Source organism: Tursiops truncatus, chromosome 1 (assembly GCF_011762595.2).
Source record: "Tursiops truncatus isolate mTurTru1 chromosome 1, mTurTru1.mat.Y, whole genome shotgun sequence".
NCBI lineage: Eukaryota > Metazoa > Chordata > Mammalia > Artiodactyla > Delphinidae > Tursiops > Tursiops truncatus.
Genome location: NC_047034.1, coordinates 70,087,178 through 70,336,477, shown reverse-complemented (window position 1 = coordinate 70,336,477; position 249,300 = coordinate 70,087,178). Strand labels below are relative to the sequence as shown.

At 41.0% G+C, this 249,300-nt stretch overlaps 5 protein-coding genes across 8 annotated transcripts; 1 reads left to right on the top strand and 4 right to left on the bottom strand.

Annotated features, from left to right (window-relative positions):
* Positions 1 to 27,479: 27,479 nt before the first annotated feature.
* LOC101317270 (Fc receptor-like protein 3) lies at positions 27,480 to 68,714 on the bottom strand. 4 transcript variants are annotated; one of them, XM_033856852.2, is made up of 15 exons: positions 68,476 to 68,714; positions 49,968 to 50,134; positions 48,802 to 49,044; positions 48,030 to 48,281; positions 47,509 to 47,793; positions 46,197 to 46,484; positions 45,613 to 45,888; positions 39,548 to 39,826; positions 39,061 to 39,180; positions 33,649 to 33,676; positions 32,660 to 32,772; positions 32,378 to 32,446; positions 30,811 to 30,842; positions 30,599 to 30,716; positions 27,480 to 29,778 (listed from the first exon to the last, which is right to left on the bottom strand). In XM_033856852.2, the coding sequence occupies exons 2-15, from the start codon at positions 50,035 to 50,037 to the stop codon at positions 29,657 to 29,659; spliced, it is 2,295 nt and encodes a 764-aa protein (XP_033712743.1). In that variant the 5' UTR covers positions 50,038 to 50,134; positions 68,476 to 68,714; the 3' UTR covers positions 27,480 to 29,656. The 4 variants fall into 4 exon arrangements, with proteins under 4 accessions (XP_033712743.1, XP_033712747.1, XP_019788507.1 ...); XM_033856856.2 differs by having other exon boundaries at positions 50,114 to 50,134; XM_019932948.3 differs by lacking the exon at positions 49,968 to 50,134 and having other exon boundaries at positions 68,476 to 68,713.
* A 3,287-nt stretch (positions 68,715 to 72,001) lies between these two features.
* Positions 72,002 to 87,165, bottom strand: FCRL2 (Fc receptor like 2). The gene is given in 13 exon segments (XM_033861300.1): positions 72,002 to 72,015; positions 73,883 to 74,087; positions 74,089 to 74,171; positions 74,613 to 74,741; positions 74,744 to 74,899; positions 75,729 to 75,896; positions 75,899 to 75,950; positions 75,953 to 76,017; positions 76,276 to 76,375; positions 76,377 to 76,534; positions 85,354 to 85,374; positions 86,398 to 86,433; positions 87,084 to 87,165. Coding segments are annotated over 13 exon segments (1,269 nt in total).
* Positions 87,166 to 98,063: 10,898 nt separating this feature from the next.
* LOC101339330 (Fc receptor-like protein 1) lies at positions 98,064 to 118,243 on the bottom strand. Its single transcript, XM_073809463.1, is given in 15 exon segments — positions 98,064 to 99,055; positions 100,211 to 100,242; positions 100,807 to 100,878; positions 101,105 to 101,187; positions 102,389 to 102,416; positions 103,487 to 103,603; positions 103,950 to 104,114; positions 104,117 to 104,227; positions 104,371 to 104,483; positions 104,485 to 104,647; positions 111,383 to 111,523; positions 111,526 to 111,576; positions 111,579 to 111,650; positions 113,921 to 113,941; positions 118,213 to 118,243. Coding segments are annotated over 15 exon segments (1,272 nt in total). The 3' UTR covers positions 98,064 to 98,983.
* An 11,660-nt stretch (positions 118,244 to 129,903) lies between these two features.
* Positions 129,904 to 181,919, bottom strand: CD5L (CD5 molecule like). Its single transcript, XM_033861075.2, has 7 exons — positions 181,813 to 181,919; positions 181,315 to 181,426; positions 180,953 to 181,199; positions 133,230 to 133,553; positions 132,121 to 132,438; positions 131,246 to 131,566; positions 129,904 to 130,028 (listed from the first exon to the last, which is right to left on the bottom strand). The coding sequence occupies exons 1-7, from the start codon at positions 181,917 to 181,919 to the stop codon at positions 130,021 to 130,023; spliced, it is 1,437 nt and encodes a 478-aa protein (XP_033716966.1). The 3' UTR covers positions 129,904 to 130,020.
* Positions 181,920 to 191,002: 9,083 nt separating this feature from the next.
* Positions 191,003 to 195,740, top strand: LOC109549806 (Fc receptor-like protein 2). Its single transcript, XM_033860961.1, has 3 exons — positions 191,003 to 191,282; positions 191,716 to 192,006; positions 195,412 to 195,740. The coding sequence occupies exons 1-3, from the start codon at positions 191,003 to 191,005 to the stop codon at positions 195,738 to 195,740; spliced, it is 900 nt and encodes a 299-aa protein (XP_033716852.1).
* Positions 195,741 to 249,300: the final 53,560 nt, after the last annotated feature.

The window sequence follows — 249,300 nt, the reverse complement described above, 5'->3', positions numbered from 1 at the left end:
GGCATTCTGAAGGAGACTTGATTTCAAGAAAGAAGAAAAATATCTCCCTCTCCCATAGCTTACTCATGCTCTGCATGATGAAACACTGTACCTCTTTGACAGAGATGCTTTTCTTTAATGGGATCTAAAATCTGAACTCCTTTTGAAGCAAGACCCCTTGCATCCTCTCCAGATTGTGGAAAGGGTTATGGTTGGAAAAAAAAAAAGGTGGGATACCCAAAGAGATGAAGAACACTGAACCATCAATTTTCCAAGAAAGGGTTCTGCTTGGGGGAGTAGGACAGGATCCAAGGACCCTTTCTTCTCTCCCTTCCCCATTCATCCAGTTACTTCTGAATATAATGGTCTCTCAAGCCCAAGAAGACATTTCTTAGGTTCAGATAGTTGGAGGATTTCCTAAGCTTATCTCCCGGTCCAGTTCTTGGCAACTGGGTGGAGTTCCTACCTTGAAGAACTCCAGAATTAAAAAAAAAAAAATCTCAGCATATGTGTGGTTGCCAGAGCTGGACTGAGGTTATTGTTGGTTTGTGGGAGTTAATGGTGGTATAAATTGAGAGCAAAGCAAGAAGAAATTGATCCTTCTGTATCAGGGTAAGTCACACCAGCAACGTATTTTTATAAGGATCACAAAGCACCTCTAATCATAAATCTTCCATTTCAAAGTAGAAAGTAGAGTCAAGAAAACACTCTGATTAATCAAATAAATCTGTGATTGGAACATACAGAATCCAGAACTTCTGAGATGCAAGTTCTTTTAATGTCCTAGTTTTCCAGTGAGGAATGGAACTTGGTGAGTGTGGATATGCGTGGTTGTAAGGGGTGAGGTGTGGGGCGCTAAAGCAGGCCATACACAACTAATTTTAGTTATCTGTGGAGCCAGGACCAGCAGAACTTGGCACTCTCATGAAAATGTCCAGGGGTAAATACTGGAATATAACTAGTACCACTGACTTGCAAACTCTCGATGCCCCAGAGCTGCTATGAGAGTTGTAGTTATTGAGGTTCTCATGAAGTTAGGATGAAAAACTTATAAGAAGTGGCTGTTCAAATAATCATATCCCCATGGATATTCTCTGCAATTTAAGGAGAAAAATAAGGGTATAGACCCAATTAGTCATATTCTAAGATGCCCAAGTTACTATCTTTAGTAGACTCTTGTTATTTACTTATTTATTTGATCTCTTGAGTACAACACATCCTTCTTACTATCATTTTGATTTCCTTTTAGGTGGACTAACCCAATGTATGGTCTTGGTGGGAAATAGGGCAGCCTCTCCTTTTAAAAGCCCAGTGAACAAGATTATTCCACCCCCTATTCCTGGGTTGTCAAGAGATGGATGTGTGACCTAGGCTCGGTCAGTCAGTCCTCTGGCCCGGGACTTTGCAGCTTGAGCTGGTGGCGTTGGGGTGCGGGGTTGCTGCGGTGGACAGGTCCATGTGTGGATCACAACATTTCTGTAGCATGACATTTGCTGTGGTCCCTACTGCTTGGGCTTCCCACTCTCTCTTGTTCCTATTCATTTCCTAAGCCCAGTCCTCCCGTTTTCTGAGTCTCTGATATACTTTCAGTAAAGTATCCCCTTTTTGAAAAGAGAACCGGAATTGATTTCTGTTGCTAGAACCAAGAACCCTGATTAAAATATTACCTGAAGACTGGAGAAGAGACATGAGCTTTCTGCAAAGTCTACTCCATTGATTAGAATACATAGGGGTATGTAGAATGCATGTAGGGTTCTAGGTATGTGCCTATGTTTGAAAAAAGGGGGTAGCAGCAACATGGGTAAAATTCACTAGAAACCTCTTGATAAATTGTTTTTGGAATGTCTGTAAGAGACAATGTTTCCCATAATAATGATTATAACAATAATTCAAACATTAAAATTACCATTTATTACATGTCTTCTTTACAAAAGACATTTATTTCTTAGAAGGTCTCAATCTTTTAATAGCCCTATGAGATAAGAGCATTTACTCCCATTTTATAGGTAAGATAACTGAGGTTCAGAGAGGATAATAATTTCCCAAGGTCAGACAACTGGTAAAAAATCAGTCAACATTCCCCTCTAGACCAAATCTTGTTCTCTTTTTGTTCTACAAGGTCATCTCTCTTCCAAAAACAGAGGGCAGGGGGGGCTTCCCTGGTGGCGCAGTGGTTGAGAGTCCGCCTGCCGATGAAGGGTACACAGGTTCGTGCCCCAGTCCGGGAAGATCCCACATGCCGCGGAGTGGCTGCGCCCGTGAGCCATGGCTGCTGAGCCTGCGCGTCCGGAGCCTGTGCTCTGCAACGGGAGAGGCCACAGCAGTGAGAGGCCCGCGTACCGCAAACAAACAAACAAACAAAAACCAGAGGGGGGGAAGATTCTAGCCCAAAATATACCTTGTGAACCTCATATTGCTAAGTCTCTGCAGTTATCTTTTTTAACCACTGTGTCAACCAGACATTCTCAGACCCTCATTTTATTTTTAGACCTCACTGATTTGTAACTTACTGACAGGTGCATGTCAGGATTGCTAGCTCCGGAGCGCAGAGGCAAATGCTGCTAGGTGGAGTACGGATGCTCTTATTCCAAACACACCATCCTCTTTTTTGTTGACCTAGATAGTCCTTTGTGCTTTGTATTTTTGTTAGGGTTCTCCAGAGGAACAGAACCAGTAGAACATATGTAGGTATATCAAAAGACATTTATTATGAGGGATGGACTCACATGATTAAGAAGTCTCATGATCTACTGTCTGCAAGCTGGAGGCCCAGGAAAGCCAGTGGTGTAGTTCCAGTCCAAACCTGAAGCCCTGAGAGCCAGTGGAGCCAGTGGTGTAACCAGTCTGAGTCTGAAGGCCCACGAACCATGGGTGCTGATGTCGGAAGGCAGGAGCAGATCAATGTCCCAACTCAAGCCCTTTCTCCACCTTCTTGTTCTAATCTGGCAGTCAACAGATTGGATGAAGCTCACCTGCATTGATGAGGCTGGGTCTTTTATACTCAGTCTACTGATTCAAATGCTAACCTCTTCCAGAAACGCCTTCACAGATACATCCATAATTAATACTCTACCAGTGATCTGGGCAACCCTGAGCCCAGTCCTGCTGACAAATAAAATTAACCATCGCTTATCTCAACTTTACCGGAGGTAGTTGTCAGGTTTTCCTTTCTTCTTTTTTTTTTTTTCTCCTTCCTTTTGTCTATGACCTTTTTATTATTTCTGCAGTGACCAGGGGCTGTTTGACTCATCATTTGTCCTTTTTAGAATTTATTTTCCTCCCTTTTGTTTCAGAAATATGTGTCTTGTCTAATTTGCCTAAAGTTTCTGGAAACATCTCAAAGATTTAAATTTTTCATGCAATCCAGAGCAAAGAGGCTGAAGGTAGTGTATGGTAGGAAGTAAAGGTGGGGATAAGGAAGATAGGAGAGACAGTCTGTGGTATTTGGGGGACCATGGACTTTGAAAATTTTGGAATAAAAGGGACAGGTCTCTGCTTTCAGGGACAGTGCAATAAACTTTCTGTAAAGGCAGGTTTATATTGGTCTCAATTATTTTGTATTTCTTGGTATGAAAGCCTCATTTCATAACTATTTGAAATCTCTAGGACTAGGGATTAAATGGATATAAAATTAAGGCTGATAGTATATAAAAAACAATTCTAGAAAGAATATTTATGCTCAAATTGCCTAAGAAAGTCATTTCTTTTTCTTTTAAATTTATGAGAAGTTGAAAGTTAATCTAGAAGCAGTATTAAGAATTAATTTGGGTTTTGGTGGGGGAGAATGGGAAGTAGAAGATGCAGATGAGGAGAGAAACCCTTTAACTAGGAACTTAATGGTTTTGAGGTAGTTTTTCATATAATTAAGCTACATTAATGTAATATAATGTAGTCTGACTACATTACTGTAGTAGAAGCAGATGAATATAAAAATACATTACCATTGATACAGGAAGTCATTGCAAGAGTTTGTTTTTCACAGCTAGTTATTTTATTCCAATTAGAATTACTTTGCTACATTACTATGTTTAATTTATTGATTTATTCTAGTCTCATGAAGCTAGAATATATATGACGATCAAGACTTAAATGTATGTCGAAAGATGAAAGCTGAAGAAATGGGGTAAACTAGTAAAACAAAGTCAGGAGTGGAATTAGAACATGACACGCATACCACAAGGTCTTGCCTGATGGTAAAAGTGCTTGAAAGTTCATGTCTTGGTTTCTCGTGACCAAAGCAAAGAGGGCAAGATCATGAGTTGACGCTGTTCAGGAATGCTGTTAAGAGAAATCAAATCTTGCTCTGGCACGAGGATTCACTGGACAGCAGAATCACAGTTTCTGACAGGGACACCAGTTTTGCGGTGTGAGTGGCTGAGTCTACATCTCCTCCACTGCTTGCCTAGTTGAGAGCCCTCTCTCACAATTAAACTTAGGGATTCTCTCTTAGGGCCCTGCGACTTGCTAACACAGGCCCAAGTCTTCTGCTCACTGTGTGCAGGTGCTGACTGCAAAGCTGGCCCTCGGGGGATTTGTGGGCAGCTCCTACTCACAAGGGTCCCCTTGCCTTTGTGTCCTGTCTGTGACCTGGGTCTCTGGGCTGAGGGCCCCTGGGCTGCTCTGGCTCTACCTCAGGGTGGTATAGAGATAGTCCGGGTGAGGGCATGAAGAAAACTGGAAAGATGGCTCCAACAGCAACGCCTGGTCCCTGAAGGAAACGCAGGGTCTGGGTCACAAGCAGGTCATGGGGACTGGATGTTCTCATAACCTTCTCTAGCAACCTCATGGAGTACTTCCTAGCCCTGAGTTTCCCTGCTCAGTCCCTGGCAAATAATTCTTTTCCTTCCTGGGAGAGAAGTACACGGTTATCCTGGTGGGCACCTGAAGACCCCCAGTGATCTGAGTCAAGGTCAAGACATGCCTGCAGGACCTGTTCTGACTCACTGCAGGTGCCTTTAGGCTCCTTTCATGCTGAGTTGAGGCTTCTGGAGGCTGCCCTTTCCCCACCTTAGGACAGACAACAGAGGAATACTGAGGGGAACAAGCTCATGAGAGAAAGGAAGTTACTGTTTTTGTTGAGGGCCCACTGTGCCTAATGCATTGAACTACGTGCTTCGTTGAGGGGGAATAAGTCCTGGGAAGAGACAAGCCAGGAACGTGGACCCACTTGCCTTCCAGACATGTTCCTAGGTGCTCTGCTGGGGAGGAAATTAGAAAATCATGAGCAGTGAAAAACAGCAAGCCTCTTACAGCCCAGTCCTTAAACCATCCCCCAGCGTTTCAGCCTCTCTCCCAAGACAGGAAAGAGACACAATAGCAGCAGGCTCTGGAAGATTCAGCCATCAGGAGAGACCCACATTGTCTTCTCATGTTCAGGGCAATGACTGCTATCAGTGCCAAGGGACAGACATTGCTGCTCTGGAAAGCTCTGCTGTGCCTAGCAGCCCACTTACCCCCTCAGCTCCAATGAAGACAAAAGCATTGCCCCCAAAGCTCACCTGCACCCTCCTGTCCCTGCTGGGTGCTCCAGACCTGGGAATAAACCATGCACGGACACACTGGATTCGCTGAAAGAGGGGACAAGATTAGCCAGGTGGTGGTGGTCAAGGACTCACACAGGCGCTTTTCCTGACCACATGCTTCATACTTACCTTGACAACCCCAAATGAGTCTCAGCAGGACCTGGGATGTCAAGGACATCCCTACAAGCCTCACCTCATTGGTCCTTTCCCTACACCTTTCCTCACCTGGAGCCCTGACCTAACAGCAGTATTCACCATTGCTATACACGGGCTCCTGGTCTCTGGCTGGGGCAGGTGAGCTAGAGTAGAGGCATCCTGGGAGACCTGGGCTGAAAGTTTCTGAAAGCAAAGAAAAATGTGTTGGTCCTTGGGACAGTGAATTAGGAGGAGAAGAAAGGCTGGCCAGGGGGCTAAAGTGTAGACAGAGTTTCAGAGGATTTAGTACCCAGAAAGGCATGGAGTGTTGCAAGGTAGGGCTAGAAGCGGGGAGGGGTGCAGAATATGGCATGTTCAAATTTCTATTTTTGAGCCATTTTCCAAGTTCTCCATTTTGAGTATTAAATAAGTTAGAAGGAGAGTTCCAGCATCCTTTGCACACAGTACATGCACACCTAGATGTGGAATAAATGAACCAACACATAAATGTGGACTAGACACAAAGGCCTCACCTGTGGGGGTCGGCACCAGAGCCTGCTCCTGTGAGGCAGAGAAGAACTAGTGTTTGCCAAGGGGAAGCTCTCTCCAGGATGGATTTGGCATAAAAGGAGTCCACTCATTTCACATATCAGTAGATGATGGTCTGGAAGGCCCCTTGCTGGGAAGTTTACAGTCAGAATAAGCATCCCACCTTCTATGTGACCCCCTGCTCCTGGCATTGAATTAGTGCTTAATATATGTTAGTGGAATGAATGAAAAATGTGAAATGCCTGTCTTCCCAGGGGCAGACAGCAGGTGCTTTACACCTGGAAAATTTAGAGATTTGGCTACTGGCTGTGTAACCTAAGCGAATCACTTAGCTTCTGGAGACCTTGGTGTGCTCTTTATGAGTATAGTGTAGTGCGTTAAACATGAGCTCTGGGGCCGCACTTCTTCAGCCAGCCTGTAGTTGGGTCACTTTAGGGTTACTCATCATTCCTGTACCTCTTGTTTCCATATTTGTGAAATGGGGAAAACAGTAATAATAATAATACCTCTCAAATGAAGATTAAATTAGTCAATGCATGCTAAAGTGATGGTAACAGCATTTGACACACGGTGAAGATATTTGCTGCTATTATTTTTATTAATATTATTTTGTTAGTTTTACGAATTAGCCTAAACCTGACTGTGCTTTCGAGTTACTCAGGGAATTAAATAAATACCATTTCTTTTTTTCTTTTTTTGCGGCACACGGGCCTCTCACTGTTGTGGCCTCTCCCGTTGCGAAGCACAGGCTCCGGACGCGCAGGCTCAGCGGCCATGGCTCACGGCCGCAGCCGCTCCGCGGCATGTGGGATCTTCCCGGACCGGGGCACGAACCTGTGTCCCCTGCATTGGCAGGCGGACTCTCAACCACTGTGCCACCAGGGAAACCCTAAATACCATTTCTTTATCCTCATTTCCAAATTCAGATTCAGTAAGTCTGGGCTGGGATCAGATATTTGTTTATTCTATGACTGATTCTGTTGTGCAGCCAGATTTATTGACTCCAGGCCTATGCTGCTTAACCCTATGGGATGCTGTCTCTGTAGACTACAATGTGAATGGCGTCCCCTGGAGTTGTACTGCGTGGTGACTCTGACCTGGTTTCTTCCAGTCTTAAGAGGCTGTGATGCTGTTCTGTGTCCCACATAGGCACAGTTCAGGGTAATCCTATAGCATATATTCAGGACATACTTGATTTTGAAATTAAAGGACCCACAATTTTGAATTCTTGAGGATTTTAATTATTTGGCCATCGCTGATTCGCTTTGCACAAGTAATATACAGTCTTGCCTGGAAGGTTTAAAAAGTGAATATTTAAATGAAATAAACATGAACTTTAACAGGTACCCTTAGCAGGCAGGGTAGTCTTCATCCTGCTGGAGTCTATATTCTTCCTTCCTCTGTCCTGAAAATAAGGCACTTTAAAACACTCTAAATACCCTCCAAGGCCATGGAGATCTGCAACCACTTGTTTGGTGTGTGCCAGGCTCCCTTCTGTCCCTCTGGTTAGTATCTTCATGGGGACATTTCGCTCTGAAGGTCTTCTGCAGTCTCTTGGCACAGGGCATTTTAATAGGCTCCTTTTGTGACTGGAGATATTAAGTGAGTGCCGGGGTCCTTTTCCTTCCCTGTGTTAGTTAGGATTTTCTCTACTTTTGACATTGTCTTTATGTGAGCTTGCTGGATATCTGGAGGGCTTCTAAGGATGGAAGTGCTGTCCTTGGCACCAATATGCTGGGCGTCCCTAATCCATCTAGTAAGTGCATTATGGCATAATATTACAAGAGCCTTTTTTAAAAAAGGTAAAAGTAGTGGAAAGACTCTCCAGAGAAAAACATCAAAAGTCTCTCCTGGGGGCTTCCCTGGTGGCGCAGTGGTTGAGGGTCCGCCTGCTGATGCAGGGGACACGGGTTCGTGCCCCGGTCCGGGAAGATTCCACATGCCACGGAGTGGCTGGGCCCATGAGCCATGGCCGCTGAGCCTGTGCGTCCGGAGCCTGTGCTCCGCAACGGGAGAGGCCACAACAGTGAGAGGCCCGTGTATCGCAAAAAAAAAAAAAAAAAAAAAAGCCTCTCTTGGGATTAACAGCTCTTCTTTGGGCATAAGAATTGAAAAAGGTGATGGAAGGGGGCTGAATTGGAAGAGGAAATGTGATTATTCTATTGTGGGTAAAGGACCTAGCCTATATTAATTTTGGAACAAGTGACTTCTTGGAGTCAAGGTAGTGATATCTGATTGTCTATTGTCAAGATTTTAGCTGGCTTTGTGTATCCAATAAAGTCTTCTTCGGGGGGGGGCACCCCTCACCTATTAGATGACAATTGTGCTTGGTTCATGAGATTTGGGTGAGGTTGCCTCCTCCTTCCTTATTCCTGTGAAGGGTGGGACGTGTGCCATTCATGCTCCAGGCTGGCTCGTCCCAAGTTCTCCTTGAGACTTCTGCAGGAGCCATCTGGATCCTGAGCATTAAACAAGAGGCAGGCTTGGAGCAGCCAGCACCCTCCTGCTACCAAGAGGGCAGCCTAGGACCTGTATCTGTGTGAGTACAAGCTGAGGTAAGCAAGCTGTGGCTGACTTCCACCTCTTTATGTTTTCCACGGGCTTGATTCTCTCTTTGACATTCTTCTCTAATTGTCAATGTTTTTGTCACAAGCTTTCTCAAGTCCTTCATGGAATGAATTAGAGGTATAACTAAATGAGTAAATGAAGTAAGACATTTTATGTAAAATGATTCTGTACTTCATGTTATCCTCAGAATGCCTCTATGAGGGCAAGGAGAGGATGCATTAATATCCCCATTTTCAGAGAAAGAAAATGGTCAGAGAGATAAAACCATTGTCTTGGTAGGTTTTTAATATATCCTGCCCAGCAAGTGGCAGAATTGTGGCTACAACTCATCTCTTTACTTCCAATCCAAGGCTCTTTCTATTATATTATACATTATCATATATGAGTATGCATAATATAGTATATTATAATATATTATAATTAATATGCCAGTTATACTGTACTTAATGTACCCATTGCATTATATTCTATAGTACTTAGAATACTCAGATTATTTCTTTTCAAATCTAGTTCCCTGTTGTATTTCTCTTGTCTATGCATCTTCATGGAGATTGTTTCTAACCCATAGCTATTTTGTCAGAGTTCTATTGAATAAACAAATGTAAATGGGCAATCAGTCTCACTTGAACTCACATATGTAAAGCACTTTCTTGGAGGGTTGAATTACTTTAACTGACAGCCTCACCCACTGGGTGGTAGCTTCCAGACTATGTGGATGCCACCTGCTGCACCCAGGCAGTATTTTTGGTGATAATCAGCGATAGAGCAACAAAGAGTAAAAGCAGAAGTTACAAACCTGACTTCCTCTGGACCTTAGGTGAAAAACAGAGCAGCAGTTGTCAGGAAACCAAGCAGTGACTCCCCCCACCTCCCCGCCATCACTGCAGCCGGAAGGTGGCTCTTGTCCTCTGCAGGTTCTGAGGAGAGAGGCCTGGGACTCAAGCTGGACATCTGTGGATACTGCGGGGGAGGGGGTGTGAGGTCAGGGATGGGGCAGGGGTCCCAGTGAGTTTTGCCTTAGTTTGAAACGGATAAGTGGATGTTCAGTTATTTGTCCAATGACCTGGAGTGTAATCCACTCCTCTCAGGCTAGTGTGAGGCTGGCTGCTAACTTTCACAATTTCTAGTAGTCTCTATTTCCAGTATGAGTCACTGAGGAACCCCAATTTTTTTTCTTTTGGCTGTGGCACATGGCTTGTGGGATCTCAGTTGCCTGACCGGGGACTGAACCTGGGCCATGGCAGTGAAAGTGTGGAGGCCTAACCACTGGACCACCAGGGAATTCCCGAGGAGCCCCAATCTTAACCAAATGCCCTTTCTCATCGACCGGCATGCTTAGAGTCTTTCCTCTGGAAGGGAAGCGTGTAACCCAAGCTCAAGCAACACACAAATGACATTGAATAGTAGTGCCTCACTGCGCTGGGCCCCCAGGCCACTGACAGCTTCACATAGTAGTTTCCAGCATGTTCTGTGGTCAGAGAGAGAATGAAGGATGCTCCTCCTCCAAATGGGGCCGAGCTGGTCCCCAGGCTGACATCCTCATGATAAAACCAGTACAGGATCGGGGAGAGCCTTTCTGGGCCTCACAGAGAAGCTCCATCACGTTCCCCACCACAGCCTGGGCTCCGGGATCCCTGAGAGTGAGGACAGGGCAACACACAGGACCTGAGGGGGACCGTGGGCTGTCAGAGAGGGTCTCTTCCTCTTGACAGTTCACCATCTACCCCTGCCTCTGTTCCCACATTCCAGAGTTAATCCTTAGATCAGGGCTGTCCAACAGAACGTCCTGCAATGGTGGAGATGCTCTATAGCCCTGCTGCTCAGTATGACAGCCACTACACGCATCTGGCTGTTGTGCACTTGAAATGTGACTAGTGTGAATAAAAGAGAAAATTTTTTATTTTAATTAATTTAAATGTGAACAGCCAAATGTGACGAGCGGCCACTGTATTGAACAGCACAGCTGCAGAGGCATTTACCCCAGAACTGTGAGGATGAATTCCAGGAAGCCTTTCTCCGGCTGGCTGACAGCAGCAGTGTTCTTTCATCTCTTTCGTCTTACTATCTTATTTTTTCTACCGAATTTGTAGTTCCCCTAAAGCAGCTATTTATTTTGGAAGGTCTGCCTCTGTCAGAAAAGAATTAGCTCTTCATAGCTCTCATCCCTATGATTACCTTAAAATGTTCTCATGACCCAAAGGTTCCCTGAGCCCACTTTGAGTACCTCTGACTGAACTGTGGGTGGGTGGAACTCACTTCTCACAGTGATATTTATTGCCTCACTCTGGATGAAGCCATAGCTGTTGTCAGCTGTAGAGTAGTATCCCCCAGCCTGGCCCTCCGTGATAACAAGGATTTCCAGCTCTGCTCCCTGGAAATGCCAAGTTTTGGTCCCCAGACTCTCCTTCACGTCCCCTCTGTGTCAGGAAAAGGTGATGTCCCCTGCGCCTTCAGACACAGAGCAGACAAGGACCAGTGTCTTCCTTTCAATCACCTGCCCTCTGGGGGCAGAGTTTCCACGGAGACACAAGACACAGGGCTCCCTGTGTGAACAGGAGACAGCAGGTGAGGCTTGACTCTTGGGAACATCAGGGCTGAAGTGGTTGGTATCACCCTAAAAGTGACAGCAGATGGACTTGGAAATTTTGAGTAAGATCAGAAAACAGCGATCTTTGTAGAGTACGAATTGGGGATGCTGGGTGTCAATCCTGAGTATATTTCTGTGGGAGGCAAGATTCTCACTTCTCAGCCTTCGGTCACATGAGGTTCCTCATCTTATAATGTACTCACTTCAGGAGCTTATTTCCCCTAGGGGGCCAGGATGGGCAACGCCAGGGGAAAATCTTTGGGCTTGTGCTTGGTGACAATAGGCAGAAGTCTTGTGTTGAGAGCTAGGAAGAATAATGGAAAATATTAGCCCTCCTTTAAAGGGACATCATGCAAGATGATAAACTGCTTCTCTCCCTTCTTTTCAGACCTACCTCAAGACCCTCTGCTTCAATACTATCTTCTCTAATTGCTCTGATATAAAATGGGTCTCTCTGTTCTCTCAAATCCTACTGTGTTGGATTTGCTACTAGGCTACTCTCTAGATGACTGTCAGCTCCCTGCAAAGCCTCTATAGCATAATAATAGGCACCCAGTATATATCTGATTATATTACAATAAGAAAGGTAAAGTTAAGAGGACTGTGGTGGACATTCTGAAGTTTTATGATTTTTTTTTTTTTTTTTTTTTTTTTTTTAGTCGTACGCGGGCCTCTCACAGTCGTGGCCTCTCCCATTGCAGAGCACAGGCTCCGGATGCGCAGGCTCAGCGGCCATGGCTCACGGGCCCAGCCGCTCCGCGACATGTGGGATCTTCCCGGACTGGGACACAAACCCGTGTCCCCTGCATCGGCAGGCGGACTCTCAACCACTGCACCACCAGGGAAGCCCATGAAGTTTTATGATTCTTGAAGCCTCTCGGTAACCATTCCAGTCCTAAAGCACTATTAGAAATGAGAGGAGTTTAGGATAGCCTCAGGATCTCTCTGGAACAGACCCCCATCCCCATCTTATGGGAAAAGAAGGAACTAAGGTCTGAATAACACCCTGCCCTACCTCCCTTTTTCCAGCCCCAGTAACCCTTTTCACCAAAACTCACTCTGCACATAAATTTGGAATCTCTGGCTCAGTTTCCAGACACAGGAAGTCACTTCTGTACCTTGTACCAGGAAGACCCTGAGTCTTCTTTCCACCTGGCAGCTATCTGGAGCTTTGGGGAGCTGCCCCAGCATGACCCCAGGTCCTAGACATCTCTGAAGAGGTGAAATTGAAGTTGGGCATCTGACTCTGTGGAGAGAGCGGAGTCTTACAGGTTAGGGTTACTAGACTCTCCTTGGTGGGCCAGACGGTGTTAGCTGTCAGCACAGGAGGTGGAAACAGCTCTAAAGAGAACAAACATAATCCCAGGGCAGCGAGGCTCAGAGCACCTGGAGAGACTCATCTATGTTCTCAGCACTATCAAATAGGTCTTACAAAACCAAGTCAATAGAATCACCACCCAACTCCCTGGCACAACTGAAGTATCATAATTTCTACCCATGGCTTTCTAGGGAAGCTTGATGAGCACACCCTCCGCCTCCCTGCTCCTTGACGAGACTTGTTTGCACCCAACCCTGCTATACCTGGAGTGTAGTCATTACCTTGAATTTTGACCCTTACACGGTTTGAAGTTCTTTGCCACAGAGATACATAACCTTCCTCAGAAAGCAGCGCAATTATATGAGCCATCGTATCTGGAGACCGCTTTTGGTATGCTGAAGCTTGAGTTCCTTGTAAAAGCAGCAAGTTTTTTTCTTTTAACATCTTTATTGGAGTATAATTGCTTTACAATGGTGTGTTAGTTTCTGCTTTATAACAAACTGAATCAGCTATACATATACGTATACCCCCATATCTCCTCCCTCTTGAGCCTCCCTCCCACCCTTCCTATCCCGCCCCTCTAGGTGGTCACAAAGCACTGAGCTGATCTCCCTGTGCTATGTGGCTGCTTCCCACTAGCTATCTATTTTACGTTTGGTAGTGTATATATGTCCATGCCACTCTCTCACTTCGTCCCAGCTTACCCTTCCTCCTCCCCATGTCCTCAAGTCCATTCTCTACATCAAGCAGCAAGTTTTTTCCCATCCTTGTAGTAAATAATTTCATTCAATTCCCCTCCCTCCCTTCTCCAGCAGCTCAGAATCACTCTATCTCCTTCAAAGATAGAGTGTGGGATCTGGAGAATCAGCCAGTCTGCAATAGACAGTAGACACTCAATTCACTCCTTGATTTTCCATCCTCTGGGTGCCTGTTGATATCTTGCACTCACTTTCCCCACAAAACCTATCCATTCATAGTTTCTTCAATGACAGTTTTGCTTTTTCCTCATGAATTTTACCCTTCATTCAGGAGCAGATGATTTCTGAAGCCTGACCCTCCTCTCCCTCACCTGAAGAGACTACCAGGTACACAGGGTCACTGGGACTCAAGTTCAGGGTACAGCACTGGTGCTTTCCAGGATGTGTCTCTTAAATAGCATTTGAAATGAAATTTTTAGTCCATATGCTTTCATAGGCTCATCATGCTCTCTCTGTTCCTGGGTAGAGGGATGCTTTGCATGTCATTGTTACCACTGTGCCTTGGAAGATGGTGGTCCTTGGAGGATGGAAGAGAGCACAGCTTTTGGTTGGGCAGCAGATGGAACGAGCCTGTCATGAATCAAGTTTCCACTGGGCGCGAGGCACCTAGTTATACTCGTTACATGAGGTCACTGAATCCTCACGAATACCCATGGGGTCATTATCATCATGTCTAATTTGTAAACATGTAAGTCAGTGGGGGATCAGGCCATTTTGCTCATGGTCACAGAGCTAGAGTGTAGCAAAGATAGGATTTGAACCTCATTCGCTGAATTTTAAGGCCATAGTCTTTCTACTAAACCATGCTCTCTGCTTGAGAAAGAAAGAGAAAGAGGAAGAGACCCTAAGTTTGGATTGGCTGCCAAAACCCTCATCCCTTGCTTGGCTGGTGCCAGGGAAGTGAGGAGTCCACATTGCTCTGGGGTAGTTATGGCCCTTCCTCGTATGATTCTTTATGAGTATCAGGGCCTGAAATGAATCAGACAAATGAGTAAACAGTTCCTCCTCCCACACCCCAAAACAGCACTGACTCTTGCTCAGACCAGGAAATAACAAGTTGAAACAGGGTCAATATGAAATATTGAGTTTGTAGGTGAAAAGGATGGAAATGACAGGAATTTGTTCTGAGCCTGGATCAAGGATTTGGGTGAGACAGTTCCTGTGAATATTTCTGGCAGAGCTGCCTCCCTGTTCCTAAAATGGATTTCCAGCTGGGGTGCTCCTAGGAGACTTCGTGCACCTGCAACCAGGTGAAGACACTGTCTCCTTACCTGTCTTTCCTTTGTCAGGTGCATCCTCCTCCTTTTGCAGAAGAGGTCAGAAAGTAAACTCTTGAGCAGAGCAGAGCAGGAAGGTGCCAGGAACAGAGAGGTAGATAGGACTAGAACGACTGGGCCTAGGGGAAAGGGGGACACTTCCCTGCAGCTGTGGGGAGAAGGATTGGTACAAGCTTCCCCAGGTTCCTGTGGCGGGCACTGTAACTCCAAGGCGATGAAAAAGAAACAAAGAGGAGCTTACAGGGCTCTCCTCAGCCAGGAACTGCAAGAGAGAGAGACATGAGAAATTAGCACAGTACAGGGATCCCGTCCTCAGCTGCACACTCACACTTTATCTGCCTTTCTTTGCCTTCTCTGTGTTGCCCTGTCCCTACCCAAACAGCTGATGGACACTTCTCCAGTTCATCATCAGGGCCTATTGACTACTCAGCAGTTCTCTTTTTTGGTCCCAGACGCTAGTGTGGAATAGCCCAGAGGCAAGAAGAACAGTGGAGAAAGACATCTAGCCCTTCCATTTCCTCTGCACTGGTCTCCCTTACCTGCTCTCTGTTTTGACTTTGGTGTCCAGAGAAGGGTTTAGCAGAAGTCTGATCTCACCAAGTTCTCATCTGGGGGATTGTCCCTTTACAAGGGCACTCAGTGGAAGCAACTTCCTTGTTCACGCACTCACTTGTTCAACAAGCGTTTGGTAAATACTGTGCCAGGAGTGGGTCTAAATATTAGAGTTACCAAGAATAAGACACTGCCCCTACCCTCAAGAAAATTACAGTCTAATGGAAGAGATGCTAAGTTGATAAGAAATTACAATACAGTGTAATAGGGCTATGACAGTGGGAAGAGAGAATTGTTAAGAACACAGAAGTGGGTATCAAACGTCTCCTTTTTACTGAATAAAAAAAGACCATTTATGTAGTTTTGCAATGTAACAGGGATACATCAAAGTAAAACTGCTAAGCCTACTGTCAGAATTGAAGTTTGAAACTCTTATTTTTCAAATATTTTAAATATTATTTATATTAAAAAAATATAACTGCTCATGTATATTTTCAATTCCACAGCTCATCAGATTTCACTATTTCCTTCCATTTTTCTTGTATGTGTATTATCTTAACCTAATTTTAGTGCTTGTTAAGATACAGTTTAGAATTCTGCTTTCATTTCTTTGATATTATCATATTATAATAAATACAGTGAACATCATGGTGCATATTCTCTTCTCCATGCTCACCCCTTTATTTTAGATTCCCAGAACTGGGATTCCTAGGTCAACATACATGCCATTTTTTAACTGGCTTTCCAGATATGCTTTACCACTTCCGCTGCCAGGAGCAATGTGACTGCATCTGCTTCACTCAATCTTCCCGCACTGGGAAACTAGCATGTGGCCTTCTGGGATTATTGTTGCTATTGCAAATTTATTGACTGTAAACTGTACCGCCATGTTTTAATCTGTGTTTCTTGAATGGATTTACTCATTCATGCAAGAAATATTAACTGAGTGCAGCTACGTGCCAGGCACTCTGCTAGGTTTTAGGGATAAACAGTGGTTTTTGTGAAGCGAGTGGTCCAGTAAGCAGCTGCTGCAGGAAGTGTCTTTTAGTAGATCATCATGATCTTTATCCATTTACCCGGAGCATTTTCAAGTTTTTTTGCCAATTTATATGAATTCTTTGCATCATATCTCAGCTCTTTGCCTTATTAGCTGTAAATATTTTCCAAAGATAATACTCATTTTTATTATAGTTGTATTATTATCATATTACAGACATATCAAATGTTTATTTTAGAAAATCCTCTCTGAATTTTCTACTACTTCAATATTTAGGAAGACATAATCTGTATAAAAATCCAATACAGTCTTAATGCATTTTCCATGTTTTTGAGAATTAAAAAAATACACTTATTTCTTAATTATCTGGTTTATTTTAAAATTTACAGTGGAATCTGTAAATATCTATTGTGTGATGATGTCTATTTACCATAAATTAAGCTAATATGTAATTGAACGTATTTCTAGATTTCTATTATTTTCCACTGATCTATACTTATATCTTGTACCCATAATATCATCTTTTTATATTGTTCTAGAATCTATTTTTAAAATATATGAATTAGATTTCCAATGTTACTCTTTAAAAAAAAAATCTATTCTTTGATACTCTCACCAATAGATTTTTCCAGATAAGTTTTTGAACATTTTATTGAGTTCCAAGGAAAATTCTGCAGGTAGTTTGATTGAAATAATATAGAATCTATAAATCAACTTGGGGAGAACTGACATCTTTATAACACTTCTACTTTAGTGCTCCTATCCAGACTAATGACATGTCTTCATTCATTGAAGTTTTCTTTGTACAGTTTTATAGATTTCCTTTTATAAGTCCAAAAACATTTTTATCACTCTTATTTTTTCACTTTTATGGCTATTGTAGATGGAATTTCTTCGCTATAATCTCAAACTAATATTTGATAATATTCAAGGAGGTCACTGTTTTGGTTGTTTATCTTGAATCTTCCTAATTAATTCATATTCATGTACTTCAAACTATACCACATAGATGATATAATCAAGAATAGAGGTTGCATAGTTCATAACACAATAGCAAACAAGCAAATGCCAAATAAGTGTGGTGGGAATGAATAAAGAATGAATAATATATTTTAAATCTTGCCTTCCAATGTGTATGCCTCTTACTTTTGCTACTAATGTTAGCGTACTGGCAAAATTTAAAAACTATGACAAATGATAATGATAGCAAGCCTCTGGGTTCTAGCTCCAATTTGAATGGCAATTTTAGTCTTGTTCTGTTATGTATAATATTGGCTGTCAATCTAGAACAGGTATTCTTTGTTATGTTAGGTAGGTAGTCTTCTGTTCTGTGATACTTATTTTAGGAGTAGATACTGATTTTTTTATACCTCTTCTAATACCTTTGGCACCTGTTGTCACCATAATTTTTCTCCTATTTAGCATTTTGATGTGGTTAATTATATAATAACCGTCGATGCATCTATTCTTCAATTCTGACACAAATTCTACTTGGTAGTAGTTAGTGTAAGATGAAAATACTTAACACAAGCAAATTGCTAGAGAGCACTCAAAAGATATTAACATTTCTATTGTCATCATTTTTATTTTGACACACTGCTAAATTCTTATTTAAGATGATAGGGGCCCACATTCCAAGGAAAGCTTTCCCAGTCCATTTTACCCCTAGAGAATGCCTGAGGGCAGAGCCCAAGGGAATTTTTATGGGCATCTGAGACTAGTGCTCTGGGGAGGCTGAAAAATCCATCCCATCCAGGTCCTGCTCTGTGGTGCCCACTCACCTAGAACCAGCAGCAAATCCACAGCAGCATGGAGTCTTGTTCCAGGAGACTCAGAAGCAGTTCCTCTTGGAAATTGACGGTTGCACTTGGATCTGAGGACAGAGGCTGTCCACAGTGGCACCAATAAGCGTGGCCCAGAGATTTTGAAAAGGGGAAGCCGAGGACACTGCTATTTGCTAATTGCCATTTCCTCTGTTGGGGGTCCTAAGGAAGTGAAATTGTTCTCTTGTTTATATATCTGCTTAAATATAGGTCAACAACGTAGCTAAAATAGTCAAGGAGTCATTCAGGAACTGTAAGACTTGCTATCCCATTATAACAGTTCAAGTCTCCCTAGTTTCTGTGTCTGGGGGATTTCATTCATTCCTTTAACAATTATCTATTGTTTATTTACTGTGTCTTATGGGCTGAGTTATATAGGTGACCTATATCTCCCTGGCCATGTTGTGTTGAACGAAGCTAATGATCCCTGCCCTCATGTAGTTTCTAGTCTAATGAGGGGAGAAAGCCTTGATAGAGAATGACATATCATCTATTTCCCTGTTAGGATCAAAAAACTTACTTGATGTCTTTCAAAAGAATGCTTCTCATCTATCACTTGTTTATACTTCATGTGGTTCCTTATACGTAGTTTCTACTCTGCTCACACCCTGCAAACACACTCATGTGCTCTAGGGCCGATTGGCTCTCAACTTGAGCAGAAATCTCAACTTCTCCATTAAATGTTACTATGTGAAAACACTTAAACTAGCACCTGACACATACAAGAAATAAATGAATGAAAGGGGAATATCTGTCTGTCCCATACTCGTCGTGCACCAAATTGTTTCAGTTCACCTCCAGAGTATATGTGTTACCGAATTAGGTCTGGCGGCTCTCCACTCAAAACTCAAACTCAAGAAAGACAAATGTTGGTAAAAAAGAAAGTTGCTTTTAATCAGAATGCCGGCAATCTGGGGAGATGGTAGAATCAGTTTCCCCAAAAAATTACCTCCGGAGACTCTGCTAGACCATGAACATTTTAAAGGAAAAAAAGGAAATAATCTCAGTTAATCTTTGAGATAGGGGGTCAGGGTCATGGCTATCCCCCATGGCATGCAGGCCCATTTACTTCTTGTGATCTTCCTCTAGATGTTATCTTGTTTACACAGTTTGGTCATAAAGTTTGTTCATGATATTACTGAAGACAAAGCTAAGGAAGAGATATGGTCATCTGTTAATTACTTATTCTTTGTTTCTACTTCTTCGATCTGGGAAAGAACCAAAGAAGTATTGTGTGATCAAAAGATTTGAAAGGTCTGCTAGAGCCAGAGATGAGTAGAGCAAGGGGGTGCTTGTTAAAAGTTAGTAACAGGGCTTCCTTGGTGGTGCAGTGGTTGAGAGTCTGCCTGCCGATGCAGGGGACACTGGTTCGTGCCCCAGTCCGGGAAGATCCCACATGCCGCGGAGTGGCTGGGCCCGTGAGCCATGGCTGCTGAGCCTGCGCGTCCAGAGCCTGTGCTCCACAACGGGAGAGGCCACAACAGTGAGAGGCCCGTGTACCGCAAAAAAAAAAAAAAAAAATGTTAGTAACAATATAGCTTTGCTAAAGTGACAAGAAAAGGGGTTTCCTGCTGAGGGCAGTTTACTGCAAAGAACTGCTTACATATGCACTCCAACTCTTCCACCCAGTGAGTCTTAGTGATCACATAGATCTTACAAGTCCTGGGATGTGTCCTATTGCAGTTCCACAGTAAGTGGTGCTCAGTACACTGAAGCCCGTGAGTGACAATGTTATCACTCATGTGGCAGGAGGGCTTCCTTGGAAAGAGTACCTCTGGGATGGGTCCTCTGTTTTAGCCACCACTGCTGGACACTTTCAAGGTGTCCCTCCCAGTAGTAGAGCCTATAGTTGATTGACCCTGGGACTTCCTGGGACACAGACAGATCCTGAAAACAGTGTGAGGGGTGCCACTCAGGAGCTCCATCTGTTCAGGAGCAGATGATTACTTCTTTCCTGGACCCAAAGCCTCTGTTTCTTTTCCTTCCCCTTATTCTCATACCAGGTCTACAACTGCCTTTGCCTTTTGAACTCAAAGTATCCATTTCCTTCTTGAAAGTAAAAATTGAATTGTCTGTTAGGAAGGTCTTAGCCCACACAAACCCAGGAAGACCTGTTTATTCTTTCTGGGATTATGGAGGGTTTGGTACTTAGGAACCCAAAGGCCTGTTATCCTCCTGGGGGTGGAGGTCACTGTACCCGCCCCCTGTCCTTCCCCACACCCCTGCCCTGACGCACATTCACACAAACATACACAGCAAGTATGGACCAAGGATACTTCTTGTCACTTTCTTGCTAAAAACTGTAAAAAAAAAATTGTCTATGACTTCACTGGAATATAACTACATATAAAATGACTTAGACACACAACAGCTGTTTGTACTGTTGACCTGAAACAAATAGACCGCCAGGTATTTCTCCAGCAAAGGTGGGATTATTTGGGATCAGCAGAGAATTACAATTCAGGATCTGCAACCACGGTTAGCCATATGCAAGTCCCCACACAGAGAGGGAAGGAGAATGCTTTTCTAGAGGGAAAAGGAAGCTGAGAGGGCTGCAGTAAAAAGAGTCCATGACTTCATTAACTGCTGAGTCCTTGCTAAAAGAGGTCTTTCTTCTTCCTGGTCGGCTCTGCTGCCATCACAGGGTGTGAGAGCTCTCCCTGCTGGTCTTCTGACTCTATTTAATGGCAGTTCCTGTTCATTAACTTTTTACAGTAGAGATCTAAGCTGGCTTCTTGAATTTGATAGCTGCTTTTTATAATAGACAGGAATACAGTTATGACTACCTCAAATGTCATCTCTATCCTTTTCTGACTCTGCTGATTGCGGTGTGCAGTGGTGAGGATGGGAAGAAGGAAAAAGGTTTTAAAAGTCTGAAAAGGCACTCTCTATGCAGTCTTGCTGAGATAATAAACAGAATAATCATCACCCCCATCATGCTCTGAGCTAATACTTAATAAGGACTTACTAAATGCCATACGTTGTGCCAGGTATCTCATGTTCTCCTCCCGAAACCTCTGTAAGTTAGATGATATTATTACCCCCATTTCAGGACATCGCCAAAGCCAATTATTGCACCTAACACCCCCTTATCACTAAAGAAGAGGCAAAATCCTTGGTAGATTTTCTTTTTTATTTTGGAGGCAACGTATTCCTCATTTAAGTGTACTGCTGTGACCCAGTCACTGAGGACACCAGACGACTGTCAGTTTTGAGTGAGGTCCAGGGCAAAAGACGAGTCTGCAACAAGTCCACGTTGCCATGGAAGCTGCTCAACCATGGGAGGGGTACAGTCCTGAAAATCTGATGCTGCCTGAGATGACTGTGGCAAGTATGGATGTTGCATGGGGCACCTGAGGAGCCAGGAGAGGAGAATTACAGCCTAGCGTCCTAAGATTTTAGACAAAAACTATGCACTCTCTTCTAGAGATAACTCCTGAGATAACTCTTCTTCTTTTGAGAAGTAGCATTCTAGATTTCTTACTGGGTCTTACTGGAAGTTGAATGCTTAACCGTGGGACATCAAGTGACCACAAAATCATGAGATAGATTTTAGATAATCATATTGTATATGCACAGCAGCAATCCATCCTCAAGAGTAAAAACAAACGAAAAACACACACACACACAAAACAAAACCAAACTAGGCTCAGACAGGCATAAGTAAGTTGTGTGATGTGTGAGCAGGTAGCTCAGGCTGCCATGGTACCAACTTTTGCCTCATTTTCTCCTCTCTCTCAGCCCACATGTAGAGTTCCTTATAACCGGTTAACTAAAGAAGAAAAACTAGGGCTTGTTTCATGACGATTTTGCAAAAAATACTGAAATTAATTGGAAGTGAACTGCTACAGCATTACCACTCCAACTAGGATTGTTCCTGAAAAAAAGTGATGAAGGGAATCCTTACAAGGGACAGAACTTCAAGCATTATAAATGGTCGTCTTCTCAGTCTGACTTGAAATCAAATGAATTCTGATTAATTCACCTTTAGAGTTGAGGTTCAAGGAGCTCCCCTCCTTGGGGTAGGAAGTCCAGCATTTAGCTAGGGAGATAGAACCAGCCCTGGGGATGAGACACTGTTACAGTTTCCAGAGTACAAGTCTGGGTAAGAAACAAGCTGAGAGTTCTCAGCACCAGCAAACAGGGCACACAGCAGGACACCCACTGTCCTTGAGGTTGTGAAGAAACTTACATACTAGCGGAGAAGGCAAATATACCAATAAACGATTATGTAAACGAGATAGTTTCAGATAGTGGGGCTTTCTATGAAAGAAACAAAATAGAAATCAAAATATGTGGTTAGATAAAATGAAGCAAGCAACAACAATAGTAACAGCAACAACAGCTACTATTTGAGTGTTTAGTAAATTTCAGACATAGCTCTAAGCCCTTGGCACAAGTTAACTCATTTCATCCTCACAAAATATTGTTATTCTCATTTTAATATGAGGAAACTGAGGCATAAGGAAGTTGAGTATTTGTCCAAGGACACATGGGGGCTGGTGGACGAGTCTGCCTGGTTTCAGGGGCAGGTTAGTGCTGAGGTTCCCATAGCATCCCACTTTCTGATTCCAATTTGTTTCTGACCTTTCTGATCAGTATTCTAAAAGCAATTGTTTTTTAATAATAATTTCCCACTTCTATTTAAGGTCACATAAGTTGGATCACATTCCCTGATATCAGAAGAGTCCTATCAATATTTTACGAGTAAAGAGCAATTTCCACTTTCAGTAGATTGAAACCTGTGTGGAGAGCAAGGTTCTCTTCTTTACCATATTAGTATTAGGGGCCTTTCTTTCCATTAGGTACTGAGGGACCAAAAAAAAAAAAGTTTGTATGAAGAACTAGTTGAGGCACCTGGTTAATGGGAAGCTAAAGCTAAATGGCTGGGTTGACTATTGAAAGCAGATGATAATCACAAGGATACTACTTTATTCTGGACATGGATCATGGATTTTTCTACAAGATTCCCTTTGTTTTCAGGATCCATCTCACCGAAGTCTGTCATTTGCCAAATCTCAAGGAGATTGATGGCACAGACATTGTTCCATCAATAGCCACTTGTAAAACCTGCCCTTCTGTTTGAAGAGGTCTTATCCCTCCCTCATTAGCATTCCTCAGCAGATAGGGTCACACAGAATGACAGGCAGGAGACTGGGGTGCAGATGGGTGTAACCACAGAAGTCTCTTGGCTTCAAGTGACGGGAGCCTCACTCTTGTAGCTGTTAGATAGAAGGGGCTTAGATAGATATATATGAGTCTTCTGGGTGCTGATAAAGGGAGTGGACCTTGCCTGGAGACCATAAAGCAGGAACGGAAGTCACAGATTTTTTTTTTCCTTCTGCCTGGAACTGCCAAAGAAAAGAAACCAGACACTTGCACAGAATTGCTCATTTTCCAATCTTTTCAATCTGCAAATTTCTGAGAACTTTCTCAGCAACCTACTAACCACTACTTCTTCCTTTTGTGCTTACTTCCCTCTATTCCTTTTTTACCCCTCACACCATATGTAAAGCAGCCCAGTCCTAGCTGAAAGGCTGAAGAAATTAGCAGTTGTTGAAGCAGAATCACATTAATTATCCATCGATAGAGAAGAGGGGAGAGATTTATTTTAAGAGTGGCTTGTGTAGATAGATCCATTCAACTTCCTTCAAACCAAGGAAGGGAGAGAGAAGAATTTACAGTTGTCAGAGAGAGTAATGTGTAAATATGATTTCATCTACTAGAAGGACAGTACTGGGAGGAAACTGAAATGTCAAAGGGAACTGTGAGAGGCTATTTCATTGTAAGTTATAATCCTTGATATAAATGTCTCTTTATTCACCAACAAGGCACTGTTTTTGGCTTGCATCTTAAGAGTATGTCCCCTGTAAGTGCGTAGCACAGACAAAAGTGGATGCTCCAATATATATTACACCGTACTTGCTTTTGGAACAATGAAGCTGTTCTCTAGACTGAATGACCCAAGGATTATGGTTCTTTTAAGCAGTAACCCTAGTCCATGATTCTGAAATCATCCTTTGCTGTCAGGTTGTTTGCAGTTAGGGGGCCCTATCCTTAATTCTTTCTGTCTGACACCTAATTTTCAGAGATTTTTGAGCATCAAGACACCCTGCTTTGGAGAATACAATTCAAGAAGTGGCATGTCTTCCACATTACACATGGGTATTTCCTCTCTTCAGACCAAGTTTTGGTTTCATGTTTCGAGAAATTTAGAGAAGTGTCAGCAGATGTCCTGTCTCTTCACCCATGGCTGGAAGAGGGCATTTTCATAAATGAATATATCTTTATATTCTATTAGATAACTTTGGCATATTAAAATACCATGAACAAAAGTATAAGGCAAAGGACACACCATGAATATCTACATCCCACATAATAAGTAAAGGATTAGTATCATTAGTTCATAAAGTAATCACACAGTTCACTAGGAAAAGACGGTTCCAACTGCTAAAAAAAAATATAAAAATATTATCACAAACTGACTATTGGTTTAAAAAAAAGAACACTACCCCACACACATAAAGTGATATTCAACTTCGCTAATAACCAAATAAAATGTAAACCATCAGATATAGCTTCTGTTATCATATTTGTAAAAAAAAAAAAAATACACCACCCAGTGTTGGAGCACATACACGTTTCTGGAACAATAAAATATAAAGTTGTACTGAATTAAGAGCTTTAACATTCTTTATACTCCATTTCCCAATAAGAATTTATTGTGAGAAAATAATCAGAGATACAGAAAAAAGTTACACCTCAAAGTTTTTACAAAAGTAGAAAAAAAAATGAAATATCCTAAAATGGGAGAATCTATATCATACAATACTATATAGCTATTAAATTCATGTTTTAGAAGAATACTTAACAGCATGAAAAATGTCCAAATATATTGAGTACTGAAGGAAAATCATATCAGAGGGAAAATTGGATCTTCAGGAAAAGTTAAGAACATTGAAATATCTGGAGAAAAATAAAAGATTACAATTTTCTACTTAAGTTATTTAAAATATGTGTGACTACTTAAAACATAAATTACAGCAATGACTTATGTGTTTTTTTACATGTATGTAAATGTAGTACCTATGACAAATATCACATAAAGAATTCAAGGAGCAGGGATATAAAGATACCTATATGGTTTCATTTCTCCATTTTCTATGGAGAAGTAGAATACTAATTTCAAGCAGATCAGGAAAGATTAAGAATGTATATTGTAATCTCTAGATCAGCCTTTAAAAATAATATAAAGACATATAGCTAAAAAGATAATAAAATTGCCATATTAACACACTAAAGTAGGATACTAAAAATATTCAAATAATTCGAAAGAGGGAAAGGGAAAAACAAAGGAACAGAAAAACAGTGGAGAAAAATAGGAAGCAAAAACTAAAGTTAATAAGTCCAACCATATCAATAATTATCTGAAATGTTATTGGTCTAAACACTAATGAAATGAAAGAAATTATCTGAATACTTAAAAAAGTGAAACCCAACTATACACTGCTTACAAGAAACACACTTGGAATATAAAGACACTGATTGAAAGTAAATGGATAGACACATATACATTATTCAAACAATAGCATAAGAGAACTGGAGTAGTTACACTAATATTGGATAAAATAGATTTCAAGACAGATTATTATTAGAGATAAAATGGAATTTCATGATGAAAGAGACAACTTCAGGAATCCATAATTATTAATGTGTATACATCTAGTACCAGAGCCTCAAATACATGACACAAAAATTGATGGTAAAAAGGGAAAAATACATAATTCCACAATTGTAGTAGGAAATTTTTAGCATTCTTCTCTCAGCTCTTGAAAGAACGTTAGACAAAAACTCAATAAAGACACAGAAAATTTGAACAACACTCTCAACTTCCTCGACTTAATTGATATTTATAGAATAGGACACTCCAAAAATTGCAGAATATATATTATTTTCAAGTGCACATGGTATATTCATCAAGACAGATTATATACTGGGTCATAAAACTAGTCCCAATAGGTCTGAAATGACTGAAATAATAGAATGTTCTCCAATAACAATGTAATTAAATTAGAAATCAGTATTGAAATCATGTACATACCCCTGTGACCTTGTCTTTTGAAGTAAGAGGCTGACTCAAGAGTTAATGATTGGGAAATGTGAATATGTAGAAACAAGGAATAGCTGTTGGGCTGGGGAACTGGTAACGATTTAGACTATAAATCCACCACATCAAATTAAAAATGTTTGCTTTTGAAAGGTACAGTTAAGAAAATGTAAAGGCAAGTCATGTATTAGGAGAAAATATTTGCTAAGCATTTCTGACAAAGATATACATATCCCAAATACATAAAGAACTCCAGTAACTCAGTAATAAGAAGACAAAGAACTCAAATTATAAAGAGGCAAAAGAAAGTTTACTCAGCAAATAGTGCTGGAACAACTGGATATTCACAAGAAAAAAATGAACATTTTTCCTCACACAATACACACACAAAAATTTTCACTCTAAATGGCTCTTAGGTTTATATGTAAGAGTTAAACTATAAAATTTCTAGAAAACGAAATAGGAAAGAATCTTTTGACTTTGGGGTATACTTTCTTATATAAAAAACACAAAGCTTACCCATAAAATGAAAAAGTAGATAAATTGGATTTTATCAAAAATAAAAGAATATTTTCTCTTCAAAAGACACCATTAAGAAAATGAAGGGCAAGTTACAGACATGGAGAAAACATTTGCAACACATAAATCAGACCAGGATATATAAACAAACAAACAAAAAAACCTCTTGCAACTCAATCATAAAAAAGACTAACCAGTAGGGCTTCCCTGGTGGCGCAGTTGTTGAGAGTCTGCCTGCCGATGCAGGGGACGTGGGTTTGTGCCCCGGTCCAGGAAGATCCCACATGCCGTGGAGCAGCTGGGCCCGTGAGCCATGGCCACTGAGCCTGTGCATCCGGAGCCTGTGCTCCGCAATGGGAGAGGCCACAACAGTGAGAGGCCCGCATACCGCAAAAAAAAAAAAAAAAGACTATCCAATAAAGAAGAGGTAAAATGTGTGAATAGACACTTCACAAAAGAAGACCTACAAAGTGCTAATAGGGAATTGAGAAGATAATCAACATCATTGATTATCAGTGAAATCAAAACCACAATGAGATGACACTATACCACACTACAAACTCTTTAGAGTGACCAAAATTAAAAACTGAAAATGCCAAGTGTTGGCAAGGATGTGGAGCAACTGTAACTATCAAACACTGTTTATGGGAATGTAAAATGGTACAGCCATTTTGGAAAAGAGTATTGCAGCCTCTTAAAATGTGAAGCATCAATCTACTATGTGACCCAGCAATTATACTCCAGAGTGTTTACAAGGGAGCGATGGAAACATATGTCCACACAAAGAATTGTACATGAATTTTCATAGCAGCTTTATTTTTAATAATGACAAATGAAACAATCCAAATGTCCATTAACAGGTAAATGGATAACAAAAGTGGTATATACATATAATGGAATATTTACTCAGCAATAAAAAATATATATATACTATGGATTCATGAAGCAATGTGAATGAATCTCAAAATCTTTCTGTTTGGTGAAAGAAACCAGGCACAAAAGAGTATATACTCTATGGTTCTATTTATATAAAATCTTACAGCATACACTGTAATCTACAGTGACAGAAAGCATATCAATGACTGCATAAGATAAAGGTGGAGGGAAAGAAGTATTACGTACAGGATAAGGAAACTTTGGGGGGTGATGGAGATATTTGGGATCTTGATTGTGGTAGTGTCTTCATGGATGCATATATTTGTCAAAATTCATCAAATTGTATACTTTAAATCCATGCAGTTTACTCTGCATAAATTATTCAATTATTTGTAAAAAAATTAAAATAAATATAAAGAAAGAAATTATAGTAATGTCTTGAATCTTAATGCCTCAACTGTTACCTTCCTGACTAGTTGGGAAAATAATTGCCTCATGAATCTTCTCTCAAATATTCCTTCAACTCTCCCTGACTGCTTACAGGTACTACTATTTGCCCTTAGTTTGAAGATCTGCATAAGGGGTTCTGGGAGGGAGGTCCTCCATACACTCGGAACTATTCTGTAGGCTGTACAGCCCCTCTGGTGTCCCCATTTCTTGCTGGCTTTTCCTGATTCTGTCCATCTTATAGGTTGCTGTCCTTGGTGCTGCTTGCACCTCTTGCATGCACTCCTGGAGAGTGGCTCTCACTGTCCATGGGAAGCTACCTCAATCCTGTCTTTCTCCCTTAAGGATTTTTTTCTCTCTTAAGTCAAGAGAGAGAGAAAACCTGCCTTTTGTCACAACTCTTTTAGATGGGTTTCCCACAGCTGGATCTAGTGTCATGTTCCCCTTTTCCTGTATACCTTATTCGTTCTGGAGCTCAAGGTGGGGAGGCATTTGGAGCAAAATTTAAGGACAGACACAGACTACACCTGGATTCCTTTCTCCCTCTAAAGGCCAGGCATACATTATGGATTGCATATTGTACCTACTAATATGGAAACTAGAATGGTAAGTCCCTCTTTCATAATAAAAATATGTATTTCCTCTTTAAGAAGGCAATCATTTTTTCCCTTGGCAAATGATCTTGTTAGTTGAATTCATTAGTCAAGGCTAAAAGCCTCAAATCAGATTGCATTTTGATATATGTTATACTTCCTGATATCTAAGCTTCTGACACCCAAGGGGAAAAACATAAAATTTGAAATACACAATACTTTTATGCTTGAGGTGTTTTCAAGGTTTGCAAAGCATCATTTCATTATTTACTTAATGTTATCAACAATGGCTGGTGTAAAATCAATGATGTCCATAAATTGTATCAGTTGAGGTGCATCAGTCCTCAGTGAACTTCTAGCTTCCTTCCTTAAGGTCTATTGTTTTCAAAGCTAAAAAAGGTCAGTGTAACACTAGGTGATAGAGGCTAACAATTTCAATTATTCCTTTTCTGCCTCAGCAGAACTTATGAATAAAACTGCTTCTGACATTTTTGCTGGCATACTTAAAAAAATGTTTTTTCTTCATTGGTAGACACCCAATATCTGTCAGTCAATTGAGGAATTGATTAGGAGTCACTGGGCAATGGAAGGGGATGTCTTCCTTTGAGCCTACTAACTGCCTTGCATCTCTACACCCACTGCCAGCTCAGGTCATGAGGGCTCCTGAGTGACACTAAGCTTTACCATCTGAGTCATGTAAATCATTGGCTCTACTGACATTCCAAGATTGATGTTGATGCTTCTGTAGCCATCAAATAGTGGATGTTGAATAATTAAACAGTAAAACTGAGCTGCAACTTGTAGGAGGAATGTTTGATCTTCTGAGAGATGAAGTATCTTGAAGACTACAAATTCTGTGTGGGCTGGGGTGTGTATGTGTGTGTGTGGCATATACCTGCATCTATCTTTATCTATCTATCTATCATCATCATCATCGTCATCAATCATTTGTCATCTATGTATCTATGTATAAATTTGTGTTAGTCTGCTCTGGCTGCCATAACAAAATACCACAGACTAGGTGGCTAAAACATCAGATATCTATTTTCTCACAGTTCTAGAAGTCCAAGATCAAGGTGCTGGCAGAGTTGGTTTCTGGCGAGACCTCTCTTCCTGCCACCTTCAGGCTTCGCAGATATCTGTCTTGCTGTGTCTTCACATAGCCTTTCCTCTGTGTGCATGAAGAAAGATAGAGAGGGCTCTGGTGTCTCCTCTTCTTCTTAGAAAGACACCAGTCCAATTCAATTAGGGGCCACCCTTATGACCTCATTTCACCATAATTATCTCCTTAAAGGTCCTATCTCCAAGTATAGTCACGTTGAATTTTGAGGGAATACAATTCAGTCCATTATACTATCTAATCAGACAATTTGGAAACTCTCTCCCATTAAATAGAATGTGTTATTTAAAAAAATCTTAATACTGATGTATAGTTCATGAAGAAATAGTATATACGTGGATAGAACAAAGCTTTTTGGTTGTTTCCAATTTGGTAGCTGGAACAAAGCATGTACGACAGAACATCAGCCATGCCACTATCAACCCCACAAAAATGGAAACAAGATGTTTAGAACAAACTGTTTATGTAGAGATAGTACATTAAAAGATTTTGATCCCACTTAGATCAACCGGTCACGATTGCATCCTCATGATCCTGGCTAGACCATTTCTCCTTTCTCATCAACAGGCCCGGGAGCTGAAGGCCCAACTGCCCTGCCTTCACATGTGTCTTTACTGTGAAAGGAATGCAGAATTTACTCAAATGCTGATCACTATGTTCCTAGATAATACACAGACTCAGGCACAGAGGAAGTTGGCAGAGCTTTCACCCAGCCTGATGTCCCCTATAGCCCAGCCTCTTGGGATGCTGAGCCCTGGAGGGAAAGAGGTAGCATGGCTGGAGATAACAGAGATAATGACACAGGCTGCTTCTCAGGGTCTCTGTGAGCCACTATGGGTACAGAGCTAGTGGTCTATGGCTGACAGTGCACCTGGGACATTCTCATAGTTTTCTGCAGCATCTTCAAGGTCCCTGTCTTGATTGATGACCAGCCCTGCAGAATCATCTAGATGTGCCTTCTTCAACTCTGAATAGATGACTACAGGCTCCTAGTGGAAAAAAAAAAACAAAACACAGAGAGTAAGTACCTAAATGTAGGTGAGGAAGAGCAGAGGGGAAAGCAAGCCAGGAAATATGACCCACCTTATCCTCCCAGTGTTTCTTTGGTGAATTTGCTGTTGAATGGGAAGAGGAAAGAAAAGTATTAAACTGTGGGTAATACATTGTAACTTACAACCTACTCACAGTGCATTCCAAGCCAATCTTTCCTCTGCTGACTCATTTCCTGTCTCCTCTGCTGAATTCTTCCAAAGCCCTCACAGAGCAAGAATCTCATCCTCACACAAACAATAAAGCCTTTCCTCTGCCCATAAAATGCCCAGAATGACTTTCTTGAAAATATCTTCCTTTTTCCACAGCTCATCACAACCCCAGCAGAGCAACTCTGTTATTTCCACCTCCCTACTACTATTTAGGGCCTCTATGGCTACATTGATCATCTGGGAGAAGGAAGTAAATATGATTCACTTCACTTTGCACAGAGAAATTGGAGGAGGCAGCTCCAATAGGGACTTGGCATTCTAAGGCCAAACAGAAAATGCCCAGTAAGCCAAAGATACGCAGTGCTAACACTGAGAAAATTCAGTGTGTGTATTTCTCCTAACCTTCCAAGGGATTCTTTGGATCTCTTTCATTTAGTTATTCAGCCAATAAGCATTCAGTGAACAATGACCTTCTATTAAGCATTGGTAAGCCATAAAGTGGCAAAAATGACATAAACTCAGTCCATACAATTAAGAATCTTATCATTTTTAAGGAGAGAAATAGAGAAACAGACATGGAAACAAATGCAAGAAGTATTATGAGCACCAAGATAAAAATACATATTAAACTATGCTGTTGCCACAAAGGGTAATCAGTTCCTCTCAGGTTAGGAGATAGGGAGGGCTGGTGGGAATTACTGAGTTTCACGATGATAACTGAATTATTTCTTGAAATGTGAGCAAGGGTCACAGACAAACTAGAGGCAAGAACATTACAAGACAAATAAGAAGCACGAGCACCAAAGCACAAAACCACCCAGTTTGATCAAAGAAATGTTAAGAGTTCAATATGGCTAAAGTAAGGACATAAGGCAGAGCTTAGAGGAGGGACAAAATCACAGGGGAAGGCAAGGGTCATGCTTTAAAATGGAGAATCACTGAGTGCAGTTAACCTAGACAATGATGTGATCAATTGTGCATCTCAGAGGGATCACACTGGAAACAGGTCGTTACAAGGTTGGAAGGAGAATGAGATTAGAAATAAAGAGACCAGTTAAGAGAATTACAATTGTCTACACATTAGATAATTAAAGACTTAATTTATTATGCCTTTGTTCATTTATTATGTTCATTTATTGTTCATTTATTATGCCTATGTTCATTCATTCATTAAAGAAAAATTTGAGGGGGCCTATCATTTTCTAAGCATAACACTATATGCTACTGATATATTAGCAAAGAAATAAGGTGTCTGTCCTTAAAGAGTTTATGGGGTAATTGTGGCAGTGTAGACAGGTAAGAGGGAATGGATATGATTATAGGATTGGTAATATAAGAGGAGCAGTTAATGCCTCTCATGTTGGATTCATATTGAGATGACTCTTTGATCAAAAACCCCTTGCTGGATTTGATAAAACACTGCCACCTTACCTCTACTTGTGTCTCACCTGAATTTTCTTTTGTATCTTGGATGCTGCAGATCTGGGAATAAACCAGGTTGCTCTCACCAAGATCCACTGCAAAACAATAGATCACAGTTGGCTGCAGTCAAGAGCTCACACTATAAACTCTTCTTCCCAGTCACCAAGTTTATAACCACCTTCTAACCTTGACATAGTGACAGAAATGACATTTTTATATTGAATATGACTGAACCATGGACTGTTGCTCAATCTCTCTTCCCTCCCTGGTTCCTCCCTGGAGCCCTCTGTTCCTTAGGAAGTTCTCACCATTGCTGTACACTGGCTGCTGTTCCATTGGGTCTGGTGGTTCAGAGTAAGTGGGTTCTTGGGGGTCTGTGTGGGAGGTTCTAGAAGGTTCCTTAAACTCCTTGGGACTGTAACTGTGACAGAAGGGGAGAGAGACAAAAAGGAGAAAAGTATTTGTGGATTACACAGAATCTCAGGAAAATCAATATCCAGGAAGAGCTCAGCATGGTTCATGTGAAAATATCATGGCTGCTACTCTGAGTCTTCATGCTTCTTTTGAGAAAACGTCAGAAGTATGGCACAAGACAGAGCCAGGGCAGCATCACAGAGAAGGCCAGCTGAGGCAAGGTCAGAGGACAAAGGCTACATAGTTCAAGGTCCCTTTGACAGAGTAAACACTTGTGTTTGCCTATTTTTTATTACTTTCAAAAGTTTAAATGTTTCAACATTGGTACACAAAGGCTTCTGCATTCCACAGAAGTTGACCTTTGTCCTTTTTTAGGTTCCTTTCAGTTTTCTACCTCATATTACAATGATCTACCTTTCCTGTAAAATATTATGAAGGCTTTTCAGGAAAAGTATTTTTTTCCAATTTCATTTCCTTCTGCAGTTAATATTGTGAGTTGAACATTGCCAGCATTCAATAATTGTTTCCTGAATGAGTGTATGAGTGGGCAAATGAGTGATAAGGGAGTGAATAAATGTAGCCTTATGAAAGATGATATCATTAAGACATCAGTGATCAATTCTCTACTGGCGCACACTTAAGGAAGGAGATAAATTAACCATGGATAGTAAATAACATTATTTCTGTGTATAAGTAGGTATAAGTGAGTATTATTCACAACTATGATCAAAAGTGGCTTTCTTAATCACATTTTTTATTTCATAAGAATTTGAAATTTTAATAGGAAATGAGTAAAATATTTTTAATGTACATAATTCCATGTTCTATCTTGTGAGCATAAATAAAATGAAAATGCTGACAGCACAAGAAGCAGAGACCTCACCTAGGTGTTCCAGTGGTGGAAAGTCCTCCTGAAAAACAAAAAAAGGAACATTGATGATAAGTGATCTCTGTGGACAATGTGCTCTATGTTAGAATATCCTTTCCCAGAAATCAAATTCAGTCTAGATTTCAGCTATGGCAAACCTTTGAGAACATCCGGCTCCACCCCTTATGTCATGTTATAGATAAAGAAGGTGGGGTCTGGAGAGACATTTGCACAGAATCACACTTATTCTCAATCATTCAATCAGTAATAGCAGCATGAACTCTAAGTAGTTGTGACGAAGTAGCAGAAGAGAGACAACTTAATATTTAACTCTAGATCAAGTGCTTCCCATACTCCCACTTCTCTATTCTCACTGCAGCCCTATGAGGTAGAGACAAGGAGACTGAGGCCTAGAGGGGGGTTAAAATTAATACTTGTTACACAAGTATGACTCAATAGGACTACCAGAATAAGCCCAGACCTTTCTTTATCTCTGACCTTGCAAATCCATTTCAACAACATTGGGTGCATATTGTTTTCTCCATACCCCTTCTTTCCTTCGCTTTCACCTGGCTAATACCAATTTATCTTTCCTCCTCCAGAGCTTTCCCTGATGCCAACAGGCTGGATTAAGTGACCTATATCCATGCACATAGAACCCTGCAATATTAAAATTACTATATTGTATTTTAATTATCTATTTCTGTGTTTGCCTCTAACTCTCTCCTTCGTGAAAAGGTGTGTTACTTGAAGGCGCAAAACTTGTCTTAATTATTTTTCTATTTCCAGTGCCTAGAAGTTTGAAAATATTTAATAAAGATTTGTTAAACGACTGAACAAATTAAACTATGTACTATGAGGACTAAAAGAAAAACAAGTTGACAATTTTTTAATAGGTGACTACATGTAAACCTAATTTGGAAGCCTACTCCATCAGCCTTGAAAATATGTCAGCTTTCCATCAACACAAAAATATTGAAATCTTTCTGGCCTGCCCAGTACAGCCTCCTCCCAGTTTCCCATCTCTGCCCTTTGCCTACTTATCTGTGGCTCTATATCTGTCTCACTGGTCTTAGAGGACACAAGTTATTTCCCAAAGTAAACATATTCAGCCTTACCTCTCATGGAAAATGACTGATTAATGCCTACAAACCCCATCTTTGGGAACCAGGTGTCCTGAGTTAAACTAGAGGTGTGTAAGTGTGATCCTGGCCTGTATCTCTCTCCTCAGGGCCATTGTAACCATATCAATCAACAACTAATACCCTTACTTGTAAGCAGGTTAACTAAGTCCCAGGATGCATCTAAGAGTCAGATTATCTCTTCATCTGCATAAAGGAAAACAGACCCAGAAGGTGGCTATTTATAATATAAGCTAGTATTCACTAAAGATATATGGGCCAGGCACTGTGCTAAGCAGTTTACATAGATTGTCTCATAGCACCTAAAAGGTATATACTATTATTATGACCATTATACAGCTAAGGAGACTGGAGTTTGGAGAGTTACATTACTGGAATTTAATTCCAAGCAGTTATAGAGTCAATAAATATATCACTCCCTTAGGTAACTTGGAGGAAACACTCAGGCTTAAGGAGCAGAGTCCTTCACTTTTAGATGAATTTGAAAGGCCTGAGCTTTTCCCTGAGAAGACTGGTCAATAATGAGAAGGAAGACTTTGCTATGAGGGAAGTACAGTAGACAAGATTTTGAGATGTGAAAGGCAGAGATCCTCTGATTGACACTGTCAGAATTCCTTAGTTGAGTTTGCTATTTAAAAAAACATTTCCCTTAGATGTAGAGGACAGAATCTCCTGGGTTTCTACCCTCATGGATCACATTAAATAATGATTGGTAATCTTTCCTTCTCTTGTGTTATTTGGTGTTGTACTGACTGAGCAACCTGTTTTTTTAATATTATCAACTGCAATACTGAGGTTCTAATGTCTGCACTTCTAGTATGTTACTGATTAATAAATGACATCCAGATAGGTAATGAGATAGAAAAGTAATTTTTAAAGTAGGAGGTACAACCAGCCTTTTACAAGTCACCAAGATGTAATGGAGAGTATATGGACTCAAGGGCTAGGGAGACCCCAGTTAAGACCTAACTCTGACTCTTAGTAGATACACATGAATTTGGAAAGGTGTCTAACTTCTCCAAATCTTCATTTCTTCATCTTTAATATGGTTATAATGATATTGGTTTAATTGAAGTGAAATGTACATACTGAAAAACTGAGAGAATTAGACACTATAAAATTGCATATAATAGACTCTACATGAATGACAGATTTTATGATGAATACTATCAGGGTTAGTGCTACACACATAATTGTATATGTAATATTATTTAAGAAACTATTAAGTAGCTTTAAATATCAGTCATAAAATGATGATGCCATTTTTTATACAAAGAAGAGGAAGGATGGATGCTCATTGATTGACCTGAAAGTGGAAGTCAGAAGACAATGCTTAACCACTATCATTAAGGAAAGTATGTAAAGCTTTCATTAAATTGAGACCCAATTATTTGTTTATTTGCTTGATTTTCAATATGAGCCCTGAAAAAGGAAAACAGAACCATTTGTTCTGACAGAAAAAGAGAGTTCATGTTACACCACAGAGAAAGACAGAAAGTAAAGGATTAGTAATTCCAGATATAAAGTCTTGAAACCTTATAAGCACCCAAAGCACTGAATAAAACAGTCTATGCACTCAAAGATTTCTGATCCATGAAAAAACATTCAGAGAGAAAAATAAAAGCAATCACATAAGAAAAAGGCAAGGATTATGACAGATTTCTTGTTAGAAACCATGCACACAGGAAGACAGTACAGCATCTTTAAAATATTGAAAGAAAACAAAATTTTCAACCCAGAATTCTATGCCAGTAAAAATATATTTCACAAATGAATGCAAAACAGAGACTTTTACAGACATACAGAAGCTGAAATAATTCACCACCAGCAGACCCATACTACAAGAAATGTTAAAAGAAATCTTTTAGGTGGAAAGAAAATGATACCAGATGAACATATGGATATACAAAAAGGAATGAAGAACATTGGAAGTGGTAACTTTATAAGTAAATGTATAATATTTTAAAATTATATGTAAACTTCTTTAAAAGATAGTTGTTTACAAAATACAAATAGCAATGTAACAGGCAGGGGAGAAATGGAGTACACAATGGTAAGATTCTTATGCTATACATGAAGTGATAAAATGTCACTTGAAAGTAGACTGTGATAAGTTAGATATGTATACCATACACTCTAAAACAACCACTAAAATAACAAAGCAATGAGTTATATAGATAATAAGCCAAAAAAGGAAATAAAATGGAATCATAAAAAATACTCAAGTGGTCCAAAAGAGGGTAGAAAATAAAAGGAAACGGAAAACAAAGAACAGATGAGACAAATAGAAAACAAATAGCAAAATAATAGATTTAGGGACCTAACCCTATCAATAATCACATTAATCTAAATGGTCTAAATTTTTAAAATTAAAGGGTAGAGACTGCCATATTAGATTAAAAAAATCCAAGTTAACTATATGCTATCTATAAAAATACACTTTAAATATAGAGGCACAGGGCTTCCCTGGTGGCGCAGTGGTTGAGAGTCCGCCTGCCAATGCAGGAGACACGGGTTCGTGCTCTGGTCTGGGAAGATCCCACATGCTGCGGAATGGCTGGGCCCATGAGCCATGGCCACTGAGCCTGCGCATCTGGAGCCTGTGCTCCACAACGGGAGAGGCCACAACAGTGAGAGGCCTGCGTACCACAAAAATAAAAAAAATAAAAAAAATAGAGGCACAAATAAGTTAAAAGGGTAGAAAAAAGAAATATCATGCTAACATTATTTATATTAATATATTAATGTCAAAGAATATTTCAGAGTAAATGATGCTACAGGAATAAAAAGGTCATAAGGATAATGTGGTCATTTCATCAAAAACACATAACAATGATAAATATTTGTGCACCTAATAATAAAGTTTCAAAATACATGAAGAACATGTGATAGAATTGCAAGAAGAAATGGAAACATTTACAAATATTGTTGAAGATTTCAATACCCTTCTCTCAATAACTGATAGATCAAGTAAAAAGAAAATCAGAAAGGATATAGAAGACTTCAGCAACACTGTCAATCAAGTTCACAAACAAACCCATAGTACAAGAAATGTTAAAAAGAAGTCCTTCAAACTGAGAGAGAATGATACCATATGGATGTATGTATATACAAAAAGGAATGAAGAATTCTGGAAGTGATAACTAAGTGGGTATTACCTAGACATCAAGCCAGAAAAAGAAATGACAAGAAAATAAAACTACCAAATCAATATCCCTTATGAACATAGGTGCAAACGTTCTTAAAGATTTTAGCAAATCAAATTCAAAAATTATAAGCAAGTGAGGTTGACCCCAGAAATGCAAAGCCAGTTCAACATTCAAAATCCAAAACCTGTATCACTAGACTAGAAAATAAAATCATATGATCATCTCAATCAATGTAGAAAAAACATTTGTCATTTCTTCTGTAAAAACTGTCAGCAAATTACAATTAGTAGAGAGTTCTTCAGCCTAATAAACAGCAGCTACAAGAAATCCACAGCTAATATTATCATATGCAGTGGTGAAAGTCCAAACACTTTCCCCCCTTTAAGTTCAAGAACAAGACAAGTAGGTCTATTCTCAACACTTCTATTCAACATTGTACAGGAGGTTCTAGCCAGTCCATTAAGGCAAGAAAAAGAAATAAAAGGAATCCAGATTGGAAAGTAAGGAGTAAAATTATCTTTATTCCCAGATGACTTGATCATCTATGCAGAAAAATCTGATGGAACCTACAAAACTAATACTAGAATTAATAAGTGTGTTTAGCAAGGTTGCAGGATATGAGATCAATGTACAAAAATCAACTGAATTTCTATATACTAGCAACAATCAGAAATTAAAATTTTAATTTCATTCTCATAATATCTATTAATTTTATCTACTAACAAATATCACTGTCTTTATATGCTTTTCAAATATATCTCAGAGTTTATGGTTTGTACTTATGGCTATTGTCTATTTTTGTTGTTGTGACAAGTGGAGGACTTTGTTTTTCCTTCTTTTTGTTTTCAGTAAGCTTTGGACTGGGGTTGGAACAGTAAATACTTAACTTTCTAATTTTTAAATGGAAGCTAAACTCTGTTCTCTGATTTAAATCTCAAATTAAATACATGGAGTAGTAACTTCATTAAGAAATTTGTTGTACCTTTTTGTCACTGCCACAGAGTGGCAGTGATTAGAACTGAGGGCTTAGTACTTGGAAAGGGATAATTGACCTTTATAGGATGTACTACACAAGTCCAAGTTATTACAGCAATGGCAAAAGTCACAACATCAAAGAGTAAGATATAGTCACTCACCTGAATTCCTTTGGGTCCTGAAGTAACACACCAGAGCAGCAGTAGCAGCAAGGCCAAGGATACTTAGCAGTCCTGCAGTGACCCCCTTGGTGATAAGCGTTATTTTGTTACTGGAAGGCCCTAAGTAAAGAGACCTATACTTGAGTTCAGGGCCAAATATTTTTTATCTAGACAAAAAACATGTATGTGGGGGCTAGCTATATATTAGGACAGGTTTTGCCAGGTTCTGATTTCTCAATTTGAATCATTTACAGTATAATTCGTAATTTTCAAAATAATAGCACATGAGAGTGATTGCCAGAATCTAACATTAAAATGTATTCCTTTTCCCTCCCTCACCCCCATGAAATCAGTACCAGTCTCCAGAAACTTCAAGCCTTGTTTTCATGTTAATAACTCTTTGACACTGGGAGAATTTCTACAGTCTATTGGAGAAATATTTTATTGCTTATAAATGTAACCTATAGCCCAGGTACCACCAACCCACCTGTGACGCTGAGTGTCACCATCTCACTGCGCTGGACCCCCAGGCCATTGTCAGCCCCACAAGAGAAGTTCCCAGAATGCTCTGCCATCAGAGTGAGGTTGAAGGATGCTCCTCCTCCAAAGGGGTCCGAGATGCTCCCCAGGGTGACATTCTTGTGATAAAACGAGTACAGGATCGGGGGAGAGCCTCTTTGGGCCTCACAGCGAAGCTCTAACACATCTCCCACCATAGCCTGGGCCCCAGCAGGGTGGAAGGTGAAGACAGGATGAGACACTGGAACTGAGGGAAGCAACATAGTTCATGAGCAGCTTTAATTAAGTATGTGTACAAGATAAGTTAATAAAGGAAATATTTAGTTTAGTTTAGTAGTAGGAACATAGACCTGGGATTCAGGAAAACCTGAGTTTAAATCCCATCTCTGCTCTTTATTAGCCCTGTGATCTTGATGTTTTAAAAACTTTTTACTAGCTCCAAGTCTCAGTTTATTCCTTCATAAAATGGAGCTAATAATAATTATATCACAAGCTATGGTAATAAGAATCATGTATGTAAAATGCTCGATAAATGTTAGCTACTATTACTGATAGAAATAATAACTAAAAGCAAGGTTTGTTTCTCCATATCATTGATTGACTCCTGAGACTTAGCTTTAAACCTAGACTTCCACACTTATCTGAAGTAAGACCTCATTACCTTTTACCCAGTTACCTTGCTTTATTTTTCTGCATAGCATTAACACTAACATCTATCAATCTATGTATCTATGTATCTCTCTCTTATTTATCTATCTATCATCTATCATTGTTGTATATCTGATTCCTCTAATAGAATGTACGTTTCATAAGGATGAGGACATATCTGTTTGTTCATTTTTGTATTTCCGGCTGCTGGAACTTTGTCTTGGCATGTAATAGTTCATCAACAATTCGTGAATGAGTGGATGACAAAATTGATCCAGATTGGCCCCAAAATATCCAGACACAGCAATAACAATATGATTTCCATTTTACTTTGTGATTATAGAAATAGGACAGCCAGGAAAAACAGAAAATCACTATGTTTTTAATTAATATATGGAATTATTAATCAATAATTAATTAATATGAACTGTGAGATTGCTGATTCTGCTAAGTTGTGAGGGAACCTGGATGAGCCAATCTGTGTGCAGTGCTTTAGATATAAGCTGTGTGCTTCATTGGCAAGAGAAGTTTGGTAAGGATCTTAAGCTTTGCTTTGCATCTGAGATTGGCTAAAGGGGAGGGAACATGGAGACAATCCATTGAATGGGAATAATTCACCCTTCTGTACATCCTTTACAATATATAGTGACCTGGGCCAAATGCGAAGAGTCTCAGGGGTAAGGCTTTATACATTCTTTGCACATCTCAGTGTGCCTTTCCACCCATGTCACCACCTCATATATTTTTATCCAATTTTTATTGCCGTAAAATGCTCATAACTTAACATTTTCCATCATAAACTTTTTAAGTGTACAGTTAAGTGGTATTAAATAATTTCATGACATTGTGAAACCAATACCACCATCCATCTCCATAACTTTTTACCTTGTAAAAGTGAAATTCTATACCCGTTAAACAATAACTCCCTATACTCCATTTCCCCACCCCGTGACAAGCACCAGGCTGCTTTCTGTTTCTATGATTTTGACTAACCTAAACATCTTATATAAGTGGGATCATACAGTATTTGTCTTTTATTGACTGGTTTGTTTCACTTAGCATAATGACCTCAAGATTCATCCAGGTTGTAGCATAATTTTCTTTCTTTTTAAGTCTGAGTAATATTTCATATTATGTGCATACCACACTTTGCTTATCCATTTATCTATTGATAATGGATATTGGGTTATCAACAGATAAACGGACTGGGTTGTTTCCATGTTTTAACTATTATGAGTAATGTTGCTCTGTACACGCGTGTACAAATATCTTTTTGAGAATATATTTTCAGCGTTGGGGGATGTATACCTAGAAGTGGAATTTCTGTATCATATGGTAGCTCTATTTTTAATTTTCCGAGGAACCTCCATAGTGTTCTCAATAATGATTTCATCATTTTACATTCCTACCAACATTACACAAGGATTCCAATTTCTCCACATCCTAGCCAACACTTGTTATTTTCTATTATTTTTATAGTACCCATCCTAATGAGTATGAGGTGGTATTTCATTGTAGTTTTGGTTTGCATTTCCCTAATAATGAGTGATGTTGAGCATTTTTTTCATGTATCTAATAGCCATTTATATGTCTTCTTTGGAGAAATGTCTATTCAAGTCCTTTACTCATTTTTTTAATGAGTGCCCCATGACGCCAGCCCCTGCCCCTCAACCCACAACGGCAGAGTCCACAAACCTTATGACATCAGAAAGGGTATAGGTGCCAGCCTGACCCTAGCTCCCACCCTACCCCCTTGCTTTGCCTGCATTGGTGGAGCCTATGACTCAAGGGATCTCAGACACGAGAGAACAGCCCACAATCCTGGGGCACCAGGTGATGATAACAGCAACACTTCAGGAGCAAAGCAGCAGTAACTCCGGAGGCACAGGAAGTGATAATAGAGCCACACTTCTTATAGAGAGAGGGGAGGATGGAAAGTGACTACTCTCAAACATAGCCAGAGGCAGCTTAGGTAAGAGAAACCAAAAACTTATGCCATACCACCACCTACTGGAAAACAAAAGAAAGGCCTCTGATATCTAACTGTCACCACATCAAGTGCACCAGCAGAGAAACTACCCATCAAGTACCATGAAGAATCACAGTAACACTGTACCACAAAAAGAAACTGGCAATTCTCCAGAAACCAAACTTACAGTCATGAAATATTGTGATCTAACTGAGAAAGAATTCAAAGAAAGTCAAAATAGTCGTCATTCAGAAACTCAACAAGCTACAAGAACACTCAGAAAGCCAGATTAATGAGCTCAGAAATAAAATTAATGAACAAAAGAAATACTTTACCAGAGATATTAAAACTCTAAAAAAGAGCCAAACAGGAATTCTGGAATTGAAGAACTGAATAAATGTTGAGAAGAATGCCTTGGAAAGCACTAGAAATAGATCAGACTATATGAAAGAGAGAATTAGCGATCTCAAGATAGAAATCTAGACATGATACAAGTATAAGAGGAGAGATAAATAAGATAATTTTAAAATGAGGGAATTCTCCAAGACCTATCTGACTCTTTTAGGAAAGGCAACATTAGTATAAGGGGTGTCCCAGGAGAAAACAGGGAGAGGCGAACAGAGAGTATATTTAAATAAATAATAGCTGAGAACTTCCCAAACCTAGGAAAGAAACTGGATATACAAATCCATGAAGCTAAGAGAACACTTAATTACTTCAAAGCAAAAATACCTTTTACAAGACATGTTATATTAAAATTGTCAAAAGTCAATCACAAAGAAATAATTTTAAGGCAGCCTGGGGGAAAAAAGGATGGTAACCTACAAAAGAATCTCCATGAGCCTAACATCAGGTTTCTCAACAGAAATTCTACAGGACAAGAGGGTATGGAATGACATTCTCAAAATACTGAGAGATAAAAAGTGTCACCCAAGAATATTTTTTCCAGCAAAGTTATTATTCAGATATGAAGGAGAAACAAAGACTTTCTCATATGAATGAAAGTTGAGGGAATACATCAACACTGGTTCTGCTTACAAGAATTGTTGAAAGAAGCTCTTCTACAAAAAACAAAAAGGCAAAAGTATACAAAACTTTGAGGAAACTGAAATAGACAGAATCAGAAAATTGCAGCTCTTTATCAGAATAGGTTTTAAACACTTTATTATAGCATAAAGGTAAAAGGGGGGAAGCCAGAAAAATAACTATAGCTACTTCAATTTGGTATAAAACTCACAATACAAAAAGAGATAATTTGAGACAATAAAAACATAAAAGGGGAAGAGGAAAAGGATGGAACCCATATAGGTAAATGAAGATAAGATTCTATCAGCAGAAAACAGACTATTTTATCTAGGAGAGGTCTTATGCAAACCTCAGTGTAACCACAAAATATAAGTCTAGAACAGAGATACAAAACATGAAAAAAGGGAAACTGAGAAAAATATCATAAAAAACCACAAAACCAAAATGGCAGGCAGAAACTTAAGGGGAAGAAAAAAATGGAGATATAGAGCAACCTGAAAATGAAAGGTAAAATGGCAATACTAAATTCTCCTTTATCAATAATAACCTTAAATGTAAATGGGTTGAATTCACCAATCAAAAGACATAGAGTGGCTATATGGAGTAAAAAATAAGACCCAATTCTATGCTGTCTCCAAGAAACTCACATTACCTTTAAAGACAAACATAGGCTCATAGTGAAAGGATGGAAGATGATACTCCATGCATATGGCAGCCATAAAAAAAAAAAGTGGGTATAGCCATGCTCATATCAGAAGAAATAGACCTCAAGCCAAAAAAGATAACAAAGGACAAAAATGGACATTAATTGTGATAAAGGGGACAATTCATCAAGAAGACATAATAGTGATAAATATATATGCACGTAACATAGGAGCACCAAAATATACAAAGCAATTATTAACAGACCTAAAGGGAGAAATTGACAGCAACACAATAATAGTAGGGAACTGTAACACCCCACTATTAATGGATAGATCATACAGAAAGAAAGTCAACAAGGAAATAGCAGCCTTAAAAGATACATTAGACCAGATGGACTTGATAAATTTATACAGAACATTCCATCCAAATGCAGTAAAATACACATACTTCTTAAGTGCTCATGAAACTTTCTCAAGAATAGACCATATGTTGGAATACAAAACAAGTCTCAATGAATTTAAGAAGATTGAAATCATATCAACCATCTTGCCTGTTCACAATGGTATGAAACTAGAGATCAACCACAAGAAGAAAGCTGGAAAATCACAAATATGTGGAGACTAAACAACAAGCTGCTAAACAACTATTGGGTCAAACAAGAAATCAAAGGTGAATTGAAAAAATACCTGAAGACAAATGAAAATGAAAATATGACATACCAAAATTTAACTTTGCACATAAAGGAACTAGAAAAAGAAGAACAAATGAAGCCAAAAGTCAGTAGGAGGAAGGAAATGATAAAGATTCAAAGAGAAATGAAATATACACTAAAAAGAAAATAGAAAATATTGATAAAAACTAAGACCTGATTCTTTTAAAAGATGGACAAAATTGCCAAACCTTTAGCTAGACTCACTAAGAAAAATGAGAGAAGGCTCTGATAAATAAAATCAGAAATGAAAGAGGAGCTATAACAATGAATGCCCAGAAATACAAAGGATTATACAAGAATATTGTGGACAGTTATATGCCAACAAATTGAGCAACCTAGAATAAATGGGCAAATTCTTAGAATCACACAACCTTCTGAGACTGAATCATAAAAAAATAAAATCTGAATGACCAATCACTAGGAAAGAGACTGAAATAGAAATCAAAAACCTCCCAAGAATAAAAGTACAGGACCAGATAACTTCACAGGTGAATTCTACCAAACATTCAAAGGTGCTGTAAATCCTATCTTTCTCAAAATATTCAAAAAACCTGAAGAGAAGGGAATACTTCCTAACTTATTTTACAAGGCTAACATCACCCTGACACCAAAACCAAAGACAACACACAAAAAAGAAAATTACAGGCCAATATATCAGGTAACATAGATGCAAAAATCCTCAACAGAATATTAACAAACCGAATACAACAGTACTTTAAAAGGATCATACACCATGATCACGTGGGATTTACTCCATGTATGCAAGAGTAGTTCAACATTTGCAAATCAATCAACATGGTACATCACATCAATAAAATAAAAAATAAAAATCATATGACCATCTTGATAAATGCAGAAAAACCATTAGGAATGGCCTAAGTTCCTGAATGTAGAGTCAGAAGAAAGAATCCCAGGACTCTCAGGTAGAGGAAGAAAAAGTGGGGAGTCTGCTGGAATGTCACACCAGCAAGTAGCCCAAAAGAGAAGACACAGTCTATTCTGGGCTGTAATTGCTGCAGGCACCCCTACTAACCTGTGACACTGAGAGTCACTCTGTCACTGATCTGGACCCCCAGGCCATTGTCAGCCTCACAGGAGTAGTTTCCAGAATGTTCTGCAGTCAGAGAGAATTTGAAGAATGCTCTTCCAGAGGGAACTGAGCTGCTCCCCAGGCTGACACCATCATGATAAAATTGGTACAGGATCAGGGGAGAGCCTCTCCAGGCCTCACAGTGAAGCTCCATCACGTCCCCCACCACAATCTGGGCCCCAGGAGCCCTGAGAGTGAGGACAGGGCGAGACACTGGAACTGAGAGAGATAGTAGACTGTCAGAGGACTCTGATGCTGTGACAGACTCATAACCCCACTCAAGAAACTTAAATATAGATATATCTCTTGAACCATGAAAAGTAATCCTAAATAATTTTGTTTTCATCACTACGGTCCTCTCCACAAGTAAAATATCTTCAACTTTTGTCATCTTTGCCATTCCTTGGTTAGCTTCTAAATCTTCACAACTCTGTTCCTTTGCCTTCTTCCAAAGAGCCTCATGGCTGATAGAACGCCTAAACCCTGGCTTGTGAACCGAGGCTGAATAGAAGGAATCGGGAACTTACTTCTCAGTGTGACTTTAATCAGTTTACTGAGGATGGGACCGTGAATGTTGTCAGCTGCACAGTAGTATCTCCCAGCATCATGCTCCTTCACAGTGAGTATCTGCAGCTCTGCCGACAAGGAACGCTGGGTCTTTGTTCCCAAACTTCTCACTGTGCCCTCTCTGTGCCAGGAGAATGTGACAGTCCCTGTACCCTTGGCTACTGAGCAGATGAGGAGCAGATTTTCTCCTTCAATCAGCTGCCCCTCGGGGGGCCGGATCTCTAGATTTACATCAGACACAGGGACTCCTGGGAGGACACAAGATGACACATGAGGGTTCTCATGGCAGAAACTTCAGGGTCAAGGAGAAGGCTGGTTCTGTCACGAACAAGCCCATAGCAGCAGGTACAATAAGCAGGGGTCCAAAGTGGGCAATAAGGAATTAATTGTGCATGTTATTATAAAGGCAGAAACACCCCTCCCACCACATACAACAGTTCCCATTCTTGGGGAATGTGGGGACTAGGCTCCTGATCTTCTTAAACCTAATGCTGACCGCAGTCACATTTTATTTACATTTATATCTAAGGAATCTTTGGTGAGCTGATGGATCACAAAATAAGAGTGAACCCTGAGAATATTACTTCTATCCTGAAATTCAAACCCCTTTCCTATCCTTCAAGACTCTTCTCCAGTCTCACCTCCATCTTCCCACATTCTTTTCTGATTATTCCAGTTCATGTTTGTCTTCCACTTTTATTTTGGAATATGTTTAGGTCAACAAACGGAAGCAGCATAGGGACCTCTAAAGACTGCATGTGGTCATCTGTGTCTGTTGACTTTTTTTTTTTTTTGCACTACGCGGGCCTCTCACTGTTATGGCCTCTCCTGTCGTGGAGCACAGGCTCCGGATGCGCAGGCTCAGCGGCCATGGCTCACGGGCCCAGCCGCTCCACGGCATGTGGGATCTTCCTGGACCGGGGCACGAACCCGTGTCCCCTGCATCGGCAGGCGGACTCTCAACCACTGTGCCACCAGGGAAGCCCTATCTGTTGACTCTTGAGAGGACATATCCTGTAAGTCTCTGTAACCACCCCCCCCCCACAGGGTTGGGGACCCAGTAACTGATCAATAACTGTTATTAACTGAGTTAGATGGAAGAGAATGTTCTAGGGACATTAGGCCAGTGTTGAACCTGAAGAGAGAAGGATACCAGGACAGCTGAAATTCTCCTCTCTGTTATGTTCAGTGTCCTAGGGAGCAGGAAATGTCATTGCTCTCCTCTCCTCTCCCCAGCTCTGACTCTGGAAGTGCAGCCCCACAGACACTCACTCTGCACATGTATCTGGGATCTCAAGCTTCTTTTCCTGACATGGTGAGTCACTGTCTCTGCCTGGCACCAGTAAGACCCTGAGTCTTCACTCCACATGGTAGGTAAATTGAGCTCTGGGGAGCTGCTCCAGCCTGATCCCAAGGCCTGCTCTTCTCTGAAGAAGCAGAATTGAAGCTGAATGTATGACCGCTGTGGAGGGAGCCAAGTCTCACATTTCAGAGTCACCGGTCTCCCCTCTATGGGCTGGGAGGGTCTGGCTGTCAGCACAGGAGGGGGAAACAGCTCTAGAGAGAAGAACAAACACAGTTCCCAAGGTAGTGAGGCTCAGGGCTCCTGGAAAGATGCACGTGTGCTTTCAGCACCAGCTATCAGAACACAGAGACCCAAGTAGGTGGAACCACTTCCCATCTCCCTCCCATGACTGGAGGATTTTCATGAAATCCCCACTGATGAGCCCCTCCCTAAATCCTCACACAGTTTCCCTGCCAAGTCCTATTACGCACAGGAGGGCATCCATTACCTTGAACTTGAATTGTTAGAGGTTTTGAAATGTCTCTCTTTATTCCCCAAAGGTTTTTCCTAGAAGCAGTACAATGATATTTGCCATTGTCCCTGGAGACTGAATTTAGTGTGAAGTTTGATATATAACTCTTCCTAATTTCTTTTTTATTTTTGTATAAAACTGTTTCAATTGTTGCTTCTTTCCCCTGGCATCTCAGAACAACATCATCTCCTTCAAAGACAGGGTGTGGAGCCTGGATGATCAGTCTGTCTGCAAAGAGTGGAGGAATGCAATCAATTTATTTCCTGAAGCTTGTTTCTTCAAACTCTCATTTCTGCCCATGAAGAAAGAGCTGCAGTCCTATACATACCTGCAACTGTCCTCCATCAACATTTCCACATGATCCCAAAACCCAGTTCTCCCTTGTCCTAGGATAATGAACTAATTTCCAGAAAATATCCTTAAGAAATCCTCATACATATTGTTAAAAGAGAAGTTTTATACCATACATTTCTTCAGACCCAAGTCCCTTTTTCCTGGTGACTTCCCCCATACTTACCAATACTTACCAATACTTCTTACCAATACTTACCAATACTTCTCTGGATGGAGAGGATGGACAAGGCAGCATTCTGTTGCTGTCCTATCTCCTTATTTTCCCCACTGGGGTCAATACATCAAATATCCTCATGCCTGTTTACAGCCCTGCCTAGGCTCCCTGCATTAGCGTAGCCCTTAGACATGCTGCCCAGTGGTTTAATTTCAGAGACTCTCTCCTTTCTTTCCTCACCAGATAAAAAATCCATATGTACGGGGTCACTGGGAGAGGATCTTCGAGTCTTGCATTTGTAATATCCAGTCTTGTGTATTTGGATCTCTTCAGATTTATTATCCAACAAATGATCATCATGATACCAAGATATGTCTCCTTGGGCTGGAGAAAGGGAATCTCTGCATGTGAGAGTCACTCTGTCATTTTTGAAGTTTGTAGACCATGGAGGATTGAGGAGAAGAAAAGCTTTTGGAGTTACTCCTGAATAGGAAATGGAAAGACGAAGGCAGGTAAAGGTGAATGAGAGGTGGGTGGGGCGTAAGGAAAGGCCCAGCTGCAACTAGGAGTTTTTCTGGGCTAATTCCTATTAGGACTAGGGCTGGAAATGGAGCAGACACAACTTGGGGAACTGCCTGGGACAGAATCTGTTCTTTGTCATTTTTTGCCTAGTAGCAGTGGGTGGGTAGGTGTCATGCGGGATAGGTCTCAGGTTCCTGGTATGGGCTCAGAAAAGTTCAGGAGACATGATTTGTAGTTAGGCAAACACTGTGAGGGCCTCTGAAGGTGGGCTGATTCTGAAGTGCTCTTGTCCTATACCTTCCTGTCAAGGTAAAAGTCAGCCTGGGTTGTATATACCTCAGAAGCAGTTTCTAGACTCTGAAAAACCAGTACCTACTTGGTTATTAATATCTAATGAACAAGATTTGTTTCACTTACAATTCTTTTAAACTTTGCTTAATTTGAGAGTCTATGGGGAAGGCAACATTTTTCTACTCTCCGCCTAAGGTGAGTATAATCAGTAATTGATACAGGATATAAAAAATTTGAACAAAGGGGCATGGACTGCTTGCATAATCATATTTGTATATGTAATTGCAACTAACCAATGGGACCAGAAATTGAAACAGTGTAGTGACATGAGCTTCTTTTGGAGATGTATAAAGATTTGGCTCTAGCATTTTCCACTGTGAATAGGAGATATTTCTATGTTCTTTGATAGTGGCACCAGCTTGGACATACAGAGGGGTCTTAGGGAATAGAGGAGATCAGATTTGAGTTTCTCTCAATATCAGCCTCCTGCCTCTGCCTTTCCTCCTGCAAATATTTCCTTCCCCTCCGCACTGTGGCATTCAGTAATAGGGAAAGAACTGAAGACTGGAGAAGTCAGAGGAGAGCCTGCTCACCCACTAATGCAACAGGTGTGACCTCGGAGTAGCAATACCACTGATGTTGGCACATCACCACAGGCCTCATTTATGGGTACAGGCAGTGCTGGCTGGGAGGACCAATGCCCGGAGACCAGGAGGAACAGAGAAAAGGGAAAACTGACCTGATTGATCTCTTCCAGGAGCTGTGAGGGAGCCAAGATTTAAAGGTTAGCACAGAGTAAAGTTTTTCAAACCTTTTCACTTATGCAATTTGAGAAGTGTTCCAACAACCCAGCCACAACCACTTCTTCGGTTTTTCCTTCCCATTTCTTTGCCCCCATTCTATGATACCCATAGTCCCCAAACAAAGAAACAAAAAAGAATAGCCTATAATTTATTGTATAAATATGAATGACTTGTACCCACAATCCTGACTTTTCTCTTTGCTATTTAATACATAGCAGCTTCATAGTTCATTCCCCCCTGTCTTCCCTAGGCTGAACTCAGCCATGTAGAGACAGAAAAGGCCTTGGAGAAATGGTTTCTCCTCCCCTCATTACTTGGGTACTGTTCCTCCTACTTTTTCAATCTCTGGCTAAATACTGGCTTAAAGTCTCAGGCAGCGGGGTCATATTTCTCAGTAGATCTTCCCTTACTCAACTGAATTTTGAAAAATATTGTTTATGTGAGGGATTTAGAAGGGGTTTGGTGGAAAGAAACATCCAAGCTTCCTATGAGATGAAAAAGAAATGGTTGAAGAATCAAGGGTAATATACTTGGTTTGCTCTGTTGGCTTTGGTTTTCCTGGGACCCAGCTCTGCTCATTCTTCATCTCTTGTGTAAAGAAAAAAGTGTTGCCTGCCATTCCAGTTCTACAATGATCAAGCTATTAGCCATTGTAGTTGCCCACAGACAGTGTACTCTGAGGAATTCAGGATGAAGAAAGACAGGAAACATTCTGGGCTTTGGATATATTGGCCCTTAGACAGTTAAGATGCATATCTAAGGGAAAGTTTCAAATGACCCCAGATTGTGGCATCTTCCCATACAGAGAAAAGCACTAAAATCGGTGAGATTTCTCTTCTTTGTGATTAGCAGTAATCTTTTGATGCTTGACTACATGTTTTACCAGCAAAAAGTTTATATATATCCTGGCTCCTCCCTTACCTCTTCAGAGCAGTTCCTCAGAGCTATCTGAGAGGTTGTCTTCTGGGCTATAGTCTTCAATAATTTCCCCAAATAAAACTTAACTCAGATTTCACATTGTGCAGTTTTCTTTCAGTCAATAGTTTCGGTGACCACAAAGGGACCCAGAGCAGACTTCACTCCTTTGCCTGAGGATCAGGAGCCTTGGTACCAGCAAGAGCCTCTTGTGCCCATTTGCCTCTTCCATGAGTTTAGACAAATTTGGGTGAGTCTCTCCTGGTTCTCGGATCTCACAATTATTATTATTTTGGTTTAAGGCCCATGTTCATCATGTCCTTTATTATATCATCCATGCATATTAAGACTACAAATGACTTTCAGCTACTTAAACATATAATCATGATATAATGTCCATGGCTTTATAGAGTCCCAGCATAATGTTTCATATATTCTTTTTTTTAACATCTTTATTAGAGTATAATTGCTTTACAGTGGTGTGTTAGTTTCTGCTTTATAACAAAGTGAATCAGTTATACATATCCATATGTCCCCATATCTCTTCCCTCTTGTATCTCCCTCCCACCCTCCTTATCCCACCCCTCTAGGTGGTCACAAAGCACTGAGCTGATCTCCCTGTGCTATGCGGCTGCTTCCCACTAGCTATCTATTTTACGTTTGCTAGTGTATATATGTGCATGCCACTCTCTCACTTTGTCCCAGCTTACCCTTGCCCCTCCCCGTATCCTCAAGTCCATTCTCTAGTAGGTCTGCATCTTTATTCCCATCTTGCCCCTAAGTTCTTCTGACTATTTTTTTCTTTTTTTTTTAGATTCCATATATATGTGTTAGCATATGGTATTTGTTTTTCTCTTTCTGACTTACTTCACTCTGTATGACAGTCTCTAGGTCCATCCACCTCACTACAAATAACTCAGTTTTGTTCCTTTTTATGGCTGAGTAATATTCCATTGTATATATGTGCCACATCTTCTTTATCCATTCATCTGTTGATGGGCACTTAGGTTGCTTCCATGCCCTGGCTATTGTAAATAGAGCTGCAATGAACATTTTTGGTACATGACTCTTTTTGAATTATGGTTTTCTCAGGGTATATGCCCAGTAGTGGGATTGCTGGGTCATATGGTAGTTCTATTTGTAGTTTTTTAAGGAACCTCCATACTGTTCTCCATAGTGGCTGTATCAATTTACATTCCCACCAACAGTGCAAGAGGTTCCCTTTTCTCCACACCCTCTCCAGCATTTATTGTTTGTAGGATCTCCCAATTATTGGTTGATGATCCTGAGTTAGTTCTATTTTGTGGTGTATAATGGGATTTGTCTCCCCTCCCCCTGAGCCAGGAGATAGATGGGCCGCATGTTAAACATTTACAACTGGCCTCTTTACATTTCATGAGGGAGGAAAACATGGGCTTCGGGCTGGACACTTACAGCTAGACTCCCGTTTGCATTTCCTGGGACAGGAGATAGATGGCCTCCAGGTTAGACATTGAAAATCAGTCTCCTGTTTGCTCTCCGAAATGGAAGCAATGACAGAGACAGTGTAAATAGCCAGGCTTCATCTCCTGTGGATACCTTCAAAAGCTGAGGGGTGATCTGACAAGCCCAACCACACGCCGCCCGGGCTGGGAGTCTTCACTCTGTGTTCAGTTCTGTTCATGTGTACATGCGTGCAAGTGTGTTTGTGTGTGCACGTGTACGCATGCAGGGTGTGTACAGCTGAATAACAGGAGAGGATCTGCTGGGTTCCAGCATCCTGTGTTCCCCTCCCTGGCTGCCCTTGCTCAGGGCCACCTTAAGATAACAGTCATGGCTGGAACAGAGAGGGGCTAAACCTTGTTTGAGTAAAGGGTCAAGAGGTCACATATTTCCCCTTCTTGGGGCAAGGGACACATTGCACATGGGCAGAAAGTCTCCTTGAGGGTCAAAAAGGAGGGCTCACCACCCCATAATATGTGATGCTAAGGCCACCCCATAGGCCTTTGGGCTGAAATCCAACTTGGAAAAATGTTGCACACACATGTTGGGGAGGGTCCTAGGGCAGGTCAGGTGTGGAAAAAGAAGCCAGATAATTGGCCAAAGGTAAACAAAGACCCGGAAGAACTGCCCTATATAAACGACTTAACTGCCTCTTTATCACTCTTCTTCTCCTTAGGGAGGATGCCCACACTCTTTCTCTCGGGGCGTGCATCTCTGCCTTGCTAAACAAACTGTTTCTCTGTATTGTCTCCCACTTGTGCTATGTCTCTAATAATAAACTTTGTACCTGTTTTTACAGTTTTTACCTCCATGAGAAATGCATTTTTCACTGGGGGCAAGAGCCATGGGGTGTGGTGGCTATGATTCCTGGTTTTCATCCAGGCTACCCGGGTTCAATTCCTGGGCAGGGAATTAAGATCTTGCTTCATGCCACCACTCACTTCTGCCTCTCCAAAATCACCTCCACCCCAGTTTAAAGATACTGGAGGAGCCTGGTTAAAAGATACAAGGATTTATTCAGTTGAAAGACACTGAGCCTCTGGGCTGGGTAAAATGAAGGGCATCAGAAAGCCAGCCTCCAACTAACACTCCAGCCATGTTTATGTACATATGGAATTTATACTTACAAATATTGAATACTTGTTTAATTGGGAATTAAAGGAAATCTTGCCCTAAAATGGCCAAGATAGGGTTCTTTTGACATTCTAAAAATGATTAGAAGAAAGCCAGCTTGATAAAACATCTTTTCAAAATTTTGACCTTAAAGGAACAAAAGCCCTTCTAGGAGGAACTTGCATTTCGCTCCCTGTGCTTTTGAGATGTAAATGTTATATCTGATCTTCTTAGGCATTTTCTTCCGTGTTTCGAGAGCTTGGTCTTTGCCATCCAGAAGGTACACATATGGTGTACATTTGGCAGCCAGCTGAATAGATTGGGATTCCAAGCAGTCATCTCGTCTGGCTATGCCAGCTCTCAGGAAAATTTGTTATAAGGAGTCCCAGCCCATAAGGGGCCTTGTCATCTCAACCTTTGTTGTGTCTACCTGCACAAAAAAGACCTTTAGTTTCTTAGACTATTATGGGGAGTAAACTTTCTGTATTTTAAGAAGGCTGCATTCTTTGCGCTCTCTTGTGGGGTTGCCTCTTGCGTCTTATTGGTTTGAGTTGCTATTAAGATACTATTCATCAATGGCCAGACATTGGATTCTTTAAATTGGAGAAACTTCTAAATTGCTAAATTTTTAGAGAGCTCTCATTTTAAACAGCTGTTTTATTGGTGCCTATGAAAATACCAAATTAAAAGGTAGATGCAAAATATATATATACATACATAAGTAAAACAGGTAACCTTAAAAACTCCCTTAGTTTAAGGGCTTCCCTGGTGGCGCAGTGGTTGAGAGTCCACCTGCCGATGCAGGGGACAGGGGTTCGTGCCCCGGTCCGGGAAGATCCCACATGCTGCGGAGTGGCTGGGCCCGTGAGCCATGGCCGCTGAGCCTGTGTGCCCAGAGCCTGTGCTCCGCAACGGGAGAGGCCACAACAGTGAGAGGCCCGCGTACTGCAAAAAAAAAAAAAACAAAAACAAAAATACAAAACAAAAAAAAACCTCCCTTAGTTTAAAACTAACAAATAAAAACTGTTTTAGGAAGCCTTATTTGTGGTCTCAGCTTCCCTTCAATGGTTCTTGCAGATGCTAATAAAAACATTAGCTTAATTAATGTTAATTAGGTTGATTAACAGGAGAATAAGAAGAAACTGAGGGGAAAGTCAAGAGACTTCTTCCCAACGAAGTGAAAAATTTAAAGGGACTTATCCCAACAGAATGGAAATCTTTAGATGATTATTAGGAAATGGGATAAATAAAATGGATTTTGATAGGATTAAAACAAAAGTTTTGACTACCTGGGGTTGGATAGACCAAAGGGACCCCCCAATTAGTCCCCCCAACATTAAAGTGCACTCTATTAACCCCTATTTTGAAACAAAATTTAAAGGCTGGAAGAAAATTACACTGAGATACCTGACTAGCATTTGCTTGGGACAACAGTGAGATCAATTAATGAAGTTAAGATTGACAAAAGGGCCTGTGTCCCTTGGCTTGACCCCTCACTGGGGACCCCAAAGCTTTATATACAAAAATGGATAAAATGGCCAGGGGATAAAAAGGAAAGTTTCTGGACTCCTTGTAAGACCAAGACTTGTTGATGGGGTCCTAATGGAGGCTTAAGTTAAAGGTACAAGAGTTATAAATTTGAAATAAAATCTTATAAAAACTGGTGTATTTGAATGGGATTTATATAAGATGGTTACATCTCTTTTGTCTAATTGTACTGTGGGATAGACATTACATCTCTATGAGGAATGCTTCCCCTGACTGGTATTATAAGACAGGGCATATAAATCTGCCCCTTAGGCAGTATTAATTAAACATACTAAAAGAAACCAATAGGGACTTCCCAGGTGGCACAGTGGTTAAGAATCCACTTTCCAATGCAGGGGAAATGGGTTCGATCCCTGGTCAGGGAACTAGAGCCCACATGCATGCTGCAACTAAGAGTTTGCATGCCACAACTAAGGAGCTGGAGAGCTGCAACTAAGACTCGGTGCAACCAAAATAAATAATTAATTTAATTAAAAGTTGATTTTTTAAAAAAAGAAAGAAACCAATATAGTTACCTGCGCCCACACAGTATAAAGTAAAAACTGGGCCCCAAAATTCAGGGAGTAATAAAAGCAATAATAAATATTTTTTGCCTCTAGGGTAAATTGCTCTGTTTAATTTGTGCATGCACAAAGAGGGTCTTTGTAGAATACCTTGTGCATAAATTTTTGAAGGTATGATAAATTGAATCCCAAAGTTCTAGAACATAGAACTCTTGATTTCCAGTTTAGTGGAAAATCTTCTTGCTGATATTAAAAAAACAAATGAAAGAAAATGTAATTGGGCAAATCAATCTTTTAATATCATTTAGGCAGCAGACCAGTTCTTTGGGGAATTAAAAGCAACTGTCTTTGTCTTGCCAATCTACAAATCAGAAATGTAAATACAGCCCACAGTGACCTGAGACTGAGCCTAATTAGCTCAATCAGATTGAACCTGAAGCTGAAGAGGGAAAAAAGGAAAAAAGAGGCCTTTTATCAATAAAACTCAAACTGTTGGTGCTCTTGCCTTCTGAGATGGCCCACATTCTGTCTGTGGTGTGTGTTTCTCCCAGGGCCGTCTTGCCTTTTGAGACGCGAATAGCATTCTGCCTATGGAAAGTGTATCTCTCTAAATAAACTCAGCCATAAAAAGGAATGAAACTGGGTCATTTGTAGACACGTGGATGGACCTAGAGAGTGTCATACACAGTGAAGTAAATGAAAAAGAGAAAAACAAATACCGTATATTAATGCATATATGTGGGATCTAGAAAAATTGTATAGATTATCTTATTTGCAAAGAAGAGAGACGTAGAGAACAAATGTATGGATACCAAGGGGGAAAGGGGTGGGGGTGGGAGGAATTGGGAGATTGGGATTGACACATATACACTACTGACGCTATGTATAAAATAGACAACTAATGAGAACATACTGTATAGCACAGGGACTCTACTTAATGCACTGTGGTGATCTAAATGGGAAGGAAATCCAAAAAAGAGGGGATATATGTATGTGTATAGCTGATTCACTTTGCTGTACAATAGAAACTAACACAACATTGTAAATCAACTATACTCCAATAAAAATTAATCAAAAAATTAAAAGTAAATAAATAAATCCACTTCTTACCTATCTAAAAAATAAATAAATAAATAAAAACTAAACAAGGAACGAGGGGAAGATGGCGGAAGAGTAAGACGCGGAGATCACCTTCCTCCCCACAGATACACCAGAAATACATCTACATGTGGAACAACTCCTACAGAACACCTACTGAATGCTGGCAGAAGACCTCAGACCTCCCAAAAGGCAAGAAAGTCCCCACGTACCTGGGTAGGGCAAAAGAAAAAAGAATAAACAGAGACAAAAGGATAGGGACGGGACCTGCGCCAGTGGGAGGGAGCTGTGAGGGAGGAAAGGTTTCCACACACTAGGAAGCCCCTTCGCGGACGGAGACTGCGGGTGACGGAGGGGGAAAGCTTCGGGGCCGCGGAGGAGAGTGCAGCAACAGGGGTGCGAAGGGCAAAGCGGAGATTCCCACACAGAGGATCGGTGCCGACCAGCATTCATCAGCCCGAGAGGCTTGTCTGCTCACCCGCCGGGGCGGGCGGGGCTGCGAGCTGAGGCTCGGGCTTTGGTCGAAGCGCAGGGAGAGGACTGGGGTTGGCGGCGTGAACACAGCCTGCAGGGGGTTAGTGCACCACGGCTAGCCGGGAGGGAGTCTGGGGAAAAGTCTGGACCTGCCGAAGAGGCAAGAAACGTTTCCTTCCCTCTTTGTTTCATGGTGCGTGAGGAGAGGGGATTAAGAATGCTGCTTAAAGGAGCTCCAGAGACGGGAGCGAGCCACGGCTAAAAGTGCGGACCCCAGAGACAGACATAATTCGCTAAGGCCGCTGCTGCCGCCACCAAGAAGACTGTGTGCGAACACAGGTCACTATCCACACACCCCTACTGGGGAGTCTGTGCAGCCCGCCACTGCCAGGGTCCCGGGATCCAGGGACAACTCTCCCGGGAGAACGCACGGCGCGCCTCAGGCTGGTGCAACGTCATGCCGGCCTCTGACGCCGCAGGCTCGCCCCGCACTCCGTGCCCCTCCCTTCCCCCGGCCTGAGTGAGCCAGAGCCCCCCAATCAGTGGCTCCTTTAACCCCGTCCTGTCTGAGCGGAAAAACAGACGCCCTCCAGCGACCTACACACAGAGGCGGGGCCCAATCCAAAGCTGAACCCCTGGGAGCTGTGAGAACAAAGAAGAGAAAGGGAAATCTCTCCCAGCAGCCTCAGAAGCAGCGGATTAAAGCTCCACAATCAACTTGATGTACCCTGCATCTGTGGAATACATGAATAGACAACAAATCATCTCAAATTGAGGAGGTGGACTTTGAGAGCAAAATTTATTATTTTTTCCCCTTTTCCTCTTTTTGTGAGTGTGTATGTGTATGCTTCTGTGTGAGATTTTCTCTGTATAGCTTTGCTTCCACCATTTGTCCTAAGGTTCTATCCGTCCGTTTTTTTTTTTTTTCTTCTTGTTTTTAAAAAAGAAAAAATTTTTTCTTAATAATTATTTTTTATTTTAATAACTTTATTTTATCTTACTTTATTTTATTTTATCTTCTTTCTTTCCTTCATTCCCTCCTTCCCTCCTTCCTTCTTTCCTCCTTCCCTCCCTTCCTCCTTTCTTTCTTTTTTCTTTCTCTCTTCCTTCCTTCCTTCCTTCCTTCCTTTCTTTCCTTCTTTCTTTTCTTTCTTCTTTTCTTTCTACTTTTTCTCCTTTTTATTCTGAGCTGTGTAGATGAAAGGCTCTTGGTGCTCCAGCCAGGAGTCAGTGCTGTGCCTCAGAGGTGGGAGAGCCAACTTCAGGACACTAGTCCACAAGAGACCTCCAAGCTCCACAAAATATCAAACAGCAAAAATCTCCCAGAGATCTCCATCTCAACACCAGCACCCAGCTTCACTCAACAACCAGCAAGCTACAATGCTGGACACCCTATGCCAAACAACTAACAAAACACGAACACAACCTCACCCATTAGCAGAGAGACTGCCTAAAATCATAATAAGGCCACAGACACCCCAAAACACACCACCAGACGTGGACCTGCCCACCAGAAAGACAAGATCCAACCTCATCCACCAGAACACAGGCACTAGTCCCCTCCACGAGGAAGCTTACACAACCCACTGAAGCAACCTTAGCCACTGGGGACAGACACCAAAAAAAATGGGAACTACGAACCTGTGGTCTACAAAAAGGAGACCCCAAACACAGTAAGATAAGCAAAATGAGAAGACAGAAAAACACACAGCAGATGAAGGAGCAAGATAAAAACCCACCAGACCTAACAAATGAAGAGGAAATAGGCAGTCTACCTGAAAAAGAATTCAGAATAATGTTAGTAAAGATGATCCAAAATCTTGGAACTAGAATGGACAAAATGCAAGAAACATTTAACAAGGACCTAGAAGAACTAAAGATGAAACAAACAATGATGAACAACACAATAAATGAAATGAAAAAATACTCTAGATGGGATCAATAGCAGAATAACTGAGGCAGAAGAATGGATAAGTGATCTGGAAGATAAAATAGTGGGAATAACTACTGCAGAGCAGAATAAAGAAAAAAGAATGAAAAGAACTGAGGAAAGTCTCAGAGACCTCTGGGACAACATTAAACACACCAACATTCGAATTATAGGGGTTCCAGAAGAAGAAGAGAAAAAGAAAGGGACTGAGAAAATATTTGAAGAGATTATAGTTGAAAATTCCCTAATATGGAAAAGGAAATAGTTAACCAAATCCAGGAAGCACAGAGAGTCCCATACAGGATAAATCCAAGGAGAAATACGCCAAGACACATATTAATCAAACTGTCAAAAATTAAATACAAAGAAAACATATTAAAAGTAGCAAGGGAAAAGCAACAAATAACACACAAGGGAATCCCCATAAGGTTAACAGCTGATCTTTCAGCAGAAACTCTGCAAGTCAGAAGGGACTGGCAGGACATATTTAAAGTGATGAAGGAGAAAAACCTGCAACCAAGATTACTCTACCAAGCAAAGATCTCATTCAGATTTGATGGAGAAATAAAAACCTTTACAGACAAGCAAAAGCTGAGAGAGTTCAGCACCACCAAACCAGCTTTGCAACAAATAAGAAAGGAACTTTTCTAGGCAAGAAACACAAGAGAAGGAAAGAACTACAATAACAAACCCAAAACGATTAAGAAAATGGGAATAGGGACATACATATTGATAATTACCTTAAATGTAAATGGACTAAATGCTCCCACTAAAAGACACAGATTGGCTGAATGGATACAAAAACAAGACCCATATATATGCTGTCTACAAGAGACCCACTTCAGACCTAGAGACACATACAGACTGAAAGTAAGGGGATGGAAAAATATATTTCATACAAATGGAAACCAAAAGAAAGCTGGAGTAGCAATTCTCATATCAGACAAAATAGACTTTAAAATAAAGACTATTAGAAGAGACAAAGAAGGACACTACATAATGATCAAGGGATCAATCCAAGAAGAAGATATAACAATTGTAAATATTTATGCACCCAACATAGGAGCACCTCAATACATAAGGCAAATACTAACAGCCATAAAAGGGGAAATCAACAGTAACACATTCATAGTAGGGAACTTTAACACCCCACTTTCACCAATGAACAGATCATCCAAAATGAAAATAAATAAGGAAACACAAGCTTTAAATTATACATTATCCAAGATGGACTTAACTGATATTTATAGGACATTCCATCCAAAAACAACAGAATACACATTTTTCTCAAGTGCTCATGGAGCATTCTCCAGGACTCATATCTTGGGTCACAAATCAAGCCTTGGTAAATTTAAGAAAATTGAAATTGTATCAAGTGTCTTTTCCGACCACAACACTATGAGACTAGATATCAATTACAGGAAAAGATCTGTAAAAAATACAAACACATGGAGGCTAAACAATACACTACTTAATAACGAAGTGATCACTGAAGAAATCAAAGAGGAAATAAAAAACTACCTAGAAACAAATGACAATGGAGACACGACAACCAAAAACCTATGAGATGCAGCAAAAGCAGTTCTAAGAGGGAATTTTATAGCAATACAATCCTACCTTAAGAAACAGGAAACATCTAGAATAAACAACCTAACCTTGCACCTAAAGCAATTAGAGAAAGAAGGACCAAAAAACCCCAAAGTTAGCAGAAGGAAAGAAATCATAAAAATCAGATCAGAAATAAATGAAAAAGAAATGAAGGAAATGATAACAAAGAACAATAAAACTAAAAGCTGGTTCTTTGAGAAGATAAACAAAATTGATAAACCATTAGCCAGACTCATCAAGAAAAAAAGGAAGAAGACTCAAATCAATAGAATTAGAAATGAAAAAGGAGAAGTAACAACTGACACTGCAGAAATACAAAAGATCATGAGAGATTACTACAAGCAACTCTATGCCAATAAAATGGACAACCTGATAGAAATGGACAAATTCTTAGAAATGCACAACCTGCCAAGACTGAATCAGGAGGAAATAGAAAATATGAACAAACCAATCACAAGCACTGAAATTGAAAGTGTGATTAAAAATCTTCCAACAGGGTTTCCCTGGTGACACAGTGGTTGGGAGTCCGCCTGCTGATGCAGGGGATGGGGTTCGTGCCCCAGTCCGGGAGGATCCCACATGCCGTGGAGCAGCTGGGCCTATGAGCCATGGCCACTGAGCCTGTGCATCCGGAGCCTGTGCTCCACAGTGGGAGAGGCCACAACAGTGAGGCCCACATACCGAAAAAAAAAAAAAAAAACTTCCAACAAACAAAAGCCCAGGACCAGATGGCTTCACAGGCGAATTCTATCAAAAATTTAGAGAAGAGCTAACACCTATCCTTCTCAAACTCCTACAAAAAATAGCAGGGGGAGGAACACTCCCAAACTCATTCTACGAGACCACCATCACCCTGATACCAAAACCAGACAAGGATGTCACAAAGAAAGGAAACTACAGGCCAATAGCACTGATAAACATAGATGCAAAAATCCTCAACAAAATACTAGCAAACAGAATCCAACAGCACATTAAAAGGATCATACACCATGATCAAGTGGGTTTTATTCCAGGAATGCAAGGATTCTTCAATATATGCAAATCAATCAACGTGATACACCATATTAGCTAATTGAAGGAGAAAAACCATATGATAATTTCAATAGATGCTAGAAAGCTTTTGACAAAATTCAACACCCATTTATGATAAAAACCCTGCAGAAAGTAGGCATAGAGAGAACTTTCCTCAACATAAAAAAGGCCATATATGACATACACACAGCCAACATCATCCTCAATGGTGAAAAACTGAAAGCATTTCCACTAATATCAGGAACAAGACAAGGTTGCCCACTCTCACCACTCTTATTCAACATAGTTTTGGAAGTTTTAGCCACAGCAATCAGAGAAGAAAACGAAATAAAAGGAATCCAAATCGGAAAAGAAGTAAAACTGTCACTGTTTGCAGATGACATGATACTATACATAGAGAAGCCTAAGGATTCTACCAGAAAACTGCTACAGCTAATCAATGAATTTGGTAAAGTAGCAGGATACAAAATTAATGCACAGAAATATCTTGCATTCCTATACACTAATGATGAAAAATCTGAAAGTGAATTCAAGAAAACACTCCCATTTACCATTGCAACAAAAAGAATAAAATATCTAGGAATAAACCTACTTAAGGAGACAAAAGACCTGTATGCAGAAAATTATAAGACACTGATGAAAGAAATTAAAGATGATACAAAGAGATGGAGAGATGTACCATGTTCTTGGATTGGAAAAATCAACATTGTGAAAATGACTCTACTACCCAAAGCAATCTACAGATTCAATGCAATACCTATCAAACTACCACTGGCATTTTTCACAGAACTAGAACAAAAAATGTCACAATTTGTATGGAAACACAAAAGACCCTGAATAGCCAAAGCAATCTTGAGAACGAAAAACGGAGCTGGAGGAATCAGGCTTCCTAACTTCAGACTATACTACAAAGCCACAGTAATCAAGACAGTATGGTACTGGCAAAAAACCAGAAAGATAGATCAATGGAACAGGATAGAAAGCTCAGAGATAAACCCATGCACATATGGTCACTTTATCTTTGATAAAGGTGGCAGGAATGTACAGTGGAGAAAGGACAGCCTCTTCAATAAGTGGTGCTGGGAAAACTGGACAGGTACATGTAAAAATATGAGATTAGATCACTCCCTAACACCATACACAAAAATAAGCTCAAAATGGATTAAAGACCTAAATGTAAAGCCAGAAACTATCAAACTCTTAGAGGAAAACATAGGCAGAACACTCTATGACATAAATCACAGCAAGATGCTTTTTGACCCACCTCCTAAAGAAATGGAAATAAAAACAAAAATCAACAAATGGGACCTAATGAAACTTCAAAGCTTTTGCACAGCAAAGGAAACCACAAACAAGACCAAAAGACACCCCTCAGAATGGGATAAAATATTTGCAAATGAAGCAACTGACAATGGATTAATCTCCAAAATTTATAAGCAGGTCATGTAGCTCAATAACAAAGAAACAAACAACCCAATCCAAAAATGGGCAGAAGACCTAAATAGACATTTCTCCAAAAAAGATATACAGATTGCCAACAAACACATGAAAGAATGCTCAACATCATTAATCATTAGAGAAATGCAAATCAAAACTGCAATGAGATATCATCTCACACCAGTCAGAATGGCCATCATCAAAAAATCTAGAAACAGGACTTCCCTGGTGGCGCAGTGGTTGAGGGTCCGCCTGCCGATGCAGGGGACATGGGTTTGTGCCCCGGTCCGGGAAGATCCCACATGCCGCGGAGCGGCTGGGCCCGTGGGCCATGGCCGCTGAGCCTGCGCGTCTCCGCAGCGGGAGAGGCCACAACGGTGAGAGGCCCGCGTACAGCAAAAAAAAAAAAAAAAAAATCTAGAAACAATAAATGCTGGAGAGGGTGTGGGGAAAAGGGAACACTCTTGCACTGCTGGTGGGAATATGAATTGGTACAGCCACTATGGAGTACAGTAGGGAGGTTCCTTAAAAAAATACAAATAGAACTACCATATGACCCAGCAATCCCACTACTGGGCATATACCCTGAGAAAACCATAATTCAGAAAGAGTCATGTACCAAAATGTTCATTGCAGCTCTATTTTCAATAGCCTGGAGATGGAAACAACCTAAATGTCCATCATCGGATGAATGGATAAAGAAGACGTGGCACATATATACAATGGAATATTACTCAGCCATAAAAAGAAACGAAATTGAGCTATTTGTAATGAGGTGGATGGACCTAGAGTCTGTCATACAGAGTGAAGTAAGTCAGAGAGAGAAAGACAATACCGTATGCTAACACATATATATGGAATTTGAGGGAAAAAATGTCATGAAGAACCTAGGAGTAAGACAGGAATAAAGACACAGACCTACTAGAGATTGGACTTGAGTATATGGGGAGGGGGAAGGGTAAGCTGTGACAAAGTGAGAGAGTGGCATGGACATATATACACTAGCAAACGTAAAATAGATAGCTAGTGGGAAGCAGCCGCATAGCAGAGGGAGATCAGCTTGGTGCTTTGTGACCACCTAGAGGGGTGGGATAGGGAGGGTGGGAGGGAGGTAGACGCAAGAGGGAAGAGATATGGGAACATATGTATATGTATAACTGATTCACTTTGTTATAAAGCAGAAACTAACACACCATTGTAAAGCAATTATACTCCAATAAAGATGTAAAAAAAAAAAAAAAAAACTAAACAAAACAAAAGCAAACAAATTCAAACTGCTTGAAAGGCTCCCTCACCCAAAATTGAATTAACGGCCTCCTTAAGGATTTATCAAGGACAGACACAAATCTCAAAGTCTTTTCTGCAAATAGTAATAAGCCTTAATTATCTGAGCAAATAAATTTAACTTACACCAACTGTCATTTATAAATTAGTAAGTTTATATTGTAATACCTGATTCATGACTCAGATTTAAAATGAAGTTATCAGATCTCTAGTTATGTCTGTTTATACATCTGTGTGTACATTATACATATGATACATCTTTACCTTCAGATAGTATTATCAAAATTAAATTTATAGAAGAGCTGTATCTAATTGACTTAAAAGTAGCATTTACAAATTAAATATTTTTCAATGTAGCAGAAACTAACCCAAATGAATTTCAAGTTCACATGATCTGGGAAATATTCAATATTAAATTAATATTCAGTATTAAAGTTCAAGTTTGTTGGTTTAATTAATACAGATATGTCTTTTTATTACACTTAGCTTTACTAAAAGTCAAATAAGGTCATATTATCTCTATTATAAAATTTATCAGTGAGAAAAATAGCTTGGGATGGTGGCTGACTTGGTGTCATGTCTCAAAGTTTTCATGGATAATCTAAACATAATTGTTGAGAACAAATGAATTAAATAGATATAAATGGGGTAAGAGCTTTTAGGCGAACCCTTGAAGAATAATTATGTTTTATGGTATATCTACTTAAAAATAGTTTCTCTAGATTTTTGGTAACTTGAAACTTTAGAATTTTGGTAAGTGAATTTAAATGATGGAAATTTATTAAATACCTAGACCATTTCCAAATAAAATAAGATACTGAAATATTAATTACTGAATATATGCTTCATTTTGCAGAGAAACTAAAGATATTTCGGACTATTAATGAAAATGTTTGGTGCCACACTAAAAAATAGTCTATAAAAAAGCACATATTTTTAGAAATCATAAATAATATTTGTAAGTTTGCCAGTCTACAGAATGCTAATGTGAAAGACAGTGCATCGTTGCTTACTTCTTAGCTTTTACTAGAAATTACAGTACTTAAACATTAAGAATTCTAATTAATATACATAATTAAAACTACTAAAACTAATAAGGGTAACAACTTTGCATGAAAGGAAAAGGACATAAAGAATGAACATTTTGTTATGGGAAAAGAGAGTCATTTTGTTCCGGAGAGAAAAAAAGGAAGAAAAAGCACTGGACTAAATCTGAAAGTAAAAAAGACAGTTATAGAAAGTTTGTGGGAAGGGAACCCTGAGAAAAGAGTTTTGTGCATGGTCAGGACTGGCTAGAATTAAAATAAAATTTAATTGAGTAAATAAGTTTAAATATTAAAAGTAAGCTGGTACAAAACTAGAATTTGGTTTTCTCTCCAAGTTTAGAGAACAAAGTTTTCTTGGAATATTGATCTGCTTTTGATAACAGATTGTAACGTTTCTTTACCTTTTAAATAATTTGTTGTAGCTTTCTGTATTTGCCTTTAAAATCTTTAATGTCACGTTGGTTGAGTGAATAAGTATTGTTTCACACTGACCTATGATCCTATTTGACCAAGTGTTTTAAAAACCTTTTGAGGGCTTCCCTTCCCTGGTGGCGCAGTGGTTGAGAGTCCGTCTGCCAATGCAGGGGACACGGGTTCGTGCCCCGGTCCGGGAGGATCCCACATGACGCGGAGCGGCTGGGCCCGTGAGCCATGGCCGCTGGGCCTGTGCGTCTGGAGCCTGTGCTCCGCAATGGGAGAGACCACAGCAGTGAGAGGCCCGCATACCGCAAAAAAAAAAAAAAACCTTTTGATATCTTTGACAAACTTCCCAAGTCAAATTCCAAATGAATTCTCTTGACTTCTAGCTAACTTTGTGATGCTTCAAAGGGCCACTGAAACATCCCAAAGAGAGATATTAAACTGATTAGGCTTGTTGAGTATGTTAAATTACATGGGAAATATTGTCAAATAAGTTGTGATAAACTTTCTTAGGCTATATTATATGGGTATATGTCATTAATATAGAGCTTCTAAAAATTATATGAAATTCCTAAAAATCCGATATGTTCTGGTATAGTGTTATTAGTCATAATTCTAATTATTATCTTAAAATGTTGTATGTCACAGAATGTTGTATATTCTTTGTCAGTTATGTTGTAATCAGATATTTAACCATGCCATTTAAAATCTTTTGTCTTTTATATACAGTCATTGTTTTATGCTTTTACAAAATCAAGATCTTCAAGATTCACAGAAAGGACTTTTTGACAAATAAGGTTTCTGATGACTTGTAGATCATACCACTGAACTGGGTAAGAAATTACAAAACTCTAATGGAAAACCTGATGACTTCATCCAGATCAGCAGGAATCAATTACATGGGACTGAATGAACTAATAAACACAATTTGTATTTTATAACTTTTTTCTGAAATATTACTGACTTTTAATATTTATTTTCCAGAAAACCTTTCCTCTTACACTATGACCTACAAAAAAGTGATAAAGTATACTTTTGTAAACAAAGATGAAATATTTAGCTTTTTCTGTCTACCTGATCCCTCCGGAATCTGGCTTTTCCAGCTGGCTCCCCTCTGGACTTTATAACTTATTGCAATCCAGATTACAACTAGTTATACTCATCATTATTTTAATCTGTTCTCTCTTTGTTGTTTTCAAACTATGCTTTTTGTCTCTCTCTGCTCCACTCTGAGCTATATTACTTATATTCTGTCTATTTTGTAATATTGTTGTTTCTTAAATTACCTGATGTGTAACCAGGCCTCCAACAAAATTAATGATGGCTAAAAGTCTTGAGGCAATGATCACATATATAACTCTATACAGAATAATTGTAATAGTGCAACTCTAGATATGGGAAGAAGTAACAAGGGAAAAACATTTCCTGGATCATAATAGACTAGTAAGACAGATGATCCAGAGAATTTTTGGTTATTAACAGGACCTAATCCAGATATAGCACATGAATGGCCTATCACTGAGATCTTCGCCTTACTTAGGAATAAGTGTTCTTAGCGCCACGGGACAAATAGGTCATGAAATGCCTCCCAAACCTTGGCCGAATTTATGACCAACAAAGGGCACTGTAAAGAAAAAAATGTTGCCTGCCATTCCAGTTCTATAAGGATCAAGCCATTAGCCACTGCAGTTGCCCACAAACAGTGAGCTCCAAGGGGAATTCAGGATAGAGAAAAACAAGAAACATTCTGTGTTTTGGATATACTGGTCCTTAAATAGTTAAGATGTATATCTAAGGGAAATTTTTATTTTTTGTGGTATGCAGGCCTCTCACTGTTGTGGCCTCTCCCGTTGCGGAGCACAGGCTCCAGACGCGCAGGCTCAGCGGCCATGGCTCACGGGCCCAGCCGCTCCACGGCATGTGGGATCTTCCTGGACCGGGGCACGAACCCGTGTCCCCTGCATCGGCAGGCAGACTCTCAACCACCGCGCCACCAGGGAAGCCCCTAAGGGAAATTTTTAAATGACCCCAGATTCTTACGTCTTCCCATACAGAGAAAAGCACTAAAATCATTAAGTTGAGATTTCTCTTCTTTGTGATCAGCACTAATCTTTTGATGCTTGACTACATGTTTTTCCAGCAAAAAGTTTGTATATATCCTGGCTCCTCCCTTACCTCTTCAGAGCAGTTCCTCAGAGCTATCTGAGAGGCTGTCTTCTGGGCGATAATCCTCAGTAAGTTTCTTAATAAAACTTAATTCTCAGCTTTTATGTTGTGCATTTTTCTTTCATTTGACACTTGCTATCTGTCTCTGAACCCCAAGTGGAAGCAGAGACAGAAGCTCCTTGGTCTTCCCTGGATGACATTAGGAGCTGAGGCCCCTGTCCCAGTCCAACCCATCTACTCACCCAGGATCAGCAGTAGCAGCCACAGAAACATGGGGATGTGACCTGGTTGAGGGCAGGGAAAGTCTGTCTCACCATAAGCCAGGCTTCTTTCTCATCCACGAAAGAGGACAGAAGGGAGGTACTCAGATGAGATCTGCAAGAGTTAGAAAAGGGGAAGTAAAAGAATTATATCTTGCTTTGGGTTCTGAAAAATTAACACAACTACCCTCCTAAATGTTGTTTGTATTTCAACCCTGGCAGTTGTGCAGTTTTAGACGTTGACAGTTATCTTTTAGCAGCTCAATTCTCTCTGGAGAAATGTCTCCAAGGCTGTGCTGGGTTCTCTGAAATGCCACACTATAGATTTGCTAGTATTCAAATAACTTTTTTTCATTTTTCAAATGGAAAAACCCTTCCATTACCTTGAATTCATACAACATCTGGTTCTGCATAAGGCTCCTAATATAGACATACCTGGTGACTGTGGTGTCCTGCTATGTTTTATGATGTAAGTCACAAAAAGTCAAAGGGTCAAAGCAGACACGAAAGCCTTTTGACTTTACATAAACTGGCACAAAGTTGTTGAGGAGGAAAAATTTTTTAAAACTCACCAACTACAAAAGGAGCTGCCCCTAAATTCCTCCCAGATCTGTGCAAATTAGGAGATAAAAGAACAAGCATTAGGTAGGAAACTGTTTTGTGCCCCATCTCAGCCTATAACCAGTGCTGTGCCTGGACAGGCCCTTGTGATTCTTATTATGATTGCAAGACACCCTCAGCAATAACCACGAAGAAACTTTGGGAAAAAAAAGTTTATTACTCATCGGTCCTGGAAAGCTTTTATTGGGGTGGAGGGTGGGGCTTAGTGTTTTGAGGGCTCACTCTTTATTGGAGAATTTAAAATATAAAAGCCAGAAGTTAAAGCACAGGAAGAGAAAAAAACAAGAGGCCCAAATGGTCAGTTATCAAAATCAACCAATATCTCTAAAACAAAGGAGCCTGGGGGGCAAAGGAGGGCGGTGGGGTGGGCTTTGGTGCTGCCTTTTATCTAGTGGCTAGCAATGTGTTTATTCAAAGTAGCTCTTTGAAGTGGATGGATGCCTCAGCAATCAAAGTTTAAGTCGGGCACTTGCATTATGATAGAAAGAACAACTGTTAGGGCCCATACTACAGAACCTCTGTTTTTAAAGCCAGAGCCTTTATCAGAGAGGCCTTCCCTGGCCTTGCAATCAAAGAGGTCTCACCTGATTATTTTCTGTTTCAAGCCCCTGTATGCTTGTTTTTCATAGCATTTTATCATTATTTGTAATTATTTCCTCTATTTTCTTGTTTGTTTTTAGGTCTTCTCCTCAGCTATCATTCAAGGGCCCATGTTTAGCTTACCCATTGTTGTATCCCTTGTACCTCTACCAATTTTCTCTTGCAGGGAGGCATTAAATAAGTATTTTTTGAGAAACTGAGAAACTCTGGACCAGGGTTTCTTGACATTTATTTCATTAGCACTTCCCTAAGGGGCCTTTTCAGATTTTTTTTTTTCTATCCATCCCCCTCCTCTATGAAACATTAATAGCACAGATATGCTGTATGTATATATATACATAAAAAGTAAGATTTTTTTTTCACCTCCACAAGGATCAATTTTTGCTCCTTTGAGGGTGATATCACCTCTGTTGGGAATGCATGCTCGAGACGTAGAGACAGACCATTCTCAGCAATCGAACTACCAGGATAGAAAGTTATGACCATTCAAAGACATCTTTGTATTAGAAACAGAAACCTCTGATCAAGTTTCCCTTCTTTGTGGAGGCTATCCTGAGGCTATAATGGAAAGAAGTCCTCTCCTTTAACCAGATGGCATTCTTTTGTTCCCCCCCATGACAGTTACCAAATTTTGTTTTTCTGTATGCATTTACGTGGTTATGATGTTCCTTTCTCTCCTTAGACTGTAGTATCACAGGGCTGAAAAGAGTCTGGTGTGTTCTCCATCACGTTTTCTTTCTTTTCTTCCTTCCTCCCCTCCCTTATTTCCTCCTACACTCCTTCCTCCCTTCCTCTCTTTTTTTGTTGTAGAAAGAACAGTTAACATGATATCTATCTTCTTAGCAAATTTTTCATTATACAATACATTATCCTTGATTATAGATACAATGTTGTACAGCAGCACTCTAAAGCTTAACTTAATCTTGTGTAACTGAAACTTCATGCCAGTTGACTAGTAACCCCTCAGTTCCTCCTCCTGGCAACCACAGTTCCACTCTGATACTATGAATTTGATTATTTTAGATAGCTCATGTAAGTGGAATAATGCAATGTTTGTTTTTCTGTGACTGGCCTATGTCACAACATAATTGTCCTCATGTTTCACCCATGCTGTCACAAGTTGAAGAATTTCCTTCCTTTTTTAAGGCTGAGTAGTTTTTCATTGTATGTACATATAACAGGGAAGAGCCAATCCTGTCTCCATGTTGGATCTGTTTCTTTACTTTAACCTTTGCTTCCTGTTGCTTTTGTTCATTAAAAGGACACTGTGTATACATAATGGCCTGCCTTTGGGAACCCTGCCCCTCTGCCTGAATGTTAAACCAAAGTGCCTTTGTTTAGGGAAGGAACCTGACCCTGTCCACCTGGGAACAGCTGCAAGAAAGAAGAAATTAGCATGTCCCCTCTCCGAGGCTGGCCATTCCAGGAGATATTTGCAAGACTTATGGCCTTTTTATTTTACTTCCTCACCTCCTCCCACCCTCTGTTCTATAAAAGAAACTGACATCCAGATCCCGATAAGATGTTTTTTTTTTAGACACTAGTCTGCCATTTTCTCTGTCTGCCAGGTTTCCAAATAAAGTCATTATTCTTTGCCTCAACACCTTGTCTCCTGATTTATTGGCCTGTCATGCAGCGAGCAGAGGGAACTTGGACTCAGTAACATATATACCATGTTTTCTTTATCCATATATCTATTGATGGACAGTGAGATTTCTTCCACATCATGGTTATTGCGCATAGTGCTTTAATGAACATAGCAGTGCTAATATCTCTTCAAGATCCTGATTTCAATTATTTTGGATGAATACACAGAACTGGGATTGGTGGATCATACAATAGTTCTATCTTTAATTTTTGTTAGAAACTTTATACTGTTTAATATAGATGCTGTAACTTACAGATTAATAAATGATGCCTTACTAAAATTGGTGAAACTTATAAGAGGAAAATAAAGTGAGGAGGTGCAACAAAGTCAGGTTTAAGCCTCTGCAGTCAGGGAAATATGGATTCTGGTCTTAGCTCTACCCTCTACTGACTGTATGAACATGGCAAACTACTTCCCCAAGATTGTTAACCATGGACAATATCACACACTTAAAACATACTTTTTTTTTAATAATTCCAGATAATATGTGTAAGTTTTCCATACATAATAGACCCAATAATTAGTCATTGGTAACATTTTTTGGCTAGTAGAATATTAGTAGGGATCAGTATGATACATCATTTGGAGGTATTCTGTAAGTTTGGGGTCTTAAAAATTGTATATTACAAAGAGATAAAGTTATGCTGAAAAGGCTAAAAACATAACACCTTTATGAAAGCGTTGGTTATAAAAGGTGGATGCATTTACACTTCCAGTAATGATAGAAGAAGAAACTGAACTAACCTTTCTTTTGAGGATCACTAGAAATGCTGGGCGAAATTCTTTTAAAAGTCTCTTTCAAGGTACTGAAGAGATAATAAGACAGCGAAGAATCCTGAGACACGATTAGAGAAGAAAGGAGCCCAGGGAGAAAAACCTGGCTTCTGAAACCACTTGTTTAAAAGGGCACTTGCCAAGTCCAGAAAGGGCAGCAGGGAGGCTTGTGCTTTAGCACAATCCTGTGGGGTTGGGAGACATGGACTGGTATTCATGCTGGTGTGTGTGGAAGTGTTTAAAATATGATTGTAAAATTAAAAAGAATAAAATACTGCCATTTGCAGCAACACGAATGGATCTAGAGAATACTTAGTGAAACAAGTCAGGCAGAGAAAGACAAATACTATATGATATCAGTTACATGTAAGTAATCTAAAAAATAATACAAATGAATACATATACAAAACAGAAACAGACTCACAGACATAGAAATCAAACTTATGGTTACCAAAGAGGATACAGAGAGAGGTAGGGAGGGATAAATTAGAAGTATGGGATTAACATATACAACCTATGATACATAAAATAGATAAGCAACAAGAGTTTACTGTATAGCACAGGGAATTATATTCAATATCTTGTAATAACTTATAATGGAATATGATCTGCAAAAAAAAAAAAAAACCAGAAGCAGAACCAAATCACTGTACTGTATACCTGAAACTAATGCAATATCATAAATCAGCTATACTTCAATAAAAAATATATATATGGCTGTAAAATTTTTGACAGTTCCTCAATTTAGAGGTGGAGTCTATACTCCCTCCCCTTGTATCTGGACAAGTTTGTTAGGTGCTAAGACCCAATAAAACTGTGGTGGAAGTGATACTGTAATTTTTGAATTAGTTGATGAGATGTTATAGATTTACTATCACATTTTTTTTTGAAGCTTAAGCCAACATATAAAAAGTCTGACTACCCTAAGGCCACCATGTTATGAGGAAGTCCAGACCACATTGAAGGGTCACACATACACACTCTAATTGACTGTCCAGGTTGAGGTCCCAACCTATAGCCAGCATCAACCACCAGACATGCAGGTGATGATGGCCCCTTATGATCCATATAATAGATCCAAGAATTCAAAAAGGAGTCACTGTTCTTGTCATGAGTTGGGTAACTGAGAAGAAATGGATAAATAAAAGATAAAATATTATACTAAGTTGTTTTCATTTATTTAAATAAAACTCTTAATTATATTTTACTTCATTGCATATAAACTAATTTTGTCTATTGAAAATTATTAAATTACATTTAATAATTGGACTTTTTATTTAAAAGTCAAGCATGGAGGAATGTGCTAATGGTTTTAGTCTCAAGTGACTACACACAGGGAAAAATGACAAATTGTAAAATTAGTAATATGGCAACGTTGCCCACTACATGGAGCCTTAGAAAATTGTGAAGCATGAAAATAAATGATCAGATTTTTGAAGGTTTTCATTTTTCTCTCTTTTTTTTTTTCAAATCCAATCTATAGCAGTAATGGGTCCTGGAATCCTTGCCAATACTATGCAGAAACAGTAAATATAAATTCATGTAAATTTAAGCATAGTGTGTACTTTTCAGGTTAGTGTGGAGAGAAGAAAAGCAGTCAGGCATTGAGGGAGCTCACCTTCTCCAACTCCCCCCATAGAGCAGACATCACCTAGACCTCCACCTATTTTCTGAAACCCAAGTATGGTACCAATAAAAAGCCATTGACTATAATACTACTCCTGTATCCAGGGACCATCAACCCACCTGAGATGGAGAGTGGCACCAGTTCACAGAACTGGGCCCCCAGGCCATTGTCAGCCTCACAGGAGTAGCTTCCAGAATGCCCTGCAGTTAGAGAGAGGTTGAAGGATGCTCCTTCTCCAGAGGGCACTGAGCTGCTACCCAGGTTGATGTCCTCATGATAAAACCGGTACAGGATTGGGGTGGGGGATGTAGGGGCAGCTCCAAGCCTCACAGCAAAGCTCTACCATATCCACCATGACAGCCTGGGTCCTGGGACCCCTGAGGGTGAGGACAGGACCAGATGTTGGAACTAACAGACCCAAAGGGGGCTATCAGAGAGGATTTGTGATGCTGCATTAGACTCATGAATTCCCATACCAGGATCTCAGCATCGGGCCTGGCTCTTGGTCATTGTGTATTCCTTCCATTCCTGTATCCCCATTAGAGCAATCAGAGGTTGTTTTTTCAAAGTGTCTTTAGAAATTTGGGGAAATATCAATTCTGGGTAATTGTCTAGAGACATGATCGTTTGTCGTTCTTATCTTATTTACTTCTAATGCCAACCCAACCACCTTTGTGTTTTCTGCTAGAAAAAAAAAGATGTCAGCAGTTTAACTTGTGAAGGTAACCCATCCTCAAGTTGTTGGTGGTTCTCCACAACACTGATCACTGGGATCTCCTGGAATTTCCTCATGACTCCTGGCTCTTGGTTTGGGGATTTCTGTCTGAGATGAATGGGAGTGAAATTTACTTCTCACAGAAATATTCACCACCTTGTTCTGGATGCGACTGTGGCCATTGTCAGCTCTATAGTAATATTGGCCAGCATTGTACTCCTTCACAGCTGGGATCTCCAGGTCTGCTGACAGGAAATGCTGGGCTTCTGTCCCAGACTGGTTCCTGTGGCCTCTCTGTGCTAGGAAAATGTGATGTCTCCTGTGCCCTCAGCCACTGAGCAGAGTAGGGTGAGATCCCCTCCTTCAGTCTCTTGTCCCCCAGGGATCTGGGTATCTAAGCTTACATTAGAGCCCAGGACTTCTAGCTGAATAGAAGATGACATATGAGAACCCTGACTATGAAAGACTCTGGGAACAGAAGGTAGACTTATTTCAGCCTCTAATACAAGGAGTGGGAATATGGGTATTTCTTATGTAACATATTACAAGTATACAATGGTAAGGAATCCATGGTAATTATCCTTGAAGAATGTGGATACAGATACTTTCAGGTCCTAACCCAGATCTGGGCTAATTTCATGGGTAGCAATCATTAAACAATCATGATGAATCATCCACTACATGAGAGAAGAAACATTTTTTTTTGGATGAGTCACTGTGCAGACACATACCTTTTGCATAGAATTAAGAAGTTCACTGGTAGCATCAATCTACCTTGAAAAAGGCACTGTTCCTAATAATGTCAATAAAAATTCCTCCATTATTCCCAATTTCAAGGATCAACACAAATTGTCACCCTCTCCTCTGACCACTCCAGTTCACTTTGATTTCTGCTCTTCTGACTCTTCATTTTAGCCCCATATGTGTTGCAATCCAGGATGTGGAGACATTTGGAGAGCAGGAGCCTTGTCTTTTAAAGTTCCCAACCCTCTACTAAATGCCAATGCACACACTTGGTGATCAATGAAGATTTGATTGATGATATTACTTTAATAAGAAGAGAAAGATTATAAGGAGCTTAGTCCATTTGTTATTCTTATGAAATGCCAAGAGCAATTTGGAGAGTTTCTCTAGTCCAGCTCCTACTTTCCACAAGGACAGAAGTTGAACAAAGAAACAAAAGACTAGCCATCCATGCTGAAGCTACAGTGTTCATGTTTTTCCCCATGCTCAGCCCCACTGATACTTATTCTGCCCGTGAATTTAAGATTGGAGGCTCCAGTTTCTGACACTGTGAGTCACTGTCTCTGCATGGCACCAGTAAGACCCTGAGTCTTCACTCCACATGGTGGGGAACTAGAGCTCTGGGGAGCTGCTCTAGCCTAACCCCAGGATCCTGCTATCTCTGAAGAAGCAAACTGGAGCTGGGCATCTGAGCTCTGTGGAGAGGGATGGGTCTTTCAAGAGAGATCAAGGTCACTGGGCCCTCCTCAATGGGCCCAGAAGAGCTGACTGTCAGCCCAGGACATGGAAACAGCTCTGGAGAGAAGGATCACAACAGTTTTCAGAGCAGTAAGATTTACAGTTCCTGCTGAAAAGTACCTGGTGAGAAACAACCCCAGCAAACAGGACATTCAGAACCAGACATGCCACGTACAATGTCTCCCTTACATGGTCAAACCACAAGCACTCCAGTTCATGTTTGGTGTATGGGTAGCTTTCCCCTATGAAGTACCCACCTGCTCTGCTACCACTGTCTCCTATCCACCCCAGCTCCCACAGGAGTGACAGTTTTACTTAAGACTTCAATCCTTACTACTCTTTACTATTTCTGTTTTTAGAGTTTTCTTCCAGTAACAGTACAGTAATATTTGCCACTGTCACTCAAAATGCATTTTGGATAGGAAAGCTTGAGACTTCATCTGTAAAAGCAATAATGCTTTTCTATCTTTGTAATAAGTCACTGTCTTTATTTTCCAAGCCTTTTCTCTCTGGCATATCAGAACTACACTGTTTCATTCAAAAACAGAAGAGGGAGCCAGGACAGTGAACCAGTCTGAAAGAGAGGGGAGGGGGGAACTGGATTTTTCATTTCTGCAGAGAATCCAATGTCTGACCATCTCCCTTATTCTTAGGCAATGAGATGTGTCAGGTGTAACCTCTTCATCTTTAGACAAGATAGAAGTTTCAACCCATTCCTTAGTCACTCAGAGATGCATCTTATTTTTCCTGAGGAGATATCTTATTCAACTTGGGCTGCTCTGACAAAATGCCATAAACTAGGGGGCTTACCAACAGCACAAATTTATTTCTCACAGTTCTGGAGGCTGAAAGTCCAAGATCAAGGTGCCAGCATTGTCCAGTTCTGGTGAGGACCCCTTTCCAGGTTGCAGACTGCTGACTTGTATTCTCATACAGCAGGAAGAGACCCAACTAGTTCTCCAGCCTCTTCTTATAAGGGCACTAATCTCATTCATGAAGAGCCCACCCTCATGATCTAATTACCTCACAAAGCTTCCACCTCCAAATACTATCACATCGAGAATATGGTTTTAACATATGAATGGGTAACAGGCTAAAACATTCAGTCCATTACAGGGAATGTCAAGGTAAACATAACTTTTTACATGGATACAGGGTGTTCTGCTAAAGCTCCTACTCCTTAGCTCACTCCATTGGTGACTTCACATAGGGGACCCTTGTCCTCGGTGGACATTTTGCTTTCCCACCCCTTATGCTTTCATCCAGTCTTTAACGGCACCACATTGTATTGTAAAATCATGTTCTGTTCCTTCTTCTGAGCTTGCTAGATGAAACAACCAAGTGGCCTGGATAAGGGGAATAAGCTGGTTACTGGAATAAGATCTAGTATCTTTGTTTTTTATCTTCTTTTAACATCTTTATTGGAGTATAATTGCTTTACAATGGTGTGTTATTTTCTGCTGTATAACAAAGTGAATCAGCTATACATATGCATATATCCCCATATCTCTCCCCTCTTGCATCTTCCTCCCACCCTCACTATTCCACACCTCTAAGTGGACTCAAAGCACTGAGCTAATCTCCCTGTGCTATGAACTGCTTCCCACTAGCTATCTATTTTGCACTTGGTAGTATATATATGTCCATGCCACTCTCTCACTTCCTCCCAGCTTATCCTTCCCCCTCCCTGTGCCCTCAAGTCCATTCTCTACATCTGCATCTTTATTCCTGTCCTGCCCCTAGGCTCTTCAGAACTTGTTTTTTTGTTGTTGTTTTTTTGTTGTTGTTTTTAGATTCCATACATATGTGTTAGCATACGATATTTGTTTTTCTCTTTCTGACTTACTTCACTCTGTATGACACTCTCTAGGCCCATCCACCTCACTGCAGATAACTCAATCTCATTTCCTTTTTTGGTTAAGTAATATTCCATTGTATATATGTGCCACATCTTCTTTATCTATTCATCTGTCGATGGACACTTAGGTTGCTTCCATCTCCTGGCTATTGTAAATAGAGCTGCAATGAACATTGTGGTACATTACTCTATTTGAATGATGGTTTGATCAGGGTATATGCCCAGTAGTGGGTTTCCTGGGTTATATGGTAGTTCTATTTGTAGTTTTTTAAGGAAACTCCATACTGTTCTTCATAGTGGCTGTATCCATTTACATTCCCACCAACGGGGAAGAGGGTTCCCTTTTCCCCACACCCTCTCCAGTATTCATGGTTTGTAGATTTTTTGATGATGGCCATTCTGAGGTAATACTTCATTGTGGTTTTCATTTGCATTTCTCTAATGATTAGTGATGATGAGCATACTTTCATTTGTTTGATGGCAATCTGTATATCTTCTTTGGAGAAATGTCTATTTATGTCTTCTGCCCATGTTTGGATTGGGTTGTTTGTTTTTTTGATATTGAGCAGCATGAGCTGCTTGTATATTTTGGAGATTAATCCTTTATCAGTTGCTTCATTTGCAAATATTTTCTCCCATAGTGAGGGTTGTCTTTTCATCTTATTTACGGTTTGATTTGCTGTGCAAATCTTGTAAGTTTCATTAGATCCCATTTGTTTATTTTTGTTTTTATTTCCATTTCTCTAGGAGGTGGGTCAAAAAAGATCTTGCTGTGATTTATGTTGAAGAGTGTTCTTCCTATGTTTTCCTCTAAGAGTTTTACAGTGTCTGGACTTATATTTAGGTCTTTAATCCATTTTGAGTTTATTTTTATGTAGGGTATTGGGAAGTGTTCTAATTTCATTCTTTTACATGTAGCTGTCCAGTTTTCCCAGCACCACTTATTGAAGAGGCTGTCTTTTCTCCATTGTATATTCTTGCCTCCTTTATCAAAGATAAGGTGACCGTATGTGTGTGGGCTTATCTCTGGGCTTTCTATCCTGTTCCATTGATCTATATTTCTGTTTAAATGCCAGTACCAAACTGTCTTCATTACTGTAGATTTATAGTATTATCTGAAGTCCAGGAGCCTGATTCCTACAGCTCTGTTTTCCTTTCTCAAGATCGCTTTGGCTATTCGGGGTCTTCTGTGTTTCCATACAAATTGTGAAATTTTTTGTTCTAGTTCTGTGAAAAATGCCATCGGTAGTTTGACAGAGATTGCACTGAATCTGTACATTGCCTTAGGTAGTATAGTCATTTTCACAATGTTAGTTCCTCCAATCCAAGTACGTGGTATATCTCTCCATCTATTTGTATCATCTTTAGTTTCTTTCATCAGTGTCTTACAGTTTTCTTCATACAAGTCTTTTGTCTCCTTAGGTAGTTTTATTCCCAGATATTTATTCTTTTTGTTGCAATGGTAAATAGGAGTGTTTCCTTAATTTCACTTTCAGATTTTTCATCATTATTGTATAGGAATGCAAGAGATTTCTGTTCATTAATTTTGTATCCTGCTACTTTACCAAATTCATTGATTAGCTCTAGTAGTTTTCTGGTAGCATCTTTAGGATTCTTTATGTATAGTATCATGTCATCTGCAAAGAGAGACAGTTTTACTTCTTTTCTGATTTGGATTCCTTTTATTTCTTTTTTTTCTCTGATTGCTGTGGCTAAAACTTCCAAAATTATGCTGAGTAATAGTGGTGAGCATGGGCAGCCTTGTCTTTTTCCTGATCTTAGTGGAAATGGTTTCAGTTTTTCACCACTGAGAATGATGTTGGCTGTGGGTTTGTCATATATGGCCTTTATTATGTTGAAGTAAGTTCCCTCTATGCCTACTTTCTGGAGGGTTTTTATCATAAATGGGTGTTGAAAGCTTTTTCTCCATCTATTGAGATGATAATATGGTTTTTCTCCTTCAATTAGTTAATATGGTGTATCACATTGATTGATTTGCATATATTGAAGAATCCTTGCATTCCTGGAATAAACCCCACTTGATCATGGTGTATGATCTTTTAATGTGTTGTTGGATTTTGTTTGCTTGTATTTTGTTGAACACTTTTGTTCATCAGTGATATTGGCCTGTAGTTTTCCTTTTTTGTGACATCTTTGTCTGGTTTTGGTATCAGAGTGATGGTGTCCTCCTCCCTCTGCTATATTTTGGAAGTGTTTGAGAAGGATAGGTGTTAGCTCTTTTCTAAATGTTTGGTAGAATTCGCCTGTGAAGCCATCTGGTCCTCAGCTGTTGTTTGTTGGAAGATTTTTCAACACAGTTTCAATTTCCGTGCTTGTCATTCGTCTATTTATATTTTCTATTTCTTCCTGGTTCAGTCTTAGAAGGTTGTGCTTTTCTAAGAATTTGTCCATTTCTTCCAGGTTGTCCATTTTATTGGCGTATAGTTGCTTGTAGTAATCTCTTATGATCCTTTGAATTTCTGCAGTGTCAGTTACTTCTCCTTTTTCATTTCTCATTTTATTGATTTGAGTCTTCCTTTTTTTCTTGATGAGTCTGGCTAATGCTTTATCAATTATGTTTATCTTCTCAAAGAAGCAGCTTTTAGTTTTATTGATCTTTGCTACTATTTTTTCCTTCATTTATTTTTGATCTGATCTTTATGATTTTTTTCCTTCTGCTAACTTTTGGGTATTTTTGTTCTTCTTTCTCTAATTGCTTTAGGTGTAAGGTTAGGTTGTTTTTTTGAGATGTTTCTTGTTTCTTAAGGTAGGATTGTATTGCTATAAAGTTCCTGTTTAGGACTGCTTTTGCTGCATCCTATAGGTTTTGGGTCACTGTGTTTTCATTGTCATTTGTTTCTAGATATTTTTTTATTTTCTCTTTGATTTCTTCAGTGATCTCTTGGTTATTAAGTAGTGTATTGTTTAGCCTCCATGTGTTTGTATTTTTACAGATTTTTTTTCCTGTAATTTATATCTAGTCTCATAGCGTTGTTGTCAGAAAAGGTACTTGATATGATTTCAATTTTCTTAAATTTACCAAGGCTTGATTTTGACCCAAGATATGATCTATCCTGGAGAGTCTTCCATGAGCACTTGAGAAGAAAGTGTATTCTGTTGTTTTTGGATGGAATGTCCTATAAATATCAATTAAGTCCATCTTGTTTAATGTATCATTTAGAGCTTGTGTTTCCTTATTTATTTTCATTTTGGATGATCTCTCCATTGGTGAAAGTGGGGTGTTAAAGTACCCTACTATGAATGTGTTACTGTCAATTTCCCCTTTTATGGCTGTTAGTATTTGCCTTGTGTACTGAGGTGCTCTTATGTTGGGTGCATAAATATTTACAATCATTATATATTCTTATTGGATTGATGCTTTGATCATTATGTAGTGCCCTTCTTTGTTCTTGTAATAGTCTTTATTTTAAAGTCTCTTTTGTCTGATATGAGAATTGCTACTTCAGCTTTCTTTTGGTTTCCATTTGCATGGAATTTCTTTTTCCATCCCCTCACTTTCAGTCTGTATGTATCCCTAGGTCTGAAGTCGATCTCTTGTAGGCAGTATATATATGGGTCTTGTTTTTTTATCCATTCAGCCAGTCTGTGTCTTTTGTTGGGAGCATTTAATCCATTTACATATAAGGTAATTATTGATATGTATGTTCTTATTACCATATTCTTAATTGTTTTCAGTTTGTTACTGTATGTCTTTTCCTTCTCTTGTGTTTCTTGTCTAGAGAAGCTCCTTTAGCATTTGTTGTAAAGCTGGTTTTGTGTTGCTGAATTCTCTTAGCTTTTGCTTGTCGGTAAAGGTTTTAATTTCTCCATCGAATCTGAATGAGATCTTTGCTGGGTAGAGTAATCTTGGTTGCAGGTTTTTCTCCTTCATCACTTTAAATATGTCCTGCTAGTCCCTTCTAGCTTGCAGTTTCTGCTGAAAGATCAGCTGTTAACCCTATGGGGGTTCCCTTGTATGTTATTTGTTGTTTTTCCCTTGTTGCATTTAATATTTTTTCATTGTATTTAATTTTTGATAGCTTGATTAATATGTGTCTTGTTTCTCCTTGGATTTATCCTGTATGGATTTATCCTGTGCTTCCTGGACTTGATTAACTATTTCCTTTCCCATATTAGGGAAGTTTTTAACTATAATCTCTTCAAATATTTTCTCAGTTCCTTTCTTTCTCTCTTCTTCTTCTGAGATCCCTATAATTTAAATGTTGGTGTGTTTAATGTTGTCCCAGAAGTCTCTGAGACTGTCTTCAATTCTCTTCATTCTTTTTTTTTATTCTGTTCTGCAGTAGTTATTTCCACTATTTTATCTTCCAGGTCATTTATCTGTTCTTCTGCCTCAGTTATTTTGTTATTGATTCCTTCTAGAGAATTTTTAATTTCATTTTTTGTGGTTTCATCATAGTTTGTTTGCTCTTTAGTTCTTCTAGGTCCTTGTTAAACATTTCTTGTATTTTCTCCATTCTATTTCCAAGATTTTGGATCATCTTTACTACCATTGATCTGAATTCTTTTTTAGGTAGATTACCTATTTCTTCTTCATTTGTTCTGGTGGGCTTTTACCTTGCTCCTTCGTCTGTTGTGTGTTTCTCTGTCTTCTCATTTTGCTTAACTTACTGTGTTTGGGGTCTCCTTTTTGTAGGCTGCAGGATCATAGTTCCCATTATTTTTGGTGTCTGCCCCCAGTGGGTAAGGTTGGTTCAGTGGGTTGTGCAGGTTTCCTGGTGGAGGAGAGTAGTGCCTGTGTTTTGGTGGATTAGGCTGGATATTGCCTTTCTGTTGAGCAGGACCTCATCTGGTGGTGTGGTTTGGGGTGTCTGTGAACTTATTATGATTTTATGTAGCCTCTCTGCTAATGGGTGGAGTTTTGTTCCTGTCTTGCTAGTTGTTTGGCATAGGGTGTCCAGCACTGTAGTTTGCTGGTCATTGAGTGGAGCTGGGTCTTTATATTGAGATGGAGATCTCTGGGAAACTTTCACCATTTGATACTATGTGTGACTGGGAGGGCCCTGGTGGACCAGTGTCCTGAACTTGGCTCTCCCACTCAGATGTTCAGGACTGACACCCGGCTGGAGCACCAAGACCCTGTCAGCCACATGGCTAAGAAGAAAAGGGAGAAGAAAATAAATAAATAAATAAAGTAAAATAAAATAAAAAGTTATTAAAATAAAAAATAATATTAAAAATAAAACAGTAATTAAAAAAAGGAAAGAAGAGAGCACCGAAACCAGAAAACAAATCCACCAATGATAACATGCACTAAAAACTATACTAAAAATAAAAAACAATTAAAAAACAGTCACACAGAATCCTAGGACAAATGGCAAAAGCAAAGCTATACAGACAAAATCACACAAAGAAGCATACACACACACTCAGAAAAAGAGAAAAAGGAAAAAATATATATGTATAAAAAGAAAGGAAGAGAGCAGCGAAATTAATAAACAAATCTACCAATGATAATAAGCTCTAAATACTAAACCAAGATAAACATAAAACCAGAAACAAATTAGAGGCAGAAAGCAAACCCTAAGTCTACTGTTGCTCCCAATGTCCACTGCCTCAATTTTGGGTTGATTTGTTGTTTATTAACGTATTCCAGAGATGCAGAGTGCATCAAGTTGATTGTGGAGATTTAAGCTGCAGCTCCTGAGACTGCTGGGAGAAATTTCCCTTTCTCTTCTTTGTTTGCACAGCTCCTGGGGTTCAGCTTTGGATCTGGCCCCTCCTCTGCATGTAGGTCACCCTCTGGCATCAGTTCCCTGCCCAGACAGGACAGGGTTAAAGTAGCAGCTGATGAGGGGGTTCTGGCTCTCTCAGGCTGGGGGGAGAGGGGTACAGAATGCTGGGCGAGCCTGTGATAACAGAGGTTGGTGTGACATTGCAACAGCCTGAGGCACGCCATGTGTTCTCCCCGGGGAAGTGTCCCTGGATCACGGGACCCTGGCAGTGGGAGTGTGCACAGGCTCCTGGGAGGGGAGGTGTGGATAACGACCTGTGCTTGCACACAGGCTTGTTGGTGGCTGCAGCAGCAGCCTTAGCATTTCATGGCCATCTCTGGTGTCCACGCTGTTAGCCGCAGCTCACGCCCATCTCTGGAGCTCGTTTAGGCGGTGCTCTGAATCCCCTCTCCTCACGCACCCTGAAATAATGGTCTCTTGCCTCTTAGGCAGCTCCAGACTTTTTCCTGGACTCCCTTCCGGCTAGCTGTGGTGCACTAGCCCCCTTCAGGCTGTGTTCATGCAGCCAACCCCAGTCCTCTCCCTGGGATCTGACCTCTGAAGCCTGAGCCTCAGTTTGCAGTGCCAACCCACCCCAGCAAGTGAGCAGAGAAGCCTCTCAGGCTGGTGAGTGCTAGTCGGCACCGATCCTCTGTGTGGGAATCTCTCTGCTTTGCCCTCTGCACCCCTGTTGCTGCACTCTCCTCCTTGGCTCTGAAGCTTCCCACCCACCCACCCCCTGTCTCCACCAGTGAAGGGGGTTCCTAGTATGTGGAAACTTTTCCTCCTTCACAGCTCCCTCCCAGAGGTGCAGGTCCAATCCCTATTCTTTTGTCTCTGTTTTTCCTTTTTTCTTTTGCCCTACCCAGATAGTTGGAGAGTTTCTGGCCTTTTGGAAAGTCTGAGATCTTCTGCCAGCATTCAGTAGGTGTTCTGTAGGAGTTGTTCCACATGTAGCTGTATTTCTGATGTATCTGTGGGGAGGAAGGTGATCTCCATGTCACACTCCTCCACCATCTTGATGGTCCCCCCAAGATCCAGTGTCTTTAATTTTCAGAACTTTCTAGTTGTTCCACATGTAGCTGTATTTCTGATGTATCTGTGGGGAGGAAGGTGATCTCCATGTCACACTCCTCCACCATCTTGAAGGTCCCCCCAAGATCCAGTGTCTTTAATTTTCAGAACTTTCTACTGAAATGTTTCAAAATTTTTTGTCCATTTATTCAACATACAATTAGGTGGAAATGAGTTTAAATCCAGGGTTCAGTTCTTAGGTGACTGATTATAGTGGAAAAAAAAATCATTGCCAAGGACAAATATCCTCCCCTGGGGCTGCTCTTCTTAGATTGGTCACAGATTCTCTAGTTTCTACCTTGTCTCTTCACTTATTTATGGTACCAGACTATGTTCTATCTGTGACATCTGCATTATATTTTAGGATTATAGTTGAGGGTTTTGACCTCAAGGTAAGGAACTAAGTTATATCTCAGATGCAAATATTCTTTCTATCACTGTTCAATTATACCATGATTACCAGAATTTGGATATGTAGTATCAGGAAGCAGAGGTCAGTCATATAAGAGAAGCAGTAACTCCAAAAATATCACTGCAAAGCCAGAGCCAAATGCCACAGGAAGTGTCGGGAGCAGAAACTGTGTGATGCTGGAGCAGGTTGGCCCGGGGAGCAGTAACATGTAGACATCTCTCCAGTCTTTCTACATCCATCTCTACAGGACCTTGTGGTAGCTGGGTGGCTGATATACCACAGATCAAAATCAACAAACACAAAGTGTGACTCACCTGCCTGTTCACTGAGCAGAGCTGTGAGGGGATCAAAAATCCAAGGTTAACACGGAGCGTTTGCATCACAATTTAGAAATTTATATTACTCTGCTAAATTGCTCAAAACATTCCATCTTTCCCTCCTTTTCTATTCCCCTACTCCATTATCACCAACAATTCAATCTCCCTCAAACATACAACCAATCCGCATTCGTTTTATTTGTTTTTAATTAATTTTTGTTGGAGCATAGTTGCTTTAACCCTCATTAATTTTACAATCATGAGGCAAATTGCAAACCTTCTCTTCCCCAAAGGGATTGCCAGAAGCAAGTCCCGTGGATGTTGGATGTTTAGTGATTCTCTCCATTTCATTTTGCTTCCCCTCTTCCCCACCAACTGCCTTCTCACCCATGCTTTTCAAGGGGTAGACACACTGCTACATGATAACATGGTCTCAAGTCACAAAGAGTTCATCAGGAAACATACCCAGTGAGAGTTTATGAGAGTTGAACCCACCCTGAACTGATGTTTTCTCTAGTCATATTTTATGTGAGAGTCCTTTTACTCAATTAACAAATATTTATTTAGTGCCTACTGTATGTAGCGAAAGGAATCTTGTTTCTCAGCAGCAGACTTCCTCTCCCTCATAGCCCATGATTAAGCAAAAGGACATTAGCAAAGGGTCTCAATTTATCTTTTAAGCCAAAATCTTGTAGATAACTATCTAAATACTTTTCATGGAGGACTATTAAGCATTGAAATTATGAAAATTTTATTTATGAGAACGTATTACTCTCTGAGATCTAAGAGAATCAGATTCATTCATTCATTCAATTCATGATCAACAAATGGTAAAGTAGCCTGCCTTAAACATTAAGAATTAGGATGTATGGCAATATGATTTTCCTGGGGCAACTGTTTTGTATTTGACTATGAAATCTAAGCAGGAAGCAGAGAACTGAGCATTTCTACTGGTCCCTGGGCTCTGATAAATCCTTAGACCTTTCAAGAGTTGGAGATCTCATCTTGCTTCCACCTCAGTTCTAACTCATATTAACTCACTGAAGATGATTAGTAATGACCACAAGAGCGTGAAGGCTTAGTTTAGCTATTTGAGAAGATGTTCCCTCAGCCACCTGTTGAGTCCCATGTTCAGGAAATGAAAACTACTTTTTAAAGTAAGTCTTGCACAATTAGCAAGAAAAGGAAGTAGAAGAGCTCTTCAATGTCTCACCACTATCTTCTTTTCCATAGGTGCTAGAGAGTTAAAGACGATCCTCTCAATGCCAGAGAAATTCCACATCTTGACACTGGTGATAGCTAACACTTATATATGGCTGTTAATAAGTTGAATAAGTTCAAAGTGCTTTATGCCCACAAAGTCATTAATAACCCTCAGTAAGCTTGTGAAGTCAGCACTATCCCCTTTACGCAATTGAGGAAACAGGCACCAGAAAAGGGAAGTAAGTTGATCAAGATCAATATGGTCAATTTCTAGTAGTAACAACTGGGCAAACCTAGGCAGTCCAGTTCCATAGTCTGACTCTTAAACCCTTTGATGTCTTGCTATGATATAGCATCTCTCAATGTTTCTTAAGATAACAGGGCCGTTGTTGCAATGGCTCAGGTTTCTTAGGTGAAATTTTTCCTTAGTCAATTTTTAACTTCGTAGAATGGGATTTTTACTAAGATTCAAAGCACTTGCTCTATATCATTGCATTATCCCCTTCCCTATTTCTAATCCATACTGCTTTTTATATCATGAGCTGGTCTTAATACGGTTACACCCTGCAAAGCATGCATCATGTCAAAGCCTATTGTCACTCTCATTCTGATAGTATGTAGTCCTCAGAAATGTTATACAGAACAATCTGCTCAGATCAGGCTGTCCAGGCAGATGCAAGTTGCCTTTTTGGACCTTTTGCTGCATGAAACTTTAAATCACAAAATCACAGGTGTTTGTAACCTGGAGACTGATAGTGAAATAATAATCATAGACTCAATGTTATCTGTTCAGGTGAATACTTAACAGTATCATTCACTATAAACTTAGTTTTACTTTGGGAAATGCTGATGTATGTATGTGATGTGATGAAGCATTATAATCATGTAAAAAGAAAAGGCTAAAAACACCTAACAAAGGCAGTTTGAAAATAAATTATGTATGGATTACCAAGCTGCCATTAAAATGTTTCTGTAGAAGAATATTTAATAGCAATAAAAGATGCTCATGATATATTGCTAAGGGGAAAGTGGCTACTAAATGCAGTTTATCTGCTGCACACCACTCTCTTGCTCTCCAGTAAAAAAATGTCTGAGACAATAAACATCAAGTCTTTACTGTAATTATATCTGAATAATGTAATTAAAGGTGATTTTTATTTTCCTCATTTTGCTTATTAGTGTTTTCTAGTATTCCTACAATAAACATATGCTATTTATATATTTTTAAAAGATTCATTTAAAAAATGGCCTGGGTTTTTTGACCTTTCTAACCTTAAAGTATATCAAGCAATGCTACTTTAACTTTCTGCATAAATGGCTTATTTATGTTTAGAAGAGGGGCCAGAGCTGATCTTCAAGTCCTTGCCTACTGGAAAGGTTCCTAGGTGGCCTGTAAATTCCTCCTCATCCCGGCCAGCCAGGAAGTCATAGGATTCTGATGGATGGAAGCAAATTAGGGAAGAGAGTAGAGAGAGAAGCAATCAAAAGTTGGTGGAGGAGTTCATGGTAGGTATAAGTTTTTCATAAACATCTGAGGAGATTTTTCAAAATATTCACAACCTTTCATTGATTCCAATATGTCTTCTATGGAAATGTATCCTGTTTGGTTGGAAGTTAATATTTCCTAAGGTATTACCAAATGGTGTGGGGCGGAACTCATGGTTTGTGTGAAAGTGAGTGTTGCAGGTAGAAAAGAGAAATAACGAGTCGTTAGAGACAAGTGTTGTCATAGTGAGGTTGATGGGTCACAGTGGTGACAACAAGTCCTCTGAAATGATTGACATGCTCCATCTGGGTGCTGCTCTGTATTTGACAGATGGTAGGCATTTACATATGGATAGACATAGACTGGAAGCATACCTAAAGTGGGAAGCAAACTAGGGACCACATTCAGAGATTAGGAAGCTAAATGGTTCAGTGGAGGGAAAGGTAACTTAATGTTTAAGACTGTAATGGCAAAAGTGAAATTGTGTGTATATATGTTTAACCAAAGTGAGAGATAAAACTATCCCTCTGCAAAGATATTTAGCTACCAGTCAGATGGAGTCACAGGTACCACAGGGGAGCAGAGTTACACATAGATATAAAAGCCTCTTGGCACAGCCATGTAGACTCTTGACTTAGAGATTCCACAGGTAGCAGCAGGCAGAAGGATGCTATCTTGGACGCAGAGCAAAAGCAGTCTCTGCAAATTCTGTTCAATGTCTTGAATGGGACACAGAGCATAGTGCCAAGATGGGGGATGCCAGGATTGAAACAGAGAAGAAGAGAATCTTCATGAAATACAATTCAGAAGAAAATAAAAAACATCTCCCATTTGAGGAAGTTGACTACTAGGACAGTTAAGGTAGAAAAATGAGGCTGGTAAACTTCAGAGATCTCTGAATATATCTGGTTGAATTTGGGGCTCCAAGGTCACTATGGCAGAATAAGTGTCATAATGTATATAAATATGCTGCATACATGTCCGTAGAAGTACTCATTGTCATGGTCATCATCATTGTGTGGTAGTAGTTATAGTAGTAATTTTAATAGTTACTGTAATTATCTTGAACAACATATGTCTCTCTTGAGTGGGGCTTAACCTAGGAATTTTATGTCCAGGGTAATAAATATATACTTTTGGAGGTGATAATGTTTGTTGGAGACCTTCTGGAGCAGAATTGGCTAGTGGAAATATTGATTTTGTCTTAATAGACAACACCTAGACGTTATTTAGGCAGAATCAGACCCTTCTGCCCAGCAGATTCTCTACAATGCAATCAATTAATTTCTAGAAGTCTACTGGGGCCCTGCATAGGCCAAACAGCATGACATGGAATTCAGACTGAGTAAGAATGCCTGGGGCTTCCCTGGTGGCGCAGTGGTTGAGAGTCCGCCTGCTAATGCAGGGGACATGGGTTCGTGTCCCGGTCAGGGAAGATCCCACGTGCTGCAGAGCAGTTGGGCCTGTGAGCCACGGTCGCTGAGCCTGCGTGTCCGGAGCCTGTGCTCCACAATGGGAGAGGCCACGACAGTGAGAGGCCTGCATACCGGAAAAAAAAAAAAAAAAAGAATGCCTGGAAGCTGTTCTATATCACCTCCCTGGCAGATATAAAGATGGAGATGCTCCAGAGACACAGTTTCTAAAAGAAGTATCCCCATATTTGCTTAATTAGAGAAGGGCAGGAGGAAGTTTTAGTTTCAATAGTGATTGTTTTTAGAGACTGGAATTTTACCAAACTCAAATTTTTCTTCTTCATGAGGAGTACCAGTTTCTTCAGTATTAGTAGAAGTTTCTATAAACCCCTTCTAAAGAAGGCATTGCTATTCCTGGGGTGGGGAGTAGAGGTAAACCTAGTCTTGAAGAGGAGGGGAGACAGAGGCACAGGAAGACTTAGTGAGTCTCCTGGCAGATATCTGAGCAGCATCTGCAACAAGGAACCATCCTCCCTCTATGTGTGAAAATACCGCCCTGTAAGTGACCTAGACTCCCTGGGGACGGCAGGTGCAGAGGGGCCCCCACGAATCAGACAAAATTCAATCTGAAGCTTTCTATTTTCTGTTCTAATTGTATGTTTGTGGGGTTTCCAGAAATGTGGATGGGATATGACTTTCTATGGAGGAAGGACATTACCAAAAAGAACTGTGGACCATGGGTCATTGACTATACCAACCCTTAATAGCATCACCCAGAGCAGCTTCCTGTGCATATCTTCCAGGCAGTTGAACATCAGTTGTTGGTGACAGAAAATAAACAAGTACCACAAAATTATACCCTGGCTTTCAATCTCAATTTCCCTTCAGAGGTTTTTGCTCACTCTTCTAACATGCTCTCCTAGAAACTCTTTCCCAGTTCACAAAGGTATAATTCCCAGTCAGAAAAAGCATTCATACATTCATTCAGGGATGCATAAATTTTACATAATTTTTAAAATGCATAGCCAAATAGGTAAGAAGGGAAATTCCCCTATTACAGATTAAAAAAGGAAGTGAAAACAGAGTGTTATGTAAATTACATTACTGTTCCCCTAGGAGGAGTGGGAGATAAAATACTACACTAAATAATTTGTATGAGCTTTGCACTTAAAGTCTATGTGGAATCAACAGACAAAATTTTGGACCTACGAAAGGCAGAAACTTGAAACTAAAACATCACAAGACTTTCTTTTTAATAAATGAGTGGTTTGGTGAGGGAAAAAAAATTACCCACAAACACAGATAGATGCCAAGTGAGCTTGTGTTTGTACAAGCTTGGGGAAAATAGAAAGTTTCCTCTGAAACAACAAAACCCAGGACTGTGCCATGCTCCTGTGTGTGCCCTGGGAAATCCCAAATAAAGAATTATTATAAAAATTGGTCCTGGGCCAGTGACCACCCAGGGCTTAGAAGAAGTAAATACAAAATGGCTTTTGAGGGACACAGTCAGAAACCCAGGTCACATGGAATTCCTACACTGCACAAAAAGCTTCTTAATCTAAAATCACAAAACTCATCAACTTATGAAGAACAAGATTCAAAATATACAATAAATACAGGCTTTAAATACCTAAAACTTCAGAAGAACTATCTAAGAATTATAGTATATTAAATGTATTTAAACTATTTTAAGGTTGTTAAAATAATAAAGTACAGTTGACTCTTGAATAACACAGGTGTTAGGGGTTCCAACTCTCCATGCAATCGAAAATCCATATATAACTTTACAGTTGGTCCTCCATATCTGTAGTTCTGCATCTGCAGATTCAATCAATTATGAATCATGTAGTAGTACATGTATTGAAAAAAAAAAGATATATAAGTAGACCCATGCAGTTTAAACCCATGTTGTTCAAGAATCAATTGTATTAAGCACATAACAGTAAAATACTATAAATAATAAAAAGACAAATTTGAAAAGTTATAATAATAATATTTTTGAAAACTTAATGTGTGCCAAGTATACTTTTAAGCATTTTAAACAAATGATTTTACATAATTAGCAAAACAACGTCATATATTAGATACAATTGCTATCCCAATTTTAAGCATGAAAACACACAAAGGTTAATTAAGTTGACCCAAACTGCAGGACTAGTAAATGGTGAGGCCAAAATGTAAAACCAGACAACTCTTCAGAAACCATGCTTTAAAAATTTTGCTACTAATATCTCTGAGAAGAAAAAAAAAAGGGGGGCTTCCCTGGTGACGCAGTGGTTGAGAGTCCACCTGCCAATGCAGGGGACACGGGTTCGTGCCCTGGTCCGGGAAGATCCCACATGCTGTGGAGTGGCTGAGCCTGTGAGCCATGGCCACTGAGCCTGAACGTCCGGAGCCTGTGCTCCGCAATGGGAGAGACCACAACAGTTAGAGGTCCACGTACCGGAAAAGAAAAAAAAATGTAGTCATTGAAATAAGAAAGAAATTGGTTAAACTGATATAGCTGAAGAAACTGAAAGATAGAGATTAAGAAATTGCCCAGAATGCAACAGGGCTAATAAAGAAATGAAAAATTGGAAGACTAATTAAGAGTCATGAGAATAAAGTCAGAGGGTCCAGAAAACTTCTAATATGAATTTCTGAAGGATAGAATTAAAACAATGATGAGGCAATATAGTAACAGAGATAATGATTAAGTATTTTCTAAATTTGAAGAAAGCCATGAATCCTCAGGTTTAAGAAACATTTATCTCAAGCAAAATAAATTCATATTTAGACACAGCAGAGTGAAACTACATAAGACCAAAGATAGAGAGACTTAAAAGCAACCAGTGAGAAAAGACAGATTAACTACAAAGAAACAACAATTAAACTGAGGGAAGTTTTCTCAAAGGCAACAATAGAAGCAGGAAGACCATGGAATAAAGTATTAAAACTATTGAGAGCAAATCTAAGCTATCAGTCTTAAATTCTGCTTTTGAACCTTCTGGACAAATGAACTCACAGATTGTAGCAAAAAGAACTAGAAAGTAAAAGTTCATAAAGAAAGAAATTGGACCACAGTGACATTATCATCATAGCAGAATAAGAATTTTCTTCTGTTTTTCCTCCAAGACCACCAGTTTAGACAATCACCAAAGAACAAGAGAGTCTTGTGGAAATCCAGGAGTCCAGCAGAGAATTTCTGACACACTCTCAGAGCAAAAAACTCAGATATTGGATAGATTGAAGGGGAATATTGAGGTGTGCTGTGTGACTGAGTGGTGGGGAGCAACTGGGAAAGTGGCAGATAGGGCTCTCAGAGAGGACCAGAGGGACATGAGTGCTACTAACTGCATCACAGAATCCATCAGGATGTCTGCCTGTGAACCACAGGGGATGCCTCACCTGCAGATCCCTCCAACTGGCCCACAGGAACCAATAGCACTCCGCAGGCCTCACTCACACATTCCCCCGCTGCAGGAATGGTTCTTTATGTATGTTCCCAATAGCTGCAAGAATCATCCTTTGAAGATGCCTAGTGAGCACACACAGAAAGCTGAACCAGCTCTATGGACTTGGGAGAAATGACACAACTTAAGCATTCAGGACCACCCTAGAGAAAGCAAAACCCGGCCTGGCAGATCAAGAGAAGTCATACAAACTTAAGAATTCTCTTACAAGAGAGAAAACGAAATGTGGATCAGGTGCACCCATAGAAAAGTTCTAAGAAAGCCTTAGAATTCCTAGCAGGCTGACAGAAAGTATTTTTCTCCCAAAGTCAGCCAGTAAAGACTGGAGAAGGAGACTGCTTCCTCAAATGTGAAGACAGCAATGTAAGACCCCAAGAGATATAAAAATAAAGGAAATATAATACTACAAAAGGAATACAATCATTTTTTTCAATAACCAGCTCCAAAGAAATATGGATCTGTGATTTATGCAATAAAAAATTCAAAATAACTATTCTAAGGAAGTTCAGTGAACTATAAGACAACACAGAAAGACAATTCAATGAATTCAGGAAAATAATACATGAGCAAAATGCAAAATTTAACATAGAGTCAGAAATCTTTAAAAAGAACCAAACAAAAATCCTGGAGCTGAAGAATACAATAAATGAAATAAATGCAACAGAGAGCATCAATAATCGACTAGATCAAGCAGAAGAATCTGTGAAGTATAGAAGACACATCCTTTGAAATTATCTAATTAGAGGAGAATAAAGAAGTAAAGAATGAAAAAGAGTGAAGAAATGCTATGTGAACTATGAACTACCATTAAGAGAAATAATCTATTCATTATTGGAATCCCCAAAGAAGAAAGGGAGAATGGGGCAAAAAGCTCATTTAAAGTAATAATGGCTGAGAACATCCCAAATCTGGGGAGAGATTTGGACATCCAGTTCATAAAGCTAATAGGTCACCCAAAACTTCAACCCCAAACAATCTTTTCCAAAACACATGATAATAAAATTGTCTAAAAGCAAAGGCAAAGAAAAAATATTTAAATAGCAAAAAAAAAAAAAAAAAATCTCATACATAGGAACACCCATAATATTATCAAACCTTGCAGGCTAGAAGAAAGTGGGATGATATATTCAAAATACTGAAAAGAAAAAACAACAACAACAACTAAGAAAACTACTGGGAAAAGTTGTCCTTCAGATACAAAGGTGAGATAAAGACTTCAACAAACAAAAGCTGAAGGAGCTCATCACCCACTAGACCTGCCTTATAAGAAATGCTGAAAGAAGTTCTTTAAGTTGAAGTGAAAGGATGCTAATAAAGAACATAAAAGCATATGAAGACATAGAACACATTGGTAAGGGTAAATATATAGTTAAATTCAGAATACTGTAATACTACAATATGGTGATGTGTTAATAACTTAACTCTAGTATAAAGTTTAAAGGACAAAATTATAAAAATAAATATAATGATAATAATTTGTTAATAGCTACACAATACAAAAAGTGGTAAATTGTGACATCATAAACATAATGTGGAAGGAGTAAAAGGGTAGACGTTTTGTATGCAGTTAACTTGTTATCAGCATAAAATGGACTGTAATATCTATAAGATATTTTATGTAAGCCTCATAGCAACAACAAAACAAAAACCTACAGTAGATACACAGAAGACAAAAAGAAAATCTAAGCATACCACTATGAAAAATCATCAATTCAGAAAGGAAAACAATGACAGGAAGAAAAGAATAGGAAGCTACAAAAAGGCAGAAAATAATGAATAGGATGGCATTAGTAAGTTCTTACATATCAAGAATCATTTAAATGTAAATTAATTCAATTCCTCAATCAAAAGGCTGAGTGGATAATAAAACAAGGCTCAACTATATATGCTCACAATAGAAGCATGTCACCTATAAGGACACACATAGGATCAAAATGAAGGAATGAAAAAAATATTCTGAGTAAATGAAACCAAAAGAGAGAAGCTATATTTATATCAAACAAAACAGACTTTAAGTCAAAAGCTATAACATGAGACAAAGAAGGTCATTATATAATCTAAAAGGGGTCAATTTATCAAGAAAATATAACAATTGTAAATATCTACGTACCCAACATTGGAATGCCAAAATATGTAAAGTAAATGCTAACAGAACTAAAGGAGAAAAAAGCACTAACACAATAATAGTGGGGGGCTTAACTATCCCATTTCTACAGTGGATAGATCATCCAGAGAATCAATAGGGAAACAGCGAATTGGAACAACACTACAGACTTAATAGACCTAACACACATATATAGAACATTCCACCCAACAGCAACAGAATACACACAGTTATCAAGTACACATAGAACTTTTCCTAGGCTAGATAATATGTTAGGCCTCAAAACAAGTCTCAACAAACTTAAGGAGAAATAAATTATATCAAGTATTTTTTTTCCTACCACAATAGTATGAAACTAGAAATCAATAACAGGAGGAAAGCTGGAAATTTTACAAATAAATGGAAATTAAACAACACACTTCTGAACAAAAAATGGATCAAAGAAGAAAGCAAAAGAGAAGTCAAAAAATATCTTGAGACAAAATAAAATAAAAACATAACACACCATTACTTGGGAATGCAGCAAAAAGAGTCTAATGAGGAAAGTTTATAGCTATAAAAGCCTACATTTAAAAAAACATAAAAGAAAGACCTCATATGAACAACCTAGCAGTGTACCTCAAGGAACTGGAAAAACAAGAAAAAACTAAGTTCAAAGTTAGCAGAAGTAAGGAAATAATAAAGATTAAGCAAAAATAAATGAAATAGAGAATAGGAAAACAATAGAAGAGAATAAGAAAGCTAGAGCTGGTTCTTTGAAAAGATAAACAAAATTGACAAATCTGTAGTTAGATTAATCAAGAAAAAGAGGACTCAAATAAATAAAATTGTAAGTGAAAAAAGGAGACATTACAATTAATACCACAGAAATACAAGGGATCAGAGGAAACTACTATAAATAATTATATTCTGACAAATTGGACAACACAGAAAAAATGAATAAATTCCTAGAAACATTCAATCTATGAAGACTGAATCATGAAGGAATAGAAAATCTGAAGAGATCAGTAATAAATAGGACATTGAATCAGTAATCAAAAACTTCCCCAAAAAGAAAAGCCCATGACTGTATAGTTTCACAGGTTAATTCTAGAAAGCATGTAAAGAAGAATTAAAGCCAATTCTTCTCAAGCTGTTCAAAAAATGGAAGAGAAGTAAACATGTACAAAAAAATTTTATGAGGCCATAATTACCCAGATACCAAAGCAAAACAAGGGCACTACAAGAAAAGAAAAGAATAAAAAAACCTACAGGCCAATATCCCTGATGAATATAGATGCAAAAAAAAAAAAAATCCACAAAATACTAGCAAATTGAATTCAACCACACATTAAAAGGATCAAATATCATGATCAAGTGAAATTCATTCCTGGGATACAAAGATGGCTCAACATATGCAAATCAACAACTGTAATATATCAATTTAATAGACTAAAAATTAAAACTATAAGATCATCTCAATAGATGCAGAAAAGACATTTGACAAAACTTTTCATGATAAAAAAACTTTCAAAATTGAATATATAAGGAATGTATCTCCATATAATAAAGGCCATATCTAACAAATCCACAGCTAATATCATACTCAAAGGTGAAAAGCTGAAAACTTTTCTTCTAACATCAGGAACAAGCAAGAGTGGTCATTCTCACCAATCCTATTCAACATAATACTGGAAGCCCTAGCCAAAGCAATTGCACAAGAAAAAGAAATAAAAGGTATCCGAATCAGAAAGGAAGAAATAAAATTTTGTATGTGAATGACATGATTTATATATAGAAAACCCTAAAGACTCCACCAAAAATCTTCTGGAAGTAATAAAATACAGTTAAATTTCAAGATAAAAATAAACACACAAAAAATCAGTTGCATTTCTACACATTAACAACAAATTATCTGAAAAGAAATAAAGAAAACAATCTCATGTATTATAGCATCAAAAACAATAAAATACTTAGGAATAAATTTAACCAAGGGGGTGAAAAGTCTGTATATTTAAAACTATAAGACCTTGATGTAAGACATAGAAGAAGACACAAATAAATGGAAAGATATCTCTTGTTCATGGATTGAAAGAATTAATATTGTTAAAGTGTCCATACTACCCAAAGCCATCTATACATTTAATGCAATCCTTATCAATATCCCAATGATATTTTTTCACAGAAATATAACAAAGAATTCTAAAATTTGTTTGGTGCTACAAGAGTCCCCAAATAAGCAAAGCAATATTGAGAAAGAAGAACAAAGCTGGAGACATCACACTTCCTGATTTCAAACTATATTGCAAAGCTATCATAATAAAAACAGTATGGTATTGGTATAAAAACAGACACATAGACAAATGAAACAGAATTGAGAGCCCATAAATAAACTTAGGCATAAATGGTCAATTAATAATTGACAAGAGAGCCAAGAATATTCAGTTGAGAAGGGATAGTTTCTTCAATAAATGATGTTGGGAAAACTGGATATTCATATTAAAATAATGAAACTGGACTCCTATCTTACATTACTCACAAGAGCAAGACAAAAACAAACACATAGATACAAAGAACAGATTAGCAGTTACCAGAGGAAAAGAAGGTGGGGGAGAGCAAAGTGGGTAAAGGGAGCCAACTATATGGTAGTCGACTGAAACTAAACTTTTGGTGTTAAGCTCACTGTAGTGTAAATGGAAGTCAAATTATAATATACACATAAAATTTATATAATGTTATAAACTGTTACCTCAATTTAAAAAAGAGAAAAATAGAAGAAACACAAATGAGGGGAAAAAATGAATAAAAAGAATTTAATAACTGGAAAATAAAGAAAAACATGGTTAAAATGGTAAATTTTATGTTATTTATATTTTAGCAAAAGAAAAAAAAGAAAAATATATTATGATTTATCATATAACAGGATACTACACAGCTTTTAAAATAGTACAATAATCTACATACAGACTTTAAAATATTTCATGATATTTTATTAAATAGGTATACTTCTAAATACCTATATGTTCACATGTATGTAGAAGTGTTTCTACAGAAAAATAGAAAAATATCTGCAGAGCTAAGATTTTAACAATGCTAAGCTTTTAACAATGGGTACCACTTGTGGTAACTTATAGGGAAGACTTTAACTTTTACATTATATACTTTTAAAATGTTTTAATTTATGTGTTAGCTTATGATTGTTTTAAAATTAAAATACAGACTTCAAACCATATTATCACGTTTTCAAAAAGTTTGTGAATTAAGGAAGAAAACATATTCCTAAAGCTTTCAGAGGTTGCAACAAATACAGAACTTTGGATGTAGTGAAACTTACTGAGATTATATCTCCTTATAAATATGGGGGCATCTAGATTGGCACCTAGATTGGCCTGACATACAAAATATGTCATTAAAATTTAGTATAACTGCAATGGTATTTTATGTAACTTTGCTTTCATTTTAGTTTGATAACAAATTCACTGAGTCACATATTTTATGTAGAAACAGGATGATTAACATAAGGGGCAGGGCTGGAACTCTGTACTGTCTAAGCAGAGAAAGCACTTGGACAAAAAATTATGGACACAGCTTTCTGTATGGAGCAGTCCCACACAATCACTAACTTTGGGTTCATGCTTTCTAAGCTTCATTGTCCCTCTACCCCATGACCTCAAGTTCTTTTATTCCTGTCCTGTTTCCTCTTGTAAAAAGAACTCAGAGCAGAGTTTGACCTGTACCTGAAAGAACCAATAGGAATCCGGTTCTAGTAACAAAGTTCTTCCCACTCCTGAGTTCATGTTGGTTCTCCTGGGTGATCTCTTCAAAGCTTGAGCCAACTTCACTTCACAGTAGATGCAGGAATAATCTCATGGAGGTAAGCACCTGGATGAGGTGTACTGGAACGCTGATTCTCACAGGATCTCTGAAGGACATATTAGTTCGGAGGTATAGGGTCATGCATGGTTTCCCAAGAGCAGAATCTTCCATAACTTTACATAGCATCTTCATAGTCCACATCTGTAAGATCCGCCTTCTTCAGCCTAGAATAGATGGCTGAGGAGTTCTAAAAGAAAGATACATGGATAGAACCTGAGCAGGGAAGACAAGTCGAACATGTTTCCCACAGGTCCTCTTCCCCAGTCCTCTTCCAGTCAGCCTGGATGCACCCTATCATGGAGCACCACTCAAGACAAAATTTGGAGCCTCTTGGAAGACTGTGGCCCTAGGCCACCATTTTCAAAGGGCCTGCGTCCCACTGTTGGGCTACTGAGACGCTCCTGATGAGCTGCAAACTGACCCATACAAAGCCTTCTCTCATTTTTATGAGTCATTGTTAGGCTGTTCCATGGACTATAATTTTTCAAGGATGTCATAATTTTGTATTCATAAACTAAATTTAGCCTGTTACTGGAGTTTATCAAGGACTTGAACTCTGTCCTGAGATATTTGGCTGCCATACCATACTAGACTCAAATACAAAGCACCTACTCTATTTGCACATGTGCAGAGTTGGAATTTATGCAATTTCCTGAAAGCATTTTTTTTTTTTTTTTTGCGGTACGCGGGCCTCTCACTGTTGTGGCCTCTCCCATTGCGGAGCACAGGCTCCGGACGCGCAGGCTCAGCGGCCATGGCTCATGGGCCCAGCGGCTCCGCGGCATGCGGGATCCTCCCAGACCGGGGCATGAACCTGTGTCCCCCGCATCGGCAGGCGGACTCCCAACCACTGCGCCACCAGGGAAGCCCCAAAAGCATTTTTGTATCATCAGTGAAGTCTTGAATTAATCAAGGTTCAGAAATTACTGATTTTTTAATGACAAAAATCACTTAGGTTAGCTTTATTCAATATTAATTTAGTTTTTGACACGTTGTTTGGTTAAACACAAAATGATGTATGTATGGTTCAACAGTATTTCAGGATAAAGATTTTCAAATCTATAGAATTTTTAGACTAAGCATGCACTACAGTTTAGCTACGAACCTTCCATATGTCCATTGCTAAAAAAAGTATACGTGAGCCTCTAAAATTACCTTGTACAATGACACTTTACTGTTATAATAAAATATTTTTATCCCTGTGGTGTGAGGAGATAAGGTAGGAGATAGACCATGAGATATCTTGTTTTTCCTAAGTGGCCATAATTTTAAAAATTTGAGCACCTGTCCCCAGAAGAAAGAGAGAAAGAGCATGGAGGAAAGAACAGGGATTCTAACTCACCTTATCCCCAGTATGCATCCCAGGAGGTTCTTCTGTGGAGACAAACATATGTGAGATTCCATTTAAAGTCCTTCATTAAATTAGTGTTAAAAGCTTCTTTCTGTCCTATTTCCCATGGACTTACTTCCATTAATATTTTCTGTCTCACTTTTCTGCCTATCACAAATATGACTCCTTACTATACAGAGGAAAACTAGTACCTAGGGGGAGTGAGGGTCCGCCAGCCCCTCCTGGCATTTGTATCTCTCAGCATTTCTGTGCCTACCAGGTACGGGATGGGACAACAGCCACAACTAGGCAGCTGTATTGGGGTGCTACAGGGAGTACATAGCTGGTACTGCCTCCAATGCTGCCATCTGACTGGGGAGTGAGATATACAGGAGGCCAAGTTAGCATTAGCACTGGCATCTACTCAAGACAGCATCCAGACCAAAGGCCAATCTTCATAAAAGGCACAGCAATGCTCATAGTCAGCTCCGAGAGCAGAAGCAGCAGTGCCAAAGAACAGAGTCATGTTGCCATACACAGTCACTGATTATCCTCCCGGTTCCAGGAAAGACAAAAGTCAGAGACAAATTCACTCCCTCATGTCTCACCTGCTGCCAGTTGCTGTTCCTGCTGCACACAGTACACCAAAGAATAAACCTCATCCCCACTTACAACATTCACTGAAAGAGAAAAAAGGAGGCATCGTGACATGACACAGTCCCTTCTTCCTGCCATTTAACTCACTCCATACTTACCACCTATCACAGCCATGAAGATAGATGAGTCATTTATTTGTAGAGGTGGCTGGGACACAGCAGGGTCAGATTTGGTTAATAGACATCACGTTATTGCTTCTTCCCCAGCTTGGTCTGCCTACTTTGGCCCAGGTCATTTGGGAAGCCTCACCATTTTCATAGTTATGGTGTAGTTGCTCTGGGGCTTGTGAGTTGAGGTAGGTGGATTCTTGGGGTACAGGGCTGGGAAGGCTCCTGCAAACACAGAAACACATGCTATCTATCTGGGATAGCATCCTAGATGTCCCAGACACAACTATTTAGGATTATGAGTAAAACACTGAAGGAGAGAAGCATGTTACAAAGTGTCCTGAATAGAATGCTAATTTATGGGGAAATCAGAAATCAGCACAGCTGTCTGATACAAGCCCTATACTTGCGCTGAGCAGGGCATTGCAGAGTATCACTGGAGTATATATTCCACAAGTGTACGGTTCTTATTTGACAGCTTACTGTGGAATTGCCCACACCCAGAATAGTGCCATTCACATCATAAGTGCTCGGTAAATATTGAATGAAAAATTATTGATTCACTCCAGATGGAAACCGGTTGCTAAGCAGAACAAGCAGCTTGAGGAAGGGAAAGAAGAAAATGCTCTTGCATGTGCATCACTGAAAAAGTGCTATTCTGATTTGGAAAAAAATATGGTTTTTGTTGGCAAAAATAATAACAGTATAAAATGTATCAACTAAACACTGATATCCCCCGATGGAAGTATTTTAAAAATCTTTTCCTTTTCTAACCAACAAGGACCTATCGCATAGCACAGGGAACAATACTCAGTATTTTGTAATAACCTATAAGGGAAAAGAATCTGAAAAAGAATATATAACTAAATCATTGTGCTGTACACCTGAAACTAACATGACATTGTAAATCAACTATACTTCAATAAAATACAATCAAAAATAAATTTAAAAAAATCTTTTCCTCTTCTAAGGAACTTGATCAACAATTTTTCAGTATGTTTATTACTTATTCTCTGGCCTGCATTATGGAAATGTGTGTATATCTTAACTACTCTAGGATACTTAAAACTCTTAAGATCTCTCCATATTTTCATGCTTTCTAGCACTCAACAAAATGACTTACAGACTCTCAGATACTGGTTGATTGAATAAATGCATGAAACTGGTCAATATAACAGAAGTGTCTTATTCTGTAGATTTAGTGAGGGAGACAAATTAGGAAAAATGATGAAAGGATTTAAAATAATTAGTTAATATATAAAAGAAGAGGAATAGCAAATGAAGTTACCAGTGGAAGAACACTGGAGTAGCAGTTTTGCATATGACAAAATATGGAAAAAAGCTCATGAGAGAGAACAATTCAAAAAATTGTTTGAAATAGATTTTTCTACATTAACTGTGCACACAGAGATAGCAGAGGTCTCACCTGAGTGGATCCCTGGCTGAACGACTTCCTGCAAGTCAAACAAATGAACATACATGTCAATGAGGGAACTCTCTTTCTCAGTGCTTTCATACAGCCCCTGTGCAGGGAATGTGCCTTGTTCCAGGATGCCCATTGCAAGATGTCACTGTGTGCTCAGAGGACATCCTGGCAATTATTTGGGCAGATCCTTCATATTGCAGATGAAGAGATTTAGGTCCAGAATAGTTAAGCGAGCTTCCCAAAGACAGTTAATACCAGAATTGGACTTGAGCCCAAGGCTCTGTACCCACACACCTATAACATTTTTGGGTTTTGGTTTTAGAACCATACGACCTAATCCTATCATGACAAAAGGCACTTCCATAGACACAGTATAGTTGGGGTGACGTCTCCAAAGATGCCCAAAAAGCTTGGAATTTAAGTAAGAATCTCACATTGTCCTCTCTTGCCCCATCTCCAACTTGCTCAATGGAGAACAGGAAACCAAGATTAAACATACAAATAAATAGGTAATAATCAATTGTAATAACGTGTGAAGTTGTTGGTACTCTGAGGAAGCATAATAGAAGAGAATTGTAAGCTGTGTGGTCAGGTGAAGCCTCTTGGAGAAAATGACATTTAAGCTGAAAAGTGAGAAACACTCAGCAAAAAGCATATGTCTGGATGTGTGGGTAAATATTTCAGGGAGAAGAAAAACCATGTGACAATATTCTAAGGCAAATAAGAATTAGTGCAATGACTTTACCTGGGAGATTGTCAGTATAGCTGGAACTGCTAACTGTATTTCTCTTCTAAGTGGCTGATTAGTTATTTTAAGTAGTTACATTTTTGTATAAAAATTAAACCACAGAAGTACAAGGTATCAGTTTAACCTCAATTGATAATATGTGGGGATGAAGGGCTTTACTAAAAACTTTCACTACTTTAATAGGTGCCATTCCATGTGCTGGGGCAGTGGGGATGGCTATGAGCAGATCTATAGGCAAGGTGGCTAATGGGATATATTCATCCTTATTAGTATATATGTCACAAATCTTGCCTTATCTCAGTGAAAACAAAGGTCACAGTAACAAAATACCAATCTCTATAAATACAAACCTATTTTTCTCTTGAGCCAGCAGCAAAATAATAGGGCCATAGTGGTGGGACCAGAGATGCCAAGCAGCACCTCCATGACTCCTGAAGTAAGAACTTCTTTTCTGTCCTCCGTAGGCACTGAAGGGAGAGACCTATACATGAGCTGCCAAGGAGAAGGGCTTGGGTTTGGAGAGCAGATATCTTGAGTGTGGGTTGAGGAAAGGTCTGCTCTTCCTGGGGGAGTTGGGGAGGTAGGACTTACTTATGCACCTAGGGACTTGCAGCTTATCACATTGTTGAGAGAAGAGAGGCACCAGTTTTGGTGTCCCCCATGCCCCCTCGGATATATCTCCCAGGACAGGACTACCCATAGAAGCCTCATCTTGGGTAGCACATCACCAGAAACTTTGTGGGGTCAGCAAAACTCTCCCAGGATGCTGAGAAAGAGACATTGACTGAAGTAGTTCCACAGCATGAGCTATACCTATGATATTGAGTGGTACCACCTCACTGCACTGGGCCACCAGGCCATTGTTGGCCTCACAGTAGTAGTTTCCATAATGTTCTGCAGTCAGAGAGAGGTTGAAAGTCACTCCTCCTCCAGAGGGAGCTGAGCTGCTCCCCAGGGCGACATCCTCATGATAAAACTGTACAGGATCGGGGGAGAGCCTCTCCAGACCTCGCAGTGAAGCTCCACCACATCCCCCAACACAGCCTGGGCCCCAGGAGCCCTGAGGGTGAGGACAGGGTGAGACACTGGAACTGAGAGAGACAGTAGACTGTCAGAGGGGGTCTCTGATGATGACAGACTCACAATCCCTTCCCACAGAGGCTCAGCGCCAGTTAAATTCCTCAGGGTGCCCCAGGGGAACATGCTGGCTGAGCAGAAAGGCAGTGGAACTTACTTCTGACAGTGATACTCACCAGCTCACTGAGCCTGGGGCCATAGCCATTGTCCTCCGCACAGTAATATTGCTCAGAGTCACTCTCCCTCACCACAGAGATCCCAAACGTCACCGTCAGTCTTCATTTCCAGGTTTAAACCCGGGGCCCCTTTGTACCAGAAGAAGGTGATATCTCCTGTGCCCCCAGTGACCAAGCAGACAAGAACCAGCTTTTCTCCCTCCATCATGTATCCGCCTGGAGGTTGTATCTCCAAGCTCACATTACTGATGGGGAGTCCTACATGAACACAAGATGACACAGGAAGGCCCTGAGTAGGGAGGGTTTCAGGGACAGGGTATGTGCGACAGTCCTGAGAGCAAAGGCCTCTGGTGAAGTCAACAGCTTATATTGTTTAAAGGTGGGGCAGGGAGCTAGTGGGCAAAGGGGGTCCTGCTGATTTGGAATTGGCATTGGTTGGGTTGATGGTGGTAGGGTAAGAAAGACACCATAATATTCCCATGGAGGCTACAGTGTCTTCTCCCTGCCTAGGACAGTGTGATACCCAGAACGCTGATCTCTCAAACTCTCATTTTTCAAGGCACAATAGTATAATTTTTACAAGCCTAGGTTACAAATCACACTGCCTGGGTTTGAATGTTGGTTCCAACTCTTCTTGTGCATGCTTGATCAAATTACTTAACTTCTCTGAGACTCAATTTCCCATCTGGAAAATGGAGAAGATAATGACAGTTATCTCCTACAGTTGTGATGCTTCAATTAAACAACATGTGGGTCAGATTGGTTCAAGATGACAGAGTAGAAGGACATACACTCACTCCCTCTTGCAAGAGCACTGGGATCACAACTAACTGCTGAACAATCACTGACAGAAAGACACTGGAACTCTCTAAAAAAAATACCCCACATCCAAAGACAAAGGAGAAGCCACAATGAGATGGTAAGAGGGTCATAATCACAATAAAATCAAATCCCATTATGCTGGGTGGGTGACTCACAAACTGGAGAACAATTATACCACAGAAGCCCACCCACCAGAGTAAAGGTTCTGAGCTCCACATCAGGCTTCCCAACCTGGGGTTCTGGCCACAGGAGGAGGAATTCCCAGAGAATCAGACTTTCAAGACTAGTTGGATTTGATTGCAGGACTTTGACAGGACTGGGGGGAAAAGAGACTCTACTCTTGGAGGGCACACACAAAGTAGTGTGCTCATCAGGACCTGGGAGAAGGAGCAGTGACCCCATAGAAGACTGAACCAGACCTATATGCTAGTGTTGGAGGGTATCTTGCAGAGGCAGGGGGTGGTTGTAGCTCACTGTGGGGATAAGGACACTGGCAGCAGAAGGTCTGGGAAGTACTCCTTGGCATGAGCCCTCCCAGAGTCCACCATTAGCCTCACCAAATAGCCTGTAGCCTCCAGTGCTGGGTTGCCTCAGGCCAAACAACTAATGGAGAGGGAACTCAGCCCCACCCATCATCGGACAAGTGGATTAAAATTTTACTGAGCTCTGCCCACCAGAGCAATACCCAGCTCTACCAACCACCAGTCCCTCCCATCAGGGAGCTTGCACAAACCTCTTAGATAGTCTCATCCAGCAGAGGGCAGACAGCAGAAGCAAGAAGAACTACAGTCCTGCAGCCTGTGGAACAAAAACCACATTCACAGAAAGGCAGACAAAATGAAAAGGCAGAGGGCTATGTACCAGATGAAGGAACAAGGCAAAACCCCAGAAAAACAACTAAATGAAGTGGAGATAGGCAACCTTCCAGAAAAAGAATTCAGAATAATGATAGTGAAGATGATCCAGGACCTTGGAAAAAGAATGGAGGCAAAGATCAAGAAGATGCAAGAAATGTTTAACAAAGACCTAGAATAATTAAAGAACAAACAAACAGAGATGAACAATACAATAACTGAAATGAAAAACACACTAGAAGGAATCAATAGCAGAATAACTGAGGCAGAAGAACGGATAAATGACCTGGAAGGCAGAATGGTGGAATTCACTGCCATGGAACAGAATAAAGAAAAAGGAATGAAAAGAAATGAAGACAGCCTAAGAGACCTCTCAACAACATTTAAAGCACCAAAATTCACATTATAAGGGTCCCAGAAGAAGAAGAGAGAGAGAAAATATTTGAAGAGATTATAGGTGAAAACTTCCCTAACATGGGAAAGGAAATAGCCACCCATGTCCAAGAAGTGCAGAGAGTCCCAGGCAGGATAAACCCAAGGAGAAACACGCTGAGACAATAGTAATCACACTGACAAAAATTAAAGACAAAGAAAAATTATTAAAAACAACAAGGGAAAAATGACAAATAACATACAAGGGAACTCCCATAAGGTTAACTGCTGATGTCTCAGCAGAAACTCTACAAGCCAGAAGGGAGTGGCATGATATATTTAAAGTGATGAAAGGGAAGAACCTACAACCAAGATTACTCATTCAGCGAGGATCTCATTCAGATTCGATGGAGAAATCAAAAACTTTACAGACAAGAAAGACTTAAGAGAATTCAGCACCACCAAACCAGCTCTACAACAAATGCTAAAGGAACTTCTCTAAGTGGGAAACACAATAGAAGAAAAGGACCTACAAAATCAAACCCAAAACAATTAAGAAAATGGTAATAGGAATATACATGTCGATAATTACCTTAAATGTAAATGGATTAAATGCTCCAACCAAAAGACACAGGCTCGCTGAATGGATACAAAAACAAGACCCATATATATGCTGTCTACAAGATACCCACTCCAGACCTAGGCACACATACAGACTGAAAGTGAGGGGATGGATAAAGGTATTCCATGCAAATGGAAATCAAAAGAAAGCTGGAGTAGAAATACTCATATCAGATAAAATAGACTTTAAAATAATGTTACAAGAGACAAGGAAGGACACCACATAATGATCAAAGGATCAATCCAAGAAGAAGATATAACAATTATAAATATATATGTACCCAACATAGGAGCACCTCAATACATAAGGAAACTGCTAACAGCTATAAAAGAGGAAATAGACAGTCACACAATAATAGTGGGGGACTTTAATACCTCACTTATAACAGTGGACAGATCATCCAGATGAAAATTAATGAGGAAACACAAGCTTTAAATGACACAATAGACCAGATAGATTTAATTGATATTTATAGGACATTCCATCCCAAAACAGCAGATTACACTTTCTTCTCAAGTGCACGTGGAACATTCTCCAGGATAGTTCACATCTTGGGTCACAAATCAAGCCTCAGTAAATTTAAGAAAATTGAAATCACGTCAAGCATCTTTTCCAACCACAATGCTATGAGATTAGAAATAAATTACAGGGAAAGAAAATGTAAAAAACACAAACACATGGAGGCTAAACAATATGTTACTAAATAACCAAGATCACTGAAGAAATCAAAGAGGAAATCAAAAAATACCTAGAGACAAATGACAACAAAAACAAGATGATCCAAAACCTAGGGGATAGAGCAAAAGCAGTTCTAAGAGTGAAGTTTATAGCAGTACAATCCTACCTCAAGAAACAAGAAAAATCTCAAATAAACAATCTAAACTTACACCTAAAGTAACTGGAGAAAGAAGAAGAAACAAAACCCAAAGTTAGTAGAAGGAAAGAAATCATAAAATTTTAAAGATCAGAGCAGAAATAAATGAAATAGAAACAAAGATCAATAAAACTAAAAGCTGTTTTTTTGATAAACAAAACTGATAAAATATAGCCAATAAGAATTAGATTAGAAATGAAATAATTTCTAATAATCAATGATTAGAAATGAAAAAGAAGTTACAATGGACACCACAGAAATACAAAGGATCATAAGAGACTACTACAAGCAACTCTATACCAATAAAATGGACAACCTGGGAGAAATGGACAAATTCTTAGAAGGGTATAACCTTCCAAGACTGAACCAGGAAGAAATAGAAAATATGAACATGCCAATCAAAAGTAATGAAATTGAAACTGTAATTAAAAATCTTCCAACAAATAAAAGTCCAGGACCAGATGGCTTCACAGGTGATTTTATCAAACATTTAGAGAAGAGCTAATACCCTTCTCAAACTCTTACCAAAAAATTGCAGAGCAAGGAACACTCCCAAATTCATTCTACAAGGCCACCCTGACCCTGATACCAAAACCAAAGATACTACCAAAAAAGAAAATTACAGACCAATATCACTAATGAATATAGATGCAAAAGTGCTCAACAAAATACAAGCAAACAGAATCCAACAACACATTAAAAGGATCATACACCATGATCAAGTGGGACTTTTCCCAGAGATGCAAGGATTCTTCAATATATGCAAATCACTCAGTGTGACACACCATATTAACAAATTGAAGGAGACAATCCATATGATCATATCAATGGATGAAGAAAAAGCTTTTGACAAAATTCAACACCTATATATGATAAAAGCTCTCCAGAACGTGGGCATACAGGGGACCTACCTCAACATAATAAAAGGTATATACGACAAACCCACAACAAACATCATTCTCAACAGTGAAAAACTGAAAGCATTTCCTCTAAGATCAGGAACAAGACAAGGATGTCCACTCTCACCACTATTATTCAACATAGTTTTGGAAGTCCTAGCCACGGCAATCAGAGAAGCAAAAGAAATAAAAGGAATACAAATTGGAAAAGAAGATGTAAAACTGTCACTGTTTGCAGATGACATGATACTATACATAGAGACTCCTAAAGATGCCACCAGAAAACTACTAGAGCTAATGAATGAATTTGGTAAAGTTGCAGGATACAAAATTAATGCACAGAAATCTCTTGCATTCCTATACACTAACAATGAACGACCAGAAAGAAGAATTAAGGAAACAATCCCATTCACCATTGCAACAAAAAGAATAGAATACCTAGGAATAAACCTATCTAAGGAGGTAAAAACCCTGTACTCAGAAAACTATAAGACACTGATGAAAGAAATCAAAGATGACACAAACAGATGGAGAGGTATACCACATTCTTGTATTGGAAGAATCAATATTGTGAAAACGACTATACTACCCAAAGCAATCTACAGATTCAATGCAATCCCTATCAAATTACCAATGACATTTTTTTACAGAACTAGAACAAAATATCTTAAAATTTGTAACACCATACACAAAAATAAACTCAAAAGGATTAAAGACCTTGATATAAGACCAGACACTAAAACTCTCAGAGGAAAACATAGGAAAAACACTCTTTGACATAAATCACAGCAAGATCTTTTTTGACCCACCTCCTAGAGTAATGGAAATAAAAATAAACAAATGGCACCTAATGAAACTTAAAAGCTTTTGCATAGCAAAGGAAACTGTAAACAAGACAAAAAGACAACCCTCAGAATGGGAGAAAATATTTGCAAATGAATCGATGGACAGAGGATTAATCTCCAAAATATATAAACAGCTCACGCAGCTCAATATTAAAAAACAACCAACCTAATCAAAAAATGGGCAGAAGACCTAAGTAGACATTTCTCCAAAGAAGGCATGGCCAAGAGGGAAAATCTGCTCAACATCACTAATTATTAGAGAAATGCAAATCAAAACTACAATGAGGTATCACCTCACACTGGTTAGAATGGGCATCATCAGAAAATCTACAGACAACAAATGCTGGAGAGGGTGTGGAGAAAAGGGAACCCTCTTGCACTGTTGGTGGGAATGTAAATTGCTACAGCCACTATGGAGAACAGTATGGAGGTTCCTTAAAAAACTAAAAATAGAACTACCATATGACCAGCAATCCCACTACTGGGCATATACCCAGAGAAAACCATAATTCAAAAAGACACATGCACCCCTATATTCTTTGCAGCACTATTTACAATAGCCAGGTCATGGAAACAACCTAAATGCCCATTCACAGACTAGTAGATAAAGAAGATGTGGTACATATATACAGTGGAATAAAAAGGAACGAAATTGGTTCACTTGTAGAGACATGGATGGACCTAGAGAGTATCATACAGAGTGAAATAAGTCAGAAAGAGAAAAACAAATATCGTATATTAACACATATATGTGGAACCTAGAAAAATGGTAGAGATGAACCAGTTTTCTAGGCAGAAATTGAGACACAGATGTAGAGAACAAACTTATGGACACCAAGGGGGGAAAGCGGTGGGCAGGGTGGGTGGGCGGGATGAACTGGGAGATTGGGATTGACATGTATACACTGATCTGTATAAAATAGATAACTAATAAGAACCTGCTGTATAAAAAATAAAATAAAATAAAATAAAATTCAAAAAAAAAAGTAAAAACAACATGTGTGAATCACTAGAACAGGGCCTATGGCATATGAACTGTCCAGAGGTTTTTTGTAGTGGTCTAGGTTCACGGAGTTGAGTTTTGAGGAAGTCTGGGAAAGCCCAGCTTTCGGAATGTATTAGCAATTGCTTTATGGTATCATGGCTACGTCTTTGTCTGAGAGTGGGAGAGGATGTCAGAAACGTCAACCATGTTATATGGAATAACACGGTTCAGAATCACAAAACACCCTCATTCCTTTTTATCTGTCAAAATCAGACCTCAGCTTCTCTTCCATAAGCCCTTCCCCCATAGCCTTTTCCTCAAGGCCTCCTCTTACCGCCTCAGTCAGATTTCTTCCTTCTTTGTAGTTTCTATTAACAGTCGACCTTTATGACACCACCAATTTCACCCTAGTTGTTTAGGAGGCCAGTTAGGCATCAGCTTCTCATAGTCAGGGACAATATATTATGCAGCTATTTCCTCCACACCCTCCAGCACAGTGATGACACACGGTAAGGGCTTCCTAAAAATTCTTTTGTTTGCTTGAATGCAAATAGCAAGGATAAGGGAAGACCCCTTAAGAACTCTGATAAAAAGAAGCTCAGGTACATGTCTCAAACAGCATCCATGCATGCAGGAGCAGAACGCAACAGTCAAGGAAGACCAGCCTCGTACCTCTGCCCTTCTCAGCCCACCCCAGCAGAGGCCCCCACCGGAACTCACCGTGTACTTGGATCTGGACTCTGCAGCTCCTTTTGACTCCGAGTGGTGTTGCCTTTGCTTGACACCAGTAGGACCCTGAGTCTTCCCTCCACACAGCAGGAATCCAGAGCTCTGGGATGCTGTCCCAGTCCAGCCCTAGGGCCTGCCATCTTTGTAGAAGTGGAACTGGAGCTGAACATCTAACTTCTGTGGAAGGGCTGGGTCTCACAGGCCAGGGTCATTGACTTCCCCTCTATGGGCTGAGAGGGGCTGAGTATCAGGAAGAGCTCTAGAGGGAAGAGTTAAACACATATTCTAGGGCAATGGGGTTCAGAGATCCTGATGGGTGGCACTTTGTGTTCTCAGCATTTGCTCTCAGCAAGACTCAAAGGTCCAGCTCATTGGACATGCAGACCACTTCTCACATTACCGCCCTGCCTCGACATGGCACATGGGCTTTCAACTGCTCACCCCCAGCACCTCCTGCCCCTGTGCAGCATCACTTCCTTCTACAAGGCAACCCTTACCTTTGACTTGGTTAATACTCTTTGAAGTTTCTATCCATGGACTGAAAACACTTTTGGAGACAATGCAGGGATACTGATGACTGTCACTAGAGTTGGCATTGGAGATGGTGAAGCTTGAAGTTTTAGGAAAATATATTTCATTCATCCTTGTTATAAGCCATATTGGTCATTTTCTTCTGTTCCCATTCCCCTGATGTCTCAGACCCATGCTATCTCTTTCAGAGATAGAATATGAGACATGGAGAATCGGTCTGGGAAATACTCAGAGGAACTCTACTTGTTCCGTACTGTTTCTCTCCTGCCCCTTTTATTGCTATTCCTAATGGAAGGAAGAGGCATGCATTTGTCTAGAAATACCCTGCATCCATACATCCACATGGCCCAGATCCCTTGATCTGGGACCTCTATACAAACCCCTATAGGAAGCATGTATCCCTTTTTGGCCATAGGGGTTCTTTTCCGGATGAATTAAAGATGAGTAAAGTTGTGTTCTGCTTTCATCTCATCTCCTTATCTATCCCAGTTGCAGCAGACCATGAAACATTGAAAGCCCTGATTGCATTTGCTCTCGGGGCATTTGTTTATCCAACCCTCAGAGCCTCTGTTCTTTTGGAAGTTTTAAGAGTATTCCTAAGAAAAGCCTCTTTGTCTCCTCATCAGATGAAAATGCTAAGTGTTCTAGATCACTGAGGGGTGATTCCCAGTCCAGTATCTATAATCTCCAAGCCTTCCAACTGGAATGCTTTACCCTAGGACTTTTAAAAATTCAGTTGAACTGTGGTACCAAAATATTTGCCCTGTGCTGAGGCCTGGAATACCCTGTGCATTAATCACTTTCTCTCCTTGGAAAACTGTAGTCCCCAGAGGACTGAGGAGCAGCACAGCTTTGGGTGCATAGCAGAAAAAGTGAATAAAAGAGGCATCTAGGCACCTGTAACCCACTCTTTTGAATGGGTCTGGGGTGGGGATGGAATAGGACACTGGACAGGGCAGTTTGCATGGGTCCAGAGCTCAGTCTTGCAGCTTGGAGCTTGTTTCAGAAAATTCTCAGGCATAGAGACTACCTGGCAAATTCCTGGTGGCAGAAGCTTTGTTTCTTCATCCTGGATGTGGCTTTGGACTTTTGCTTAGGCTATGACTGGTCAGGCACATTTGCAGAGTAAAAGCAGAGCCAAGCACAAGGTATCATGGAATTAACATAAGGCATGAGTTAGACTTGGATAAACATCAGGTGAGGAAACCAGAAGCCTGAGTTGGTTCTGAGTATCTCTTGTCATAGGAATTCCAAACCCTGTGTTCCTAGTTGCACATGCAGCCTGTGTTGAAGTAGCAGGATAATCTCTTTTAACCCTGTGCTTATTATTTTAAGCACAAGACAGCAGTCCTCATATATATTAGATTTAAACATACTTCAGTGGAAGATTCCTTCTGGGGGAAAATTTCCTCCTCTTCTCAACTGGTACAAGTAAGACTGAATCAGGAGCAAACTAATGAAGTAAGTTTGCATAAATCAGAATCTAAGAGAGAAAACGCACCGGGGTAACAATTGTGGCTGCAGAGCAAGGCCGAAAACAGGAAGAAGGCAGCAGTCTACAGTTTGTACATGGCCCATGCATTGACTGTAATGTTGTTCTCCGTGGAGGCGTGACTTTGGCATTTTTTCCAACACTTCTGGTGGAGTACCCAGCTGGGAGTACACAGGGGCCTTGGAGCCCTTCTGCCAGAGGGCAGAGATTTTTCTATAACATCAACCTTCAGCACCCCCTGACTTCCTTGTGCAACCCTCCCTAAGCTGGGACGTCCCAGAAAAAAAAAAGATTGTGGTCTTGAGAAGGTCAGAGCAAGATCTGCTCCATCAGCTGAGCATGTACATGTCACGTGCAGAGACTGCTGTGAACACAAGCACCCTGGGCCCAAGGGGGCTGCTGTCATCTGTATACTGGATATCAAACAGCTATCTACAGGCCTCCTGCACTGGCTCAAGTGACAAGATACCTGCAGACCTTGAAGAAGAAAAGGAAGTGCAACTCACCAGTTGCTTCACAGAGTGGAGCTGGGAGAGAATTTAGCAGAGATCAGTACAGGGCAGCAAATCCCAAACATACCCAAAGTTTAACTCCCACGAAGGCTTTCCCAACAACGCACCGTCCTTCTTTTGTGCCCTTCCTCTCTTTTTTCTCTCTTTCCCTCTCTTTTTCTCTTTTCCCCTTCCTATCTTCTTATTTTCTCCCCCTTCCCTACCCTGCTTCCTTCCTCCTTTCTCTCTGTTCCTTTCCCCACATTCCACATCAATCACCTGCCTACAAAATGACACAGAGTTCTGTTTTATGATTGTAATTTACAATAACTTCTCTCACCGTGGTTATGAGATGGTACCTTTGTTGTATAACTACTTAGCCGCTCCCTTCCTCAAGCCATCATCCTCATTCCCTCTCTCAAAAGTCTGATGATCCAGCTCTAGACTTGCTGACTCATGGTAACAGCAGTCAGGCAAGGAGGGTGGACAGGCTTATGCTCAAGACATGACACCTCTTTATTTAACAACTTCAGGGCAGAGGAGGCTTAGGTCCAGAGAAGGACTTCAGATTTCTCCAAAGATTCTCTCTTATCCCAAGGATTTGACCATAATATTATGGCATAATGGTCAAGAAAAGAAAATCCTGGGGAAAACGCAGCCTTTGTAGCCAGATGACATAGACTTGAATCCTGACTCTTTCTCTTACAAGCTGTGTGACTCTGGGAAAAATGCTTTACCTCTCTGTGCTTTAGTTTTCTGTAAAATGGAGATAATAATAGACCTACCTCACATAGTTTTGTGAAGATTAAATGAATTGATATCCACAAAATGCTTAGAAGAATGCCTGAAATTTATCTAGCATTTAATAAATATTATCTCACTATTATTATCTATTTTAGTTCAGTTCAGTCTGAGATGCCTACTGTTTATATTAAATGTTTATTTGAGGGCTTCCCTGGTGGTGCAGTGGTTGAGAGTCCGCCTGCCGATGCAGGGGACACAGGTTCGTGCCCCGGTCCGGGAAGATCCCACATGCCGCGGAGCGGCTGGGCCCGTGAGCCATGGCAGCTGAGCCTGCGTGTCTGGAGCCTGTGCTCCGCAACGGGAGAGGCCACAACAGTGAGAAGCCCGCGTACAGCAAAAAAAAAAAAAAAAAAAAAAAAAAAAAAAAAAAAAAGTTTATTTGAATAATCAGTTCCTCAGGAAGGAGAAGGGAATCAATGAGGGCTAGCATGAAAATCACATTTTATTTATTCATCCATACTACAAATAATTTTGAATGCCTACTATATGCCAGACATTGTACATTACACTTAGTTTGCAGGAATGAACATGAATGACAATCTTTTCTGTCAAGGAATTTACATTATAGTGGGAGAGAGCCAATCAAAAAAATATATATGTAACATGATTTTAGAGAATGGTCAATGCTCTAAGAAAAATACAGTAGAAAAATAAGTTACAGAGTACCTTGGGATGGTCTTGACTATTTAGATATATGTCAATTGAGTAGAAACATGAATGAAATTAGAGAACAGGCCTTCTGAATATTTGGGAAATAGCATTCCTGGCAGAGAAACAGCAAGCGCAAAGACCTTGAGAAGGAATGAGCTTGTCCAAGGAAGAATGAGAAGGCAGGTACACTGGGAACTGACCAGGTGAGGGGAACAGTGGTTGATACTGGTGTGTGAGAAGTAAGCAGGGGCCAGTCACAGAAGGCTTTGTGGGCTTGGTAATAGCTTTGGATTTTGTTCGTGATGTAATGGAGAGCGATGGACAGTTCTGACTTAATTTGCATTTGTAGAATCATTCTTCCACTGTAGAAAGGACAGACTACAGACATGCAAGAGTAGCAGGGAGAACATTAGTGGGAGTTTAGTCTGGAAGAGTGAGGATGGTGGCTCAGGCTAGGCAGTATTGGTGCTGTGAAGGGGACAGATCTCAGTATATATTCAGAAGTAGAATCAATAGGAATTACTTATGGATTGGATATAAAGTGTCAAAGACAGAGAGGAATTAAATATAACTCCTAGATTTTTGGCCATAGCAACCAGAAGAATGGTGGTGACATTTACAAAAATGGAGAAGTGGTGGGGAGAAATAGGTTAAGTCCTATGGTGATGGTGATTCATGTGGAAGATCAAAGGATCTGTTAGGACATGTTGAGTTTAAAATGCACATTAGACAGTTGAATGGCAGTTGAATATATGAAAGGTGTTCAAAGGTGGGATCGAAGTTGGATAAATAAGCTTGATTTTAAGCTGTTTAAACTTAAAGTGACTGAAGTGTATAACTTAGGGAATGAGTATGGATGGAGAAGAGAAGTCTACGTACCAATCTTGAGAAACTCAAACATTTCAAGGTCAGTAAAGCAGCAGGTATTAAGTTAGAAAGAATACCAGCAGAATACAGTATTTAGAAGCCAAGTGAAAAAATATTTCCAGGAGAGGGAATGATCAACTTATGTCAAATACCCCTGAGATACTGAATAAAATGAGAAATAAAAATTGAATCCTGGGTGAGGCAACATAGAGGTGGTTGATGATATTAACAAGAGCAGTTTCAGTGGAGTGGTGAGGACAAAGATTGATTGAAGTGGATTCAATAAAGGATAAGGAAGAACAATAAGGACCTAAAACAGTTTAGCAGTTTACAGGGGTTAGGAATGAGGGAGGAGTTGACTCTAAAGGGATTGAGGGCATGAAGGAATTTTTGAAGTGATGGAAATCTTCTGTATTTTGATCGTGGTGGTAGTCATATGACGCTAAATCTTTGTCAAAAATCATAGACGTTGCATCAAAAAAGTGTATCTTATTGTAATGTAAATTAAAAATGAATTTTAAAAAGAAAGGATGGGAGGAGATCAAGTAAAGATAATGACTCACTGAAAACTATAAAAGGATGTGCAGAATGGTGAAGCAAACGGAGGTCACATTTCTATTATTTTAAGATAGAAGATATTATGGCGTATTTGTATACTCATAGGAATAATCCAGGATGGAGAAATATTTTGATGATGGAGCAAGGGAGTCTGGGACCCAATGCACAAGTGGAGAGTCCTGTCTTCAATTCGGATGAGGGAAAATATATCCATAATAGGGAGAGAAAAGGCAGAGTATGTAAATGCAGAGGTGGACAGGTTGATAAATACAGCCGTATAAAGATGAGGAAATTTTATTTCGATTGCTTTTATTTTTCTCACGTTATAAACTAAGAGTAAGAAGAGAAAAGTTTGAGGAGAAAGGAGTGGGTATGAGGAAGTGGTCATCAAGAATGGAAGAGCAGGGATCCCCTGGTGGTGCAGTGGTTGGGAGTCCGCCTACCGATGCAGGGGACACGGGTTCGTGCCCCGGTCCGGGAAGATCCCACATGCCGCGGAGCGGCTGGGCCCGTGAGCCATGGCCGCTGAGCCTGCGCGTCCGGAGCCTGTGCTCCGCAACGGGAGAGGCCACAGCAGTGAGAGGCCCGCATACCGCTAAAAAAAAAAAAAAAAGAATGGAAGAGCATTGACTCTGAAAGAATGGGAGGATTGCATGGCACCCGAGATTGGTGGTCCTACATTTAAAGAAAGATACGTCAGCAGGATTGTACCTTTTGCTTAGAGTCACATTCAGCTGCTTAGGCACGGGTGTGAAGCATGCAGAAAAGTGTGTTAGTCAGGAAAGTGCTATGGGGAAGAGGGATGAAGGTATATCCAAGGGGAGTATTGTGATAAACTACAGAATCTAAGTACTGTGAGAAGTGAGGACATGGAGTGTAGTAATTTGACAGTGGAAACCTAAGCCTGGGGAGGGGAAGACATGTTGAATATGGAGCATTAGAGAAAGTGAGCTGGAAATACAATGTAGTCGGGTAGGGAGGTGGATGCTGAAGTCAAATATTTTGGAAGTGGGACCGTCGTTGGTAATGATAAGTTCTAGGGTTTGATGGTAGAAATGGGGAAGTCAAGGAAGGATATAGGAAAATCATGTTGATTATAAGAAGGGCAAGGAACTGAGAGGCCAATTTGTTGTTTGAATTATCTTTGTGGCTATCGAAGCCACCAAGAACAAAGTCAGAATCAAAAGTGGAAAGAAAGAGAACACTTCCTATGAGATAAAAACTAAAAGGATAGTTTTCTTCCAAAAGCTGGCTTTCCAGTGTCTATGACTTTCTGCCCAACTCTAAGCCCTCAGTGGGAAGTAAAGATCTGAGCGTGCCTGACCATTGCCTGGCAGAAACTTAGTCCTGAGAAGTTCCAATGCTCTTCAGGAAGCCGGGCACCAGGGAATGGAAACCCATACCCTTTTCTGAGTTGTCCTACTCACCACAGATCAACAGCAAGCGCCTCAGCAGCATGAGGACCGGGTCAGGGGACTGGAACTGGAGGTGCTCTCTCATCGAAAAAAGAATTCACCTTAGAATCAGGAGGCAGTGGCTTGTCAGAGGTTTGAGGAAGTCGGGATCAGAAGTAACACAACTGAAAGCACACATTTACAGAAATAGAAGAAGGAACAAGAGCCTTCTGATGGCCAATCTCTATTTCCTCAGCTCTGGAGGCCAAGAAAATTAAATATAATCCTGTTTATAGTTTGGTTCTGTTTCCAAAATGTGAAGATAATGCATATTCGTACATCAGCTCCTTCTTCAAGAACACAGGTAGCTCAAAGGAAGTTTCCCAAAGGCAGTTTCTGACTTTGATGAACATCTCATCAGGCAGTGGTTCTGCTGAAATTCAGACGGCATGTCTGTCATCTTTGATAAAGATGTCTCCTCGACCGTATCTAATCAGCACATCCTTTTGTCTCACAGCAGCCTCTATCGTAGTCACGCTATGTACAAGAGTCAGTAAGGTGGGGACCGATGGACTGTCACCCAGGTTATGTGTAATGTCTGACAGTTGTTACACAGGATGATTTTCAGGGTCAAGCTATCCATAAAATACTAGCTTGCATATTTAAACATTCACAGTGTACCAATAAGTGAGCGTGAAACAGCTGAAAAATAAAATCATGGGAAATTACAACCTGGGCAACATTTATAAGTGAAATACAGGAAACAGGCATATGCAAATTATCTTCTGGGCATTTGGGGTCAGTTCACCATTATCACTAACCCTGGCGCTTGCAATATTGTTCCCCCCCTCACCCGAAATCAGGATATTTATAATCTCTTCCATTTCTTCCTTGAGCACCTGTGGCTACCAGTTCTCCACACTTGAAGCCTGTATTTAATTCTGATTGTGGATTAGAGGGGAATAAGACATCTTAATTTTCAACATTTCTTGAATCTTTGAGTATCTAGGCATAAGAATGTGTAGAAGCTAAGATATTAAGGACCTGGGAAGAGGCTATTCAGTAATGACTTCCAAGTCCAGGTATCCAGTCCGAAGAGGAAGACTGAGAAAAGAAACAAATGGTCTTGTAATAACCTAAATGGGAGAAGAATTTGAAAAAGAATAGATATATGTTTATGTATAACTGAATCACTTTGAAACTAACACAACATTGTAAATCAACTATAGTTCAATATAAAATAAAAACTTTAAAAAAGAAAGAAACAAATGGTCAGTGATGTGCAAAGCTGGAGGGAAGAGGGAGCAATGTTGGGGACCAGACCAAAGACCCCTAGGAAATTGCCAAAAACAGGAAAAGTGTGCCACAGCTTTGTTTATTGACTTGGGAAAGCCTGTGTGGGGACGAGTTTGACTGGTTTAAAGTTTCAGGGCCAAGGCATAAAACTCAATGAGAAATGTGGAACCCTCTAAACTCAGAGCATAAGGGTATGTTTCTGCATATACTGTGCTGTTTAACACCTTTTCCTGTGCTCATGTGTGTGCCTTCACAATTTCTTCAGATTAAAATATCTGTTCCAGTATGGAGGTTCCTTAAAAAACTACAAATAGAACTACCATATGACCCAGCAATCCCACTACTGGGCATATACCCTGAGAAAACCATAATTCAAAAAGAGTCATGTACCAAAATGTTCATTGCAGCTCTATTTACAAGAGCCCGGAGATGGAAACAACCTAAGTGTCCATCGTCGGATGAATGGATAAAGAAGATGTGGCACATATATACAATGGAATATTACTCAGCCATAAAAAGAAATGAAACTGAGCTATTTGTAATGAGGTGGATAGACCTAGAGTCTGTCATACAGAGTGAAGTAAGTCAGAAAGAGAAAGACAAATACCGTATGCTAACACATATATATGGAATTTAAGGAAAAAAAATGTCATGAAGAACCTAGGGGTAAGACAGGAATAAAGACACAGACCTACTAGAGAATGGACTTGAGGATATGGGGAGGGGGAAGGGTAAGCTGTGACAAAGCGAGAGAGAGGCATGGACATATATACACTACCAAATGTAAGGTAGATAGCTAGTGGGAAGCTGCCGCATAGCACAGGGAGATCAGCTCGGTGCTTTGTGACCGTCTGGAGGGGTGGGATAAGGAGGGTGGGAGGGACGGAGATGCAAGAGGGTAGAGATATGGGAACATATGTATATGTATAACTGATTCACTTTGTTATAAAGCAGAAACTAACACACAATTGTAAAGCAATTATACTCCAATAAAGATGTAAAAAAAAAAATCTGTTCCTCCTTCTCCATGGGTTTAAAGATTGCATTATTTATCAAGTTCTCACACTTTTATTTTTATAACATTAATACATACATATATACCAAGAAATGGAACACGCCTTTAAGTTATGCAATACTATAATGAAATGAAAAACCATGAACCCACTCACAAAGATTCTAGTGAAGTAAATGGGGATAAGAGCTGATTCAGGAGGTGGTAAGTGAACAGGTGCACCACTAGAAAGGAGAGGAATGTGAAATCCTCTGGGGGAAATCACTGGGGCTCCAACATCAGGATACGAATTTACACAAGAAGATGCTTCTGTTGGGAAATCAGCACCTTTTGCTCCATGGAGCAGTGATGAGGGCACAGAGGTGATTTGAACTCAAATGCAATAGTTTGGAGAGTGAAGTAACAGAGCACAATGCAGAGAAAAGATCTGCAATGCTCATGGGTCATATCTAACAAACCCCACTTTCTGCAGGGGAAACTGTGATGGTTAATGTTCCATGTCAACTTGTCTGGGCTATAGTGCCCAGATGCGTGGTCAAAAACAGGAATCTTCATTCCCATATATTACAGATGAAGAAAATGTGGTCCATAGAGGAGAAGAAATTTGTTTCAAGTCACTGTAATAGATTGGATTACTACTTCCAACTATTGGCTCCCTACCTATAAGAGAATTATATATGCTTTCTCATTGTCAGGTGACTTGCTCAAGTATCCTTTGGGAGAAGTGGACATCCCTGATTCACTGGCTTTTGGCTTGGCTATGGGACCTGCCAAAGTGATGTAAATGTACAAGGTACTTGCTGCATCCATTCAGACACTTCATTGAGGTTTCATGGTTTGATTTGACTGCTCCTTCAACACACTTCCTAGAATGAGATGACAGAGGAAACTTGAACCCAGCCCACAGCCTGTAGCTAAGCCCAGCTGAGCCCAGAAAAACCTCAGCTGACCTGCAACCCTCAGTTAGCCTGGGCAAGAAATAAAAGTTTACATTGTAAGTCATGAGATATCAATATGGTTTATTACCATAGCAAACGCTAACACAGTCACACAACAGATTTGTGGCTGGGTACTACTAATATGCATTGTCAATTTGATTTCATCTTCAAATTAATATTACTCATTTACTTATTGGATCTCTGCTCTGGACTGTTAGGAGTACACACCCTCTATTCCTCTGTTTTCATAAAAGGAAGAGATTTTCTGTCCATACTTCAGGAAGAATATTATCAAGGAGATGTGATTTATTTGATTGATAAATTTAGGAGAAGCAATTGAGCGAGCTTGCCCTAGTGCCACCTGGGTTTTCTCTTTGTGCTACCAGACTTCTCCATGCTCTAATCTGCCACTGTCCATACAAAAGGAGTCTGTCCCTGTTGCAGAGGCCGATAAGTGTCTAAACTGCGTGTGGCTGGCATGGTAAATCTGCCTAGTACAGCAGTGAGTTATCAGAGAACCCACTGAGGTCACACAACTGAAGCCACTTCCTCCAAAGTACTTTTTATTGGTGAGAAAGCTGAAGTTTGATTCCCTCTGCATGACTCTTGCTACTCTCAGTTTGTTCCAAAATTGGGTGAGTAAGAAAGGGGTATTACTTATTGGTCTCTAAAAACGGTAATATGTGCCATGCACTGTACTGCATGCTGGGTTTACAGTGATTTTTTTTTTTAAAGACATGTTTAAGTGCCAGGAACCCACAGTATAGTAGAGAAGAGAGATATATAAGCAAACAAAACACAATGAAGTGATTAACATGATGACTGGAATAGTCATGGGTATAGAGGTAACAGAGTGGAGAGTCTAATTGAACTTATATCAGGAAAGGGGTGGGGTAAGGGAATTAAGCAAACCTTTCTAGAGGATGTGATGTGTAAGCTGAATTTCCAAGAATGAGTAGTAGTTCAGCTAGCTTCTAGGTAGGGAAGAACATTCTAAACACACAAAATCATCAAGTCATGAGTAGTGAGGCATTTTTGCTGAGATATTTGTAGTTTGATTTTTATTTATTTATTTAATTTATTTTTGGCTGCGTTGGGTCTTCATTGCTATGCACGGGCTTTCTCTAGTTGCGGTGAGCGGCGGGTACTCTTAGTTGCGGTGCGCAGGCTTCTCATCGCGGTGGCTTCTCCTGTTGCAGAGCACGGGCTCTAGGAGCACAGGCTTCAGTAGTGGTGGCACGCGGGCTTTAGAGCGCAGTCTCAGCAGTTGTGATGCACAGGCTTAGTTGTTCTGCGGCATGTGGGATCTAACCGGACCAGGGCTCAAAACTTTGTCCCCTGCATTGGCAGGCGGGTCCTCAACCACTGTGCCACCAGGGAAGCCCTGTAGTTTGATTTTATTGGAACAAAATATGAAGAAGTACTAACATGAAATGAGGCTGAAGAGACACAGAGGATAAATCATGAAAGGCTTTAAATGCAATCCTAGAAATTTTGAATGTACTTTCCAGGTGGTGAGTTGGGCCAGGTGGGGCTATGATGAGCTGGAGAAAGAGTTCCTCATCCAAGGGAGCAGTTGCTACTCTGTTTCAGTTGGTCATTGCCAGGAGGTTAAAATAACATGTTACTAGATCTTCTGACTGTCCAAGGAAATCAGAGTTTGGGAATTTTATGTAAAATCTACTAATTTTTAAATGTTTAAGACTAATTTTAAAAATTTTTTGAAAACAAGCATTTTTGTAGAGCCCCACAGCTTTGTGACCTCTGCTCTAGGTCATGGTCAGGGGACAGACACTACTAATCATACAGAAAATGAACTAGGGAGAGGATAACCTGGACATTATGAAGCTCTGAAGCAGGAGTAGGAATGGAGAGAAGTGGACTTAGTTAAGGAAATGTTTGAGAGAACTTGGCGACAGGCTGGACATGCAGGGAGAGAGACTTTTTTTGTTGTTGTTGTTGTTGTTGTCTTTTGGCCTAAGGTGGAATGACAAGGCCACCAACTAAGATAGTAATAGGGCAGTAACAGAAAGTTCAGGAAATAAAGAGAAAATATTATAAGTTTTAGATATGATGAGTTTGAACATTTTGAGGTAGAAAAGTTACTCATTTTACTCATGAGGAATCTACAACTCAGCGATGTTAAGTAATTTTCAGAGTTTTACCTGTGATAAGAACTAAGGCTGATATAACCCCAATGACTTTATCTTACACCTACATGTGCTGTCACACATAATAGCCACTAACGACGAATATTTTCTGAGCACTTGAAATGTAGCTAGTTCAAATTGAAATGCACCGTAAGTGTAAATTACATACGGGATTTTGAAAACTTAGTAAGAAAAAAGGAGATTGTAAAGTACCTTGTTAATTTTTTATATTGATTACCTGTTAAATGATAACATTTTGGGTATATTGAGTTAAATAAAACGTATTATTAAAATTAATTCCACCTGTTCTTTTTTTTTTACTTTTTTCTAGTGTGGCTACTAGGAAATTTTAAATTATATATGTGGCTCATATTATATATCTATTGGACAGAGCTGCCCTAGACCATGACCCTCAACAAGAAGGTGCTTTCTAACTCTGCCCACAGCCAGTCTGTAGAGAACACATGGGCCATTAGGCACACCTATCCCATTATCATGTGTTAAGCCCCATGAGAGGATGCCTTCACCTCAGAGTAAAAGAAAAGAAACCCAAGAAGGGGGGACTTCCCTGGTGGCACAGTGGATAAGGCTCTGCCCTCCCAATGCAGGGGGCCTGGGTTCGATCCCTGGTCAGGGAACTAGATCCCACTTGCATGCTGCAACTAAGGAGCCAGCAAGCCTCAACTAAGGAGCCTTGGAGTCTCAACTGAGGAGCCCGTCTGCCACAACTAAGGCCCAGCACAACAACAAAAAAAAGGTAAATAAATAAATAAATATTAAAAAAAAAAAAAAAGAAGAAGAAACCCAAGGAGGGGAAAGCATGGGTTAGGGGAAGAATAAAAGTGACATTATCTAGTTTCCCACGCACCTCCAAGGAGCGTTTTGGATCTAAGTCCTGCATTAGGAGGACATCATGAGATGAGGACATTCTTACAACTTTCAGAGCATCTTCATGAATTTAAATAAAATTGTGGGCCCATCTTACTGATTGCTTTAGGTCTAGGTGACCTTCCCCTCAGAATAGATTACTGGGTGGTCCTGATGAAGAAATACTGAGGACCTAAGTGAATCCCATGAGGCAAGATCTGAGCGGGACTCCTGCGAAGCATCTCGCAATGCTGGGGAGCTGGATACCCACCTTGGGCTCTCTTTTCCTACTGGAGAAACCACAGGCTCAGGGAGACCCTCTCAGTGTGGCACAGTGGCAGCCTAGGGGAGGGATGATGCAAAGTGAAACTGCTCCTTTACCCTTCTAATGTAGTCCTTCTCAGTCTCTGTGGTCCAGGGGTTCTTTTTCAGCCTCACCTCCAGGTTCTGGAATTTTCACAATGACGTTCTTATCTATGGATAGTTGCTAGCTGTTTTTCTTATGAGGACTGAAGTCTGGAATGACCTATGTCGCCATCTTGATGACAGTACCTCAATTCATCTGTGTTTTAATAAGGAGGGCATGAGCTATAAATGTCACCTGTGTAAACAAGTTGATTGGTCATCCAACCGATCAGAATCACTCAAGGGTAATACTTTGTAGTGGTACCTCTGTTATAGACCTTAGTCCTCATCTTTTCAGATCCATAAACTTGATTTTATAAATGCAGTGAGAATTGATTCATTACTGATAAATGGGCTTATCTAACTAAACTTACACAGGACAGGTAAATTACCACATTATTAAGTTAAAACAGGAAAATTGGTTAGGGTTATTATGGTTAGAAATACAAAAAGCAATGAGATAGGGACTTCCCTCATAGTCCAGTGGTAAAGAATCAGCCTTCCAATGCAGAGGATGAGTGTTCGATCCCTGGTTGGGGAACTAAGATCCCACATGCTGCGGGGCAACTAAGCCCATGTGCTGCAACTACTGAGCCCACACGCCTCAATTAGAGAGCCCACATGCCACAAACTACAGTGCCCACGTGCTCTGGAGCCTGTGTGCCACAACTAGAGAGAAGCCCATGCACCGAAATGAAAGATCCTGCATGCCACAGCTAAGACCTGATGCAGCCCCCCCAAAAAAAGAAAAAAAATGAGATAATTCAATAAAAATTTAATATGTATTAATATGTATACTATAATATATATTACATATCATGATATGTAATATACATATATTATAAACCTACAACAGTTTGTCACAGAACCCAAGACCAGGAATGCAGTTGGATTCCAGGAAAAGATGAGAACCAGAAATTGAAAATGTTGTTCGGGTTCTTTGTCTCTCATCTATGTCCCTCTCTGTGCATCTCGTTCGTTCATTTCTTGTATCTCTGCGGAAGGGCTTCCTCTCATTCTCTGATCTATGTGGAAAATGGCCACCCACAGCTCCTGGGTTAATTTGTTACAAGTCTAGCTACTTGGAGAAACTAACCTGATTTCAATCAGAGTTCCTGTCTCCTGGGAAGGGTTGATTGATCTAGCTTGGACATAAGCCCACTCTTGGTATCAATCAACTGTAGCCAGAATGGCATGCTCATATTGTTGAAAAATGCTCCTTAGTATTTACCCAAAAGAGTTTAAAACTTATGTCCACACAAAAATCTGCACACAGATGTTTATAGCAGCTTTATTTATGATTGTCAAAACTTGGAAGCACCAAGATGTCGTTCACTAGATAAATGGATACAAAAAACAAAGTGGTACATCCAGACAATGGAATGTTAGTGCTAAAAAGAAATGAGGGCTTCCCTGGTGGCACAGTGATTAAGGATCCGCCTGCCAATGCAGGGAACACAGGTTCGAGCCCTGGTCCAGGAAAATCCCACATGCTGTGGAGCAAGTAAGTCCCTGCACCACAAATACTGAGCCTGCGAGCCACAACTACTGAGCCTGTGTGCCTAGAGCCACCACAATGAGAAGCCCGCACATTGCAAATAGAGAAAGCCCACGTGCAGCAACGAAGACCCAACGCAGCCAAAAATAAATAAATAAATAAAAAATTGAAAAAAAAATTTTAGAAGTAGATTGTAAAATAATACAAAAAAAGTTTTAAATAAATAAATAAAAGAAATGAGCTATCAAGTCATGAAAAGACACGGAGGAAACTTAAATACATATTACTAAGTGAAAGAAACCAATCTGAGAAGGTTATATACTGTACAATTCCAATAATATGACTTTCTGGAAAAGGTAAAACTATGGAGACAATAAAAGGATCAGTGGTTGCTAGAGGTTAGAGGGGCATGAGGGATGAATAGGCAGAGCACATAGGATTTTAGGTAGTAAAACTATTCTGTATGATACTCTAATGGTGAATACACATTTATAAATTTATCCAGACCCATAGAACAACATCAAGAGTGAACCCTAATGTAAACTATGGAATCTGAGAGATAATGATATTTCAGTGTAGGTTCAAATATACTACTCTATTGGGAATGTTGAGAATGGGGCAAGTTATGCATATGTGAGAGCAGGAGGTGTATGGGAAATCTTTGTACCTTCCACTGTGTTTTGTTGTGAACCTAAAATTGTTCTTAAAAAAAATAATAAAGTCTTAAGATACACAACAAATAATGTTGGCAAGGAATTCTCCAGGAGCATCTTGCATAGTTTTTAGAAAAAAACATATGTGTGGGAGGGTGTGGGTCAGAAGACCATCAAAAATAAATATCCAAAATAAAATATAATTTATAGTAAAAATAAAGTGAGTGAGCCAAGTCTCACATTTCCTGATTAGCATGGAATATTAGATATCTAGGAGCTTTAGAGGAAGCCAAATGATCATCAGAAATTTTTTTGGTGAGCTTTGAAGGAATGCAATTGATTTTTTAAAATACTATTTATATCTGTTTTACTCCGGCTAAACTAATTGCTGTAAAAACCTCCTCAACACCTCAGTGACTTAACACAAATAAGCTTTATTTCTTATTCATGACACAATCAGCAGAGTGTGTGTCATTCAGAGATCCACACTGTCATTCAGAGATCCAGGCTCCTTCCATCTTCTGGGTCTGCCCTCCCCTAGGTCTTTGGGGTCTTCTCTAACAAGCCAGCAGGTAAGGAGAGAAAGAGCATTGAGAAGGCACACTATTGTTAACTGCCTTGATATGAAAGTGTCATAAATTATTTCCACTGTGAGAATGAGACATATGGTCCCACTTAGATCAAAGGGACACCTGGGAGCCCTAGTTACTTGAGAAGCCTGGGACCATCAGGCAGCAAGTCCAAATGGAGATTGATTGTGGCCAATTTGCAGCTGCAGCCTCAGGGTAAACTCCCAGTGGTGGGTCCCCTCCCCACTGGAGATTATGTAGGTGCTTAGTGTTAGGCTCTGGCTCCACAGACCTGGAGGCCCATTGCTGCCCAGGACTCTTGTAAGAAGGTGTAGTTAGCAAGTGCATGCTGAGCACTTCGTGAGTAGCTAGGGATCTGGAACTGGGCAAGGGTCAGGAGAGGCTGCTTACAGGACAGGTACTTGGAGGATAAGGTGTATGCCAACTGGCAACTTCTAAAATACCCAATGGGTAAAATTCTCATTGAATGAAGAGCTCCAGTTTACTGCACTTCTTTGCTAGGGTTGGGGCAGGAGTCTGGTTGGGGTATCTTCTATAAGACAAACTTGGGATAGACTAGTGGCATGTCCAGGAAGAAGAAACAAACATGAATATTTGTGAGCACTGTCAGTCACTGTCACTATGCTAACTTCTTCAGGCTCTGATATACTATTTCATCCATGTCCACTTTGGAAATCAAGATAAACAGCCATATTCTTGGGTCAGGGAACAACTTTCTCCTGGACAGTGCTAATAGGCTAGTGTCAACTTTGACTTTCAGCTTCTCAGTTTCCTCTATTTAAGTGACACATTCTTATTAGATGTCCAATGCTACCTATTAGGCTACTGTCATGTCTTGCGTTCTGCGTTGGATCACCCGGCCTCCTCTAAGAGGTATTATTTTTATCTAATTTGTTCTCAGGGGTCTTGTTAAGTAGGAATTTTACAAAAGAAATTTTAGTGTAGAAATTAAGGCGAAATCAAAGTTCCTTTTGTGAAATGCCAACCCTGTTCTACTCTACTTAGGATAAGAGAGCTTTCCAATGACTCAATCAAGGCAGTTCAGCAGGCCTCTAGATTCTAGATATAATACTGTGTGGTTTAGGGAACATGATACTAGTCTGTAGGGAAAATCAGGAGGACCTGAGATAACTGATCAGTTAAAGGCAAAATCTCTTTGAGTAGACAGGATAGATCTCAAAATGTCTGTTAAGGCATTTTCTTCTCTTCTATGAAGCTAGGTTTCTTTACATATTTTCCCATTATAGGAAATAGACAGGGAGAAAGTTCTCCATCCAGAGGAGAAAGCTATATTACACATAAGATTGCATCTGCTGGCAGATTGCATCTTCTACCTAATCCTGCCTAAAAGGTCATCCCTGTAAAGCTGAGACACCTGCTTCCTCTTGGGTAGAAAGAGTATATCACAGAGAGAGGCAACTGTTGAGACTGTGAGAACTACTTTATTAGAAAGCATAAAGGTAGGCATATTACAGGTACTCGACTCGGCCTCAGAATCTAAAGTTGTCAGTTTTTAGAATTAAGTCATGATTCTCTCCTTAGTATCATTCTATCTTGCCTCAGACTTGCAGATCCTAAAGTCCGAGTTGACAGAATTAAAATTATATCATCTGGTTGGCATGAGGCATGACTCTGGACCTCCCTAAACTCTTTCTGCATCTCTTCCTTTCCCTTCTCCTAGTGGCAGCTCCATAGCCAATACATTTTTCCTTGGAAAAATTATAGTGAATTTATGAGATTCTTCTTGTTCAATGTACACCATGTTGGCAAGATGTATATGGATGGTCAACAAAGATATTTTATTATGGGCATTCAGGGAGTGTGATCTTTTTTTCCAAGTGTCATGAAAAGGTCTAGGATTACATGATACTGCACTGCTCTTGAAAGAATGGTCTACTCTCATCAAAGAATAGGAGAATATTCAGATGTTAATTGTTGTGATCACCTGAAGGTTAAGAAAAAGCGTTCAAAAAGACTCTAAGCTTTCCCCCAACTTTCATGTAATTGTTAACCCATATTCCCCTTCAAATGTTCTTTTGTTGTCTCATTCCTTTCATGTTCTTTACAGACATAGATCTTGTCTTGAAAAGGGCCTGTGTGGTCAAAGTAACAGGCCTGGGAATGCCAGGCTGGTTGAGAAGAAGCAGGAGAAGCCAGAACCGATGCCAAAGGGTCAGCAGTGAGGAGAGGGCGACTGGGAGCTCATCTTCCCCAGCAAGAGAGAATTCAACAACTCATATCTCCAGGCAATGATAGGGGTGCTTGGCTCTGAGAGCAAAGTATAAGCAGAGTGTTCAGATTCCTGCTGAGGGGCTGAGGGAGTGGTAGCTAAGCCTGCAGTCTCAGTGCTCATGCCAGGCCATTCTGGCCCAGAAGAAAGCAAAAGACACAGGGATCCTGCAGGGATCAGGTCAAGCATCAAGAAGGCCAGGCTACAGTTCTGTAAAGAGAAGAAGAATGTACAGTAAGGATGGGGACATGCCAAGAGGGGATTATTTCATTCAGACCCAAAGAGGCCAAGAAAGAAGACTGGGTTCCAGAATAGGAAACAGAGACCCTCCCAGACCTAATCACACACATATCTCACACTGATGTGGACCATGTCAGAATCTGGTACAGTGTCCCAGGCACTTAATTCAACCAGCTCCCCTATGAGTCACAAACAGTATTCACATATATTAACACTTCTCACCCTCACACAATCACAAAACTCTTCAAGAGGAATGGGACGAGTGTCTCCCTTTTTAACAGTGAAAATACTGAGGTCTTGAGTAGTTAAGTGACTATCTAAGATTAACTAGCCTCAGAATGGCAGCAGCAAGGCTCAAACCCTAGCCTTCTGTCACTAAAGCCCTCCTTTTCTGGGCACTAGCTGCTCTTCATATCTTTGGTCCACTATCAGCTCTTACCCAGTTCCATAGCTGAGCATTTAACCAGGCAGCCCTGCATGCCAGTTTCCCACCCTGATTAAAAAGCTGGGCTTCAGAACTGTGACTCTCTTGAGTCAGTCACCCAATGGCTATGCTTGCATTTCCGGACTCACATCGGGGACAGGATCTCTTCCTTCACTCCCCCATAGAGGTCTACAGTTCAGGGTTAGTATCCTGGCTTCTCTAGAAAGACACTCATGGGCATTCCCAAAGAGCCCCCCAGCCCAGCCCCATTCCCACAGGTTAACTTAATATCTGGGGAGTGACAATAGGTAGAATGAGATGGGACAATTTTCTATAGTTTAAACTTAGAGTTTGAGGACTGAGGTCATCTAAGACAACTAATTCTGAGTTAAGAGTCAATACTGGTCATTTTAGTTCTGCCCTATCATTTGAAAACAATTTTTATGATTTTGGAAAGTTACTTATTGACTGACTCTTACTTTCTTCATGTTTAACATAAAAGTGTTAATTCAATAATTTTCAAAATGCTTTTTGTTCTCATATTCAATAACTGTATGGTATGGGGTTTATTATTATTATTATCATTCTATTCACTACTAGAATGTCTCAATTAAATTCCTTGAAGAACACACAAAGTAGGTGACAATTATGGGCAGCTGTATGGCACTGGTAGAATAACCCTTATCCTCAGAGTTCACCCCCACCACACTCTTCTTCAACTCCCTCAATGTCAGTCCCCTTGGGTTCCATCTACAGGACTTACCTAAGCAGGTCACGGCCACATCTTCCTTGTGGTTGCAGTTGTGATGCCCCCAGAACCTGTGCCGACATTGCTCCAGGGACTGCTCCTTCCCTGAGCAATGAACATCATCTAGCCAGATGCGGCCAGCTCCAAGGCCAAAGTTTCTCCGGGCTTTGGCAGATAGAAAGATTGACTCCCCACAGCCCAGTTGCTTGCACACCACCTGTTCCTCCTTTTCTCCCCAGCCATCATCACAGACAGAGCCCCATTCGCCCTTGTGCAGCACCTCCAGTCTCCCAGAGCAGCGGGTGTCTCCTCCTACCAGCCTCAAGTCAAAGGAATCTGCAGGGTCAGGGGATGGAGAGAGGCATGGAAAGAAGAAAAAATAACATCATCTACATCCTCATTCAAATCCCATCAGCACTTTTGAAACTCTTTACCTGTGTTTCTGTGATTATATGATTAGTTTCTGTGATTATAGCCCTTGCTCTAGGTTCCAATCCATGTGGCCCAGGACTGTTTCCTTAACTAAGATCTTTTCACTTTCCCATTTATTTTATAAAAATCTAATATTTATGAATGACTTTCTAGTCGTTTTTTAAAATTGGAGACTTCAACAAGTACATGGAATGGTGTGTCCTTTTCCTATTATATAGAATTCAATATAATAATAGTTCATATTAATACATCGCTTAATATCATTTAAAGCATTTTCATATACAAAGGTAAGTATCATTATCTCCATTTTAAAAACAAGACAATTGATGAGCAGCACACTTAAATAACTTTGCCATGGTTATGTGATGCATGAGTAGTTCTCTGTAAACATTGGTTGAATAGAATTCCATTTAATCAAATTCATGAATGAACCTAGTCGCTGGACTTATAGGCATTACCTTCGCATTCGACCCATGTGTCCTCATCATGGGTGCAGTTATTGTTCCCCCAGAGCCCAGAAGGGCAATCATGAAGGTTTCCTTCTTGTCCTGAGCATGACACCTTGCTCAGCCAGATGGGCCCTTGGCCCTGTGTATCCTTGTTGCAGCATCTTTGGGTCAGTGTGGCCCTCCCACACCCCAGCTGCCGGCACACCACCTTCGCGGCTGAGAGATTCCAGCCTGCCTTGCACACGGTGCCCCATTGCTCTCGGTGCTTCACCTCCACTCGCCCTTTGCAGCGACCAGGGCCACCAACCAGCCGCACAGTCTCTGGAACTATGGGAAAAGAAAGATGAAGCGTCTGCTCTTTGTAAGAACACATCTTTCCCAGAAAAGGGGGCTCCTAACACTGAATTTTTCTAAGAAATAAGAATGAGACCTCAGTATCAGGGCGCAAGCATTTAGTGATTGTTTATCTGATAACAAACTGTGGGGTAACAAAGAGAAGACATGAACTAGTCCTTTAGCCAAATCACAGTCTAATGGAGGAGGAGATAGACACAGAGAGAGAAATTATTAATACATAGAAAGCAAATATATGAATGGAGCAAAGGAATACAACAACAACAACAATTATATATATATATATATATATTCACATATATATGTATGTGTGTGTATATATATAGCTAGATAGATATACACACAGTTGTTGTGTGTTGGTTTCCTATGAGTGTCTCCTGTCTACCTAGCTAGATGGTGGACCCCTTGAGAACTGAAAAAGCATGCATTATACTTTGGGAGCTCATTTCTTCCCCATAACTCCACCTGAGCTCTAGATGCAAATGTTTAGTGGTTGTTGGATTTGTGCATGTTTGTGTGTGTGAAGAAGAGAAACAGGTTCTCATATAGATTGAAACTAAGAGAAAATCATTAGCTCAACCAAGGATGAGTAGCAATTCTACCTGAGGATAATGTTTGTCTCCAGTGTCCACAACTGAGGAAGTGTAAGATGTGAAGGACAAGGAGCCAATTAGCCATTAGTTCATGGTGGAGAATAAGGACAAAGAGTGGTCATGTGGGGTGTGGGCAGCTGGCAGATAGTTCTTGAGCCCTGCCATACTCACTTTCACACATAACCCCTGCATCCTCATTGTGGGAGCAATCAAAAACATCTTCCTCTTGCTCACAATGAATCAGTTTACTTTCCATCCCACTGCAGTTGACCGCTTGGATGAGGACTTTTTGGTCTTTTTCTGCCAACGGCTTATATAAAGTACCACTGGGTGTCCCTGTGGCTGCTCCACAGCCCAGCTCCCGGCACACCACTTCCACATCTTTCATGTCCCAGCCGTCATCACACACGGTGCCCCACTGGCCGTCCCGTTCCACTTCCACCCGCCCTTCACAGCGATGGCGACCTCCCACCAGTCGCGTTCTGGATGAAGACTCTGCAAAGAAATGAGATATTGGCTGGAGATCTGGGAGGAGCCCAGAGAGTACTCAGGCATGTATGCAGTCTTCTTAGAATTCTTCCACCACTTCCAGTGCATGGAAAATTGAGGGATGAGAAAGGAGGGGCCAAAAGGGAAGAGGAGCTTCAGAACTCCATCTCTGAGTTCTAGCCCTGCTACACTCTTAATTGTACCCTACCAAGAAACTCCATTTCAAGACACCTAGATATGACTGCTAGTTTTTGAAAACCAGCGGTCATATCTAGGTGTTTGAAGATTAAGAGAAAGAGGTTGGTTGAACATCCAGCAGAGTTTTTAGAATCGCTGGCGGTCAGGATAAGAAGGACCTATAGAGATCATCAAGTCTACCCCACCATTTCACTGATGAAGAAAATGATCCTCATGAAATTCAAGGTCATATGGCCACACTGTCAAATAGTGGAAAACCCAGGTCAGAACAGGAGTGTAGAGATGATATCTGTTTTTGTCCTTTCTTCCTCATGACTCTGTCTCCCCCCATGGCAGTTAGATTGAGGCAAGGTGTCTGGATATAATTTGCGCTGAACAACCTAACTCTCTCTCCCAGTATCAATGATCCACCACCACTCATCCTTGCTACTTCTATGACATTTTCCCATGTCCAAGAACCCAGCTCAGAAGAAATACAGAGAATACTGGGCAAAGGAAGAATCGGAGCCTCAGAGTCTCAGGGCCCCAAAACTGAGTCTAGAGGATTCAAGGGGTTGGGAGTAGGAGATATGCTTCACAGAGCCTCCAGATAATTTCTGAGGAATCCAGGATGTGTTTCTACTTCTTGACTACAACTGTGAGGTAGAAAAGACTAATAGAAATTCTTTCCCTTCTACTAAGACTTAGACATGGAGTAGAGATGGTTGTGTAGGGAGCCCAGGGAAGAGCCCACCAGGAAATAAACTTCTGGATACTACATTCCAGGTATTGTTTTATGAACTCAGAGAATAGTGATGACAAGATAGTTAGCATTGTTGCCCTCAAAGAGATTATATTTAATAGGCTTGAGGCAATCCCACCAAGTCCTCTCAGCCCCAGACTGATAGAGTGAGAAAAAAACCTAAATTTGCCATGCATCCATGGAGAGGTCTGTTGAACCTGGAGGGGCCACATTCAGACTGGTGGTCTGTGATCTGTTAGAATATGAACAGTATAACATGTGACAACATGGGCCACATGGAATGACCCAGATCCCTGCAAAAATGGAATACAATTTCTCAGGACAAGATTTTCCACTGCCTACCTTGTCTCAACTCTGCATAAACTCCCTAGAACTTGGCATCAACCCCAGAAGAAGCTATTGAGTGAAAAAAGTCTGACATGATTTTAAATCACACTGGGAAGTTTATGTTTGGTTTGTTCATTTGTTTTTGTTCTTCTCCTTTTCTTCCATAATTTCTTGAGGGAAGCAATATGAAGAATGGAGGTTAGAGATAGAAATTAAAATAAAACTATAAAAACTAAGAAAAGTCTCCATTTTTGCACACCAAAGTTTAAGGCATGTATATCTGAGTACAAATATAATTCAAGAAGAGTCATCTAGGAATAATTTTTGGGTCATTGTAACTAAGATTAGAGCTTGGATAGGCATTATTGTGTACTCCAGCAAATATTAGCTATCAGAATCATGCATATGTTATTTCATTTTATTTTGAATGATAAAACTCTGGTATTAAATAAATGTTCATTTTCATGAAGTGGAGGACTAGAACACCTCCTAAGAAAGAAGAAATATGTTTTTAAAAATAGACAGAGAGGGCTTCCCTGGTGGCGCAGTGGTTGAGAGTCCGCCTGCCGATGCAGGGGACACGGGTTCGTGCCCCGGTCCGGGAAGATCCCACATGCCGCGGAGCGGCTGCACCCATGAGCCATGGCCGCTGAGCCTGCGCGTCCGGAGCCTGTGCTCCGAAACGGGAGAGGCCACAACAGTGAGAGGCCCGCGTACCACAAAAAAAAAAAAAAAAAAAAAAAAAAAAATAGACAGAGAGACAATGAGAGAGAGAGAGGAACACAGAATAAGTATAAAAGAAATCCAGCTTGAGGGGAGAGAAGGTCTGAGAAAAGACTTGAAAGCTAGAGAGAAGAACAGAGGGGCTCGTCAGGGCAGTGTGTCCTAGGCAGTGTGTTAGCTTACTTTATTAGCTGAGGTCTTGAAAGAGGGACCCAGGGGTGGAGGAGAAACATCTTAGGATGTGAGAAGGCTATAAAGAGAGCAGGTGTCTCCCGGCACTTGCAGTAAGGGATAGCCCTGGAGGTCAGAGAAGAAGGACCAAGTAATCTGAGTATTGGACTGAAACCCAGAAGCAGCACTCCTTTAAGGAATCAAACTGCATCTATCAGGGTGTAAAATCCTCCACATTCATAGAGGAGTTTGTAGCTGCCCCTCTCTGGTAAAGCCTCTACTATCAAGAGAAAGACTAGGCTGAAGGGATAATGTCAAAGAAACTCATAATCCACAGCCAATCCCCTTGATTTTGGACCATCAGAGCCTTCCTCTCCCACAGACTAATTCTCTCTGTGCAGCCCCTTTCTCTCCTCAGTTGAGCTGTTTGTGCTCCGCCCAAAGACTCCTCACAGAAATGGTGGCTGAAATCCAACCTGCACTTTGCTGGTGAAGCCATATGCTGCACAGAAGCTGATGCATTTCTAGTTCAATGGTACCATTAAAGCTAGCAGAGAGAACTGGAAATGGTAGAATTCAGCAGGGCAAAAGGAAGTTTGTTTCCCAGGGGGTGAGGTGTCTTCTGAGCCTGAAACAAAGCCATCTGCTACTTAGATGTGGCCGAGAGCCTTGGGTCACAGAAGCCAAGTGGAAAGGAATCCCTTTGCAAGATAAACCACCCAACTTTTTTCTTATGTGGAAATCTACCCACATAAGACTGAGTGGGTGGGTTGGGAAACCAGAAAGGAAATCTACTTGGGCTTTTTTGAACCAGAGGCTCTCTCCATGGCCCAGAGAAGTTTCAGAATTTCCACTCTCCAGAGCTTAAAGTCCTCCCTCTTAGGAACCCAAAAATCTTACCTGAGAGGCCAAGTCCAGTACAAAAGGCTGAGGAAAAAAGATAGAAGTGAATGAGATCATGTAGTCAATTTCCAAGGCTTTGTTCAAAAATGCAACTCTCTAGAAAGTCTTTGCCAAACTTTGTGGGACAGTTAGGGTGGTAAATACACAGCCTCCAAAGTTAGTCCTTGTTGGGACCTTTTCTTCCTGGAATGACCAGTCTCTAAGGGCACATGGACACTGACTAGGAACCACAAAACCAGTTCTACCATAGCTAACTGACCCATCATGTTCCCTTTACATCTGATGTTGGCTCTACCCCAGGCATGGATGGATTTGGTTTTCTATTCTAGTCAATTAGACTGATTGGTGATTACCACCTAAAGTAAAAGTGTGGTGATGCAGCATCTGGGCTCAAAAGGAAAGCATGCTAGAGGTCTCCGGGCAGACACACTGGTTGGGGAAGATAAAAATGTCATAGGAAACAGCACAGAGCATAGGGAAAAATGGCAGGATATGTCTGTGTTCACTGACACAGCATTTAGACCAGGGTCAGCAAACTTCTTCTGTAAAGGGACAGATTGTAAATATTTTAGGCTTTGTGGGCCATATAGTCTGTTTTAACTACTCGACTCTGTCATTGTAGCATTAGTGCAGCCATATATATATAAATGAATGAGCATGGCTGTGTTCCAATAAACCTTTATTTATGGACAACGAAATTGACATATTTTCATGTGTCACAAAATATTATTCTTCTTTTGATTTTTTTCCACCATTTAAAAATGTAAAATCCATTCTTAGTTTGCAGGCTGTAGTTTGCTGAATCCTGATTAATAGGTCAGAAAGCAGTTCTACATTGAGTTCCAAACTTCCAGGTTTAAGCACCAGCACATCTTTGAACCACCAGAGTTTCTCCCTACAGGATGTCTACATGATCAGACTCTTCTATTCATTAGGCTCCCTCCTAATGCTGTAGAGAGAGTCCTGAAACCTGTTGCATGTCAGTGGCCTTTGAACTGCAGAACTCATCATTCCCAACCCCGCCTGCCATCCCATCTTATAGGATCTTTCTGAAGGAGTCAATATCTTTGGACTTCCAGCCTAGAGCTTTTTAGGTAAATCTATGTATTTCATTGGCTTGTCCTGGAATATTTTCTTCCAAATACTTGCTTTCCAAATAATTTCTTAATAACCCCATGTCCTTAGTTTTCAGGATATGGCCACTCCCAGACTCAACGAGACCTTGTGTGCAATTGTCTAAAACTCAAAATTATATTATACATAACACCCTACATGTCTAATAAAGAGCACAAAACATGTGTACATGCAAAGGAAACTGAATGTGATGAACCTGATATGTAGGTGTGAAAGTGACATAGCCCAAAAGTGACTTGAATACTCTGTAGCAGGGTGGATGACTATGGGTGTCACAGATAAGGAAAGCTTCATGAAGGAGGTGTGACTGAAGGTAAGTCTGAGAAATTCAACAGCACCTTCATAATGGGTGGGACAATCTGTTAGGTGATATAAGGGGTATATAGATGTTTAAGCATGTGGCCAGCACCCTGCATAGAGCACACAAGTGTCCAACTGAGAAACCAGTGTGGGCTTCAGTGATGTACTGGATCAACAAGATAATTAAAATGGATGTGATTGATTAGGGAAGGGACCTAGCAGGCACTGTTATCTTGTGAAAACGTGCCTAACAAACGTCTGAGGAACATACCATTATCTTTATTTCATAGATGAGAATGAGATTTCAGAGAGATACAGTAACTTTAAAATTCAGACAGCTAAGAAATCAAAGAGCAAGGATTGAAACTCAGATCTCTTTGATTCCAAAATCCCCATTTACTCTAAATTAATCTAAGCAATAAGAAACTGGGAAAAGCTAGTGAAACATTATATGTAACACATTTGATAAATGAAACACAATATGATAAATGAAAGTTGTTTGTCCTGCAGTTCTACTTCCTTTTCTTGCTTTATCTGCTGCTAACCTTGGTCCATTTATTTGTCTTTTTATAAATAGTGCATTTAGGAAAATTTATGTACAAATTTGTTAGTGCAAATATAGGGAAATAGGAAATTTTCTGGTAATCAAGGTGGATTATAAATTGGGTATAGATTAAGTGGCTTTGGGGATTTAGAATAATTGCCAGGTATAGAGAAAGGAGGAGAGCAAGGAAGAGCCTTTCCTTGAATGATACATAGATCTGCACCAGATGGGCAAGGAGAGGATTCCCCCAATCAAAGTTCCAGAGTATTCTGAAGCCTAGACCAAAAGGAGCAGAAATACTCACCAAGGATCAAGAAGAATAGCAAAGCCATGACCCAGGTAGCTGGAGATGGTGAGCTGAATCGTAAGGCTGGCAGGAAGCCCCAGAACAGCAATATTCAGCTTTGGTTGCAAGTGTGCTGGGAGGAGGGAAGGAGGAAGGTCCTGCCTGCACCAGAGGCTTTATCATATGACCAGAAACCAATGGGCTCAGGGGGCAGAACTGATAGAGCTGGACTTGCTGAATTCAGCATGTCCCCAGAGAACGGGAGGTGGCCGGAACTGGCAGAAAGATGCTGAAAACCAAAGAAAACAAACAAAATATTCCCAAGCTGTTATGATTTGGTTCAGCTGTAATCCCAGCTCCATCAGTCTCTGCTTCAGTCCCTTCACTATGTAAACAGGGGAAACAACTCCCATAAGGAAAGGCAAGTACCAAGAATGGGGTCACTTCACATTAGAATATCAAGCAATGCTTGTCCCCCATGTATGGTGTGTGGGGGGCAATAGGCCATTTTCAATTCTCTCCTTCCAGGTGGAAGTGACCAGAAAATATAGAAGCCAGAGATCACAGAACAACTCCAGAGTTGCCCTTGTGGGCACCATGATCCAGAGTCAAGATGGTAATCCAGAGTCAAGGTGTCAGTCTCTGCAAATAGGGCTGGATTTATTTCCTTCAAACCAGCTTTTCCAGTGATAAGCAGAGGACCTAGGACTTGGGTCTGCTTTTCTTCTATACTTGTCCTCATTTATGCCCATCTTTGGAAGTTGAAGGGAAACAGGTCCTTATGGTAATGAAATCAAGTTGTTCTTAAGTCTAAGATATGGTGGGCAGGGATTGAGTAGCAAGACCCTCAGTATTCCCAGGTCCCCCTGCCTTGCTATTAAGTATAGCTTTTTTGTTTTTGTTTTTGTTTTTGCGGTACGCGGGCCTCTCATTGTTGTGGCCTCTCTCGTTGCGGAGCACAGGCTCCGGATGCGCAGGCTCAGTGGCCATGGCTCACGGGCCTAGCCGCTCCACAGCATGTGGGATCTTCCCGGACCGGGTCACGAACCCGTGTCCCCTGCATCGGCAGGCAAACTCTCAACCACTGCGCCACCAGGGAAGCCCTTAAGTGTAGCTTTGCTTCAAGAGCTATTCAACTCTAGACTACTCAAGAACTCAACTACATATGCTAACATCACTCCCTACTATTTCAAACAGGGTAATTTTGTCTCTATAATGAAACATCTTAGCTTCTTTGTAATATTTGGATCACTCTATACAAAGATTGGTTCATTATAGGTATTTATTTTTAATCCTGTTTTTCTTCCTATAACTTCCATATTATTATATTCAGTAGAAATTTTTTAGCTGCCATGTGTGTTAGGTGAATGCGATGGGTCAAGGGGGTACATTGATGAATAAGGGAGAGTTTGGTGCTGCAAAATGATATGGTCTAGTAATTGTAATAGCACGTAAAAACAGCTGTAAGAGACGAAAGTATAAGAAACTTTGGGAACACAGTGGAGGAAATGGTCACCTTGACTTGGTGCAAATAATAGACTTTAGAGAGATGATGACACTTGAACAGGAATTAAAGGATGAGTAGCATGGAGAATCAGAATGGGAAAAGACTTTGCTGTGCATATGCAGACAAATGAAACAGTATTACCTATTTAAGCAATGACAGGTAGTTTGATATGGCTGGTCACAGCCTGCTTGGTGGTCAGGTGTCAGGAGATATTGGTGTTGAAATGTGAAGACACTAGGTGATATGAAGGTATCAATAGGATCCAGATGATGGAGAGTCCATTATAAATGTTTTGTAAATGCTAATTACTCACATTCCACCCTCTGCAGATTCTGAAATGTTGCAGTAAGAGACACAGAATTCAGAAAAGGCTCAAAACATCAGCTTTACTTTGAGGAATCTAGATTAGTTTGCAACTGGGATCCAAGATCCTATGTTTTTACCTTCAGCCTTCAGAAGTCAGACCTGCCCTACTGAGTTTACCCGTGGAGGAGAAAAGACTTCATGTGGCCTGTGGGCAGACAAATCCACCAGAGAGCTCAGGCTTCAAAATTGAGATATATTTCTCCACATATAATGTAGAAGATTAAGTGAAAGAAAAGGAGAGAAAAAAATAAAGACAAAAGCTTTCTCCCAACTATAGTATTTTATTAACAGAGTCAAGAACATGAAGAAAGGAAAAGGAAGCTTTTTCAATCAGAAAGAGCATTATGCTAAGGGAACAAAAAAACCATTGAAGGATGGTATGCATTTTAGAGCATGCATTCTGACTGCAGCCTGAAGGAGGAATTAGAATGGGGGAAGTCTGGAGTCAGGGAGATTCATGAAGAGACCACTGCACCAGTCCAGAGAGAGCAAAAGAGAGTCTAAACTGTCAGGGTGCCAAAGGGTGTCCAGGGGAGGGGATGGATATGAGAGAGAGTTAATTGTAGAATCTATAAGAAGACTTTGCTCTTTGGATGTGACCATAAGGAGTAAGTAGTCATTTAAGATGATTCCCAGATTTCTGGAAGGAAAAAATGTGACAGAAGGTGAAAATAAAAATAAATGTCAGCTACGGTAGGTAGAAAATAGGGCACTACACCTCATAGTGTTTTGGGGGTGAAATGGAGGATAAGTTGCTTAACAGGAGTCAGGGAGTCTGGATTGGAGAGGAAGCTTCTGAAAAATGGTAAGGGTCTGAAATAATCACTGAGAGGGAAGGAGACCCTGGATAAAGACAAGCACTGGATTGAAAACCTGCATTTGCTAAGCGGCACCAATGTGCCCTGTCAAGCTACAATCAAGAGGTCAGTGTGAGATTATCAGCCTGACCGATTCAAAGTTGGAGCCTTGTAAGAAAAGTGTGTTGGGAGCCTGACAGAGTCAGGGAGTTTGAGATGAGAAAGCAACTCAAGTGGCTGGCAAGACTTAGAGATCAGAAAATGGGTTGATACAAAGTGAAAACAGAAATAAGTGGTAGGAAAGAGGATCTTACTGAGGAAGGGCTGGGGAAAAGGAAAGTGATAGAAAGTTCAAGTGAAAGTTGATAGAAAGTTCAAGTTGTTCAGAGATTTCGAGAGGAGTGGTTAGGGTTTTAGAGGAGAAGCAGTTCTGGGCAATGACAAGTCCCAAGTCAGGGAACTGAAAGAGAATGAAGGTAGAAGTTTCAGAAGCTGAGAAGTTTAGGGAATTAAGAAGGGGTTATCAGTAGGAGGCTTATCCAGGTGAAGAAGATGGGGTGGGATGCAGGGAGTGGTAAGCCCAAAGCAGTGGAAGTAGATAATTGTCTGAAGAACATCAGTATATAACACACGTAAGAACATAGAAGACCCTCTCTGGGATACTGTAATGAAGGATGAGCTACATGCTCTGCTGGTTTAGCATCAAGGTGAAATCTCTCTGACAAATAACTGAATACGTCAATTATTAGTGGTCTCTGTGAGAATAGGAAACCATCTGAGTTGTTCCCCTTGCATTCCCAGTGTTTGACATGGAATAAATGATTGTTGACTCTGTGAATGAATAAATGATTATATTATCAGGCAAAGAACATCACTGAGCAGTTAGAACCATAAGAAACATCATCTCGGGACTTCCCTGGTGGCTCAGTGGTTGAGAATCCTCCTGCCAATGCAGGGGACATGGGTTCGATCCCTGGTCTGGGAAGATCCCACATGCCGTGGAGCAACTAAGCCCATGTGCCACAACTACTGAGCCTGCACTCTAGAGCCCATGAGCCACAACTACTGAGTCCACGCACCACACCTATTGAAGCACACATGCCTAGAGCCCGTGCTCCGCAACAAGAGAAGCCACCGCAAGGAGAAGCCAGTGCACCACAACAAAGAGTAGCCCCTGCTTGCCACAACTAGAGAAAGTCCACACACAATAACGAAGACCCAATGCAGCCAAAAATATAATTAATTAATTAATTAATTTAAAGAGAAAGAAACATATCTCTTGTCCATCATGTCCACATTGTCTTGTATGGGCTGGGGGATAGAGACTTTAGAGTCCCTAAGAGAAAAAAATGGCATGAAATAATTACTCTGTCTATCTGGGGTGTGCATAATCAAAGGATGATCTGAAGAGCTAATAGGATACTAAGTCAATCAGGTGTCTACCACCATAATAATGGGATAGATATTTTCCAGGAAGACCCATTTCAGTCACTCTTGGCGGGACAAGGTTTTTAATGTGCACCTATCTCATGCAGGATTGGCTTTAGAACTGGGTGGGGCTGAACTCACAGGTAAGAGTCACTGACGTATGCTTCCTGGGTGGGAGAAGGTAAAGACTGACATCCTGAGATGGTTGTCAGAATGACTGGGGCTCACAGGCTGCCTTTCTATAATAATTGATCTGAAATCAGGCTTCTGGTCGGTGTGGCTGTCCTTTCCTGTGTACATCTGTAAACCCCTGTAAATAGCACCACTGATTCCCTTCTGTTGCTCTCATTTGTTTATCTGCCTCCCTCTCCCATAGCGACCAGGATGGAGAAGGAGCTCAAAATAAGGAATAGATCCAGGACTTGGGATTGAGGGAGCATGAGCACAGTCTTCAGGTATTTAGAAGAAAATTTCTTTGTGGTATTCCTGAGGAGATAGCAAGACTTACATATGGACACTTCTGGAAAACATTTATTTTCAACTCATCATGAGAAAAATCTGAAGACAAAATAGATTGTCCCAGAGGACATGATCTATAACTGCAGATGTTTATTCATATGGCCTGTTAATAGATTCCATTATTTATGGTTGGGTGATTATTATTAATTATTTTGTTGCCACCAAGTCTCAAAATTGCAAAAATATTCTAAACATGGTCAGGAAAAAGATCCTAAATCCTTATTAAAATACCAGCATCACCTCTGTTGGGCTGAGGGTCCTTGTTCATGCTGAAGGACAGGCAGGACACCTGGGCTGTGGCCTCTCTCAGGATGTGATAAAGGCTTAATGGCCTCTCACTCTTCAGGTACCAGAGGCAAGAAATCCAAGAGAGAGGAGAATGGGTGATGGCAGCCAAAAGAGTAGAGTATGCAGGGAGGAAAACCTGTAAACCTGGCTGTCCTGTGTGTATCCTTCCTGGCTGTCCACTTCCTGCTGGCAGAAAACTGGCCCTAGCTGTTCTTATGTCCTTGGTGTGTGCTCTGGCCAGGGCACTTCAACCTGCTTTTCTGGACTTTCCTGGAATCATCCTTAGAAAGAGACATTACAGTGCAAAGGCTAAGAGCATGTGCTTTGGAGGCAAGTGGACCTAGTTAAAATTCCAACTCAGTCACTTAATAACCATGTGGCCTTGAACAAGTTACTTTGACCCTTTGGGGTAGTTCTGTTGAAGAGGATTTATACCTTTTTTGCTAGAATGATCAGTTTTCATTTCTGCCTTTTATTGAATAACTATTTAACTAATTTAATCTTGCTTAATCTACTTTCATGTTCCTTTTTTAAATGGGAAATCAAAAATGACAGCAAAGCAAGTAGCTTATAGAGTGACTCCTCAGATAAGCACCAAGCACAGAAGGCCAGCTCATTTCCTAATAGTAATTAGCCTTTATTAGTTTTTCTGTGCCCCAAAGTTGGTTCCCTGGACATCCCTGATCCTAAACCTAGTCCCTATGAAAGACAGACATTCCCATGTTTTAAAAAAAAGCCCATATTCTGGTAGCATAAGGATAAATGGTCAGTATGGGGCCCACGAGAAGACAGCAAGAGGAGCTGTCTGATGAACCAGCCACAGATTGGGCTGTTTCCCAGGGGTTACTAGACATCACTGCACTATGCTGCCTCATCACTATACTTCAGTAAAAAAAAAAAAAAAAAAATTTAAAGTATATAACAATTGTAAATATCTATGTAGCCAACATTGTAGGACCTAAATTTATGATATAAATATCTACATATATGAAAGGAGAATTAGACAGCAAAACAATAGTAGTAGGGGGGAATTCCCCAACAGTCCAGTGGTTAGGACTCCACTCTTCCATTGCAGGGGGCACGGGTTTGATCCCTGGTTGGGGAACTAAGATCCTGCATGCTGTACAGCATAGCCAAAAATAATAATAATAGGGGACTTCAATACCTCACTTTCAACAATGGATAATCATCAAGACAGAAAATCAATATGGAAATATCAGATGTAAACTACACATTAGACCAAATAGACCAAACCTAATAGATATATGCAGAACATTTCATTTAACATCAGAAGAAAGCACATTCTTCTCAATAGCATGTAGAATATTCTCCAAGATAGAACATATATTAGGCCTCAAAGAACTAGAAAAAGAACAAACTAAGCCCAAAGTTAGTAGAAGGTAAGAAATAACAAAGATCAGAGCAGAAATCAATGAAATAGAGATTAGAAAGGTGATTAAAAAAAAGATTAATGAAACTAAGAGCTAGTTTTGTAAAATAGATAAACAAAACTGACAAAACTTTTGCTAGACTAAGGAAAAAGAGAGAAGACTCAAATAAATAAAAACACAGATGAAAGAGGAGACATTACAATTGATAACACAGAGATACTAAGGATCATAAGAAACTACTATGAACAATTATATGCCAAAAAATTAGAAAACCCAGAAGAAATGAGTAAATTCCTAAAACATACAACCTACAAAGACTGAATAATGAAGAAATATAAAACCTAAAGAAACCAATAACAATGGAAAAGATTGAATCAGTAATCAAAACTTCCCATAAAGAAAAGTTGAGGACCAGATGGCTTTATAGAAAAATTCTACTAAACATTTAAAGAAGAATTAATACCAATCCTCCTCAAATTCTTCCAAAAGATTGAAGAGGAGGTAACACTTTCAAATTCATTTTATAAGACCAGCATTACCCTGAGACTAAAGACAGACAAGGAAACTACAAGAAAAGAAAATCACCAACCAATATCACAGATAAACATAGATGCAAAAATCCTCAACAATTTATACTAGCAAACAGAATTCAACAAATTATTAAAGGATCATATACCATGATCAACTGGAATTTAGCCCTGGGTGCAAGGATAGCACAACATTACACAAATCAATAAATGTGATACAGGGACTTCTGTGGTGGTGCAGTGTTTACGAATCTGCCTGCGAATGCATACAGCAAGGGTTTGAGGCCTGGTCCGGGAAGATCCCACATGCCGTAGAACAACTAAGCCCCTGAGTCATAATTACTGAGCCTGAGCTCTAGAGTCCGTGAGCCACAACTACTGAGCCCCTGTGCCACAACGACTGAAGCCCACGTGCCTAGAGCCCATGCTCCACAACAAGAGAAGCCACCACAATGAGAAGCCTGCGCACTGCAATGAAGAGTATCCCCTGCTAGCTGCAACTAGAGTAAGCCCGCACGCAGCAATGAAGACCCAACATAGCCAAAAATAAATAAATTTTAAAAAGAAATGTGATACAGCTCAGAAACAAAATGAAGATTAAAAGTTGTCTGATCATCTCAATCGATGCAGAAAAATCATATGACAAAATTGGATATCCTTTCATGTTAAAAACTCTTAAATTAAATATAGATGGAATGTACCTTAACATTAAAAAGGTCATACCTGTCTATCTATCTATCTATTTATTATATATATGACATATATATATATATATATATATATATATATATATATATATATATATATATGAAAAACCCATAGTTAACATCATATTTAACAGTGAAAAGCTGAAAGTTTTTTCTCTAAGATCAGGAACAAGACAAGAATATATAACTGCCCCACTCCTCACAGAAGACTTTGTCTTTTTTCATTAACTCTTCCTACCCTGCTCCTCCTTACTTCCTGAGGGGTCCCAAAGAGCAGCTAATGTATCGAGAAGAAAGTGAAGAAAAAAAGAAAAATGACACTGATTACATCTCATTTCCTTGCTGCAGACTTCCAAATAGGAGTCATCCCTAAGCTGAGAGAGGGGTGAGGAAGACACCATCAGATGAGAAAGTCAAGTTCTAGAATGGACCAGATTTGTTCCATCATTTTCCTTTCTTTTTTTAAAAATAAATAAAAGAATTATTTATTGATTGATGTTTATTTTTGGCCATGCCATGCCATGGCATGAGGGATCTTAGTTCCCAGACCAGGGATGGAACAGGTGCCCTCTGCAGTGGAAGCCTGGAGTCCTAACCACTGGACTGCCAGGGAATTCCCTGTCATTTTCTTTTCTTTTCTTTCTTTTTTTTACTATCTGAGGAGACGACTACTTATTGATACCTGAAAGTGATTGGAAAATTTAGAAGATGTGCTAGAGATTTCTTTTAGTGGTGAAAAACCAGAAGATTCAATAAAGTTAGGGTAAGTTATTGGAAATAATAAAATTAATTTGTTTGCACCCTACCAAGAAAGTTAATAAACTGAACTTTAATAAACTCAGTAAAGTTATACTCAATAATGCTTTGTGGAGAGGATGTTTACCTTGGAAATGAGAAGAAGAGATGAGTACTGTAAAATTGGCCATTGGGAGAACAAAGTTTGCAGCAGAGATGACCACCGTCCAGGTTACAGGGGAGAAAAGGACAGGATACAAAGTGCATGCTGATCATAATGTGACTCCCATTCAAAATGAAAACTCTGGTTTATGCTAATAAATGTTTATTTTGAAAACACGTATAGTCTGGTATTGGGTACTTTACACTGAGTTTCAATATCAGACATATGTGAAGGATAGAATAAAACTTTCATACCACAACTCAGATGTGAAAGAATTTAAACTGTCCTTTTTATCTATATAACCAATCACATCTTAATTTTGAGTTCTCAGCCTTGATAAAGTCATAAGAAAAATTTATGTCTGATCTGAAAATCAGTGTGGTTTTGGTGAGAATGAGCCAACAGTGAACACTGTCTTCTCTATTGGGTAACTGAGAGTAGCAACAAATTTTACATATTTCTGTAATTTAGCAAAACAACTGGCTACTAGGGAAATCTTGGGAGAAATTTGTACCCAAGAAATTCTAAACATTTTCACCACATTAGGGCATGATGTGAATTGTAGATCCAAGGGAGATAATGGAGATGTTTTGGTGGCAGCTGGTAGCAACAGGGTAGTCGTTTTGCCTCATTTGTATGGAAAACTTTGCAAAGGCTCTGTGCTGCCTGCCCTGAGGTAATTCAGCAAGCCGGGGGACTTCAAATCTGAAAAAGTTCTATCCAGTCTTGGAGGCTCTGATACTAAGAACTGGAGATGGCAAAGTCCATTTAAGGCCCAAGTCTCACTCAAAGTGAAGCGCACCAACATAAGAACCACACCCTGGGCAGGGTCCAGCTGTGAAGGCTCAGATCCAGAAGATTGTTCCTAAGAACTAACCATGTCTGCACCTGCTCCAGGGGACTTCCTTCTGGATCCTTTCTCCAGAAGTTGTGCAACACTTGAACAACTCTAATCCATACATTTCTGTCACAGGGAAAGAAATCTGTCACAGTGAATTATATTTCCAGAGCCCTTAACACTGTTCTAGGAGCTCTATATGAATTAACTTATGTGGGTAATTTTATTACCCTATGATAAGCAAACTTGGTGTAGTAACTAACAGACCTTAATTAGATGAAAGAATTTCAAACCTCCTAAGGACCAAAGGGAAGATCTTCCCCCATATTCAGAATATTGGAGCTGGAAGGAAACTTAGAAACTAACTGGTCCAGGGGTTTTATTCCACCAATAAAAGAAGGACTAGGTTCAGCCTTGTAGAAAAGAAAGTGCTGATGATATTTTAGAAGTGGGGGAAGAAGAAAGAGGGAAAGAATAGGAGAGATTTTTGAGTCAGAGAGCCCTCCCAATGGCTTATACCTTACTGTTTCACTTCTTTTAAGGGGACTATATGGTGGTTTTTAGCCTATAAACCATCCATTAAGGTCTCTTGGTCTAATTCAGGTCCCTTCTCTTCAAATGGAAACTGAAGGCCATAGAGGTGCAATGACAGTGGCGAGGGTCACACAATGCAGCGGTGGCAGAGTTGCCTCTAGAGCCCTGGATTCTGATTTCTTCTAGCACACTGTGGTACATTTTCCCCACGCCCTGTTACACAACACACAACTGTAGGTGGGTCTTCAGCAGATTTGCATTAACTGACCAATGTAATAATTCTAACATGGAGGGAGTGTTCTGGGTCAGGGAGCACTGGTATAGATTTGTGGGACAGTGACCACAAATGTCCACTTTTTACTCTCTTCTCTGTTTATATTACAGTCTTGCATTTACACTGCTTCTTGAGGACATATCAAGTGTTAACAGCTACTACGTTGACATGTATGATCTTGAACAAGTTAGATAATCTCTTTGGACCTTAGTTTTCTCATTTAAAAAAAGACAAATAATACAACAAGCAAAACTCTTGATGCTTCTCTCTGCTAAGTTCTGTTCACTTCTCTCCACCAGTCAGATCTCTCACATGGATGACCCGTATGGGGTTCAGGGAACATAATTCAAGCATTCTTTATTCCCACACACTCTAGGAGAATAAGATCCAGAGAGTGGAATCCTCTCAATAGCTACGTTTAATCTCAATACATAATTAAAAACAAAACCAAAAACTCTCAGTAAACTAGAAATGAAAGAAAATTTCCTTAAGCTGATAAAGGATAACGTTGAAGAAACTGTAGTTAACAGTCTACCCTCACCACTTGTATTCTACATTGTACCATCTTTCCTAGCCAGTGCAATATGACAAAACTGATAAAAAGCATACAAATTAGAAAAATAAATCAGTAAGCTTATTGCTTTTTTTTTTTTCTTTCGGTACGCAGGCCTCTCACTGTTGTGGCCTCTCCTGTTGCGGAGCACAGGCTCCGGACGCACAGGCTCAGCGGCCATGGCTCACGGGCCCAGCCACCCCGCGGCATGTGGGATCTTCCCGGACAGGGGCACGAACCTGTGTCCCCTGCATCGGCAGGCGGACTCTCAACCACTGCGCCACCAGGGAAGCCCCAATATTGCTATTTTTAAACAATATGATTGTGTCCATAGCAAACCTATGTAACCTACAAAAGAAAAACACCTACTAGAACTAATAATTTAATAATACTAGAGGATTCAAGGTCAAAATACAAAGTCAGTTGCTTTTCCATATACTGGGAAAATAATGGAAAATAAAATTTCAGGGAGTGGTTAGGTCCATTGGTAGGACTTGGTGCTTTCACTGTTGTGGGACTAGGTTCAATTCCTGGCTGGGAAACTGAGATCCCACAAGCTGTGCAACGTGGCCAGAAAAAAAAAAAAGAAAGAAAGAAAAAAATTTCGAACAACACCATTTACAATAGCGTCAAAATACATTAAGTACCTAGTAAATGATCTAATGACATATATAGAACACCTCTACACCAAAAACTACAAAATATCACTAAGAGAAATTAAAGACCTAAATAAATGGAGAGGTAGACAGTGAAAGGGTAAGCTTTACACTGGTAACATGTCTATTTTCCCTAAAGAAATAGAAACTTGAGATGTGTCACAATCTTAAACATAAAACACAATCTGTCAAACTTCTGAAAGAAAACTTAGGAAAATATCTTCATGACCTAAGATCTGCTTAGAGACTTCTTAGGACACAAAAAGCTCTAACCACTAAAAACATTTGATGTTAGACTTTATCAAAATTAATTTTTTGCTTGTAAAAAGACACAATTAAGAAAAAATAGACAAGGCAGAATAGGAAAAAATGTTTGTACCTAGACTCTACAACAACTTGTCACAAAAAATTAAAAATGAGCAATCCAATTAAAACTGGGCAAAACCTTTGAGCATGATTTGACAAAAGAAGATATATGAATGATCAATATATGCATGAAAATGTGCTTAAGACCATTCATTAATCATTAGGTAAACTAAGGCCACAATAAAATATACAATGAAATATTTATCAGAATGCTAATAATTTTTAACCTGATAATATTAAATGTTGGTAAGGATGTGGAGCAACTGGAACTCTCATACATTGCTGGTGATAGTATTAACTGATCTAATTACTTCGAAGGACTGTTCAGCAGTTTCTAAATTCAAACACATCTACCTTTTCACCCAGCAATTATGTTCCTTGATATTTATCCCATATTCCATAAAAATATATATCCTCAAAAAGACTTGGGGACTTCCCTGGTGGCGCAGTGGTTAAGAATCTGTCTCCCAGTGCAGGGGACACAGGTTCGAGCCCTGGTCCGGGGAGATTCCACATACCACAGAACAACTAAGTCCATGTGCCACAGCTACTGAGCCTGTGCTCTAGAACCCACGTGCCACAACTACTGAAGCCCACGTGCCTAGAGCCTGTGCTCCACAATGAGAGAAGCCACCGCAATGAGAAGCTTGCGCACCGCAACGAAGAGTAGCCCCCACTCGCTGCAACCAGAGAAAGCCCGTGCACAGCAACGAAGACTCAACACAGCCAAAAATAAATAAATAAATTTATTAAAAAAAGACTTGTACAAGAATCTTTGTAAGGATCTATTCATTATAGTCCCAAACTGAAAACAACCCAAACATTTGTCAACAGGAGGATGAATAAATAAATGATAATATATTCATATAGTGGTAAAATACTAAGCAATTAAAAAACACAAAGTACTGATATATGCAGAAACATTTATTCTTCCCAAAAACATTATGTCAAATTTTTTTAAAAAAGAAAAAAGAGAAGATAATGTATGATTCTATTTATATAATATCCAATATCAGGCAAAACTAATTTGTAGTGGTAAATCAGAAAGAGATTGCTTTAGAATGGGGATTGTACACTGATCAGAAAGAGGTATATGGGAACTTCTTGGGGTGATGGATATGTTCTATATTGGAGGGGAGGTAGATATATAAGTAGATGCAATTGTCAAAATACATCAAACTAAACATTTGAGATCTGTGCATTTTATTCGTCACTAATAAGTTTTTGTAGATTCTCATCATTAAAACAGAACTACGTTCATGTATAAACGAGTGTCACAAATTATAATGTAAAAAATCAAAAATACACGTGAATTTAGTATATGGTAATGATGTAATATTAATGGGGGAAAGATTGATTACTCAATTAATCAGATTGGGAACTCTAGTGGAGACCTGAAAAGAACAAAATTGTGTCCAAATTGGGGGAAGCAACAAAATTAAGAGACAATTTAAAAAATTAAAAATATCTATGACACTCAGCTTCAGTCATATTAGGAAAAATGTAAATTAAAATACACTGAAATACTATCAGATTTGCAAAGATAACAATCTTTTGCACATGGGGAGAGGGAAGGGTAAGCTGAGAGAAAGTGAGAGAGTAGCATTGTCATATATACACTACCAAATGTAAAATAGATAGCTAATGGTAAGCAGCTGCATAACACAGGGAGATCAGCTCAGTGCTTTGTGACCACCTAGAGGGGTGGGATAGGGAGGGTGGGAGGGAGACGCAAGAGGGAGGAGATATGGGGATACATGTATACATATAGCTGATTCACTTTGTTATAAAGCAGAGACTAACACACCATTGTAAACAATTATACTCCAATAAAGATGTTAAAAAATATATGCAGTAATATCTTGAAAGGCCTCTTTTTTTTCTGAGCAGAAGGTCTCAACAGTGGGCTTAAAATACTCAATAAACCATGTTATAAATAGATGAGCAGTCATTCGGGTTTTGTTGTTTTATTTACAGAACACAGGCAGAGTAGATTAATCACAATTCTTTTTTTATTATTAATTTTTATTGGAGTATGGTTGCTTTAGAATATTGTGTTAGCCTCCACTGCACAACAAAATGAATCAGCCATACACATACAGATATCCCCTCCCTTTTGGACTTCCCTCCCATTTAGGTTACCACAGTGCATTAGGTAGAGTTCCCTGTGCTATACAGTATGCTCCCATCAGTTGTCTATTTTATACATAGTATCAATAATGTATATGTGTCAATACCAGTCTCCCAATTCCTCCCTCCCCACCCCTTCCCCCCTTGGTATCCATACATTTGTTCTCTAAATCTATGTCTCTATTTCTGCTTTGCAAATGAGATCATCTATACCTTTTTTCTAGAGTCCACATATATGCATTATTATACGATCTTTTCTATTTCTGACATACTTCACTCTGTATAACACTGTCTAGGTCTATCCTTGCCTCTACAAATGACCCAATTTCATTCCTTTCTATGGCTGAGTAATATTCCATTGTATATATTTACCACATCTTTATCCATTCCTCTGTTAATGGACATTTAGGTTGCTTCCATGTCCTGTCTAATGTATATAGTGCTGCTATGAACACTGGGGTGCATGTGTCATTTTGAATTATGTTTTTTTCTGGGTATATGCCCAGTAGTGGGATTGTCGGGTCATATGGTAGTTCTGCTTTTAGATTTTTAAGGAACCTCCATACTGTTTTCCATAGTGGCTGTATCAATTTACATTCCCACCAACAGTGCAAGAGGGTTCCCTTTTCTCCGCACCCTCTTCATCATTTACTGTTTGTAGATTTTTTGATGATGGCCATTCTGACTGATGTGAGGTGATACCTCATTGTAGTTTTGATCTGCATTTCTCTAATAATTAGTGATGTTGAACATCTTTTCATGTGTTTGTTGGCCATCTGTATGTCTTCTTCGGAGAAATGTCTATTTAGGTCTTCTGCCCATTTTTGGATTGGGTTGTTTGTTCTTTTGATATTGAGCTGTATAAGTTGCTTGTATATTTTGGAGATTAATCCTTTGTCAGTTGCTTCATTTGCAAATATTTTCTCCCATTCTGAGGGTTGTCTTTTCATCTTATTTATGGTTTCCTTTGCTGTGCAAAACCTTTTAAGTTTAATTAGGTCCCATTTGTTTATTTTAATTTTAATTTTCATTACTCTAGGAGGTGGGTCAAAAAAGGTGTTGTTGTTATTTATGTTGGATTAATCACAATTCTTATGGGCCCTAAGATTTTGGAATGGTAAATGAGCATTGCCTTCAACTTAAAATCACCAGTTACATTAGCCTCTAACAAAGGAATCAGCCTGTTCTTTGAAGCTTAGAAGCCAGGTATTGACTTCTCCTTTCTAGCTATGAAAGTCCTTTATGGCATCTTCTTCTAGTATAAGCCTGTTTCATCTACATTAAAAATCTGTTGTTTGACTAAAAATAGAGTCACCATGTGATCCAGCAATCCTACTTCTGGGCACATATCTGGAGAAAACTATAATTCAAAAAGATACCTGCACTACAATGTTCATAGCAGCATTATTTACAATAGTCAAGACATGGAAACAACCTAAATGTCCATGGACAGATGAATGGGTAAAGAAGATGTGGTATATGTATATGAATATTACTCAGCCTAAAAAAGAATGAAATAATACCATGTTGAGGCAACATGGATAGACCTAGAGATTATCATGCTAAGTGAAGTAAGTCAGACAGAGAAAGACAAGTAATATATGATATTACTTATATGTGGAATCCAAAAAAATGATACAAATAAACTTATTTACAAAACAGAAATAGACTCACAGACATAGAAAACAAACTTATGGTTACCAAAGAGGTTAGCAGGACAGGGAGAGAGATAAATTAGGATTGGACGATTAACAGATACACACTACTACATATGAAACAGATAAAAAGCAAGGACCTACTGTACAACATAGCAGTCCATTTCCTGATCTTCTCTAAGCCTGAACCCATGGTAGGAAACTTGAGTTTCTCTCTCAACTTGATCCCAACTTATTGGGTATTTGATTACACAACATCCTACATTTTAACATCCTCAAGAAAGCAATAAAGTAAACATCTGCATCTAGACTCTTTTACTCTTGATTCAGAATCTGATGGAGCCCAAACCTGGCACCTACTCATCATTCCTAGCCTTAAATCAGAGCCAAATGTTTCATATATACTCAAATCTCAAGATATCAGTCCTAAAGCAAGGATATCACTGACATTTCCTACACTGCACTTGGTTAAAACACTACCTTTAAAACTCCCATAAATGTAATACTTACTCTATTATTAGAGTTTACCTGAATCTCACTGAAAAGTTGAAACCCATTCTTACATCTGCAGTGATCCTTGAGTTGTCAGCAACATAAAAGTGAGTTTATTCTAATACTAGACTCATTTAATTCAAAATCACATGGAAAACTTTCTAATGATACTGGTCATTAATATCTTCTAGAATATATCTTGATGCCAATCCAAACGCTAATCTTAATTACCATGAAACATACTGACACCAGAATGATTTCTGGATGATTCCTGTTCAATTAGATTTGTAACCAGATGTACAGAATAAAAATAGAATAAGTCACAAACTAAAATGTACAACAATGATAATTTTCTCGTATTTTTTATAATTTAACTTCTATTTCTAATCTCCATTCTCCATACTGCCAGATAAATAGTCTTTAATCTTGCCAATTCTGGTTAATTTCAGATATATCAGAGTTTTCTCACTCAATCGAATATTTCCCCCTTCCACTTATCTCTGAGAACAATTCCAGGATCAGGTGTGTGTGGGACACAGTGCAGAAAGGCATATATTGGTCTAGCCCTTTTTTAAAAGTCCCTTTTTAATCCATGTAGACATCTGGTTCATGCCATTCGGTCTTCAAGATCATTCCTCTATGTTGGCATCTCTTAAGATGTCCATATTTCTGTAGGTTTCAGATCATCAGTCCATGCACTTTGCTTCTTTGTCTCAAATATGGTCCCTGCAGGAGACTTAGTGTGCTACCTTAAGCTCACTAAATATAAGCTCCTGAGAGGAAGGAATGCTGTCTATCTTGTTCATCATTGTTCTCAGAACATAGAATAACACCTCAAATGAAATACATACTCAATAAATGCTTGCTAGCTGAGGGACTTTTTGTTCCTTGATGTCCCCACCCAGCCATCTCTAACCTACTTCCGTGCTTTGGTAGAATAGAGAATTTCTATCATATTACTTATATGTATGTCTCTGGCCATGAATCAGCCATGAGTATTGGATTTCCCATAACTTATCTGGAGGTTTATGGAATCTACCCCACAATTGTGTCCTCACTGAATTCCCTAGAACAGATGTTGGGTACTGCAAGTCATGACACTAGTGTACCCCAATAAATTGGGCTTCTAATATCTCTCAATATCCATTTTGGCAATTTGGCACTTTCAAAAAATACAGAAATTTAACCCCTCAAGTTATCAAACAGTAACACAGACCTTTATAGACTATCTCTTGAGTAGGTGGCAAGAGTGGGGAGCAGTAAGACGTGATGGATATTGCAACATACAGCACAGAGTAAAACTTTCCAAAATTCCTCTTTAGAGATCTCTCTCCACAATGTGCATTAATCACAGCACCTGCCTACCCCAGACTCTTTAGATTTTTCTCAAATCTCCAGTTTCCTGATCTCACTCATGACCATCTTTCCCAATCTCCTTACTTCTCTTGCCCCTCGTCCTACCTTCTAGAGCTTTTTTCTATATCTTACCTTTGTGTACCTTCAAGTTTCCTCTTTTCATTAGAAAGACTCTAGAAGCTGTGGTTTCAGATACAGAAGCTGACATGTAAGACATACTGATTACAATCATATGCTATCCAAGTATCTATGAGAATTGTACTCCTGCCAATTAAAAACATAGAGAGAACCTGGAATGCAATTAGTTGAATCCAATCTAATGGCAAAGAGGCCTGATGGAGGACCAGTGGTTGGGGGTGGTCATAAACCCAAATTAGGCTTGAAATTTTGTCAAGATGAATTCAAGGACAGTGAGCTGCAAGACTATCCCATTTATAGGGCATGGATTTGAAGTATCTATTGGCATGGAGAGTGTAAAACAAGGTTTGACTAATTTTTCACAGTTTTGAGAAAATTAAACCTAGAGGTCTGTTCCATATGCAATATCAGTTCACCTACACCATAAAGCCAAGGTGCTTGACAGGTTATGGCAGAGACTGCTGGATGCCCACCAAACATTCACTCTCTCCTTATTCAGTAACAACATGGGGCAATAATGTGACCAGATGAACATCCAGATTCCCCACTCACTCCCTTTGCAGATAAGAGTAGTCATATGACTGCATTTTGGGCAATGGTATGTAGGCAGAAGTTGTTGGGTGGTACTTCTGGGAAAACTCTTCAGAGAGGATGAGGCTGACTCAACAGGGAAGGCTTTCTGTTCTTCTTTCTTCCTACTTCAAATGGGAAAATTGTTGCTACAACCCTGATGCAACCTTTAGGATGGAATCCATGTGCTAATCATGACAGAAAAGAAAGCTAGAAGGAGCACAGAACGTTGACAATTTTATAAAAGTCAAATTCAGTAGGAGGAAGATAATATCATGAGTGAAGGGTAGAACTTGAAGTGGTAGGGACCCTTCATGACCCAATTAAATTTTGTGAACCTCCTTGCAAAGACTTAATTTTTGCAGGGATAAGCATCTTTTAGGTAAAGAAAAACAAATTCCTCACATTTTTAAGCCATCATCATTTAGGTTTCTGTGACTGGCAATTAATCAAATTCCTAACATTTAGTAACTTTAAATTATGTCAATATGCTAAAATTGTTTCTTTAATGGATATGGGGCTTTATTCCAATAAAAAGAGAAGGATTGATATGATAAAGTTAAAAAAACATTATTTTCTCTGTTGAAAAATAATCTTTAACTATTTAGTGTTTAAAACATTTGTAATATTTAAGATAATATGTATATTGAAATGCCTAACAACTATAAGACTTCAATATTTAAAATGTGTAATAAGTAAATGATTTAGAATTGGGGGTGGTGAGAAAAAATAAATATTTATTTGAGTTCTAATGTGTTTTGCACCTAATTCTCTAAACATTTTCTAATTAAGGAAGAATATTCATTATAATCTTAGGAAACAGCTCCAAATACTCTAAATAATTGGCATATTTTCTTGAAGACAGCACCTTTTTTTCTAATATTCCATGGATTAAATCTGATGACCTTGAAGTGATGATGTGTGTGTGTTCTTTTTCTCTTCATTGTGGTTCTCATTTGTCTCTTCATTTAATAATTTATACAAGCTGTCATTTTTCTGTTTTATATCATAAAGAATGGAATTCATAGAATAGCCAAATTCAACAAGAGCATAAACCTTACCTCTGAATTTATAAGAACACCCAGTGGAATGCAATCAGCAATTAACTTGCCAGATGCATTAAATGCAAGGGATCCAGGGGACCTTTAGAGAAACAAGTATCATAACAAAGTGTGTCAGAGCTCCAAACCTCTATTAGAAATTTTCTTTGGGTAAACATAGGGTAAGCATGATAAGTGGCAGCACAGGATCTGACCAACCCAGCTTGATAATGCTCTGGATTTAGAGAAACAATAACACAACATTTATTTCCTTGATCAGACCTCCTGGGAGACCAGTTAAGTAAGACAAACCACTAAATGATTGAGAGAGAATTTGTTTAATAGAATTGTTGTTTTAAGTTGAATGTTATGAGAGAATTTTACTGTTGTAAACATCATTGAGGAGAACATCAGAGTCACCACACTTTTTTTTTTTTTAACATCTTTATTGGGGCATAATTGCTTTACAATGGTGTGTTAGTTTCTGCTTTATAACAAAGTGAATCAGTTATACATATACATATGTTCCCATATCTCTTCCCTCTTGCGTCTCCCTCCCTCCCACCCTCCCTATCCCACCCCTCCAGGCTGTCACAAAGCACCGAGCCAATATCCCTGTGTCATGCGGCTGCTTCCCACTAGCTAATCTACCTTACGTTTCTTAGTGTGTATATGTCATGACTCTCTCTCGCCCTGTCACAGCTCACACTTCCCCCTCCACATATCCTCAAGTCCATTCTCCAGTAGGTCTGCGTCTTTATTCCTGTCTTACCCCTAGGTTCTGCATGACATTTTTTTTTCTTAAGTTCCATATATATGGGTTAGCATACGGTATTTGTCTTTCTCTTTCTGACTTACTTCACTCTGTATGACAGACTCTAGGTCTATCCACCTCATTACAAATAGCTCAATTTCGTTTCTTTTTATGGCTGAGTAATATTCCATTGTATATATGTGCCACATCTTCTTTATCCATTCATCCGATGATGGACACTTAGGTTGTTTCCATCTCCAGGCTATTGTAAATAGAGCTGCAATGAACATTTTGGTACATGACTCTTTTTGAATTTTGGTTTTCTCAGGGTATATGCCCAGTAGTGGGATTGCTGGGTCATATGGTAGTTCTATTTGTAGTTTTTTAAGGAACCTCCATACTGTTCTCCATTGGCTGAACCAATTCACATTCCCACCAGCAGTGCAAGAGTGTTCCCTTTTCTCCACACCCTCTCCAGCATTTACTGTTTCTTGATTTTTTGATGATGGCTATTCTAACGGGTGTGAGAAGATATCTCATTGTAGTTTTGATTTGCATTTCTCTAATGATTAATGATGTTGAGCATTCTTTCATGTGTTTGTTGGCAGTCTGTATATCTTCTTTGGAGAAATGTCTATTTAGGTCTTCTGCTCAATTTTGGATTGGGTTGTTTGTTTTTTTGTAATTGAGATGCATGAGCTGCTTGTAAATTTTGGAGATTAATCCTTTGTCAGTTTCTTCATTTGTAAATATTTTCTCCCATTCTGAGGGTTGTCTTTTGGTCTTGTTTATGGTTTCCTTTGCTGTGCAAAAGCTTTGAAGTTTCATTAGTTCCCATTTGTTTATTTTTGTTTTTATTTCCATTACTTTAGGAGGTGGGTCAGAAAGGATCTTGCTGTGATTTATGTCATAGAGTGTTCTGCCTATGTTTTCCTCTAAGAGTTTGATAGTTTCTGGCCTTACATTTAGGTCTTTAATCCATTTTGAGCTTATTTTTGTGTATGGTGTTAGGGAGTGATCTAATCTCATACTTTTACATGCACCTGTCCAGTTTTCCCAGCACCACTTATTGAAGAGGCTGTCCTTTCTCCACTGTACATTCCTGCCACCTTTATCAAAGATAAGGTGTCCATATGTGTGTGGGTTTATCTCTGGGCTTTCTATCCTGTTCCATTGATCTATCTTTCTGTTTTTGTGCCAGTACCATACTGTCTTGATTACTGTAGCTTTGTAGTATAGTCTGAAATCAGGGAGCCTGATTCCTCCAACTCCTTTTTTCGTTCTCAAGATTGCTTTGGCTATTCAGGGTCTTTTGTGTTTGCATACAAATTGTGACATTTTTTGTTCTAGTTCTGTGAAAAATGCCAGTGGTAGTTTGATAGGGATTGCATTAAATCTATAGATTGCTTTGGGTAGTAGAGTCATTTTCACAATGTTGATTCTTCCAATCCAAGAACATGGTATATCTCTCCATCTATTTGTATCATCTTTAATTTCTTTCATCAGTGTCTTATAATTTTCTGCATACAGGTCTTTTGTCTCCTTAGGTAGGTTTATTCCTAGATATTTTATTCCTTTTGTTGCAGTGGTAAATGGGAGTGTTTTCTTGATTTCAGTTTCAGATTTTTCATCATTAGTATATAGGAATGCCAGAGATTTCTGTGCATTAATTTTGTATCCTGCTACTTTACCAAATTCATTGATTAGCTCCAGTAGTTTTCTGGTAGCATCTTTAGGATTCTCTATGTATAGTATTATGTCATCTGCAAACAGTGACAGCTTTACTTCTTCTTTTTGGATTTGGATTCCTTTTATTTCCTTTTCTTCTCTGATTGCTGTGGTTAAAAGTTCCAAAACTATGTTGAATAACAGTGGTGAGAGTGGGCAACCTTGTCTTGTTCCTGATCTTAGTGGAAATGCTTTCAGTTTTTCACCATTGAGGATGATGTTTGCTGTGGGCTTGTCATATATGGCCTTTATTATGTTGAGGAAAGTTCCCTCTATGCCTACTTTCTGCAGGGTTTTTATCATAAATGGGTGTTGAATTTTGTCAAAAGCTTTCTCTGCATCTATTGAGATAATCATATGGTTTTTCTCCTTCAATTTGTTAATATGGTTTACCACATTGCTAGATTTGCGTATATTGAATAATCCTTACATTCCTGGAATAAACCCCACTTGATCATGGTGTATTATCCTTTTAATGTGCTGTTGGATTCTGTTTGCTAGTATTTTGTTGAGGATTTTTGCATCTATGTGCATCAGTGATATTGACCTGTAGTTTTCTTTCTTTGTGACATCCTTTTCTGGTTTTGGTATCAAGGTGATGGTGGCCTCGTAGAAGGAATTTGGAAGTGTTCCTCCCTCTGCTATATTTTGGAAGAGTTTGAGAAGGATAGGTGTTAGCTCTTCTCTAAATGTTTGATAGAATTCGCCTGTGAAGCCATCTGGTCCTGGGCTTTTGTTTGTTGGAAGATTTTTAATCACAGTTTCAATTTCAGTGCTTGTGATTCGTCTGTTCATATTTTCTATTTCTTCCTGATTCAGTCTTGGCAGGTTGTGCATTTCTTAGAATTTGTCCATTTCTTCCAGATTGTCCATTTTATTGGCATAGAGTTGCTTGTAGTAATCTCTCATGATCTTTTTTATTTCTGCAGTGTCTGTTGTTACTTCTCCTTTTTCATTTCTACAGGGTCACCATACTTTTAAGAGCAATTTATTTGATTTGTGATTACTTAAATACATGAGAAGTTTTGTTAGATTGACCATTTACTAGGAAAGAAAAAAGAATGTAGTACACTAAATTTATAAATGCAGTTGAAAATGCCTAGGAAATATAATTAACTAAGCTATAAAAATCCCACTTAAAAATACTTGTTAAATTTTCATTAACATAAAGTTACATTGTTAAGTATCACTTTTGTTTTTCTGTTGCTTTCTTCCCCTATTGTTTGGGTTTTTGCTGTTGTTGTTACTCAGTATATTTAAAATATCTAACCATAAATATCTACAAAGTGTTTTATGCGTCCTCAAGCTACTTTCAGTAAATTCCAAAATTCACATTGACACTCTCCTTGGATGATATTGATCAGCCCAATAGAGCAGTGCAAACAAAGAATTTCTCACAAAAAACAAGGATGAGGGAAATGCCAGAAACTGAACACTGTAGGTTTTGTCCTGACAAATTTTCTACCCAGGAAAACTATTGCAATCTTTTTAAAGAAGTTTAAAAAATCTCATTGGGTCTCTTAGAGTCCCTTCAATTTCAAACTTCATTCTCATCCTTGATATTATCTTGCTCTTATTGGGTTTTCATGGATTCTCTCTATCATTTTAGGGGTGGTTTTGACTAATTCATCCCAGAGTTGTCTGCAAAATTTGTTTTAGAAAATTTTATATTTTGGAAATTTGCAACAGTCTGGAAAAAATACATTACCAGGGAGAGGGCAGAAGCAAGAAGAACTACAATCCTGCAGCCTGTGGAACAAAAAACACATTCACAGAAAGATAGACAAGATGAAAAGGCAGAGGGCTATATACCAGATGAAGGAAAAAGGTAAAAACACAAGAAAAACAAATAAATGAAGTGAAGATAGGCAGCCTTCCAGAAAAAGAATTCAGAATAATGATAGTGAAGATGATCCAGGACCTCAGAAAAAGAATGGAGGCAAAGAGCAAGAAGATGCAAGAAATGTTTAACAAAGACCTAGAAGGATTAAAGAACAAGCACCTAGAAGAATTAAAGAACAAACAAACAGAGATGAACAATACAATAACTGAAATGAAAAACACAGTAGAATGAATCAATAGCACAGTAACTGAGGCAGGAGAACTGATAGGTGACCTGGAAGACAGAATGGTGGAATTCACTGCCACAGAACAGAATAAAGAAAAAAGAATGAAAAGAAATGAAGACAGCCTAAGAGACCTCTGGGACAACATTAAATGCAACAACACTCACATAATAGGGGTCCCAGAAGGAGAAGAGAGAGAGAAAGGACCCAAGAAAATATTTGAAGAGATTATAGTCAAAAACTTCCCTAACATCGGAAAGAAAATAGTCATCCAAGTCCAGGAAGCACAGAGAGTCCCAGACAGGATATATCCAAGGAGAAACACGCTGAGACACATAGTAATCAAACTGACAAAACTTAAACACAAAGAAAAAGTATTGAAAGCAACAAGGGAAAAATGATAAATAGCATACAAGGGAACACCCATAGGTTAACAGCTGATTTCTCAGCAGAAACTCTATAAGCCAGAAGGGAGTGGCATGACATATTTAAAGTGATGAAAGGGAAGAAACTACAAACAAGTTTACTCTACCAGGCAAGGATCTCATTCAGATTCAATGGAGAAATAAAAAGCTTTACAGAAAAACAAAAGCTAAGAGAATTCAGCACCACCAAACCAGCTCTACAACAAATGCTAAAAGAACTTCTCTAAGTGGGAAACACAAGAGAAGAAAAGGACCTGTAAAAACAAACCCAAAACAATTAAGAAAATGGTAATAGGAACGTACAAATCGATAATTACCTTAAATGTGAATGGATTAAATGCTCCAACCAAAAGACACAGGCTCGCTGAATGGATACAAAAACAAGACCCATATATATGCTGTCTACAAGAGTCCCACTTCAGACCTAGGGACACATACAGACTGTAAGAGAGGGGATGGAAAAAGATATTCCATGCAAATGGTAATCAAAAGAAAGCTGGAGTAGCAATACTCATATCAGATAAAATAGACTTAAAAATAAACAACGTTGCAAGAGACAAGAAAGGACACTACATAATGATCAAGGGATCAATCCAAGAAGAAGATGTAACAATTATAAATATATATGCACCCAACATAGGAGCACCTCAATACATAAGACAACGGTTAATAGCTATAAAAGAGGAAATCGACAGTAACACAATAATAGTGAGGGACTTTAAAACCTCAATTACACCAATGGACAGATCATCCAGATGAAAATTAATGAGGAAACACAAGCTTTAAATGACACAATAGACCTGATAGATTTAATTGATATTTTTAGAACATTCCATCCAAAAACAGCAGATTACACTTTCTTCTCAAGTGCACACAGAACATTCTCCAGGACAGATCACATGTTGGGTCACAAATCAAGCCTCAGTAAATTTAAGAAAGTTGAAATCATATCAAACCTGTTTTCTGACTACAACACTCTGAGATTAGAAATCATTACAGGGGAAAAAAATGTAAAAAACACAAACACATGGAGGCTAAACAATATGTTACTAAATAACCAAGAGATCACTGAAGAAATCAAAGAGGAAATTTAAAAAAACCTAGAGACAAATGACAACGAAAACATGAGGATCTAAAATGTATGGGATGCAGCAAAAGCAGTTCTAAGAGAGAAGTTTATAGCAATACAAGCCTACCTCAAGAAACAAGAAAAATCTCAAATAAACAATCTAACCTTAAACCTAAAGGAACTAGAGAAAGAAGAAGAAACAAAACCCAAAGTCAGTAGAAGGAAAGAAATCGTAAAGATCAGAGCAGAAATAAATGAAATAGAAACAAAAATCAATAAAACTAAAAGCTGGTTCTTTGAGAAGATAAACAAAATTGGTAAACATTTAGCCAGACTCATCAAGAAAAAGGGGGAGAGCACTCAAATGAAGAAAATTAGAAATGAAAATGGAAAAGTTACAACAGACACAGCAGAAATACAAAGCATCCTAAGAGACTACTACAAGCAGCTTCAGGCCAATAAAATGGGCAACCTGGAAGAAATGGACAAATTCTTAGAAAGGTATAACCTTCCAAGATTGAACCAGGAAGAAATAGAAAATATGAACAGACCAATGACAAGTAATGAAATTGAAACTGTAATTAAAAATCTTCCAACAAACAAAAGTCAAGGACCAGATGGCTTTACAGGCGAATTCGGTCAAACATTTAGAGAACAGCTAACACCCATCCTTCTCAAACTCCTCCAAAAAATTGGAGAGGAAGGAACACTCCCAACTCATTCTATGAGGCCATAATCACCCTGGCACCAAAACCAGACAAAGATACTACAAAAAAAGAAATTTATAGACCAATATCACTGATGAATATAGATGCAAAGATCCTCAACAAAATACCAGCAAACAAAATCCAACAACACATTAAAAGGATCATACACCATGATCAAGTGGGATTTATCCCAAGGATGCAAGGATTCTTCAATATATGCAAATCAATCAATGTGATACACCATATTAACAAATTGAAGAAGAAAAACCATGTGATCATCTCAATAGATGCAGAAAAAGCTTTTGACAAAATTCAACACCAGTTATGATAAAAACTCCCCAGAAAGTGGGCATAGAGGGAACGTACCTCAACATAATAAAGGCCATATATGACAAACCCACAGCCAACATCATTCTCAATGGTGAAAAACTGAAAGCATTTCCTCTAAGATCGGGAACAAGACAAGGATGCCCACTCTCACTGTTATTATTCAACGTAGTTTTGGAAGTCTTAGCGACGGCAATCAGAGAAGAAAAAGAAATAACAGGAATACAAACTGGAAAAGAAGAAGTAAAACTGTCACTCTTTGCAGATGATATGATACTATACATACAGAATCCTAAAGATGCCACCAGAAAACTACTAGAGCTAATCAATGAATTTGGTAAAGTAACAGGAAACAAAATTATTTCACAGAAATCTCTTGCATTCCTATACACTGATGATGAAAAATCTGAAAGAGAAATTAAGAAAACACTCCCATTTACCACTGCAACGAAAAGAATAAAATACCTAGGAATAAGCTACCTAGGGAGACAAAAGACCTGTATGCAGAAAACTATGAGACACTGATGAAAGAAATTAAAGATGATACAAACAGATGGAGAGATATACCATGTTCTTGGATTGGAAGAATCAATATTGTGAAAATGCCTATACCCAAAGCAATCTACAGATTCAATGCAATCCCTATCAAATTACCAATGGCATTTTTTACAGAACTAGAACAAAATATCTTAAAATTTGTATGGAGACACAAAGGACCCTGAATAGCCAAAGCAGTCTTGAGTGGAAAAGACAGAGCTGGAGGAATCAGACTCCTGACCTCAGACTATATTTAAAGCTACAATAATCAAGAGAATACAGTACTGGCACAAAAACAGAAATATAGATCAATAGAACAGGATAGAAAGCCCAGAGATAAACCCATGCACCTACGGTCAACTAATCTATGACAAAGGAGGCAAGGATATACAATGGAGAAAAGACAGTCTCTTCAATAACTGGTGCTGGGAAAACTGGACAGCTACATGTAAAAGAATGAAATTAGGACACTCCCTAACACCATACACAAAAATAAACTCAAAATGGATTAGAGGCCTAAATATAAGGCCAGACACTATAAAACTCTTAGAGGAAATCATAGGAAGAACATTCTTTGACATAAATCACAGCAACATCTTTTTTGATCCACCTCCTAGAGAAATGGAAATAAAAACAAAAATAAACAAATGGAACCTAATGAAACTTAAAAGCTTTTGCAAAGCAAAGGAAACTACAAACAAGACCAAAAGACAACCTTCAGAATGGGAGAAAATATTTGCAAGCGAATCAACGGACAAAAGATTAATCTTCAAAATATATAAACAGCTCATGCAGCTCAATAATAAAAAAAAAAAACAACCCAATCAAAAAATGGGCAGAAGAGTTAAATAGACATTTCTCCAAAGAAGATATACAGGTGGCTAAGAAGCACATAAAAAGCTCCTCAACATCATTAATTATTAGAGAAATGCAAATCAAAACTACAATGAGGTATCACCTCACACCAGTTAGAATGGGCATCATCAGAAAATCTACAAACAACAAATGCTGGAGAGGGTGTGGCGAAAAGGCAACCCTCTTGCACTGCTGGTGGGAATGTAAATTGATACACTATGCAGAACACTATTGGAGGTTCCTTAAAAAACTAAAAATAGAATTACCATATGATCCAGCAATCCCACTACTGGGCATATACCCAGAGAAAGCCACAATTCAAAAAGACACATGCACCCTAATGTTCATTGCAGCACTATTTACAATAGCCAGGTTATGGAAGCAACTAAATGCTGATTGACAGACGAATGGATAAAGAAGATGTGTTATGTATATACAATGGAATATTACTCAGCTATTAAAAGGGACGAAATTGGTTCATTTGTAGAGATATGGATGTATCTATTGACTGTCATACAGAGTGAAATAAGTCAGAAAGCAAAAAACAAATACCGTATATTAATGCATATATGTGGAACCTAGGAAAATGGTACAGATGAACCAGTTTGTAGGGCAGAAATTGATACACAGATGTAGAGAACAAATGTATGGGCACCAAGGGGGGAAAGTGGTGGTGGGGGAGTGATGAATTTGTAGATTGAGATTGACATATATACACTAATATGTATAAAATGGATAACTAATAAGAACCTGCTGTATAAAAAATAAATTAAATAAAATTCAGAAAAAAATTACATTACCAGATATATCTGGCTCCTATTGTATGAATATCTGACAATATTGGGCCTCTTGGTGAGTGAGGAAGAGGATCTGTTCACTTTTTTCTTCATGGGTGCCACCAAGTGTCACTCTTCTCCAAAACTAAGGTCAGTGCTAATGCAGGTACCCTTAGCTTCCCAAATCCTGGGACGTCCAGGATTTGTTACCAAATCTGTGCCAGTCATGGGGGGCATTGCAGGCATCAACAGGACCTTGCAAAATCTCATTTAATCTGCAATATTTCTTTACCTCCAAGGTTGGCCAACCTGTAAACTTCAGCAGGGTGCTTTTACCACTACTCCGTGTCTTCCTCTACCATCTCCCCCCATGAGTTTCTCTCGTCTATGGTAGCACATGGTCTCTACTTGTGGTTCCAGAATTTGTTTAATGGTGCACACAACAGCAATTCAGTCCCCAGAAGTCTTGTCTTACATGGTGCAGAAGGGCAAAGAGGTACCCAAAACCTTTCTCCTTATAAGAAAGACTCTATTAGGAAATTGTATTTCCAAGGTAGTGAGTTAAAAAACAAATTCCTGTAGGGGGAGTTCCTTAGACTTCATATGAAAGAGCTCACTGAACACTGCAATTCTGGTTCTCCATCTCATATAACCAGATCTAAACTGCAATTATTTCCTCAATAAGCATTATTAAGATATCATAATTTTCTCTACAATATCCTTTTAAATTTGAGGGTGTATTTTGAAGACCATTGTAACTTAATGGGGATATATTTCTACCTATTTATACTATAAGCCAAAGAGTGTGGGAGTCATGATGAAGGTTATCTCTTTCCTAACTACATTTTAAAAAATTTCATTGCACAACACAAAGTCAGCCTTTCCTCAGTATCTTGTTTCTATATCTTTCTCCCTCAAAATTGCACTCAGCATAACAGCTATTCCTTCCAAAACTTTTCAAATATCTCTTCCAACCCTGTTTTCCCTAACTCTTCTATTTCATCACCTCTTCTCCTATCTCTAACCTCCCACTCTCTTTCATTCAGAATGTTTTTTCTACTGTGTTCTTTCTCTAGAAATCAATCACTTCCCTCTCAGCTTCTTCTAGTTCCTGTGACCTCAATCAGGCCTAGACACTGAGCAAAGCAACCAATGAATTTTACTTAGAAAGAGGAACTAGAGGAAGGGCATGTATAGTTATATTTCAATATCTTCCTAGGCACAATGCAGTTAAATTAACAAAAATCAACATAAAGAATACATTGCAGTGATAACAGATTGTTCAGAAACAAATATATCACTAGTGGCATTGGAAAATCATAGTTTTTCAGAAAAATAATCTTACAATATGTGAAAGGATTCATTCAAATTCTTTCTCATTCAGTGATTCCATTTCAGAAATATGCCCCCAAGAGGAAAGTAAATGTCAAAATGTATAATGATGTCTGAAGCCGTGCACTGTGAAGTGAGGTAACAGCGGGTGTCATAAGTACGATACCTGATTCACAGTCAAAATAATAATAGGAACTGTCTATATAGGATGAAGCCCCAGAATCTGAATAAAAATAAAGTACTCCCATGCTGTGAAATATAAGCAAACAAGATTCAACATATAATAGAAGGAATATGCCATGGTCTAGTTCTCCCCAACAGGAGTCCAGAAGAGTCATTTCTAGATTTGTTTTGATACGGCTTGGTAGTTCCCAGTTCCCAAGAGGGCGCCTAAAGTGTACCAAGTGGCAATCAGTGAGCTATAATGTTGGAAACCATAATATCAAATAGCAAGTAAAATATCTGGATTGACTATCAAATAGTTCTCAATCATTTTTGCTCCCTAATACTTTTAATGGATATCATAGGCTCCAATCAGGCAGAGAAGCTCACTAGAACTAGAAAAGTTTTTCTCAATTAGTTGGATGTGGCAAGGATGTGCAAAGATGGGTAGTAGGTGGAAGGTAAAAAGAGAAGAAGAGAGCAAATTAGTCTCCTTGAGCTTCTGAGACCTGTGTAGTCAGAAAAATCCACTTTCTTCCAAGATTTTGATACTGATACAAACCCGCAGGTCACTTCACCACCACCCTACTTAGCCTTGGAGAATCACTGTCCTACACTAGGATCAAAGTTTAAGTATGTGTATATGCATCTCCAGTACAATCTGTAGAGAAGAAACATCCTTCTCAACTGATACAAGACAAAGTTAGAAAACACTTGTACTTCCAGTCAATGCTTCCAAAAGTATTCCATGTCATGATATTTTGGGGGTAATTTGGTATAAACTGGAGGGGATCTGAAGGCCCTAGTGAGGCTGCTGCAGCAGGAAATGAGTGGTCCAAGGGTTCCAACGACTTCAGGCACCACCCCAATCAACTAAGGGCTTAGGAGATCAATATCTCACCTGGAGCATTGGGTCACAGTATAACAAAAGTTGGGAAAGTCTGTTTAGAGGAGAGAGGATCAAGATCTACCACAGTCCAAGTGACTTATCTATCATAAGCCCTTTACTCTGATTCTTTGTCTTTTAAACATTCCAATGGCTGGATGAAACACCCCAACACAGCGTGTAGGAGGAGCAGGTAAATCCTCCATCCCTCGTTGCTCTCACGGACCACTTGGTAGCAAGATGTTTCACTACAGCCTCTCCAGAGAAGTCTTGCCAGCCAAGTGGCTGTACCTGTTTTGTGACCTTACTGCCTTTCTTCACGCCTTTTTATGATCAAGACCAGCATGACAATGCACCACTTCATGGTCTCACATCTCTGCTGGTCTCATGCCCTTCTCCCAAGCCCTTGTCCACTTGAGTTAATGCTGCCCAAATAAAGGGTCAACAATTTAATCCTTGCCTCAGGTTCCAATGTCTAGAAACCTCGGGCTAAAACAGCCATTACACTTTCTCTCCTGTTTTCTCTCTTTTTACCTAAGCTGAGTTGTATTTTTCTCACGTGCGATCAAGAACCCTGACAACTGTAAGCTCAGTACAAACGTTTACACCACTGGATTTGTTCCTAGCACCCTATAATATTTCTTTGATCACTTTATCACAATTTTTAATGTCTGTCTTCCTGCATTAGACTCTAAGCATCATGGGAATAAGGGCCATATATTTTTTGTATATTACTAAAAAGTCAGCATCTACCACCAAATTCAGCATAAAGTAGGCAATCAGTAAATATTCAAATTTTTTAATGAATAACTGAATTAATTAATTAATTCTATCTTTCAATTACCTTGGGACTAAGGTATAATAGTTCAACCAAGTGTTCTAAACCTTGAGTGATATATTCAATACACAAAACTTTTAAAAATTGATATTTCGGTTTGTAAATGTGTCTTCTGTGAGTCTGGCCAATGAGAATTAATCAAGCTGTATGTGTTTAGCTCTGAAACTAATAAATTTGAGTTACTAAATCTAAGACATACACAAACATTTTTTAGTAGTTACCAGCTCTGAGATTTGGGATATGTCATTGAAACTCTTGGATATGATCTTTTCATTCACCAAATGATAATGAATGTTTTCCTCTGCCAATCTTATAGGCCATTTTGAGGACCCAATACTTCAAATGATGTGAATGCTCTTTGTACCTGTGAAACGCTGCATATATGTTGTGTTTGTCATGAGTATGACTACAAATGACAACCACCACATAAGGAAGTTCCAGCCTGAAACAATGATCTCTGACTTTCTAACCCAGCAATGAGAAAAGCAACTGTATAATATTTTTGAAAATGATTTCCATATTGCTTAACTTTTTATTGTAACATTCAGAAGAATTTTAACTCTTCTTTGTCTACCTTCTACTGCCTAGATGTGGCATTAGGGTGGAAGTGGGGAAGATGATAAATTTCTTAACATAATCAAGGAGCACAGTAAAGTATTTTTCTCTAATAAAAGGCCTGTTATCTTCCTAAGATAAATTTTGTTTCCAATCTCTAGACTAATTGATATAAGTTGATATTGATATTAAGTTGAAATTAAATAGTAATTTCTTCAGACATGTAATAGGATCAGACTATAATGCTGCTTTATAACCTGCTTTTGTTTGCTTAGTTACAAAGCAAACATGTATAGCTCTACATCAAAAAAAAAAAGGATTTTTCCTTCATACATAACAACACATTTCATTTTTTTAATGTACAATGATTAACCAATTCCCTGAAATTAGACAGTTTCATTATTTTTAGTATAATTAATACCCCAGTAATGAAGTTCTTTTACAACCACCTTAGCTTGATATATTTTGGATATTTTGGGATTAAATGCAGGACATATAGTAGTTTAGATTTTTTAAGTTAGGAATTTACAAACATAAAGACACTGTATTTAGGGGCTTCCCTTGTGGCGCAGTGGTTGAGAGTCCGCCTGCCGATGCAGGGGACATGTGTTCGTGCCCCAGTCTGTGAAGATCCCACATGCCGCGGAGCGGTTGGGCCCGTGAGCCATGGCCGCTGAGCCTGCACGTTCGGAGCCTGTGCTCCACAACGGGAGAGGTCACAACAGTGAGAGGCTCACGTACCGCAAAACAAAAAAACAAAAAAACACTGTATTTAGCATCAAGTTTTTAATCAGTATTTTTCCATGAAGGGAAAGCAATGATAATTACCTATTCAGAAGTATCTCCCTAGGAAAAGATACAACTCATCCCTGGAAATCCCATCTACCCAGTTACTAATGCCTCTCCTAACCCATGGTTTCTGTCTCTAGATGACAGTTTTCAAAATTTATCAGTCCTGACCCAACAAAAACCCTGGCTCCAAGATCATCATGACTACTTTTTGTTAGAGTGAAGAGGGAAGAAGTAGAGGGGCTGCAGGGTCCCTGAGCTTCCTCCTTCACACGCAGCCTCTCACAAATCAGAAATGCCCTTGTTCCTTCTGGGAAACTACAGCAGCTTTATTCAGAAACACAGAAGTTGTGTACTGGTTCTGTGTCCAGATATTTGCTTCCTGGGGGGTAGAGAAAAGGAAGTGGTTTCAGCAATACCTCCTGACATCTGTGCCTCTAGTCCAATCTACTCTCTTGTGCTACACTAGTCTCTGTCAGCAATTCATATGTACTGTCCTTTCTTCTCCTGTCTAGGCACAGAACACCTCCCAGGTAGAAAGAAAAAAACAGAGACACCCTGCATAAGGCCATCTGAAGTAACATATGGAGTTTGACATAGCTGAAGTGTAATCCTTTTCCAAGTCAGTGAATTGAGGGTACAATAAGACTAAACTCTCAAACACTGATATTATTCATTCTTTCCACTGATGTTGAGCATTTGCATGTAGGAGGCACTATTAGGCATGGATGATATAACAGGAAACAAAGGAGAAAGTCTTTGCCCTTGTGGAGCTTATATTCTAGTGGGGAGAGAAAATGTAAACAAATAAAATATATAACACTTCATATATTGATAAACTCTATTTTTAAAGCATGTAAAGGAAATGGAGGAGGGAGTTGCTATTCCATATGAGTTAGTCAGGCAAGGCCTCACTGATAATGTGCCCTATGAACAGACATGTGAGAAAATGAAGGGGTAGACCACACGGTTATCTAGGGGGGAAATAGTCTAAGCAGAGGGAACAGGCAGTGCACAGGCCCTGAGACAAGAGTGTGTTGAGCATTTTCACAGAATAACATGAAGGCTCCTGTGGCTGAAGTTGAGAGCATGAGGGGAAAGCATTAGGAGATGAGGTCAGAAAAGTATATATGGATAGCTAGGTGGCATTGGTAGAGTCTAATAGAACACGGTGAAAACCTTTGTACTCTTTCTCTAATGTGAGATGGAAAATCAGTGGGTGCATTTTAAGAGAAAACAAACATAATCTTTCTCAATCCCTGTTCAGCTGCTTGAGTGTAGGCTTTCCTGCATGCCACAACTACTGAAGCCCACATGCCTAGAGCCTGTGCTCCGCAACAAGAGAAGCCACTGCAATGAGAAGCCCACGCACTGCAACGAAGAGTAGCCCCCGCTCGCCACAACTAGAGAAAGCCTGCACATAGCAACAAAGACCCAATGCAGCCAAAAATAAAGTAATTAATTAATTTAAAAAATAATAATAATGCTGACAGTTCTAACCACTGCAATAAGACAAGGGGGAAAATGGCATACAAATTGAAAAGGGAAAAAATAAAACTACCTCTGTTTGCAGATGACATGATTGTCTACATAGAAAATCCCCAAGAATATACAGAAAGAAAACCCAAAAAACAAACACACAAACAAAAAACACCTCCTAGATCCAATAAATGAGTTCTGTACAGTCAATGAATACAAGATCAATGTGCAAAAATCAACTGCATTTCCGTATACTGACAGCAAACAGGTAGAAATATAAATTTAACACATGCTACGTACTTACTAATTTGTTAATAAGTACAATTTGTTAATTGTTCTGGGATTGTTTTTGCAGGGTTTTTTGTTGCTGTTGTTTCTTTCTTCTTCTTCTTTTGCTTTCTTCCCTGTGGTTTGATGACTATCTTTATTGTTATGTTGGTTTCGTTTCTCTTGTTTGTGTGAGTATCTATTACAGATCTTTGGTTTGTGGTTACCATGAAGTTTATATATAGCGATATTTTATATATATATATGATTATTTAAGTTGCTAACTCTTGAGTTCAAATGCATTTTAACCCTCCATTTTTACAACCTGCCACACATGTGTTTACTGTTTTTGACATCATATTTTACATCTTTTTATTTTGTGTATATCAAATATTTATTACAGATATAGATGATTTTATGACTCTTTAACCTTCCAGTAGATTTATAAATGATTAATTTACTACCTTTACTGTATATTTTGCCTTTACCAATGAGATTTTTCCTTTCATAATTTGTATATTTCTAGTTGTGGCCTGAACATCAGTTTAAATTTTATTTTGGTATCTCTACTCTTGGAAGTGGGACTTTGATACCCCCATATTCCAACATGACCTCATCTTCTTGGACAATACGTATATGACACCTGCTTCTGGAGCCTGACTCAGAGCCTTTGGGCTTGTACTTATACCCTTTCCTGATCGTCCTCAGTCCTGGAGAAAGACAGGAATTCCTACTAGTGCAAGGAGGCGTGAGAACATTGAGGATTTAGGATATTACTATAAATATGACCTTGCTATAGTCACTGAATTCACCATGGGTCTCCCCATGTTTACTTTAGGCTAATGGCCATATCTAGAATACAACCTAGAATACATCACCTACTGGCCAAAGGTACCACAGATTTCAGGCTGACCCTTCACATTCTGTACTAGACCTTGAGATACCACTCCAAAGGGAAAAGGAAGATTTTGAAAATACTTCTATGTCAGCATCAGTGACCTGGGTTAGGTGGAGGACAGGAGACCATTGTAGGGAAAGCACCAATAGAGACTGGACATATCACTCATAAAGTCTGCCACCTGCAGTATTCCTAGAGATCCTGGGAAAGATTACTTCTCTCTCAAATTTCCCTAGAACCTGAGAAGAGCTTATTTCACATTTAATTGGATCTTTTCCCTGAATCTCCAGTCTCTCTGCTCCAGTGGGTATGATAGACCTGCCAAACAAGGTCTGCTGTCAAGAGAATTGACTCATTGCCTTCATGACTCTTCCCATTCTCCTGGCAATCTCCTCCATTCTGGAGACGTGGAGGCAAGACAGGTAAACATTCACAACATTTCTCAGAGCATTGCAAGATTTAAAGTTTGAAAAGTCCTTCCTATGCTAATTGAAGAACCTTCACCCCCTAGTGTATAAATAGTTTCATGAGTTCCCCTCCTCTTCATTCTTTTGAAACTCTGGGTACTATGACACCATAAGACAGAAATCTATCAGATGCCTCTTTTAGTGGCAATTGACTGTCCAGTCCCTTTTGCCAAAGTTTGCAGGAATAAGCTCTCCTGCTCTCCAGGTTATGATTGCTCTGAGGACATACTAGTCCCTACCTCTGACATTTGCCCATTCTCTTGGTTTTAAGTGAAGTTTTCCTCCCCCAACCTGGGAGGGTCACCACATCTATAGAGAAGATGTTGTGTGTGGAGCTGGAAGATGTGGGGCTAAAAGATGCTCCAAGATCTCTATTTTCCCTAGCTGTGCGTCCTTACCAAGAGGGATGGAGGATGCTCCGGAGAATAGGAGCCATGGCAGCTCTGAAAGCTTAGGAGCCCTATGGTCTCTCATTTGGATAATAACTGGCAAAAGCAAACCAGGTTTCTTTTCATGTCTTAAAATTCTAATTAACAAAGAGAAGAGTCAGCTTTTACCATCCACTAAGAAAGTTGTATTTTTCAGGAATTTGTCCTTTGTATAATAGTCCATCTCTATCTTGGCTAGCCTTTGTGCTGCACAGCAGTAGCCTAGTGGCTCTTAATCTGATGTCCCTGGATCATTTATGAAAGTTTTGAGCCTCCCAAGTTATCTGAAAAATGTCTACCTTTGTGTCTTTGTATATTTGAGAAGATAAAGTGTCCATATATTATAGTAAGATCTCAGAGGAACATGTAATAATGAATATCCATCAAGTTTGCAGTTCATCTGCTCCTTAACTGTCATGTCTTACTATTAAATCCTTGATTCATGGTTGGAATGTTCCAGTGGCACCATTTCTTCTCTGTCTCTGGTTCTGTCATTCATTCCCATTTTTGTCATATAATCTTGTTCTTTCTCAAACATTGCTTTGACTTAAACCACCTTTATATATCTACCTCTGAATAAAAGCTTACCCAGAACATTTACTTGTCACTCTTCTAGAGGGTGAAATATCAAAGGCGTTATAAAACAGAATGTATATGTATCTATATGGATGGAATTTCTTTGTTACCCTCTCTTCTTCCATATATTCAACAAGGCAGGCCTGGAGTCTGTGCCCTCAGATGCTGCCTCCTCCAGCCTCCTGATCCTCACAGATGCTAAACATAAACAAATCAACAGAGAAAGACCTGCACCTAGTAGCTTAGAAAAGCTCTAGCTTGTTTCAATGCTTATGCACACATCTGTATTCCAGGGGTAGATTGACTCAAGGAAAAGGCTTTGTAAAGTCATAAAGGTCTATAACATAGGCTAAAAAGAGCTACCTTTGGAATCTGGATCTGAAATTGTGTTGGAGGAGGTAACCAAGAGGACGTGACCTCCAGTTGACCTGAGACGCAGACCTGGGCAATCAGAAGCTCTTCATGCCCTCCACTGTATTTGAAGTATACGTCCTGCCGACTGTCTTCACAGTGGGAGCTGTTTTCAAGGATACAGCCTTGACAGAACAATGTGTTGTTGAGAGCATCTGGAGAGTATACATGACTGAACCCAGTTAAGGCCTCTATATATACTTATAAGATTTGGCGAGAGGGTGCAGAAATCTACTCATCTGGTAGCCATCCAAGACAAGCCTCCTAAGTAAGTTTCCTTGCTTGTTAAACCTGCCACCTACCAGTCTGGAGTGCTTTGCCTCTTTCTTCTGTCTCTCCTTGCCTTCCGTGTATGGGGGCCAGTTTGTGAACCAACAATTGGTGAGCCAGCCAGGAGACCAACATAAAGGGCCTTGGGAAACTGACATCTATGGGGGAAATCCTGAGTTGGTCATCGACCTCTACATGTGGAGGGGTGGCTTCTGTGTTAGATGTGTGTGGACTGCCAAGTGAGTACAGGAATGCCCTGAAAATGCCAGCTGCTTTAATACATTTGTTTGAGAAAGTACACATAGTGAGTGCACTGTGGCAAGGAAGAGAAATGAATGGCTGCTTCAGTGGGCTGGCCTCTACTTGGGCAGTTAGGCTGGCCACCAATACCCAACTGGAAGCTGAAGCCTGAATTAGAAAGTTGGAACAAGAGGTGAAGTTAGAGAAGGATGTGCCGTTGTCCACTGCTCTGCTAGCTCAGGACTGGCAGAAAGGTGGAAGAGCAGAATAATCAGTTGGAGACCTTGACGCACTGTTTTACAAAGGTAGGAGGGCACAAGCTGCCACAGGTTAAGGTCCAAGTGCTTGTGACAAAGCCTGATTAAGATGCTAAGAGGTAAAATCCCTGGGAAAGTGAACAGAACAAGGGGAAGGATATTATGATGATTGACCATAAAACAGACGGTGCTCCTCATGCCATCTGAGCCCCCATACAAAGGAAAATTTTAAATAACAATTACTCTAGACTTCCAATAATAGACAAATATAGCCCAAAACACCTAGGAGAAAACTTGCATTCTTTCTCTGTCCTTCGAAGTTGTAAATCTTATCATGTCTTTAAAATATAAACACCCCAGGAGATAACTAAAACACTGCCCAACACAGTGGGCAAATACTGAAAGAAGTCTGGGGAGGGGGGACAGAATTTTTAAAATACAGACTGCTATAGAATCTCTCTTGCTCAAAATCTAATCCACAGCCTCCATAAGGTTATTCATCAAGGACAAATACAAATCTTAAAAGTCTTCCCCAAAAATACTAATAAAAAGCATTTGCCATTTAAGTGGGTACGTGATTCATGGCTAAAGTTTTTGAATAAAAACTGTGGGGTCGGGCTTCCCTGGTGGCGCAGTGGTTGGGAGTCCGCCTGCGGATTCAGGGGACGCGGGTTCGTGCCCCGGTCCGGGAGGATCCCACGTGCCGCGGAGCGGCTGGGCCCGTGAGCCATGGCCATTAAGTCTGCGCGTCCGGAGCCTGTGATCCGCAACGGGAGAGGCCACAGCGGTGAGAGGCCCGCGTACCGCAAAAAAAAAAAAAAAAAAAAACTGTGGGGTCTATGTTTAAATTTCTGTGTATGTTTACATATATCTATGGCTATATGTTATGTATATGTGGTATTTTTCTACCCTGAAGGATATTGCCAAAATTATTTTTTAAGAGCTCTATTTAACTGACATAAAGAAAAAATGAAACTTGATGTCAATAATATACTTATGGAAAACTGAAACTTCATTTTATTTCATCTACTAAAAGGACAAAATTTTCTTATATTATTGGTCAAATAAAAATTGATGCTAAACTTTCTTTAGGTTTATTTTATATAAATATATGTTATTAACATAAATGTTCTTACAAAAGTGCTTCATCTTCAAGAGATTCATGAGGAAGATATCTTACAAATAAGGTTTCTGATAACTAAGATCATTTTGCTTTCACATGGACCTTTCAAGAACTTCCCCAAGGTTACCTGCACAGTTCCACAATATGTCATGGGATGATAATTCAAGATCTGTCCTTCCTTTTCTTCCTCACATCAGTAAAATTGGCCCATTACATTAATTATATAATGTTCACGTGAAGACTTGCCTCTGCTGCAGGACACTCTGTAGGCTTTGCTGAAACATCTGCAAGACAGAGGATAAGCAGTGAACCTGCAAAAATTCAATGCCTAGGCACTACCATGAAGTTTGGGAAGTTGTCTGGTCAGGTAAGATGTGCGCTGTCCCAGAAGCTGTAATTGATAAGATGCAAGCCTATCAAACTCCTAAGAATGTAAACGAGATGAAAAGCTTTGCAGGGATTTGGGGGTTTGGGAAGAGTTTTATTCCACCTGGCACAGTGCCTCTGTCCCTTATACTTCCTAGTAAAAAGAAGGCATATAGGGGGCTGGGGATCAGAGCAGCAAGCCACCTTTGAGAAGGCAAAAATACTAATGAAACAAATTAAAGCTCTGGGCATCACCCAAGCAGGGCTACCATTTGATTTAGATGTATCGGTGATTCTGGAAGGTGTGAGTTAAGCACTGTGGCAGAGACAAAAGAAGGAGAGAGTATAGTTAGGATTCTGGAAGGGGGCAGAAACCCGATAGACTCCCACAGAGCAACAGCCCCTAGCAGTGTACACAGCACTCCTCAAGGTACGGCATCTCACAAAGGAACAGCACATCATGGTAAGAACTTCCCTTCCTATCAGGGGGTGGATTAAAAATATGTTTCATCAACCCACCTCCGCCATGGCTCAAACCCCCACTCTAACTTAGCTGCAGCCTATTTGCAGCAAAGGAGCACCCTATCTGCCAGCCCACTGTCTCTAAAAATGTGGGAACTACTAGGCCTTGTAGAGTATGTAGATTCTCCAAATAGCACCCCTCTATTCCTGTGGTAGCCCCCTGAAGCCTATAAAAAGTGAATGAAAAACATTCCCTCTGTGTCTGGTATTCAGATGCCTGCAAACACAGCAGCCAGTGGGCTAGCCTCAAGCAGTTTGGCTGGCCGATCATTCATGAACTCGGGCCATTAACCCCTTGTACTGACTGCTGGGCTTTTCTAATGGGATTAACCCTATGGCTTGAACAATGGGGAGCCGAGGGGTGGACGATCATAAGTAAGCCCCTGGGAGTCAGGGTATGTGGAAAGACATTTGGGTTCACCTGCAAGAGCCTGAGGCCATCCTCACTGTCTTCCATGTTCCAGCTCATCAGACACTGACATCTCTTGGCAATCAGGAAGCTGTTGCCCTAGCTTAGGTACAAGCCCTACAAACTGACCCTTCAGTAGATACAGCGGATTGAGTGCACAAAAAGAGTGGCCACCGCAACACCTGGGTAGGATGACGTAGTGTCAAGGATGCCAGGTTGCCTTTAAAATATAGTGACTTGGTTAATACAGTAACAGCATGTTTTGTGTACTCTAAACAACATCCAAGGCAACTGCCAAAGTAGTCTGGAACCATCCAGCAGAGTTCCCAATTGGTGAGGGATTGACAGATTGATTATATTACCCCCTCCCTCTGAGTGAGGTTTCTAAGTATGCCTTGGTGAGTGTGTATACTGTGTCTGGCTTAACTCAAGCTCTTTCCCGTTGCCAAGCAAATCAGGCTACCACCATTAGGGGTTTAAAGAAGCTGAGAACCATGTAGAGGTACCCTCATCAAATAGACATTATTTAAGGGTCACATTTCAAAAGTCATGATATGCAAGACTGGGAAGAAGAACAAGACCTTAAATGGAGGTTCCATCTCCCCTATAACCTGCAAGCAGCAGGTTAATAAAAAAGAAAAATAGAATATTAAAACAGCAGGGCTTCCCTGGTGGCACAGTGGTTGAGAGTCCGCCTGCCGATGCAGGGGACACGGGTCCGGGAAGATCCCACATGCCGCGGAGCAGCTGGGCCCATGAGCCATGGCCACTGAGGCTGCGCGTCCGGAGCCTGTGCTCCGCAACGGGAGAGGCCACAACAGTGAGAGGCCCGCATATCGCAAACAAACAAAAACAGAAAACAGCAGAGTAAATTACTAACAGGAAAACCCCCCTTGGCTGGGTGGACCAAAGTCATGTCCCAGGCTTTCATACATTTGAATGATTAACCAGCAGGGCCTGTTGCCCTATGTGCCAGACTGGGGACCACTGCTGAGGCACTAAATATCGTAAGGGTATGGGAATCACAAGAAACAGCCATTGGATCAATGAGCTATGCTGCTGAGAACATCAAGCCCCGTCACGCCTAGGTAAGGAATTGTCTACTGAAATTTTCAGTGGGACATCCTGTCATTGGGCCCTTTCCAGATTCTTAGACAGCAATATCATAGAATTGAATATGGCCTCCACAAGATTCTTAGGCAAGCAGAGCTTTTTATTTAAAGAGATAACTTGCGCGGAAGGGCGAAGGCAGAAGAAAAGTGCCAGCTCCCCCCGTAGAAGGGCCGAGTTGCTTTTATAACAAAAGTGAGGTTTTGTCTCATTTCCAGAAATCATCAGACTTCTTTGATCTGCAGCAGGTGATCAAAGGGTGGCTATCAGGAATAGGGAGTGCTTCTGTGAGGGGAAAGAAATGCATGAGACTTTTCTGCAAGAAAGCACAGGAAGAGGAAAGTTTAAAATGTATAGTTGAGTTTTTTGTCTTGTGGCAACCAGGTATACTCATTAGTGTAACAGAGATAAAGCTAACTTTTTATTCCTAGTTTTTTATCTCTGGAACTCTGGCCCCCAGGGCCTTTGTTCCTTAGCTGGCAAGGCCTGTTTTGCTCAAGGCCGTTCCCTGGTCCTTTTCCAAAATGGCTGCATTCTTGTCTTCCTGTCTCAGTCCCGCCAGGATGGGTGAGATACTTCACACCCCTGGGTGAGGGAGAACTACTAGATCTCCATTGGGGCCCAACTGCCCTGCTACAAACTGGACTTGCTGAAACACACTGTAACTGGAACGGGATACACACCATTAAAAGAGGAGAAAAGGTAAGGGTTCTGGTGTGGCATATCCTACCCCCAGACCATGTCCTCATGCCTGACCATGCTGCCTCACCCAGAGCACACCTGAGTCAAGTTCCTGAAGCTGCCAACCTCATTCTCCTCGAGGTCGGGTGGGCATGTTCTGTTTTCCATTAGTACGGTCAGTTTGGCTGTTGTCTTTGTTCCCTCCATTGGCCTGGAGGACAATACAGCATATATAGAAGTCCTTACAAAGTTGACCCAGCAAGCCTTAAATGACAGCCAGCAAAGCCTGTCCTTACCAAACACTGAAATGCTCTCAATGGAGGAGAAAAGTTGCTCTCCAAAATAAAATAGCCTTGAACGTTTCTTCGCAAGAAGAAACCTGGTGCCATGATCCAAAAAGTGTTGTATGTTCAGAGCTGAATCTGCCAATGTTATCGTCTTTAAATCATATAAAAACACAAGTAAACGAACATCCTGAGTGATCGGACCCCCAGCCTAGGGGACTTAGTAAATCAGTGGTTTGGATCATGGGGCTCTTGGTGGAAAAAACTGTTACTTATTTTAGGAATCCTTATCTTGATCTGTGTTTTCTCTTACAGGTGCCCATATTGCTGCTGTGGTATCTGACTCTGGTGCAGCCAGATAACCGCCAAACGAGCCACCTCCATGCTGGTGAGACCCCTTGCTGACCACTCAGGGCACATCGTTGGAGAGGGGGCTCTGTGAAGTTGTAAGAGTCGATCACGAGGGGTAAAATGTTGGAGGAAATAACCAGAGCACATGACTGCCACTTGACCCAAGAACTGGACCTGGACAATCATAGGTGCCTCACCCCCTCCCTGTGCTCCCACAGTGGGAGCCATTTTCAAGTACACAGCCTTTGAGAGAGCAGTGTGTTCTTGAGACTGTCTTGACAGTATATGTGCCTAAACCCAGTTAAGGCCTCTAAACAAACTCTTAAGATATGGTGGGTGAGGGCAAAAATCACTCACTTGTGGCCACCCAAGGCAAGCCTCGTGAGTAAGTTGCTTTGCTTATTAAACCTGTCACGTACCCGTCTGGAGTGGTCTACCTCTTACTTTGGTCTCTCCTTGCCCTCCACGTACAGGGGCCACTTGTGAGCCAACAAATTGCTAGTAAAGAAGAGTTCATTTGCCTTGTTTATTCCATTGTCAATATTCCTCCTTGGGGCTTCCCTGGTGACGCAGTGGTTGAGAGTACGCCTGCTGATGCAGGGGACACGGGTTCGTGCCCCGGTCCAGGAGGATCCCACATGCCGCGGAGCGGCTGGGCCCGTGAGCCATGGCCGCTGAGCCTGCGCGTCCGGAGCCTGTGCTCCGCAGTGGGAGAGGCCACAGCAGTGAGAGGCCCGCATACCGCAAAAAAAAAAAAAAAAAAAAAAAAAATTCCTCCTTAACGTGGCTGACTGAGGATCATCAAGGTGCTCGGTTTTGCCTCACCCAAATATCTTCTTGGTCTCATCTCAGCAACCCACACATTGACAGTATCAGGAGGGGAACATGGACAAAGAAAGGTTTTTGCTGGGAAGGAGCTTCTAATGCTGGTATAACCTTTTTCCCCCCATTTAGGTCTACACTAGTTACTCTTGATTTGAGCCACTCTCACCTCACCCCAGACCCATGCTCTGCCCTTCTCTGCTGCTCTGTGCCCTGGGATGCTGACTCCTGCAGACTGCATCAGCCAGCCTCTCTGGTGTACAGTTGGACTCCATCAGTAGGAGGTGCTAAGGGGAGACCAGGCAGCAAGCAGAGGCCAGGGCATTTTCCCCCTCCCTCTCAGCTTCAGCGTCTCATCTCCAGCAGTAGCTTCATCCTTCCACAGTCACAGCTCCGCCTGGCGGCCCCTCCTTGGTGACTCCAGTTCTCACTGGGCTCTTGTAACAGTCCTTCCTCCCCTTGCTTCTTCACACTGCTTCTTCAGCTGAAACAGTGTCCCACTGTGACTGGCCTCGGGGTGACCCATCGTGTTTAGTTTATTGTTTCAACCCTGTCCCCATCTCTGTGAGTCAGTCCTTTCATTAAAGTCGCTTCTTTTAAACACTAGACTGATTCTATTTCCAGCCTGATATAAGAGCTCTCTTTCAAAATTTATTCTTGAACTTTGAAGTGTGAGGAGAGAGATGTGACCTGCCCTCTGTGTGTTAAAGCTCTTCAGACCACTGTAAAGTAATTTGGGGCTAATGCCTCAAGGTTAATACCACAGAGTGTATTACTTCTTCCATTCTGCTTGTACCAGTCTGGAACGTCTCATGGGCAGGGATGACTTGGGTTGGGTAGAATTTGTATCTTCCTGAGTCCCCGGACTACATAATACCAACTAATATCATCCTAATCCACCATTATTTTTAACAAATGCTTATTTATTTCTTCACGTCGTCTGGGCATATCTCCAAAGAGTGGCAGCCATGCAGTGTTAGCGTGGTGTCACAATATTAGGAACTGCATAATGGACCATGCATTCTGAGTGGTAAAGGGGATTTCCCTTTGAAAGAGACCATGCACGTAATTTGAACTTTAGCAGGTACAGAACTAAATCGGCAAAGTCAAAACAAGTTAGAAAGCTTCCCTAGAGGGACTTTAGCTATAAGGTGAAGACATCTTACATTTTAAGGAGAATTTCTAATCAATACACACATATCTGAGAAACTCTGTAAAGAAGAATATTTATTTTCTCAGCATATGTGGGGCTGGGGGTGGGGACAATGCTGATTGTCAAACAGAGAGCTTTCCTACTTCCTTTTTTTCTGTTTCTATAAAATCCCTGCTGAACCACAGTGCCCAATCCTGGCTTCACAGTCCATGGGGATAGACTGTGGATTCTGCTCTAGGAACTGAGCTGCACTTGTCACTGGGAGAACTTCTTGTCTCCAACCTTATGTTGCTGTGGCCATTGCTTCTGGTCCTTGGTGGGTAGGATGCTGGAGCAGGATTTGGGGGCAGCCAGGGCAGAACCACCTGTGCCTGGGCATCACAGAACCTCTTCTTCTTCTGCTGGGATGAGTAGGAATGGACTTCAGCTTCTAACTCAGGACCAATAGGTAATATGCAGATGGGTACTGAGCAGAGCAGGGGTCTTAGGAAAAATAAAGTACTGTGAGTTTCTTTTCCAAATACTGATGCCTTCTCCCTCTGTTTAATAACCATTTCTACTTTGATCTCTAGGAAAATTGGAAAACTTCTTAAAAGGACATCAAAGGAATTTTCTGTTAGGGTAAATTCTATTTCTAGCCCATGTAAATCCTACTCTGCCCCCAACCCCACTTCCACTTCAAGCTACCATATTTTTGGCTAAGCTCTAACTTTCCTAGACTTAAATTTTGGAGAGGCTTCAAAGATGATGGGATGAGATTGTGGTTTTTGCTGATTAATATGACTCTTGTATATGGATGCAAATGCAGTACTAGATCTAAACAGGGATAAAGGGAGAAACAGTGTCAACTAGATGTGAGAGGACACCTCCATTTCCTTCCTGGTCCTTCCTGGCTTGTGTGTTGCCACCAGGCAGGCAAAATGTCTCAAAAAAAAAAAAGTCTTAAAAAGAGAAGGTGAAAGAGGAGAAAATAAATCACAAAACTTCTGAGATTTTACCTACAAAATAACCAACTTCTGGTAAATGAGATGGACTGTGTTTATAAACTGTGGGTCTTACAAAACAAGTATTTGATTCTACGAGAGCGTTGCTTGTGAGTCAGGGAAGAAGGAAAGATGGAGGGGAAAAATAGGAGGGAAAATAAATAGAGGAACTGAGGGAGGGAGGATAGAAGGGAAGGGAGGATGAGGGTAGAGGGAAGAAGGGATAGAAAGAAAGGGAAAAAGAGAGTTGTTGGGAAGGTTCTTAGAGGGTTATAACTTTTTTAAAAAAGATCTTTATCCTGGTCCTGTGGTAACTCTCTGACTCTATTCTCTCACAGCTCCTCTCAGGGTGCAGTCAGGTGAGTTACTTGCTTTTTCGTTCTTTTCAGTCTCTGGGAGTCATACTTATTCTTCCATGCAAGGAAGGTACCGCCTCTCTCAGCCTCCCAGGGATCAGGGCCTGGACTGGGGTAAAGAGAGCAGGAGGCCAGTGTCTCACCCTAGTTCCAGCCGGGGTAGGAATACTCCAGTGTCACATTCATCTTTGTTACCTGCCTGTTTGATGGGTGAAAGACCCTATCCTGACCCTCCAAGGCAATGAATTCTTTTCCCTTTACTATTAAGCCCTGGGACAGGAAAGAAGTTAACTGTGAAGGAAAAGCAAACAATGCAATGTACTGTTGGGAAAACGTTCTCCTGGTTCTGACCACAGGAGCTCAACGGCCTCCACCAGAAGCACTGGAGACAGTGATGGAAAAATATTTATAACAGAGAGAAAAACAGTGTGCAAGGGAGATGCTCTGAGTCAAACAAGAACTTCCCTCAATCTTTTATTTGGATTACAAACTATCTGTGCCTAACTTGTTTCCCTTTCTTTCTTTTTTTTTTTAATTAGAATTCTAATGTAATGAAATAAAGAGGAAAGCTTTGTTTTATATTAGACTGGAAAGTTACATTTTCTTCCTGAATTATTCCTTTGAGAAAGTATTCATTATATTATAGGGAGGGGAAGTGATACTTATAAATCTAGTACTTGTATGTCTGATGATATAAATTACATTATATCTGACATAATTTTAAGCAAGAGTGTTCTTAACACATTAGAGGGTCTCTGAATCAGCCTCATAGGATCCAGTGAACTCCCTGAAGTCATGGTAAAAATGTGTGCATATGTACAATTGTACCTTCGTCTAAGGAAAGGGTCTGTAAGTAATATGTCAAAGTTAAAGGCCACTTATGGTCCAATCATTGTTCCAGGCTCAGTGTAACCTGGAGTCATCCTTTCTTATTCTCCCTTGCCCTGTCATTATTACCAAGTTGGTCACATAAATCTTACTTCTCAAATATTTCTTTAATCAAATAGATTTCATCTCTATAATCTTTACTGGAAAACTTACCCAGTCTCAATGTGGAGGAAGAAATCTTTTGGCCTCCAGGAGGGCTTAAGACTTCTTTTTCTTTATCAGTATTTATGCCCCCCTCGCCCTCCACCCCAACCTCCTAGTCTAATGTTGGAACTTTCAAAGTGGCTAAAAGGTATAGAGTAATTGTCTCTGAGCTTATTTGATCACTTTGCTCTATCAAGAAAAAAATTTTCAGCATGTACTTTAAATGTATTACATAGATATAGATCCCTGTATTGATGGTTGTAAAACATACACAAAAACAGAACATTTTGGGGCTTCCCTGGTGGTGCAGTTGTTAAGAATCCGCCTGCCAATGCAAGGGATACGGGTTCGAGCCCTGGGCCGGGAAGATCCCACATGCCACAGAGCAACTAAGCCCGTGTGCCACAACTACTGAGCCTGTGCTCTAGAGCCCCCAAGCCACAACTACTGAGCTCACGTGCCACAACTACTGAAGCTCACACGCCTAGAGCCCGAGCTCCACAACAAGAGAAGCCACTGCAATGAGAAGCCCACGCGCCACAACGAAGAGTACCCCCCGTTCACCGCAACTAGAGAAAGCCTGCGTTCAGCAACGAAGACTCAATGTAGCCCAAAAAATTAAATAAATTTACAAAGAAAACAGAAAATGTTTTGATGAGGAAAGATGAGGCAATGTTTAATATAATATGAAAGTTCTAAATGCTTTCTCTCCACCTCCTTATAGATCCCACTTTGCATGTTTTTAAAGTTGAAGTATAGTTGATTTATTATTTTCTGTCAGATTCTGCTTTTCAGCAGAGTGATTCAGTTATACATATATAACTGAATATATGTAACATATATGTTCTTTTTCATATTCTTTTTCATTATAGGTTATTACAATATATTGAATATAGTTCCCTATGCTATACAGTAGGACCTTGCTGTTTATCCATTTTATATATAATAGTTTGTATCTGCTAATCCCAAACTCCTAATTTATCCTTCTCCCCCTTTCCCCTTTGGTAACCATAAATTTGTTTTCTATGTCTGTGGGTCTGTTTCTATTTTGTAAATAAGTCCATTTGTATCATATTTTAGATTCCTCATATAAGTGATATCATATGATATTTGTCTCTCTCTGACTTACTTCACTTAGTATGATAATCTCTGGGTCCATCCATGCTGTTGCAAATGACATTATTTCACTCTTTTTTATGGCTGAGTAGTAGTATTCCATTGCATATATTGTATTGTATATACGACATCTTTATCCATTCATCTGTCAATGGACATTTAGGTTGCTTCTGTGTCTTGGCTATTGTAAATAGTGCTGCTATGAACTTTGGGGTGCATGTATCTTTTTGAATTAGAGTTTCACAGATCCCACTTTGAAGATTGGATCTTGACACAATGAGAGAGCTGGCACTCCTTCCTTCCACCATAAATTTGTGGCTGGAGGGGTGAGCTGGGCAGACAGCCTAAGCAAACCCTCTCAAGTCCAGTCTCTTTCTCCATTCCATTCCTTCATGTCTGACATCACCTCTGTTTTACACTGAAGGGGAATGATCCAAAGTTCAGACCTGGGATTAAGATTTTTTTTTTAACATCTTTATTGGAGTATAATTGCTTTACAATGGTGTGTTAGTTTCTGCTTTATAACAAAGTGAATCAGTTATACATATACACATGTTCTCATATCTCTTCCCTCCTGCGTCACCCTCCCTCCCTCCCTCTCTATCCCACCCCTCTAGATGGTCACAAACCACTGACCTGATCTCCCTGTGCTACGCGGCTGCTTCCCACTAGCTATCCACCTTACGCTTGGTAGTGTATATATGTCCATGCCACTCTCTCACCTCGTCACAGCCTCCCCTTCCCCCTCCCCATATCCTCAAGGCCATGCTCTAGTAGGTCTTTGTCTTTATTCCCGTCTTACCCCTAGGTTCTTCTTTTATTTTCTTAGATTCCATATATATGTGTTAGCATACGGTATTTGTTTTTCTCTTTCTGACTTACTTTGCTCTGTGTGACAGACTCTAGGTCCAGCCACCTCACCACAAATAACTCAATTTCATTTCTTTTTATGGCTGAGTAATATTCCATTGTATATATGTGCCACATCTTCTTTATCCATTCATCCGATGATGGACACTTAGGTTGTTTCCATCTCTGGGCTATTGTAAATAGAGCAGCAATGAACATTTTGGTACATGACTCTTTTTGAATTATGGTTTTCTCAGGGTATATGCCCAGTAGTGGGATTGCTGGGTCATATGGTAGTTCTATTTTTAGTTTTTTAAGAAATCATACTGTTCTCCATAGTGGCTGTATCAATTTACATTCCCACCAGCAGTGCAAGAGTGTTCCCTTTTCTCCACACCCTCTCCAGCATTTATTGTTTCTAGATTTTTTGATGATGGCCATTCTGACTGGTGTGAGATGATATCTCATTGTAGTTTTGATTTGCATTAATGACGTTGAGCATTCTTTCATGTGTTTATTGGCAATCTGTATATCTTCTTTGGAGAAATGTCTATTTAGATCTTCTGCCCATTTTTGGATTGGGTTGTTTGTTTTTTTGTTATTGAGCTGCATGAGCTGCTTGTAAATTTTGGAGATTAATTCTTTGTCAGTTGCTTCATTTGCAAGTATTTTCTCCCATTCTGAGCATTGTCTTTTGGTCTTGTTTATGGTTTCCTTTGCTGTGCAAAAGGTTTTAAGTTCCATTAGGTCTCATTTGTTTATTTTTGTTTTTATTTCCATTTCTCTAGGAGGTGGGTCAAAAAGGATCTTGCTGTGATTTATGTCATAGAGTGTTCTGCCTATGTTTTCCTCTAAGAGTTTGATAGTGTCTGGCATTACATTTAGGTCTTTAATCCGTTCTGAGTTTATTTTTGTGTATAGTGTTACAGAGTGTTCTAATTTCATAATTTTACATGTACCTGTCCAGTTTTCCCAGCACCACTTATTGAAGAGGCTGTCTTTTCTCCATTGTATATTCTTGTCTCCTTTATCAAAGATAAGGTGACCATATGTGTGTGGGTTTATCTCTGGGCTTTCTATCCTGTTCCATTGATCTATATTTCTGTTTTTATGTCAGTACCATACCGTCTTGATTACTGTAGCTTTGTAGTATAGTCTGAAGTCAGGGAGCCTGATTCCTCCAGCTCCATTGGATTAAGATTTTTATCAGAGCAACAAACATTTTCTCTGCAATTCATCCCAATGTGCTACAATTCCAAATTGATTTTTAATAATTTCTAGCTCCATTGCCAACTGAAAAATTTCCCCCCAAAAAGCCCAAGCTGTAGGGCTGGGTCACAGAACAGTGTGGTGGCTGGCTACTCCTTCTTCAAGGATGGCCACACCCTGAGGTCAGACTGGAGCTCACAGAGTTTTGGATCTCATCAATACGGAAGGAAGACTCAGGATATTACTGGTGTGAAGCGATGACAGCATCTCACAGTATCCCAAAACAGAGCCACCAATCCTATATACAAGTGTAGATTAAGCTTCAGCGCTGGACTGCTGGGCTGGGTGGCACAGAGAAGAACAGTAGCTCCCATTCAGACCTGTGTTTGTCTTTTCAACTGTGCTTCCCCCCATCCCCGTGTGTGTGGGGGCTACAATGACCCATCTGGGTTCTGCTTTATTAACTGCTACCATGGCACCATTTCCCAATAGCTTTGCTCTCCCTGTCAGAAAATAATCCCTCTCTGGAGCATTTATGTATGCCTAGCACTGAAGTATGCTCAGTGAACCAAGAGATAAATAAATCATGGTCTCTGTCTGCAGAGAATGACTCCCAACTAGGAGGCACATTTAACCCAGGTAGAGCAATGAAGGAACAAAGTGATGATGGTGATAATGATGATGAGATGATGATGATGATGATGATGATGATAGAAACAACAATAAGGATCCCCAGCATTTATAATAAGTTTACTAAATGCTAAGCCTGAACCCAAGCTGTTGTACTCAATTCAGAACCCCTCTGATGCTCAGAAATATTTGCAGAGGGGAAGACTTGTAGAAAGTTTACCAAGTACTAGGAAGGCACTGCTCAGAGCAGTTTTATGTTTAGTCCTCACAGCAACCCTGTGAAGTAGGGTGAAAGTATCTGTAAAATGGATACTACTGTCATCCCCATTTTACACATGAGGAATTGAAAGCACAGAGCTGTTAAATGGCCTGACCAAGGGAACCCAGCAAACAAATGGCACAGCTGGAATTTAAACCCAGGCACTCTGGTACCAGTGGTTGCCCTTTTAACCACCTTGCTACATTTCCTACCTCAGCCAGGCCCGTGGAGGGTGGTACCAGTAATAGCTACCATTTGCTGGACATCTCCCGTGTAATGGGTGCTTTATACATCTTGTATCTTGTTTCATCTTCATGAGAACTCTATAAAGTTGGTATGATTATCCACACTTTATCTTTGAGAAAACTGAGGATCAGAGAGATTAATTTATCTACCAAGATCATGCAATGAATAAGTGGCAGAGGTGGGTGGGGACTCCCCCTGTCCCCCTCCCACCATACCCACTGCCCCAAGTTTATCTGGAGATCAGGAAGGAGCAAGATCACTGTAGGCTGTGGACATTAGTGAAGGCTAATGAGTGTGGAGAAAGTGCAAGTTTGAAGTTTTGGAGTGTTCAGCAGCAGGGTGATCCTTCCTGAAGGCCCTCAGCATGCACCTCCCCGATGAAAAATACGCCTCTGCCTAAACCTTCTACCATCTCCACCTGCCATAATGCTCAGCAGGTAGTAACAGCCTCCGCATCAGGCCCTCACCTGCCCTCTTACGTTTACACAGGAATCCCCATGTCTGGAGCGTTCCTGGAGACCCAGCCCCTGGGGGACCAGGCAGTCGAAGGGAAGATGCTGGTCCTTGTCTTCTCTGTGGCTGAAGGCACAGGGGGCTCCATGTTCTCCTGGCACAGAGAGGACACGAGGGAGAGTCTGGGGCAGAAAAGTCAGCGTTCCCAGAGAGCAGAGCTGGAGATCCCTGTTATCAGGGAGAGCCACGCAGGGGGCTACTACTGCACAGCTGACAATGGCTACGGCCTCATCCAGAGCGAGGCGGTGAACGTCTCCATGAGAAGTAAGTTGCACTCTCCTAATTAGCCAGAGAGTCCCAACTGGGGTCAGTTTCCTTCTATGGCAGTGAGGATGTTCCAAGGATGATACGGAACAGGGTTGTGAAGAGGTTAAGAAGCCATCTGAACATGCTAGGATTGTTACTGTAATGGTGTTGGCGGCGGTGGCACTGGCTACAGTGGCAGAAGAGCTAAAGGAGATGACAAGAGGATACAGGAGGCAGGCTACGTGGCACGGCCAGAGGCACGCTCTCCAGAACTTATCAAAGCTCTACGGGAACTGTCTCTGCAGTGTTGTTAGATCAGGAGGTGCGACAGTGAGAAAGAATCCCCGGGGCTCGAGGGATACTGTGTGGACACTTGGGTGAGGATGGAGTGGGTTATAAGTCTGTGCCGGCACAAGAGACCCTCTTTGATGGACCGTCCTGCCTTTATCAGTTCCAGTGTCACATCCTGTCCTCACTTTCAGTACTTCTGGGGCCCAGGCCTTCACTGGGGACATGGTGGAGCTTCGCTGTGAGAACAAGAGAGCATCTCCCCCCATCCTATACCGATGTTATCATGAAAATGTCACCCTGGGGAGCACCTCGGTGCCTTTTGGAGGAGGAGCATCCTTCAACCTCTCTCTGACCACAGGGCATTCTGGGAACCATGCCTGTGAAGCTGACAGTGGCCTGGGGGCCCAACGTCACGGGAAGGACAAGTCCAACATCTCCTTCCACAGTACTAGTTGCCATTATGCTAAACCATGGCTTGTGCGTCCTTTCCATGGATTTTCCTCTCCCTCAGGGAATCGAAGCTAGCCTAGAGAGCCTGTCAGCTCTTCCAGCCTCTCCTTCTCATTGGTCTAAACAATAGCATCACTGGCCTTCCTGTTTCCCTGTCACTTACCTCATCAGATAGGTGTGAAATAGGTACTGTACTAGGATCAAGGCAATACTGGAAGTGGGGTAAGTGTATGCTCAGAGCTCTCAGGGAGCAAGGAGTTACAACCAAACCTTGTAAATACTTAAGGAAAAAGTAGAAACCCCATGAACAAACCAGATTCTAGGATTCAAAACTTTACTAGGATTGTCTCATTAATCTCCATTAACAACTCTCATTTTACTAATGAGGAAACGAAATTTAGAATAAGTAACTTGCCCACCATCACACAGCTAATAGGTGCAAAGATAGAACTTTAGGCTAGGGCTACAGAATTGAAAAACTTTGCTCCCTGCCACTATTTTAATATGATGGTTATATAATTTTTTTCCTTTTAATTTATTATTGTGGAGCAGTGCATTAATAGATTTCCTAATATGGAACAATTATTGAATTCCTGCTATAAACCCTTCTTAGTTGTTATATCATCATAGGTAGCGGCTACATACAACTTACTAATATTTATTTCAAATGTTTGCATCTTTATTTAAAAGTGAGTTTTATTTCTTGAACTAGTTTTGGTTTCAGGGATAGGTTAGCCTCATAAGAATGTTTTCAGAGGTTTTCCATATTTTCTGTGCCCTGCAGCTTAAAACCATATTGGAATTATCTGCTATTTGATAAGTCTTTGGAACTAGCCCAAACAACATTCTGAGCCTGTTAGATCTTTACCTCCACTGTCAAATCCTCTTTTTTATTATTCTCCAAATTTTCTATCCTTTGTTAAAATAATTTGGATGATTTTACCCAAATTTAATACATAGTATTCTCATCGAATTTTCAGACAGCCTTTATAGATGTGATTATGCGCTCTTCTCATTTCTGGTTTGTGTGACCCCTTTCTTAATCATATTTGCCAGAGGTTTGTCTTTATTCCTCTTTTTAAAGAGCCAGGGTTTTTTTTGTTTTTGTTTTTTGTGGTACGCGGGCCTCTCACTGTTGTGGCCTCTCCTGTTGCGGAGCACAGGCTCCGGACGCGCAGGCTCAGCAGCCATGGCTCACGGGCCCAGCCGCTCCGCAGCATGTGGGATCTTCCCGGACCGGGGCACGAACCCGTGTCCCCTGCATCGGCAGGCGGACTCTCAACCACTGCGCCACCAGGGAAGCCCACCAGGGAAGCCCTAGGTTTGTTATCTTTAATTCAAATCTATTTGGTTTTTGGTTTTCTAATTCATTTATTTCTCCTTTATCTTCAGTATATCTTTCTTCCTTTTTAAGTTTATTTTATGTAGTTCTTTAATGTCTTATTCATTTTTCATCTTTGTTTCCTAATAAGTGCATTAAAAACTGCATGGTTTCTTCTCAGTACCATTTTATCTCATCCTACAAGTTTTGATGTATAATATTTTTATTTGTCTAGTTTCCAAAGCATGTGAAATAAGTTTCACATATTTATTTTATAACTTAAGACAACCACTTCTTATGAATACATTTTTATCTTCTATTTTATTAATTTCTTATAGATTTTTTAAAAAACTTTTCATTATAGATTTTTGTATTATCCTTGTATTAAATTTTATCAAAGAATATGGTCTGCATAGTTTTTACACTGGGGATTTACTGAGAATTTCTTTATGACCTAACACACAGTCAACAGTTTTCTAAATACTATAAATGGAATTTGAAAAGAATGTGAATTTTCTGTTTAGGATATACAAAGTTCAGTATTTTTTTTTTATTAAATTAAGCTAGCTGCTTGATCTATTCAGTTTCTATAGAGTCTTACATATGTTTGCTCTTTTTAATCTATTAATTTTTGAGAATCATATTCACATTATTACCTATAATTCTTTTAAATTTAGCTTTTTACAGAGGCTTTGCCAAGAACTTGGTAATTGACTGTGTAAGATGTGACATTTTGGTTGTTAATGACAGAAATCCCATACAAAATGGCTTGGTCCCAAAAAAAAAAGAAATGAAGTTGGTGGGAGGGGTCAGGTATGGACATGGCTAATGTGCGACTGGCCGAGCATTCTGTCTTTGCCTCCCCTCTTTCCTCTGCATTTCTCCATTAGCTTAACTCTCAGACAGGCAAAGCTGGCCACTGACATCTCCAGGCTTATATCCCTCCTTTCTGCTAGATATCCTAGAGAAAAGAGTCTCATTACACATTACTCCAGTTTAAAAAACAAAAACCAAATAAATAGACAGACGGCTTCCTTGGTGGCACAGTGGTTGAGAGTCCGCCTGCCGATGCAGGGGACACAGGTTCGTGCCGTGGTCCGGGAAGATCCCACATGCCGCGGAGCGGCTGGGCCCGTGAGCCATGGCCGCTGAGCCTGCGCGTTCGGAGCCTGTGCTCTGCAACGGGAGGGGCCACAACAGTGAGAGGCCAGCGTACTGCAACAACAACAACAAAAAAAAATAGGCAAAGATTAGGGATTGACCAGTCTGTGTGATGTGTTCACCCCTTTCTCTCTGCAGAGAATATGAGCCTGTGATTGGTGAAGTCAGTAATAGAGTGGAGCAAAAGGAAACTGAGTAACTCAACTGACCTATTCTAGGCCTTTCCCTATTCTAAGCCTCAGTGTCCATTTCTGGGAAAGATCTAGTTCTAACCTTCTCTTTTTCTAAGATTTTCTGAGCTCATAAGAATCAAACCATAAGTCTCTACGTGCCCATATTCCTTTGTTTTCAGAAAGCAAAAACTTTTCCTAGGTGTCTTTGAGTGAGGGCCTTAGGTGGGGTGAGATGCTCTTAGGAGATGGTAATAGCATAGGATAGAGCAAAGCTCTGTGGTTCCCAACTCAGCAAGCCCCCTACCCCCACACCACATATCACCAGCACTATCAAACAACCTCTCTTAACACTGGGAACTGCCCTAAGAGGACATTTCCTTTTTTTTAAATTATTTAATTATTTATTTATTTTTGGCTGCGTTGGGTCTTCGTTGCTTCGTGAGGGCTTTCTCTAGTTGCGGTGTGCAGGCTTCTCATTGCGGTGGCTTCTCTTGTTGCGGAGCACAGGCTCTAGGCGCGCAGGCTTCAGCAGTTGTGGCACATGGGCTCAGTAGTTGTGGCTCACGGGCTCTAGAGCGTGGGCTCAGTAGTTGTGGCGCCCGGGCTTAGTTGCTCCATGGCATGCGGGATCTTCCCGAACCAGGGCTCGAACCCGTGTCCCCTGCATTGGCAGGCGGATTCTTAACCACTGCGCCACCAGGGAAGCTGAAGAGGACATTTCTCAGTGTGCTCTGACCCCTTCTGTTTGCAGAACATCCACCCAAAATCCGCTTGGTGAATGGTGCCCACCACTGCAATGGGTGGGTGGAGGTGGAAAAGGAAGGTCTCTGGGGCACTTTGTGTGATGATGGCTGGGACATGAAGGATGTGGCCATGGTGTGCCGGGAGCTGGGCTGTGGAGCAGCCAGACACACACCTGCAGGCGTGTTGTATCTGCCAGTGGCAGAAGATGACCGACCTTTATTTATTCAGGTAGCCCTGTGCAATGGGACAGAAGAGGCCCTGGCTGAATGTGAACAGGTGGAGACCTTTGACTGTGGGCACGATGAGGATACAGGCGTAGTGTGTGAAGGTGGGTGATGGCAGGGCCTGGGGCATGGGAACTGGCTTACCCCCTCCGAGGCCCTTCTCTATGCTGCCTCCAATCCACCTTGATACTCCCCATTGCCCCTGCTGCCTTTAGAACCACTCACCCATTCTATAGTAGCATGTGGTCAGGACAACACTGTTAGCTCATATTAGGTAGTCCAGAATTATAAAGGACTCTCTTATGCATGCTGTTATTAGCCTGTATCTGCCACCTCAAAAGATAAGACGTTGGCATTTTCACAGCCATGAGTTTGGCCATAATACCAGGAAAATAATTATGAAAGCATAGAATTACACAGTTTGAGTGATTTTAATCCAGGTCACACTGCTTATATTGTTCTATAATCCCAGCAGCTCTTCTGCGTTCTGTCCCCTAAACAACTCTACTCATCAAAATGAATCCCAGAATAGAAGGAGCACTGGGCGGGGAAGATCCAGATGCTCCTTCTCTCTCAAGATCCTGATGGGACAGGGGGTGGGGGATGGGAAGGACATTGGAAAGACTCTGGGTCCGTCAAGGAAACCAGGCCACAAACTGAGGGTGGAAGTAAAATAAAGAAAGCCCACTGCAGATCCCAAAGCCTCTATAACACTTGTGACTAGAGCAGAAGCCAGTGGGACTGCTCCCTCAGGCCCAGCCGCAGACCCTATCTCTGGCGGAGCACCCCAGTGCCCTGGGCCAGGAGTGCAGAAGCAGCCCTTGAGAGGTGGTGAAAAGAAGTGTCTTTAGAACTATTGAGCCCATGCCCAGTTTTAGGAACATCTAAAGGCCTGTGGCTCATTCAGGGAAATGAATCAGCTTCGGAAACCAGAAAGGATCCAGGATTTATAGTCAGCTATGCAGAGCTTGAGACCTGCCTGCTTCACCCACTTACCAGCCATAGAAGCAGCAAACTTCTCTGAAGCTCATTATCTCTGTCAGAAAAGTGAGATAATACCTGGCCCAGCTTCCTGACAGAGCTGGGACAAGATTGAACACTCATCACTCATAAAGACCTTTTGGAAACAGCAAAGTCCAGGAAGAAGCCCCAGGGCCAGCTTACTGATTTGGGATGGTCTCCATGAGAGGGACAGGTCTGGGGCTCAGGTTTGGCCTTCTTCCTTATACTGGGCTTCACCTCACCAGGGAGACACGGTGAGTTTGTCTGGAAAATCCCTTTTCAGATCTCCCTCTTCTGACCTCCATTTTCCCTTTTCTCTACAGCATTCTGGCCTAGTTCTTTTTGAAGATAGGGAGACTAGAGACTGGAGACTGAGCAGGCCTCAGATTCTCTCCTTTTTGGCCTCCCAGGCCTGGTTGGTCCAACAGTTCTGGACAGACCTTAATGCTTTACCTGCGGCTCCATTGCGGCTCCCCTCAACAGGACTCTAAATTGCTCTTCTGAGCCAAAGTTTCAACTGTGCCTGCATCTGGGGCAAAATCCAGCTCCCAAAGAAGCCAAGCTTGAAGAAATTCTCCCTCCATACTGACTCCTTGGCCCCGGCCCTGGCTTTTCCAGTCTCTTCCAGAACTGTCTGGGGATCCCAATACTACTTTCTTGGGCAGATGTAGCAGCTCCTGAGGTGAAACAAGCAAGGAATTAATTGAGATGGGCCCTACATCTGTTGGTAGACTTGTGGGCATATAAAACAGACAAAATAAAAGAAAGTGTAGGGACTTCCCTGGTGGCGCAGTGGTTAAGAATCCGCCTGCCAATGCAGGGTACACGGGTTCGAGCCCTGGTCCGGGAAGATCCCACATGCCACGGAGCACCTAAGTCCATGCACCACAACTACTGAGCCTCAGCTCTAGAGCCTGCGCGCCGCAACTACTGAAGCCTGCGTGCCTAGAGCCTGTGCTCCACAACAAGAGAAGCCACCACAATGAGAAGCCCATGCACTGCAACAAAGAGTAGACACCGCTTGCCGCAACTAGAGAAAGCCCATGTGCAGCAACAAAGACCCAATGCAGCCAAGAATTAAAAATAAATAAAAATAAAGAAATTTTTAAAAATAAAGAAAGAAAAGAAAAGAAAATATGGGTACAGTATTTAATTTTGTTTCCAAGTGACTTGGGAAGAAACTAGGTCCTAAATAATTTCTTTTTAAAATATTTTCTTAAATTACAAATATAAAGCATATTACAAAAAGAATAGTATGCAAAAAAGAAAATGAAAATTAGCCAAAATTTTAATACTCAGAAGTAACTGCTGTTAATATTCTGATAATTCTAAAATGTTCTGTGAATATATAAATATATATGAATGAGTATATTTGTTTGTATATTTTATACGTGTGTGTGTGTGTGTGTGTGTGTGTGTGTGTGTGTGTGTGTTTTCACAAAAACTGACCTCTCAGGAGAATCTTGTCCTACCCGGTTACGTGGAAATTTTCTTGCCCTTTTGGAAGTCTGAGATCTTCTGCCTGCATTCAGTAGATATTCTGTGAGAATCATTCCACATGTATCAGTAGATGTATTTCTGATGTATTTGTGGGAGGAGGTGAGCTTCATGTCCTACTACTTAACCATCTTGATCGCTCCCCTCAGGAGAATGTCGATTCATAAGGTCTTTTGTTCTGCTGAGTATCTTGATTGGGTTTGGGTGTGCAAACTGAAGAAAAGGAAAAAGCCACATGCTCCATGATGTAACCTATCCTGTGAGCCCTCCAAAACTTCAGTAGTGTCTAAGTCTCAAAAAATATTTGAATGGGTGTTTTCTTTTAGAAATTTGTACCTAAGTTTTGAATCTTAGTGGATATGGGAAGAAGAAAACTGAAAATATATATTCCTTCATTAACAGTTTTCCTGATAATAAATAATTATCGCAATCTTACCTGGCTATGACATATATTAATATCCTATGGAATCCAATTTGATAGTATTGATATCTTATGTAAAACTTTTGCATAGATATTCATAATGAGGATTTCTCTGTAGCTTTTTATGCTTTCTTTGAAAAGCTTTGATCAATGCTGTGTTGGTTTCTTTTTTTTTAAATTTAATTTTATTTGTTTTTTTATACAGCAGGTTCTTATTAGTTTTCCATTTTATACATATTAGGGTTTCTTATTATTTTGGAAGTTTTCTTTCTCTGTGATTGCTCAAAAAATGTTTAAATACTACTAAATTTATCTTTTCTTTGAAGACTAATAAATATTAGTGTGTGAAACCATCTGGCTTGATATGTTTGTAACGTGTGGCTCCTAACAATGTTCTCATTGTTTTTCATGATTGTTGTTCTGTTTATTTAACTGCCTCTACCTGCAAAAAAAGAAAAAGGTAATTTATACTTTTTCGAAAGTCATCCATTTAATGCAGGTTTTCAAAAGTTGTATATTTACTCATTGTCCCCTCTTTCTTGATCAGTCTATTCAGTGGTGTATCTATTTTTCATAGAAAAGCTTTTGAGTTTATTCACATATTCTGTTGGGGTTTTTCTGTTTGTTTTATTCAGTAATGTTTGCTTTTATCTTAATTAGTTTTGTTGATATTTTCCTGTTCTTAATTTCAATGCTTAGTTCATTTACTTTCATTTTTCCTTGTTGGTACTCTTTCCAATTGTTTAAAGACGAGTTTTAATCATATCCCTTAAGTTTTGATAGGTAATGTTTTGATTATAATTATTTTCAAGTCTGTAATATCAGTTTTATTTTCTTCTTTGACCTTGAAAGTTATTTAAAAGAGGAATTTTTTAATTGCCTGATGAAAGGATTTTTCCCTCAATTTTGTGATTTTTAAAATAATTTGATTGCTTTTATAATTTTTAAAGGTTTTCTTTGTGACCTAAAATATGGTCAATTTTGGTAGATCATCTATGAGTACTTAAAAGAAAGTGAATTCTCTGTTAACAGAATCGGGAGTTCAATATATATTCATTAGCCACTTATTAATCATATATCATTTGAATCATATGCACCCTTATTTTTTATCTACTTGATCTGCTGTGGGTCTACAGGCATCATTTGTTTTTGTCATTGTGATTAAGTTTATTTTTCCTTCCATTTCCTGCAGTCCATATGTCAAGTATTTTGATGGCATGGTATTTAATTCCAAAGATTTATGAGGCTTAGAGCTTTCTCATGTATTTTAGCCTTTTCCACTCTCATCCAGTGCTTTTTGGCTTCATATGTCTTTGTCCAATCTTTCACTTCTAACTTTCTGAGCAACTTTCCTTTAGATGTCTCTTATATGTAGCATATACGGGTATGTTTTGGTTTTGGTTTTGGTTTTTCATTTATTTTATCCAAGTATAATTGATTTACAGTGTTGTGTTAATGTAACATACAGTTTTTTGGTTTTGTACTGAATACAACATTTATTTTATTAACAGTTTGCTTTTTTATTCTATATTTTCTCTTCTTATTACTTCCTTCATTTTTTGGTGTGTTTTGTTTTCCTTCATCTCTATTTTGTCACCTCTGGTGCCTAGTTAATCACACTCCTCAGCTCATGCTCACTCTCACTGTGGGCCCATACCTATTTTCTCTAGTTTTCTTTATCTACGGCCTTGTATCTTTAGTGGCTATTCTCATTCCTTGGCCTCCAATCATTCTAATATGTTTGATGTGTTTCCTTCACTTACATGTGTTGAATATCATTTTTGGTGAGCCTAAATTTTTTTTTTTTTTTTGCGTTATGTGGGCCTCTCACTGTTGTGGCCTCTCTCGTTGCGGAGCACAGGCTCCGGACACGCCGGCCCAGCGGCCATGGCTTATGGGCCTAGCCGCTCTGCGGCATGTGGGATCTTCCCGGACCAGGGCACGAACCCGTGTCCCCTGCATCGGCAGGCGGACTCTCAACCACTGCGCCACCAGGGAAGCCCGAGCCTAAATTTTTTATTTACCTATGGTATTGCTCTGTTTTTCACTTGGTGCTATTTTTTGATCCATCCATGCTGTTGTGTGTACATCTAGTTCATTGCTCCTAACTTCTGCACATTATTTCACCACACTTTCCTTATCTAATCCCCCAGTGATGGACACCTAGATTATCCCCAACTTGTCACTACTGCAAACACTGACAAACTTCCTTTTTCATGTCCCACCAAGAACCTGTGTGAGAATTTCTCTGAATATATATCCAGGAGTGGGATTAATGCAACAAGGACTGCCAGGTGGTCCCCCAAATTGCTACTGCCTCTATCAGTGCATGACCATCCCCTAACCTGACATCCCAAGTAACACTTGGCATTAGTTAGTGCTTCAATTTTGCCAACCCAGTGGGCATAAAGAGAGATCTCACTGGCAATTTTGTTTCCATTTTTCTAATTATCACGTGTGTTAGCCTTCTGGGTTTCCTTTTCTATGAAATAACTACTTGCCCATTTTTAAAACCTTTTTTTAATTGAAGTATACTTAATTTGCAGTGTTGCATTAGTTTCAGGTGTACGGCAAAATGATTCAGATATATATATATATATATATATATATATATATATATATATATATATTCAGATACTAGTAGTCTATGGAGGAGTTCAAGCACCAGATTCTTCCAGATATGAGTAACCCAACTTTACACCAGCTCCTGCAAAATGGGCAGAGCTCTGGCAAAAGGCTGAAGCAAACCCCAGGAGTTTCACATTCTGGGGATAGAGGGAAAAAAGCCTCTGGTGTAGTGATGACTGGGAGAGAATGCAAAGGTCACCATGTATGGGAAGAGAGTCAATAATCCCAGGCTCGTATAAGCAGTGTCAGAGGGACCAGTCTGCCAGACTGGGGCTGAGAAGAGGGGGACTGTATTTGTTTCTTCTTTTTCAGTTTTGATCTTGGAAACGGGGCTCTGCTTGAAAGCAGATAGGTCCTGTCAGCCATCCTGGTCTTCTCTATTTCTCATCGGTGCATAAGACTGGGGAAGTTATCATGATATTACAGTAATCTCAAGATGCATAATTCCTCTGCATCCCTGTAACCTTGCTCCTTCCAATCAGTCAAACCACCAAGTATTTACAGTAATTATGGGGATGGGGTGCCATCAGCTGACCACAGAGGTTGTGGGGGTATGAGGAGTGATCCCTTCCGACACTAAGCTGGAAAACAATTGGGAGCCACCACGCACAAACCTGGAACATTACAGAAGAGAGAGAGACAGTATAGACCGGAGCAGAGAGAAGATGGGGTCATGGCCACACTGGAAACACTTGGGCTTGAGATAAGTGTGGAAACATGAGAAGAAAGAGGGATTTATGGTCTTTGGGGTGTCCTTCAAATGAGGGTTAATGTTGTCCAGTGTCCTCCCCCAGATCTACCCGATAAGCCCCCAGGCACATGCCCAATGATGTCACTGTAGCTGCCTACCCTGACCCTCCTAGGGAAATCAGAATTCCTGAAATGAGTTCTTGTTTCAGGAGGCCATATGTTCCTAAGCAAGGAGGTAAGAGTTCTGTCCATCTCCACAGATATATGGTTAAAATCGACTCTGATTTTGTGTAATGGTTGCTGTGATACACCGCCCAGATCCTCGGTCAGGAATGGAGGACTTATTCCCCCAGGTGCTAGGATTTCCACTGGCAGATAGCCTGCAGTCATCGGCCCTCTTGGGAAAGTGCCTTGGTCACTTTATTCAAGATCACTTTCCTTTCCCACAGTAATGCATCCAATGGTTGATCATCACTGGGGTATAGAAGCAGGGCCCCTTCACTCCAACTCAGGACCACTTTGAGAGAACATCCCAGCCCACGCTATCTATGGGGGTTGGCTGAGACCTTTGTGGAGACTGCTTCAAAGCCCAGCTTCAGCTTCTCCCTCTATACAAACTTGCTTCCTCTGGCAATTTTTGATACTGAGATCACTCCCTGATAAATTTCCTACATGCTAATTTCCATGTCAAGGTCTGCTTCTCTGGAAACCCAACCTGTGACATCTTGTACTCACCCAGTGAGCTCTGAATCTAGAGTGATCACTGAGTCCCAGCCCAGCCCCTTCCCCAGAGCAGGGGTAAGTTATTGAGAGAAGCTTGTTCTTGTCTTCTCAGTGAAAAAGAGTGCCACATTCTCCTGGTGCACAGCAGGCAGAGAGAATTTCCGGGGAGGAGCCCTCAGTACTTCCAGAAAGTGAACTGTTGTGAGGGAGAGTGATTCTGTGCAGCTGGGAATAGCCATGACCATATTTTTAGGGGATGGGTAAATGTCACTATGAGAAGTACATTTGCACTCACTCATCTCAACGAGCAATTCCCAAACTAGGGTCATTGTCCCCAGAGGGATCATGAGAACTTTTCAAGGGTGACCCAGAGACCAGTCCTACAGAACACATTTAGCTACTTTTTTCAGGCCACGCCGTGCAGCATGCAGTATCTTAGTTCCTCGACCAGGGATCGAACCCAAGGCCCCTGTATTGGGAGTGCAGAGTCAACCACTGGACCACCAGGGAAGTCCACATTTAGCTACTTTACATGGCAGAGCCTATGAGATACCTTGCTACCTCCTTGGTGATACTGCTATTATTTGTGGTGATGGTAAAAAAAGGTACTGAAAGGCCCTGGGAAGATCACCATGTGGAATTTATGGAAATCCAAGATCAGGAAGGTTGCACAGAAAAATGCTGTCCAAAATTCCTCATAAGAGCTCTAGGGGTGATTCCTCTGAACGTAAGGTCAGGACTGTGGGGATGCTGTATATTAGGAATGGACTATTTGCCTACTCTAGCCCCCTTGAGTAGATGGAGAGATAGGACAGGGTATTTGTGGAAGCAGTGAGGCCTTTTCTAACAGCTCCTTTATCTCTGTCATCTCCAGATTCTCACTCTGCCATAACCATCAGGGCTCCTGGGATTCAAAATGACATGGGGGACATGGTGGAGCTCCACTGCCAGGCTTAAAGAGAGAGTCTCTCCCGCAAACTTGTATCAGTTTTATCATGGGGATAACATTTCAGCCCCTTTTGGAGAAGGACCATCCTTCGACCTCTCTCTGACCCAGAACATCTGGGAACTATGCCTGTGAGGCTGACAAAGGCCCCAGGACCCAGTGCAGTGAGGCAGAGACACTTTTTGTCACTGGTTGGCTATCCCTGGGCCATGAGCCACAAGCCACTGATCTGACACATAATTTCAACCCTTGTGGCCCAAAACTACTGTCTGATTTGAGAGCATGTGGCAGTACCTCTGACAAGTTGCTCAAGTGAGAGATATCTAAGAACAAGATTTCTCAGTATAGTGATTCTACTTTGTGCACTCAAAAAGCTTTGGGCACCATGCTTCCTGTGTCATCGGGTCTCAGTTAAAGAAACAGAACCACTAGGCAATATATAGAATAAAGAATATTACTATAGATATTTGGCATTACACAATTCTGGGAACTGTCAAACAGTCTATGGTTGGGTTGAAGATGGACTGGTTAAAGAGCTTTCTGTGTCTGATGTGGCAGGCTGACGTCCACAGAGCAGGCATTTATGAGAAGCAAGGACACTCTGGAACCTGCATGAATGAGTGGTACCTATGAGAATAGCTGAGACATGCATTAGTCGCTGAGAATTGCAAGCCATCCACATTGATGATGAGGTTGCCCTGCAGGAGAAGTCAACACCCTTCATCACTAAGCTAGACATGAACGAGGCCCAGGCGTCAGAGAGCTGAAGGAGAAGATCTGGTAGGAGCTGAGCTGCAGACTGCTGCCCCACACCAGCAAAGTGAGCTACTAGAGAGAGAACCACACAGCGTCTTGGGTACAGCTATGCCTCTCAAAGCAGAAAAAGGATAGAGAGCTACTACTTTACTTCCACCTTGCGAACCTTCCACAAATATCTTGTGTGATTCACGCTTACGTAGAACTATGCAGGGGAGGGAATTCTGGCGAACTTAATTCCTGCTTAACTAAGTTGACACAGTGCAAGTCTACCATACTTCCCATCCTGGCCCACTCCCCCTAACTGGGGAGGAAGCACGGTATGATGGCAATATCATGAATTTTTTTAGTCAGACAGACTTGGATTCAAAATCCATCTCTACCAGACCTGTGTCTTTAGGAAAATTATCTAATCCTGCAGAGCCTTTCAGCTTCCTCTCCTATAACACGGACATGTCAATTCCTAGTTTGTTAAATGGGAATTGGCCTTGAATGTGAAGATGAAAACTACCCTACTAAGCATTGATTCTCTTTATTTTCCACCAACTATTGATTCTCTTAGAGGCTACTGGAGTAAAGATTAATTAATATCTTTATTGCTCAATCTGCACCTGTCACATTTTCCTCCTGACAACTTCTCAAGGATTCACTACATTCTGGGGGACAAAGAAGGAGTGTGTCTTCTATCACCTAAAAGTCCTACCCATGCCATGGGCCTTCCAAATGCAGTGATCATTGAGTCTGTGTCTCCTAGAGTTCCCAGGCCCTGTGGACTTCCCAGCATGGCTAGGCCTTCACTGCCTGAGGGGGCTTTCAGACATGCAGTCTGTTTCCCTGGCCTGTGGTGAATGCATATCTCATGAGGTCATTGGTTCAATCTTGACTGCACATTGGAATCACCGAGGGTCTTTAAAAGGTATGGATGCTTGGATCTCCCTTCCAAATTCTTTAAGAATCTGACATGATGCCCAGGAATCAAGATTTTCTAATTCATTTTATTCCCCAGGTGATTCTAATATTTAGACAAACTGAAAACTACTTAAGATCTTACAGACCCCTACATTGATTGCTGGCCCTGAGAGGGATTGTGTCCTCATTCACTAGATCATCCTCCATGCTGCTGACATTCTGATTTTTTTTGGATCCAGAAAAGAGAGTGATGGATAAACTATATTTGGTCTTGTATTCGTTTTCCAGGACTGCCATAACAAAGTACCAGGGTCTGGGTGGCTTATACAATAGAAATTTACTTTCTCACCATTCTGGAGGCTGAAAGTCCAAGGTCAAGGTGTTGGCAGGGTTGGTTTCTTCTGAGGCCTCTCTCCTTGACTTGCAGATGGTCGTGGTCTTCCTGTGTCTTCACATGGACTTCTCTCTGTATGTGTCTGTATCCAAATGTCCTCTTGTTATAAGGACACCAGTCATATTGGGATTACAGCACACACTAATAGTCTCATTTTAACTTAATTGCCTCTTTAAAGGTCCTATCTCTAAATACAGTCACATTCTGAGGTCCTAGGGGTTAGAACTTCACCACATGAATTTCTGGAGTACACGACACAGCCCATAGCAAGTCTCCTCTGTTATCTCCTGTTGGTTGATTTAAAGCTTACTCATGACCACCTAATGTCTAACCACAATAGCCTGATAGGACTTCCCATTCTTACCTTCTCTGCAGCAATTGACTTTTAGTTTGCAACCTCATCTCTCCAGCAAATCTCTCCCTTGCCTCCCTAAATCTCTCGGGGCTCAATCTTACTCCAACCTCACATTTGCTTGGTCCTTTGTGGACTTCCTCATCCTTTTGATGGATTGTTTCTCAAGGCCTGGTTCTTCCCTCTAGCCTTTCTACTCTCAAGAATCCCATCACTTTCAGAGCTTTAACTATGGCTTCTATGCAAATAATTCAAAAATCTGTATCCCCTAACTTCTCTCCTGAGCTCCATGTTTAAAGGACTGTTCCACTACTAGAAGTTTTGTTCAGGCATTTCAGTCATCTCAACTTAACTCATCTAGAATCAAAAACCTCTTCTTCTACAGAACTAATTCCCTTCCTCATGTCCTATTTCTGTTGTAGATTTCAACATTCTCTCACTGGCCCCAGCTGCCATCTCTGAGTCACTCCTATCCTTTCCTGCTCCTTGCCTCAAGTCAGTAAGGACAGCAGTTGTCACTACCTTTTATTCTAAACTCTTGTCAATCTCCCTTCATCATAGTTCTCCCCTCTTCCCTGTATCATTGTCACTCCTAGAAAAGTGTCCCCATCAGCACAGAGACTGAGGTTCTCTCTTAGATCAGAGAGTCTGTCTGTGGTCCCTACTAGCTCATATCTGTGAGCTCAGAGCCCCATGGGAACCACAGAGTGGGCTACTGAACCCCTCCAACTCACACGACATAGTCCCTATGGGGGACATGAACCTCCACCCTTGACTCACACATCTGAACATGGACACTTCCACCCTGCAAGAAAAAGGGCACTAGTGTGTGTTGAGGTGGGAGTTGATTGAATCTCTGTCTTCCAAGAGATCTGATATCTAACCCACATCTCTCAATCTTCTTGAGAACTTCCACTCTCTCACAGAGTCAGTTTCAGTGAGCAAGACAAGAAAAATCAATCTCAAAACACCTCTTTCTCTCCTCTTCCTAACACTGGATGGTAAAATAAGCAACCAGATGCTGAGTAGAGAAAACTTGTCCTGAAAGGGCACCTTGTTTCTTAGTTTTTACAGAGGTCACAGTAACTTAAGCTGTCCTTTTGTGTCAGGCTGACCATAGCTACCAGTGGCTTCTGTTCTTAGATACTGGAGCTGCCCTGAACAGACCTGCCTTCTCCCTATGCAAAAGGAGGGAGAATGCAGAAGGCATTCTTCAACAGATTCTTGTCTTCATGACTCTGCAAGCAAAGAATTGAATAGATACTCAAAGAGAAAGCGATGTTTTCGGTGCTAAACGTCTGCTGGAATGTTCAGAACTGACTTACCAACTGCAAACTCTTTGGAGCTGTTGTCAAGAAACCGCTGTTATATAATATGCCTGGCCTAAGGTATATATAGAGAAAGATGAGTCAGACATAGTTCTTCACTGTTAGGGAGTTTCATAATCTAGTATCAGACACGTATATGTAAAGATTCCTCTTTAAATCCAGTGTTCTGGAGTTCCCTGGGGGTCCAGTGGTTAGGACTCAGTGCTCTCACTGCCATGGCCCAGGTTCAATCCTTCGTCAGGGAACTATGATCCCGAAAGCTACGTGACATAGCCTAAATAAATAAATAAATCCAGTATTCTGACAGAAATAGAATCTATCTTTACAGATGGTGAATTTTATTAAGATTCTATAAAATTACCAAGAATAGTTCTCTTAGAGGCTTAGTGTGTGCCCCACACTGGGATGAGCAACTTTACCAGCATTATGACTTTTAACTATCAGAACAGCCCTCTAAGGAAAATTATTTTCTTCCCATTTTATTAAGTAAGAAGTAGGTAACCTGTTCAAAGTCTCATGACTAGAGATGGTGGGCTAAGGTTCACACTAAGGTCTGTCTCCCCAGCTGGTAACCACTGCTTTCTATGGCCTCCTCAAATGTACGTTTAAACTGGGCAGAGTAAGTAAAAGTTCAGTAGATAGGAAGTAAGGAACAGGATAGTACCATTAGGGATTGGCAGGTGAAAAAGCCACAGAAATATGAAAAATCACAATGTGTTTAGAGGTTGTTATGGACTGAATTGTGCCTCACCCACCATTCATATGTTGACGACCCAACCCCCAATGTGGTTGTATTTGGAGACTGGATCTTTAAGGAGGTAACTGAGGTTAAATGAGGTCGTAAGGACGCCAATATGACTGGCGTCCTTAGAAGAAGAAGAACTGGCACCAGGAGTGTGCTTGCACAGAGGAAAGGCCACGTGAGGACACAGTGAGAAGGCGGCCACCTGCAAGCCAGGAGGAGAGGCTTCACCAGAAACCAGCCCTGATAGCCCCTTGATCTTGGACTTTCAGCTTCCAGAACTGGGAGAAAATTAATTTCTGTTTTTTAAGCCACCCAGTTTGTGGTATGCAGTATGGCATCCTGGGCTGACAGATACAGAGGTCAATGACTAAAATGATACAGAGACATTAGACAGGCAAGTTGGAACTTGACTGTAAAGGGCACTGAATGCTCCAATAAGGAGCTCTTTACTTGGTTGGTGCAGGAAACCTCTGAAGGTTGATAAGAGGATAAGAAACACTGTTCATCCTATTTTACGAATACCCTGTTGGTGGGTATATGGAGAGTCTGAAGAGTAGAGAGACTGATGAGAAGGTTGAGAACACAGATAACACACTTTTCCCAAGCCCAGGCCAGCAGTACAGAGTCCATCAGCCCTGATCACAGTCATTATACCTTGACCCATGTTTCACCATGGGAGAAGGCACCAGCACAGTGCACACTCAGAAGGTTTGCTGATTTGCTATAGGCATTCAGGCATCTAATTTGAACATCAGGGCAGCTTTGGGATGGGTCAGCAAACAGTGGGCACCATAGTCTCCTTTTCATTACTAAGAACAACCAGGAACCCCAGCAGATTCTACTTGCGTTTCCTGTACTTGATCAAAGCATTTGACCTATCAGATGTATGAGACATCCTGGAGAGAACTGACCCCTCTGAGATGTTCATATACATCCTTCGTGAGTGAAGGGGAGATACCAGGTGCCTTTTCTGTAACTGCCAGCACCCCAAAAGGCCATCATCCTACCTGACTTTTGTTCACACAAATGACACTGCAGAGTTTTGTGCTGCTTCAGGAGGATGGTTCAGACAACAGTACGATTTTCAAGTCAGATGGGGGGCAGATCAATCAGAAACTCTGAAAATCACAGCCAGGGCTGCCATTGCCCATTCAAGGCTTTCAACGAGAGCCAATTATTCAGTTGTCATTCAGAAGTGGAAGGCTAGTTTCACCCTCAGCTGGGTTCTAACAGCCAGGACACAGAGGCCCTCTATTATTTTTTTTATTAATTTTTATTGGAGTGTAGTTGCTTCACAATGCTGTGCCGGTCTCTGCTGTACAGCAAAGGGAACCAGCCACACATATACATATAGCTACTCCCCTTCAGATTTCCCTCCCATTTAGGTTACCACAGAACATCGAGTGGTGTTCCCTCTGCAGAGGTCCTCTATTATGATACTGACCTCCAGGGCATCACTATTGAGAGTTCCTATGGCTCTAAGACCTATGGCTACAGGCAACTCACATCTGATCAACTGAAGTTACAGCAAAAGATAATACCCCATACAAGTAATAACTGCATCTTGATAGAGAAAGAACAGAATATTCCAGACCTGCTAGCAGATCCACAGGGAAGAAGTTTTCATGGAATCTGAATATTGAAGTTAGAAAGAATCTCAGAGATCAGCTTGGTCAAGGATCCCCACCTTTGTGGATGGAAAGACAATGCTCACCCTAAAAGCATCATGGGAGACCATAGTGGCTTCTAATATGTGCAAGGAGGGGACAAAAAGATGTATGGGGGGGGCCCTTCAGATTCAGTGGAACCACCCCATGATGGACCCGTTGAACTGCCAGGTGGATCTGACAGTGCTACTATCATGATGGCAACCAGTCTGCAAAACCCGTGATCAAGCTGACCTTCCCCCTCTCTAGATGAAGAGAACTGAGAGCTAGAGAGATGAAGTAACTTGCCCAAGCTCACCATGTTTGGTGGGAGCAGAGCTGGCACTAGCTTCCTTCTCACATTTAGAATACTTCCGACTATTTCATTTATGTATAAGGGGTTTTTGTACCATCTAGATTGTAGGCTCCATGCAGGTACTATCACATCTGTCTTCACCACACCATCCCCAGTCCCTGACAGAGTCCCTGAAATATTACAGAATACTCAATAAATATTTTTTGACAGACTCACTAAAGTGAGAGCTTCTTGAGAACAAGACTAATAGTCAGCATTTAATGAGAGCTTATGTGTGCCAGGCAGAGTTCAAAGAACTTATTTGTGTTAGTTTATTTAACCCTCAGAATAACCCTGAGTCATTATCATCTTTGCCATCTTAGAGAACACAGCACAGCCCAGAGAGATTAAGTAAATTACCCAGGATCACACAGGAAGTGGCCGGCCTGTGTCTCTCACCCAGGCATTGTATATCAGAATCCACTCTCTTTTTTTTTTTTTTTAATGACTGACAGTAAGACATCTCTTGTTTATTTCCAGAAATATTCATTAAGACGAGGCAGGAGATTTATCCAGAGCTGTAAACTTGGTACAGGCAGATAGAGACACTAATAAGATATTAATGATGTTATATATTGTTTATTTTTGTTTTTTTTTAACATCTTAATTGGGGTATAATTGCTTTACAATGGTGTCTTAGTTTCTACTTTATAACAAAGTGAATCAGTTGTACATATACATATGCAGAACCCACGCTCTTATTCACCATAAAATACTGCCTCTTCATCCATCTCTTCTGTATCCACAGCTAACACATAGACAGCACTCAATCCATATTTATAGAATAAATGCCACATCAACAGACAACAGCCCAAGTCTATGACTCTTTCAGCATCAGGTAGTCCCGCCGGTTGCACCACATGGGTGGCCACTGTCTCAGCTCTGACTGAGGCACCCTGATCCCCTCTGGCTGAAAAGAATGGCTAGTTGGGTTTCTTCTTATTCTGGCTGAGCCTTCCTCCCTCAGCCCAGTCTTCCAGAGTCAGCCCCGTCCTTTAGGAAAGAGTGCCCTCTGCTGACACAGACCAGCTCTTGTTGTGTGCATCCCTTTGGTACTGCAGTGTGAGCTGTGAAAAACATTCAGCCAGTTCCATCCAGCCTGAGCCCTCTGGACACATCACCTCCTGCTGCTGCATCCAGATTAATTTTAAGACCAAGCCAGATGGAGAATTGAGGTTACTGCATAATGAGCACGCTTTGGCCCTGAGTCTTGTTGCCTGTCCGTTCCTCCTGCTGAGGCACCCCTTGGCCATCTTCTGCCTCTTCCTGCCCCTCCCCCACTACGGGGTCCACACTGAAAAATCCCACACAAATTGCATCCCTTTGTTAGCAGTATAGGGTCTTTGGTTTTCCTGACTGCTGACTTTCTGAGATTCTCTCTCTGAGCCCTATTTTCTTACCAGCTCCTCTCCTATTTTCACTTACTGTCTCAGTGAATACTATGTTTTCCTTGCTGCCACAGGGGCCCACATGCAGCCTGGGATGGCTCCCAGAGGCCCCCCTATTCCAATTCCCCTGCTCCAGTGGGGCTGCATTCAGTGTGTAGCAATGATGATGATTTCCTTTGGGCTTAAATTCCAGAACTGAACCCAAGGGGGAGGAGAGATGTGGTGAAGTCACCACTGGGTGAGGATTGGAGGGGTCTCCTAACCACTCCAGCTCCTGCTGAGGTTCTAAGGAAAAGAAAAATGACAAGTGATATTATTGTCATTCATTTTTTAACTTCCCCTTCATAAACTCTTAAAAATGGTATAAAAATGAATCCAAGGGGCACTGCGAGAGAGACAGAGAGATTGACAAACATAGACAAGCATCTACCCAATAGCCATGGTCCAGATATAGCATGGCAAACCATTGGCCATACAGGACAAGAGCAGGAGAGGGAGACTTTTGGACACCAGAGGGGCAGACTCCCTGAAAAAACATTGGCTACATGGCCTCTTAATGGTCCAGCTCTGACCATCCATGTTGGAAGACTGTGGGAAAGTACTTCAATGACTTCATGATACAGAAAATTTGGGTGGAGCTTCCCTGGTGGCGCAGTGGTTGAGAGTCCGCCTGCCGATGCAGGGGACACGGGTTTGTGCCCCGGTCCGGGGAGATCCCACGTGCCGCGGAGCGGCTGGGCCCGTGAGCCATGGCTGCTGAGCCTGCGCGTCCGGAGCCTGTGCTCCGCAACGGGAGAGGCCACAACAGTGAGAGGACCACGTACCGCAAAAAAAAAAAAAAAAAGACCCAGATGCCTCTGACACCTCTACCCCTTATGCCCATCACGATGCTCCCTTCCCAATTTCCACATTTATGGGTATCAGTGGGCTGGACCAGAGTCTGGGTCCTAGATGTCCCTCCTCTGGAGACCTCTAAGACTCCAAAACTTCCACTTTCCTGATTTCATTTCCAAGGAGCGAACAGATGAAGCTTGTATGAGAAACCATCCCTCTTCTTTCCACTTCCTTTTAATACATGACCCCTATACTGTTCGCAAATGCTAGTTGTGGCTATCGGGATCCTTAGTTGTAGTTATTACTCCAAGTGATATATAATTAACTACTTAGTTCTTTTTTCCTTCATTAAACTGTAAGCAAATTGAGAGCAGAAGCTTCTTGTTTTCTGTTCCATCACCTGTAACTAGTACAAGAGTTGCATCATGATCATGAAAAACCTAGGGGTGAAACAGGAATAAAGACACAGACTTAGTAGAGAATGGACTTGAGGCTATGGGGAGGGGGAAGGGTAAACGGTGACAAAGCGATAAAGAGGCATGCACATATATACACTACCAAACGTAAGGTAGATAGCTAGTGGGAAGCAGCCGCATAGCACAGGGAGATCAGCTCGGTGCTTTGTGACCGCCTGGAGGGGTGGGATAGGGAGGGTGGGAGGGAGGGAGACGCAAGCGGGAAGACATATGGGAATATATGTATATATATAACTGATTCATTTTGTTGTGAAGCTGAAACTAACATACCATTGTAAAGCAATTATACTCCAATAAAGATGTTAAAAAAAAAAAAGAGTTGCATCATTGCTATTCAATAACTGATGGTAGAAGAGATGAAACATTTGCTTAAAAATAAGTTGCTCATTCTCTGGGTTCTGGGCTGCTTTGGGAGCCCACCCAAGCACACATGTCAGATCACCTGAAGCTGAACATCATTGTCCCTGGAGAGGACCTGCTCAGAGCTGCCCACTCAGTTCTGCTAAAGAGAAGCTGCTAGGGACTCCTATGAATGGACCTGCTCAGTTTGCATCCAGCCACAGGAACTAAGCTCTTTTGCACATCATGTGCTTCTAGGATGGGCAGCATTCCTGGCCCTCCTGGAGAGCGTTAGAAGGCGCCCTGTGACAGCCTGGAAGGTACACTGCTCAGATCTCCCTCTAAGAGAGAATCTGTCCCCAAGAATGAACTTTCAGGATCCACTGCAGCATTTGAACCAATGCTAACCTCTCCCCAGATGGCTACAGCCACTGAGCACAGCAGGGGTGCTGTTGATCCTGAGAGGAAGACACTCATGTGCGTTCCCAAGCATCCAGAAATAATGGCATCAGTGCCAGACTTCAGAAACATTGCCTTGCACATGTCTCTGATTCTTGTACAACAGGATTTGGAAGAAGGGTCCAATAAGAGTGTCTGCCACATAGATGGAGGAAGATGTGAGATGAGGATGTGTGACAGCCCGGGGAAGATGCCTTTACCATGTACACTTTATTGTGTAAAGCAGTGGAAAATTGTATTCCCTGGAATTCCCAAAGGTTCTGATGTTTGTGAGAAAAGCTGCAGTCATGTGTGTGAGTAGGGTGAATTATACCTCCCAGGGAATACAGTGCAGCAAAACAAGTTCACAGGTCTGGAGGGGTGTGTGTGTGTGTGTGTGTGTGATCAACAAGGGAGAACTCCACAGTAGGGAGATGCCTAGAAAAGCAGAGAAGTGCACAGGAGAGCTCAGTGGACTCAGGGATAAGGGGAGTTCATGGAAAGGAGAGAGAGAAAAGAGAGGAAAGATTTGGTCCTAGACCCACTGCCTGAAGAAAGAGACAGACTGAAGCTAAGAGGGTGTCTAAAGAGGACTGCACTGTATGAACATACGCTTCCTGGTGAAACACTTGAAATACTTTCAGTTGCATTTTTCTACCAGATGCTATTTCTTTAAATGTGACTCAGTCCAGGCTCAGAAAGTAATACTCTGATCACATTTTGTATGGGCACCTCCTCCCTTGTGCTCTAAGTATTTACACTCTGGGCCAAGCATCTTTCATGGGGTCCCATGACCCTACTGGGGGTGCTGAGCTGTGAAGACATAACTCAGGGACCAGTATGATGCTGAAACTAAGCCTGATTTACAAGGTACAGTTAAGTCAATCTGTGTGTGTTGTAGCTATGCGCACAGCTGTTCCTGAGCTGCCTGCCATTATACAGGGATGGTTCACATGCTTCAGGGTAAACAAACACATTGAGCTCCTGCTGAATGACAGGCACTGGGTGCTCATTGGCCTCAGATCAGTGGTCCATGACCTGGATTCAGAGCCCACCAGGTTCAACTCTTGCAGAATTCTTACTGAAAAGGAAAGTTAACAGGATGAACATCATTCAAGTATCCTTTCCAGGAACGTATGTGTCCTGAGTCTAGTCTTTCTCTCTGCCTTCTAGCTACAAAGTGGTTTCTGAAAAAGTGTTCTGTGGGAAAGGATCTGATATTATGATGTCTCACTTACTAAAAGTCAGTGAGTGAGTGCATGAGAATATAAGACACATGGATGTTCAGTGTAACATTGTCTATAATAGGGAAAAACTGGAAACAGTTAAATGTCCACCAGCAGGGAACTGGTTAAATATATCACCATATATCAATACAATGACATATTAAACTGTTTCTAAAGATCTATGCTACTTAGGGTAAAGCGGTGCATCCCTAGTGAACACAGGCATATTCAAATTCCCCAACCTTTCTTAAGACACTCCACAACAATTAAAAGATGCAAAATCTTAAAAAAGAAGAAAAAAAGTACTGCTTGCTATACTAGGCAGTTCTAAAAATACTGGTTTATGAAATGGTCACGTGCATGAGAGAAGAAAAATGTGTGAGGAAAAATAAAATGCAACTAAAAGAAAAAAGTAGATCTACATATAATGACAGAAAATATGCCCAAGATATAGTATTTTGCTTAGCAAGAAAAGCAAATGGTAGAATAATATGTGTAGAATAATCCCATCTGCTGAATTAAATTATATGGACTGTCTTTAAGTTTCATTTCAAGCCCCAAAGCTGAAAACGGTAGGTGTTAAAGACCCCTGCATTCTAAAGGGAAGTGCCCTAGAGAGAAGACTAGAGAATCAAAGGGAAGTTTAGGTTACTCATATGAGTAGAGTCTTGTGATGCTTTTCTTTTTCCCCTCAAAACCAGCCAATAGATGAAAATCCCAAGGGAATAATTGACAAGACAAGAGGTACCTACAGGAAAGGGAGACTGGCTTCTTACTGCCTAGCTTAACACTTGCATCTCATAGGCTTACCTAGGTGTACCACAGCGTAACAAGGTGAGAGTTCTGAGCAAAGGACTGCTGCCTACTTACCACTGGCTGGAGCTAGACATGACGGAGGACACGGGGAGAGGGGTCAGTGGTTGGGCAAGCTGCACTTCCAGCATTCAGTGGGTCGAGACTTTTTCCATTGGATTTCCTATGAGTTTCCTATAAGCCTAGTGGATGCTATGAAGAGTAACCATACTATTCCTTTTTATGGCTAACATTCCATTGTATATATGTACCACGTCTTCTTTATCCATTCGTCTGTCGATGGACACCCCGGATGCTTCCGTGTCCTGGCTATTGTAAATAGTACTGCAATGAACATTGCGGTGCATGTGTCTTTTTGAATTAACCTGTTGTATAGCACAGGGAGCTCAGCTTGATGCTCTGTTGTGACCTAGATGAGTGGGATGGGGAGGGGAGGGAGGTCCAAGAAGGAGGGGATATGGGGATATAGGTATACATATAGCTGATTCACTTGGTTGTACAGCAGAAACTAACACAACTTTGAAAAGCAATTATATCCCAATTAAAAAAATAAAAGTAGCCATACTAGAACCGCTTTGATGAGATCCCACCCAACAAGGCTGCCCTCTGGGGCAAAGGGAGTCCACCGGTAAGAAGCTATTGATTGTACCTGTAGGGGCAGGCCCCGAGTAAGGCTCCCAATAGGTCAGCCAGCAGGAAACTGGAGAGTGAGGAGGTCCCCTATGACAGACCTCCCAAGAAGTTGCTGCCACACTAGAAGATGTGTAGCAACTACGTCAGCCGAGAGAGCAGCCACTAAATAAAAAGAACTTTATCCCTTTATCCCTCTTCCTCTGGTCCTAGGAGGAGGGGACAGAAGGAGAATGAATGGCCCCTTTCCCACTGCAGGTGTCTGAGCCACAGGTCAGGCCGATGATTAGGGGAAAAGAAAAGCTTTGAACTGGATGTGACACTTAAGTTTTAAATGGAACTAAACTAGACTACTTTTTCACTGCCTGAAAGTGGTCAGAAAGCTATTGTGTCTGCTCAAGCCAGTCTTCAGGGGCAAGCAAGCTTCTATATAATGTGATAGATAGCAACAGCAGAGCTAAGAGAAAAATGAAGCTGTTTCTTGTTTCAAGTTCAACCCATTCAATAAAACTATATATATAGCTATTCTTCTGTATCCACAAAAGAATTCTAGAGAAACACAAAAGGAAATGACAGTGGATATCTCTGCCACCAGAAGGGATAAATGGAGTGAGCGCTTGACTTTTCAGTTTGTACTTGTCCTGTGTTATTTGGGTGCTCCATAACAACCTTGTATTACCTCTATAATTTAAATAATTCATTTTCTAAAAATGTGGGTATGCTAACCAAAGTGTCTAGTCCAGAATCTTGTAGTCTCCCGCTCAGCTAGTGAGTTTTAGGAGGAGAAGGGTTTGTTCGGTGATGCAATGGTAAACCAGTGGCTGGAGGAGAAAACCATTCCTGGATTTGTATTATTTACCGATTTCCATGGTGTAAACACTGCAACCACAGTTGATTTCAAATTACCAACAGTTTAACCACTGGCTCCCCAAATCCCTGGCTATTTAACAAGTGGCTTAATCCAGCTGCAGCATAGCAGAAGAGCACCGCGTAGGAGGCAGCGGCTGGTGTTCTTTTCCTGGACCCTGGCAGTTCGTCTCCAGGCTCTGTTAATTACCAGCTGACTGACCAGAAAAGGGTCCCCAGAAAATGTCAGGGCATTCCAGCAGGGCGGTTGGACCCCAACAAACTGCCCATTTGAGCCACGTGGAAGATTCTAGCTCTAGGAGAGCTGGGAGGGCATTAACAGGCAGAACGGTGTATCAGAAGAGACAGAGGAGCGGTGCAAAATCTCAGTCATAAGTGACCCTTTGCAGCCATAGAGCTCCTCCGGAGCAAGGGTGAGAAGAATGTTGGAAAGTCACAAAGATGAATATTCTACTTCAACCTGCCGCTGTCTAATAATGGTAGTAATGTGACCATAACAATTTATATTATATATATATATATATATATATATATATAGTCTTTTACAGATTCTTTTCCATTATAGGGTATTGCAAGATATTGAATATAATTCCCTGTGCTATATAGTAGGTCCTTGTTGGTTATCTATTTTATAGGTAGTAGTGTGTATCTGTAAATCCCATACTCCTAATTTATCCCTCTCCCCACCTTATCCCCTTTGGTAACCATAAATTTGTTTCTATGACTGTGAGTCTGCTTCTAGTATGATAATCTCACCTAGTATGATAACTTCAAGGTACTAGTATGATAATCTCAAGGTCCAGCCACATTGCTGTAAATGGCATTACTTCATTCTTTTAATGGCTGAGTAATATTCCATTGTGTATATATATATATATATATATATATATATATATATATATATATACACACCACATCTTTATCCATTCATCTGTTGATGAGCACTTAGAACAACGACAATTTATTGAAAGCTCACTCTGTGTTATGTGTTTACTGTGTGCTAAAACGCTGTATACCCCTCACAGCAATCATACAAGATAAGAGCTGTTATCATTTCCACCTTACAGGACAGGACACTGAGACTTAGGTTAAACAACTTGTCCAAGACCCTCAAGTTCGTTACTGGTAAAACTGAGATTCAAACCAACGTTTTATTCCAAAGCAAAGCTGGATTTCTGCACAGGTGCATTAAGCCTCGTGTCAGAGTGAAGCAGTGTCCCCCACAGTAAACCAGGATCCAGTAGCAGATATGGAAATCTGACCTGAAAATGTCCAGATATAACTGCCACCTCCTGGTCTCCCCCAGGACAGGAGTGGATCGGGGCACAGCTGCTTCTTGGGGATAGAGTAGAGTCCAGGAACTTTCTAACGTTGCTATGTGAGCTTTGGGCAAGTCATTTCATCTCTCCTAGTCTCTGTGTCACTTATAAAAGTAGAGAATTGAATCAAATAATCTCTAAGAATGACAGACCCTTGTGGACACACCCATTTCTCTAACAGTGCAAATACCAGGAAGCCTGGGGAAATGAGTGTCTATTTTATGTAACAGTCGTTCCACAAATACATATCAGTACGCATCAGGCATGGTTCTGAAAGACATTGAGGATACGCTCTTCTCTAACAAAAAGCTGAGGTCTTCAGAAATCAGAAAAGGGAGATGAGTTGGTCGAGGAAATTAGCAATTCCACACATCGATGTACTGAGGGCCTACAGAGTGCCTGATATTTCACAAGATCTGGGGAACCCGCTCAGAAGTCACATTATTACAAGAAGAAACGGAGGGCCGCTGGAGTCAGACTGAACTGCGGAATTATGTGGCCCTGGGCAACCCATCCCCAAACCTCTGTTTCCTGGTCTTTAAGTCAGGGATAGTGCCAAATTCCCTTCTCAGGATAAAATTGAGATAGCCTATGTAGTAGAGAGCTCAGTGCAGTCTCAAACATGAGTGGACCCTCAATAAATGATAGCTGTGCTGATGATGAAGAAACAGCCTACTTTATTGGGATCCCACAGGCACAGTTGTTCCGGAATGGGCAGAACCCACGTGGCTATTTTGATGGAGTCAGGAAGTAGTTGAGCTCCTGAAAGGAGGCACAGGGGTGTCACGTATCAGGACTCAGCAACATCTATGTGCTACATAGGTTTGGGCGCCTGGAGGTTCCAGAGCCTCTGGGGAGGATGAGGAAAGAAGAGGATACCCTTGCCAGGTTTCCTTGAGCTCCACAGAGATAGACACACATTAAAAGCCGCTGATGCTCCAGATATGGACAGCTGGGGAATCTCCCCTAGATATACCTCCAAGCTTTGAGGATAGCAAATCCAGGAAAAACATATTGCTGTTTTCAAGGCCTTCCCACACCTCTGTTCTGCACCCTTGGCCCCAGAGCCCTGAACTTCACAATGTTCATATGACAGTCACCCCTGTCTAACTCCAAGGGGAAGGCCTACGGCTTTTCAGAGCTCTTTCTCCCTCTGTATCAGTTTATTCACTGGTACCTCATCCCTGCTCTCAGAAAAGCAACACTAGGGAGCGTATGTTCATCAGGGCGGCATACTCTGTGGCTCCTTCCTTTCCACCTCCCACTTATGGAGGTTAGAAAGCTTCTCCTACAGCTAGAGTTGGCAGGTGAAATCTAAGGAGACATCCACTAGGAGTTTTCTGGAAAATCTTTTGTGTGTGTGTGTGTGTGTTTGTATGTGTGTGTGTGTTACGCGGGCCTCTCACTGCTGTGGCCTCTCCCACTGCGGAGTACAGGCTCCGGACGCACAGGCCCGGCAGCCATGGCCCACGGGCCTAGCCGCTCCGTGGCATGTGGGATCTTCCCGGATGGGGCACGAACCTGTGTCCCCTGCATCGGCAGGCGGACTCTCAACCACTGCACCACCAGGGAAGCCCCTGGAAAATCTTTTGCTTCCTCATAAAAGTGACAGGAGCAGTTGGTAGCACTGGCTTTCCTTCCTGCCTTGAGTAGCTGTGTGATACCTAGAGTTGCAGTAGCTATCCTGTGACCTCAGGGAGACAGTCATGAGAATGCAAAGCCAAGATGTTAAAGACGGTGCCTAGGTCCTCAATGATGCTACTGAGCTGACACATCAGCACAGAGACTGCTTATGCTCAGAATGCTTGTTTGTAAACCATAAATTCTCTCATATCAAAAGCCAATGTTAGTTGAGTATTTTATTTCTCATGAACAAAAGCATTTCCAACAGGTAAAATCAAGTAAACCAGCGACTGAAACATGAATATTAGAGAAGACGGGGCTTAGAGTTAGGGTGACCAACTTGCCCTGGTTTGCCCAGGACTTTCCTGGTTTGGGCACTGAAAATTCCACACCCTGGAACTCCTTTGATGTCAGGTAAACAAGAATGGCTGACCATCCTAGTAGACATACCCCCTCAGTTCATAGAAGAAAATGCTAAGCCCCAAGGAAGAAAGAGGTATGTCCAGGATAACACAGGACATGGCCAAGCCTGGACCATAATCCAGATTCCTGAGTGCACTGAGAGCTCTTTAGTCATGTTGCAAATCCCCAGAGTCGTGTTGTCCTTCCCAAGAATCAAAATGACCAAAATTACCTCCTCCCAGTGGAAAACATGTGATTCCCTGGGACTCCTAATTAGGACCTGCTTCGGTCTAGTGTATAAGACACAGCTTCTGCGAATGCTGATGAATTTAGGGGAATGAGGCAAAGCCTGCATCTTCAGAGATCACTAGAGCAAAGTTGGAGGGTGCAAGACCACCTCCTGGCTCCCGGAATGGGCTGGGGCAGACGCAAAACCTCTAGTCATCAGATGTGCTTTTGGTGAATGAGTGCCTCAACGTTAATGTAAGTTAATAGTCACAGGACATAAGCAGCACTGAATCAGTCCTCTACTCTTCATGGCTTCACGTTCGACAAACACTTACTGGGGGCTGACTATGAGTTGAACACAGGGGCTACTGGTTTCATCCTGTTATTTCACTTAACTTTCAGAACAGTACTGTGAAATAGGTACAATTGTATTATCTCTACTTCATAGATGAAAACATTGCCCTGAAGACCCAGCTTGGTAACTGCAGACTCAAAGTCTATCTTTCTATCTTGCCTCAGTGTTGTTTTCCTTCTGTGCCCCCTCCTGCCTCCTTCCCCTCTCTTCTGTGGCTCTCCTTGGCCATTCCTCCTCTCTGCACCCTTCTCCAGGCTCACACTTGCCCCTCTTGAGCCTCGGGGACACGGGAGAGCAGCAACCAGCTGTAGCATGCCCCACTTATCCGTATAGACACCGGGTGACCTCACAGAGAGATGCTCGGGCTGGGGTTTTTGTGGAGCAGAGACTGTGGGATCCCCATAAACACTGATGTCAACATTTCTCATGCATGGACAGATGGGTCAGAGCTCTCAGAGACCCTGAACTACAATCCAGGCCCAACACTCACACTATGATATACAGTTTGATATCATTCATCTGCACTAATCTCTGGGTTATAAACTCTCTGAGCCTCAGTTTCCTCATCAGTTAAATGAGTATGAGATTACTCACCATACGGATCACTATGGAAAGGTGCCGAAGAGAAACCAGCCAACAGGACACAACTCCTTTCCTGGAAGAAAGGGAGGGTGTTGGATTCCTGACAGCCTCTTCCTACAGCCTTTCCAGAAGCACCTGCCCCCTTCACCTCCTCAGGATACACAGGGAGGCCTTCAGTGCTCCTGTCAAGGGGCACCACAGCCACAGCCTCAGGTCTCCGCCAGCTCCTTGGCCTGGACTTGGAGGGGCTTGCTTGACAGTGTGGGGACCTCACCCTTGGGAATTAACTGCGTTTTCCCTTTTGCAGTCAGTTCTCCCCTCAGACCCAAGAGGACGGTTTTCTGTGTCTGCCTTCTTTTCTTTTCCTGTTTTTTTGAACAGGGACCTATCATGTTAGTTACCTACCTGCAGGAGAAGATTAGAGGGATTGGAATTACGAGGGAGAGGTGGGTGGGATCTTGGGGTAAGAGAAATAGAGAGTGGTAAAGAAAGTGTCAGTTACACAAGATAAGTTCTAGAGCTCTGCTGTACAACATTGTATTGTGCACTTGAAATTTTTTAAAGACGGTAGACCTCGTGTCAAGTGTTCTTGCCACAAGAAAAATAAACAGAAAAACGACTGCCCTGGCAGCTGGATTGGCTGGTGGCTCCGGCCAGCAGATGGCAGCACTGCACCACAGAATCTGATGTGACCCTGCTAAAGGGACACCAAAGTGTCCCGAACAAGAAGACTGGGAGGAACAACAGGAAGCGTGGGTTGGGTTTGGAGTAGGGAGCAGAGAGAAGAGGCAGAAGCTGTGACCAGAACCCACAGCGGGAGGGTAGTAGGGAGACTGCTAGATGCTGAGCCTCAGCTCCGGAGTTTCACTCCCAGGATGGAGTCAGCAGGATCTGGTACATCCAATGGGACCCCGTCCTAATTTTAAGACCTCACTCTGTCATCGACCCTTTGGGTGACTTTAGGCAAAGCCATTTCACTTCTCTCAACCTGTAAAAGGAAGCTGTCATCGTCCACTCAGGCAGCCATAACAATATACCGCAAACTGGGTGGTTGAAACAGCAGACATTTATTCTCTCACAGTCCCAAAGCCTGGATAATCCACGACGGAGGTGCCCTCAGAGTTAGTTTCTGATGAGACCTCTTTTCCTGGAGTTTTGCTTTGTCCTCACGTGTCCTCTGGGATGGGGGGTGGGGGGACTCGCTGGAGAAGGAGAGGAAATCTCTCTCATGTCTCTTGCACTTACAAGGACACCAGTCTTATCAGATTAGGACCTCATCCTTGCAAATTCATTTAACGTTACTTACTTCGTTATAGGCCCTCCAAACACAGTCACGTTGGGCAGTTAGGGTTCCAACATACAGATCTGGGAAGAACACCGTTTGGTCCGTAACAGGAGCTAACAAGAATACCTATTTGACATAGATGTTATGGGAATCCATCAAAATAAATACATAACAAACCGTATGATTCTGTCCACTCTAGGCAGTGACTAGAGACCTGTTTAAAATTCCCTAAGGAAGGAAGGAGAATGATGGTGTCCTTTCTTTTCTCCTACCTCATCTCAGGCAGGTCCAGGCTTTCCCTCCCTGAAAGATGAGCTGTTTAATATCCTACACTTTCTTCTTGAACGTCATAGCAAGACTGCCTAACACTAGACTTTAGAAAGGACTTGCTGGTGGGCAAGAGGCATTAGGCAGAAGGTGAGAGAGGGTAAATTATCTCCTTTCTCTTCCCACTGGAGATCTATAAATAGGGAAAACTGAAGTCTTTGTCGTCTATCCAGGCAAGATGGTATTGATACAGAGGGAAGAGACCTCATTCAGGTGGCCTCAACCTCGGGGAAACAGCTAACCCCCTCAAGGTCAGGACACTGGGAAGCACATTTGGAATCTGTAGGGTTTTGCTGGAAGGTTATGGGTGGGATAGGTGTGGCTTGGAAGGGATCTTCGATAAAAGTGTCGAGCACGACACTTGCACTTGGATCTGCGTCCACTTGCTTCCTTTCCAGTGACTCCACCCAAACACGCTTCTCCAGCCCAACAGGGGCTCCTCTCTCCATTTATGGTGCCAGTTAGAAACTCAAAGAACCTTCAAGATTGGCCACGTGCTTCCACTGCCTTTGGGGACTGGGGAAGATATGAGAGAGAGAAGGCGAGCAGAGGTGGGAGGCTGAGGAGGTCAACATCACAATTGTTTTTATTATCATCCTCATTAGTAGCATCATCAACAACAGCCCACATTTTTTAACTCCCTGGGCGGAGCAGGCTCTGGGCTAGCTAGAGCAGGGGTCATGTTCAGTTAATACTGAGTCACCTAGTTTAAGGAGACACCTAGTATAGCCGGGGAGACAGGCCAGTCAATGGCATGTGTAATGTATTTCATGTATGCCTGGCACTTCGTAGGTTTTCAAGAACTTCACGGAGGCAGTAAGCCTAGTTCAGGTAGCCTGGGAAGACTTCATGCAGGAGGTGGCTTTGAGCAGTAAGCCTAGTTCAGGTAGCCTGGGAAGACTTCATGCAGGAGGTGGCTTTGAGCAGTAAGCCTAGTTCAGGTAGCCTGGGAAGACTTCATGCAGGAGGTGGCTTTGAGCAGTAAGCCTAGTTCAGGTGGCCTGGGAAGACTTCATGCAGGAGGTGGCTTTGAGCTGAAGACTGAACAAAAAAGTAGCAGTTAGAGAAGAGAATAGAAGGGCAATGCAAGCAGGAGGGATGCTGCAAGCCAATGCTTAGAGAAAGGACGAGACACACCTTGTCTGGGGGCTCCCATGGCTAGTGCAGGGATAAGAAGAGGAGGAACGATAAGACTGGGAACAAACTGGGGACAGTTCTTGGAGGGTCTTGAATGTCAGGCGGGCATTTAGATTTCCACATGAGGCCCTGGAGAGCTCCTGAAGCTGGGGTGTGTCTCCCCTCCACCTAGAGGTAAGACCTAACATTTCTAGACCAGTCTCTGCACATGTATTTCCTCCCTTCACTGTCTCCCCAAAGATTAGACTAGGGACTCACATCCTTCTCCCCGTAACATTGATTTGACTTAGAGCAAATCACTGGGGCCTGCACGTCTTCCTTCTGGATCCAGAAGGCTCAGCAGAGATCTGGGGGGAGGACCCTCAGCTCCCCTTCCCTTCCCTGGCCTTCCCATTCCGGTTCCCCTGGCTGTGTACTTGTGTGAGATCATAAGTCACAGGACCATAAACCACTCCAGAGTGTGTAATAAGTGAATTATTTACTAGTGACCCTGGCTAAATGTTCAGAGGGATAAATGATTAAGCCACAGATCTGTCAGAAAGTTCTCATAAATAAGTAGTTCTGTGCTGCCTTAATGGGCTTTGTAAATTACTCATTCGTGCCATTGCTGAATCACTCTCTGGGGTAAATTCCTCACACCTGCTGATTTACCGCTGCAGTCTGGACAAGACGGGACAAATTCTGCTAGCCAGCTGGGTAGATTTCCAGGTGCTAGGCCACCTGGCAGAGTCCCCAGGGATGAGGACATCTTCCCGTGTCACCTCACAAGAATGTGAGGCCAGAGGTAGACTGGCCTTCTTTGCCACCTGGAGGTTCATCATATGCAGGGTAACTGCAGTGCCCAGGGTTCTTTTCCTACAGACATTCACCCAGTGAGCACGCTCTTAACACCTCCCGTGTTCCAGGCTCTGTGCCAGTGAACAAAAACACAGGAGTGTGTCCTGCAAGTTCAGTCTAATGATGGAGACAAGAATGGACATACAATGTGATCAAAGCCACGCTAGAGTGCTACTCGAGCCCATTGGGGAAATAGCTAACTCAGCTGGAGAAATTGGGGAAGACACCTGCGTGTGGGATTTAAGAGTGTTAAAAGAGAGGCCTGGTTCCAACTCAATCGAGATGGGCTGCACTGTGTCACTGTGATACAAACAGCCCTACAATCTCAGTGTCGTACAACCACAAAGACTTACTGCAGCTCAGCTGAGGGCTCTACTCCACCCCCCCACCATCCTCCCACCAGGACCCAGGCTGATGGTACAGCACCACCTGGGACACTGCCAGTCGTTGCAGCCGAGGAAAAAGAGAATGTGGCAAAGCACACCCCAGATCCTAGAGCTGCTGTCCGGAAGGGTCACTTCTACTCCCATTTCACTGGCCAGAGGAGTCATATAGCTGTGCTCCAGTTCAACGGAGACAACCTGGAGAAAGAAAGACAGAAAGAGACAGGGACGGGGACAGAGACAGATTGAGAGGGAGAAATATTTGTGAACAGCCCAAAGGCTTACCCCAAGTGCAAATTCTGACTCTAGGAATGTGTTAGCTATACAGCTGTCAGCAAACTCCTGAACTTCTTTATCTTTTCATTTCTTCAGCTGTGAAATAGGGGTAATAATAATAAGTACTATTTTTTAGAGCATTAAGTGAGATCACCCATGTTATACACTTAGCACTGTGCCGGGTACACGGTAAATGCCCAGTAGCTTGGTTGGCTATTGTTATTACAGTTCTCATTATCAGTAGTCGTCGTCGTTGTCGTAGTAGTATTATCCTAGCAGAAGCTGAATATTGAAGAGTGAATGGGTCACACCCACAAACACACATGCACAAACACGTATATGCACACTGACTTTCACTGGTGAACTTATTCTTGGGTGAACCATCCTCTCAGCATCTGCTCTCCATCACCACCAGCACCATCTTCAATCAGAAGCAGATGGCAGTGACGGCAGGGCAGCAGGCCTGAGCAGCTGCGCCACCATCTTCCATCTCCTTTGCACACACGCTAAGCATTTGCCTCGTACAGGTCACTCCCCCACGCCAGGCCTCAGGTACCTACTTCACTGCAAATCCAGAGCAACAATATCACCTAAAGACCTGAGAGCTGGACCAGATGATCTCTTGAATTCCCCTTCCATTCCCAGGCCTTTGATTCTCCCTTCCAACTGTCATCACCCTCAAGCCTTGCCGCTCTCTGGCCCACCTCCCTGCACTGGTCCTGCATGACTCAGGCCTAAGTTCCCAGTGGCCTGGGAAGAAGAGAAGAAACATCAGATGTGGCATGGGCTTCCTTTGCCTTCCCAGAGGCCAGAGAGGCATCTGTTCCTGTGGCTCTCATGGCAGCCTAAACCGTGTGCCAAGGGAACAAGAGGAAAAGATCTTGTAAATCAGCTTGTTTAGCTCTGAGTGTTTCAAGCTGACTGGTAGAGACCCAAACCCATTGCTGGGAGGAGGGCCCTGAACTGTCGTTGACCATCAAGGCTCCGTGCCTTCTTCAACTTTCATGGGGACCACAAGGCTTAATGAGCTGCCTGTTGCTTAGCTTATCAAAGGTACCATTCTGGGCCCACAGGTCGTAGCCCTGCCCACTCTGTCTAAGTAGGCCTGGGGCGGCTGCGAGGTTTTATTTCCACTCTAAAACTGAAGACGTGCTTTCCCATCTTTCACAATCCAACCAACTCACACTTACTCACAGCCTGGCAGGCTATCGGTGCTGCAGGAGCATCAGTCAACTCTTTATTCAGTTCATTCCACACCAGGTCCCTACCCTGAGCGAGGTGCTGTGCTGGGAGAGGTGGGGCCTCAGGCATCTCTACGGTGCCATCTGGGTCTCCTGGACATGTGCCGGCTACTGGGGAGAATGACACATGTGTGTTGGGAAATGACTTAAAGCAAGAGGTGTTACAGGTGTAAAGGGTCAGTGGAAGAACAAGAGCCCTCTGATAACAAGCAGCTGGTAAAGGAAAGGCTGTGACCTCAGAAGCTCTCCTTACCCACTTTCCAGTCCTGTGGACACGGTCCTGGCCTTGGAGAAGGCAGGCACATTAGGGCTATCAGGGTCTGACCACTGAGCGGAGGGAACCAGACAGCTACAGAGGTGAGAAAAGTGGGACAGGAGAAAGCGAGAATGATGCTGCGTAGGTCGGGGGCCCCTCTCGTTTCCAGAAGCAAGGGAGATCTGGGCCTGGTGGGATGGGGCATAAAGATGGGGAAACTGGGACTTCCCTGGCAGTCCGGTGGTTAAGGTAAGACTCCACGCTTCCAGTGGAGGGGACGAGGGTTCAATCCCTGGTCAGGGAATTAAGATCCCGCATGCTGCGTGGTGCAGCCAGAAAAGAAAAAAAAAAGACGGGGAAACTTACAAATTTTTGCTCCTCACATGTAATGTTTCTCATAATAAAATCAAAACAAATGTTTAGGACTTCCCTGGTGGCGCAGTGGTTAAGAATCCGCCTGCCATGCAGGGGACACGGGTTCAAGCCCTAGTCCGGGAAGAGCCCATGTCGTGGAGCAACTAAGCCCGAGCGCCACAACTACTGAGCCTGTGCACTCTAGAGCCCATGAGCCACAACTACTGAGCCCGCGTGCCACAGCTACTGAAGCCCGCGGCCTAGAGCCTGTGCTCCACAACAAGAGAAGCCACCGCAATGAGAAGCCTGTGCACCGCAACGAAGAGTAGCCTCTGCTCGCTGCAACTTAGGGAAAAGCCCACACGCAGCAGCAAAGACCCAAAGCAATAAAAAATTAATTAGTTAATTAATTAATTAAAAAACAAATATTTGTTTCATATCTACTATGTTTCATGAACTGGGTTAGACACTTTCATTCTATGATGTAATTTACTCCTCACAGCAGCCCTTTGCTTGCGTTTTGTACACCCTGCTTCCCAACAAAACAAGGCTCAAGGAAAGAACTGGCTCACACACTGATGAGTGTGATGAGCCAGGACACACAATCAGGTCTTTGGAATCCTGCTTCCAGGATTTTGCGATCCCCCTTACAACCATCCTATAGGCAGCCACAGTGAACCTCTTAAAACACTCGTCAAATTGTGTTGTTCCTCAGCCTAAAACCCTTCAACGGCTCCCATCCTCAGAATGAAGTCAAAACCCTTAGTATGACATACAAGTCCCTCTATGTCTGGCTAGCGATGTCTTCAATCTTACATCCTATCAATCCCTGTATCATTGTCTGCACCCAATAATTGGAAGAACTAGTATTTACGGAGCATCTTCTATGTACCAGACACTGTTATAAGCATTTCACATGTATTGTTTGTTTCTTCCTCATGACAACCCTATGAGACAGATACTACTGTATCCCCACTTTATGGGTAAGGAAACAGATTCACAGCGTGGGTTAGTAATTTGCCCAAGGTCACATTATCTTGCAGAGTCTGGGAGTCACACCCAGGAAGTCGACTTCTAGAACAGAAATGCTGATCTCTTTGCGATCCCCACACCCAACCAGCTGCTTCAGGCTTCCATGATTTGACTTATATTCTTCCTTTTATCTAAAATATCATTTCCTTCTTTCTTCCCCTGGATAAAGATCACTTATCTTTTAGGTCCTGGTGTAGGACTTCTTTTCAAAGTATCTTTTTTCCCCTAAATTAGGTTAGAGTTTTTAGATTTTTCTAGAGTGTGTTGCTTTGGAACCAAGTGAGTATCTCTATGTGATGACTTCTGCTGATGTGTCTGTCTCTCCTTTTAGAATGAAAGGAACTTGAGGACAGACTCTACCATATTCACTTTTATTTCTCCAAACTGAAGGGAAAAGCTCGACCCTACTTCCCCTTCCAGATACCACCGTATTTTCCCTTCTCTTTACAACGTAACTTCTCAAACAGTTGTCTGTACTCACTGTTTCTAACGTCTTTCCTCACATTCTTTCTGGAACCCCCTTCAGCCAGGCCTCAGCCCTCATCACTCCACCAGGAAGGTTTACGTCAAGGTCACCCAGGACTTCCTTATTTTCATTGTTATCTTGACCTACCAGCAGCCTTTGACACAGCTGACCACCTGTTCCTGCTAGAAATTCCCTCTTCCCTTGCTTCCAGGACACCACACGCACTTCCTTGTGTTTCTTTTCACTTTCCTTCCAAGTCTCCTTTGCTGGTTCCCTCTCATCTCCCTGACCTCTACACATTGGAGTGTCCCCAGGTTCCATCCTTGGACCTTTTCTCTTTTCTTATCTACACTCACATCTTAGGTGATCTCATCCTGTCTCGTGGCTTTAAATACCATCTATATGCTAACAACTCCCCAATTTATCTTACCTGCTCAGAATATCCTCTTCTGAATTCTAGATTCCATTACCTAACTATTTACTGGCTAGCTCCACTTACATGTCTGATACACGCCTCAATCTTAGCATATTTAACACCAAGCTCCTGACCTTCCCTTGTGCCCTCCAGCCTCTCCCATCAAGACCTGCACCTTCTGCGTTCTTCCCTGTCTCAGGAAATGACTGTGGCTCCTCCTGGCACTCAGACCCTGAGAGTCACTCTTGACTCTGCCGTTTCTGTTTCTCTCACACCTCACGTCTAATCTGTCAATGAATCATGTCCATTCCACCTTCAAAGCAAAACCCGACTCCATCCCCTTCTCACCCCTCTCACAGCTCTCACCCTGGTCCAAGTCACTCTTACGTGATGGTTGAGCCACGCCTCCCCACCCCCTCACCCCCAACCCAGCCCGTCTGCTTCTGCCTGTTTCCCATGGCTGCCAAAACGTTCCTGTGAAAACATGTCAGGCTGTATCATTATCATTCCTCTGCTCTAAACCTTCCACTGGCAGCACAGCACGTCATACCCATATTAGAAGTCAGCGTCTTTGCAACGATCTCTAAGGCCTTTCTGACCTCTCCCTTTCTGTCCTTTTATTGTGCTCCTCACCCTCTGTGCTCAAGTTACACTCTCCTCTCTTTGCTGTTTCTCAGACACATTAGATGTGCTCCCCGCTTATGGCCTTTGCATTTGCTGTGCCCTCTCCGGAATGCTCTCCCCAGATTTCTGCATGTCTAACTCCCTCACCTCCTACGGTTCTTCATTATATGTCACCTTTTCCATGAACCTTTCCCTGGCAACCCTCTCCTAACATTTTCTATTCCCTCTTTTTGCTTTATTTATCTCCTTAGTTATATCTAATTATCTATCTATCTTATTTATAATATTGTCTCACATAAACTTATAAGATTATAATTATAAGCTTACTTATAATATTGTCTATTTCCCCTCCAGAAAGGTAGAAGTTTTTATTTGGTTGGTTGCTTTGCTTTAATTACTGCCGTTTCTCCAATGCCTAGTGCAATACTTAGCACATAGTAGGCACTCAATGAATGAATGAACCTTTGTAACCCTAGCATCTAGACGAGCATTTGTGGAACCGAACAAGTCCTCCAAAATCCACTGTACGGTGACAGTGGTGTTTCTCCATTGGCAGCAAGCACTGCACATTTTCAAAGCATCAGATGTCACTCCATTCACATGTAAATACAGAAACATAGCCCCAAGCCAAAGAGAAATTACTTGTTTGTTCTCCTGTTTGTGCGGATTGCCTACGCCTCTATTCCCTCTATCAGACAGTCGACAGGAATGTAGTTCACTTACAAATAGAAGAAATGACTTGAAAACCAGCTACTTGGTGAGTAAAGTTCTGGAAAATGCCCTCTTCAAAAAGAAAGAGGCAGTTTCTTGCTCACCTGGGAGGAAATTTCTGGTTTATTGTGTTTCTCTACAAAGTTATGGCTTTCCAATCCTGCCAGAAGCTACCCAGGGAGCACTGCCTTTCAGAATAGGGCTTCCAGTTCTGAAAAATTAATTTTAAATAGAGACACCATACACCTCCCCACAGGGCACTTAACAGAAAAGTGCTACTTAGACTCAACTTGGCAGCCAAGGCTGCTCAGGCTGGGGGACCTTCGGTGGGTGGCTCTCTGTCCCACTAGCCAATCCCCATAGGCCCAGCCTGGCTCCCGACCCCTCCTCCCTTCCAGAATTGCTACAGACAGTCCTGACTTCTCTTTTAAACGGTTGATGTTCCTCATCAGCCGTTTAAATTCCACACAAATTTACTAATGCCTGTTTTTCACCCTGCAGCTGAACTAGGTACTGGGAGAGGGTATGAAGACAGAATGAGTGTACCATCACTTCATTCATCAGAATTGGAGAAACTGTATCATTGGATCCCGCAAGAACCACCATATTCTTCATTAACTCACATTTGACTGAGTGCAGCCCCTGAGCCAGGCACTGTGTACAAGTCAGCAGACACAATGTATATACTTATTAAACAGACTGAATACTAAGAAAAGGCTTTAAATGCAAAGCAAACCAAGAGGCAGTTGGCTATAGTGGCAATAACATATCATTGGGATTCTGACAATCTGAGTTCATGGTCCATCACTGCTGCTTCTATGCTATGGGTAAGTTTCCTTGTTTTCCTCATCTGTAAAATAGAAACTCTCCTGCCTACTTCACAGGGCTATCATTTACAAGAATGAACGTGTCGTTATTTAAATTGCTATTGCTTCTAGTACAACTGCTGCTGCTGCTAGACACAATCATTATTCTGGGAAGGGAGAGGCCAGTGTGAGTTCCCCAGGAAGGCTTCCTGGGGGAGGTAGAACTTGGAGCCTGGACTGTTGCCATCTCATCCTAACCATTCCTATCTACAGCCTGATCTCTGCCCACTGCAGCCAGTGAGCTCTCTAGCCGCAAGTCCGCTGTTTAATATCCTTACTACAACACAGATCGCTCCCCTGATTCTAGCCTTTAAACTCCCCTTTGCCTTCAAGATAAAATCCAAACACCTCTAATGACTTCTGTGGTGCTGGGAAATCTTCTCCAATCTCAGGTCCTGCCAAGGCCGTCCTCACACCTTGCATTCTGCCTTTCTCAAGATTCCTCTTGCTCATAGACCTAGGTGTGAACATGCTCTTTTCTCCAGATAAAGTCCAGCCAACTCCTCTATTCACCCATCTCACATGTAGTCAATCTTCAAGACATGGCTCAAGAACCACCTCCTCCAGGAAGCCTTCCCTGACCCCCACATTGGGTTTTGTACTCCCCTCTGTTAACCCACTGTGCCCTTCGCCAACGTCTATCTCTAGCTCAGCACTTAACACAGCACTTTGTTATCGCTTGTTCATCTGTTCCTCCAGTCTGCAAAGTTCTTGAGGACCTGAAAAGTGCCTTGCACCTCTGCATCCTCAGAACACCCAGAGGTCTCTCAAAAAATAATTGCTAAATGAAGATATAAGCAATGGAAGAGAGCAGAATCAGTGGAGAGAAATGAAAAAGGCATTCCAGGCAGTGTAGTCAGGACAAATAAAGGCATGGAAGTTGGAATAAGTTGATGGTGGTGGGGTGGAAGAGTAATAAGCAGGCTAGTGGGTCCAGAGCCTCTGCTGTAAGGGATAACTAGGAAATAGGACTGGGAGGCTTGGTAGTGCCAGTCATGGAGGCTGTAAATGCTGGACCTGATCCCATAGGAAATAGTATAATGTGTGTCTGGGGACTTCCCTGGTGGCACAGTGGTTAAGAATCCACCTGCCAATGCAGGGGACACAGGTTTGATCCCTGGTCCGGGAAGATCCCACATGCCACAGAGCAGCTAAGCCCATGCACCACAACTACTGAGCCTGTGTTCTAGAGCCCATGAGCCACAACTACTTAAGCCTGCATGCCCTAGAGCCCGAGCGCACTGCAACAAGAGAAGCCACTGCAGTGAGAAGCACGTGCACCTCAATGAAGAGTAGACCCCGCTTACTGCAACTAGAGAAAGCCCTCACGAAGCAATGAAGACCCAACACAACCAAAAAAAGAAAAAGAAAAAAATGTAGGTCTGACAAGGTGATGGTATTCTGAGACATTTATTCCAAGGAGGGAAGAGATGGGACCTGGGTGCCTGCCCTGTGTGCCAGAAGGGTGTCTGGAGAAGAAACTTGGCTGGTACCAGGTAGGAGTCTATTGGCAGTGATGAGGGCAGGTCAGACACAAACTTGGTGCAGGGATATTGCAGATGTAATTAAGGCCCCAAATCAGTTGATTCTGAGTTAATTAAAAGGGAGATTATCCTGAGTGAGCCTGCTTAATCAGATGAAAACCCTTAGAGGAGCTGGGCCCTCACTGAAGGAAGAGACTCAAAGCAACAGAAACAGTCTTCTGCTGGCCTTAAAAAAGTAAACATTCATAGTGTGAGCACCTATAGAGAGGGTGGGCTTCTAGGAGCTGAGGGTCTCAGTCCCACAACTACAAGGAACAGAGCAGAGAACCCTTTCACAGTCTCCACACCACAGCTCTACAGACTTCCAGGATGCTCTTCCTATATCCTGGGCTTTAGACCCACTGGGCTAGTAATTCCACCCCTCACCCCATTACCCTATTCCTGCTTCATGCCTTTCTTTCTGCCCAGACTTCTGACCTACAGAACTGCGAGCAAATAAATGTGTGTTGTTTAAAGCTGCTAAATTTATGGTATTTGGTTACACAGCAGTAGATAACTAATACAGGGAGGAAAAAAAATTTGACCTATAAGGTTTACTTCTAATCTTAGCCCCTTTCTCAAGGACATCACTAATCTAAGAGATCTTGAGTCAGCAAAGTATCAAAGAAATACATCCAGGGTGAGCTTCTGTAGCGTCTTTTTCATGAAGAAGACTCCACAGAGAAGAAGAGCTACAGCTCCCCCACTAGTTCGAAACATCCCCAAGGCCAGAGACCACATTTCCTGCTACATGTGGATCCTTTCTGCCCACCCTCCTGCCTTCCCTCCAGGCCCTTACATTTCTCAGGTATTAGGAAACCTTAATTGGTTAAGGTTTTCAAGGCTCTCCTCTCAAGAGAACAGGCATTGGAAACGACCCAAGGGTCCCTCTTTAGGGGCTTTGTTAAATAAATCATGTTACGTCCATATAATGAAATACTATGAAACTGTTAAAGTAAAAAGACAAGCCATCTGTAGAGCTATGGGGAAAATCTCCTGGATATACTGTTAAGTGAAAAAAGCAAGGGGTAGAACAATGAACATACCACCTTTTGTCTAAGAAAGGAGGACTATAAACACATTCATTTGTATGGGCTCGTGGAGGCGCTGGGAAGATAAAGCAAAAGCAAATTAATCCAGTTCCCTATAAGAGGTGGAATGGGGTTGGAGCAGGGTGAATGAAGATGGTAAAAACGAGAGTCCTCAATACATTCCTTTTTTTTTTTTTAAACAGGAGAAAATCGAATTTAATTTCATACCTACAGAAACACCACATACATAAGAAGTTCAAAAACAGGAAGGTAAAATGAGGTATATATGCCATCCTGAGCTAAGGGATGGCTTAGTGGCTTCCAAGCACAGGAGGATAATTCACATGGACAGTAAGAGGGAAACCAAATATTGGGTAGTTTGCTCCACCATGCAACTGGCTCACTCAGATAAAATTTTTCTCTGGTAATAATTCTCATTCTGGGAAGGACCCCCAATTTAAATCCTTTTAGGTAGTTAAGGGAGGGGCAGAAGTTTAGCTTGAGATTGCAGGATCTCAATTGCCTTTACCTCAAAATAATCAATGTGCAAGTGTGGCCCATTTGGGGGAGCTCATTCTGAACACTTTTGGTATCTTATCCATTAGTGTACAAATTCCCTTAGAGTGGAGATTAGGTTTTATTCATATTTGCATATGCCTAGACCCTAGTTCAATGACAAGACCATAAAATATAGTCAATAAATTCTATTAATTTTATAATAATAAAAATCCTTATAAAGTAAGTAAATGATATAAATAAAGGCAAAAAAAGAAGTTGAAAGTTAAACAAGGATGAGATCAGATCACCTGGAGGAAAGTGTAGGGATTTATAAGTGAATAACTTCAAAGTAGCTAAACTGGAGGAAGAAGCCTAAAGATCAGAGGGGTCCACTGAGCAAAGACCAGTTGTAAAGAGTTACACTGCCTTTTCACTTCATGATATTAATTTATCTGGAAAAAAGTTGATCTGGATGACCTTATTAATTTGGTGTACCTCCTACTTCCTTCTCCAGTCTAGCAAGTCTCACATTTAAATAAATTCTACTGATGTTAATGAATATTATACCTGGTGGAATAATGAAGAGATTGAGTGCATTTGGGGACCAGTAACTTGGAAGCAGGCAGGGACTCTGGACGAGGGGCAGACACTAATTACAGAGAGTTAGGAAGCCCTCAACAATACAAATTTCTGAGGCTCCCAAACAATGCCTTTGCCCTAAGGTTGTTTTTGTGGGTTTTTTTTTAACTTAATTTAATTTTTTTATACAGCAGGTTCTTATTAGTTATCCATTTTATACATATTAGTGTATATAGGTCAATCCCAATCTCCCAATTCATCCCACCACCACCACCCCCCACCACTTTCCCCACTTGGTGTCCATGCGTTTGTTCTCCACATCTGTGTCTCACTTTCTGCCCTGCAAACCAGTTCATCTGTACCATTTTTCTAGGTCCCACATATATGTGTTAATATATGGTATTTGTTCTTCTCTTTCTGACTTAACTTCACTCTGTATGATAGTCTCTACGTCCATCCATGTCTCTACAAATGATCCAATTTCATTCTTTTTTACAGATGAGTAATATTCCATTGTATATATGTGCCACATCTTCTTTATCCATTCATCTGTCGTAGGGCATTTAGGTTGCTTCCATGACCTGGCTATTGTAAATAGTGCTGCAATGAACATTGTGGTGCATGTGTCTTTTTGAATTATGGTTTTCTCTGGGTACATGCCCAGTAGTGGGATTGCTGGGTCATATGGGAGTTCTATTTTTAGTTTTTTAAGGAACCTCCATACTGTTCTCCATAGTGGCTGTATCAATTTACATTCCCACCAACAGTGCAAGAGGGCTCACTTTTCTCCACACCCTCTCCAGCATTTGGTTTTTTTCCCTCAAGACTGCTTTGGCTATTTGGGGTCTTTTGTGTCTCCATACAAATTTTAAGATTTTTTGTTCTAATTCTGTGAAAAATGCCATTAGTAATATGATAGGGATTTCATTGAATTGGTAGATTGCTTTGGGTAGTATAGTCATTTTCACAATATTGATTCTTCCAATCCAAGAACATGGTCTATCTCTCCATCTGTTGGTACCATCTTTAATTTCTTTTATCAGTGTCTTATAGTTATCTGCATACAGGTCTTTTGTCTCCCTATGTAGGTTTATTCCTAGGTATTTTATTCTTTTTGTTGTAATGGTAAGTGGGAGTGCTTCCTTAATTTCTCTTTCATATTTTTCATCATTAGTGTATAGGAATGCAAGAGCTTTCTGTGCATTGATTTTGTACCCTGCAACTTTACCAAATTCATTGATTAGCTCTAGTAGTTTTATGGTGGCATCTTTAGGATTCTCTATGCATAGTACATTTCATCTGCAAACAGTGACAGTTTTACTTCTTCTTTTCCAATTTGTATTCCTTTTATTTCTTTTTCTTCTCTGATTGCCATGGCTAGGACTTTCAAAACTATGTTGAATAATAGTGGTGAGAGTGGACAACTTTGTCTTGTTCCTGATCTTAGAGGAAATGCTTTCAGTTTTTCACCACTGAGAATGATGTTTGCTGTGTGTTTGTCATACATGGCCTTTATTATGTTGAGGTAGGTTTCCTCTATGCCCACTTTCTGGCAACTTTTTATCATAAATGGGTGTTGAATTTTGTCAAAAGTTTATTCTGCATCTATTGAGATGATCATATGGTTTTTATTCTTCAATTTGTTAATATGGTGTATCACATTGATTGATTTGCATATATTGAAGAATCCTTGCATCTCTGGGATAAATCCCACTTGATCATGGTGTATGAGCCTTTTAATGTGTTGTGTTCTGTTTGCTAGTATTTTGTTGAGGATTTTTGCATCTATATTCGTCAGTGATATTGCTCTGTAATTTTCTTTTTTTGTAGTATCTTTGTCTTGTTTCGGTATCAGGGTGATGGTGGCCTCATAGAATGAGTTTGGGAGTGTCCCTTCCTCTGCAGTTTTTTGGAAGAGTTTGAGAAGGATGGGTGTTAGCTCTTCTCTAAATCTTTGATAGAATTCACCTGTGAAGCCATCTGGTCCTGGACTTTTGTTTGTTGGAAGATTTTTAATCACAGTTTCAATTTCATTACTTGTGATTGGTCTGTTCATATTTTCTATTTTTTCCTGGTTCAGTATTGGAAGGTTATCCCATTCTAAGAATTTGTCCATTTCTTCCAGGTTGTCCATTTTATTGGCATAGAGTTGCTTGTAGTAGTCTCTTAGGATGCTTTGTATTTCTGCGGTGTCTGTTATAACTTCACCTTTTTCATTTCTAATTTTACTGATTTGAGTCCTCTCCCTCTTTTTCTTCATGAGTCTGGCTAATGGTTTATCAATTTTGTTTATCTTCTCAAAGAAAAAGCTTTTAGTTTTATTGATCTTTGCTATTGTTTTCTTTGTTTCTATTTCATTTATTTCTGCTCTGATCTTTATGATTTCTTTCCTTCTGCTAACTTTGGGTTTTGTTTGTTCTTCTTTCTCTAGTTACGTTAGGTGTAAGGTTAGATTGTTTATTTGAGATGTTTCTTGTTTCTTGAGGTAAGCTTGTATAGCTATAAACTTCCCTCTTAGAACTGCTTTTGCTGCATCTCATAGGTTTTGGATCGCTGTGTATTCATTTTTATTTGTCTCTAGATATTTTTAATTTCCACTTTGATTTCTTCAATGATCTCTTGGTTCTTTAATAACGTATTGTTTAGCCTCATGTGTTTGTGTTTTTTACGTTTTTTCCCCTGTAATTGATTTCTAATCTCATAGTGTTGTGGTCAGAAAAGATGCTTCATAGGATTTCAGTTTTCTTAAATCTACTGAGGCTTGATTTGTGACCCAAGATGTGATCTATGCTGTAGAATGTTCCATGTGCATTTGAGAAGAAAGTGTAATCTGCTGTTTTTGGTTGGAATGTCCTATAAATATCAATTAAATCTATCCGGTGTATTGTGTCAGTTAAAGCTTGTGTTTCCTTATTAATTTTCTGTTTGGATGATCTGTCCATTGGTGTAAGTGTGGTGTTAAATTTCCCCACTATTATTGTGTTACTGTCGATTTACTCTTTTATAGCTGTTAGCAGTTGCCTTATGTATTGAGGTGCTCCTATGTTGGGTGCATATATATTTATAATTGTTATATCTTCTTCTTGGATTGATCCCTTGATCATTATGTAGTGTCCTTCCTTGTCTCTTGTAACACTGTTTATTTTAAAGTCTATTTTATCTGATATGAGTATTTCTACTCCAGCTTTCTTTTGATTTCAATTTGCATGGAATATCTTTTTCCATCCCCTCACTTTCAGTCTGTATGTGTGCCTAGGTCTGAAGTGGGTCTCTTGTAGACAGCATATAGATGGGTCTTGTTTTCGTATCCATTCAACGAGCCTCTATCTTTTGGTTGGAGCATTTAATCCATTCATGTTTAAGGTAATTAACGATATGTATGTTCCTATTACCATTTTCTTAATTGTTATGGGTTTGTTTTTGTAGGTCCTTTTCTTCTTTTGTGTTTCCCACTTAGAGAAGTTCCTTTAGCATTTGCTGTAGAGCTGGGTTGGTGGTGATGAATTCTCTTAGCTTTTGCTTGTCTGTAAAGCTTTTGATTTCTCCATGGAACCTGAATGAAATCCTTGCGGGGTAGAGTAATCTTGGTTGTAGGTTCTTCCCTTTCATCACTTTAAATGTATCATGCCACTCCCTTCTGGCTTGTAAAGTTTCTGCTGAGAAATCAGCTGTTAACCTTTTGGGAATTCCCTTGTAAGTTATTTGTCATTTTTCCCTTGCTGTTTTCAATAATTTTTCTTTGTCATTAATTTTTGTCAATTTGATTACTATGTGTCTTGGCATGTTTCTTTTTGGGTTTGTCCTGCCTAGGACTCTCAGCGCTTCCTGGACTTGAGTGGCTATTTCCTTTGCCATGTTAGGGAAATTTTCAACTATAATCTCTTCAAATATTTTCTCTGGTCCTTCCTCTCTCTCCTCCTTCTGGGACCCCTATAATGCGAATGTTGTTGCATTTAATGTTGTCCCAGAAGTCTCTTAGGCTGTCTTTATTTCTTTTCATTCTTTTTCCTTTATTCTGTTCCGCAGCAATGAATTCTACCATTCTGTCTTCCAGGTCACTTATCTGTTCTTCTGCCTCAGTTATTCTGCTATTGATACCTTCTAGTGTATTTTTCATTTCAGTTATTGTATTGTTCATCTCTGTTTGTTTGTTCTTTAATCCTTCTAGGTCTTTGTTAAACATTTCTTGCATCTTCTTGCTCTTTGCCTCCATTCTTTTTCCGAGGTCCTGGATCATTTTCACTATCATTGTTCTGAATTCTTTTTCTGGAATGTTGCATATCTCCACTTCACTTAGTTGTTTTTCTGGGGTTTCTCTTGTTCCTTCATCTGGTACAAAGTCCTCTGCCTTTACATTTTGTCTATGTTTCTGTGAATGTGCTTTTCCTTCCACAGCCTGAAGAACTGTAGTACTTCTTGCTTCATCTATCTGCCCTCTGGTGGGTGAGGTTATCTAAGAGGCTTGTGTAAGTTTCCTCATGGGAGGGACTGGTGGTGGGTAGAGCTGGCTGTTGCTCTGGTGGGCAGAGCTCAGTAAAACTTTAATCTGCTTGTCTGCTGGTGGGTGGGGCTGGGTTCCCTCCCTGTTGGTTGTTTGGCGTGAGGTGACCCAACACTGGAGCCTACCCGGCTCTTTGGTTTGGGCTAATGGCAGACTCTGTGAGGGCTCACGCCAAGGAGTACTTCCCCAAACTTCTGCTGCCAGAGTCCTTGTCCCCAAGGTCAGCCATAGCCACCCCCTGCCTCTGCAGTAGACCCTCCAACAGTAGCAGGTCGGTCTGTTTCAGTCTCCTATGGGGTCACTGCTCCTTCACCTGGGTCCTGATGCGCACACTACTTTGTGTGTGCCCTCCAAGAGTGGAGTCTCTGTTTCCCCCAGTCCTGTTGAAGTCCTGCAATCAATTCCCACTAGGCTTCAAAGTCTGATTCTCTAGGAATTCCTCCTCCCGTTGCCAGACCCCCAGTTTGGGAAGCCTGACGTGGGGCTCAGAACCTTCACTCCAGTGGGTGGACTTCTGTGGTATAAGTGTTCTCCAATTTGTGAGTCACCCACCCAGCCGTTATGGGATTTGGTTTTATTGTGATTGCACCCCTCCTACCATCTCATTGTGACTTCTTTGTCTTTGGATGTGGGGTATATTTTTTGGCAAGTTCCAGTGTATTCCTGTTGATGATTGTTCAGCAGTTAGGTGTGATTCTGGTGGTCACTCAAGAGGGAATGGAGCGCATGTCCTTCTACTCTGTCATCTTGAACCAATCTAAAACATTCCTTTTTATATCATTTTTTAAACCTTTAAACCTACTCAAATTATGTAAAGGTACTGAGCAAGGAAAAAAAATTTTTCTACTTCTTAAATGTTGCATCTATACGAGATGATGGATGTTCACTAAACTTTTTGTGGTAATCATTTCATGATGTACAGAAATCAAATCATTATGCCGTACACCTTAAACTTATACAGTGCTATATGTCAGTTACATCTCAATAAAACTGTAAAATAAATAAAGAAAGGTACTGAAACATTTTGAGGGGAAGAGATTCTTAAATGACCAAACGAACTGAAGAGCTATGATCCTGCCTTAGGCAAGCCCCCAAATCTCAGAGAAAGAAGACAGAGGCCAGAGTTGATTTTGCAACCAAGAAGGTGATATCCCTGTGTGCTAGGTTACATTTGCCAGGTAACTTGGGTCTGTGTGACCCAGTACTTCTGAGAGATCCTGAATGTGTGAGGGTAAAGTGAGGGAGGTGTTAGGTTGTGTTTGTGGGGCTGTGTGTGGGGATGTCACAGTGTCCAGACCAGGGCAACCCTAGATGACCGTGTTAGCTGCAAGATTTGGTGGTAGACTGGTCTGGACAAGGAAGGTGTTAAGCACTGGATTGTGTTCCCTCAAATTCATTTGTTGAGGTCGTAACGCCAGGACCTCAGAATATGACTGTATATGGAAATTCTGTCTTTAAAGAGGTAATTAAGTCAAAATAAGGTCATTAGGGTTGGCCTTAATCCAACATGACTGGTGTCCCTATATGAAGAGGGGATTAGGACACACACATGCACTAAGGGAAACCACAGGAAAGCACTGGGAGAAGGCGGCCATTTGCAAGCCAAGGAGAGAGGCCTCAGAAGAAACCGCTCTTGCTGACACATTGATCTGGGACTTCTAGCCTTCAGAACTATGAGAAAATATTGACACCACCCAGTCTGTGGTACTTTGTCATGGCAGCCACAGCAAACTAATACAGAAGGGGACTGGAGGGCAAGGAGAACAGCTTTGCTAAGAAAGGGGTGAACCCAGGAGAGAAGCAGGGGTGAGATGGGGGTGGCGGTGATACTGAGGGAGTCACAGCTTTGGGGAATCCTGGGAGAAAAGGAAGAGAGGGAGAGCATCGAAGAGAGGAAGGAGAAACGTGTAGGGGTGGAGGGGTGGAGGGCAGTGAGCAGAAGGCAGCAAGTCTCTCATTTCTCTCTCTTAAAATCCCATTTTCCCCAGAGCCAGCCCTTCCCCAGGGCTACACTCTCAATGTCCCTCTGTTCTGCTTCCGCAGCAGAAGGTTTGGCTCTTAGGAGGGGCCTATGCAGAGCCGTGCCGCCCCTCCCCACCATCTGACGGCCCATTGTGCCCTCAGAGCTTGGAGGGGTGATTCTGAGGGGCACATTCCCTCGGCTCCAGGAAAATCTCTGGCTCCCAGGGCTCCCCGGTGCAATCGGGAGCAGAGGGGGCCGGCTCCCATGCTGGGGAGGGGGCTGCAGGTGGGGGATGGGCAGCCCGGGAATGACTGCGGCCTCAGCTGGCGGGGTCTCCTGCCACCTCCGCCCCTCGGCCCTGCGGCAGCTGGGCCCGCGCCCTCTCCTTCCCCCAGGCTTTTGTAGCTCCAGTTTATTTTCCAGTTAATGAAGTGCGGGGAGGCTGCGTCCTGGCTGCTGCCCCTGGAAACGCTGAAGTTCGGAAGGCATCTCCTCCCGGAGGCTGCAGCCTGCGCCCTCGGCCCCTTCCTCGCCCGCCCCTGCCCCAGGCGGCCTGCGGGTCCCACCTGCCAGAGCGTCTGCCGCCTGGGGCCTCACCCCGCCAGCCCGGGACCAAGGCCAAAGCAGGCGTCCTAGGGTGGTGTGAGGGAGGAAAGGAAAACCCTGCAGCCGAGGCCTATCTCTCCTTCTGCCGTTTGCCGGCTGTGTGTCTTCCAGCAAGTCACTCAGCCCCTCTGAGTGTAAGACGAGCGGTGGAGTCTGGGAACTTAGCTCTTCTCTTTGGAGTCAAGGGAGGTGAGGGAAACAGGGCCTAGGTCGCCAGAAACAGAGAGGAAACAAGCTTCTGTGTTTATTCAGGCTTTGCAGCCTCCCAGCTGAGCAACCTGGAGCAGGTGACCTAACATCTCGGGGACTTATTTCCTTCATCTGTCAAATGGAGGAAACAAGTAGTTGCCAATGGGGCAAACAAGTAGTTATTGAGGGGGTAACTGAGATAATTCACAGTTAAGCATTTATAATAACGTGGGCTCATAATAAAAAGTGCGGCCATTATAATTATTATTATTCAGCATTACCTTAATAAAATACCAATGCTGTGGGCAGAGATCAACCCTACTTTACGGGCCCTGAAGCTTATACCATTTTGGTTTTTTGTTGGGGAGGTGGTGGGGAGGGTCCTTAATAAAGGAAAGGAACATGCAAAATTATAAACGCAAAAGTAGGTAAGAAGTGACCATTTATTTTAAAAATGAAAAAAGGATTCATAACAAGCTACAGGTTTTAAAAAGTTGACAAATCAAAAATCATTAAAAATCCAGAAAAGTGAAATAATCATTTTTATTAATTAACTGCCTGACACACCCATATAATATTTTTCTCTGCATTTTTGGCTGTGTCCCCTTTGACTGATTCCTCATAATGATTCTGTAATGTTTTTCATAGAGAGAGCAGAAGCGTAATTCAGCTTTCCTCTGGAATGGTTGATCAAAATTTATCTTTTTATTACTGGTAGTCTTTAAAAGTGTCTTTCAGCTTCAAAATTGCTATTGGTAATACCATCTATAATTTTAGGATTTTTGTCATTTTTGGAAAAAGAAAAACCTCTACACTTTTTAAAATTGTTTATTTATTTATTTTTGTCTGTGTTGGGTCTTCATGGCTGCGCGCGGGCTTTTCTCTAGCTGTGGCGAGCGGGGGTTACTCTTCCTTGTGGTGCACAGGCTTCTCATTGCCATGGCTTCTCTTGTTGCGGAGCACGGGCTCTAGGTGCGAGGGCTTCAGTAGTTGCGGCACACGGGCTCAGTAGTTGTGGCTCGTGAGCTCTAGAGCGCAGGCTCAGTAGTTGTGGCGCATGGGATTAGTTGCTCCGCAGCCTGTGGGGTCTTCCCAGACCAGGGCTCGAACCCGTGTCCCCCGCATTGGTAGGTGGATTCTTAACCACTGCGCCAACGGGGAAGCCCAAACCTACACACTTTTTTAAAAAATAATTGAGCTGTAAGATATCAGGACAGTTCGAGTTTTCGTATGTTGTAACTAATCTTAAATACTTGTTATAAAGGACACCGTTATTATTAACCAGTTTGTCCTCATTGTAGTGGTCTATTATGAGTTTTATGTTATCTTTATCAAATCACTAAGAAATTTAAAACTTTTCCCACTGTAATTGTATGTGTTACCCTCTTCATTAATTGGATTATTAAAGAATCCCAGAGCCTGTTAGAAAACTATCTCTTCCCTTTTATTTATTTATTTATTTTTATTTTTTATTTTTTTTTTACTTATGGAGCAACTCCTACAGAACACCTACTGAATGCTGGCAGAATTCCCTTTTATTTTTTTTGGCCGTGCTGCATGGCATCCGAGATAATAGTTTCCAACCAGGGATGGAACCCATGCCCTCTAAAATGGAAGCACGGAGTCCTAACCACTGGACCGCCAGGGAATTCCCACTATCTCTTCCTCTTAATGCAGTGTCTCTTTGGGGGTAATCTGAGTTTTGTGTTACAATTCCCGTCCTAATGTCGGAATAATTTCTACCTAATCACCTCATATAAAAATACACAGGAATCATTTTTGTGTGGTATATTTATAATTTATATGCTACCTCATTAGGCATATTCCTGACAGGAAAGAACTTCCATTTTGACAAAGCATCAGTGAGAACCAAACCCAACACTTGCCATATTACACATCAGGTGATTAGAAGAATCTTCCACGGACTAGCTTCCGCTTTCCGTGCCTCCAGGTCCGGGTGCTAGAGGACACGTTCTTGGCACCACGACCCTCTGGCTCTGCATCTACGTGTCCCGATGCTGCATGAGTCAGCTTGGTGACCGTAGGAGCTTTCCCGGAAGCCATCCCAACACCAGAGAGTTAGCATAACCATACATGCAAGTGATTGTGAGCTATACCACATAACCCTTTAATCCAACCTAAATGTACTCCCAACTAAATTTCCCCTTAGCCAGACTCCCAGAATGCCCGTGGCTTCTCTAGCACCTGACAAGAGGCGAGGTGGAGGTGGAGGGGAAGTTATAATGAAAAGAAACTACAGACACAATCAGTTGTGATTACAATATCTTACTCTTGCAATTTTTTTTTTTTTTTTTTTGCGGTACGCGGGCCTCTCACTGTTGTGGCCTCTCCGGTTGCGGAGCACAGGCTCCGGACGCGCAGTCTCAGCGACCATGGCTCACGGGCCCAGCCGCTCCTCAGCATGTGGGATCTTCCCGGACCGAGGCACGAACTCGCGTCCCCTGCATCAGCAGGCGGACTCCCAACCACTGCGCCACCAGGGAAACTCACTCCTGCAATTTTTAGTCAGAACCACATGAACGCACTGGCAGGGTACAACCCAGGACCTTAGAAGGAGCAAGTGAGCTTCATTAACTTCACGATAAGTTTGCCTCTGCTTGTAAACTCTTGGGCCAGGTATAATTTTATGGGCTCTAGAAGGTTTCTCTATAGTATCCCCAAAATGCCTCCTTATCAAGTATAAAGATGTCTATAACTACACTGTCAGACATATATTTCTTTGGTTAAAATATTGCCCCAGGGCTACTCTCTTTTAAAATGTATCTGGGAATTCCCTGGTGCTCCAGTGGTTAGGACTTTCACTGCCAGACGCCCAGGTTCAGTCCCTGGTCAGGGAACTAAGATCCCACAAGCCATGCGACACAGCCAAATATATATATATATTATATATCTGGTGGGGGAGGATATGGAGTCTTTCACATTTTAGTATAAACTCATTTGACAGTGAAAGTTTAGAGCAGTAAGAGAGCTCTCAAGATTGTGGAATAACACTTTAAGAAAGAGACTGTATCACCAAAGGCAAACTTCTTTCAATTCACACTTTGCACGGGGAATGAACGCGCTGGATTCTGCAGCCTAATTGGGGGTTGCAAGCGGCCTATGTGAGAAGGTGGAGTTGTGGGGAACACCTATAGGAACTCAGCATCATTTTTAGTCACTTTTCAACTCTGAGCAATAATAGAAGAGATAAGAATCCCTTATAATATTAATAGCAATTCTTTAACGACATCACTTGGCTTGTTAAATATTTTGGATTTTATTCAGTGCCTTAAGCCACATGCTGGTGGCCTAGCTGAGGGTGAGTTGGGAAGACACATAATTGTTCTGATTTGCTCTGGCTTGCTTCCTGCATGGTCACTCTGCCCCCACTTCCCAATCTCTGCTTCCCAAACTCTGCTTGCCCGAGACCATGACTCAGGTCCCAGCCTAACTGAATTACACCACGAACACCCTACCCCACCCACCTTGGGTAATTTCTAGTTCCCACTTTCCCAGAGGTAAGCATCTGATGGTTTGTTGGTGAGAAAGAGAATCTCAGTTCATCGTTGCTTCTCTTTCCATTTAAGACTCTAAATAGAGGTGGTGGTAAAGTCACCCAAGGAGATCCAGAAGCAGAGGAGGAGAGATGGAGAGGAAAGCCAGTGTCCTGAGCAGTGGGTGACTGCCAGGTGACTGTTTATCTCAGTCTCTCTCACTGGCTCTGAGCTTTCTTTCCCCCATGTAAATGAGGTAGGAGAGGGGTAGGTCCCCAGAACACAGAAAGGGCCTGGGGCTTCTTCTTTCAAAGCAGTGATTCGCTCACAGGCCTCCTCAGAAAACTCCACTTTGATAACCCCAGCACCTGAGCAAGCCACCCTGGAACCAGTTGTGAAGAGGCAGGCAGTCAGCTGGCTGTGTGCAGTGTCTTTGAGAAGAGAATGCAAATCCTGGGACATTAGATAGAAACCAGGCTATACAGCACTTAGCGCAAGGTCTCCGGGAATAGAAGAAACATGGTAGACTTCGACATACTTGTTGAGAGTCCTATGGTCACATTTATTGATACTTACTCTGTACCTTTGGGCAAGCTACTTAACCTCTCTCTGCCTCCATCCCCCTACACAGAAGTGGAGATGCTGACGCCCTTCTAGTCATGGTGGGGATTGAAAATCATGCCAGTACAGCTTCTAACACCATGCTGGACATGTTGTAGATGCTCAGGGGGGACTAGGGTCACAGAAGGAAGAGATATTTGATTGAACAAACATTCTCTGAGCTTCTGCCATGTGGCAGGTCCTGAGAAGACCCTGAGGGAAGCACTAAGATGTATGGCGAAGGGACTCACAGTTCGAGGTGGAAACAAGACATGTCTGTGTGCAAGTTTATCATAGTAAACGAGTGACCTCAAGTTGCAGAGAGCGCAGAGTCAGTGGCGCTGTGAGGAGAGAACCAAAAGGTACATCATCCCACCAGGCAGCTCAGTGAAAATGCTGCATCTGAGTTGGGCCTTGAAGGAGCAGTTTTGACTGGAGATTTATGGTAGAAAGATACACCACATGGAGGGGAAAGCATGAGCAAAGGATGAAGGGGTGAACCCCTAGGGACTCTTTGGGGAAACTCACCGGATTCTAGGAACCACGTAGCGTATGTGAATAAAGCTGGAAGCTGATAAAGCTGTCCATGGAGCCCAAAGGTAAGTGAAGGCCACGGGGGCTTTGCATGTCTTAAATGTCCACAACTCACTAGGAAACGGGGAACAGGGGCAGGTGTTTGAATGCAGAGTTTTGGAGAGACAGCCCCACTCCTCAGAGCATCCTCGTACTCCCAAAGCAGGGGCCCGGCCCAGCCATCCTGTTTTCGTGAGAAGAGCAGGACTGTGGCCACCATCAAACAGGAGAAGGAGGGAGGGCAAGCAGGCAGGGAGAAGTACTAGTGAGTTACACCGTTATAAATACACTTTAGGGCCGTGTGACCTGGCCATAAATCGCTGCACTGTGCTCAGGTGATGTCACCCGATGCTTGGCTGTATTTATAGCTTTGTTCACTGTTCCTTGGGATTTTTTTTTTTTTTTTTTTTTTTTTGCACTTACATGCCATTTCTACTCTTATTCTGGTGCTTGAAGGATGATTTCCTGGAACTTCCCCACTACTTAGTGGAGAAGTTCCTCCTGAGTCTGACTGGATCTGTACTTTGTTACAAGGAACCAGATCCCCCTCTGGATCTGTACTTTGTTACAAGGAACCTAGCCCCCGCTTCTCTACTCCAAGAAATCCTTTGTAGAATTCAGAATAGGGAACATCTCTCTCTTTTTCTCAGTCCTAAGAACCTACTGTGTGTCAGGCGGTATGGTGACAGCAGTGAACAGTAGTGGCAGTCTCTACCTATACAGGGCTTACCATCCAGCAGGGAAAACAGACACTGAATACCTAATTACAAGTGTGATTAATGCTGCCGGTGAAAATAGAGGGTGCTTGAGGGCAATAACGAGGTGATCTAACCTGTTTGGAGGAATTAGAGAGGCTTCCACGGAGAAGTGACATTCAGTGTGAGGTCTAAGGGATGAGTAGGGGATGAGGGGGGCGGTTCGGGGCCAGGGTGGAAAAGAACATTGCAGGCAAGGGAACAGGGCATGTGGAGGCCCCAGTGAAGACAGATATGTGGCCAGTTCCAAAAACTCGGAGAAGGCTGTCAGAGCTGGAGTATACAGGGCAAGAGGGAGTGTGGGAAGCAGGAGGCTGGAAGGCAAGACAGAGCCATCCCAGGCAGGCTCTTGTAGCTAATGGGAAGATTCTGAGTGTGATCCGTAGGGCAACGGAGTCACCAGTGAGTTTTAAGTAGGGGAACTAGGTGGTTACATTTGAGCTTGAGAAAGACCACTGGGGCTACAGACACACAGAACTGCAGAGAACAGAGCTGAACGGACACCGACAGGCTGTTGCTGGTGGTCCAGGCAGGAGAGGCCATAGCATACGGACCAAGGTGTTGGCAGTGGAGACGGAAGGAAATGGACATAACTAATAACCACCAACAGGAACTGGAGACTGGTTAGCGCTGAATGCGGAGGAAGAAAGAGCAGTCAAGTACAGCAGGTCTTTGGTTTAAACAACAGGATGGAGGCTGGTGCCAGTCTTTTATTTTATTTTTTTAAATCGCATGCCTGAGGGATGATTGATGTACAAAATGCTGCACCTATTTCACGTATAGAACCTGATGAGTTTGGAGGTAAACATATCCATGCCATAAACATATCCATCACCTCCAAAAGTTTCCTTCTGCCTCTTTTTATATATTATTATTTTATGTCGACAGAAGATTTACTCTCATAGCAAATATTTGAGTACAGTAGAGCATTGTTGACTACAGGCCCTAATCTGCACAGTAGCTCTCTTGGATTGACTCCTCTTGTATAACTGAAACTTCGTACCGTTTGACTAATACCTCCCCTTTCCCCCTCCCCGTCCCCTGGCAAACACCATCCTGCTCTCAGGTAGAGCCTCTTGAAGGACCCCCAGAGGAGGAGCCAGGTTTCTGCTGTTGTGTTCTTTCTCATCGGGGGCAAATTTTTCCTCGGGATTTACTTTCCCCTAGACCTAGTCCCAGAGCCTAGACTCGGGCTTTACGTGGGGAGGACTTGGGGATGGGGCAGGAGGAAGCTGGAG

Excerpts from the sequence above, each read along its gene's own strand:
- CD5L (XM_033861075.2), bottom strand. The coding sequence starts at position 181,919 with ATGTGCCCTGAGTGGTCAGCAAGGGGTCTCACCAGCATGGAGGTGGCT. Across the intron at positions 181,200-181,314 it reads GCTTCAGGAACTTGACTCAG|TTACAGTGTGTTTCAGCAAG; the intron begins GTGTGCTCTGGG and ends ATCCCGTTCCAG. Across the intron at positions 131,567-132,120 it reads CACATGGGTCGAATGCGAAG|ATTCCTTTGACTTGAGGCTG; the intron begins GTAATGCCTATA and ends CTGACCCTGCAG.
- LOC109549806 (XM_033860961.1), top strand. The coding sequence starts at position 191,003 with ATGTCTGGAGCGTTCCTGGAGACCCAGCCCCTGGGGGACCAGGCAGTC. Across the intron at positions 191,283-191,715 it reads GGTGAACGTCTCCATGAGAA|TTCCAGTGTCACATCCTGTC; the intron begins GTAAGTTGCACT and ends TGCCTTTATCAG. Across the intron at positions 192,007-195,411 it reads CATCTCCTTCCACAGTACTA|AACATCCACCCAAAATCCGC; the intron begins GTTGCCATTATG and ends TTCTGTTTGCAG.
- LOC101317270 (XM_033856852.2), bottom strand. The coding sequence starts at position 50,037 with ATGAGGCCTGTGGTGATGTGCCAACATCAGTGGTATTGCTACTCCGAG. Across the intron at positions 49,045-49,967 it reads CACACCTGTTGCATTAGTGG|GAGTAACTCCAAAAGCTTTT; the intron begins GTGAGCAGGCTC and ends TTTCCTATTCAG. Across the intron at positions 30,843-32,377 it reads AGATACAAAAGAAAATTCAG|CAAATTCACCAAAGAAACAC; the intron begins GTGAGACACAAG and ends CCCATTCAACAG.